The sequence below is a fragment of the Hypomesus transpacificus genome, chromosome 18 (genome assembly GCF_021917145.1).
Source record: "Hypomesus transpacificus isolate Combined female chromosome 18, fHypTra1, whole genome shotgun sequence".
NCBI classification, from domain to species: domain Eukaryota; kingdom Metazoa; phylum Chordata; class Actinopteri; order Osmeriformes; family Osmeridae; genus Hypomesus; species Hypomesus transpacificus.
In genome coordinates, this window is record NC_061077.1 from 13072368 (window position 1) to 13342563 (window position 270196).

Here is a 270196-nt window from a genome sequence, read left to right on the forward strand (position 1 = left end):
CTTCTCCAAACCTTTAAGACAATATGTTTAACCTCTCAACTACACATCCATTGATCACAATCTAAATACCTACCTATATATCTTTGAGAGATGCACCGTTTACTGAGGTAAAATATTTGGTGAACAGAACATTTTGTTCCGGTTTATAATGATTCACTTTCTGTGCTCTGTGGGTTATTAGTTTAGATGTTGCTTTGAGATGTTTGCTTTAGAATGAAATACTTAGAAATGTTTTAGCGTTTGTTGTTGGTTTAGATGTTGCTTTGAGGTGTTTGCTGTAGAATTAAATACTTAGAAAAAAGTTTCATTTTCAGTCAACAGGGATGAAAGGGATGTCAGCACATAGTGTACTGTATATCCTTTCAACTGAATAAAATGGACCGTGGTTTGTTTATGAAGTCTTAACAAGGCAGTACTATTTGTTGTAAACAAACATGTGCAAGATAATGTAAATGCATTGAAAGTTGGACATGCATCTTTTTGACAGTACATTAGTAATCTCCCCAGTTAAAACAACTGAACTAAATGGCCCACATCCTATCGTTAATTTGACAGATTCCGTTTTAGGTTAAAGGGGCAATTGACTGCAAAACCGATTTTACCTTGTCATTGTTGAAAAACGACAGTTCGGAGGGTTAACTGAACATACCGTGGATATCAAAGTCCATTGACACCTCTTTCCTATTCAAATCTCAAAAAGAAAAATTTTTGCTGTAAAACGCTAGCTTTTCAACAAAGCCACCGGTCCTACGTAGGACCGGTGATCGCCCTCTTATTGGCTCTGGTCTGTATCTTTGTCACGCCCCAGAATTTACATCCAGACCAGAGCCATAGAAAAAGAGAGTTGCGACACAATGGGAGCTCCCATTGTTATCGAGGAATGCGGAAGTTAAGCGTGTCTCATGCAACCTATAGTTCCAAACATTGTATTTTCCACCGTTGAACCCCATTCATTTTCAGTGTCTACGAAGTAAGTTAGCTGGTAAATTGATGAAAATCATGCATTTTTTCATATTTCAACCACCACATATCAATTGTTATGAGTAGTATTTCATATGGCCAATTTAAGATAAACATTTTCGTAAGATTATAGCTTGTTAGATTCTAAATGCAGTTAGAGCTGTTAGAGCCATATATGGCTTATGGGGTCCGAAGCAAGTGAGCTGGTAAATTGATGAAAATCCTGCATTTTTTCATATTTCAACCACCACATATCAATTGTTATTAGTAGTATTTCATATAGCCAGCTGTAGAGAAAATGTATTGTAAGATTATGGCTTGTTAGATTATAGCTTGTTAGATTCTAAATGCAGTTTGCGCTAGACTATAGTAGAGCTATGCAACACTTTTACTGTAGCTAGCTAAAGAGCATGTGTATCAACCAAAAGTTCGTTGGTTTATAGTCTGTCAAATTAGTTCTAATTATTGGTGTTCTTTGGCATACACAGTTTACAGAATCTGCTATTATTAGCCTATAGTACATCTGATTATAGCTAGCAACAATGAATTGCAGATTAAAGCCTTGGGTCCCCCATCGTCCAGCAACGCTCGGCAGGAATTTCAGGTCCACTCAATAGCTAGCTAGTTAGTTAGCTCAACTAGATGCATCTACTACTGCGGTCTAAGTTTTGTGAAAAGCAGACATTAAGATCACCTGCTCACTACAAACAAAAGGAGTGGAAGAACACTGGACATATTGTACAATAAAATGTTTTATTGAATTGCAGTTGGTTGCCTTATATATTCTGTTCAATTTTTTTCTATTGAACAGTTGCCGGTGATCATGGTTAGATTCAACTTGCATCAAGTACAAACGTGTTGTTAATGTGGTAAATTGTAAGTGGGCTGATGAAGAAAAAAAAAGTTGAACAAATCCCATTTACTTCAACAGTCGAAGGTTAAACGTTAAGTGGAACAATATAGGCTAGCATAGCCATTTCCAGCTCTGCTTCACAATATTGCGTTATGCATTATAAGTTAATGTTATACATACATGTTAATAAAGTAGCATACATACATGATACAACACACCAGTAACCAATTGATATTGTGTTAATATACCGAAAATTTCCGTGAATCGAGATGGTGCTGCTGTCGGTCCAGCCGAAAACCATTCAAACACGTTGACAGCAGTGGGTTTTCATTTAACTACAGCGAGCTACCGGAACCACGTGACAAAAAAGCTCTAGCTTTTTTCCTGCGTTTCACTGGCAGTGAGTGTTCACAATGTTGTAGTTCACTCCATTGTTCACCAAAAACGTCAGCGAGGATTGCCTAATGTAGATAAGAGTCAGCTGAAGATAGCCAGAATATCGGATTTCTTCAACTGAGCCTGTTTCATTCGTAATTTGCCTGAGAAAGCGACTTCCGTTGGCCAGCTCCATTGAAAACCATTCAAAAAAGTTGACAGCAGTGGGGCTTTTTGGAACTACAGCGAGCTACATGAACCACGTGATCACGTGTCGGCGAGATCAAAGCGTGTCGCAACTCTCTTTTTCTATGGCTCTGATCCAGACCAGCCCGAGGTAGCGTCTATCTCCGATACTAGTTTAGCTGCGCGCTGCTCTGTGTAGGCTACTTATAAGGAATTACAAAGAAGAACGTTTTGAATTATAACAAGGATATTGAAAATGGACCACGATCGTAAATGCTGTGTTCCAGGCTGTACAGGGAAGGCTAACACTCACAGTCTTCCCAAGGAGCCAAACATTCAACAGGCATGGCTGCTGTTGTCTATGAGAAGATCCCGGCGAAGTTCGACACTCAATCATTCATTTGCTCTGAACATTTCACCCTAGACAGTTTTGACAACCTTGGACAATTTCAAGCAGGATATGCTAGGAAGCTGAACCTGGAAAGAGGTGCTGTTCCAACCGTATGCTCATTGCAACCGCAAGCTATAAGTAGGGAGGACAAACCCGTTTGAGCGTATTTCCTGAAATACGATTTTATTAGTTATTCCTGGTGAAATTATGGAATTAAATGACATATTTACGATATTAAAATACGTGTGCACAATAATATCAACAATATTTGCTAAATGTAGATGTTTTTAAAGGTTTTGAATTTTACCTTGAAGCTACTTCCGTTAATCAGCAGTTTGTGAAAAGGAGGCTAGTTTTACAACAGCGACTTTGGATGTAAACTACTTTAACATGTTAGCTGATTAGCCAATATGAGTGAGATATGTATACAGTTACATTAACAAACCTCTTGCTTGTGAAGTATTTCGTCTTAAATACGAAGGGAACACATCACATTAACAATTCTAAAATGCTTGACACGCCAAATGTTGTCTTTTTTTGTCAAGTGTCCCTGAAGCTCAGATTCCGAGTCGAGTTCCATGAAGCGTTGCAGTGAATGGTTGCAGGCACTCATCGGACTTAAACTCAAATATCTCAAATGTCCCAACTGGAAAATTTTAGCGGTTTCACAGTCCTGTAGAGGACATTTTTCTGAACAGATTGACATCAAGTTAAGGTTGTGGCATTAAAGTTCAGGTTAGTAGCCAAGGGTGTAAAGACCACTCGGCTAATTACAGACGTCTTAAACTGTTAAAACGCCAGTGGCACATTCGGGACGGTATTCACACAGGCATTGGATCAATCCTAGTTTTCGGGCCTACTAGCTCAAATGTTTTTAGATGTTTATCTGCTACAAATGAATGAGTTGTCTAAAAAATGAGTTGGAACAAAATACCACTATTAAGTGTGCCCTTTGCGCCCCTCCCCCCACCTGTCTGGGCCAGGCTGCTGCTGTAAGTTGCTATCCAATCTTTACTGAGGGGACTGTTTGAACGCGCTGGAATAAAAAAATGTTCATCTTTATGTATATTTGAGACCACAGATTCGTAGATGTAGGTTTCCACTATATGTTAACCGATTTTAAGGGCGATCGGATTAAATGAGCGAAAACAAGGCACATCTGTCCATATTTTGTTAGTGAAGCAGGGAGAGGAATGCTCGTGGCAAGCTAACTGGCTGGGTAGAGCGATGGGGAGTTTGTTAGCACCCAAAATGTAGCTCTTAAACAGGGGCACTCCTAGGACATAAGCTCAATTATAAAAAATCCCCCAGCTGGGAAATGTTCGCGGTTTTCACAGTCCTGTAGAGGAGACCTTCATGAACACAATGACATCAAATTGAGGCTGTGGCATTGAAGTTCAGGTTAGTAGGCAATGGCTCAAAGTGCTCTCAGCCATTTACAGACCTCTTAAAATGGGAAAACCTCTGTGCCACATACGGGATGGTATTCACACAGGGATTGGCTCTAATTTGAGTGACAGGTTGATTCACCAATTGAAAAACTCATCTGGGAATTTTGATTTTTGTAAGGGGAGTGCAGATATTTTACTGTCGCCGTTTGGCTTCCTAAACAGCAGTAGAATTCCAAGTTTTTCTAAACCGCGTCGCGTACAGCATTACAGTGAGCTACACTGGTTTAAAACTACAGGTATATAAGGACAATTGTACCCATGAATTGTTTACTAGTAATATGATGTCATAATAAATCATAAAAGGTTCATCGATATGTGAGAGGCATGTTTATTAATTTAACGATTGAAAACGGATGTATCACAGACCGCTATCGTAAATGTCGTTAAACAGAGGCTAATTACGCTAACGACTCAGTCATCAAACGAAAATTGACTACTGTTTTCGAAAGTAAATGTACTGATAATATCAGCGTACATCGTACTGTTCATTAAATATCATAATTGTGTTTTTTATCACGATGTTAAATGAGCAATAAGTTCAGTTTGGCATTTGTTGACGCTTGGAACTCTCCGTTGTGATTACATTGAGAGCAGAACGTTTGTCCTCCCTACTATAAGGACAGTATGATGTTGTGCTAACAGTTATTAGCAATGCTAACGTTTCCTGTATATAGCATACCAGGTAGAATGCTAAATACGTTTCTACACACATCAAATGACTCTAGCTAGACTAGCTGTAGTCGGCATTAGAAGGGAAGCTTCCGAAAAATAGCCAGAAAACGAACTGCAGTCTGGCTTATTGCTAACGCCTGTCTAGATAATCTATTTGAAAGAACTGGAGAAAGGCAGGTTCTAGATACAGGATACGTTAGCATTGCTAGTAACTGTTACTAATAACACCTAGACTGTAGGAATGATGTAAACAAGTTTAGCTTGCTAGTTAACGCAAGAGCATAGGTAGAATGTGTGATAATTTAGCCTAGTTTATTGACAATGGGGCTAACGTTGATTCATGTTCCTGACTGTGTTTCATTCAAATAAATAACCTGTGTAATGAAAATCTACAATTCACGATGCATGTTTGTCCAGATCTTTGTCATGTTATTTTACAGCAAGATATCTAGAGCTAGCCTAGCTAGCTAACTGAAGCCGAGTAGAATCACGATATGGTTTGGTTGCTAAGCTGTAGTCTAACGTTCTACCCACCTAAGTCAATCCAGTTTGCTTCAACAACAGAAGTGGAAACAAGTAATGTTATCATTTCAAATGATATATAGTCAATCTGTTGAAAACAGTGTTGTGTAGACACAATAGATTTATTTGCGCGTTTTTATTTCAAGTCTCCAACTTCTGTGTTTCAGCGAGTGCTGCTGTTGGCCGTGTTGCGTTTTTGCTCCCAGCTTCACTCGTTGATAACCAACCAATCAGCGCGCAGCTTATCTAAATATTAATGAGCATACCATAAAACGAGAAAAGCTAGTGTTTTTTCCCGGGAACATTTCAGAGGATCTGTCAGAGGGCATAGAACAGCACCCGGGCCATTTTCAACCCAACCAATGTTACATACCCTATTCGGAGACCTTAAGGAACAGTGTGAAATACCCCAAAAACCCAGTCAATTGCCCCTTTAAAGTGTAGTTTTACTTATGTTTCAGATGTTTGTGGATGTCTTTCACCATCAGTGTTTTCCAATGTTATATGGTATTGTATTAACTTTGGGTTCTGTATTTAAAAAAGAGAGTGAACGAGGTCTGTCAAGGAGGAGTGGGAAAATACAGTGCATGCCAATTCCATAGATTAGAAGACCACAAAGGGAGGGTTTTGTTAAAAAATTATTACCCGTTTCTTGTCACTTCTGTAAAAAGGTTGTTGGAAACAATATGGGGATGATAAAGTAATCCACCATTTTGTATTCTGGGATTGCCCCTCCCTTACTCAGTATTGGCTTGAGTTACATAATTTTTTTAAGATGGAGACCCCATTCAGATGTAAGACTATGAAAGTATTTTTCTAACATGCAAAACAAGGATTTATTTCGAGGTTTTACAGCAGCCGGCAGCCAGCAGCAGCAGCAAGAATCCAGGAATTTAAGCAGCCAATCACACATCAATCACAATGATAGATGGTGTTATAGTGGACATGTTTACCTAGTACTCTGAGGTTAGTCACACAAATGTGTAATGTGAAATATACACGTGTAAATGTGTATATTTCTCCTATTCAACCAGACTTTGACAAGTGAAAGAAACACATTTTTTTTAAATACATTTTTGTCCGCTGGTTCGGGTAGACCTATTTTGCTTGCGAATTACATTAATATCTTTAAATACAATTCTATATTTTAAATGGAATAATTTATTTATGCCCAAATCCTACCAAACTGACTCCAGATCAACACATACACACATGGACATGGGGCATGCCCACATACACACACGCACTGTGCGTGTGCACACGTGCCTAATGCTCTGTCTCCTGAGAAAATCTCCTGAAAACTGGTTTTAATGCTGGCATACTAAACAGTTGGTGTTACTTTGTAGATATTACAATAGATTTGGCAATGATAGCAATGTTGTTGGACTTTAAAAGCAGTGTATATGGTTTGGCAGGGGCATATTTTGAGTTCTGATATTGGGCTGTTTTTTGGGCTGGTTTTATTGGCCATTGGGCTGGTTTTGTCACACAGACCTAGCAACCCTGGGTATCCCTAAGTTTGTAATTGTTATTTTAAACGTTACAAGGTGTAGTGCATATACTGTATATGTAATGTAAAGAACTAAGACATTTTAAATGGGAATTTGTTTTGGGTTAGTTCATCAGAACATTGTTCTTTGTAACAGTAAATACAACACAAGATAAAATACATAGCAATATTTGCTTTATTTAAACTTAAGGCTACAATCTTGTAGGCTACATTACAAACCTCAGTTGGTCCAACTACTTAACATAGGTTACACAGATCATTATTTACTGATACATTTTTTATATGGAAAGGTAGATATATAAATATAATACAAATTGACTTGATCATAAGTTCAAGGTCATGGTCTGTAGACAACCGTGAAACTGTGAATTTTCCAGTAACTATCCCTTTCCACTAACCACTGAAGCTACAAAAGCTTCCCAGAATAATGATAAAGGAAATGTTAGTGCTAGGGTTGAGTCAAATATAGAATTTGCAAAGACTGGTTACCCTGTTTAGAAGCATATAAATAGTTCATTGGCCTTAGTTTGGACCCTCCAGACATCTCTCCCAGTCTCTGAGTAACTAGCATTGAAGGTTTCAGGAATTTCCTGTTTTATTTAGCCGTAGGGAATCAGTAAATTAGGCTACACTCTGTCCTAACATGGACTAGCTTTTGTATTAATGCAACGCCAAAGGCCCCCGATACCATCTCCAATACTTAGAATTAGCGTTACAAGAAGACAGTGTTCACAATACACACACGTTTGGAAGAAGTTAAAATAAACATTTATTTTAACAATACTAGTTTTACACTTGCAGGAGGTATCCCAGAAATCCTTAAGAATGGGTTAGACGAGGGAGCTCAGTTTTGCTGCGCGTCAAAGAACTATGTTTGGAGACTTAAACTTTTAGTTGGCCCAAATATTGTATGGCAGTTAAGAATTGTATGTGCAGGACATTTGTTTTGTCTACATTAGTCTGAGTAAACCCAAAAGTGTTTTCATCGACAGTAAAGCTGTGTTGTCCGACCAGGAGGACAACACCTAAAAGCGAGGATGGCCTACATCGCCTGTGGTCTCCGTGGCTCTCCTGGACTGGACATTTTACTGCCTGGTTGTGCGTTGGCGAGAGTTTTGCCATCTTCGGCTCAAGGTAGCGTGAGTCCTTTGACTGAGAAAGTAAAGCTAGTGTGACATCAGCCAACTATTCATGGATTTCATGTGACGTCACACAGTAGTCGCGTCGCCATCTTTAGGACTCAATTGCAAGATGCCGTCTATCTGCTGTGTTGTGGGGCTGTGATAACCCAGACATCCCAAGTCTCCCGGAAGTTCCGGGAGTCTCCCGCATTTCAATTGCGGCTCCCGGACACCCGCAAATGCTATACAATCTCCCAGAATTCTGGGATTTTGTATTTAGAGCGAGCGTGAGAATGTGCAATGGCCATTTATGGTCGAAACAAGTGAATATCGCGCGTCCTGATTGCGTCCCGGGGGGGGGGGGGCACCTCCCGGAAATGAGTCTCTGCAAGTTGGGATGTCTGGATAACCATATATAAATGTTTATATACATATCTATGGTTATAACAGCAACTCAGCTAACACATGACGTTGCAGCAACGTTACCAGTAAGTAATCAGTTGGTAACCCGCAACGTTACCTTCTGGCATTATCGTGGCAACGTCGTAGCAACGTTCTAAAGCAGGGGTGTCAAACTCATTTCGCATCGTGGGCCACATACGGCCTAGGGAGATGTCAAGTGGGCCGGACCATTAAAATTATACCATACTCTGCTATAAATAACCAAAATATCATGTCTTTCTTCTGTGTTATCTAGTTTAATTGATATAAAGACCATATCGTATAAACTCCGTCCAACCGCTTTAACAAGTAATGATCTCTTCGGTGGTGTAGTTGGTTAAAGCGTTGTACGGCTACATATTGTTAATGCGAATCTGGGATCCCAAGTTCGCGCCCCAGTCCAGTGAATCTCGTACGATATTCTTTAACTTTTACTGTGAGAAAATGACATAATTCTAAAGGCCTACGGATGTATCACAACATTTTAATGTGTGAGCACTAATATCAGATCAAAATGAACACATGTAGCCTTAATTAAATATTGAATAACGTAGGGTAGTCTACCGTCGGAGACAACCACTACGCCTCATTCAGCCAGTTTAAACGGCTGCTAGATGACGCTGTTCATTTTCAAAGCGCCGATAGTTCGGCTCTTTGGGCCGGCACAATCCGGAAGAAACCACCAAAGCTTCACAAGGCATCGTTCGCCCATCCCTAGTAGAGACCAAGGTATTAATTGATACCGTCTGCTGTTTTCAGTCTGTCTCAGTGATGCGGCTTGTCTTCTACTCTGATGGAAAGAGTGCGCCCCTTAGCGGATAATCCATGAATTACAGCGAATTAAAAATATTAATTCCATGTCTTTTATGCATTTTTTCCACTTTCAAATTATCCTGCGGGCCTGATCGAACCTCCTTGGGGGCCGGTTCCGGCCCGCGGGCCGTATGTTTGACACCCCTGTTCTAAAGGGAATGTTGCCAGTTGGTCCCATAGATATATGTAAGGGATAATGCCCGACGAGGTGTCCAATATCACCTGATAATGGACGATGCGGAGGCGTGACAGTGGCGTGTTCAGGGAGTGGCCTAGGGTGGCACGGGCCACCCCTGAAATCTGATTGGCCCCCTCAATATCTTAAAATATGATTGGCTATATGCCCAGTCAGAGGCGACCGCTATCAAAAATGTCTGGACACCTGAGGAGTGAACCGTCCGATGCGCACCTCGAAGGGCATTATCCCGCTTATACCATGGTCACCTGCCAACGATTTTATTTTACAAACATTATTTCATGTTTTCAGGCGTTTTGCAAAAGAAATCTAACGTTTTTTAACGTTAGCCAACTCTGATACTTTATATTCCGCTCAGCTCATAGAACCAACACTGGCTTTCCCTTGGCTGAGCTATTAGCCCGAAATCTAACGTTATGCTAGCAAGATTCAGAGGCAATAACATTATGTACGGTTGACAAACAGTAAATATAATTTTACAGTATGTTTGACAATAAGATTTGCTAGCTAACCAGCCATGTCACTGTCCCAAAATCAGTATCAAGATTTTCACGAACAATATCGGCCATATACTAGTAAGTATGGCTGCAGCCTGTGTAGCGAGTTGAATAGCAAATGGATGTGAGATGACTGCATCAAAGTTGAAATTTTCTCCAAACAATTATTATAATTTGACAGTAGGCTAGACGTTCTAATAAGATAGAAATATCAGCGAGCCCTCAGCATTAGTACCGTTAGCTAAAAGTCTAGGAAGGTTTAGGCTATTTTTCGCTAGGTACCTCTAAACCTATCTAAGAGTATTGGAAAGTTTTGGCTATTTTGCGCTAGGTTCCTACAAACATGTCTTAAACTACCAGACAGGTGGGTTAACCTTCGTTCTTTTGGTAAGCAGTCTCACAAGCCCTTCTTACTTGGCTTCATGGGGCCGAGCAGCTAAATACTTATTTAACACGAGCGTTATTAGCTACTGAATCACAGCCTGTGTTTGCGCTGTTGCGCTGTTATACTCAGTAAGTATCGTGTCGTGGTGTCAATAGTATGAACCTGCAGAGCTGCAGTTTCAGCTCCGCATTTTCAGGACCGCAGTTCTAGGACCCTCGTTATGACGTGTCACTAGAGTAGCCTACATGTCACTAAATCGCAACAAGATAGGCTATTTGAATGGTTTGGGAGAGGCAAGAAACAAGGAAAACTGGGTAATTTGATCATCCATTATGAAACATACTAGCCTACATCACTTCCTCTTCTTCTTGTTATGATTTAATGTCGAGCCGTAACCTACATTTAGCCTGGTCCTAACCAGACTACTACTAAATCACAACAAGATAGGCTATTTGAATGGTTTGGGAGAGGCAAGAAACAAGGAAAACTGGGTAATTTGATCATTCAGATATGGATATATTTAATATATATACACAATAATAAACAATAACAATCGCAGTATCACATCCACCCACCCCTCCAGCAAATACACCAGCATCACTCCATCCAACTCTTCATCATTCCCTAGGACAGTGTGACATGCCTGAAACTTTCTTTGCTTACTCATACTAGTGCCCTCAGTGTACAGTAAGAATCATTTGATGCTGGGATATGCAGAACACTAGTATGAGTAAGAACAGTAAGTTTCAGGCATGTAACACTTTCCTATTCAGGGTTAGCAGGGGGTGCATTAAGCCTGTCGTGAGATGCACCCCCCCTCCATTGTCTGTTCTGTATATCCCAGCATCAAATGATTCTTACTGTACACTGAGGGCACTAGTATGAGTAAGCACAGTACGTTTCAGGCATGTCACACTGTCCTAGTCAGGGTTAACAGGGGGTGCATTGCACTTAAATCCCATGGAAAACCTGCCATGAAATGCTCTTCCCCGCATACGTTTCTATCCTTCTACGCCAGCATTATGTAAATTTAATAGCATAAATTGAATACCAATACATGTGTATGTATAGGGTGGACAGGTCTGAAAACAGAATAGTCCATGGTAGGTGAGGGATTATTATGTTTTATTTTTTCATTTATTTCATTGACTTAAACAATAAGAATAATATTTCCTATCTTAAAAAAGGATTTGATGGTTCTTTTGATGTTGACACATGGTTGATACATTGTTTTTAGTACTTGTCTTTTGTAGGCATGTGAACCTTTGGTCCCTTTTCAGGACAGCTGATTGCCTATTTTGGATCAGAAGGCTGTTGTTTTCGACCTGTCTGAGAAACCCACCCTACGCACAGGCTAACTGCATTAAAATCGCATGCCTTTGAACCTATACATTAGTATGAAGAGCCATGCCATGTGAAATACTTTGAACCTGCTACACAAAATACATTTTGTGACTCGCAAATTTGTGACTTTATAAACTCTGAGAATCTCAGACTTTTTTTCGCGCAAATTTACGACTTCTATCTCGGAATATTACCCCCCCCCCCCCTCCCCTCCTCCTCCGGCTATGATTTTTTTTTCCTACTGGCCCGAATACGCCGTCGTTGGATCTACTGTGCTCCTAGTAAAAAAAAGTTAGTCTGGAGCCCTGCCAGGTACCATCTCCAATACTTAGAATTGGCTTTACAAGGAGACAGTGTTCATAATACACACACAATTGTTTGGTCTACATACGTTTTAACATAAGTAAGCTATGCAACAGCAGAGAGAATAAAAGGGCGAATGAAGGTGTGTAAACAAACCAAGATCAATAATCCCATCCACTTACCCTCGGCAAGCACCTCTCCCTAATTCCTTGTTCTACCTGTGTATATTGAACTACCACCAGCATCATAACTCATGATTACTTGGCAGTTATTCTGTACCTTCTTACATACACAGTTTGTCTATAACTTATGTAACTGTCACTACCAGTATATATCACTGAATGATAACTATACTGGCTAATTGAGCTGCCACCCAGTATTTTAAGATTTTTTTTTTTGAAGCCCCCTGTAAATTTGGTTTAGGTCAGGGTAAAGACGATTATTAGGGGATAGTTTTGCTGCTCCTCCTAATATGGAAACTCCTGAAACGGCTCAGCATCAAGTTCCAAGATTTAATACTTAAAATCCATGCCGTTGTATCCAACACAGTAGCCATTTGAGGGACCTAAAGTTCACATATCCTGTTACATCATCAGGCATCATTCATCCCAGGTGCATCTCTGCCCCAAGGCCGTTGATTAAATGTTTTATGATCATTTAGGACAGCGTGCGTGGTTGCCGTTCATAACGTAGCACATTTATATAATTTTTATATTAATATATTGGGGGGGACATTTTAACCAGATTTGAATATTGGGGGATTGATGTGCCCCCCCCAATATATATTATGATTACAGCCCTGCTCTGCCCAGTCAGCTCTGTATTCCTACAGTAATAAATTGCAGTAAAAATACAAATTGTAACACTAGTGTTTTTCCAGAGGACAGTAAAATACTGTAAGGTCTGATTCTTGACCAATTAGTGAGTGAATTAGAGTCAAGCAATAGGAGACAAAAATGTGTACAAATCAAGTATCTTTATTTACACAAAAGTCGATCATCTTTTTTGTGTTGGTAAAAAAGATAAATGAATAAATGTAGATAACAGCAACCGATGCATGTATCTTGATATTGTGATGCTGTACAGTAGGTACGTCTTTAGTTCTTTATAGTGACAAATATTCAGACAGATCAAGAGAAGAGCAAACCATCTTCATGGTGAGACTGATTAGGAGGAGTCAATATAAAAGGCAGTCATTTATCTATTATGTTAAAGGTAAAATGCTTCTGCCAAAAAAACTGTGACACACAAAGGTATCACTTGGCCTAAATTACAATTAAAAACTTTTTTATGGAGGGCATTTTGCAAATGTCTAGTGCTACATTGTCCCTGGCTATAAATACAGATTTCTAGTCGTTTAGTGCAACATTCTCCCTTGTGCTTCCCCTCCCTCCCTCTCTCTCTATTTCACACATACACAGGAGGAGGACTGCAGAGACTTGTGTGATACCTCATTATTACCTCATCATAAAAAGACAGTTTCTAAAGCAATCTGTTTATCTCTATGGCAACTGACCACGGTGTCATAGTGGTGCATACTCCTCACAAGAAGGGGGGGGGGGGGGGGCAGAGAAGACAACCAATGGGAAGCAGGAAACCAGCAACACGAGGAAGGTGGAGGAAAGCTGACCCCTATTGGTCATATCTTGGTTCCATTAATCATATCCTAGACAAATGGGGACCATTTAGAAACTCGAGTGTCACTAATTTGAACACCTTTATTGATCCACATGTACATGTATAATAATAAACAATTACTGCTTGTGTGTGTATACTTACTGGTGGATACTCTGGTTCTCATAATTGTGCAAGGCTGCCCCCCCCCTCAGTCTGAGGCTGTGTAACACGTGAATGGTGAATGGTGGGGAAGAGGAGACTCTTGGGGAGGGACTCAGAAAACAAGCCTGCAGTTTCCAACTGCTCCACTACGCATACTGACAACATTAGGAAACAAGGTTAGCTCATGCACACACATCGATGAAAGGCCATATTAGAGGTGGAAATGAAGTAGATAATATGTATAGGTAACATGTTTTAAAGCCTGAAGTGTTAAATACGTGTGTGTAGCTTAAAGAGATTTGGACCAGCGCTGGTCTCTGTATAAAAAAGTGCTATCTAGGCCAGGAGAGACATGACCTTGACCCAGTTTACAGCTTTAGTTAGTGACTCTGGCTCTACCTTTCAGAATGAGATTTTCTGCTATTGTGGGATGATGTCTCACCTTGGCAACCTGCTATATTCATGTCAACGCCAAGCTCTCCAAAATCCCTGAATATCTATTGGAAGAAGAAAAAAGACATGGAAAAAAAGATGTTATCATGTTTGCTTTTCGGCTACTTTTTCCTCTCTTCGAATTTCCTTACTTGATTTAATCACAATTCTAAATTTGACAGCCTATTCCAAGCATGCAAAACTTTGTATGCCTTCAGCGCAACAAGTGACAACACAATGTTGCCTAAGAACAAAAAACAACCAAAATGGTCTCAAATATGTTTTGGGCCTGCCCTCTCTCTTACTTGCTCTTTCCCTTTATATCTCTTTTTCTATTTGTCACATGCTCTTTGTCAAACCATTCAGATTACATATTCACGTCTCTCAGAATGTGATTCGTAGTCAATTAGTCCCCCCAGGATTTTGCGGGCCTTTTTTGTGATAGTTGCGCGCTAAAATTCCTGATTTCGCAGGAGCTTTTCCAAAAAGTTGCGATGAAAGTTGCAGTGTTTTTTAAGTGTTTGTTGCGATGAAATTGCGGGAGCAAGTGAAAGTTGCGATAAAAATTTGCGAATTTCTCTCTTTCCTTCTTCTCAAATTTTAATTGAGTTATTAGTTGAAAAATAAGTAATTAATAAACAAACATTCATTAAAGAATAAAACCATTGAGAAATGGTATGTCCCGCCTCCTGCCAGAGTCATGTAGGCCTACTTCCGATGCCACATGCCAGTTAAAGATTTAACCAGTGTTGGGAACACGAGTTCAGTTCATAGTTCACACATTTTAAAATGAACTGGTTCAGTTCATATTTCAGAATTCAACATTTTGAACTTAATTTCACAACTCCAAAAAATAAACTAGTTCAGTTCTTTTTTTCAATATGTTGGAAGATATAATTTTTCTAAATGATTTCCACAGCCCATATAGAACCACAGACAAGCTGAAACGGTGTCAGATTTCATCTTCATATCCAATTTGTAATCCTTATCCAACAGTGTTTTACATTCGCATTGAAGGGAGGAATCTCCCCTTTTTTAACAAAAAAGATTGGAATCTCTATCTGTCTGCAATACCGCTCTCGGCCTCTAACTAACTTCAGCGCTCTCACGCTTGCCAGGTATAAACAGGAGAAGAAAGCACACGCAGACTTCTGGTTGGGCAACCCTGGATACAGGACTGTTTACGGTGTGTTTTTCGCCTGGAAGTCTCTAGAAGTCTGGCGAACGAATATTGAACGAAATTAAAAATAGTGAACAGACACCAGAATGAACGCGTTCACAGTATCGTTCATTCAGGCAGTAGCCTAATACAGTACGTTTAGTTCACGTTCACCAAAGTTATGAATGAGTTCATGAACTTTCGTTCAATGAACGCGTTCGTGCGCAACACTGGATTGAACCCCTACCGGAGAGAGTTGTGGGAGACAAAGATGTTTGATCAAAGTTGCAGGAAAATTGCAATGATTGGTTAAAATTGCAATGTTGCGCTGAATTCGCGGGGAACTGTCGAATTTGAGTGAATTGGTGCGATCGCAACATGGCAAATTCCTGGAGGGTTTGGTTAATGCTTCTCAACCAACCACACACACACAACCACCCCACATACGTTTTTCAGTGTCTTCACTGTGACAGTGTCTGCAAAGCTGAATGTGGAGAAGTCCAGTATGATGGTGTGTATGTCCAGTCTCCGCCAATCCTCTCCATCTCCCTCTATTGCAGGGATGATCATCTGGTTCATGTCCACGGTGGCCCCAGTGTCGGAGACAGTGCTGTCTCTCCTGAAAGCCCAGTTGAAATGCCCGATGGTGGGTACCCCGATAATGGACAGGGGTATTCCGTTCCCCTGGTCTGTTTGCATGTCGTCACGCTGGTCTTTGCCACTGAACTTCTTTTTCTCACGCTCCATCACTGCTTCCTGCTGCCTCTTCATGGTCAGCATCTTCTTGACGTCAATCCCGCTCTGTGATACAAGACAACACTGCTGTCAGAGGACACCGGAGAGAGTACAATGATGAAAGGAGTCATTTTGCACAAACCTTCTCTTCCAGGGCTGTCTTGTAGAATTCTTCATTAGCATAGTAGAGGGCGGTGGATGATTGGAAGATGGTGATGCCTGGTATCTTTTTAGCCTGCAGGAATAAACGGGAGATTGGCTATGGATCATTCTAAATATTGACACATTGATTCCTTTTCCCGGTGTAATGGTATAAACTTGACAGTGACAAGATAGGGGTCCGTGTGTGTGTGTCTCTCTCACTTCCTCATAGGTGTCCATGTCCAGGTACAGCTCTGTCCCGGGGACGTGTCCCAGGACAGAGTACCTGGGCCTGGGAGAACAGAAAGAAGGAGAAAACACTGAGTACTGGAGCAGATACAACAGCACTGTGTTGACACACAGAAGGTGGCTGGTCCAGACTCACAGTTGGCTCCTGAATATGACAGTGAGCAGGGCAAAGATGATGGAGGCAATCAGACCCAAACCAAGGTTTAATAGAATGGTGCACACCAGAGTTACCACCCACACCATATATGGGAGAAGCACACAGAGAGTCTTTTAGGTGTTTATTAAGCAGTGGCTTAACAATGTCTTGGTGTATACTATGTCTATCTAGTCCTTCAATGTAGACCTTCTACAGGTGTAAGTAGCCTGTAATGTCTGCGTCTTACCAGATCAACCTTGTTCTGTTTCCACAGAACTGGAATGTCTCCAAACTGCATGAACATGCCCTTTAGGTTTACGAACAGAGTGGCGGTCAGGACAGCCTATAGGACGGAGGACACACAGACAGTCAATAGTGTGTTAGTGTGTGTATGTTTGTTAATCAACACTAACAGAAGGTATAATTGTGCATGTGTGCACGGGCAGGGGGAATTACCTTGGGCAGTTCCTCAAACAGTGAGCCCACTTTCAGAATAACCACCAGTATAAGGACTGATGAGAACACGCTAGCCATCTGACGAAACACAAGCAACACGTGAATCATAACCTGTGCGTGTGTGTCTGTGTTAATGGGTGTTTGCAAGAGTGGGTGTTCTTCACCTTCGGTCTGGAACCTCGGGTTACCATGGATGACAAGCTGTCCCTCACGGCTCGCATTGCTACAGTCTCCTGTTCGTTAAAATTCACCCTCTTCAACATCCGGAAGATACCTGGAGATACCAGGAGATACCTGTCTGAGCATTCCACCCAGCTGCTAGTCCAAGCACTTGTTCTCTCCAAGTTGGACTACTCACTTCTCGCCGGTCTCCCGGCATGCACAACCCACCCTCTCCAGAGGATTCAGAACGCAGCAGCCCGCCTGGTCTTCAACTTACCCAGACGCTCCCATGTTACCCCGCTCCTCATGTCCCTCCGCTGGCTACCCATCACGGCCCGTATCAGATTCAAGACCCTGTTACTGGTACCTGGTACCTTCCAAGCGGTGAACGGGACTGCACCAGACTACATCCAGTCCACTCCTCCAGCCTTACACCCCCACCCGCCACCTTCGGTTTTCTTCTGACAACCGTCTGGTGGTCCTTCCTCTCAAGAGCGCCCACTCCCATCCCAAGCTCTTCTCCTGTCTGGCCCCCCCAATGGTGGAATCACCTCCATCAGAAACACTGAGGGCCTCATGTATGTACATTTGCAAACGTAACATTATTAGCGCCATGGACAACACGCAGAAAGCGCACACTGTGATACTTCAGTTTACGTCGTATTTACGGAACCTGCAGGTCATCGGGTAATTGGCGCCTTTCTCCGCCCCTGATACCGTACATTGCGAGCATTAAACGTGCAATTGAATGGGCCTCCTTCTCTCTTTCTATCATGGATCAGTCACAAAAATCAAAACAGCGATGACTGTTTGAAATGATCTTGATGCCAATATTTGTAATGTAGCGAGGAATGGAAACTACTGGAATGGAATGTGAATGCTGAGTCGGAGATTCAATGTAATCTTTGATTTCTTCCAGTAACTGTAATATTGCATGACTGCTTAATCTGTAACGCGTAATGATTTATGATTATTCAACTCAAAAAGTGTGATCCTTGTGGCAAAAATCCTTTGGCCTATGTCTTTGTCTTGCTCGAGTTACTGCTGCCATTTGACCAGGAGGCATAGGCGCATCCTGGTTTATGCCTGCTTTTAACAGGCAGAGAATTTTCACCGCAAAATAGAGGTGCACTTTCACAGGCGTTTTTTGTACATACCGCAGAATACATAATTAGGCGCAATTTATGCATCCCCTCCTATCTCTTTATGATCATCACTTTCCCCTGATACTCCCGTGAATGCATATGCATGACATGGAAAAGCACAATTTGGCACGTTCAGTGTCGACAGACAGCAGGCAGTCTGCGCTTTTACTTTAGTGCGGCATGTTTGTACACACCTCGCCATGCTTTTACACGTACATTACAAAACAAATACGCCTTATGTTTCTTCCCATTGGCACCTATTTGCTTTTCACAATGTATGCTTCATGATTTGGCTACCCGCAATGTTTTTGGGGCTATCTCGTTGTTTATGACCATTGACCTATGCACTTTTGTAAAGCTCTCTCTTGGAAGTTGCTTTGGATAAAAACGTACGTATGTAAATGTAATGTAAGAGTGTATGTGTCTGTGTGTGTGTCTTACCTGTGTCTTTCCCCCTGTGCTCTCCTGGACCATACTGCGGGACATGGAGGAGGTCACAGCATAGCATTGGAAGAACCCCCCGACTGAGTTACTGACACCCAAAGCCACCAATTCCTATGGGGAATGGGGGGTAGGGGAGAGACATACTACAGTGTATATTTGTGTGCAACAGCCTGACAGGACAAAAAGTATATCAGAAGAAAAGGACCATTTTGATTAGTAAAACCACCTAACTTTTTTTTTTTTTACTTAAAACCATAATCCAATACGTGGTTCTAACAGAGAGACAGAGAGAGAAAGTCCCAGTAGGTAATGAGATAAGAGAGAGAGAGAGAGGCAAAAGCGTATGTTGCACGGGGTTGTGAAGTTTGTGTGAGACTCAGTCTGTATGTGTCAGCACATATCCAGGAGTGGTAGGATGTCACCCAACAGTGACAGTGTGACTAAGTGTGATGGTACATGCTAAACACGGTCTGACATAAAGGCTGGATGAGTCTGGCTGTGCTGGACCTGTACCCATATTACTATGAGCTGTGTACATGGCCATGAGTCATGCAATGCTTAGTCATGGTACTGTACAACAATTTTGCAAATGTACAGTATGTGTAGGTATTCTGTGTGTCTGTGTATGTATGTGTGTATGTGTGTATGTGTGTATGTATGTATGTATGTATGTATGTATGTATGTATGTATGTATGTATGTATGTATGTATGTATGTATGTATGTATGTATGTATGTATGTATGTATGTATCTGCAAGTGTTCAAAGAAAGGTTTCTGTGGGAAAACCTTAGGCTAAACTAAAATTATATCTGTAGTTCCAAATTTTGAATTTGTTTTCAGTTTTTGTATTAGATGTCCTGTTAAAGTTTCACAAAGACATACTTTTGCTATTACAAATGACGTAAACTTATGTGTATGGCAAGTTTGATCCAGATGTATGTAAACTAAACCAAACACCAAGTCTATGTGGAGGGTGCATGCACAGTGCAGGAATTTCCATTTCACTGAAATCCCATTAGATGGGGCTATTTTCACTAGCACTCAAAATGTATTTTCATGTGAATTTCACTATAAATAAAAATGTCTGTGATAATCTGCATTGTTTACTGAATGATTGTACAACGAATGCCATCGAAAATATTTACAGTATAATGAACATTTTTCAAATGAAATATCCATCCTGGTGGGGGAAAAGAGGGAAAGGAGAACATGGATGGGAGAAAGGGGGGAGGGGGTTAGGAAACAGGAGAGATGGGGAGGGTGGAGGGGAGCAGAATATTGGTTATGTGGGTGAAAAGCAGATGTAGTAAATGGTGATGACTAAAATCTCATAATTTAAACTTTTTGACTGCTTGCACTAATATACTATAACTGCACCATAGTGCACTGTACTGTTATAAATATAATGTAATGATACTGAATGAGACCGAGACTGACGCACACACAGACAAGCAACAGTGTATCTCTGTACATTTTATCTCCATATTCTGTTTTGTGAGTGTACTCTGACCTTATATTTGGTGACCTTATGACCCATACAGACGCACACTATAAATACACGCACTAGAACAGCACACTGTGTGCTGGTACGGTCTGTTTCTATCTTTCTTATAGTCTTTCTTACTTTAAAGTCCCTGTGCACTCCTACTGTCTATTTCCTTAGAGATCATTCGGACTCCGGAACCTGATACTGTATCAATTTTGGATCCATTGAACATATGTACACCCCACATACACACACATACACACAAACTTACCCACTGGGTATTTCACTTACAACACTAATATGATATTGCTCCCTCAGTTTGGTGTAGTATGATATGATTGTTACCACAATAACCTTTTGGAAAGGCAAAAGGCAAGATGGTCTTCACATGCATGAAGTTGGCATGCAGTTTTGTGTACAAAATTTAGCACATAAGTGTGTGTGTGTAGCCTTTTGGGTCTGTTTCATGAATCTCCATTTACAACACAAGATGCTTGACACGTGTACAGCAACAGACAGACAGTGGCGCTTTAGTGGTCACTCAATCATAGATCATTGCAGGGAGGGAGGGAAGAGAAGTTATAGACAAATGGAAAAGTTATGGACTTACCATCATGAGTTCTATGGGGATGGGCATTGGCAACTTTTTCCTGTGGCAGGAGTTGAGTTCTTTGACCACAATGAGGATGGACAGAACTACCAGACTGACCACAAAGGTCCCGATGTTGGTCTTAGGAAGTAGCGAACAGACATTCACCAAGGTCTGGGGAAAAAGAGAAGGAGATGGAGGAAGACACTTCAGGAGAGAGATTTCGGTCAGCACCACACACAAGACAGGCACACACTAACAACATCTAAAACCAAATATTTTGACACAACTTGGCTGAACCACAACAACATTGGCTCAAATGTTACCAGAAGTAAACAATAGTACAGGAAGCTAACTGTCCCTAAACTGGTATATCTGATCCAAACATTTCAGGGTTTAAAGTTTTCAAGTCAAAGATACTTGTAATTGTCCCGGTAATAATCAAATTCAAGTTGTGTGTTTGTCCATCAAATGTGCATGAATGTGTCTGCATACTCACATAAATTTGAGACAGTGGTCCGTTAAACTTAATTGTTTCAACTCCAAATATAAATTTGAGCTGTGAAAGAACCACTTGGATGGCTGCAGCGGTTGTGTAGCCACAAACCAGAGGCTCTGAGAGATATGTTGCTAAGAAACCAAACCTCACCAAACCCAGAAGGATCTGTGTGTGTGTGTGTGTGTGTGTGTGTGTGTGTGTATGTGTGTGTGTGTGTGTGGTTGAACAGGAGAAAGGAGTGGGGCATTGGGAGGAAGACAAAGAGAAATGGCTCAATTAAATATTGCGTTCGATATTTTGTCTGGGGCAGTAAATAGATATAGCTTTGATGGAAACACACCTGGAAGATTCCCACCAGCAGACTGAGAGAAGATGCCACCTGTACCTTGTAGGCATCCTGCATCGCTGTATCTAACACCGCAGTTCCATTGGTCCCATTGTAAATCATGAATTGGCTGTCTGGTGCCATCCTTTCTGTCACACTGCCAACCATAACACTGATCACAGCAAATGTACCTTGGGGACAAACACACACATTCTAATACTAGGTTTTTCATCAGTCCCGAGATGCTCGCTCTCACCCTTTCCCTCCCTTCTTCCAACTCTTTCTCTTACCTATGGATATGTGTCTGGACGTGCCAAAGAAAAAGTAAACCAGAACCGGGTAGAAGGAGGTGTAGAGGCCAAACACAGGAGGAACTGATGCCAGAAGTGCATAGGCCATACCTTGAGGAAAAAGGCATGTTAATATTATGTGGGACGTTTAACTGGACATGAGAAACCTTAACTAATTAATTTGACTGTCTCTTATTATACCCCACCTTAAAATACAATTGTAGATGTTTACTCATTGGGTTAGTAGAGTACCTAAAGACCCTAATTACACTTTTTATAAAGCTGTGTATGTGTCCATTTGTGTCCGTTTGTGTCACTGTGTGTGTGTGTGTACAGACGGACCCTGAGGCATGTGCATGATGCCAACACTGATGCCCGCGACGATGTCTCCCATGATATACTCCCTGAAGCGGTACAGGGGTAGCCAGGACAGGACGGGTATACAGCCCAGCACAGTGCGCTTCAACCTGGGCCCTGAACATCTGACGCCAGGTGGTAAGGGGTGGTGGATGGAGGAATTGGGTGAGGAAGAGAATCAGAGAGGAGAGTTAATCAATATATTTCTATAGTCTCCCCACACTTAATTTAATTAAAGTATACTAATCCTGTCCTAACATCATTGACAGGTTATCAGAAGATCGGATCAAGTCTGTCTGTGCTAGGCTGTGATGCCAGTCAGCACTCTCCTGATTCACGAGAGAGAGAGAGAGAGAGAGAGAGAGAGAGAGAGAGAGTGTCCATATGTAGTTTGAGTGATAGACCTGCTGCAGCATGACCTTTATCCGCTGGCAACCCTGTGGGCTGTGTTTAACCTTACAATAACAAGCTCCAGATCCACAACCGGGAAGGTGACAGTGTAACCATGACACATATATTATCAGATATGACAAATGAGGAAATTTAACATACTGTACTCTATATTCATGATAAGAAACTTTGGCAGCAGATGAGTGTAAAACAGATTACAAGACAAAATGAAGTAATGTAAACAACTACCTTTATTTTTTTGAGACACTTTTAAAGTTATTTTATTATTAATGCAGTAATTTTTAGGTATTTGATATTTTTTAAATTACTTTCTCTTTTTTGATGCAGTAAATGTTTGGGTCAGGAAATGTTACACAGTCTGGTATCTGTTTGGTATCTCCCCACGTCATATCACCATGAACACTATGTGAAGTGGTGGACGATGTTTCTGTCACAAGAGTGCTGCGCTGGCTCTGATCCAGAGGATTGAACAAACGACCTAGACTAAACTGGACATTTCTCTCTCCCTCTCATATATAATGTCACTTCCTCTCAACTTCTTCCTTTCTAATCCCATCCCTATCAATGTATCGGAATTGCTAAATAACATGCATTTTTATATTAATTCATAAATACGCTTCAACATCAATTGAAATGTATCCCAGCTAACAGCTCAGCCTTACAAATAAATACATTCTGGTAGAAAATGGAGCTAGGCCTACATAGGGTACGTAGTATGTTCAACAAGCCAATCATCCGTAGGCTACAGGCCAAGCAGTATGCAAAGAAGCAGCTGGTTATGCTGATAGCATGCCTGTATGCAAGTAGTGGGACTGTAGTCTATGCCTCCCTAAAATGTTATTATGTAAAGTATTGCCTAGATGGGCAACAGTAGGCTGTAACGACCAATATTGTCCAGTTCATTTCTACCGTGCGTTACACAGCATAACAGTTTTCACATCCAAAAGTCCTAGTTGAATATAATGTCTACACACATTAAAATAATTTAAGATGTTAAAAGACTACACTCGATGTCATTTCATTGTTGATACATGGTCTACACATCGTCTTTTGATGTGGGTCTCGACTAGTTGAAGCAAACTAAATAAGCCACACAGTGCTAGAAATTAATTATTACGATGGAAGAATTATGGTTGTTATGCTGACATGACGGTCCTCATTCGATATGCTGCGTTGATTGTTATACTGACTAGCCTAATTTTCTTTTCATCAGCAAGTTTTGGCTATTTTGGGTCAATCAGCTTCAAATGGCGCAAAACACGACAAAGCAATAGACTAATAACGGGCGCTAGGCATAAGCAGAAAAAGCAGTTTAAAGATTGATACATATTTAGAAAAAAAAAAAAAAAAAGTATAGGCCACAATAATTTTGATTCTAGGCTATTTATTACAATAACAAAACTTGCTAAAAGTTTAACAAAACCAATTCTTATAGTAGCCTGTCTGTAGTTTTATCATTCAAATTCAGGGAAGCGATTGAACACCTCTGCTTCCAGCGATTAAGAAAAATCCCTCTCTCCCTCTCATATCCCATCCCTCTCTCACCTCAAAGAATCTTTCAACTGTTGTCTCAGGGGGGGTTTGTTGGAGTGTGTCCTCTTCCGGGCTCTCATGTCCAGACAAGGTTCATCCAGAACGTCTTTCTCCACATAAAACTCTTTAGTCCCCAGCGCCACCATGGTCAATCTGTCCTGGTTCTCCTTGACTTTGTCTCTATCTAACTACAAGAAAGTTTGCTGCGATGAAAGTGAACAGGTCTATGAAAAAGCTTCTCTGTTTCACAGGTGTTTGTCCAGGTTGGTTGTCTGAGAACAGTGAATGGGATGTTGAACACTGACTGTAAGTGTGACGGTCTCTCCCTTGTTCTTATGAGGGAAGACACACACACACATTTATACACCACGCCTCCCCATACAATTATGAGTATATGTAGTTGTTTGATCTCTTGATGATTGACCTTGGGAAAACTCCAGCATGAATCAGTACACACACATTTATACATAGGTGCATAGATACATACAAGCATGCAGATATGCATAAATATGCAAATGCAAATTAAAACATTTATGAACCCATTTTAAAGTCTATATATACAATGATTATATAATATACAGTATGTTTGTCTCAGTTACTATGGGTTTTCTTATATTTGATATTGCCTTTCTTTCAAGTTCAAGTCTTTTATTGTCAGATGCACAGAACAACACAAGGTCAGACTGGGCACTGAAATTCTTGGGACAAGACAACGCAAACTTGCATAACATAACATGTAAGTATTCAGTTTAACATAGATTACATCTATGATAAGGTAAAATATAATAAACCTCCTAAATATACAAAATAATATACAATATACAGTACAGTATACTAAACCTCTAATACACATAATAACCCATTCTAACCTTATTAACCTATACTAACCTAAAGACAAGTGGGGTAAAATTAGTTCAATATTGTCCATGTGAACAGACCAGGTGAGGTCATTGCTGATGTTCACCCCGAAGAACCTGAAGCAGCTGACCTTTTCCATTTGGCATTTCTTGTTCTAACTTATCAAGTTGGTTTACTGTCTCACATGCATATGTACAACAATTACATTCCTACTGGCCTTTCAACAATAATAAACTGAAAAGATTCAAATGAATTGAATAATTACATATATATCCATAATGAAAATGAAATAATTGAAAAAAAGTGAGGTCAAAATGAAGACACGAGGAGAAACAAGAACTTACAAAGGACAAACTGTGGACAGAGAACAGTAAAGTAATACTTATCTTTCTTGTACCTGTATGGTACCTTGAAAATAACTTATACGTCCTCCAGCAATTGCGGAAAGTAATTGTTATGCAATATGGAATATTATATGGAGCTGTGCTGAATTGGACAGACTGTTCAGAGCGAGTTTAGACGTCCATAATCTACCTCAGAAAACACATAACACATCAACTGTTGATGCACCTTCTCCAAACAATTTCTTTAACCTCTCAATTTCACATCCATTGATCACAATCTAAATACCTACCTATATATCTTTGAGAGATTTATTGTTTACGTAGGTAAAATATTTGGTGTACAGAACATTTTGTTCCGCTTTAGAATTAAGTACTTTCAGTGGTGTGTGGGTTGTTGGTTTAGATGTTGCTTTGAGATGTTTGTTTTATAATTAAATATTTAGTAATGTTTTAATGGTCTGTATGTTGGTTTAGATGTTGCTTTGAGGTGTTTGCTGTAGAATTAGAATACTCAGGAATGTTTTAATGGTCTGTATGTTGGTTTAGATGTTGCTTTGAGGTGTTTGCTGTAGAATTAGAATACTCAGGAATGTTTCATTTTCAGTCAACAGGGATGGTAGGGATGTCAGCACAGAGTGTATATCCTTTCAATTGAATAAAATGAACCATGGTTTATGAAGTCTAAACAAAGCAGTACTATTTGTTGTAAACAAAGATGTGCAAGATTATTTAAAAGCACTGGATGTTCGAAATGAAGGAGCTTACTCAATATAAATGTAATATATATTTTTTTAGACAATAGGGATGTTATTTTTTAGGCAATAGGCATGCAGGTCTGGAATCTTTTTGACAGTACATTATCAGGGGAAAATCTCCCCACTTGAAACTGGCCCTTATATAAATAATTATATATACATATAATACAAATTCAGTTGATCATAAGTTCAAGGTCATGGTCTGTAGACAACTGTGAAACAGTATGCAAAGGAGCAGTGGGTTATGTGGGTAATTTTCCAGTAACCATCCCTTTCCATTAACCACTGAAGCTACTACATCTTCTCAGAATAATGATTAAGGAAATGTTAGTGCTAAGGTTGAGTCAAATATAGAATTAGCTAAGACTGGTTACCCTTTTTAGAAGCATATAAAGAGTTAATTAGCCTTAGTTTGGACCCTCCAGACATCTCCCCCAGTCTCTGAGTAACCAGCATTCAAGGTTAGGAAACAATTCTTTCAGGAATTACCTGTTTTATTTAGCCCTGGGGGATCGATAAATTACACTTTACTCTATCCTAACATGAACTAGCTTTGATACTTGTATTAATGCAATGCCAAAGGCCCCCCGATACCATCTCCAATACTTAGAATTGGCGTTACAAGGAGACAATGTTCACAATACACACACAATTGTTTGGTCTACATCAGGGGTGTCAAACATACGGCCCGCGGGCCGGAACCGGCCCCCAAGGAGGTTCGATCAGGCCCGCAGGATAATTTGAAAGTGGAAAAAATGCATAAAAGACATGGAATTAATATTTTTAATTCGCTGCAATTCTTTGCACTCTTTCCATCAGAGTAGAAGACAAGCCGCATCACTGAGACAGACTGAAAACAGCAGACGGTATCAATTAATACCTTGGTCTCTACTAGGGATGGGCGAACGATGCCTTGTGAAGCTTTGATGGTTTCTTCCGGATTGTGCCGGCCCAAAGAGCCGAACTATCGGCGCTTTGAAAATGAACAGCGTCATCTAGCAGCCGTTTAAACTGGCTGAATGAGGCGTAGTGGTTGTCTCCGACGGTAGACTACCCTACGTTATTCAATATTTAATTAAGGCTACATGTGTTCATTTTGATCTGATATTAGTGCTCACACATTAAAATGTTGTGATACATCCGTAGGCCTTTAGAATTATGTCATTTTCTCACAGTAAAAGTTAAAGAATATCGTACGAGATCCACTGGACTGGGGCGCGAACTTGGGATCCCAGATTCGCATTAACAATATGTAATCGTACAACGCTTTAACCAACTACACCACCGAAGAGATCATTACTTGTTAAAGCGGTTGGACGGGCTTTATACGATATGGTCTTTATATCAATTAAACTAGATAACACAGAAGAAAGACATGATATTTTGGTTATTTATAGCAGAGTATGGTATAATTTTAATGGTCCGGCCCACTTGACATCTCCCTAGGCCGTATGTGGCCCACGATGCGAAATGAGTTTGACACCCCTGGTCTACATACTTTCTTAACATGAGTAAGCTATGCAACAGTAAGATAATAAAAGGGCGAATGAAGGCTGTGTAAACAAAACAAGATCAATAATCCCATCCACTTACCCTCGCAGGTACGTCTCCCTCATTCCTTTTTCTACCTGTGTATATTGAACGACCTTCAGCGTCATGACTTATGATTACTTGGCAGTTCTTTTGTAACTTCTAACTTAAACAGTTTGTCTATAACTTGTTTCTGTCGCTACCCGTAAAATGTGGCTGAATGATAACTATACTGGCTAATTGAGCTGCCACCCAATATTTTAAAAAGTTTTTTTTGAAAGGCCCCTGTAAATTTGGTTTAGGTCAGGACGATCATTGGGGGATAGTTTTGATGCGCCTCCTAATATGGAAACTCCCGAAACGGCTCAGCATCAAGTCCCGAGATCTAATACTTAAAATCCATGCCGTTGTATCCAACACAGTAGCCATTTTAGGGACCTAAAGTTCACATATCCTGTTACATCATTAGGCATCATTCATCCCAGGTGCATCTCTGTTGTCATGGAGTCAACATTGGGGAGTCTGAGGGTCCCCCCCTGAGAACTTTTTACGTTTAGTTATAAATATGATTAAATTTTTTATGATAATTTGTGACAGAGTACCTGTCGTAGCGTAGCACATTTATTATTTTTTATATTTTTACATTTTATCAATATATTGGGGAAGACATTTGAACCAGATTTGAATATTGGGGGGGGGGGGGGGGGGGGGGGGGGGGGGGGATGTGTCCCCCCGAAGATATATTACAGCCCTGCTCTGCCCAGTCAGCTCTGTATTCCTACAGTAATAAATTGCAGCAAAAAATACAAATTGTAACACTAGTGTAGCCTACTGTTTTTCCACAGGACAGTAAAATACTGTACGGTCTGAATCTTTAACCAAGTACTAATTAGTTTCCAATTAGTTAGTGAATTAGAGAGTGAATAAAAGACAACAATAATTACAAAATATAGCTGCAAGCAACTATGAAGTGGCCAAGCATGTCAGATGACCAAGAATAAACTTAAAACATCTTCAGAAGATCAAAGATTTACTGAGATACGACACAACTTTATGTATGGCGGCTCTCCTGCTGATTTCGATTGGCTGTACTGGACAAACGGTTTCGAAAATCAAAAATAATTGTGATGTTTGTGTGAGGATTGCTTTGACTATATACAGCGACACAGGTAGTTAGCGACTGAGGTAGGCTATACCTGGCTTCGTGACTCACAGTGTCGCTAAACAGATAATCAGTGACATGACAGGCGCGTTGGCTTTGGCTGGATTCGAAACTCTTACGTTGCCCTTGCCAGGATACCAACTCATCTTAGTGAGCTATACTCTTGGCACAAGTTAAACAGCTGTAATTCAGTCATATTTTGACATGTCAAGGTGATGTGGTCTGAAGATAATCTGTGCCAAGCTTGGTGAATATTGGATACTTTTTGTAGGAGGAGTATGGAAAAAACATTTTATTCATTCATTCAAAATGGCGGACGCATCAATTTGGCTGGTGTCACAAATTAACGTGTCAGACACGGGATCTCCTAAGATATCACGAGGCAAAGGAATAACTTAAATAAGATCAACAAATCAACAGTTATTGGTCAAAACACAATCAAGCCTATTGTAGAGCCCCCTAGAGGTAAAATGAAACTACCTGTTTCAGACATCTTACAGTAATAACAGGGTCCTGACTCCATAATATACCAAGTTTAGAGTCAATCCATCAAAGAGAAAATATGACATCACTTCCCTTTTGCCGCCTTAGTTGCTGAATTGGCTGTAACTGACTAACGGTTGCGAAAATCAAAAATCAATCAGATAACTTTTGTGAGGCTTGGTCTGAAGATCATCTCTGGCAATATTGAAGATTAAAAAAAAATTGTAGGAGTACAAAAACCTTTTCCTTCAAATTTAAAATGGAGGAAAATCTATATAACTGGGTATGACATCATAGAGTGCGTTACACTCGTCTTGATCCAGGGAATCCAACCACACCTAATTTTGGAAAATGAGGTATATGGTTCAAAAGTAATGTGTGTAAACACACTTTCAACTTTGACCCATTGGTGGCACTAGAGGGCTCCAATGGGAGACATGAAACTTGGTTAAATTGATGAGGGGACTAGCCCCAAAGAGTGCTAAATTTCACAACTTTTTACCATACGGTTCTAGGGGCTGCCTTAGACTCCAATGGCGGAAGAAGATACGTAATAATAATAAGAAAAGGTACAAACACTTCGCAGCTTCGCTGCTTTGCCACCAATCAAGTATATTTATTTACACAAACCCCATCAATATAACTTCCGAAGATATATTTACAGCTGCATTGAAAGTCGATCATCTTTTTAGTGTTTGTAAAAAAGATAAATGAATAAATCTAAATGACAGCAACAGATACATATATCTTGATATTGTGATGCTGTACAGTAGGTACGTCTTTAGTTCTTTATAGTGACAAATATTCAGACCTATCAAGAGAAGAGCAAACCATCTTCATGGTGAGACTAATCATGTATCCATTGTGTTAAAGGTAAAACCCTTTTGCCAAAAGATTGTCGCACACAAAGGTATCACTTGGCCTAAATGACAATGAAAAACATCTTTCGCAAATGCCTTACAGAAACAGTCTCAGTTTTGTCCTCACAGTCAACCTCTCACTCCTTCTCTACACTTCCTCTCTTGCTATAAATACAGATTTCTAGTCGTCTAGTGCTACATTCTCTCTTGTGCTTCCCCTCCCTCCCTCTCTCTCTTTTTCACACATACACAGGAGGACTGCAGAGACTTGTGTGATACCTCATTATTACCTCATCATAAAAAGACAGTTTCTAAAGCAATGGCTCTGTTTCTCTCTATGGCAACTGACCACTCATAGTCATAGTCATAGTAGTGCATACTCCTCACAAGAGGGGGGGCAGAGAAGACAACCAATTGGAAGCAGGAAACCAGCAACATGAAGAAGGTGGAGGAAAGCTGACCCCTATTGGTCACATCTTGGTCACACAGTTCATGTCCTAAAAAAAATAGAAAAGTACAGCAGGAATGTTGGTGTTAGTTGGTTGTGGTCATTTATTCAATTGTCAATTGCACATTTTTATAAACAATTACTGTGTATGAATACCCACCAGTGGACATTCGTGGTTCTCATAATTGTGCAAGGCTGTCCCCCCCCTCAGTCTGAGGCTGTGTAACACGGCGTCGTGAATGGTGGGGAAGAGGAGACTCTTGGGGAGGGACTCAGAAAACAAGCCTGCAGTTTCCAACTGCTCCACTACGCATACTGACAACAGTAGGAAACGAGGTTAGCTCATACACACACATCGATGAAAGGCCATATTGGGCAGGGGAGGCAATAAAAAACATAATTCAAAGCATAAAGGGTTATATTTATGTGTTTAACTTAATATGGGTCGATGGTCTTAATGTGCAAAATGGTGCAATGGAGGCCAGGAGAGACATGACCTCGACCCAGTTGTCAGCTTTAGTTAGTGATTCTATGGCTCTACCTTTCAGAATGAGTTATTCTCTTGTATTAGTGGATGAAGATGTGTAAGTCTCACCTTGGCAACCTGATACATATATGTCCACACCAATTTCCCCCAAATCTCTGAAAATCTGTAGAGGAAGAACAAGTGGAAGAGGGTGAACGAAAATGCTTAAACGGGGGTAAAATAGAATTTAAATAATTGTGTTTGTCTTTTTTACCCCCAGTCTATTCCAAGCTCACAGAAGCTTTGTTTGCTTTCGTGCAAGGCCATTTATGAATGTGATAACACAATGTTACATAGGGACAAAAACAGGATCACAATAATCTAAAAATAGGGAGTTGGGAGATAGGGAAAAGTTGGCGGTAGGGAATTCTCGTGGTCTGCCCTTTCTCTTAATACCATTACACATCTATCTTTCCGTTTCTCTTTGTTTTTTCTATTTGTCACCTGTTTTTTCCAAAGACTTACAGATGACACATTCACCTCCCTTCTAAAGAATGTGACTTGTAATTAATGCTTCTCAACCAACCACACACACACAACCACCCCACGTACATTTTTCAGTGTTTTCACTGTGACAGTGTCTGCAAAACTGGATGTGGAGAAGTCCAGTATGATGGTGTGTGTGTCCCGGCTCCGCCACTCCCCTCCATCGTCTTCCTCCCTTCCAGTGCTGGAAGTCTCGTTGGTCTCCGCGTCGCCATGATCGTCAGTTCCTGAGTCAGAGTCGGAGCCAATGCCATCCCTGTTGTAGGCCCAGTTGACCTGCCCGTTGATCTCCATTGGGGACAGGGTCATTCCATTCCCCTGGCCAAGGTGTGAGGTCCGTGGGGAGGCCTCGCCTTCGTTCATCCCTTTCCAGCGGTTCTTCTCAGCTTGAATGTCATCAGGCTGGTCTGTGTTACTGGATTGGTAGCCATTTATGCCATTCAAGCCATTCTACGGACCAGAGAGATGAGGAGTGAGTTATTCTGTGACGTTTGCCTTTTTGTGATTGTGTGTATTCGGGTGTGTCTCCCACCAGTTTCTTGGCCATCTTTTGGGTTTTTCTTTTCTCCTTCTCATTCTTACGCTTCATCTTTGCTTCTTGCTGCTTCTTCATGGTCAACAGCTTTTCAGTGTCAATCCCGCACTATATGAATACGAGAGGGAAATACAATTGCAATTCCTACATGTAGTAGACCAGAGAAAGAGAAGTCACAAATCCCTTTGCGCACAAACACACACACCTTCTCCTCCAGTGCCTCATTGTAGAGTTCAGCATTCGCATAGTAGACTGTGGTGGAGCACTGGAAAATGGTGATGCCTGGTATCTTTCTAGCCTACAGGGATAAACGAGGGCACTGCTATGAGTCATCAAAAATACTGTGTAAACCAAACAGTCGGCAAACAAAGGTTTTTTGTGTGTGTGTCTCTCTCACTTCCTCATAGGTGTCCATGTCCAGGTACAGCTCTGTCCCGGGGACGTGTCCCAGGACAGAGTACCTCGGCCTGGGAGAACAGAAAGAAGGAGAAAACACTGAGTACTGGAGCAGATACAACAGCACTGTGTTGACACACAGAAGGTGGCTGGTCCAGACTCACATTTGGCTCCTGAATATGACAGTGAGCAGGGCAAAGACAATGGAGGCGAGCAGGCCCAAATCCAGGTTTAATAGAATGGTGCACACCAGAGTTACCACCCACACCATCTACGGGAGAGAGTCTATTAGGACATTTATAAGGTGTCATTATTTATAGGCTACTTTGTGTGATCTTGTGTTGTTTAACAGTGTCCTGGTGTATAATATTTCTATCTAGTGCTTCAATGCAGACCTTGTACAAGTGTAAGTAGCCTGTAATGACTGCGTCCTACCAGATCAACTTTGTTCTTTTTCCACAGAACCGCAATGTCTCCGAACTGCATGAACATGCCCTTTAGGTTTACGAACACAATGACGGACAGGACAGCCTATTGGACGGAGAACACACAGACAGTCAATAGTGTGTTAGTGTGTGTATGTTTGTTAATCAACACTAACAGAAGGTACACATGTGCGTGTGTGCACTGGCAGAGGGGGAGGAGTTACCTTGGGCAGTTCCTCAAACAGTGAGCCCAGTTTCAAAATAATCACCAGTATAAGGACTGAAGAGAACACGCCAGCCACCTGATGAAACACAATCAACACATGAACCAAAACCTGTGTGTGTGTGTTTATGTGTTAATGGGTGTTTTTTTAAGAGTGTATGTGTCTGTGTGTGTGTCTTACCTGTGTCTTTCCCCCTGTGCTCTCCTGGACCAAACTGCGGGACATGGAGGAGGTCACAGCGTAGCATTGGAAGAACCCCCCGACTGAGTTACTGACACCCAAAGCCACCAATTCCTATGGGGAATGGGGGGTAGGGGAGAGACATACACAGTATATATATTTGTGTGCAACAGCATGACAGGACAAAAAGTATGGCAAAAGAGAAGGATCATTTTGGTTAGTAAAACCAATTGGTTTGTAATTGTTTTTGAAAAATTTGATGAAACCCTAAACTTCAAACCATAACCCAAAACATGGTTCTAACAGAGAGACAGAGAGAGAAAGTCCCAGTAGGTAATGAGATAAGAGAGAGAGAGAGAGGCAAAAGCGTATGTTGCACGGGGTTGTGAAGTTTGTGTGAGACTCAGTCTGTATGTGTCAGCACATATCCAGGAGTGGTAGGATGTCACCCCACAGTGACAGTGTGACTAAGTGTGATGGCACATGCTAAACACGGTCTGACATAATGGTTGGATGAGGCTGGCTGTGCTGGACCTGTACCCAGGTTACTATGAGCTGTGTACATGGCCATGAGTCATGCAATGCTTAGTCATGGTACTGTACTATTATTTTGCAAATGCACAGTATGTGTGTGTATTCTGTGTGTGTCTGTGTATGTATGTATGTGCAAGTGTTCAAGGAAAAGGTTCTGTGGCAAAACCTTAGGCTAAACTAAAATCATATACACATTTTGAATTTGTATTCAGTTAGTCGTGTTTAGATGTCGTGTTAAAGTTTCACAAAGACATAGTTTTGCTATTACCAATGACACAAAGATGTAGATGTTTAGATGTAGATAAACTACACTAAACACCTAGTTTATGTGGAGGGTGCATGCACAGTGCATGAATGTCCATTTCACTGAAATCCCATTAGATGGGGCTATTTTCACTAGCACTCAAAATGTATTTTCATGTGTATTTGATTGTATTTGTTGAAGGCTCACCTGGTTACTGTCTACCTTGTAGCCATGTTTGAGGCCAAAGGTTTTGCCCAAGGAAATGACAATGGCATAGCCAACGACAGCTATGGCAAACGCATCGCCTATCAAGTCTGGGAAGAGAGTCAAATCAGGGACCACAGGGGCATTCATCCTGGTGGGGAAAAAGGAAAATGAGAACATGGATGGGAGAAGGGGAGACCTACAGTATACAGACACACAGTAGAACACACACACACACACACAGAGTACACCTCTTCCTAGTCTGATCTGTTTCTATCTTTCTCCAGAATGAAGAGTTCCTGTGCACTCCTACTGTCTAGTTCCTTAAAGATCATTCTGACTCAGGCCTCTGTGTTCAGCACAGTAAGCAGGATAAGGCCAGAACCTGATACTGTATCAATCAGTTTGGATCCACTGAACACATGAATACAAAGACGCAAACACACACAAACTTACCCGCTGGGTATTTCTCCTACAACACTAATATGATATTGATCCTTCAGTTTGGTGTAGTATGATATGATTGTTGCCGCAACAACCTGTTGGAGAGGCAAAAGGCAAGATGGTCTTCACGTGTGAGAGAGTTGGCGTGCAGCTGTGCGTACAAGTATTAGCACATTTAAGTGTGTGTGTGTGTCCTTTTGGTTCTGTTTCATGAATCTCCATTTCCAACACAAGATGCTTGACACGTGTAGAGCAAGATAACAGGAATTCAAGCGTAAATTAGGGCCAATCATTTCCTAGAGGTCATCATTTCCCCCCAAACCTGTAGATTAATGAGCAACCAAGCATCATAGAGGTTAACAGAATCCCCATGACGATCCTTTGCACTGAATGTGCAGCAACAAACAGACTGTGGCCCTTTAGTGGTCACTCAATCACAGATCATTGCAGGGAGGGAGGGAAGAGAAGTTACAGACAAATGGAAAAGTTATGGACTTACCGCTATGAGTTCTATGGGGATGGGCATTGGCAACTTTTTCCTGTAGCAGGAGTTTAGTTCTTTGACCAGAATGAGGAAGGGCAGAGCTACGAGACTGACCACAAGGGTCCCGATGTTGGTCTGAGGAAGCAGCGAACAGATATTCACCAAGCTCTGGGGAAGAAGGGAAGGAAATGGAGGAAGACACTTCAGGAGAGAGATTTCGGTCAGCACCACACACAAGACAAGCACACAGAAACAACATCTAAAACTAATATTTTGACACAACTAGTTTACTAGGTTAATTGTCACATTCAAGTTGTGTGTTTGTGTTTGTCCATCAAATGTGCATGAATGTGTATGCTTACTCACATAAATTTGAGAGAGCGGTCCATTAAACCTAGGTTGTTCAACTCCAAATATGTATTTGAGCTGTGAAAGAACCACTTGGATGGCTGCAGCGGTTGTGTAGCCACGAACCAGAGGCTCCGAGAGATATGTTGCTAAGAAACCAAACCTCACCAAACCCAGAAGGATCTGTGTGTGTGTGTGTGTGGTTGGACAGGAGAAAGGGGCGGGGTATTGGGACGAAGACAAAGAGAAATGGCTCATTTAAATATAGCTTTCAATATTTTGTCTAGGGCAGCAAATAGATACAAAAGGAGCTTTGATGGAAACACACCTGGAAGATTCCCACCAGCAGACTGAGAGAAGATGCCACCTGTACCCTGTAGGCATTCTGCATCACTGTATCTAACACCGCAGTTCCATTGGTCCCATTGTAATTCATGAAGTCGCTGTTTGGTGCCATCCTTTCTGTCACACTGCCAACCATAACACTGATCACAGCAAATGTACCTTGGGGACAAACACACACATTCTAATACTAGGTTTTTCATCAGTCCTGTCCCGCTTGCTCTTATTCTTTCTCTCCCTTCTTCCAACTCTTTCTCTTACCTATGGATATGTGTCTGGACGTGCCAAAGAAAAAGTAGACCAGAACCGGGTAGAAGGAGGTGTAGAGGCCAAACACAGGAGGAACTGATGCCAGAAGTGCATAGGCCATACCTTGAGGAGAAAGGCATGTTAATAATATATGGGATGTTTAACTGTACATCAAAGCCTAATCACTAATTAATTTGACTGTCTCTCGCTGCCTGATGTTTGCTCATTGGGTTAGTAGAGTACCTAAACGCCCTAATTTCATTTTTCACAAAGATGTGTGTGTGTATGTGTCCGTTTGTGTCCCTGTGTGTGTGTGTGTGTGCACAGACGGACCCTGAGGCAGGTGCATAATGCCAACACTGATGCCCGAGACGATGTCTCCCATGAGGTTCTCTCTGATGGGGTACTGGGGTAGCCAGGACAGGACGGGTATACAGCCCAGCACAGTGCGCTTCAACCTGGGCACTGAACATCTGACGCCAGGTGGTAAGGGGTGGTGGATGGAGGAGAGGGTGAGGAAGAGAATGAGAGAGGAAAGAATGAGAGAGGAGAGAATGAGAGAGGAGACTTAATCAATATGTTTCTATAGTCTTCTCACACTTAATTTATTCAAGTATACTAATCTTGTTCTAACATCTTTGTTAGGTTATCAGAAGATCAAATCAAGTATGTCTGTGCAAGGCTGTGATGCAAGCCAGTACTCTCCTGATTCACGGAGGTAGCCAGCGTCCCAATAAACCGGAGAGAGAGAGAGCGATAGAGAGAGAGAGAGAGAGAGAGAGAGAGAGAGAGTATGTGAGAGTGTCCATCTGTAGTTTGAGTGATAGACCAGCTGCAGCATGACCTTTATCCGCTGGCAATCCTGTGGGCTGTGTTAAAACCCTACAATAACAAGCTCCAGATCCACTACAGGGAAGGCGACCATGATCAGATATGACAAATGAGCCAATTTAACATACTGTACTCTATATTCACTCTACCTTCATTTTTTGAGACACCTTTAAAGTTTGAGTTTTTTTCGTTTTTTAAGTTTTTCGTTATGTGATTGTGTGCAGAATTTCTTATAGATTATATATATTTTTAATTATTTTCTCTTCTGTTTTTGATGCAGTAACTTTTTTGGTCAGGAAATGTTACACAGTCTGGATTCTGTTTGGTATCTCCCCACGTCAAATCACCATGAACTTTATGTGAAGTGGTGGACAATGTTTCTGTCACAAGAGTGCTGCGCTGGCCAGAGAATTGAACAAACGACCTAGACTAAACTGGACATTTCTCTCTCCCTCTCATTCATAATGTCACTTCCTGTTGTGACGGCCTCCTCAGCCGTCGGGTGGCTACACCAGGGCCCGGTGGTTTCTTCCCCTTTTAAGAGGAGGGAGGGATCGGCATTTTGTTAATACACCTTCCAACACTGCTCACTATTATGGGACACACACACGTACACCACTGATTTACTGATTTACATACCTCACTTTTTAAGTTAGATAAATATTCTTTAATAAATTACCACGGTACGAGTTCTCGAGCATGTGTTCCCCTTTGTCTCAACCCCCCCCCCCCAGAGCTGGGTTTGTGACAATCTCAACTTCTTCCTTTTTCATCCCATCCCCATCAATGTATCTGAATTGCATAATAACATACAATTTTATATTAATTCATAAGTACACTTCAACATCAATTAAAATGTATCCCAGCTAACAGCTCAGCCTTGCAAATAAATCAATTTTTGTAGAAAATGGAACTAGGCCTACATAGTGTCACGGCCACAGCCGTGCCCCCCTGTTGTTTTTGGTTGTGCCCTGTCCAAGTGTTCCCTGTCATTGTCTTCACCTGTCTCGTTAGCTTCATTGTGTCCACCTGTGTGTCGTTTAGTTCTGTGTATTTAGGTTCCTGTTTTGTGTCCAGTCTTTGTCTTGTCCTTGTTGTTACTGCTACCCTTTGTCCCTGCGTGTACTCTGGCTGTTTCCTGGTTTGCGTATTAAACCCTTTTTGTTTGACAATGCCTGCCGACTCCCCTGCATTTGGGTCCAACCCTACCTCACAACCTGACACATAGGGTGTGTAGTACGTTCAACCAGCCAATAATAATCTGTAGGCTACAGGTCAAGCAGTATGCAAAGAAGCAGCTGGTTATGCTGATAGCATGCCTGTATGCAAGTAGTGGGACTGCAGTCTATGCCTCCCTAAAATGTTATTATATAAAGTAATGCCTAGATATGCAACAGTAGGCTATAATGACCAATATTGTCCAGTTCATTTCTACCGTGCGTTACACAGCATAACAGTTTTCACGTCCAAAAGTGCCCTAGTTGGAGGTCTAAGCAGAACAAGCAGGTTAAAGATTGATACGTTAAAACAAAAACAAAAAAGCACAGGCCACAATAACATATCGATCAGCATTCTATGATAGTGCTAGGCTATTTATTACAATAACAAAACTTGCAAAAAGTTTAACAAAACCAATTCTTATAGTAGAGTGTCTGTAGTTTTATCATTCAGATTCGGGGGAGCGACTGAACATCTCTACTTCCCACGAATAAGAAAAGTCCCTCCCTCTCTTCCTCCTATCCAGCGTCTCTCTCTCACCTCATGGAATCTTTTAACCGTTGTCCCAGGGGGGGTTTGTTAGACTGTGTCCTCTTCCGGGCTCTCTCGTCCAGACAAGGTTCATCCAGAACGTCTCTCTCCACATAAAACTCTTTAGTCCCCTGCGCCACCATGGTCAACCTGTCCTGGTTCTCCTTGACTTTATCTATCTATAACTACAAGAAAGATTCTACAATGTAAAACAATAGATATGATAAGATCCTTCTCTGTTTTATAGTTGGTTGTCTCTGGGAACAATGGGTGGGATGTTGAAGACTGGCTGTGACTGTGGGTGTGACAGTCGCTCTCCTGTCCTTATGAGGGGAGACACACACACACACATACACACACATGCACCCTGCCTTCCCATTCACTCACCTAGGAAACTCTTTGCCTATTTTTGTGTTTGTAATCTATTGATGGTTGGACCTTGGGAAAACTATCCCAATGCACAGCTGGAAACCTGTACACATACGTATACGTACCCAATACAATTCTTTTTTCAAGTTAATTACACTGTGCACAAACACTAAACATTCTTCAGACACTTTTCATTTCAACAAGTACAATTCTTAAGACTTTTCCTTTTTTTGTTCTAAATTGAGAACAGTAAGTGTGTAATTTTTCTTCTTAAGTCAGTTTGTATAGTTTTACATACATGTACTGTATACATCACTGGCTGTCAGCAGTGATAACCCCATAAGGAAAACATCAAATAATGTTTAAACATAATTAAAGTATATGAGAATTGTAGTAAGGTACCTTTCCCTAACTGTCTCTGGAGTAGGGGACTCCTCACTGAATTGCTCCTCCCAAGGTTTCTTTCATTTGTTCTCCTCTTGTGAGTTTTTCCAGAAGTTTTTCTTTGTCTTCCCTGAGGGTTTAAGTTGGTTGAGGGGCAATTCTATGGGCGTATGTGAAGCCCTCTGTGACATTGCATGTAAAAAGGGCTATACAAATACATTTTGATTTGATTTGGTACCTTGAAAATACCCTAAACATAAGGCGATTTCACAGTACACAGTAAAATGATGAAATGTAACTGTTAATTATCAATAGTCTTTATAGTATGGAACAATGCTCAACTGGACAGACTGTTCAGGGCAGGTTTAGGTATCATGATGGCTATACATCCATAAACTACCTCATCAAAACTGATCCAAAGTTCAGAGGCAACAAATATGTGTGATACTAGAGCTGTGTTTTAAGTTTGACACCAAATGTTGATGCACATATTCCAGACCTTCTAGACAATTGTTTAACCCCTCAACCGAAATCTTGCAAAACCAAACTCGTTTTTAGCTAATTTCAATACAGAGTCTGGGGTCTCCGCAGGTAAGGTGAGACAGAACAAGGAGTTGGTGTTGTGATTGCTTGTTTGTACAAATTATTCATTAGGTTACAACTGTTTCAAGGTTTGAGTGAACCTCCTACACTTGTTACAGCGTGCCCAACGTATAAGGCTATCCCAGCAAAAAATTGTGAGCCAATAGACAATTTGATATCAGTTGTCCTAACATTTGATACTATCAGATTGTTCTACCAGGGCTTCCCTGCACATGCGCACAGCAAGGCTATGGTTACGGTTAGTCTTATGCTTTTCTGCAACGGTAGAAAACATTTGACTAGGTGAGACAAATATACAGAACACCCCTTCACTCATGTCTTTTCCCATTCAGGAGTGAAATGCACAGTGTGGTGGTAATGGGAGGTGACACTTCCTTAATTGGGAGCAGAGAGGAATGTATGAGCTAGCTGGAGGCTTGAATCGAAGCTATGTTTCTAGTGTTCCTTAAGGGACAATTCACACCTCTAAGAGCCATCAAGTTATTAGCCAAACTCCTGACCCCTTTCAAAACAAAGGACCAAGGTCACGTCTTCCTGCAGTTTGATTCCTATTATTAACATTGTAAATCTCGAACTTTTTTTTCCAAAGGCCATTTCTCACGTTGTGTTTGTGTCCTAGTTCCTTACACCCCTGCTGATGGCCTCAGAGCTCGTAGATCTGCTTGTAGATCTGCTTCCTCCTCCAAATGTAATAGATGACTGGCTTGGGATGCACGTACAGGATGTCACCCCCCCCTCCCGCTAGCACACATTAACGTCTCTCTCTCACACACAGCGAGAACACAGACACACAGACAACACAATGAGAGAACACTCAGGTCCCAAAGCCGTACAGGGGTCAGACACTAATGTCAGAGTACTTTTGTGAATTTAACTTGTGAATAGAATAGAACAGATATAAGTACGTGATACACGTGCAACAGTACATACACAACACAATCCACAACTTGTGAAAGGAAGATGCATTGAACATAACCATTTGTACTTTTTCTGAAGATATGTTTTGGGATATTTTTCATACTTTCATACTTTTCGTAGTATTTCAGCAAAGTGTGACAGGAAAAGCAGGAAGAGAGAGAGAGAAAGAGAGAGGAATACATGCAGCAAAGGACCAGGGCCGGATTCAAACCCAGGTCACTTTGATAAGGCCTCAACCTCCAGGATGTGCACATTTATCAAACAAATGCACATTTAACTCACACATTCCAAATCCCAGTGGTATTAGTTGTTTGGAAATAATTGACTTGGTTGTTTTTTCACAAACATATAGGCAACCAACATGATTATGTATAGAAGCCAGCAGCATGTAAACGCAGTCTGTAGACAGATGTGTCGACTGATGCCTCTGTTATATTGTTCCCATAAAGATTTGGTTTGTTTAACATGCTTTTTCCTTCGTAATTGAAGGACAGGAAGGCTGAAATGATTCCCAATGCCTTTTCTACATGTATAAGTACTCAAAATATAATATTCTTCTTTACTTGCCTTTTTGTAGGATTTGGTTGGCTGGGTCTACACTGAAACGGGTTTCAGTTTATAAAAAAGGAATTGCACTTGGTCACAAACTGCACTTCTGGTACTTATCATCGTGAGTTCCATTGGAGTGTCTGCAATACTTTTGTAATTAGAAAATAACAGCGGTGAATATTATATATTCTGGAAGGAAATGACCATCATACTTAACATCACCAAAGACTGGCTGACTGTTGAAGTTCCCTTTTTAATAGGGATCTAAGTGAAACGTCTTCCATTTTATATGCAACATTTGTGGTTCAATGGTTTTGTTTTAGTGTTACCGAGTTCAATTGGTTAAGCTCACTCCTCAATATATACAGTATGTCATCAACTCATACATACCCATATACTTTTCTGGGGTGGTATAGAAGCAGAGTTTGTGAAATGTGGTTGTTTCATGTGTGAGTCAGAGAACCTAACTGTAGTTTGATCCTCAAAATTCACTTAGAGGCAGCACTGAGTTTGATATTTTGTTTGCCTTGTCATTGTGAGTGTCTGCAATCAGGTGCATGTAAACGTTTGTGAATACAAGTTTAGCTTCCTGACTTAAAAAGTACCCAGACTTGTTGTTACTTTGTTGTTGTTTTGTTTTAGTTTGTCAAACAATAATCAAGGTACTTTAAAGGTAATGTGTTACAAAGGATGTAGGATTCAGAATGCACACGTCCCCATCAATTACATCATAGAACAATTTAAACTCATAGGTACACGTGAGTCCACACTCTCTCTCTCTCTCTCTCTCTCTCTCTCTCTCTCTCTCTCTCTCTCTCTCTCTCTCTCTCTCTCTCTCTCTCTCTCTCTCTCTCTCTCTCTCACATTCACACACACACACACTTACTTGCATTACAATATGATAGGCTCTAAATGCACCCTTGCTCTTAGTAACTGATTCATCTGAAGGTATGTTTTGCAGAGAATGACTTCAACACGCTCTTGTTAAACAGAACAGAACCAACTACAACTAAACACCCAGAGAGAGTCACTCGACTGAAACTAGAGGCTCAAAATAGAACAGTACAGTTAGATAATCCTGTCACTCATTAGAACAGTTAGGTCAATTGAGATTAAAGTTTCCCACAGTATGCAAACATCCTTGTGAATTCTACTGTATGTGTTTAAAAACATTTTTTTTTTGCAAATACTTTTATCCAAAGCCACATATGTGCAAACTACAAAATAAAAACATGTACATTAAATGAACACATAGATAAGTGGTCAAGAATGGAAAAGCACATTTTGAATTAATATTAGTGTTGTGATTTTAAGTCAATGAGGTCCAGCCTACTCTAATTGTGTTGTGTCCCACTGATCACTGATGTTGCCAACCAATAACTTGTAGTAATGTTGATTGGAGTTGATTTTCTTTCTACAGTCTTTCAAACAGTCAAATGGAAAAACATTTGTTTTCCTGAATGAGAATCCAAGGTACGTAAATTAGATAATAACAGAGCACTACAGCGTACTAATAAATGATGCATCCTCAGTTTGTGTGGATGTGTGTGTGTGTGCACACCTTAGATGTTTGTACACATAAACACGTGTATGTAAGCATGTGTGCATCGTGAGACTGAAGGATTTGACGTGCTTATTTGTGAACTTTTCAGGTACACTAAAACCCAGTGAGAGTTGAGCTCATAAAAACTAGTTATGAAAGTTGGAAATTATTGTTTATGGATTTGGCAGATGATCTCTGGGCAAAGGTTTATGGCGAAGTGTTGAGGCATATTGAAAATGGAAACCTGAAAGGTATAGACCACAGTGCTTTGGCTGGTAACGGAGAAATAGTTTCTGCTGATGAACCACTTCCTGACAGATGCACAATTAGCTGCACTTCTTGTTAAAAATGTGTGAAGCATAAAGTGATGACTGTCCTGAAGTGGTCCAGTGCACTGAAAACACTGTATTTAAAGAAGTATAGGGGTAAGAGTGAACTGTCAAATCTAGGAGTAGAAAGTTTGTAAAGACCAATCCCAATATACCTGAAGGTAGACCTGCTGACAAAGTTATATCATTTCATTCATTTCATTTAGTCATTTAGCAGACGCTCTTATCCAGAGCAACTTACAGTAAGTACAGGGACATTCCCCCGAGGCAAGTAGGGTGAAGTGCCTTGCCCAAGGACACACAACGTCATTTGGCACGGCCGGGAATCAAACTGACGACCTTCAGATTACTAGCCCGGTTCCCTAACCGCTCAGCCACCTGACTCCCCTTATATCAGTATTACATTTAGCTGTGGTGTGAAGACTGTGGTGTCCAGGATCCAGTTCCACATGGATTTTTCCTGAAATGTCTTGTGTATAATAATGTGTACACAGTTTTATTTTATTTTTTTGACCACAGTCTGGATGGTTGCCAGGTGAATTTTGAATGGGCATAGATTTAAGAATTGTAAACTCTCAGCAAGGCATGGATTTTATTGGTGAGCAGAACTGTACTTTTTCCAACTTCTTGGTCCATCTCTCCAAAGTAAAACACAGACCAGGGCTATGATGGTCAACGTGGTGGTTAACATGGTGGTTAGCATGATTACGATTAAGGTACATTGAGTGGGTGGAATTACTCCATGGGAATTTTTTATGTTGATGGTGAATGGCCACACTGCCACATCACTTCATGTCATTTATTATCTCACTATTAAAGCCAAATCCATGTACAGCCCGATTCGGCTCCAGGAGAGCAACTGATACCTATCCATCCTACTGATCTATTTAAAACCTGTTTACACTCTGTGTGTGTGTGTGTGTTTGCCACCTGATCACACAGCATGGAGGACAGCTCAGAAACAACTGCAACTATGTTGGAGTGTTTTTGAAAGTTCACATTGCACAGGAAGTGACATGATAGAGATTGAGAAAGTTCTGCCGGTGTGATCCCACGGGGGAAAAGCATCAGAAGCCTGGGAAGCTTCTGGCACAGGTACAGTATAGCAGTTCTCTCTGAGTGTGCTCATGCCATGCTTTAATACCCAGCATGCTCTTATACCAAGCTCTGCGTGTGCATGTCTGCCTTGGTGTAATGTTACAGTTTTAACTTTAGAACACAAAGACACCCCTTTCTGTTCTCTGTGACACGTATTTTTCACACCCACTATCAGTTGTTAGCTTGTGTCTTTTTTTCAATAGTTTTTCACAGTGGTGTTGCGCTTGTGATTTCTGTATCAATCCGGGCACTAGCTTACATTCTGAAATACGCTGTATTTGTAAGTCATAAATGTTGTGCGGCGCAGTTAGATGGACAGGGGGGAGGGGGGGTGGGGGGGTCAGTAAAGGTCTGAGGAAATGTTTTGACAAACTAAAGTTACCTTGATTGTATAACTTGAGTGAGGAGCAGAGTCCAACAAGGAGCGCCTGTCTCCTCACGGTGAACCCGGGCGAGTCTTCCCCATGAGACCATCCCCCCCCCCCCCCCTCTGGAATGTCCCTCTCTCCGGCCAATGGGCTTGTTACAATGGTCACATGCTCAGCTCCAGCCACAGCACAATGAAACATCAGCACTGAGGCAGAGAGGCACGTCCAGCCCCCACAGTATGTTAAAAAAAAACATAGGAAGTGACTGTGAAGCTGCACCGACAAACAATTGGATGTGATGGGGCAAAGCTAGTTCAGACATTCACAGAATTAGCTGATGTCAGGTTTACGCTATCAACTTCAGGTGTGTTGATTAAACCTTTTACCTTGTAGCTTTCCCTGTAGGCCACATAAATACCACATGCCTTCACAGACCTGGACACACAGGCTTACACTTCATGCACCTGCAACATGTCCAGTTAGTGTCAACCTCCTCCATCCCCAGCTCCTTCATGCTGTCTTTCTAGTATTAATCCTACTGGACATTCTTAATACTTTGCAAGGCAGACTCGGGGTGTGACTTCATCAACTGTTTATTGGGGGTAGAGCAGCGAAGCTGCAGGGGCACCTATTGTTTTTGTTCGTTTTATTATTATACTTAGGACTAGGAGTTTATGGCAGCCCATAGAACCGTATGGTAAAAGTTTTGAGATGTGACACACTGATTGGAGACAACTGATCAATTTCACCAAGTTTCATGTCGACCATTTGAACACTATAGCGCCACCGAGGGGTAAAAGTTGAAACTTTTGAACCGTAAGACAATTTTTGGTGGTCAAGTGAGGTATCATTTGATTCCTTAGATGTAGACGATTCGACTGGACCCTATGACGTCATTGTCATCATGAAGAATTTTGATTTATTTTGTATTTTATGAAAAAACTACTTTTTCTAACTCCTCCCAGGCCGTTGCTCCGATTTTCATGAACATGTAATCAAATCATCTTCAGACCAAAATCACCTTGATATGTCAATATGTGACTGAATTACAGCTGTTTATACTTGGGTCAAATTTGACAATGCTTGACACAGGAGAAACGGTAGAATTCTTTTACACAGTATCTGAACACAGCAATTCCCAGCCCTGAGAATGGCTCACTGGAATAAGACGGTGTTGTGGAAAAAACATCACACTGTTGTAATTATGAGGATGTAATGATTATGGATTTATATGATTGAAAATGAACCTTTTAATCTCCTTTTTTACTTTTATATGATATATTACTGAAAACCAAATACAAAGCTGTTGACTGATTAGTATTGCCACTAATATGTAGAAGATATTAAGCCCAAAGTGCAAATCTGGTTAATGAGGGGCTGAGGGCAAGAGAAGACTGTGTGTATATGCTTCTTCCAAAAAAACGACAAGGCCCAGCTATCATGAGGCAAATTTACGGTCCTATGCCCAGGAACCTAGTGCAGCTGGGCTTCAAGGTTGGGGCAGGCCTAACAAAAATCAAGTTTTCAATGCAACTGTAATCTGAAGCCACTAGAGTAAGAGACCAATGCAGTGGGAAGTGCATAAGGCGTCTGTGACAAACAATATTGTACCAATAGCAAAATTACAGAAGTGATAAGATTTTGATATATAAAAGGAATGTCTAGAGAAACATTTCAGTCTGCTCCCAGGAAGACACTCACACGTTAGATACTCTGTCCAATAAACCTTTGCATCAAACTTTGAGTTCCAGTGCGTCTGTTTGGATTTCGGATCTAGCCCTACACGACACTTAGAATCAGTCTTAAATTTAGAGACTTAGAATTATTTTTCAATTATCAGGACTTGGTATTTTTCCTTCACTTCAAGACTTCAAATATGTCACAATACAAGGGAACTTACAAAAGTATTTGCATCATTTCAGACATTGAGAAATTGATCAAAAACGTAGTACATATTCTTCCACTTCAATGGGCTCCTTTGAAGTGCAAGGTCATAGGTTCAAATCCAGCCACAGCCATCAAGCAAGTCATGATACTGGTTTATCTGTTTAGTGAAGCCAGGTATGCCACAGTAGCTGTCTAGAAGTATAATCATAATGGTAACAATAATGTTTAATTCATAGGGGATTTATACTCAAGGAAAGTCCGATTTTTTGTGCTTTGTAGATATAATGCTGCTACATCTAGCCACTGCATCGGATTTCTTGCATCATAACTTCTGAACAGTACGAGGTAGCGGCACCGTGTTGCCAAAAGTATGCTGCAATTTTTTTAAATTAGTTTTTTTAAATTAGTTTTTCTTTGCTGCTTTAGCTACTGAATCTATCTTTTGTGCTGCTTGGCCCCCTTTATTTCTGCTTGCAGCTATATTTTGTGAAATTCATTTATTTAATCTCTTGGAAAAAGCGTGTCCAGCTATTGTCTGTATCATTAGCCATCTCTTGAGGAGATCCCTCCTGAGGTTCTTTCATTTTTCACTGAAGTTTGTCCTTTCCTTTCTTTTCTTCGGGGAGAGCATACCACAATACAATAACAAGGCAGGGTGCAGCATTTACATATCAAACTGAGTGAGTGCATAGCCAAACATATCATTACTGACAACCAAGCTGGCTGCTCCAAGGCAGGGAGCTTTCCATGGCAACAATTGATTAAAGGAATACGTGGGTGCCTTGGCTGAACCGGGGTAAAGGAATGTTAGCCATTAGCCTTAAGATAAAAAAGTGAAATATCCCTTTAAATTGTGTATTCAACACATATTTTTTTTTATTTAGGGTTGACTTTTGGTGGAGCTGGATGATGCTGTTGAGAGATCTCTGAAGTGCCCCGGATCACAGTTAGATAAGATTGATATCCTCCATCTGTACTCCCAGTAAGTCTTGTTGTGGCACAAACACAGAACGGATTTGACCCTCCAGGCTGGTGGATGGACACCCTGGTGCCGGACACGTATCAGGCCAGACATGGCCTAGCTTTGCTGGGGCAACTGGAGAGGATGAGGGCGGTTGGAGAGCTCACAGACGTGGTTCTCCTGGCTGAGGGTGTTCCCTTTTCTTGCCACCGGGTGGTGCTGTCTGCTTTTAGTCCCTACTTCCAGGTAAGCCTTTGACAATGAGGAACAATCCCCAAAAGGATGTTACCACATCTCAAAGTGGCTACAGCATGACAGGTTCATAGGTAAAGACAATAACAAACGTTCACAAATTGCTCTGAAAGCATTTTTTACTGTACAGAACTGTAATAAAACAAATATGTAAGCGTGGTCACGTCTTCTTATAATATATATTTTTTTGAAACATGCCCCTCAGTATTATTCAACATTATTCCATATTGTCCCCCCCCCCCCCTCCTCCTCCTCTCCCAGGCCATGTTCACATGTGGCCTGAGGGAGACCCGTGAAGGAGAGGTGCCTCTCAGGGACACCTCTGCCCAGAGTCTGGAGCTGCTCCTGGGCTACATGTATCGCTCTGAGCTGCCTCTCACCAACCACAACATCCAGGGTGTGGCAGCCGCTGCCTTCCTGCTACACATAGAGGGGGCTTTCAGGTGGGCAAAGGTAGCGGTCTGGTAGCAAGGGCATGAGTGTTCTAACCCTCCTGTTATGTTCAACCTTAAGGAAGTTTTCCTTCACAGCAATGTTCCCTGGTCAAAATGACCTGGTGCCTGTTTAACCATCCAAAAGCTCATCTACTATCAATTTAATCAATATTTTGTTTAATCACGTTTTTCACCCCTTACAGACCATGGTGTATCTGAGACTCGTTTTTCCCTAAGAATGTGTGTGTTAACTGACCACTTGATGAGATTACGAGCAGAGAATGATGACAATTTCTGTTCATCAAAAGAGCCTTTCTGGCATTAGTATCGGGGTCTTTTCATTGTGGAGGGGGTTGGAGTTGTTGATTTTGAATCAGTGATGGTTCAGAAACAGAAACATAGATAGCCTCCTAGATTTGAAACAAACACTGAAATCATGAACTGCATGTGGAAAAGAGTCATATTTTGTATCCCTGTAACTGTATCAGGCTGTGCCAGAGTCACATGGAAGCCAGTATGGACCCTTCCAACTGTGTTGGACTGTACCACTGGGCCAGAGATCTGGGGGCCTCTGACCTAGCTGACAGTGCCTGGAGATACCTATGCCGTAATTTTTCTCAGGTGGGACAATCCAGTTGATACATTTACTGTTGAGCTTTTTTGGGGGGTGCAACAGCTGTCTTGCATTTAACTGATTTATAAGACACATTGTACTCAGTCTTCATGTAACTCCATCACCCAGGTGTGTGAAGAAGAAGAGGTCCTGGACCTGGATGTTCAGAGTCTGGGGGCTCTGCTAGGTTCAGATGACCTCAATGTGTCCCAGGAGGAGAGAGTGCTGGAGCTGGTGCTCCGCTGGGTGGAGAGGCGCAGGGGAAACTCCCAGAGCGAAGCCCAGGCTGTGGAGCTCCTCAGGCGGGTCCGTCTGGAGCTGGTGGAACCTGGCTTCCTCAGGAGAGCCAGGAGGAGAAACCCGGTGGGTGAGAGAGGGAGGGAGGGATTGAGGGAGAGGGAGGGGTGAGGGAGAGGGAGAGGGAGAGGGAGAGGGAGAGGGAGAGGGAGAGGGAGAGGGAGAGGGAGAGGGAGAGGGAGAGGGAGAGAGAGAGAGAGAGAGAGAGAGAGAGGGAGAGAGAGAGAGAGAGAGAGAGAGAGAGAGAGAGAGAGAGAGAGAGAGAGAGAGAGAGAGAGAGAGGAAGGAAAACTGAGATACAGAATAAAAGAGAAAACTTGGGAGAAAGAAGCAGATAACCTTGTAACAGAATGTTAAATCTAATCTGTGTCCTTTTCATATTAGGTATTACTCAGAGATGCAGAGTGCTTTGGGATGATCGACGCAGCCCTCCAGACCTCAGGTCTCTCGGTGACGACGGCCCCCCCCTCGGCCAGCTCTCCGTTATGGGATGGAGACCACCGACTTGCTCCTGTGCCTGGGGGGGATTGATGAGGAGGGCGTCCCAGCCCGGCGGGGAGGTCAGGCTGACCTCAGCTTCTGTTATGCCCCCCAGGCCAGACGGATGTATTTCCTCTCCTCTCCTCTAAGGGCTACTGGGGGGGCTGGGGCGATCACGGCTGGAGGGGTGACGCAGGGCAACGACATAGTGGTGGCCATCGAGAAAGAGGACGAACACAGGACCAAGAGGGTGGAGATGTACCGGTGTGTTTGGGTCTCTGTCTCTCTCTCTGTCTGTGTCTCTCTGTCTCACTCTCTCTCTCTCTCTGTCTCACTCTCTCTTTGTGTCTGTCTGTCTGTCTGTCTGTCTGTCTGTCTCTCTCTCTCTCTCTCCCTCTCTCTCTCTCTCTCTCTCTCTCTCTCTCTCTCTCTCTCTCTCTTTCTCTCTCAGTGTCTCTCCGTGGAGGTGCCGATGCAGACTCAGTACTTGTGTCTTTGATTTTTGATCCCTTAATGACAAAAAGCCATGCCCATCTTTCTGTTGTCCTTGACATGAGTGACCGAATGACGTGTCCCTGTCAGGTATGACCGCTCAGTGGAAGGCAGTTGGGAGAAGCTCTGCTGCACAGGGTACAGGGATATGTATGCCTTGGGGTTGCTAGGGGATGCTCTGTACCTGATTGGAGGGCAGATGAAGGTGAGGAACCATTACATCATCACTGACAGTGTTGAAAGGTGGTCCCTCAAAAGAGGCGGTTCCTGGCTTAGCTTCGCTCCTCTGCCACTCCCGTTGGCCTGTCACTGTGCTGTTGGCCTGAAGGACTGCCTCTATGTGCTAGGGGGCTGGACTCCACAGGTAAACATGCTCTTTTAGTCGTTTATCCCCCTCACGAATCACCATTTATACAATCGTTACAATGTACCTCATTTTCTTCCAACTGGTTTCAGTCCAGCTGCTGTTTTATTGTCCCTCTTCAGTTCTCCACCCTGATTCTCCACCTTTCTCCTCCTCCATCATCACCCCGTCCTCCTCTCCCTCTGTTTCTCCTTCACCTCCTTCTTTATGTCCTTTGAAACCCTCCCTCACCCCTCGACCACCCCCGTCCTCCAGTCAGAACGACCGGACGAGGAGCCGGACAGGCTGAATAGCCGAGTGTTTCAGCTGGACCCGGGCAAGGACACGTGGACGGAGTGTGCCAACATGAGGTACTCCAGGTACCGCTGTGGCGTCGCCACACTCAACGGAGAGATCTACATGCTAGGTTAGACCACGCTGTACATCTCTAGCTACACAGAATAGACCGTTCTGTGTTCTGGTGTAAACATGTTTCACTTGTAACAGGTTTTTTGCCTGAATGCCTCCTTGTGTGTGTGTCTCTGTGTGTGTGTGTGTTTCTGTGTGTGTGTGTTTCTGTGTGTGTTTCTGTGTGTGTTTCTGTGTGTGTGTGTGATCTTCAGGGGGTATCGGGTGCGAGGGTGAGGATTGTGGTCAGTCTCGGCGCTGTCTGAGCTCAGTGGAGATCTATAATCCTAACACAAATACCTGGAGAGCAGGGCCAACCTTACCCATGTCCTTCCTTTCCCTCCGAAGCAACGCCTCTAACATCGGAGTGGTGGACGGCAAACTGTTCCTCTGTGGATACTATAAGGGGGCAGGTAACCTTGAACGCCATCTGCGTATGCTTGTTTATCCGTTAAAAAGTTATAAGTTGACTGCCGGTCATTTTTGGAGGTCATTAAGAAACGTGGTAAAAAAAAGTGTATGTATGTGATGTTATGAACATACATGAGTACAAGCAACTGTTTGTAACGGCAAAAAAACATTTGAATTTTAGGTAAAGGACATTTGTTTTGGCTGTCTTTGACAGGTCGCCATGAGATCATTACCAAAGAAATCCTGGTGTTGGATCCTAAAGACAATGTCTGGTCCGTGGTGGAGCGACGAGCAGCCATGCATGACAGCTACGATGTCTGTCTGGTGGCCAACCTCAATCCCCGTGACCTCTTAACTTTGTGATTTTTCCTATTTTCCTTTCTCATTTTCTGTCTGTTCACATGGTGGAACAATAAAATGGTGGCCAATGAGAACATATTCAAATGCCACATGTTAGTATGTAGTTGGAATTTATGTTCAATAGCCCCTGTCTGACACAGGTTTCATCCAAAACCTTGGGAATGAATGACCCATTCACATCGAAGGATTATCTTTATTTTCATGCCGTAAAAGGTGGTATCCACTGTATTCCTCCAGAGGAACAGATACAGTCAGTAGCCTCTTGGTATTCTTTTCTGGGGAAACAAGCATATGAAGCAGAGCTGGCCCTAAATCAGAACGTGAGGACCCTGGCCAATCATGTGTCCTCTATATCCTGTGTCCGTTTTACAAATTCCATTCACTGTCATTTATTATGTACAGTCTGGCCTTCTGGATTGAAATGCTGTCATTAAATGAATGTTTTTAATGAGTTAATAATAAACAAATATAAACGAATAAAGCACAACAGGATTATACTCCATCCAACTATGTCATTCATCAACAAGGAAGTCAGAATTGATTCCATTTGGAGGGATTGTCTGACTTGATGTATAAATGTCTGTACATTCCTTGGTTCTGCTGTTTTGCGCAGTGAAAACAGGCTGACGGAAATGTCTGAGTAGGCTACATCCAAATAGTGTGACGCCTTGCCTGTTGCTATTCCAGTTGCATCGCTAGACTATGGGGCGGCGCCGGCCCACCCCATCGCTTGGGACCATGTGGTCCTCAGTGTTCTTAGAGGAAGGGAGGGGAGAGCTTAGACAGTGGACCATTGGCTGGCAGAAGCACAATTATGATATCGGATGCGAAAGACACGTGCGACTGACAAAGACAGGCGCGAGAAGGCTATTTTAATTGTAAAGGTCTGACAGTGCTCTACTTAACCACTGATCTTGTCCACAAGACCGGTCAAGTCTAGTTGCTAATCAGAGCAAAACTCTTGTCTTTTGCAGATTTCTTTGTGTAGAATTGTGTCGATAACCTTAGTGTATTCGCAGTAGTTAGCGCGGTGCGCAGGGAGTATGGGTAGAAGGGAAGCCCACGGCGACAGCAGGAGCGTCATGAACACCGACGAGAGGTCTGGGCTGGACAGTCTGCAGGATACCGCTGCTTCAGGCAACAACACCGGTGATGAGTTACCGAGCTATGAGAGCCGTTGTTTTCGGGGTAGGGACAAACGCCGCCGCCACACCGACGAGAACGTTTTGGGCCCGATACAGAACCAGAGCCAGACCCAGACTTCCCCGGCGGCGGTGAAAACGCATCAACACAAACACAACCTCAAACACCGGTTCGAAGTGATGGAGACACTGGGAAAAGGCACATATGGTAAAGTGAAGAGGGCAATGGAGAGAGCAAGCTTAAAGACGGTGAGTTTTGCTTTCCCTTTTAGGTTGTTCACATAATTTTTAAAATCTCTTATTTTCTATTCTGTGGTTATATGGTTTTACTAGCCTGGGCATTCAGAATTTGTATTTTTCTGTTCTTTTATACAATCCACTGTATGTGTTCTATCTCCTGTCTTAAGAAATTCCACTTCTCAGATCAGAATCAGAATTCTCAATCTTGCTATAAAAAAAACAAATGACAACACATGAAAACAATTTATTTTGTCTGAGCTTCCCTTCTCCTTGGCTTCTGGGTGATCTAAGCGAACTGGACTTTTTTGTTACTCTGAGTGAGTGTGTGTGTGTGTGTGTGTTTTGTCCAGTAAGTGGCCTGATCGGCCTGAGTTGCCAGGGCCTCGATACCTTCAGCCAGACGTCCACCTGATGGAAGTGCATGAAAGGCTCTGTGCCCATCAGCACACACACATCTGAAAATCAGACTACATCACATCTAAATCATAGACTACAGATATTATTTACTACTATTCATTAAGTTGTAATACAGTAATTCACCCACAACATTTTGTGCCCCCCAAAAATGTGTATTTATTTTGCTAATATGTCTGTATTTGTAGGTCAGGGTTTAGTACACAGAATATGAAGATAACAGTGTGCTGTAGCTGCCATGTGAGCCTCTAACTCCTCTCCATGTTTTAGTAAACAAACCCAGTATTATGGGGGATAATCTAACGGGGCAACCAGATTAGCACGGAGAGGGACTGGAGCCGAATCCGCTCATCGATGACCACTTAACACAGAGACCTGCATTCCCATATTTTAAGGAGAAAGAGCAGGAAAGAGTATCTATGAGAGAGAGAGAGAGAGAGAGAGAGAGAGAGAGAGAGAGAGAGAGAGAGAGAAGGGGAGGAGGGTGAGAGTCAGAGTGGAGAGCTGGGCCAGAGAGGTGGTGAGAGAGGGAAGTCGTATTCCCGATGGCAGCGACCTGCATACTGAGGATTCTTTGAAACAAAACAGACGTTTATTTTTGGAAACAGTGGCAAGGGCTGTCTTAGTGGGAGGAAAACCTTTGAGTAGGGGAGGAAATGGGTGGTGACTTGGTTAACCCCCAGAGAAAGCAGAGCTGGTGTGTGTGTGTGTGTGGATTACCAGGCAAGGAACCAAAGACTGTCTAAGAGTATGTGTAATTCTGCTGTTTTAATAGACCAAAATTATGGAACCATGATTAAGCAGGGGCCAGGACAGTTTTCGTTAAGGCACTCTCCCCTTGTGTAGAGGGTGGATTGAAATGTGTGTGAGTGTTTACAGTTCTGTGTGATTGGGGGGGGGGTGCTCTGCAATGTAGGAATCTGTATCTAAAGTAGGCTTGTTTTTCCACCACACAAGATTGCTCACACACTTTTGAAAGAACACACTGCTCAAGTTTGTTCATCACCCTCATCCTCTATGCATTCAGTCCCCTCATGGCGGGCATCCGATTATTCCATCCAGCAAGGAATCTTGTGAACTACATCTTTCAGAGCTCATGTAGATTCCGAGAGCCGGAAGTCCACACACACACATACTTTCACACACACGGTCTTTGTGTAGCATGCGCGTGACCTCTAAGGAATCCTCTCATGCCATTAGGGGAAAACAATACCCAGAGTGCCCTTCTCTGTGCTCGGCTAGTCGGGTCTGAGCGACCCAGGAAGTACCCGTGGAATGCCAACTGTATGCTCTGACAGCCCAAAGTGGCACACAGTGACACCATTCACTAAACAGAGACTACAGAGGAAAATAGCCTCTTGGCTAACTCTGGCACATTTATAGCAATGTTTATCAATGTGCACTGTTTGTGTTAAATAAACCAGAAGATAAAATGTAATAAACATTCCTTCCTGCGAGTCTGACCCTGCCTCATGGCCCTTAAGTACCATTCATCAGATAGGTCTTTGCCAACATTTCGGTGGTGTAGCTGGTCAAAGCAGTGTTTATGAAAGGTGATCATTGCATGTCAGAGGACCCGAGATTGAACCCTGGACTGGGCAAGTGAGGGAGATATCAATGTTATCCCACCTCCCCACCCTGTACTTTTGCCTTTTCTTTGCCCTCCTCTTTTCCTCCCATCCCTTGCTTCCCTCGACCAGTTGGTATGTAGGTCACCATAACACAAGACCAGAGTGTCTGTCACCTGCGGTGTCTGGAGGCCTCCCAAGTTGGTGGGTGTTAAAACATGGCCGACCAACGTTTTGTTGTGTAGAACTGTGGGTGAAGGCAAAGAGCAAAATGGCTGAACCGGAATGTCTGTAATTGCAGTCCCTCTGAGAATAGTCCAATGTTTTGTTTGAGAATCTACGAACATTTATATGTGTCAGTGACATTTCTAATTAAAGATTACGTTTCTGGTGGCCTTTCTAGTTAAATATTTTGTCAAACAGGGCTATGTTTAGCTGGCTTAGCTGGCCTTGTCTGTTTACAAAAGTTGTCTAACCCTTCGAGACTAACTGTAATGGCAAGTATTTCTAATAGGGGCTTGTAGTTACATGGCTAGGTACAGCTTCAACAATAAGAGTGATCTGCACACTGGGACTGTGGCCAACCCTACAGAGGCTGTATACAGCCGGAGCATCAGAGATTCCATTCCTTGGCTCTTTGTGACGGAACATAATTCCGCTAACTCACAGAGACCCAGACAATCGCATCTAATTCACAACAGAATGAAGAGCCCTTGGAGTCTGTGTGTTTATGCCGTTTTGTTGTGTAACCATGACGTCCCAGGGAGCATGTGAATCTTTTCCTCTGATGTCCCAGACGTCTTTCAAGCAGCTGAGAATTCTAGAACTTGGACCGGATGGAAAGGACCCCTGGCCCTGGGAGACTGAAAGTGGTTTCCAGTAAGACTCCAGAGCTGCTCAGCATCACAGGGCCAGGGCTTCAACCCCATACAACAGTTATCCCTCACAGGACATGTGTCCCTCTCCTTCCTTTATGGTTGGGTGCTATTTAGATGAGCATGGAGTTCGTTCCGTAGTATTCTGAAAGAACATTCTCCTTTTCGTCGTATCTTTTTTTTGTTTAATCGTCAATCTGTACCGTAGATCTCACGTTCATATACAGTATATGAAAGAGAGAGAGAGAAACATCTCTCTCAGATTGACTGTCGGGTGACAGGATCTCTGGAGGGGCTCGGGGCTCATTCAGGGTCGCGTGGGCATCGGGTTGTGGTGGATTCTGGGGGGCTTTGGTGGGTACGGTGCGTGAGATTAAGTGAACAGGGTGTGAACACATCAGCTGTCAGCCCTCTGCCTCTGGCTGAAGGCAGATCACAGGAGAGCCTCTCTGTCGCCATTCAGCTCCCTAAACTCCTATAACCACCAGTTAGTCCACTAACACCGAGTGTGGATTTGTATGTAGGGACTGGGTGAATGAGCGTGTCTGTATCGTTTTCAGTGTACAAATCATCCGTTTTTTCTTTATTATTTTTGTGTGTGTGTGTGTGGGGGTGGGTGGGTGGGTGGGTGGGTGGGGGGGCAGCAGTACCAGTGTGTATTGGGCTTTGTGCTCGTGATTAGAAATGGTGTTGCGATTAGTAAATGAGGCGCATTAGTGCGAGAGAGATAAGGGTAGATTGGGTTAAGCGGTGATTGTTTGCGGCTGTTGAGGATTTAAGGATTGAGGAGTCTGTTGTTGCTGGAAGCGAATCCTAGCAGAGGGAAGAGACACGGACAAACAACAACAGGGGCAAACAAAGCGTCACCACGGCTACGGCTGACTGTGATGGACGGTGGTTGTGAATTTCAAATCAGCGAAAGCATTTTCCTCATTCCTCTCTCTGTCTCTCTCTCTCTCTTTAAACAGTGTGTCTGTGCATTGTCTATTATTCAGTGCACCACAATCACTAGTTCTTTATATATTGTCTTACAGAACAGGGCCAGCACTCTGTACAGTTGGACACCCCCCTGTCGTTGGGGAAGTCAGGGTGTGGCTGGAGGGCCTTTCTCACAGCCGTCTCACTGTATTGACATACATGCCCTGTGTTTTCCCAGGTGGCCATTAAATCCATCCGGAAGGAACGAATCACTGACGACCTGGACAAAGTGCACATCCAGAGAGAGATCGAAATCACCTCCTCCCTGAAACACCCCAACATCATTCGAATCCACGAAGGTGAGAGCGCACACGCACTCCACACCGCGATGTACCGTCAGCTGCACACGCAAGCACGCACGGGCGGACACGCACATCCAGTACACGACAAATACCCACACACCCTCACTCGAATGACACGCTACACACGTAACCCCACAGCTGCTGTCTGTCCTCTCCCTGCAGTGTTTGAGAGTCGCGATAAGATAGTGATAGTGATGGAGTACGCCAGTCGAGGAGAGCTGTACGACTACGTCCACGAGCGGAGGAGGCTGCCAGAGACAGAGGCCAGAGATGTCTTCAGACAGATCACTTCAGCCGTGCACTATTGCCACAAGGTAAACAAATATGCCCACCCAGGACACCAAAGCATGAATCACGCCCGCACACACACAGCAGAATGCAGTCCAATCCGGTCTGAATCCAGTTCTTCTTATGTGCTGGCATACAGAGTGAAAATACATATTTATATGCATTTATAAATGCTTACATATGATGAAACACTATAAACAATTGTACTCAGTGCAAATATACAGTATTTCAGGGGCTGGCTGTTTATTAATGACAACATTCCTTTGACATTTGATACTAAGAGAAGGTGTCACATTCACAATGATATCAGTAACCAGAAGCCGTCAGAAATCCACTCCATCAGATGAATTTGAGGAACCTTAGACTTGCTTGTGCTGCAGTTGCTTTGTACACAATAGTGTGAGAGGCAAACACGGTATGGCTAAGCCTGGTCAATCTTAATCCTAATGCTGCAGAACAACTTGACTTCAATTTTCAGGCCTCTTTAGATTAGCATTACCTTTCACAGTCACATACTAACACACATATTTGCCTTAACATAAATTGGTCGAATTGAATGGGGGAGAAACATGATTTGGCCCCTGTGGCTCCACTGCTGGACGGAGTGGGAAGTTCTGTGTAACAGTGGTACTGCAGTTGTTCGTGATGTCAGAGTTTTAAAATAGACATGAAAGTTCTGCGGTGTATGAAATATTCAGAAGGTTACGAGGGATGTTGTTACACAAGCCAAGTCTTCACGCCTCAACAGGGAAGAAGAGGAAGGACTATTCTACCATGACTCTACACTACCCTGAACATTCTATCTTTATTTGTTAGGAAATAAACCGCTAGTAATACTTGTTGAAATAATCAAACATGATCTTTTTTGCCCCTTTTTGTTTCTGGTTTTTTTATATGGTCCCCATGTGAACAAAAACACAATAATCACACGTTTCTCAGCTAAATAAACCCTAAACCATATTCACAGACGACTCCAGTAAACACACATCGTATTAGTGGAATGTTTTCCATTATATCAAACTCCTAATCCTCATGAGTACTTTGATGGATGGAGGCATAACGGAACATAGCTACAGTATACTTTCAAAACATAAAGGCTGTGACTAACAATAGACTTGCAGACACACGCTGTGGTGAAGCCCACGATTGAGCTTTTACCCCCCAGACAAATATCGGTGTCATTTCTAGTAGAGCAATTCAAGTAGAGCTTATACTATACTTTGTCTAATGTTCCCTTCTCTCTTTCAGAATGGTGTTGTCCACCGTGACCTTAAACTGGAGAACATCCTGTTGGATCAAGACATGAATGTCAAAGTGAGCAATACACAAACACAATGATTTAGCCACAATATCTGTACCCACATACCAGTTTTTAACGAGAATGTGGACTCATATAATTTTACAATCCAAAAAATGAAGAATTTTGGCATTTCTACCATAGAAACGAGAGGCAATCACACACATTCAAGACATAAAAAAAAACACTTAGACCACAACCATTTAATGTGTTGCCAAGGCATGTGCTTAGAACCGGTATATAAACACTGTGCCAGTTCTTATAACAAAACCCTTGGGTCATTCCTTGCCTAATATGGGCATTCTTCTCCTTATATGGGCGCTGTGCACAGCCCAGTGGAATGCACGGAATCCACAGGCAATTGGACCAATCGTAGAGTTTTATTACCAGTCGGCTTTGTCTGTCCATCAAAAAGAAAACAGACTGTGCACCTCTTGGGAGTTTCATTCCAGACCTCAGTGCAGTGGAATGCACAGGGTACTGTACGTCTGCACTGTGTGCTCCCATAGGAAGGATGGAGGCGTTCGTTGTTTGCCTACAGACTAATGGCTGTGTGCGTGATGAGAGTACCACCGTGCTTATTTCGGTCGAGCATTCTTTAGAGACAGTCACACACTCTAGCATGCATTTGGAACCAAAACTTCAAACGCATTATCGAACAACTCCCATGTATTTAGAGTAGTTGAAAATGTGCATGCCGTAAACTGTTTATACACTTAGATTTGGACACTTAGAATGGATTTAACTATTCATACTTAAGTAAGTTCTTACACAGAACATACTAGACTAAAGCAAATTTAGATGTGGGGGGGGGGGGTGTCAGTCAGGGGATTTAGGGATTAGGATTTTTTTTAAATCACTTTAATAATGTCACAACAACCAGTATTTCTGAGCCTGTTTCTCTACTGAAGGTTGTGTGAGGAGAGAGGGAAGGGAGATGGACATAAGGCAGAGGTCTCTAATATTAGTTCAGCTAATCCCACGGCACGTTCCGAGAGATATGAGTAGGAGAGAAGCAGAAGGTGTGTCTGTACTGTATATGTGTATAAATAGATGGCTACTGTAGGCTGATTCACAGTGAAGATGTGCCTCTCCCAAGAATCCATGAACATAAACAGAGCTAAACCACCGGACTACTGTGCTTGATTGGCATTAGTGCCCAAAACAATACACACACTATCAAAATGAGCACACACTTAACTGTCAAATGATGTCTAGCATAACAAGCCTATGCAACGTTCATATCCTGTGGGGTCACCAGATCTGTACATACATTTTTGGGTCATAGACAAGCATCACTCTGGACAGATTATAAATAGTTGGATTAGCATTAAAAAAACATTGAATTATATTCTCTTCTGCTACTCTGTCGACAGTCCATTCACCGTTTACATTTTGTTTCACGGCAGAGATGGAGCGACTCAGAAAGAGTAGAGAGAGAGTACGTGTGCGTGTGTACTTACAAGTGTGTACAGTCAGTATGTGTTAGAATTCATTTCAGATAGCGAGGAGCCACAGTCTGGCTATCTGGGAGCCTTCCTGTCATGAGTGCTTGTTCCGTTACGTGACTGTTTAGTTGGGCGATGCTCTCCTCGCCGGCGCTTGCATTGGCCAAACATGACCACACTTCTATTTTTGGCTATTGCTAATCGCTGTTTTTATTGTGTTTGGTCATGGTGGTCAACACACTAAAATATCATTTGTTATTATTATGTGTATTGTATGCCTGTGGGTGTGTGATTTCCCTTATACAGCACAATACTGGTTCACTTAGAAAAATACGATTGATGAATTGTTCCCTTCAAGTTCAAGTATTTATTTATTTTCTCCCTCTCTCTTACATCGCAGCTGGCTGATTTTGGTCTGTCCAACCATTTCCAAAAGAACAGCTTGCTGCAGACATACTGTGGAAGCCCACTGTACGCCTCGCCTGAGATAGTCAAAGGACTGCCCTATGTGGGCCCTGAGGTGAGGGCAGCACACACGTCTTCACTTCCTGACGTCTCTCCCTTGAATGTCAAACCTGGGACATTGAGTTTGTCATGTATGTTAAAGAAACGATGTGTGTGTGTTAGGTGGATTGCTGGGCATTGGGAGTGCTGTTGTACGCCTTGGTATATGGCAGTATGCCGTTCGACGGAGCGAGCTACTCCACCCTGACAGAGCAGATCCGTCAAGGACGCTACCGCAGACCCAACCCTCCCTCAGGTAAACCTGGCAACCCTGGAGATCACACACAGACCCCTACACAGTCCGACGTTGGATTTGCTTTGGCTTAAGGCTCCTGATAAACGTATGATAAACAGTGGGATAAATGTGATGATGCTGAATCTCCTGTGTGTGTGTGTGTTTGTCTGTGTCTTCCAAACAGATGCATGTGCTCTGATAGACTGGCTGCTGAAGGTACGGGTGGATGAGAGGGCCACCGTTGAGGACGTTGCCAGCCACTGGTGGGTCAACTGGGGCTATGAGGAGAGCGTGTGCAACTGCCCCATGACATCCCACCAGGACTGCCCCTCTCCCCTTCTTGCCCGCTACATTGACTTGCAGAACCAGATGGCAGCGACAAACAATCTGCCCATCGACCCCATCTGCCCGTCCTTTGACCCCTCCCTCCCTCACCTGTCTCACCCCTCTCCTCACCCATTCTACTTCAGTTATCCCCTCAAGGGCGACCGGGGAGGGGGGGGGAAGGTACGCGGCGGAGCGTCTAGCGTGAGGAAGTCGCGCAAGGAGAACACCATCCCCCAGAATGAAACGGGGGTTTGTAGTTCCGTTTGCACTACAACTCCCACCGCCGCCACCACTGCCTCTCCTTGTTCCGCCTCCACAGGCTCCGGGGAGAGGAAGAAACCAAAGGGGATCCTGAAACCCCAGAGAAGTTTCGACTCGGCTTTTCTACCCCATCACACTGGGAGAGCGGAGTCCTCTTCCTCCCAGGCGTGCAACGCACCGTCCCCGTTTCACCGAGCACACTCACACACGCACGTGGAAGTCCTGTCCACAAGCATGCCTACCCCTTCCACATTCAGCCAACCATCCTCCAAGATGCCTAAGAAGGGGATCCTAAAGAACCTATATGGAGTGGAGTCAGGCTATTGCTCCTCCCCAGAAAGAAGGGGCTCCGGGGCAGGGGAAGGTGTGGGGAGGAGAGGGGGTGGTGGTCCGGAGGTTCTGACGGACTCTTCTGATCTCCACCTCCGCACCCCCAGCTCCGACGGCAGTCTCACCATGCGCACCGAAGCCTTGAGGAGAAGAAAGGGGATTCTGAAACGCAACGGCAAGTTCTCACGCAGTCTCGACTTGCCCGACGACCACTGTTCATTGTCTTCCTCCGCGTCTTCCGCTCCTCTGCGGTTCCCCCAGTCCTTGCAGCAGCTTCTCCAGGACACCGGGGGCAACGGCAGCCCTCAGGAAAGGTTGAGTCGGCCCCCTAGCGTGGTGAGCGAGGACAGTATTCTTTCCTCCGATTCGTTCGACCTCTTGGACCTCAGCGCCCAATCGCGTCGCAGACTCTTCTGCAGAAGTGTCCGACGAAGTACCTGTAGCTCTGAGGAGGACCTCGACACCCTCTGCTCAGAGGGAGGAAGAGGAGAGGGCCAGGGCGAGGACGGTTAAGGGAAGATGCAGTGAAGACTTTCAGAAAATACAGTCACTAAGAGTGATGCACATTTGACTGACAACCACTGGACTCTTAACGACTGATAATAAACATTCTGATGAAATGTCTTGAAATATGGCCTTTGATAGAAGAGACTGTTGCCAAGAAACAGTGATCATGAATGAATGAAAATAAATCTTATCTTTATGAAAGAATAAAGATGTTCAATCAACTGAAATACACATTATTTTTTAACATTTTGAGAATATGGATTCCGTGGAATACGAAACATCTAAATATCTACGCAAGCCTGTGTTTGCATTTGTACATGAAGTCAGGAGTTGACAGGAAATATATAAGTGTAGGTTGTGGTGAAACTGGTTCAGTTGCCTGGGGTTCCTAGAGTGGGTGGCCTGATTCACAAGTTCTAAATTAAAGTTTCATTTACATCAAATGAAGCTTTTAAATGCATAGTAGTATCCAACAGCAATGTAGGTCATGTTTTGTATAGTATGTCAAAAGGCCATTTGTCATGGGAGTCATGTTAACATTGAATGTGACTTTAATGCCCAATGAAATCATTTTAATATACCATATAGTAATGTCTTGCAGATGCTATCATTAATGAATGAAAAACAAAAAATATAATTTTTAAAAAGACTGCTTGTATAGTCTGGGTTACTATTTATTTAGTCTGGGATATGAGAAGCTTTTTACTCCAAATGAGCCTCAAAGATTTGTTCCTGGAAACTTGTGTTTGCAGAATGTCTGAAGTCTGGCAAGTTGTAACCTGATAGGAAAAGTACTCCAGTGGGCGGCCTACATGCTATTACTTGGATGGTATTTTATTCAGGTTTTATACAGTACATTATATTATCAACACACTCAGTTTTCCCTGGAGCTGATATTGTAATTAGAATATACTTGAGGGATGTGCCAAAATTAACTTTATTATATTATCAACTGCTGTATTGTAACTACCCTAATCAAAGTTTGTTCATTTAGCCTTTACATGAACACATTTCACTTCTTCTAAATATGTATAGGTTCTGGGGCCAGTCCTTGGGGAGAAGACACATGTCTTTAAGCTCTGTTCCTTTATAGAACTGATCACAATTCCATATTTCAATGACAATAAAGAAATTCATGGAGAGTGAAAACAAATACAGATCTATTTGTGCAGTTCAGAGACATTGTCACGATAAGTGCAGGATTGGGATCAGGACAGTTATGTCTATGGCCTGTGTACATATGCGGTGCACCTCTGTGTTCTGATTTTGAGGTACATCTGTAATAACCCAGAAAAGTTCCAGGAGGAATATCTGTCATAAGAAGACTGGGTAGTTTAACCAGTAACAGCTTGGTGTAAGTGTGGAGAAAGTGCTGGCAGTTAGACGGCCATCTTGGATACATTTAAATAATGTTTCACCATATGACCATGAGTACACAGGTGAGTACACAGGGGAGTACACAGGTGAGTCCATGGGTGAGTACATATACTATCCACCTGGAACACAGTATGACTAGCAGAAGGACTTGCTTTTCTTCCTGCAAAAGGAATATATCTGATGTTTCACTTGCACCTTCCATTTCTGACTAGTCATATGCACTTAACCCAGACCATGTACTTCTTTTAGGTTCAAGTTCTAATTCTAAATATGTTATTTACTCTCATTTGTACCCCTAATAGCTCACTTTGAATAGCAGAGGTCACTTTCCCGTATGTGTCCTTCATTTTGTTCATACTGTAGGTGATTATCAAAGATGCAGAGTGGGTTTTTGATATGGGGAGGGAGGAGTCAGATGGGGAATGTCCCTGTACTTACTGTAAGTCGCTCTGGATAAGAGCGTCTGCTAAATGACTAAATGTAAATGTAATATGCAAGTCTTGGAAATCTGCATATCCAATACTATTATCTTGCAACATAGGTGTATATTTACTTGGTCCTATTTTTTGGTACATTGACATCATCAATAATGGCATCAGATTATTGATTATAAAATGACGGTGAGAAAACCCCTTGAAGCCTCTTTGTTCCTCTAAAATCTACAAAAGAAATAGATGACCACTCGATCAACTGAGGCAATAAACATTAAATGTATTTAGGGCAGATAGTGTCCAGAGCACGTTGGGACATGGCCACTAAGTTGCATAACCACTGTCTTAGAAGTTAATGGAAGTTAATGTGCATTACATATACAAGGAGGAAAGAGGGACCAGTGGAACTATGTGCCTCCAAACTTATATTTCAATTCACCTGAAGCAGATTTAAGGAAAATACATGAAACACAAACATTTCCACATTTCTGTTCTTCCAAAGAATACAATTATTTAATTTGAGTAATTAGGATTTAGGGAAAGAAAAAAAACTTTCATTAAAAATCCCAGCTCAATGTAAACCATATTCATACCAGGGCCTGTAAGATGATAGCAACAACATTTTCAGGTGATGCTAATGTAAGTACTAATTGGAAAAAGCCAACAGACAAATGCCAATTGTTTGGGCACACCATTGTTTTACTTCTGGCCCCAGTTGTGTGTGTCAGAACATATTCTATAAGCACAGTCTTGAGCAGTGGGTTTCACTTTTCAAGTTTCAGATGTTTGACAATTTGTTTATTTACTATCATTTACAGTGACAACTTTAGTTGGTACCCTCCACCACACTATGTCACTGCAACCAAATATCTCAAATACCAAAGGTATACATTATTTAGCGGCATAGACCTATCAGTTGTTTATGGTTTCAATAACATGAGTGTTTAGCTAAGTAGCTCAAACAATCATGTACATCATTAACAAAGAGCAACAAAAAAGTCAAAGAAGAATGTAGTCTTAATGCTACAGGGGCCTCTTGTCATTCAAAAATGTGTCATGGTCTGTTTCCTGATTCCTTTAAGTAGTATTTAATGGTATAGAAGGGTACTAAAGATGCTGAAATATGCCAATGGTCTGGCATTGCTGATTCATACCAGCGGACTAGTTTAACTCATAATCCTAAAGCCAAGAGGCTTTTCTCCTTAGTCCTTCACGTGTGCTCAAAAGGTCCTGTAGAATGAGCAAAAAGCACCCAGACTCTTTGCAGGTCTCAAGAGTACTTACCAACTCTCAGGGGTTTGGGAACAGAAGTATTAGGGCTGTGAAATCCCTGATAAATCACCAGTTCTGAGCCATAACATTTGGTCCTGTGTGTGTGGCCCGTTAAAGTCTTAGCTACTTGCCTAGTGACCATTGCACCCACTTTTGAGACATTCGTTAATTGTTCCAATATTAATCCTCTTTAATTTTGCAGGACTATGATGTTGGATTTGATAAATACATCTATTGGACACAAGTGCAGGATCAAGTATTTGTGACCTGCACACACACACCAGTGACTTCTGTATTGTGTGTCGTTTCAAAGTACGTCCATGGTTTAAAAGATACACTGAATTTGGTTTAACGAAGGTGAAACCTTGAGCTGTAGCTTGTCAATTTCCTTTTTTCATAATCCCGGCATGACAAATACATGGAAAGGATAATGGCTCCCTCTCCTGGAATAAACATCCCATCTACAGCTTTTCCTTAATCAGCATAAGTTCACAGGCACATGTTTCATCACTCCTCCTTGTATTCTCTTGATTAGGTGATCACCTGAACTAAATATTATTTAATGAGGAAAAGTATAAAAACCACTCCTGTAGTCATCCTTCTCCTCTTGTATTAGGACCAGCTGGATGGCAAAGCATTGCTAGTATTACATCTCAGTGCTAGTAGTACACCCCAAAAACACTGGCAAAACTGGTCAGTGGGTTTTTAAACGGTGGTGAATATTGTTTATTGACCCTGCTTAAAATGAGATTTTTCATGAGAAATATATTGCACACACTTCTTTTTACACAGTTTGTGTAATCAACTTGTTTGCCGGACGTTGAGTCTTCTTGTCTCTCTTTTGCACACCCTCCTTTCTTCACCACAGACACACCACAGACACTTGAGAAAGGATATAGTGCTCTCACTACTCACGATGACTTGCTAACTTGCTAACTCGCCCCAATATTCCACCTGTAGAAGAACTAACTACTCCAAGTTACTATTCTGTAACTCTAGCAAAGGTTTATTTTTTGTGGCAATAACATTTAGAGCAAGGATACCCATCAGGTATGGTATCTGCTTGCTTAACAGCTGGACCTGGGTACAAAAGGTCACATCATTTGATAGCTGTCGTCAGAATATGTGACCTCACTGTTACATGGCTGAAAATGTCTGACACACCAGCCAAACCATCTCAGGTGACTTATCTGTCCTTGCCATGTACAACCTGAAGATCTAAAACAAAAGGGCCCGGGAACTCCTCGGGGTCCCCCAGGAAGAACTGGTGGAAGTGGCCGGGGAGAGGGAAGTCTGGGCCTCCCTGATTAGGTTGCTGCCCCCGCGACCCGACCCCTGAACAAGCGGCAGATGATGGATGGAAAACAAAAGGGTGCTATTCAGATTATCCCTTCTGAGGAAAGCCATTGCAGTTTTTATACTTTTTATATGTTGGGGTACCTATAAAAGGGGGTAGGGATGTGTCTCATCTTGGACCTACAAGCCCTAAACAGTCACTTGACTGATGATTGATCAATATTTATTGAATGTTGATGCACTTAGCCCCTGTTACATTATGTAACAGGCAACTGGTTTACCTTCGTTGACCTGAATGATTTTCTTATATACCCTCCACACAGGAGAATTCTAAGTTTCCCCTAATGTGGGATTTAGGAACATGGAGTGTGGGGCCAACCTTATTTGGGCGCACTTTAGCCAATCACGCACTGGCCTGTGAGAGACTAAAAGTGCTCCTCCAGAGAGTCATGGCGACTGTACAGTGCTAAAAATGCAACTCACAGATACCTTTATGATGGCAAATGATGTTGATCAAGCCTGGTGTGAAGTCACATGCAGTTCCGTTTCAGTGTCCTGTTTCGGCTGTGTTGACTTTCTCACAGGAATTATTGGATCACACCATAAAAGTGTATTTAGCAGTAATTATGTCTTGTCATGTTGACTTAAATGCTACAGTAGTGGCTCAACAAACACATGCCAGTTTGTTCATGAAGGGTGTGATCTGGGGTTCAGTCATAATCTAACATAATCAAAAGTTTGTACACCACACCATGTGCACCATGATAATGAACTTGGTCTTCACCTAAATTGTGTACATATTTCATCCATCCAGTGTATAATGGATTTGTAAAGCTGTAGCTAACCCAGAACAATCTATTCCATTGATTGAGTTTTTACCTTAATATGTTCAGTAATTTGTATCTTAAATTCTACAATATATGTATCAACCCCATTATGTTGACTGATATGAATAATTCGATACACTTAAAAAAAGTCTTTCTTTGGTTCATTGTTAGTCTTTCAAGTGGACACAAACAGCCTTAAACAACGTTTTTTGAAAGATGGGCAAAGAACCTTTCTCTCAGTTCCCATTTCTATATTTTGTCCAGACTGTACATGAAGTCCAGGTTGTAATTGTAGTGTGAGTGTCTGCACTGGAGCCAAGACTGCTGAGACAATTACCCAACGGATCTGCAAGTCCATCGAGATGGATATGTTACCCTTAAGTATTATTGAGGGCAAAGGTTTTTATGAAGTTTTGTTAATTAGCCGGAAAAAAACAAGGGTCAGTTGTGTTTGAGCACGGCTTCTAGCTGTCGGCTCTGCTTCTATGAGTTACAGAAATAGTTGCTCTTCTTGTAATACAGATCTCAATGTGGAAACACGTTGTTTTTTCTATTTTCACTGCATTTTGATATAGCCTATAAATAGTGAATTTTAATATAAAAATGTTAATGATTAATCGAAAATCGATCGTTAATTCTCCCAACGATCGATTAAGACAATTTAGTCGAATGCCCATCCCTAATAGACACCCTTCTCAATTAGGCTACACTAAACAAGCACTTGCTATGGCCTACCATATAAATGCACAATTTCTAAAACTAAATGACTAATTATTATGATTGATAAGCCATTTTACTATGATTATGACCACGATTATGATTATTACTATTATTATTGTTATTATTATTATTATTATTATTATGGGAAGGCCATAGCACTTGACCAGCTGAATAACTCCACTATAATAAAAAAATCTAAAATTAAATTAAAAAGTGTAATGCACACATAAAAACTACTTTAGTGACCTGAGACCTTTATATAATATTGCATGTTTACAAAAACAATACCAAAGCCTGTTTAAGGAGAGCCTGCCCACTCCCTATTAAGCCCCATTGTACCGAATTTTGTTGCAGTTCCACCAGAGTTCCACTGGGACTGATCGCGGTCGAGTGCAAAATGAATGGGAGTCTATGGAGCTAAACGGCTAAATTTGTCTCTTTCGCCTGATTGTCATTGATAAATCTCAGACTTGATTATAGTTTTTGCATGTTCAACATGGATTACAGGTCAAAAGTTGAATGAACGAGTACTTATGTCCTTTTGATTTCTTACAGGGTAAGTCATTGTTGCCCATAACACGCTAGCATTCTGCTAACGAATGTTGATTGGTTAGTGAAGGACTGACTACGACCAGAGATCCCGCTTGATGGCATCCGAAGCAGAACCAGAATGTCAGAGCATTAGCAACATTAGCAACAACATTAGCAAGCCAAAACTCTTTCTAGCATGTGTATTGACAGGGAGAGCCTAACCTGTCAGCTGTGTTGTCGATGCCTCGAGAGTAAAGTGGAAGTAACCAGAGCTTGCCGTCAAGCAGTAGCTCTGGTCGTAAGATGTGTATGACGTCAATGCCATTTTCAAAGGCTTTTTAGAACAGAAAGGCGACTTTAAAAAAATCTAACACCCAGTGGTGTGTATTTTTTTGCCTCCCCTTTCGATTTCAGAATTCAAATTACTAGACAAAAAATCATATCCTGAGAAAAGTGGATTTTGAGGGGTATAGCTCCATAGCTTCATTCTGCACTCGACCGTTAGCGCCCTCATATGGAACTTGAGTGGAACTGCAACCAGTTCAGAACCCGGAAGTTTCCCGAGAGTGGGAGTTCTCTCTTTATTATACATTCTCTGACAATACCATGCATGGACCAGAATGAATTGTCTTCAGCTGCGGTAACAGCCCGCCCATCCAGGCTACCCATAGGCCTACGTCAGAACCCAGGCTATAAGTGCCGGGCTTGACGTCAGCAATTTTTTTTAGAAATTCACTGCAAGCAATTAAAAGTACGGTCAAACCATTTGGCGCGAAATCTAGAAGTCATCTTCAACATTACTATCAGATTACTCTCACCATAGATAATCGAGTACAGCAGACAATCAAAATGGATAGTCGAAAACGTCCAAGAGAGGATTTGCCGGTGGCTAATCATTTCAAAACACCAGAGAAGCGAGTGTCTGTTGTTTGGCGAAACAGAGACTTCATGCAGTGGGATGTTGAAGACACTTGCCGATACATGTGTCAGGAAGGACTCGGGTCATTGGAAGAGAGGTTCAGAGGTTGGTTTCTGATTCTACCTAGCCAGCATATCTATTAGCTTACACGCTTTTCTTATGTGGCTATACATTTTGACAGTGGCTCGGTGGCTAGCTAGCACAGCCTAGTCTGCTTATACCAACTATTTGGTCATGCACAATTGTTTGTGCTGTAGAAGGAACGGTTGGTTGTCATCCCAACTAATTTCTAGCATTGCAAGTTTAACCTCGCTAAAAGTGTCTCGTGTACGTCCATGACATTTGATACTTTGTAGCCTGCTTACGAGTTATAATATGAAGTCCGCTTGTTCAAACCGGCAGAAAAGCCTGCCGTTCAGTTTTCACCTGGCAAATCTAAAACGAGTGTGACTGTCTAATCTAAATGGGCAGGAGGGAGACCGCTATTTCAATGTCTTTCAAAACCCCTTTCATAACTTTCTCTAAACTGTTCTACGATCATTTGATCACTTAAACGATTGCCTACTATGGAAGGTGAAACACAACTCTGATCCAATCTGTTTTCTTAAAAGTGGTATCCTTACGTTTTCTTCGTTTGTTCCAATAGAGGAGAAGATCACAGGAGTAGGGCTACGCTATATTACTGAAACACAGCTGGAGAAGATGGGGATAAAGTAAGTGTGTTTTTGTTCGGCTTGCAATTCCTCTCATTAGCACTTTCACTAGTAGGCCTAATTTATATCAAGACAGCAGCAATATAAATTCAACAGAAAAGAAATGAATACTTCATTGATCTATGCATTTTGTGCTCCTGCACAACCTAACATGTTTCAATACTTTGGATGATCAAATGTCAGAGAGCCCTGAGTCATGTTTTGTGTGTGTGTGTGCATGTGTGTGTGCACCACTGTTTCCCAGGTGGGTTGTGGTTGGTGAGCCACTTTAATGGATGGCAAGGCAGTGGTAATCCACATATGTGTTCAGTCTATAAGAAAACCAGCTGTACATGTACTGTCAAAGCCAAAGTCTTTTGAATTGTTGGATTGCAGTGCACTTGCTGAACAGTCAGACTGGGCCTAGTCTTTATCTGTATGTCAAGGATGTTTTAGCCTAGTTTCACTGTGTTTAGGTCTACATCTCATATCTCTTGCGTGGCATTGCCTCCCTTAGACCCCTTGGCACCAGACTGCAGGTCCTGCACAGCCTGCGGAAGCTCTGGCAGATAGTAGCCGAGACGATCAAGGTAACACCACGCACTTTCATTCTGCTTCCTCTTTCAAGGCCAGCTATAGAGGGAGCGGGGGAGGGAGGGAGGATGGGGGGGAGGGGAGGGAGGACGGGGGGAGGAGGGGGGGGGGGGGGGGGGGGGGGAGGGAAGTTTGAAAACACACAAAGTTGCAAGACTGGTCAGTCTACATGAGGGTGGCTCAGTTGGTGGTAGGAACAATAAAAAGGGTGTTGTGTATAGTTTTGAGGGTGAATCACCAAGGTCAAACATGCGCACAAACAGGGAAGAAGCTCATCATGACGTGTGTGTGGTTTATTTGTTGTCTCTGTCTATTGTTTAGTCATGCCGTGGAGCTGTTGATGTCTCAAGCAACAATGATAGGCATGACTACTAACAAAAACGAACAACATTTTTTCCAGCTTCCAGCTACTGGAAGCACTGTAAATATGATGATTGACTGTGCTTCAAACAGTATTGGCCAAACAACCAAATCTAATTCCCCTATGGTTTAAAGGAAGATGGGGAAACTGAAGTGTATTAACATGAACCAAATTTTGCTAATTGCAGACAATGTACAGTTATTTGACTGGGTTAAATCAGAGCAAGAATGTTCAAAGTAAGATAAAAGAAACATAATAATAACGTTGCAAATTAATGTAATAAATTACAGGGCAAACATGTTACAAAATGAAGGTTAACTCTTACCTACACCACCATGATTATTGTAAACCAGAGATAGAAAGCAAGAGGTGAGGAAGGAGAAGGAGTACAAGGACAAGCCAGAGCTGAGGAGAAGGTCTCAGGAGATCAAGAATCCACAGAACAATGCATCACAATTCCTTCTGTACACAAGAACAACCAATCAGACCAAATATTGACCCATACTTATCAACATACGACGAGCAATGCTACAGTAAGTTACACAATGGGGTGTGAGACCCATCGAGTTGGGACCCTGTCGAGCAACTCCAGATTTTAGCATATGAGAGGTGGGGGCAGGTTGACACCCAGCCTTACACCATGTACTTGCCACTGGGCAAATACAATAGCGTAGATTCAAGCCCCTAAAAAGGCCTCATTCTTGCTCTTCAGAGTAATACTGGGTATATTGTCTTCGTACATGTTTATCAAATTAGACAACAAAAAGCCATCTTTCCAGTCAAGCAACCAGGTGAGCTGGAGGAGTGTTCACTGCTGGCAGCTGATTTGAGTCATCTCACATGCCAGGCGAGGCTGTAATAATTGCCCAGCCATAATTGCCCAGCCCTATCAGTTATTTCACCTCCTGTTACCTGTACCCGTGCTGATTTCCTGGTCAATCCTGAAGGCCCACTTTTAAAAGTATCTCAAAGAGAGACGTCATGCACAGGCGTAATCCATTTGTCACTGATTCAGTTCGAGAATTCAATACCTTTTATTTTATGAACTAATGCAAAGCTAAAATCGTAGTATTTTGGGATTTCAAAGTTGTTAGCTCCGATCATGAATTTGATGAATTGCCCAACCTTACTGGTTGTAGTAGTAGCATTGATTTCTTATTCCCGACCCGTTTCAACCTTCAGGTGTTCAATGATCCCATACATGGGCATGTGGAGATGCACCCTTTGCTGGTCCGCATCATTGACACACCCCAGTTCCAGAGACTTCGCTTCATCAAGCAGCTTGGGGGGACCTACTTTGTCTTTCCCGGGGCGACCCATAACCGTTTTGAACACTCCATAGGGTAGGAAGGAGTTCATTTGTTTTAAAATGGGTATTTGATTTAGTTTGATGGTTGCTGTGTGCTTACTGTTAACTGGTTGTATGTGTTTGTGTCGGTCTAGAGTGGGCCACCTGGCAGGGCGACTGGTCCAGGAGCTGAATGATCGGCAGCCAGAACTTCTCATCTCTCGCAGAGACATCCTCTGTGTGCAGATCGCTGGCCTCTGCCACGACCTGGGTGAGGAAAACACACTCACTCAACCTTGTTCACTCTCCATGAACTGTAATGACTGCACTCACTTGAGTGAACCCAATTTGGCCAACCCTTCGACTAATGTGGCACGCAGCTCACCCTTGATGCTTCCTAGTGGCTCCTGATCTTCAGGAGATTTGACCAACACGTCTCCAAGCATTGGGGCTCGTCAGCAGACCGCTACAGGGTCTTTCTTCCCCCTCACTTGACTTCTCTAACGTTGCCTTCTCCATCCTCTTGTTCCTATATGACACACCCTCTGACACCCGGTCACAGTGTGCACTTCAGGTCAAGGAAAAGCGGCTATTTTGGGGGCATCAGCTTGGATCCAACTATTCGGGTTTAGAACAATGTGTTTTTGGTAAAAATGCTCAGAACAGTTCGGAATTGGGTGCGTCGAATGGAACGGAACCCTGTCCGTGGGGCTGACACAAGCAGTGCTGTGGTGAGAGATGGACAGGATACATTTCTGCTGGTGCTCATTCAGAAAGTGAAAGCATAGGATTGAATGCTTATCTTGGTCCTGTACTCTGTGTTTGAGGTCAAAAGAATATAATTACCATATGGTTCAAGTTCAGACTGTTTTGGATTAACTGTTAATTATAACATGTGCCCCATGTTAGGATTCCAAAATTCTTGGACAGTTGGATTGTTTTCCATAATTGAGCTTACCGGTGATTGTTTTGCTGAGCCTGTTGAAATGGGTTTAGTCTGGACTTTAATAGCTTTTATAGCTTTCATTTGAGTTTTATGACTTTATGACTGAGAATTATGAATTTGTATCATCATGCTGTGTTTCCCATGTTGTTATATCACTTCATGTCACCATGGCAAAAACAAAGCCTTGAATCAGGACTAGACACAAGGTATACTATAAGCCTTAACAAAGCAAATGAATACACCTGCAGCCTAATATTGACATTCTCAACTCGACAAATAGCCTGGAATATGGGTAACATATATAAGAATGTGTGTAAAAGGTGCTTGACTTGCCATGTGGTTCAGCTGATACAGGAGGGAATCACCTACATTTAAGCTAATTGTCTGCACTTACCTTATAGTTTTTTTTTGTCAAATCAAGACAGAATATAAAACAAACATTTAAAAAAAACTAAATTTTAACTGAATTACACCGCCCCCCCTTTTCTTTGTTTTGACATCCCAGCCTTTTTTTTTATGCATATACAGGACATGGCCCATTTTCCCACATGTTCGACGGGATGTTCATCCCCAAAGTCCGTCCAGAAACCAAATGGAAGGTAAAGGGATTTTGTCCATTAAGACTCTGAAAAGCAACATTGGGTGTGTTTTTTCCCCCACAATACTTTCATTCAGAAAGTACATACACACAGACAAATACAAACAATTGAGGGCAAGCAGTCCTCAACACCCATTATGACATTGTGTCCTAGCCTTTGTACAAACATGCTTTGTAAACTCCATAGCTTTCAGAGTCCACTGTTTCCAAGATAATATATACGCTCTCTGTCTGTCTGTGTGTGTGTGTGTATATATGTACAACATTTTATATTTTTCTTTTTATAGTCTGCAAATATGTACAGGTGCAGAACAGCAACAATAACTATTGGAAATGTGGAGTTATTATTACAGCCCTTGGTGATAAGAGATAGATAAACATGAGTTACGATCACATGTACGACAAATGTGACTCACATTATTAAATAAATGAAGATTGTGTAGGGCACTTGAGAAAAGAAGGATTGCCTTTTTATGTACGTTTGAGGGTGGGGCAGTGTACCTGTGCTTTTTCAAAACGTTGTTGTGCTCTGCAGCATGAGATGGCTTCCCTGGCCATGTTTGACCACTTGGTGCACAAGAATGAACTGGCTGAAGTGATGGAGCAGCATGGTCTGGTTCTGCCTGAAGACCTGGACTTCATCAAGGAACAAATCGCTGGACCGACGGACAAAACCACAGGGGCATCGGTGAGATCCAATGAAAACATCCAAGGTTGACTTAAAAGCTGATTTAAAATGTGTTTTTATGCTCGTTGTTATGAAAGCTCCTTATGCATTTCGACTCCCATTCCCAGTGGCCTTACAAAGGGAGACAAGAAGAGAAATCCTTCCTTTATGAGATTGTAGCCAACAAGAGAAACGGCATCGATGTTGACAAATGGGACTACTTTGCCCGGTAAATTCAACCACAAACAAAATATCTGTTCTTCAGCATAATTAACCATGCTGTAACACATTTTCCTCTCTTTCTATTTCTGACACATACACACAGGGACTGCTACCACCTGGGCATTCAAAATAACTTTGACTACCACCGCTTTCTGAAGTTTGCCCGAGTGTGTGAGGTGGACGGGAAGAAGCACATCTGCACCAGAGATAAGGTGCTAACTGTAGCCTGGCTAACCCTCAACCTTCAAACTGCTTATGACATCCTATTTAAAGTGTGTTAACTGTACCCTTGATGTTTTCCCTTCAACAGGAAGTAGGTAACCTCTATGACATGTTCCACACCAGGAACTGCCTGCACAGACGGGCCTACCAGCACAAAGTGGGCAACATCATTGAGACTATGTGAGTACTGGATCTGTAAATGCCTACCAGGATAAACGGGAAGATGCGTGTAAAAATATGTATATACAAATAAAGCACGTTTGAAAAGAATATAATCATTTGCAAGGATAAAGTCCCTAAGGTGGTACATGTCCCACATGCATGAAGACTTAAAAAGAGGATCTTTCTCTTCTAGTCACATTTACATTTAGCAGACGCTCTTAGTTAGTAGTCAGCTACCTTTTCTTCTGACTATGATGGAATGCACTGGCTTTTGAGCAACAGCAGTGTTACGATGTGTTCTCCCCAAAGACGAGGACAACTCAGTCCAAATATTGTCCGCTTCCTCCACAATCCCTTAGACCACTTGTCCTGCCTAAGGAAAGGCTCTCCATAATGCCATGAAACCAGCTTCAACTCAGTACCTGACGTCTTTCCAGAGTGCTCAAGAGACCGTGTGTGTGTGTGTTCAGGATCACTGAGGCCTTCATCAAAGCAGACCCACACATCCAGGTCAAAGGCTCTGAAGGACAGCTTTTCACCATCTCCACAGCCATAGACGATATGGAGGCCTACTCTAAACTTACTGGTAGAGTGAGGTTTTTTTCCAAATGTTTTAATCAAAGAAACCCACAGTTTAAGGATAACTGCATGGTTTGCTGCCCTTGGCGGAATATTTTGATATGGATGTCATATTCCCTTCCCCCTGTTTTACGCTGGCTTCTTTTTTTGACCCCTCTTTTTTTTTTCTTTCTCTCATGTAGACCATGTGTTTGAGCAGATCCTCCACTCCTCCTCTCCTGAGCTGGCTGAGGCAAGAGAGATCCTAGAGAACATCACCTGCCGACGTCTCTACAAGTGTGTGGGCCAGACTCAGGCTGAGAAACACCTGGAGATCTCACAGGTGTGTGTGTGTGTGTGTTTGACTGTATAGCTGGTTGCACAGATGTTTAGAATCCCTGTTGAGCTGAAATACCTCGTTTCGAATAAACACCAAAGTTGTCAAAAGTAAGAAAGTTAAGAATATTTCTTTAATCTTTTGTTTTCCACATTTTTCTAGAAGGTAGAAAATTATACATGACATTTTCTTTGCCAGACAAACTTTACTTGAGTTCCCATCCCATGTCTACGACTGTAAAACTGGGAAGTCAAGAGGTATAACCAATTATCAGGGTTTTTCCTGCATAGAGAAAAAGAAAGATAGAGGGCACACGCCTAAGCCGCTTTCCTGAGAGCCTATGACAATGCAATGCATGTCAGCGAATATGTTCTCAATAGTATGTTTCAAGTACGCTACAGCCGAACCCTCGTTCTGTTTCGATCAATAGTAATCGAGTTTATAAGCGTGTCTCCTTGTCTGATCAATACGCAACGAGGTGTGCGAATGGACAGAGCGGCCACTAAACTGTCGTTCCGCTGCGAGGGCCAGCCCGACGTGCACGAATACACCTGTACAAATGCAAATTAAATTTCCACTCAAAATGCTGGCAAAAGTTTGATTAACGATTTCCAGCAGCCTCCATTGGTGTTCTTAACCTGGAATTATAATATATAGTGTAGGCACAAAGAAAATAAAAGGAAATTGCTACCTGGTAATAAATACATTGAGAGCACCGAAGACCCATTTTGACCCAGGATAAACCCTGCAATTATGTATATTATGATATTATGAAACCATCCAGCAAATGATTTTGCCCACGAAAGTCACACACTTCTGTCTGGCAGGAAGTCCTCCTGAAGTGGGCTGACCAGGTGGCAAGATCCAGGCCTCAGATGGACCCAGCTGCTGGTCTGCAACCAGAGGACTTAGTAGTTAATGTGAGTGTCCAGTCTGTGTGTGTCAAGTTTTAAAAGCAGACCAATCTATCTGCTTCACAGCAGTTTATTCAACACAGGTACCCAGTTTGCATTTTGATTGGTGGAAGTAATGTGCTTGGACAGATGTTATGCAAGCTTATTACACAGCTTTTGTTGAATGCTCAATTCTGATTGGTCAATTCTGGTCTCCTCCAGTCTTATTTCTGAATTGCAGACCCCCGCTATGAATGACAAATTGTTGCTATGGACGCAGTTCTGAAGAGCTATACTCTGAATCGAATCAATCCACAGACAAAAGTCCATTGCATTATATGACGCCCTTCTTCTGTGTCAGGTCATCAACATGGACTACGGGATGAAGGAGAAGAACCCAATCAATAATGTGCGCTTCTACTGCAAGAACGACCCCACCAAAGCCATTCAAATACGCAAGAATCAGGTACGAATCATATTGCCATTTCTAAAACCACTCAATTTGATGAACTTCCTCCTGGCCAAAAACTGGTCTGCAAACCTGAAATATGACATATTTCCATTCCTATTATAAAACGCCTTTCTAATCCACACAACTCTGCAAGCTGTGTATTCCTACCAAGAGGAGGCTTAGCTGTCTGAAAAAAATAAAATAAATAAAGTTTTTGGGCACTCGGCCTCTAACTTTTTGCAGCTCATACTCTAGTGGCCCAAATGCAAGCTGTCCCCGTTAACTATTTAATATTTTCAAAGCGCTATATAGCAAACCTTATTCCCACAGTCATCAACTTACTTCTGTCATTTTTATCATTTTCATTCCACCTCAGGTGCATTTTTCATAGTGTCCACATAGACATAGAGTAGGCTCAGCCTGTTATGGGTATGGCAGTGTCTCAAGTACAGTGGCATAAAATGAAAAAAAGAAATGTACTCCTAGACAGTTTTCAACAATTGTCTTGTCATCTCCCAAGTGTTATCTTGGCTGAATATTGTTCAGGTTAATTTGTCATATGCACATTAGCAGAGTTATTGGTATTGAAATGTTGGATTTTCAAGTTTCCCCAGCCCGGAAAATTACAACCCCTCCCTGTCGTTTCACATTGATTCATCCAGTACACATCCAGTACACATCCAGTACACATCCAGTTTACATGCTTTAGTTTAGTTATACAAAATATGGTTAGAACAGCGAGTCAGCAGAACCTCCTCTCTGCCCAGGTGTCCAAGCTCCTGCCTGAGAGGTTTGCAGAGCAACTCATCCGGGTCTACTGTAAGAAGACTGATGAGAGGAGCGTGGAGGCTGCAAAGAAGCACTTTGTCCAATGGTGCATGGACATGAACTTCTCCAAACCACAGGTGGGTGAGGCAGTCCAGACAATTCCATTGTATTTAACCTTAACCCTCTACATGTACTACTTGTAATCTTTACAAATCCTCCGATAACCACTCCAAATACAACACATGCTGTTAAACCCTGTGGATGGAAGTTGAACTTGTTGTAGTCTTAGTGGAAAGTCGATTCCAGAATGTGACATCACTGCTGAAAACTAAAGAGACACTCACCTGAAAATTAAGCAGCTCTTCAACCGCCAGTCATTGTACCATATGCCTGCAGCAGACCAGCCACTGTTCGCCTCTAAACGTTTTTACTCTTTTTGTGTGTGTGTGGCATGTAGAAATCAGTGGTTTTGTGGCTTCAGTAGTTGGACAAACGTTTGAACGTCTGCTAATTGAATAAATGAATGCCATGAATTCAGCCTGGAACTGAAATTCTGTCTCTTACGATTGTGCAGGACGGAGATGTGATAGCGCCTGAACTTACCCCTTTGAAAGCAAGCTGGGCCAACCATTATGGTGAAGAAGATGATGATGAAGGTGATGAAGGTCACAGCCGGGGAGGAAATACCTCGACTAGCATGAACGGACAGCAGGAGAAATTTAGGTCTCGACTCTTTTAAGTCTACCTTGTTTGTTACAGTTGCTTTTCTGTAAAAGGTAAAGCACTTCTAAAATCTTTTATTTCCATTTTATCATTTTACTTTCAGATATTTTTCAGTTGGCATGTTTTCAATGTCAATGTATCATTGCGTTATATAATGCCTTTATTCAGAATGATCATGGAATCAATATAAAAATATACCTCAGGTGAGCTCTGAGCTTTCGTGTCACCAAACATATTCTAGCTTTTTCTAATGTGAATGTGTTGGTGCACAAGGATCCTCCATCTTTAATATGACAGCCAAGGTTAAGATCTGATCCATCACGGTGAAAGTTACACTTAAAATCCTTTTGGACAATAATGTTAAATATACTGTCTGTTCTGTTTTCTAAAAGCTGAATGTATATTTATTTTGGAAGGTTTGCAGTAAATGATGTGTACATAAATGTATGCAGAACATCTTTCTTCAGGGCATTGTCAATATTTTGTTAACATTTCAAATGCCATTATTGTTGTCATCTAAGTTATCAGTCCCCCCCACCACATCGCACTTTCTCCCTTGCAAATAGAATTATGGGTTTGAGCAACATAGTTACAAATGGGTCAAATGCATGCTGTTTGTGATTAGGATTTGAAATTAAGACTTGTTATCTTTAGTGTATAAATTTGTGCAACTACATAGTGAACCAATAGTTATGTTTTAAAGATGATGTTACTATGGGGATTCTGTGTAGATCTAGATGATACACAGGAGTAAAGTGCTATTTAAAGTTTTCAATATTTTGCTGACTGCATGTGGGTTCCATTTACCAAATGTTATTGACATGTATTACCTTTTACCTGGTTTATGTGTTTGCTGTGCTAAGTTTTCTACTATATTTACACTTTAACTTGACCATATCTATTATTACCAGTTATGAAGTACTATTCATAACTGGAGTTTGGAGTACAATTCAAAAAGCCTAATGGCTGTGTACCTACTTTACCAAAGCAATATCTTTCCTAGAGCCAAACCCTAAAAGACTATGTTCTGTAATGCTGTGTCAATTTTGTAGTGGCCATTGATGTTGGAAACAGTATGTTTTGTCTCGTCATTTGGAAAATGAATCTGATGTAGCTGACTCCTGCATATAAAATATGTCTTTCTCTCATTTGACTTTCATTTTCATTTTATTAGTGTTACTTGTAGTTCATATTTCCCAACAGCAACTTGAAACAATCTCTCCACTGTTGTATAAAGTAATGTTCTTACTGGAAAGCACAGCATTCTAATTCAGGGGGACCAGAGGATTGGGGTCACTGACTGATCAGAGAAGTGCAGAGGCCATCGCAGCACTTTGTCCCATGATGCAACAACAAAACCTTTTCTAATACCATGAGGATGAGGGAAGAGATGACTATACATCTGGTACATATTTTTGAGAAAGAAAAAAACCCACACTGGACGCAATATCAAGAGTCTTCATATTCCACAATGGATAAAATGTATTTATACTGTAACTGTAACACTATAACACGATAACACTAGTTTGGCTTATGAGAAACATTACCTTTCCAGATTCTAATATCTCAGCAACATCTACTTTTTTTGTTGAAAAGAGGACAATCTACTTTATCATAGATTGACGCAGAAATTGTGTTTAGTCTTTCTTGTACTGTATGAGAAATGTATTTATGTTATCCAGAATGTAACATCCTAGCTGAAACAACTGAGGTGACACTCACCTGAGATAACACTGGTCCCATTTTCATCTATGGAGATTTTGAATTAATTTCACCAACATTTTAATTTCAATAGCTCCTTGGTCATGTGACATGCAAGGTTCAGAGGAAGCATGACCTAGCGTAATTGTTTGCCAAATTAATGCAAAATCACCTGAGATGAAAATGGGACCAACAGAAAGGATTGCTATAGGCAAGGGGTGTTCAATCTTGGTCCTCGGGATCGGTTGTCCTGTATGTTTTAGATGTTTTCCTGATCCAGCACACCTGATTCAACTGAATGGTTGTTATCAGGCTTCCACAGCGCTTGATAACAACATAGATTTTAATCAGATGAGCTGGATTAGGGAAACGTCTAAAGCAGGGGTGTTCAATCCTGGCCCTCGGGGTCCGCTGTCCTGTATGTTCTAGATGTTTTCCTGATCCAGCACACCTGAATCAAATGAATGGGTTGTTATCAAGCTCTGTGGAAGCCTGATAGCAACCATTCATTTGAATATCGACACAGATATCAAACCTGACCTCTTTTGTGCCACCACCGTTGTCACTGCTCATCTGGCCAAAGGTTATTATGTGCTGAAACATAAAATGTACATCAGCAATGTGACAGTGTGCATAATTTACTAGGGATGCACATAATATCTGCACTTCATCGGTATCGGCAGGTAAAAGCTTCAAAACGTAATTATCGGCATCTGCAGATATGAAACGTATGCCGATGTACCTGGCCGATAAAGTGACGTGCAAATTATGCGCACGCGAAGCAAATGTTTAATTAAGCAAGCCTGTCACGTTGTGCCTAACAGCCCCTTACCTGTTCTAAAATCAGCGCAAAACACGGACTTGCGGGCCTTATTGCTTTTCTAAAACTGTTATTACAAATATTTGATATATATGGGTCAATCCTGAAATTGCCAGGGCGGGCTTTATACGATGATGGACAGATGATCAACAGCTCTGACAGGTGTGCATTGTCAGAGCGATGGCATCGTCTGTAGACCTGTTGGACCGGTATGCAAAATGCATTGGGTCCAGGGTGGGGGGCAGCGAGGAGCAGAGGAATGATTTGACTAGCCGCTCGAAGCACTTCATGATGACAGAGGTCAGTGCTATCGGGCAATAGTGGTTCATACATGTGACCTTGGTGTTCTTGGGCACAGGGATAATGGTGGTCATCTTGAAGCAGGTGGGGGGTACAGACAGGCTGAGGGAGAGGTGGAAGACGTCACTGAAGACCCCTGCTAGCTGGTCAGCACAGCCCAAGGGCCCTACCTGATACACCGTCTGGGCCAGGAGCCTTGCGAGGGTTGATCTGCGCTGCCTCACCTCAGCTGCAGTTAGTGTAGGATAATGTAGGAAATATGTGTTGGGCTGGTTGACCTCTCAGACTGTCTGCCTGAGAGAAATTGATACACTAGTATCATGTTGTACCAGTGTAGGTGTGGAATACAAGGACTTGTGTCTATGAGACCAAATGGCCATTGTTCTGATGTTTTAGGCTCAGACAGTTGCGAGAATTGATCATTATATTGTTCTGGGGATTTCTCAAGTATGGTAGTTTTATTGATCATCTCATGTATAAATTGTCCCCTAACAAACACTACTGGGTCTATTAATAAAAATCTCCATGTAACTACAGTCTACAGCATTTTCCTTGGGTGTAGACTGTGCCCCCACCACAATTGCATACTATACAAATGAATAGAATAGATCTTTATTGTCATTGTCACAGGTACAAAGAAATTAAAGTGCTTCCAATCAGTGGATCATTCATTGATTTAAAAATCAGTAAAAAGGATAAAATTACTAAAGTGCTAAAATTACTCAAATAAATATACGTAAGACTGTACCGTAAACAACCACACACAGTCATTACATAATACATAACATTGTGCACATTATGTTTTGCCAGCAGCAACAGTGGTTATTGCAGTTGGATAGACACTGTTTTAGTCTGTTTGTCCTTGCCTTGATTGATATGTATCGTCTGCCTGAAGGCAACATTTCAAACAGGGAGTGCCCAGGAGTGTGAAGTGTCTTTTATGATGTTCTGCGCATTTTTGAGACAACAGGATCTGTGTAGGTGTTCCAGTGCGGGGAGAGGGCAGCCAACAATGCTGTTTATGACCCTCTGAGCCACTGTACAGCTGGTATACCAAATACATATGCAGTATGTGAGGATGCTTTCAATGGAGGCTCGGTAGAAGGACACCAGCAGTCTTTGTGTGATGTTATTCCTCCTGAGTGTCCTCGGGAAGTTGTCAGAAGTATTAATCTATCAAGCATTGCACAGTCAGTCGGTGAACAAGTTTAAGAAAGCTTTATTGCTTGCGGCCGGCCCACAAGGAGACAAAACATCACACCCCATTGTGCTACAAGTTTGTCCGCTACCATGTTGCGCTAGCTAGCTATTTAAGCAGAACCGCTCTTTACAGTCATTGGTTAAGACAAAGGCATGCAAATGTTCCATTGCTCTTCTTCATTGGCTCCTTGCATAGACCTGGCGCGCGTGTGTACGTGTTTGAGTGTGTGCGTGCCTTTTGACCCCTGTAAGCTTGACCACATGATTCACCCAACACAGATAAGGCCAGACATCTTTTATGGCCTCTCCAGTAAGAGAGAGTGGTCAGCCCAGGTCACCTTGTTTACGTATGCCTCATGTTACCCAAAGTCCAGATTTGGGGGTAGGCTTCTCTCTACACACAAGGAATGCTGAACACAGAATCATTCTTATACAGGATAAATGTGTTAAAAATGTGTAAACATCTTCAATTTCTCCAACAGAAGTACAGTCTCTGCTGGGTCTTTTTCAGCAGCTCAGAGGTGTTCACACTCCAGGATGGGTTGTCCTGTATCTGGACCCCCAAGAAGCGGAAGTCCCGCCACCCTCTCCACACTTCACTCCTCACACGTGAAGTGTAACAAGTTTACTTTGTACGCTGTGTTGGTTGACTGTGACGGCACAGAGCACTGCCCAGCTTCTACGTCCTAATCCGTGCACGCCATTTTCAAGTAGCAGCGCACAGCCTGGTGAGCAGCAGAGGTGGATAATGTCAGTCGTCCTGCTGCGCGGAGGTCATCCATGTACCTGCAGTAATGAAAAACAGGACACAAATTTGGAACTACAGTCAAATAGTAGCCTTTGCCTCAGATAGGACAGAGGGGAGCGACAGGACACAAGTGTGAGAGAGTGTGCCCTAGCCAGCTGCAACAAGGGTAAGGGCACCATCACAAACTGTTTAATGACAAACATTTTGCATATTCGGAATGGATAGCCAATAACTTGTCATGCAACACCATAACCATTTATTGGCCCTTATTGTTAGAACTAAGCTAAGGAAAATGCAAGTTCCATTGTGTAGTCATTGCCATGGTGATTGTTTTGTTAAGGTCTCAAGGCATAAACATTTTATTTTTGGCGTTCTTGGTGACTTGTGTTCTTGGAATGGAACTGTACTTGGGCAATGAAAGATGACGTCAAAACAAACACAAGAACAAAAAAAGAACACAAGAACGGAAAACAACGTGGATAGATAAACAGCCTTTGTCTTTCTTGTCCTCATCTTATGTTACAGCGAGTATCTTGTCAGTTTTTCCGTTTTGATGAATAAACCTTGTTTTGACGTAATGTCTGGCTACTCTCCTGCGTTTAGTTATTACGCCACCGCACCACGTAACAGAAGGACAAGACCAAGCTTGGACCCAGCGGAGAGTTCCGGCAACCCTTTCATATGGATCCGTCTTGCCTTCGGTGGACTCCGAAGTCTGCAGTGGAAGGTCCACCCCAAGACCTGGCTCCTACCCCGGCTCCAGACCCAGCCCGAACCCCCACTCCAGCCTCTGTCCTGCCCTGTGGCCCTGGCTTAGTCCTGCCCTGTGCGCCCGCCTCATCTTGAGGTTGTGCCGCCCAGCGCCCAGATGACCGAGGTTGAGCCGCCCAGAACCCAGACCATCGAGGCTGTTCCTGCCGGGGAGTCTCGGCTGCCTGCCGCCGGTACCCAGTCCTGTCCTGTGCCCCTGCCTCCTTCTTGTCCTGTGCCCCTGCCTCTTTCCTGTCCTGTGCCCCTGCCGCTGCCCAGTATGCAGACGACTGAGCCTGTCCCTGCCGAGACTTCTGGCTGCCACCTTCCCCGCCCCTGTGTCCGCACTCCCAAGCTCCCCCTCGTACGCGCTCCCAGGCGCCACCCCGGCCAAAAGGAGTCCTGGCAGCCGCCTCTTAGGTTGTGCACGGCCTCTCCACCGTCTCCTGTGCCCGTTCTGCCCCATCCTGTCTTGTTTAGGCCAATGGAAAATAAAGTTTCTTTAATCCATGGCCTACTATTAATGACATTTCAATACATTGTAACCATTCTTGAAATAAATGTATTAGGTTATGTTTGTAGCATGTAGTAAAAGAACAGTAAACAATGTAATATTTATGGATTACTTAAAATGGTATTCAAAGACATTCGGAGGTGTTGGCTAATGATCATCTACAGATGGGAGTGTCCTCCTCATTACTGCATAAAAGCACACTTACATCTCTACCTGGCGTTAGTCTTGAAAATTCAGTTACCTCACCACATCAGTTCACTAGTGCCGTTTATTTCATTCCCCAAAATGAGTTGCTCCAAATGCTCAACTCCGACTGACTGCCAGTTCAATGTGCAGGGAAAGGTAAATATAGCCTTCTTTCTTCAGAGGAACTTGACAGTTTTAGCGTAAACAAACCAATCCAATATATTGTGTTGAGGAGTCTTATGCAATGATTATGTTTTAGTATTTTTTTTTATGAATAGGTAAAAATGCTGTGCAAAATGATATGTGGAAAACCCTATAGGTCTATGTGAAGTTTGTTTCAATAGCAACAGAAAGATGAATTAGAGGCTGTCTGGATGTGATTTTGAAATTAGAGGGTGGTGATGGAAATAAACGAGACAAAGGAATAAGATTGATTAGAGGGAAACAATCTTTGTCTTTAAAGTCAGAATCTGCAGGTAGGTAAACGGTGGCACACAGGAGGCTACAAATGATTTTCACTGATATTGTAGAAGTTTTTATATTGGCCAAACAACCAAAACTAAGCCCCTTGACAGAGGCGTTGTTAGACTAGGCTATATAAACTCCCCTTGCCTAACCCACTATATAGTTCAGGCACGCAAGTTTGATATCAGCTTTGGCTGGGACATCAATAGTTAATGTGAGCGCTCACATTTATTTGCATTAATTTGAGTTTTTTTGAGCTTCATGTAATATTGTTTTTATGTTTTAGTCAAAATAAGATGATCGGTAGGCCTATCTTTTAGAAACTATCTTTAGTTTTGTAATGTTTTCTTAGCCTACCTCAATTCTGACTTGTGTACTTCTGTATGCGTGCTGCAGTGGCTATCTGGCAAGCTCAGAAGAGGGCGCTGACATGGAATTCTGCGTGCATCGGTTTGTGTTTTCGGTTAAACACATTTACAAGGGTTGATTGGGATACTGCATTTATTTTTTCCAGGATTATCAATCTAAATTATTGACTAATAAAGTAAATTGTTAAAACTCAAACTTTAGATTTTACTGGGACACAGAAGATTTATACTGGGGCTCGTACTCCAGTAAAAAGGGTCTATTGACGCCCCTGCCCCTTGATCTGATTGGAGAGTATATCACCAAATATGCTGAATTTGCAGGTATTTGACTCCATTGGTTAAATCAGAGCAAGAATGGTCAAGGAAATTTACATTTAATAACATTGCAAATGATTTGTATTGAAGGCAAACGTGTTGAAAATAAAGGTTTTAAATCTTACTTTGCCTAGATAAATGTAAAGTGGAGGGAGAAAGAAACAGAATAAAGAAGAGAGCAAAGAGAAGTAGTAGCTGGAGAACACTGGTCCACTTTTATACCGAGACCATCATCAACCAACCTGACCATGTTTTATACTGAGACCATCATCTGTACAACCAACCTGACCATGTTTTATACTGAGACCATCACCTGTACAACCAACCCAACCACGGACCCTTTCTCATCAACATTGAGTTTATCACTAACAGGTTTTGGTGGGAAAAATGTTCAGCTCTATTCCAAGATTTTACAAGAATACAAGTCATTGTGGGTTGCCGATTCCAAATGCCACTGGATTTTGTCCTCAGCATAAATGCTTAACCCACATCCTACCAGCATATTTAACATTGAAGTTAAACATATCTTGTATGTTAAATTGAATACATACAAGGATAAACTACTGTATTAAACAACTAGATATTTAATTTAATTTAAGTAATCTGAAAAAAGAATGCATGACTGATAATATTATTTTAGGAAAATTACTGTAATGATCGGACTCAGGAGAAGTACTGGTAGTAGCGATCCAAGTGTGGGCTTTTAATGGTAGTATAGACCATATAATAGACTAGTCAAGCAGGCATGCCTGTCATCGACAGGCAAACAGCAAGGCAGGAAAATCCAAAGGATAGTCGGGTCACAGGGTTGGGTCAAACAGGGGCTGGCAGGAATTTCAGAGGCTAAACAAACACTTTAAAATAATAGGCTAACTATGTTTATTTGTTTATGTTTATGAACACCCCAGAGAACAAGATAATTACGAACGTTGCCAAAGAAAAGTAGGACTGATTTATAAAAAGAAGCCCTAACCACCTAACCAGAGACACCCCTAAACTAAAATACACGTTGCTCTCGTTCCTAACATGATGTGTAACAGAGATAAGTTACAACGTTATGGCACTGTACCATGGGCAACTTACCTACCTCGTCACTGGGTAATGAACCAAACGAAACAAAATCACTATACCGAGTAAAGGCGAGTAAAACTGCAACAAAGTAAGCTATACATGTAAGAACAAAAGTACTAGGAAAACACGAAAACACGAAAACAAAAACGAAAGTTTCCGTTCGCGCAGAACAGCCAACGGTAGCACAGAACAAACAGGGTATGGGTTGGTAACGAGTCAATTTACGAACGGAAGACATGCAAGTCCGTAAGGGAGACGGACAAACATCTGATTGGACAAGGACATGCGCGCTGTGACAATGATTGGGGTTTGACAAGCCAATCACAGAGGGATACTTGAGAGTGGGAGAAACAAGAGGGAGACAAAACCACAACACACACAACAATAAGGACACCGGATACAAGTAGGCCTACAGATATACAAATGTGTCTGTAACATCAGGGCATGGCTTAACAGGAGGAGCAAAACATTTGCTACCTTCCTGTCTTTAATTGTTTCGGAGAAAAGGCTACATATTTTTCGAGTAGATTTTCAAACCGATCTTTGGAGTAGTAGGAAAACGGTCTATTCTGATAGTTTTTATGTGTTTTGACGTGTGTTTGCTGCCGCAGATATTGCGGTTGACATATGCTCGTTGGAATTTTCTTTACTAAACGTTGTCCCGAGGGCGGAAACGAAATCTGACAACCAATCGCGAGAGAGGAGAGAATTGCAGAGGCAGGGCCTACGGTGGCCCCGTTTTTGTTTTGGGGGGAGGTGAATAAGTCGTCCGATTTGGGGGGAGTTGACTCGTATTGGGGGGGAGTATTTTCATTTGGGGGATGTACTCAAATTAGGGGGTGTGGTTTGCACTTCAGGGCCACCGTAAGGTAGCCTGACGTTGTCATACTCATAATTCTGGTCAGAATATGACTCTGAGAACTCTCCATTGGGCTTTGACTACAGGACGTGTTTCAAACGAGCCTGGAAAACAAATGCCTCTTCGCTTAATTGGATAGATCTACAACCAATCAGAGCAACAGAGTATGTGACGTATGTTAAGCACCGCATAGTTGTTGTCAACAGAACTTAACTACAAGCAGACTTGAAGTATGCTTGAAGAATGAATACAAACGATTTTTGCCGGTGTTGTAAAATTAATTTAAGGGTAGGGAGAGTACTTGTTCACACGGTCAACCTTTTTGAGCGAAACAATAAAGGGCAATGCATATACGAAGTTCTCCGTTTAGGATTACAACTCCATTGGGGCCAGCTGATAAATTAAACTTTTACCGAATCCTGTAGGAAGGACGGCAAAAACATATTTTCCATCGACAAATGCCTTGATTGCGTCTCTCTGTTCCTCTTTCAAAATTAATGCGCTGTCGATGTCTTCTAAAACAGACTCGATGGCAGAATCACAACATCCCAGATCTCCAGCGGTAGCCATGTTTGTTCAAAACGAATTCAACCTAAGCGCTCTTTTGTGACGTGGGTGATTACGTTACTGTTGATCATCTGTCCATCATCGTATAAAGCCCGCCCTGGCAATTTCATTGGTTCGCCCAGATTCTGGTTCTCTGTAGTTGGTCCCCAATATGACACCCTCCAGACCCAATTTCCCGAACAAATTTCTTTTGGGCGGGGAGAAGTTGGGCTGGCAGCCAGGCTAACCGTAAGGTTCAATAATTTTCAGTCTTCTGGCGGCATTTTCAGTTGCACACAGCAAAGATCGGAACTGGTTATCATTTTAAAGCATTCACAAATTCAAAAAATGTGTAATTTAAAAAATGTGTAATATTTTAATACCTGCTAGTGCTATCAACATTACGTGTGCCCATACATGTTAACCATAAGCACTAGCTAGTCAAGCTAATCAGGTGAGCTAGAAGCTTAGCTTAGCTAGTCAAGCTAATAAGGTGAGCTGGAGCTAGAATGCTTAGCTAGCTAGTCAAGCTAATCAGGTGAGCTAGAAAGCTTGTTAATGTACATTGCATAAAGCTTTACTGTACTCGTTTAAAAAAAAACTATGGCTATTTAGGGCAGTGAAGTATAATTTATATATTTGGCTTTTCTTCATGGCTGTTTAGTCTCATCTGGTCCCAGGGCAGAGACCTGAGTTTCCCGCAATTTTGTCTGAAGGACAACGACAGGGCAGGTGAATCTCCTGGTCTCAGGGCAGGTTGTCTGAGGGCAGGTGAATCTCCTGGTCTCGTGGCAGAAGTTGTATTTTTCTGTTCTCAGGGCAGGGAGTCAACTGTCTCCTCTGGTCTCAGGGCAGGTTGTCTGAGGGCAAGTGAATCTCCTGGTCTTAGGGCAGGTTGTCTGAGGGCAGGTGAATCTCCTGGTCTCAGGGCAGAAGTTGTATTTTTCTTTTCTCAGGGCAGGGAGTCAAACTTCAGACAACCTGCCCTGAGACCAGGAGATTCACCTGCCTTCAGACAACCTGCACTGAGACCAGGAGATTCACTCAGACAAAATTGCGGGAAACAATGGTCTCTGCCCTGGGACCAGATGAGACCAAACAGCCATGAAGAAAAGCCAAATATATAAATTATACTACACTGCCCTTAATAGCCATTGTTTTTTTGAAAACGAGTACAGTAAAGCTTAATGCAATGTACATTAACAAGCTATCTAGCTCACCTGATTAGCTTGATTAGCTAGCTAAGCATTCTAGCTTTAGCTCACCTTTTTAGCTTGACTAGCTAGCTCAGCCAAGCTTTGTAGCTCACCTGATGGCTTGACTAGCTAGCTTAGCTAAGCTTTCTAGCTCACCGGATGGCTTGACTAGCTAGCTTAGCTAGCTACCTAGCTTAGCTAGCGCTTATGGTTAACATGTATGGGCACACGTAATGTTGATAGCACTATAGCAGGTATTAAAAGATTAGACATTTTTAAAATTACAATTATTTTGAATTTATGAATGCTTTGAAATGATAACCAGTTCCGATCTTTGCTGTGTGCAACTGAAAATGCCGCCAGAAGACTGAAAATGAAATTGAAATGGAGGCCCCGCATCTGCAATTCTCTCCTCTCCCGCAATTGGTTGTCAGATTAAACCAATCACAAATGTTTCTGCCCTCAGGACAACGTTGAGTAAAGAAAATTCCCACGAGATTGACATATCGGTTGATGCTCTCCAACGCTTATGCCAGTACTCGACTAATCCAAAAGGTTCAGAGCTTTTGAGCTTCTGTTTCCCAGCACAGTGTTGTTTAGACAGTTGTTCAAACGTCTATTATTATTCCACCACCACAATTGACGTTGGATGAATAAAAGTGTTGATTGATAATTATTCATTCTTTTGTTTCAACTCTTTCAGGTGTTCAATGATCCCATACATGGGCTTGTGCCAATGCACCCTTTGCTGGTCCGCATCATTGACACACCCCAGTTCCAGAGGCTTCGCTACATCAAGCAGCTTGGAGGGGCCTGCTACGTCTATCCTGGGGCCTCCCACAACCGCTTTGAGCACTCCATAGGGTAGAACATTCAAATGATTTGGTGATACTGGACAACTAAGGTCTTGTTTTGTGCTTACTGCTAACTGGTTGTGTGTGTGTGTGTCGGTCTAGAGTGAGTCACCTGGCAGGGAGACTGGTCAAGGAGCTGAAAGATCATCAGCCAGAACTTCAAATCACTTGCAGAGACTTCCTCTGTGTGCAGATTGCTGGCCTCTGCCATGACCTGGGTGAGGAAAACATACACACTCAACCTTGTACACTCACTATGAACTGAACTGCAGAGTTCTATTTCAAGGTGTGGCAGAAAGTGGTGAAGATGATATGTTGTTTTCACTCACTCTCTTTGCCACTGGGTCATACAAGACTCTTTCTGACTTGAATACATTTTGGGCTCACCTGTGAGGAAGCTCCATGTTGTTTCTCAAGATATATCTATTCCCCTTTCTCTCACACACAAATACAAACACACTCATGTTTTCCATCTTAAGTCAACAATCTCTCTTTCTCTTCCTCCAACATATATTTTGTTTTACCAGGACATGGCCCTTTCTCCCATTTGTTTGATGGGATGTTTATGCCCAAAGTTTGTCTTGAAAGTGAAAAGAAAGAGAAAGAGGGACAAGTGGGAGGAGAGGGAGAAGAGGGAAAAAAGGAAGAAGAGGATGAAGTGGACAGAAGAAAGAAGATGAAAAAATGGAAGGTAAAAACAGTTCTATCTCCCTTTCTCCATCAAAACCCCCAAAATCAACGTTTATTATAATACACGGGCAAACATTTATGGGAATGCATCGGCTTTATTTGTGTGTCCTGTTGTTGTCAACTGAATAGGTTTTTAAAGCCAGTGATTCCCCGATGTTTCATAATGACTGAAGCAATTGCAAATATCTGGTCTTCTATAAAATTGGGTTCAATTACTTCTGCATGATTATTTTAGGTCAGATATATTTGCATTCACAACAACAAAATGTGACCCATTTCAAGTTAGGACAGGGATCCAGCCCCATAATGCTAAACTGTTTATGTGCAGGAAACCATTCTGCTTTGGTTCCTCTGTATTTTGGTTGTCATGGTGAAGGACTCTTTACAAATGTATGTCGGTAAGAAGTGTGTATGTGCATATGGGTTCCACTTTGTTCACCAGAATCCTCTTTTCTTCAGCACGAGAAAGCGTCCGTGACCATGTTTTACCACCTTGTCAAGCAAAATAACTTGGAGGATGTCATGAAGCAGCATGGTCTGGTCCTGCCTATTGACCGGGTCTTCATCGAGGAACAAATTGCTGGACCAATTGACCCAACCATTGTGGAGGTATCAGTGACAGCATTCAGTTTCGTTACAATAGACTTAGTCAAAAATAGGAACACTTGAATGATTATTAAGATGATAATAAATGTCCTGTCCAAACCGGTAAATATTAAGTGATTTTAAGTGAAAAAGGTTTAGAAACGTGGGTGCGTCTCTCTTCTCCTACTAGTCCCTTCTTTCCCTCTCGACCACAAGGTTCCTATCAAGGAATACATAGGCTTGTTAATTATACAAGTTAACATGAGCCAAAAACATGGTTGAATGGCCCTTAATTGAATAGGATCAGTTTAAACCAATTAAATGTTTAACGCCTCTTTATGCATGGTTGATATAATTTCTTTTGACTTCTTATTTAATGGATTTTCTTGATTTAATGGTTAACTGGGTGAACACAATTAACATGATGATATGTTTTCAGTGTCCTTGACACACATTGGTCAAGTAAAATTGTCATTTTGACTCCAGGCTGTTAAAGTTATATAAAACTGGAAATATCAACATTTTACAAACATTTGTTTAGATGATATTGAGGTTTCAATATCTTGAACTTAACATAACCATACCTGTAGTATTGCGAGAACCACTGATAGTTTCCAGGACATGAAGAGAGGAAGACATCATTCTCGTGAGGACATTGATAGTTCACCCAACATGGGAGGAACAAACATAATTGATTTAGGGTTTTCTGAAGTGGAATCTTACTCAGTCCTCAGTAGTGAGGGAGAAAACCAAGGCAAGACAAGGAGACTCAAAACATAGCTATGTTCTATTATGTATGTATGTGTGTATGTATGTATTTATGTAACATTCATAAATGAGGGACCTTTAAATAGATCTATGAACAAATCTATTGCTCACTTTATTAAAAGTAAAGTGAAACAACGCTGGAAGAGGCAAAAGATTGAAAGGAAATTAAACGAGTGTAGGCTATGATGAAGAAAGTGTTTTGTCCGTCTCTTCATAAACGGAGAGACTAAGTTCAGTTGAGTTCTGGATTTTAATAAGTATTTATCAATCTGCAGATTGGGAAAGAAAACCAGACCTCTGACAATAAATGACAACACAATACCAGGCTTAGGTCTCAATCATGTCTCTCTCGGCTCTGAAGGCCGGAGGACCATCTTTTATAGGGCACAAGAATGTAAACATAGAGAGTGACAGTCAGGCATTAATGACGTTACACCAGTCTCAGACCAGCTCCTAACACATGACCACTCAGACTAGAGAGTTCATAGTTGGAGCTCTCCTTGAAGTCATGACAAGGAACATTAAGCCAGAACTTTCTCCTGATCCCGAACATCTATTAACCCTGACACATAGACACAATCTACTCTTATTAATAGCAAGCTTACATGAGAACATACTAACTAGTATCCAATGACTAGTTCTATTGATTAGTGAATAATGTAAGCAAACAGGAAATTGCAATTTCTTCCACAGCTATCAGCTAGCTTTTTTGATAAACACACTGTCAGCCCAATTAGCCAGTAATCAGTCTCAAAACACCCCACAGAGGTCAATGAGCATTGTTTTCTGCTGTTTCCAGTGGCCTTACGAAGGCAGAACAGTGGAGAAGTCCTTCCTGTACGAAATCATAGCCAACAAGAGAAACGGTGTTGATGTTGATAAATGGGACTACTTTGCCAGGTATGTCATGCTTTCAAATACTTGGTTGTCAAAGGTCTCTGAAATTGCCTTCCTAAACATATTCTTATCAATTGTCTTCTGTCAAACACACAGGGACTCATACTACCTAGGTCTTCAGAGTAACTTTGACCATGACCGCTATATCAAATTTGCCCGAGTCTGCAAGGTGGATGGGGAGTCTCAGATCTGTACTAGAGACAAGGTGCTACTTGTAGCCAGGCAAACCCTTTATCTTCAAATAGGGTATGACTTCTAAAGGTTCACCTTACTGATGTCTCTCTCTCAACAGGAAGTGGACAACCTGTATGACATGTTCCACACCAGATTCAGCCTCCACAGACGAGCCTACCAGCACAGAGTGGTAGAAGTCATTCAGCTCATGTGAGTATTGTACAGCAGGGGCTCACATACAGCTTCATGTTGGAAGTCAAATGTATAAATAGAGGGTGAAGACCACCGTTGAATCAATCAATATTTATAGAACATGTTTAAATACAACCATGATTGAACAAAGTGCTGTACAAGAAGTAAAATAAAAGTTCACTCTTAGATGTAATTGCTACATTGTGACGCAAATGTTTTCTTGTCACCTTCAATTTGATTTGGCTTTCCAGGATCAGAGATGCCCTTGTCGAAGCAAATCCTTTCATCTTGATTGAAGGCTCTGGGGGGGGAATGTTCAGAATGTCAGAGGCCATAGATGACATGGAGGCCTACACTAAACTCACAGGTTCAGATTAGCCTCACGCTTTCGTTGCATTTTCTCAAACGTGCCGGGGATAACAAAAAAGGTACACCAAAACCTGTCTCTCTCTTCCTTCCTCCTCTCTCTCTCCTCATGTAGACCATGTGTTTGAGCAGATCCTCCACTCCCCCTCTACTGACCTGGATAAGGCAAGAAAGATTCTAGAGAGAATCACCCACCGACATCTCTACAAGTGTGTGGGCCAGATCTTACAGGTGTGGGGGGGTATAAAGGTAAGAAGTTTGATCATGTAGCCAGAGCCATCATCATCAGCCAGAGGAGTAGCAATGTCTAATTTCCAGGACAAGGTCAAGGGCAACTTGGAGGACAAGGTCATGGACAAGGTCAAGAAATGGCAAAGTGACGTGGCGAGTCAAAGGAATTTGGATGCGAATGACTTTGAACTCCGTGTAAGTGTCCAGACATTGGCCCTTTGTAAAAGCATTTGAAGACCTAAAGTAACCCACTGCTCTACATTATATTATTATATAGTATTTACTGGTGGAATGTATGCTCTTTGCAAAGTTACATAGTTCCTTATCATAACTTTGGATGTCATTTATTACCTTGAGATTGGAAGAATATATGTTCAAGTATTCTAGGTCTGAGGACCTAGATCTTTTATCACTCACCCTATGATTCTACCTGTGTAAAACTGCCTCAGGTCATCAAAATGGACTATGGGATGAAGGAGGACGACCCCATTGACCAAATGCGCTTCTACAGTAAGGAGACTACCAAAGCTTTCAAAATCTCCAAAGACCAGGTCAGACCAATGCTGATGTCAATAGAACCTCCTACCACTCACTTCTATGGTTAAATGTACAGTATAGAATGTATTGGAACACTTGAGTGCAGAACTCCTGAAAGACATGTTCAAACCAACTGTAACCTCTACCAGGTGTTAAACCTCAGGCCCGAGAGCTTTTCACAGCATCAGATCAGGATCTACTATAAGAAGGAGACTGATGAAGAGACTATAAAGGCCATTAAGGATGACTGGAGCAGCAACTTCCCCAAATCACAGGTAAGTGAATCTGTAAATTAACGAAAGTACTTTATTTCATACTGCACATATTTCAATACATTAAGTCCCCTCATAATAACACAACACAGCTGTCTATTTACATTTACATTACATTTATTCATTTAGCAGACGCTTTTATCCAAAGCGACTTCCAAGAGAGAGCTTTACAAAGTGCATAGGTCACTGATAATAACAACAAGATAGCCCCAAAGCATTGCAGGTAGCCAAAAACAGAAGTACACATTGTGAACAACCAAAAATAAGTGCTAAAGGGAAGATACCATAAGAGCATGTAGTTAAGCAAATTACAATTACACAGCATGAATCTCTAAGTGCAAGTGTACCTGTAGGAAATAATGCAATAATGTCTATGGAGTTTCAGAACAACAACAGTGACACAATGAGATTGTTAGGTAGATACTGTAGCTAACTAGAATGCTTGGTACCATGGTTTCATTGTGTAACAGGTCACAGGACCAAATCCACTGTCCAGGCAGAATATCAGGGTTGGCATGTTTATTTCCAGAAGGTGATGACAGCACAGTCGTTCTACCAGGACCCGAGGCAAAACAGAACAAAAATGTACCCTTACCCCCTCGTAAGGGAACCAAAATGGTGGTGGATGGACAAAGAACAATAGTCCACCACTCCCTCCAATATAACGTATAGCTTTACTTTCACGCCTCTTCCCGTCATCTACTCTCTCCTAACCAGAATCCTCAAACATTATATGGGTCTCAGTTAATCACCCCCATCCCGCTTCAGGTGTGTGTCATTAGTCCTATCCACATTTAATTAGGAAGACTGGAGCTCGGTGGGTCTGGGCTATTCCTCCACCTCCTGGCCACAGAGTGTCCCTCCATGGTGACCTGGGACCATATGTCACACTATTCATTAACATGACCCACTTTTTAACCCCAGGATGAACCCCAGAATGAGTGAGGGCCAGAACAGAAGATCAGGAGAACCAAGGAATAAAGAAAGTCTGAGCGTTCTCCCCAGAGAGCTCTCTTCTCAAATGATGAAGCACAGTGATATTTAGTAGGTGTCTACTGTGCATTGTGCTGTGGAACAGATGTGTAACTTGTCTTATTGTTAAACTGCTACGCTTCTTGAAACTGCATCCAAGACTTTCACCCACTGGTGCACTTGTGTACATGGTTGAGTGACAAAACTGATTGGTTTGATCTGATTGTTTTAATGGAGTTGATGACAGTTATTAAGATGCAAAAAAAGAAATGTCACTGAGTCAGCCCTGTTCAATCACTTTATTCACTTTCTGCCTTATCTCCAATCACTGAGTTGTCATCTCTTCCATGTAGTTAAGATTATTTTTATGTAAAAAAAACCCTTAAGATTTAAGAATGGTTTATTGTTAGATGAAAATTATTTGGAATGCAAGCATCAAAAATGTTTCTTTATTTTTGTGTTTTTTGGGGGTAGAAGATATGTTGATTCAGTCTGGGATTTGAAACCAAGTTAACATAATCGTAGCCTACATATTCAATATTGACTATTCAAATATTTTAACGGATGTGGGCTGAGCATTTCAATATGTTATTCCAATGACTGTTCACCCTGCGTCTCATTTTAGTGTTTAGTTTAAGTTTGTCTCCCTCTACAGGATGAGATAGTGGTCAATAGGCCCAAGTGTGACTTCCTGGGTGCAAAAAGCTTTTCTTGCAGATTAGTTCTTGGGATCCTGATTTCTTTCCACATTTGTTAATTTTTTGTACTAGTCTTTTAATCTAGAACATGAAAACTGACTAAAATATTAAAAAATACATTTTTGGTTTTCAACTACAACAATTGTGGACATTCCACTTCTTGAGACCCAACAATGACATGGCACGTCCAAACATTATGTATGAGAGCAGGAAACCCTTTAGTCAGCTACCAACAGGAAACAGTTGAAAATGGCACACAATGGTAATTTCACGTTGATTCATCCAGTACACATCCAGTACACATGCTTTAGTTAGCTGAACAGCGAGTCAGCAGAACCTCCTCTCTGCCCAGGTGTCCAAGCTCCTGCCTGAGAGGTTTGCTCCTGCCTGAGAGGCATGTTCTTCAGAAGATTTGATCATTTAGAAAGGGGGCCTTGCTTGTGTTGATCAAATGAAATAAAAAGTTTTGCAAACAACATGGTAGTCATCAATCCGTCAAAAACGTTATTTTGACTGTAATGCAGGATAACTCATCGGCCTAAGAGTGGATTTAAATGTTGTCTCTCTGAAAAAACTATAAGGCTATTTGTTTTAGTGAATGATTAGTAAATGATTTGTGAATATATCATTGTCATGACTTTACCTGGTGAGGCACATTATTATTAACAAATGATGAAGTACCGTCTCTATGAGCTCATGATTGTTTAATATTGGTGCTGGACAGACCACAGACCATCCACACTACGGTAGTTCCGTGGAACAGTTGCACAGTTACTAATAGGTCAGATATAGCTGCTGAAGGAGGGGTAATTCAAGTAGTGCTGCAAGCAAATATCAGAGCACCAAAAACTTAAATGGCGGTATCCGTTCACTTGTTCTCCATGTTCTGCTTAAACCCTGTAGTTCCCGATTCATCTCGTACTCCTAAAGTGTCTCAGTCCAGTTGCAGATGTCTGGAAGCTCATAATGCACCATTATTGAAAAGTGTTAACAAAGAAGTGTAAAGGAATGACATCTCTACTGCTAATCAATGCTGCTACAACAATCAATATCTCAAGTATATAAAATGTGTAATGCTTCATACTAAAACATATATCCAAATGTGATCAATTGCTTTAATTAAGAACAGATGAACTTCTGCAACAGGATGCTTCTAAGTCCGTGGAGAGTAACCCATGTCATGTTGAATGTAACGTTTGGTGTGAGACGGAATGCTGAAGATCAGCATGCTGACTGGGGAGGCTGAATGGTGGAGCCCAGAGATGGGGGTGAGCACAAGGGAGCCTCTCAGCTCATGGGAGTAAAAGTGTCAACATGAGAGATAAGGTGATGCTTTGGGCTGTGGAGGATGCAGCTCTCTGCTCTTGAAAGTCCAGACCATCTAGTCTGTCCCACCTTTGGATGTACAGCCAACCCTTGGATGCCCCGTTCCCTTGGAGACTCAGCAACCAACTTCCCCTTTCTCTCTGATCATCAGGACCTTAGGATGGTCAGCTCCCTTAAGCAAGACTTTTCTCACAAAGGCCTTTGTCTATTTTACTCTATGAAGGGAGACTGGTAATGTAAATCTTGATCTTTAGACGAAACTCGAACGTGAAGAACACCGCTGTCACCAGTGTAAACCTTGATCTCTCCGAGAATAGGTTCTTGGTGTAGTAGACGTATAAAGAATCACGGACACACGAGTTCGAACTGAGAAGACTTTTACTCAAACTCCAGCCACAACGAATAACTCTCATTTTCCTTGCTTTCTCGTATCTCCCCCCCAATTTCCCGACAAGCATTATGGGTATTACAGTTCTTACAGTAACATTAACTGTATCGCCGATCTACATTGAGACACCATGGTGTGTTGTGTTTGTTGTTTGATTGCATCATTTCTTCTCAATAAACTACAAAGAACTTGGTCTGGCATTTAACCTGGTATTCTTCTCCTCCTGATTTGAACCTCAACAGAAGCCCTAACCACGTAGCCTAACCAAAAACAGGCCAAACTCAAATACCCTATCTAGCGCTCGTTCCTAACATAAAGTGTTTCCAGAGATAAATCGCTTCGTGATTGCAATGTAGCCTATCATGGGCAGCTTACCTTTCCCTTCGTCACTGGGTGAGGAACCAAACGAAACTAAAATCACTATACCTACCGAGTAAAGACCACTAAAAATCAACAAAGGACAGATCGTAGCCAACTGGGAAACTGGACAAATACGAAAGTTTCCATTCACGCGGAACAACAGAACAAACACGGTATGTGTAAACAAGCGGAAGACAGGTGAAGCCTGAATGGGAGACGGACAGACATCTGATTGGACGAATACATTCGCGTTGTGACAATGACTGGGGTTTGACAAGCCAATCACAAAGGGACACTTTAAGCACGGCGTGACAGGAGGAGCAAAACAATTGCTGCCTTCCTGTTTTTGTTTCTGAGAAGAGGCTGCACCTTTTTCGATTAGATCGGGACTTGGAGCATGGCAGTCGGCTATCCGATCTCCTCTTCCTATGTGGCATGACGAAGGCATGCCCCAGCTGTCTCAGGTAGATTCGGCGACGTCAGCCATGTTCTGCAAATTTCTAATCTGGGAAGTTCCCATCCAGATGATGACAGCATCAACATCCACCATGTTAATGACGCTTGAACTTGTCGTTGGTACATCCGTATGTTCTTCTGTTCTCCATATTGAAAAGAAGAATTGATCTTTATTCCTAATGCGATTAAACACACACATGTTCAGGGAGTGGTGACACCGATATTCTTTCTCTGCCATTTCCCATTCTGTTGTACTTCCTCTTGAGGGCTGCCGTAGAATCACAAATATTGCGGCTGACATCGGTTGTGATGCACTGGAAACGCTTCTGCCAGTACTCAACCAATCCAAAAGGTTCAGCGCTGTAAATTCCTACATATGGATGAAACGGGCCTGTGGTTGAAATGCTCGCTTGCGAGTTGGGGGTCATGGTGTTTCCCAGCACACAGTGTTGTTTAGAGAGTTGTTCAAAGGTCTGTTAATATTCCATCACCACAATTGATGTTGGATAAAGAAAGGTACAATTAAAAGCGAACAATTAGCATTATTCCTTCTTTTGTTTCAACTCTTTCAGGTGTTCAACGACCCAATATATGGGCTTGTGCCAATGCACCCTTTGCTGGTCCGCATCATTGACACACCCCAGTTCCAGAGGCTTCGCTACATCAAGCAGCTTGGAGGGGTCTGCTACGTCTATCCTGGGGCGTCCCACACCCGCTTTGAACACTCCATAGGGTAGGACATTCAAATGATTTGGTGATACTGGATGATTTAGGTCTTGTTTTGTGCTAACTGGTTGTGTGTGTGTGTGTCGGGCTAGAGTGAGTCACCTGGCAGAAAAACTGGTCCAGGAGCTGAATGAGCGGCAGCCAGAACTTCAAATCACTTGCAGAGACATGCTCTGTGTGCAGATCGCTGGCCTCTGCCACGACCTGGGTGAGGAAAACACACACACTCAACCTTGTACACTCACTATGAACTGAACTGCAGAGTTCCATTTCAAGGTGTGGCAGAAAGTGGTGAAGATGATATGTTGTTTTCACTCACTCTCTTTCCCACTGGGTCATACAAGATTCTTTCCGACTTGAATACGTTTTGGGCTCACCTGTGAGGAAGCTCCATGTTGTTTCTCAAGATGTATCTATTCCCCTTTGTCCCACACAGAAATACACTGACTTTACAATCTCTCTTTCTTCACCTCCAACATTTTTTATCAGGACATGGCCCTTTCTCCCATTTGTTTGATAAGATGTTTATCCCCAAAGTCTCTAGAGGAAGGAAATGGAAGGTAAAAACAGTTCTGTCTCCCTTTCTCAAAACCCCAAATTAATATTCATTATAATACGCAGGCAAACATATATGGGAATGCACTGGCTTTATTTGTGTGTCCTGTTGTTGTCAACTGAATAGTTTTTTTTAAAGCCAGGGATTCCCAGATGTTTCATAATGACAGAAGCAATTGCAAATATCTGGTCTTCTTTGAAAATGGGTTAAATTACCTCTGCACTATTACTTTAGGTCAGATATATTTGCATTCACAACAAAATGTGACCCATTTCAAGATAGGACAGGGATCCAGTCCCATAATGCTGTTTAGGTGCAGGAAACCATTCTGCTTTGGTTTCTCTGTATTTTGGTTGTCATGGTGAAGGACTGAATACAAAAATAAATTTGTCTTACAAATGTATGTTGGGTAGACGTGTGTATGTACATATGATTCCACTTGGTTTACCAAAATCCTCTTTTCTTCAGCACGAGGATGCGTCCGTGGCCATGTTTGACCACCTTGTTGACCAAAATGAATTGAAGAATTTGATGGAGCAGCATGGTCTGGTCCTGCCTGAAGACTTGGACTTCATCAGGGAACAAATTGCTGGACCGATTGACAAAACTCCTGGGAAGGTATCAGTAACAGCAGTCAGTTTTGTTACAATAAATATAGTCAACTACTCCCTTCTTCCCCTCTCGACCACAAGGTTCCCATCCAGGAATACAAAGGCTTGTTAATTATACAATTTAACATGTGCCAAAAACATGGTTGAATGGCCCTTGATTGAATGGGATCAGTTTGATCCTGAGGACATTGATAGTTCACCCAACATGGGAGGAGTAAACATAAAACTTTCTAAACCATTTCTCTTGCTGGTTTGTGGACTCTCTCTTCAAGCTGTCAGTTGATTTGGGTATTCTTACTCAGTCCTCCAATAGTCAGGGAGAAAACCAAAGGCAACCACAAGACAAGGAGACGCAAAACCTTTGGACTTATTATTATTATTATTATGTAATTTATTACCCAACCACTTAACACTCCAAACTAATTCAAACAAATTCTCCTACACGAGAGATGCAAAGAAAACGGCACATGTATAGAAAATGAATAGTCTGTTACTCTTACATCCTGTAGCTCTGTTTGATTGTAGCTCTCTATGACAGTATGACAGGTCAACTTTTAGAATTTTAGATTTTGTTTGCCCTTCATATCACTGTGTCAATTACAGTTTTTCTCGATTGCTTTGGCTCAATTCTTGAAACAGAAATTACATTCTCAAAGCTTCACGTGCATTTAGCAAAATAGCCTATATGGTTCAGCACAACTACATAGATCACCTTCAAAAGGTCATATCTCACCCAAAACAGTTAACTCATGCTTCAAAACCAAATCATTTTTTCATATAAATAGTCAGTGCCCCCAAAATGAATAGTTCCTTCTCGATTGCTTTGGCTCATTTCTCGAGAAAAAAGAGAACATGCTTAAACCTTTAAATACATTTGCCAAAATTACCCAGATGGTTCAGCAAAACACCATAGAACACCTGCAAAAGGTCATCTCTTTCCTAAAACAGACAACTTATCAGTCAAAACTAAATCCTTTTCTCATACAAATAGTCAGTGCCCCCAAAATGAAAAGTCCCTTTGGCATTGTGTGAACACTGCAGGTCAAAATGTTTAGATGTTTTGTCAGTATGGCAGTGAACCTTAGAAATATCCCTTATGTGCACTGTGTTACAGTTACTGTAGTAGATGTTTTCTTTCCAGAATAAATGTGTCTCAATCTACATTTACATGTATTCATTTAGCAGATGCTTTTATCCAAAGCGATTTCCAAGAGAGCTTTACAAGTGTGCATAGGTCACTGATCATACAGTAACAACGCGATAGCCCCAAACATTTCGGGTAGCCAAAACATGAAGCATACATTGTGAAAAACCCAAATACAGTAAGTGCCAAAGAGAAGAACCATAAGAGCATGTAGCCAAACAAGTTACAACTAAACAACATGAACCTCAAAAGTGCAAGAGTGTACCTGTAGAAAAGCAAGCAACAATACTGTAATGTATGCTTCATGTTTTGGCTAACCACAATGTTTTTGGGTTCTCGTTGTTTAGGATCATTGACCTATGAACTTTTGTAAAGCTGTCTCTTGGAAGTCGCTTTGGATAAAAGCGTCTGCGAAATGAATACATGTAAATGTGTATCAAACATAAAAAAGATTACAGTAATTCAAGAGTAGCCTACAAGGTTTCACATCACATATTGCACTTACACTGCCATGGAAATTGTTACTGTAATTGCCATACATCATGGTTACTGTTACAGGAAATGTGTACAGCACAATATACTTTCATACAATAAGCACATCAAAACTAACATTATGTATAACCTACACTAGTAGTATGAGTAACCACAGTAAGTTTCAGGCAAGTGACACTTTCCTAGTCAGAGTTAGCAGGGGGTGCATTACAGTAAGCCTGGCATGAAATGCACCTCCTCTATTGTCTGTTCTGTATATCCCAGCATCAAATGATTCCTATTGTACACTGAGGGGACTAGTATGAGTAACCACGGTACTTTTCAGGCATCTGACCCCTTCCTAGTCAGAGTTGCAGAGGGTGCATTTCATGGCAAGAAGTAAACACATACAGTAAGAAAGTAAAGCAAAGCTGGAGTTTCACTAGTTGTCGTCCTCACTCTCCTGCTCATCCTCGACAAATGTAAGAAAGTGAGGCCCTACCAAACCCCTCTCATGTAGAGGGATAAGATCGGAGTGCAGGCGGTCCAAGGACACCAGGAGTGTCTGGGTATCGTATGGGCCAAGACTGGGAATGTGGGTGACTACACCATTCTCTGAAATGGCAGCACAAACAGTGATGTTTCCCCCGAGCTGGCCTGGGACAAGCTCTATATATTTGATGGAAGCATTTATACTGCTGCATTGCTCCTGTCAGCTAACTAAACTTACTGTGTGATTGGTGATCGGATGTGTCCCCTTGTTTTGTAAAGTTTTACTTGCACCTGACAATGACCGTAAGCAGATGATCCAAGAGATCCATATTACAGTATATACCATTATGTTTTTCATGGTATTATGTGCCTGAAAGATTTTGAAAGTGGAGTGAACTATCGTGCAGGTGATGATGTACACAAGGAAATTATGCCAATATGTTTTGCAGAGAACAACCACTTGACTGAGAAACAACAGTCAGTTTAGACCAGCAAGATATTTTCAATTGATAGTTGGCCTAATTGAAGGCAATTATACCTAACCATTTCAAAGATGTGCCAAATCATTTGAAATGTGTGCAAACTGTAGGCAATTGCACTTGTCATTTACAAGGATGTGCTAATACAATTGCAATTTGATTAAAGGAATGAACAATTCCAATCTGTTGTGAACAAGTGCCCAGCAGTTTGGAGGTTTGCACGTGTTGTTTTGAGAATGTCATTTCTGTTTCGTGAAATGAGCCAAACCAATTGAGAAAAACTGTAAATCAACCTAATACCAAGTTAGCTATGTTCTATTATGTAAACATAACCTTCATAACCAAGTGACCTTTAAATAGATCTGCAAACACATCTATTGCTCACTTTATCCAAAGTAGAGTGAAGATACCCCACAGAGGTCATTGAGCATTGTTTTCTGCTGTTTCCAGTGGCCTTACGAAGGCAGACCAGTGGAGAAGTCCTTTCTTTATGAAATCATAGCCAATAAGAGAAACGGTGTTGATGTTGATAAATGGGACTACTTTGCCAGGTATGTCATGCTTTCAAATACTTGGTTGTCAAAGTTGTTCATAGGTCTCTGAAATGGCATTCCTAAACATATTCTTATCAATTGTCTTCTGTCAAACACACAGGGACTCCTACTACCTAGGTCTTCAGAGTAACTTTGACCATGTCCGCTATATCAACTTTGCCCGAGTCTGCGAGGTGGATGGGGAGTCTCAGATCTGTACTAGAGACAAGGTGCTACTTGTAGCCAGGCAAACCCTTTATGTTGAAATAGGGTATGACTTCTAAAGGTTCACCGTACTGATGTCTCTCTCTCAATAGGAAGTGGACAACCTGTATGACATGTTCCACACCAGATTCAGCCTCCACAGACGAGCCTACCAGCACAGAGTGGTCAATCTCATTGAACTCATGTGAGTATTGTACAGCAGGTGCTCACATACAGCTTCATGTCTGAAGTCAAATGTATAAATAGAGAGAGGGTGGAGACCACCATTCAATCAATCAATATTTATAGAGAATGTTTGAATACATCCAAGGTTGAACAAAGTGCTGTACAAGAGGTCAAATAAAAGTTCACTCTTAGATGTAATTGCTACATTGTGACTTGAGATGTTTTCTTGTCACCATCAATTTGCTTTGGCTCTCCAGGATTGCAGACGCCCTTGTTAAAGCAAACGAACACATCAAGATTGAAGGCTCTGGGGGGGAAATGTTCAGAATGTCAGAGGCCATAGATGACATGGAGGCCTACTCTAAACTCACAGGTTCAGATTAGCCTCATACTCTTGATGCATTTTCTCAAACGTGCCAGGGATAACAAAAGAGGTACACCAAAACCTGTCTCTCTCTCTCTCTCTTTTTCCTCCTCTCTCCTCATGTAGACCATGTGTTTGAGCAGATCCTCCACTCCTCCTCTCCTGAGCTGGCTGAGGCAAGACAGATTCTAGAGAACATCACCTGCCGACGTCTCTACAAGTTTGTTGCCGACTCTCGAAGGGAGGTCTCACAGGTGTGTGGGGGTATAAATGTAATGGGGTTCAGTTTGGTCACCATTCATTTGAAGCCAGAGGAGTAGCAATGTCTCATTTCCAGGTCCAGTTCGAGGACTGGGCACGTGAAGTGGCAAGACGCATGAACCTAGATGCAAATGACTTTGTACGCAGCGTAAGTGTCCAGACTTTGGCCCTTTAAAAAAAAAACATTTGAAGACGTATACTGCATTGCTCCAAATGTTTTTTATTGGTGGAATTTAGTCTCTTTGCAAAGAGTTCATAAAAACAATGTTGGATGTCATTTGTTACCTTGAGATGGGAAGTCTGAGGACCTGGGTCTTTTATCACTCAGCCTATGATTCTACCTGTGTAAAACTGCCTCAGGTCATCAGAATCGATTATGGGATGAAGGAGGACGACCCCATTGACCAAATGCGCTTCTACAGTAAGAAGGACCCTACCAAAGCTTTCAAAATATCCAAAAACCAGGTCAGACCCATGCTGATGTTAATAGAACCTCCTACCACTCACTTCTATGGTTGTACAGTATTGAATGAACTGGGACACGAGTGTGGCACTACTGAAAGACATGTTCAAACCAACTGTAACCTCTACCAGGTGTTCTTCCTCAAGCCCAAGAGCTTTTCACAGCATCAGATCAGGATCTACTATAAGAAGGAGACTGATGAAGAGACTATAAAGGCCATTAACGATGACTGGAGCCGCAACTTCCCCAAACCACAGGTAAGTGAATCTGTAAATGAGTCAAACAAACGTACTTTATTTCATACTGCACATATTTCATACTGCACATATTTCAATACATAAAGTCCCTCATAATAACACAAAACTGTGTATGAAGTTTCAGAATATTTTATGAAACAAAGCCTAGCAAACCAGAAGCAGATTCTTTGTGCATGCTTCAATGACCCAACCAAAACAGAAAAAACTTCCCAGTCTGGGTTGTGCCAAAAGACCAAATCATAAAAGCCCTAGCACCCTTCTCTGGGGTGTGGTCTATTTATCTTTTACTTATTGCTTTTCCTTTATTGTCATGGCCACCCACATGATTGAACTTAACATGGTGGTACATGGCAGTGTCCTTTGTAGGTTTTTCACATATCAAGTCCTGAATGTGAAGGTGAATGTGACATTGCATCTTGCACACACAAAAGATGTCCACAACCGGTCATTTCAGTTAAATGCAAATATCTCTGCTACTTTTGAATATACAGTATCTGTTATTGGTGAACACCCTATAGCAAGATATTCATTCCCCTGGTGTGCTGATTAACAACAAATTAACCTGGTGGTTAATGACAAGTTACATTTAGTAGTTTTAGTTTATCCCAAATTTGAACTCCACATATAAATCTATTATAGTGGACATAATAAGTTCTACTTTTTGTTACTAATGTGAAAACAGGCATATCAAGTTTCAGAATGTTTGGATATATGGCGTGGAAATGGCCAGACTTTACAGTGAAGTAAACACAAGATACACTATGTTTTCTTACAGTCTAATAGAAAGGATATTTTACAATACCCTTTACTCAAGTGCGGAGACTTTCCTGTAGGCCGGTGGTTCTCAAGCTGTGGTAGCAGTGGCACTTGGACCTCAGAACACTGTCGAAATGTTTGCAGATATTGGCCAAATGTATGAAGTCACAAACAATGAGATTGTTAGGTAGGTACTGTAGCTAGCTAGAATGCTTTGTATCATGGTTTCATAACCCACTTTTTAACCCCAGGATGAACCCCAGAATGAGTGCTGACAAGAACAGAAGATCTGGTGTTATTCCAGAAAGTGGGTTCAACAAACTGTGAACCTAATCCTGAACTTGGAGTTGATACCCTAATATGGGAAACTTTCAGAAAAGCTGATTTTAATTAGGTAAATCAACTCTGAGTACGTCCACTCAGAGTTAAGTGCGGGCATGAGAACTATTAAAAGCCAACATCAATGGAACTCAGGTACTATGATCCACCATGGCACCTGAAGACAAAAAACATTGTCCTACTGGTGCAGGATACGTGTTTATTGTGAATCTGAGCACATATTCTGGAAAAAAGCAACGCGACTGTCACAACATAGGAGACACAATTGGTGTGGGAAACAATTGCTGGCCGAGTCAATGCATACCTTTGAATGCAATAGCAGTTCATACATTCTGGGTCAGATGGCTGAGTGGTTAGGGTGTCGGGCTATTAATCAGGAGGTTGGTGGTTTGATTCCCGACCGTGCCAATTGACGATGTGTCCTTGGGCAAGGCACTTCACCCTACTTGCCTCGGGGAGAATGTCCCTGTACTTACTGTAAGTCGCTCTGGATACGATCGTCTGCTAAATGACTAAATGTAAATGTATATATACATTGAACTACACTGTCCGTTAATATTACAGGTGAAAAAGTGGTGGACTTAATTAAATAGCATGTAGGTGTGTAACTTTTTGTCATTGTTAAACTGCTGTGTCTTGGAACTGCACCCAAGACTTTCACCCACTGGTGCACTTGTGTACATGGTTGAATGACAGAACAGATTTGATTTGTTTTAATGGAGATGATAAAATGATGAAGTTAAAAAGTCAGCCCTTTTCAAACGTTATTCACTTTCTGCCGTTTCTCCAACATTGAGTTGTCATCTCTTTCATGTAGTTAAGATGGTTTTTATGTAAAAAAAAAAAACCAAGATTTAAGACTGGTTTATTGTTAGATGAAAATAAATTGGAACGCAAGCATCAAAAGTTTTTCTTTATTTGTGTGTTTTTTGGGGGGGTAGAAGACATGTTGATTCTGTCTGGGATTTGAAACCACGTTATCATGATTGTAACCTACATATTTAACATTGACTATTCAAATATTTTTTTGGATGTGGTAGTGGGCTGAGCCTTGTTATTGAGCCATCATGTTATTCCACTGTTTGACTGTTTACCCTGCGTGTTATTTTAGTGTTTGGTTTAAGTTTGTCTCCCTCTACAGGATGAGATAATGGCCAATAGGCCCAAGTGTGACTTCCTGAGTGCTAAAAGCTTTTCTTGCCGATTAGTTCTTGGGATCCTGATTTCTTTCCACATTTGTTCATTTTTCTGTACCTGTCTTTTAATCTGGAACATGAAAATGGAATAAAATATTAAAAATACATTTTTGATTTCAACTACAACATTTGTGGACATTCCACTTCTTGAGCCCCAGCAATGACATGGCACGAATAAACATTATGTACGAGAGCAGGAAACCCTTTGGTCAGCTACCAACAGGAAACAGTTGAAAATGGCACACCTGGTGAAAACCAGGGGTAAATGGGTGATAATGTTGATCTTGTAACACAACCTTCAACTAACCAAGGTAATTTCACATTGATTCATCCAGTACATGTCACACGGAGTGGTAGGACCCAAACATAGTAGATAGTAGGCAGACAGGGGGGGAGAAGCCAACTCCCTGAAATGACTGTTTGTGAAGAAAAGAATGGTGGCCCCTCAGAACTAACAATGTATGGTACTTTCACTTTCAATTGATTGTTTGAAAACGTGATGGGATGTTCTGTACTAAAATTGCACATTATACATGTATAATGGTCTTGCATATCATATGTTATTATTGCATTTGTATACATTTTTATAGATTTTTTTTTATAAACAAATAGTTTTGGATTTATGACTCATTGTCTTTTTTTTACTACATGGGAGATCCCCCCGCCCCGTTTTACTTTTTATGGAACTTAAGTACATTTTAAATGAACTACTTGAGTAATTTTTCAGATATGTAATTTCACTTGTATTTGAGTAATATTTAATCAAAGTATTGGTACTTTTACTTAAGCAATATTTGTGTACTTTTTTCACCTCTAGTTGTCACTGATAAACATCAGCCGTGTTGAGTTGTGAAATGTGTACTTGTGTTATTATTGTCTTGACTGGAGCTGTAGTATCAAAGTCCATACAGCGAGCATACATAAAGGGAGGAGGCAGACAGGATCAAAAGCACTAAGATATTTTTACTCACAAAAATTACCAAATTCAGGACCTCCAAAAGCTCAAAGGACAGGGAGGCAGGGAGGCAGACCTTATTTCCTTTTCAACCTCATACAACGGGGTATTCTTTAGTCCTTGGAACCAAGGGCAGTTGTACATACTATTATGCATACTGTGCTTGTATGAGTACAGTATGCAAACAGACCTTGCCTAGGGCACAAAATGTGCATCAAAAAAAGGTTTTGTGGCTTCTCCTGTTCTGCAAATGTCTCAACACATTTTGACAGTCAAATATGTGCAAATACTATATATATAATATCTATTTATTTTAATATACTAAATAAGGATGATAGGATATGATCTGAGAGCACAAAACATCATTAATAATGACAGTAAAGCAATGTGAATACATGTGATATGGTACATGACCCATGATACAAGGGATTATGATAGTCTTGATGGGGTGCACCTCCACTTCCTGAAAGGGGTGCTGGAGTTGACTGTTGGCCCAGGAAGTTCCTTGTATCTCACAGCCCCTCTCTGTTGCAGTCACCAACCAAGCGCTGGTCAGCTTCCCTGCACACTGTACTCTGCGCTCATTTCCATGATGCGTACTGCCCGCAAGGCCCTGCTGTCTATTCTGGCTCTTGGCGTATTGATTTATGCCCTCCATTCATGGACCTTGTCCACTGACATCCCAGTTAATGAGCACCCAGAACTGGGCCTCAAGAGTCTTCTATTTAAGAAGCTTCATAAACCGGTGGAAGAACATGATAATATCCCGTATCATGTCAAGGAAAGTGTGGCAAGGTAAGTGACGAGCAGTGTTGGCTGCTCATGCTTTGGTTCAGTGTTGAGTGTGTGACACACCAACCTAAACACTGTGGCCTCCACAGTGGTGTACTTGGGTTAGCAGCACGTTCGCCTGGAAATCAAGACGTTAGTGTTCCTGTTTCTCTACCCAACAGTCACCAAAAGAGATGTTTTTCATTAACCGATGTGCTCTCCACCCAGTCGTCTGAAGCAGGATACATGCGTATGCGAGAGGGATGAAAGCATCCGACTGCCGTTTGCAAGCTTGCTGTTTCCACGCGTGTGGTCACATCACTTCTTCCCAGCCGTCCAGGACTCAGAGGTGAAGAGTCGCAGGACACAGGAGTATGAAAGTTTCTAGAAGAGGTATTAAAACAGTACACACGGAAATATTCACCCATGACCCCCACCCCTACTCCAAAACAAAAATACAGACATCATCATCGACAAAGGTAGGAACGGCAGCATTTAAGTGGATGGTATGCAGGCCTACACACAAACACCTAGTACAAAGCACACTCAGTTTCCATCGCATGAAAAAAGAATTCCACAATTCCTTGTAACCCATTGTCAAATTGAACCATATGAATTTGATGGAAGGTAACTGTTACGTGTGATTGATGCTTTTGTACGTCCCCATTACTACTCTAGGTCCTCCAGCGCTCTGGACCTTCTTATCATAGCAGAGGCTAACAGTCCTCTCCAGTACCCTACTCAGGGGCTGGAGGTACGACCCCTCAAGACTATCATCATCCCTGGTAAGAGCAGATAATAAACCATACATTAGAGAACTTCTGCAACCATTAAAGTGCTGTTGACAACATCTGAAGGAATAATAATGAGCTTGGTTTGAGGATAAAGAAAGTCTCTTTCTCTATAATAAATACAATTTTCACTATTGATCTCCCTGAAGGGCTGGGTCTGAAGGAACTGCCTAAAGACGTATACATGGTAGGTTCTAGTTCCTTCTGTTTGTTGTATAACTTGGTTTTAGGAGGGACTGTATGATGAGCATCCCTTCCCTGTTTAGACTTGGATCATTTTCCATTTATTTTGCATTTGATCACCATGGTGCTTTTTCTTAGGTGAATTTGACTGCACCATGGATACGTTTGATGTGGCTGGCTGCCACAGTGGATGCAATCTTCATCACAGGGGAAACATGACATAAGCATGTCCAGTAGCCATTGTGGAGGACCCAGATGCAGAGTAAACAGTTTGTTTTATTCCACACATTGACTACGATTTTGCCTGTCCTAACAGTAAACAGGTCGGTAATCCACAAAGCAGAAATAATCCAACAAGCTAGGCACAATGCAAGGTCAAAGAAACAGGGCAAAGGTCTATAATACTACATAAATCAATCTGCATATACATGCTCAGTATGTTGCTAATACAAACAATACCTCACATGAAACAAACGAAGGGCCTGACTTAAATAGACACGCTAACAATTAACAGGTGAAATCAATACAACCAAATGACACGAGACATATAAACTATACTAGACAGTGAAAAACTAGAACATGAAGTAAAACAAAAACAAAATAAAGAAGAACAAAAAAGGAAGAACCCTCACTGTCACGGCCACAGCCGTGCCCCCGTTTTTTGGTTTTGCCCTGCCCTAGTGTTTCCCTGTGTCTGTCATTGTCTCCACCTGTGTCTCGTTCAGTGGTTTTAGTTCTAGTTAGTGTCATTGTGTCCACCTGTGTCTTGTTTGGTTCTGTGTATTTAGGTTCCTGTTTTGTGTCCAGTCTTTGGCTGTTTATCAATCCGAAGAATGCTAAAAAACGTACTTGCGTTCTTCAGGAGAACGTTCTTGCCAAGCGTCAGGCGAGAATGGTCTTGCAAGACCGAGAGGACAGAGAACAACGTTCTTGCAATGACTTCTGGGAAATCAGATGCGTTCTCGCTGACCAAGTCGCCATCCGATGCATCCTCGATAAAAGGGGCGGGTCAAGAACATTTCAGGGTATTATTGGCGTTCTTGGTGACTTTTGTTCTTTGGAATGGAACCGTACTTGGGCAATGAAAGATTACGTCAAAACAGACCTGCCCTGTGCCCCTGCCTCTTTCCTGTCCTGTGCCCCTGCCTCCTTCCTGTCCTGTTCCCCTGCCGCCGGTTCAAGTATGAAGACGACTGAGGCTGTCCCTGCCGAGACTTCTGGCTGCCACCTTCCCCGCCCGTGTCCGCACTCCCAAGCTCCCCCTCGTCCGCGCTCCCAGGCGCCACCCCGGCCAAAAGGAGTCCTGGCAGCCGCCTCTTAGGTTGTGCACGGCCTCTCCACCGTCTCCTGTGCCCGTTCTGCCCCATCCTGTCTTGTTTAGGCCAATGGAAAATAACGTTTCTTTAATCCATGGCCTACTATTAATGACATTGCAATACATTGTAACCATTCTTGAAATAAATGTATTAGGTTATGTTTGTAGCATGTAGTAAAAGAACAGTAAACAATGTAATATTTATGGATTACTTAAAATGGTATTCAAAGACATTCGGAGGTGTTGTCTAATGATCATCTGCAGATGGGAGTGTCCTCCTCATTACTGCATAAAAGCACACTTACATCTCTACCTGGCGTTTGTCTTGAAAATTCAATTCAGTTACCTCACCACATCAGTTCACTAGTACCGTTTATTTCATTCCCCAAAATGAGTTGCTCCAAATGCTCAACTCCGACTGACCAGGGTCCGGACAAGCAGAAGAAGAATGCCTGCCAGTTCAATGTGCAGGGAAAGGTAAATATAGCCTTCTTTCTTCAGAGGAACTTGACAGTTTTAGCGTAAACAAACCAATCCAATATATTGTGTTGAGGAGTCTTATGCAATGATTATGTTTTAGTATTTTTTTTTATGAATAGGTAAAAATGCTGTGCAAAATGATATGTGGAAAACCCTATAGGTCTATGTGAAGTTTGTTTCAATAGCAACAGAAAGATGAATTAGAGGCTGTCTGGATGTGATTTTGAAATTAGAGGGTGGTGATGGAAATAAACGAGACAAAGGAATAAGATTGATTAGAGGGAAACAATCTTTGTCTTTAAAGTCAGAATCTGCAGGTAGGTAAACGGTGGCACACAGGAGGCTACAAATGATTTTCACTGATATTGTAGAAGTTTTTATATTGGCCAAACAACCAAAACTAAGCTCCTTGACAGAGGCGTTGTTAGACTAGGCTATATAAACTCCCCTTGCCTAACCCACTATATAGTTCAGGCACACAAGTTTGATATCAGCTTTGGCTGGGACATCAATAGTTAATGTGACATTTTAACATTTATTTGCATTAATTTGAGTTTTTTTGAGCTTCATGTAATATTGTTTTTATGTTTTAGTCAAAATAAGATGATCGGTAGGCCTATCTTTTAGAAACTATCTTTGGTTTTGTAATGTTTTCTTAGCCTACCTCAATTCTGACTTGTGTACTTCTGTGTGCGTGCTGCAGTGGCTATTTGGCAAGCTCAGAAGAGCGCGCTGACATGGAATTCTGCGTGCATCGGTTTGTGTTTTCGGTTAAACACATTTACAAGGGTTGATTGGGATACTGCATTTATTTTTTCCAGGATTATCAATCTAAATTATTGACTAATAAAGTAAATTGTTAAAACTCAAACTTTAGATTTTACTGGGATACAGAAGATTTATACTGGGGCTCGTACTCCAGTAAAAAGGGTCTATTGACGCCCCTGCCCCTTGATCTGATGGGAGAGAGTTAGATTGGAGAGTATATCACCAAATATGCTGAATTTGCAGGTATTTGACTCCATTGGTTAAATCAGAGCAAGAATGGTCAAGGAAATTTACATTTAATAACATTGCAAATGATTTGTATTGAAGGCAAACATGTTGAAAATAAAGGTTTTAAATCTTACTTTGCCTAGATAAATGTAAAGTGGAGGGAGAAAGAAACAGAATAAAGAAGAGAGCAAAGAGAAGTAGTAGCTGGAGAACACTGGTCCACTTTTATACCAAGACCATCATCAACCAACCTGACCATGTTTTATACTGAGACCATCATCTGTACAACCAACCTGACCATGTTTTATACTGAGACCATCACCTGTACAACCAACCCAACCACGGACCCTTTCTCATCAACATTGAGTTTATCACTAACAGGTTTTGGTGGGAACAATGTTCAGCTCTATTAAAAGATTTTAGAATACAAGTCATTGCGGGTCGCCGATTCCAAATGCCACTGGATTTTGTCCTCAGTATAAATGCTTAACCCTCATCCTGCCAGCATATCATTCAATGCCTACCTTGTATGTTAAATTGAATACAGACAATAATACTTACCACTGTAATAACAACCATCAGAGCAAAATTATAAATATGTTCTTCTTAAAACATTACCTAGATATGTAATCAACGTGATATGAAAAAAATAATGACTGATTATTATATTATTTTAGCAAAGTCACAGTGTTTTAAACGAAAATCTGTAGCCTACTTTACTTTAATACAAATTGTAGCTTTTATACTAAGTACATTCCAAATCGATACTTAAAAGCTTACCAATCATTATTTGATTCTGGTATCATTTAGTTTTCAGTAATTTCAAGTAAATATTATTTGTGTTAGGTAATCTATGGTGAAACCAACCAGAGTCGTTTTAACCCCAATATAAAAGTTTATATAAACCCACAGCCATTGTCTTTCAATATGAACGTAGCCTCGATAGAGACCTTGGTCTCAGTATGACCCCCTGTCAAAATAACGTTTAAAATAATGTTGAATAAATGTAATTCAAATTTAGATTTTAATCTGTACACAATGTAAAATGAATGGTGTTTACATTGAACACTGCAATACAGCCAGCACACGATATGGCTCATGCTATAGGCCTACTCAGGTGTTAAGACCCCGGGTAGAACTCGTTTACGTCTAGGTGTAGGGAGCCATAACGTAAACCGCAAACACCGAATTTAAAATAATAGGTTACATTTGTTTATTTTACAAAAACACTCCAGAGAACAATGGAAATACGAACGGTGCCAAAGAAAAGTAGGACTAATTTATCAAAAGAATTCCTAACCACGCAACCAAAAACAGCCCTAATCTAAAATACACGTAGCACTCGTTCCTAACCTGAAGTGTAACAGATATGGTGTAACGTCATGGCAACCATGGGCAGCTTACCCATACTGTCGTCACTGGGTGATGAACCAAACGAAACAAAAATCACTATATCGAGTAAAGCCGATCAAAACAGCAACAAAGATACATGTAAATATAAGAACAGCAGCGAAAACGAAAGTTACCGTTCACGCAGTACAGCCGACGGTAGAATAGAAAAAACACGGTTTGGGTGACAAGTCGACTTACGAACGGAAGACAGTTGAAGCCTGAAAGGGAGACGGACAGATAACTGATTGGACGAGGACATGCGCGCTGTGACAACGATTGAGGTTTGACAAGCCAATCACAGAGGGACATTTGAAGAACGAATGAGAGGGGTTCCCAGCACAGTGTTGTTTACAGAGTTGTTCAAACGCGTGTTATTATTCCACCACCACAATTGACGTTGGATGAATAAAACACTAGCTCTTTCAGGTGTTCAACGATCCCATACATGGGATTGTGCCAATGCACCCTTTGCTGGTCTGCATCGTTGACACACCCCAGTTCCAGAGACTTCGCTACATCAAGCAACTTGGAGGGGTCTGCTACGTCTATCCTGGGGCGTCCCACACCCGCTTTGAACACTCCATAGGGTAGGACATTCAAATGATTTGGTGATGGTACTGGATGATTTAGGTCTTGTTTTGTGCTTACTGCTAACTGGTTGTGTGTGTGTCGGTCTAGAGTGAGTCACCTGGCTGGTAGACTGGTCAAGGAGCTGAAAGAGCATCAGCCAGAACTTGAAATCACTTGCAGAGACTTCCTCTGTGTGCAGATCGCTGGCCTCTGCCTCAACCTGGGTGAGGAAAACACACACTTAACCTTGTGTACCGGTACTCACTATGAACTGAACTGCAGAGTTCCATTTCAAGGTGTGGCAGAAAGTGGTGAAGATGATATGTTGTTTTCACTCACTCTCTTTCCCACTGGGTCATACAAGACTCTTTCTGACTTGAATACGTTTTGGGCTCACCTGTGAGTAAGCTCATGTTGTTTCTCAAGATATATCTATTCGCCTTTCACACACAAATACAAATACACTCATGCTTTCCATCTTGAGTTAACAATCTCTCTCTCTATTCCCCCAACATATATTTGTATTACCAGGACATGGCCCTTTCTCCCATTTGTTTGATAAGATGTTTATCCCCAAAGTCATTGTTGGAAGTACATGGAAGGTAAAAACTGTTCTGTCTCCCTTTCTCCATCAAAACCCCAAATCAATATTTATTATTAGACACGGGCAAACATTTATGGGAATGCACTGGCTTTATTTGTGTGTGTCCTGTTGTTGTCAACTGAATGGGTTTTTAAAGCCAGTGATTCCCTGATGTTTCATAATGACTGAAGCAATTGCAAATATATGCTCTTCTATAAAATTGGTTTAATGATTTCTGCATGGTTATTTTAGGGCGGATATATTTGCATTCACAACAACAAAATGTGACCCATTTCAAGTTAGGACAGGGATCCAGCCCCATAATGCTAAACTGTTCAGGTGCAGGAAACCATTCTGCTTTGGTTCCTCTGTATTTTGGTTGTCTGGTGAAGGACTGAATACAAAAATACATTTGTCTTTACAAATGTATGTTGGGAAGACGTGTGTATGTGCATATGTTTCCACGTTGTTAACCAGAATCCTCTTTTCTTCAGCTCGAGGATGCATCCGTGGCCATGTTTGACCACCTTGTCGACCAAAATGAATTGAGGAATGTGATGGAGCAGCATGGTCTGGTCCTGCCTGAAGACCTGGACTTCATCAGGGAACAAATTGCTGGACCGATTGACAAAACCCCTGGGACAGCAGTCAGTTTTGTTACAATACATTTAGTCAAAAATAGGAACACTTGAATGATTATTATGATGATAATACACGTCCTGTCCAAACTGGTAAATATTTAGTGATTTTAAGTGAAAAGCTTTTATAAACGGGGGTGTCTCTCTCTTCTCCTACTACTCCCTTCTTCCCCTCTCGACCACAAGGTTCCTATCCAGGAATACAGAGGCTTGTTAATTATACAAGTTAACATGAGCCAAAACATGGTTGAATGGCTAATAGTTGAATGGGATCAGTTTGATCCAATTACATGTTTAACGCCTATAAACAATATTAACATGATGATATGTTTTCAAAGTCCTTGACACATTGGTCATTTTGACCCCAGGCTGTTTTAGCTGTATAAAACAGGAAATATCAGCATTTTACAAACATTTGCTTTTGTTGTTTTAGATGATATTGAGGTTTTAATAACTTGCCATTTTCAATCTTCAAAAAATGTCCCTCTGTTTTAGGGCCCTAACTTAACATAACCATACCTGTAGTATTGTGAGAACCACTGATAGTTTCCACAACATGGAAGAGGGGAAGACATCATTCTCCTGAGGACATTGATAGTTCATCCAACATGGGAGGAGCAAACATAAAAGCTGCACAGCAGCTTTTAAACCGATTCTCCTGCTTCTTCGTGGGCTCTCTCTTTATACTGTTAATTGATTTAGGGTATTCTGAAGTGGAATCTTACTAAGTCCTCAATAGTGAGGGAGAAAACCAAGGCAAGACAAGGATACGCAAAACATAGCTAAGTTCTATTATGTGGATATAACTTTCATAAATGAGTGACCTCTAAATAGATCTGTGAACAAATCTATTGCTCACTTTATTCAAATTAGAGTGAAACACAACGCCGGAAGAGGCAAAAGATTTAAAAGAAATTAAACAAGTGTAGGCTATCAGCTAGCTACTTTGCTAGATACACTGTCAGCCTAATTGGCCAATAATTAGTCTCAAGAGGTCAATGAGCATTGTTTTCATTCATTCATTTCATTGTATTTTTTCCAGTGGACTTACAAAGGCAGAACAGAGGAGAAGTCCTTCCTGTACGAAATCATAGCCAACCAGAGAAACGGTTTTGATGTTAATAAATGGGACTACTTTGCCAGGTATGTCATGCTTTCAATCACTTGGTTGTCAAAGGTCTCTGAAATTGTATTCCTAAACATATTCTTATCAATTGTCTTCTGTCAAACACACAGGGACTCCTACTACCTAGGTCTTCAGACTAACTTTGACCATGACCGCTTTATCAAATTTGCCCGAGCCTGTAAGATGGACAAGAACTATCAGATCTGTACCAGAGACAAGGTGCTACTTGTAGCCAGGCAAACCCCTTATCTTCAAATAGGGTATGACTTCTAAAGGTTCACTGTACTGATGTGTCTCTCTCAATAGGAAGTGTTCAACCTGTATGAAATGATCAACACCAGATTCAGCCTCTACAGACGAGCCTATCAGCACAGAGTGGTCAATCTCATTGAGCTCATGTGAGTATTGTACAGCAGGGGCTCACATACAGCTTCTTGTGGGAAGTCAAATGTATAAATATAGAGATGGTGGAAACCACCGTTCAATCAATCAATATTTATAGAGCATGGTTAAATACAACCATGGTTAAACAAAATGCTGTAAAAGAGGTCAAATAAAAGTTCACTCTTAGATGTAATTGCTACATTGTAATGCAAATGTTTTCTTGTCACCATCAATTTGCTTTGGCATTGCAGGATTGCAGACGCCCTTGTCAAAGCAAATGAACACATCAACATTGAAGGCTCTGGGGGGCAAATGTTCAAAATGTCAGAGGCCATATATGACATGGAGGCCTACTCTAAACTCACAGGTTCAGATTAGCCTCATACTCTTGTTGCATTTTCTCAAAAGAGCCGGGGATAACAAAAGAGGTACACCAAAACCTGTCTCTCTTTTTCCTCCTCTCTCCTCATGTAGACCATGTGTTTGAGCAGATCCTCTACTCCTCCTCTCCTGAGCTGGCTGAGGCAAGAGAGATTCTAAAGAGAATCACCCGCCGACGTCTCTACAAGTGTGTTGCCGACATTCAGACGAAGGACTTGCACACACCGGTGTGTTTGGGGTATAAAGGTAATGGGTTCAGTATGGTCATCATTTATTTCAAGCCAGAGGAGTAGCAATGTCTCATTTCCAGGTCGAGGTCGAGGACTGGGCACGTGACGTGGCAAGACGCATGAACCTGGATGCAAATGACTTTGTACTCAGCGTAAGTGTCCAGACTTTGGCCCTTTTTAAAAAGATTTGAAGACGTATACTGCTCTACATGTCTTTGTGGGTGGAATGTTAACTTATTAAGTTATATAGTTCCTTAACATAACTTGGGATGTCATGTTTTACCTTGAGATATGAAGAATATATGTTCAAGTATTCTAGGTCTGAGAACCTGGGTCTTTTATCACTCAGCCTATGATTTTACCTGTTTAAAACTGCCTCAGGTCATCACAATGGGCTATAAGAAGAGGTATGACCCCATTAAAAATGTCTGCTTCTACAAGAAGGACAAACCAACAGAAGTTGTCCCAATCACCAGAGAACAGGTCAGACCCATGCTGATGTCAATAGAACCTCCTACCACTCACTTGTATGGTTAGATGTACAGTATTGAATGAACTGGAACACAAGTGTGGCACTACTGAAAGACATGTTCAAACCAACTGTAACCTCTACCAGGTGTTATACCTCAGAGAGAAGAACTTTTCCCAGCATCAGATCAGGATCTACTATAAGAAGGAGATTGATAAAAAGACTATGGTTGTCATTGAGGATGACTTGCGCAGAAACTTCCACGAACCAGACATACGTAAGTGAATCTGTAAATTAGTCAAACGAAAGTACTTTATTTTATACTGCACATATTTCAATACATAAAGTCCCTCATAATTACTCCACAGAAAACTGTCTATGAAGTTTCAGAATAGTTTATGAAACAAAGCCTAGCAAACAAGAAGCAGATTATTTGTGCATGCTGCAATGACCCAAACAAAACAGAAAAAAGTTCCCAGTCATAGATGTGCCTGGGTTTTGCCAAAAGACCTAATCAAAAAAGCACAGTTCTAGCTATTAAGCCTCAAATGAAATGCACTTGTGATTTATAAAAGTACATCTCATTTATACCCTTCTCAGGTGTGTGGCCTACGTGGCTGTATGTATCTTAATTATTGCTTTTCCTTTATTGTCATGGCAATCCACATGATTGAACTTAACATGGTGGTAAATGGCAGTGTCCTTTGTAGGTGTTTCAGATATGAAGTCCTGTATGTGATGGTGAATGTGACATTGCATCGTGCACACACAAAAGATGTCCACAACTTGTCATTTCAGTTAAATGCAAATATCTTTGCTATTTTGGAATATACAGTATCTGCTGTTGGCGAACACCCTATCGCTAGATATTTATTCCCCTGGTTGTCAGGTAGCGTTCCAAGGAGTCAGAGGCAGTTGAATACAAACAAAGGTTTTATTGGAAAACCGAACAGGGCGAAACCGAAACTAAAACATAACAGCAACATGAGACGATCTGACAGGGACCTGCACACAGAAGGGGCATTAAATAGACAGGGTAATCAGCAGGGTAACACAAGACAGGTGGTGGTAATGATCGAAGACAAAACGAGCTGTAACCCTCACAGGGAATCTGACTGACAAACACAGACACACCCATGGGGAGGGGGACAGAAAGACAGTCATGACACTGGTGTACTGATTGACAACAAATTCACGGGCCCGTTCTCCGTGCGTCGCTAACTCAGTTAGTTGGATTTGATTGTTGACGATTTGTCATTATCTTGGATTGTTCAGTTCTTCGAAGCTCATCCTGGACTTCTTGTCATAGCAACAGGTCCGTAAGCTTAAACCTGCTCGGGAGCAGGTTTATTTTATGTAAACACGATTAGATTGAGGCTTTACCATAGCAGAGGTGATACAGGAAGTCACAGACATGTCATGACATGTCGAGTGCAGAATGACCTCCATATGGAAACCATATGGAATGCAACCAGAGCCTGTTAAGGGTTTATTAGACATTCTCTGATGCAACCAGTTCAGAACCCGGAAGTTTTTCGAGTGGCATTTCTTCCCATATTAGACATTCTCTGGATATATCTTGTCCGTTTTTACTACAGGAAACTGTTGCAGAAGGGGCAAGAATAATGAGCAGAATTTAACATGAAACCGAATTAATTGCTCATTGCGTGATATATAGGCCTAGCTAGGCTCCTTAAGCACAGCGCGATATGCTAGCCTATACTTTTTGAGAGGATAGCCTATCGTTTTTTTGTGAGGGTGTCATTTACATAATACATTTGTTGAAACCACATCATATGATTTAAATATGATAAATGAAAATATAAAAGTATGGAAAAAAACATAGGCCTAGCTTATTGTAACAAGCGATAAAACGCGTGGTCAGTACTCTACATTTAATTTGGTCGGCTACTTTTGGCCAGACTTCTTTTCTTGGATTTTGCAGACTTTGAGGTGTTCCCTTAGCCTGACGTTGTCATACTCATAATTCTAGTCAGAATATGAGTCTGAGAACTCTCCGTTGGGCTTTGACTACAGGGCGTGTTTCAAACGAGCCTGGAAAACAAATGCCTCTTCGCTCAATTGGATAGACCTACAACCAATCAGAGCAACAGAGTATGTGACGTTAAGCACCGCATAGTTGTTGTCAACAGAACTAAACTACAAGCAGACTTGAAGTATGCTTGAAGAATGAATACAAACTATTTTTGCTGGTGTTGTAAAATTAATTTAAGGGTAGGGAGAGTACTTGTTCACACGGTCAACCTTTTTGAGCGAAACAATAAAGGGCAATGCATATACGAAGTTCTCCGTTTAGGATTACAACTCCATCGGGGCCAGCTGATAAATTAAACTTTTACCGAATCCCGTAGGAAGGACGGCAAAAACATATTTTCCATCGACAAATGCCTTGATTGCGTCTCTCTGTTCCTTTTTTAAAATTAATGCGCTGTCGATGTCTTCTAAAACAGACTCGATGGCAGTATCATAACATCCCAGATCTCCAGCGGTAGCCATGTTTGTTCAAAACGAATTCAACTTAAGCGCTCTTTTGTGACGTGGGTGATTACGTTACTGTTGATCATCTGTCCATCATTGTATAAAGCCCGCCCTGGCAATTTAATTGGTTCGCCCAGATTCTGGTTTTCTGTAGTTGGTCCCCAATACGAGACCCTCCAGACCCAACTTCCCGACCAAATTTCTTTTTGGGCGGGGAGAAGTTGGGCTGGCAGCCAGGCTAGTGTTCCCTGGCGTTCTGATTAAATCTTCAAATTCGGAGTAACCGTCGAGAAAGCTGTTGCGCTGTTGGCTCTGTTGCGGAAAAAAACAGGGCGCTTATTTTGGCCATATGTGTGCAGCCAATAGCAGCGTTGCTGATCAAGGTTTCTTCTACTATCGATACATACCCTCTTTTAGACGCATACCTCAATCCAGCTATACTAATTATAAACAACATGGGTGTTCAAAGAACCGAATTAGCCAGACCATGATTAGCAAGATGCTGTCATCTTGGATGTGTCATTTGATCTTGTATGTAATAAGCGACGTACGGAGAACGGGCCCCACTGGTTAATGACAAGTTACATTCAGTAGTTTATCCCCATTTTGAACTCCACACATAAATCTATTATAGTAGACATAATAATTCTGGGGGGGGGGGGGGGGGGGGGGGGGGGGGGGGGGGGGGGGGAGACAAATAGCCCTGCAAATAGGTTCTAATTTTTTGTTGCTAATGTGAAGAGGCATTACAACTTTCAGAATGTTTGGATATATGGCGTGGAAATGGCAAGACTTTACAGTGAAGTCAACACAAGATACACTGTATGTTTTCTTGCAGACTAATATAAAGCATTTTTACAATACCCTTTACTCAAATGCAGAGACTTTCCTGTAAGACGGTGGTTCTCAAGCTGTGATAGCAGTGGTACTTGGACCTCAGACCACTGTAGAAATGTTGGCATATTGGCCAAATGTATGAAGTTAGTAACACAAACAAACAATGAGATTGTTAGGTAGGTACTGTAGCTAGCTAGAATGCTTGGTAGCCTACCATGGTTTCATATTCATTAACATGACCCACTTTTCAGCCCTAGGTGGAACCCCATAATGAGTGAGGGCCAGAACAGAAGATCAGGAGAACCAAGGAATAAAGAAAGTCTGAGCGTTTTCTCCAGAGAGCTCTCTTCTCAAATGATGAAGCACAGTGATATTTAGTATGTGTCTCTATGTGCATTGTGTTGTGTAACGGATGTGTAACTTGTCTTATTGTTAAACTGCTATGCTTCTTGGAACTGCACCCAAGACTTTCACCCACTGGTGCACTTGTGTACATGGTTGGGTGACAAAACGGATTGGATTTGTTTTAATAGAGATGATGACAAAATTATTAAGATGCAAAAAAAAAAAATCACTGAGTCAGCCCTGTTCAAACATTTTATTCACTTTCTGCCTTTTCTCCAATCACTCTGAGTTGTCATCTCTAATATAGTTAAGATGATTTTTATGTAAGGAAAACCTCAATATTTAAGAATGGTTTATTGTTAGATTCAAATTAATTGGAATGCAAACATCAAAAATGTTTCTTTATTTGGGTGTTTTTTGGGTGTTGAAGACATGTTGATTCTGTATGGGATTTGAAACCAAGTTAACATAATCGTAGCCTACATATTTAACATTGACTATTCAAATATTTTAATGGATGTGGTAGTGGGCTGAGCCTTTCAATATGTTATTCCAATGACTGTTTACCCTGCGTGTCATTTTAGTGTTTAGTTTAAGTTTGTCTCCTTCTACAGGACGAGATAGTGGCCAAGAGGCCCAAGTGTGGCTTCCTGAGTGCTAAAAGCTTTTCTTCAGATTAGTTCTTGGGATCCTGATTAATTTCCACATTTGTTCATGTTTTCTGTACCTGTCTATTAATCTGGAACACAACTGAATAAAATATTAAAAATACATTTTTGGTTTTCAACTACAACAATTGTGGATATTCCAGTTCTTGAGCCCCAACAATGACATGGCACGAACAAACATTATGTACGAGAGCAGGAAACCCTTTGGTCAGCTACCAACAGGAAACAATTGAAAATAGCACACCTGGTGATAACCAGGGGTAAGTGGGGAATAACGTCTTGTGACACAACCTTCAACTGCCCCTTTACAACATCCCATTCCCCCTCCCACCCCTCCCACATCCTGTCTTCTTTCACCTCAATAACACATACTGCCAACACTTCATTACATTGAATTTTATAGCAATTCCTATGTACCAACAATGTTTTAGAAAGGATCTTGCTATGTAGTTACATTGTAGTTGATATGAAGTGTTGCCAATGTTTAAAATGTTTTCTATTTCATAGATTCAAATAATGGCATGCATTCACAGGCTATTGGCCTCTAATGTGAGGTAACCTGTGGTTAGTGTGGAGAAATGAAATCTATGCTGCTATTAACATTTACATTACATTTACATTTAGTCATTTAGCAGACGCTCTTATCCAGAGCAACATACAGTAATTACACGGACATTCCCCCGAGGCAAGTAGGGTGAAGTGCCTTACCCAAGGACACAACGTCATTTTGCACGGCCAGGAATCAAACGGGCAAACTTCTGATTAATAGCCCGATTCCCTAACCACTCAGCCATCTAACCCCCCCCCACCCCCAATATATTTAATATGTTCTATCATGTCTGTTACATAAAAAGAAAATCAATGCTTCAGATATACCAAAATGTGTAATGGCAATGCTGAACATAAATATTCTGAATATTCCAGATATAATCAATGCTTTCAGATAAAATAAGTAATGATAATAATGCACATATATTCCAAACGTATGCAGCAGAATATGACAGTGTCTGAGAGAGTGAGAAAAGGGTCATTCTCAAGTGAATGTATCTTTTCGTGAGAAGAAGAATGCAATAAGTCAGCATAGTGACAGGGGGGCGAGAGGACCGGACCATGACCGGACTATGACCAGACCATGACTGGACCATGACCAGACCAAACCATGACCGCACCATGACCAGACCATGACCGCACCATGAACCCACCATGACCGTACCATGGGACAAGGAGAGGGTACAATGGGCCTCACAACTCTGGAGAGTCGACACCAGGAGAGTCGACACCAGGAGATAAAAGATACATGAGGTCTCACTCCTCTGTGGGTCTCGAGGACGAGACAGAACCGGTTTTAGGCGGTGCAGGATGTAACAGAACCGGTTTTAGGCGGTGGAGGATGTATCCCTTTGCTCGGAGAAGGATGTATCCTTTTGCTACTGGGACATCACCTGACCTTTAGGTCTACTCCCTGGGACATCATCAGACCCTTGGACTGCCCACCTGACTGCCCAAAGACTTCTTCTAAAATCTAATAGGATGAGGATATCCTCACCCCATCGACTGGCGGCCAATCACCTGACAAACACCTCCCTTACAGGAATGGTAGAAAAACTGACAGGTCTGGCAGAACTTGGCTAGGCAGAACTCTCTACGGCTTCTGTGGAAAACTCGCACGTCACTGTTAGGGCTGAGGTCTTGCGCACGCGCACAAACTTTCCATTTCCTTTTTATACCAGCTGCTAACACGAGTGGACGTGCTTTCAAAATATCATGCTAGCATAAAGTTAATGTTGTGTTGCCGTGTGCGTTACTGCCAATGTAAGTAACGCTATATGGTTTCGTGTTATTGCTAGCATTACTATCCTCATGTTAATGTTCACTAGCACTAGCTGTTATAACTAGTCATTTCTCGCATATGTTACATCGATTTGTTCTAACCTGTCTTCGACGTTGATCAGGGGGGTATTCCAGGTAGCGGGTTTAACAAACTCTGAGATTAACCCTGAACTCTGAGTTGAGTTACTCTAACATTGGAAACTCCGAAAATTCGGTTCCAGAAAAGCTGATATTAATTTGTAAAGTTCTCAACTCGGAGTACGGCAACTCTGAGTTTTGCGCGTGCATGAATACTACCAAAAGCCAACATCTAGCTCCGATACTAGGATTCACCATGGCAACCGACGACAAAAAACATTGTCATACTTCACCACACTTTAGATATAAGTTTTATTTCGTGTTCATGGTCAATCTGAGCACATATTCCAGAAAAAAGCAACACGGCTGTAGCAGCGTAGCCTATAGCTACAATTGGCATGGGAGACAATTGCTGCCGAGTCAATGCATTTACTGTTTGAATGCAATAGTCCATACATTGAACATTTAACCCCAGCTGTCGATAATATTACAGGAGATAAAGTGGTGGACTTAATACAATAGGGGGCTATCTTTGACAAATGATTTAACTTTCTCAACATACCCGCTGGAACAGCACGTTTTATATGTTGCAGTCTTTGATCGAACAGAAACGGGCAATAGCGGCATATGGAGTCGATCACGAGCTGCCCGCATCTCTGACCCTCAATCATATGGAAGCAAATCGTGACCAAAATTCAAATGAAAATGCATTTCCAGAAATGCATTTTCATTTTAAGAATGTGGCTGCATTATTTGACTCATAAATCAAATTAGTATTCAATCATCCTATTTGCATTTTCATTTTCTTCTTTAAGACTGCTCATTCTTTCCCTTAATTAAAATGAAAACGAAAAAGACATTTGAAATTTAATTTTCAAAATATGCCCCAGCAAATAGATACCAAAATTCAATTTGAAATGTAAAATTTGAAAATGAAAATGCATTTCCAGAAATGCATTTTCATTTTAAGAACGTGGCTGCAAAATCGTGACCACAATTCAAATTCAAATGCATTTCCAGAATTGCATTTTCATTTTCAAGAACGTGGCTGCAAAATCGTGACCACAATTCAAATTCAAATGCATTTCCAGAAATGCATTTTCATTTTAAGAACGTGGCTGCAAAATCGTGACCACAATTCAAATTCAAATGTATTTCCAGAAATGCATTTTCATTTTAAGAATGTGGCTGCATTATTTGACTCATAAATCAAATTAGTACTGATTAGTACTGAGCGGACATTGCATTTTCATTTTCATGTTCTGCCCGCAAAGAACTGCCCATAATTCGAAAACGAAAATGCATTCTGAGCGGCGCAGTAGAGTGACGTCAGTAGCCGTTCTTCTTCAGCTCCCTGCTGACCGAGCTACCCATCTTGTTCGGTAGGGGGCGGTGTGCACATACGCATTGCATTACATGGCAAATGTGCCGGGAAATTGATTGAATTGCCGGGTCTTTAGAGGACGCATCACAGATCATGGCGCTCCCTCAAATTGTGCAGACACTGATGGAATTAGCTGAGCTGGTAGAAACTAATAATATATCTGAGTCTGATGCCCGTGACCGAGTAGAACAAGTCACAGAGAGCTTGGCTGCATACTCTGCCGTCACAGACGTACACATTAATGAGGTTGCCATAGTAAACCTCTCTTCAGTCCTGGAACGGCTGGATGCTGTGGTGGAGCCTCAAATGGGACGGGGACGACCAACCATCCACATCCCGTTCGAGTCCATTGAAAACTATTTATTAAATGGTCTACTTTTTCCTGTGAAAGCAAGCTGTTTCACCTTTGGCCTGGTTCAGACAAAATCTGAATTTCCGCAATCTGAATTTGAATTTCCGCAATCTGAATTTCAAGAATCTGAATTCCTGCAATCTGAATTTTAGAATGTTTTATTTTTGGATCAAAATAATTCAGTTGTATTAAATTTGGCATACAAATAATTCAGATATTATATATTCAACAGCAATATATTTCAGTTTTATGAAATTCGACACACAAATATTTCAGATCTTTCATATTCAAATTCAGATACTTTTGTCAGCTTTCTAGCTCCATAAATCCGTTGCTTTGGATCCTCCGACGGATGGTCTGGTGGCCGACAACAGCTCCGCTATGTCCTTTATTTTTAAACCATTTAATAAATAGTTTTCGATGGACTCGAACGGGATGTGGATGGTTGGTCGTCCCCGTCCCATTTGAGGCTCCACCACAGCATCCAGCCGTTCCAGGACTGAAGAGAGGTTTACTATGGCAACCTCATTAATGTGTACGTCTGTGACGGCAGAGTATGCAGCCAAGCTCTCTGTGACTTGTTCTACTCGGTCACGGGCATCAGACTCAGATATATTATTAGTTTCTACCAGCTCAGCTAATTCCATCAGTGTCTGCACAATTTGAGGGAGCGCCATGATCTGTGATGCGTCCTCTAAAGACCCGGCAATTCAATCAATTTCCCGGCACATTTGCCATGTAATGCAATGCGTATGTGCACACCGCCCCCTACCGAACAAGATGGGTAGCTCGGTCAGCAGGGAGCTGAAGAAGAACGGCTACTGACGTCACTCTACTGCGCCGCTCAGAATGCATTTTCGTTTTCGAATTATGGGCAGTTCTTTGCGGGCAGAACATGAAAATGAAAATGCAATGTCCGCTCAGTACTAATCAGTACTAATTTGATTTATGAGTCAAATAATGCAGCCACATTCTTAAAATGAAAATGCATTTCTGGAAATACATTTGAATTTGAATTGTGGTCACGATTTTGCAGCCACGTTCTTAAAATGAAAATGCATTTCTGGAAATGCATTTTAATTTGAATTGTGGTCACGATTTTGCAGCCACGTTCTTGAAAATGAAAATGCAATTCTGGAAATGCATTTGAATTTGAATTGTGGTCACGATTTTGCAGCCACGTTCTTAAAATGAAAATGCATTTCTGGAAATGCATTTTCATTTTCAAATTTTACATTTCAAATTGAATTTTGGTATCTATTTGCTGGGGCATATTTTGAAAATTAAATTTCAAATGTCTTTTTCGTTTTCATTTTAATTAAGGGAAAGAATGAGCAGTCTTAAAGAAGAAAATGAAAATGCAAATAGGATGATTGAATACTAATTTGATTTATGAGTCAAATAATGCAGCCACATTCTTAAAATGAAAATGCATTTCTGGAAATGCATTTTCATTTGAATTTTGGTCACGATTTGCTTCCATACAATCAGTGGGCTCTGATGGAGAACATGGTGACCCTGCTCGAACCATTTGAACAGTTGACCAGAGACATGTGCTCTGCTACAGCCACAACAGCCGAAGTAATCCCTTCAGTACAAGCTTTGAAACGACTGTTGAGGAAAGAGACATCATCAGACCACGGAGTCAAAAGTTCTAAGCAGACACTACTGGAGGAGGTAAACAGGCGCTTCAATGACCTCAGTTCAGAGCCCCTGTATTGCTTTTCAGCAATACTTGACCCACGATACAAGGACCGCTACTTCGATCCAGGCGTAAAAGTGTCAGCTGTGGAAATCCTTCGGCAGAAAGTGGAACAGAACGTCCAATGCAGGGAGAACTTGGATGATGGAAACTACGAAACACCAGAAAAGCTGCCCCGAAGAGAAAGAAGCTCATTAATGGAAATGTATGATGAGATCGTGAATGAGAACGACTGCATGACACAGGAACAGGAGGGCAGTCCGGTAAAAACAGTTTAAATTTTTTTTTTTTTTTACTTGAGAATATGTCTACGACCAACATAGTAGGCCATAGTTGTTAACAGTAGATGTGAATTCGTAGACGTATTAAAGAGAACGTGTTCTTTATAATTTCTTTTATAGCTGCAAGGATACCTCGCAGAATGTCTTCTTTCACGAGACAAGAGCCCGTTGGAATATTAGAAAATAAATAAGAGTCTCTTTCCAATACTGGCCCAAGCTGCGCGGAAATACCTGTCAGCCCCTCCTACTAGTGTGGATAGCGAGCGTCTGTTTTCTGCTGCTGGCCATGTGATGGATAAAAAGCGAAACAGGATTGCATGCGAGAAAGCAGAAGAGCTTTTTTAATTGTTAATTAAGAAAAACCTGCCACTCTTGTCTCCCAAGTAACACACCACACCCTCTATCCTACCCTACTGATGTGACACAGACACACACACGACAGTCTTGGATGTTATTGAATGTTATGTGCTTTGACTTGTTATTGTGAAAACAAACTACTACACGTTAAGTGTTGTAGTGCATCCTGTTAAGTATTGAGGGCTCCAGCCATCAAGTGTGTTGCTTTGAATTTGAATTCGCATTATGTGAAAGTTACTTAGAATTTGTTTTTTATCTTATCTACTGTCAGTGGGTCTATGTAGGCCAAAGCATTCGTTGACAATTTAAATGAGCTTTCTTGTGTTAACATGTCAGAAAATAAAAAGGTCAAAACCTTTTGTAGCCTTTATTTTTATTTAAAAAATATCGGTTATTGTATCGGTATCGGCCACAATAAACCAATAATTATCGGTTATTGTTATCGGCCCTAAAATTCAATATCGGTGCATCTCTAGTTAATGTTAATACATTGTTCAGTTTCCCATCTTCCTTCAAACCATAGGGGAATTAGTTTTGGTTGTTTGGCCAATATTGACCCCCTACAATGTTGAAATAGATTTGCTGAAACACCAGTTTCAGGATGGTAGTCTACATCATGTAAATTGTAGGAATCATATGAATCATGTAAATTGTAGGAATAGCCGATATAAATAGGCTAGGCTACTTATTGTGATTTCTATTTGTAGGCAATGAAGAAGACCAAATACAATTTCAATTATTTGAATGTATTTCAGTGTCCAAAAGCATTTGGTCAATTCTAAATGCATGTCCACGCATGTAACACTAGTGACGAAGGCCCAAGGGCTGAGAATGTTGCTAATCTTGTGGTATAGTAATGTAAAAGCATTAGCAATTCTGTTAATTGCATAAAAGTGAACCATATATTATAAATGATTCTTAATTGATATGAAATTATGTTAATTGTTCAGATATGCATATATTTACGTATACTGGTACATATTGCTAATTATGTATATTTATGTTATTTTCTGTATTTCGTTTATTCTACAGAAACCACACAAACACGTACAAATACTTCTCGTAATGTATGGTTATTCTACTGCAAGCACCAACTGCACTCGTTTAACCTGCTGGAGGTTAAACATCAATAAACCTGTTTCTACTACACCTGAAGGTTGTGGCTACTCTTACCGGAGTCCGTAGTCAGCTAAGGGCAAACCAGCGTGTAACGCATACGGACTTCACAAGTGGTCCTTTGAGCCGGATAATTGCCCCCCTGCACTATGGCAACCTTTCCAGACTACTGCAGAGAACCAGATGTTAGACCCCGTACCAGCAGAGCAAGGCAGCCCCCAGGGTACCTCGCGGACTACGAGCTCGGCTATCAAGCTAAACAGCCCCTGCTATACGAGGCATCCTTCAATCAGGCCACAGAGAGTTTATTGCCGAGTGCTCGCACCCAGGTTGACCCCACCTTGCCTGACCGACACCTGCATGGGATCGCTGAAGAGGAACGGTGGCAGCGCCTGGAGTGATGTTACATGGACATGAGCAAACAGTTGGACAAGCTCCAGCTTGCGATGGACAGCACTAAACGCATGCCCTACCCTCAAAGTGTTCCAGTATATCCTCCACCTTACCCTCCTTACTCCTCTGACTATCTCAGTTTGCCAAATCTAGAGTTGGACAGTCACTGTGCGACGCCACGTTTACATTTATTCATTTAGCAGACGCTTTTATCCAAAGCGACTTCCAAGAGAGAGCTTAACAAGAGCATAGGTCACTGATTATAACAACAAGATAGCCCCAAAGCATTGCGGGTAGCCAAAACAAGAAGCATACATTGTGAACAACCAAAAAATAAGTGCTAAAGGGAAGAAACCATAAGAGCATGTAGTTAAGCAAGTTACAATTAAACAACATGAATCTCTAAGTGCAAGTGTACCTGTAGGAAAGCAATAAAAATTGGATTAACTAAAATATAATACAACAGTTTAAATCAGCTACCAATAACCAACAAGAGCAACAGTCTAAGCAAGAGTCATTGTGATCCTTGAGGAAACTAGCATTGGGTTCAGCAAACCATTCCTAAGTACCGTTGTACTCCCGGAACAAGTGCGTCTTGAGCCTTCTCTTGGAGGTGGAGAGACAGTCTGTGTCTCTGATGGAGGTGGGGAGTTTATTCCACCACTGGGGGGCCAGGCAGGAGAAGAGCTTGTGTTGGGACCGGGCGGTCTTGAGCGGTGGGACCACCAGGCGGTTGTCTGAAGAAGACCGTAGGTGGCGGGTGGGGGTGTAAGGCTGCAGAAGAGACTTGATGTAGTCGGGTGCAGTCCCGTTCACAGCATCAATCAGCACTACTGTTAGGCCTCCAGGAACAGCAGCCGAAGCTATGGCTGCAACAGTCAGGAGACCAACATGAACAGGACCAATCCGCCCATACCCAACCAGCTCATCAGACCGAACCACGGGTCACTCCGGATCGTGCTGCAGCTGCTCGGCTCAGTCCTTTGCCATCTTACCCTAATGTTCAGGCTCCCATTCCACCTCCATGGCCCGTGCCATATCAACCCAGCCTGCCTCAGCTCCACCCTTCGCACCCTGCCTACCATCCTTTTCCACCCTGGGCGCATTACCCCCAGTATGCGCCTTATGCACCAGTCATGCCACCACCAGGTCCTGTAGCCCCAGGTATTTTGGAAATCCCTATCGCATCTTCATACGGCATTCCAAAGCCCAAGCTGACTGCTTTCAGTACCGGCAAAGAGGACCTACAAACTTCCTGCAGAATCCCACCAGGGAGACGTCCTGCTTGCATACAGCGTTCCTGTCTCCTACTCTGGACCTGCATCAACATGTGGAAAGGCTGTGGCAGATCGACACGCTGCCATACCGATCCGAGAAGGAGGCGACGCGCTCCAGGTAAGACCAGGTAGCCATCACCACACTGGAGGAACGAACCCTTCGTGTCACAGTAGATGGGGTGGCCCGTTGCGCTACACCTCTCCTCCGCAAGCCAGGAGGACCCAAGCTACACGCTCCTCCAGCGGCAGGCGTTTGGCCACTAACTTGGACCTAACCAGCGTCTACAATGAGGAGATCCACAAGCTAGAGAGAGCGGGGAACGTGGTAAAGATCAGCGGCGATGAGACAAAGCAGTCTGAGGAATCCTGGTATATTCCTCATCACATCGTTCACCACAACGGAAAGTCTAGAGTAGTATTCAACTGCTCATTCAAATACCAGCAAACTGCTCTCAACGACATCTTGCTTCCCGGGCCTAACCTCGGCTCCCCACTACTGGGTGTGCTCCTCAGGTTCAGGGAGTATCCGACCGCCATCAGCGGGGACATCCGTGGAAGTTGAACTACATGGATAACCTCGGGAAGTTCTTTAAGCAGCTGAAGAGCATCCTCCCTAAGGAGAGCCTGGTGATTTGGACCCTCACTATGCCCGTGGGCAACAACATCAGGGGCGGGTTCCTAGTGCCCGAGATAGCCCACATGGGCTCGACGATGCGCGAGGACATTGTTGAGGCTAATTCCGTCTCACGCAGCGTGGCAAGTGGGTTTGGGCTGGATGTGTTGGACTTACACCATCATTTCCGCTCCCAGCTGCAGCACCATGTGAAGGACAACGTGCATTGGAACGCCCAGGCACACCGACAAATTAGCACGCTGCTGCTGCAGCACACTGCATGGGCCTGGGGTGTGGCCCTAACAGGCCCGCACACTGTGCTGGATCTCCAGGATGGCCCCAAACAGAAGTCGGTCTGTGAGAGCCACACCATGACCTCTGGTTTTGTAGCCCTCAGGCCAGCTCCAGCCCATAAGCGCAAGAAGAAGTACTTAATTAGTAAGAACAGTTTGCCCAACAGTGCATCACCTTTAAATTTAACCCACCATAAGTTTGTTCTCACAAAGGCCTTTGTCCACTCTACTCTACGAAGCGAGACTGGTGACTTTGACTGGTAACGCCGATCTAGATTGAGACACATCGGTGTATTGTATTCATTGTTTGATTTGCATCAGTTCTTATTAAACTACAAAAAACTTGGTCTGGCATTTAACCTTATATTCTTCTCCACCCAAATTAGAACAGACACAACAGGCCCATCTCACCTTTAGTGACCACCTTCTTCCCTTTTTGAAAGATATTTCATCATAATTATGCCAAATAATTATGCATAATTCATAATTGAGCCAAAATATCCTTCACCGTCAACAAGCACACCTAGTTGAGCAGTCCATTTTTTCCTGATAATTCATGCACAATTTTTCATATATTTTTTATGGGCCTTGATCTATAGCTTCCATCAGTCTGTGAGCAGCTTATTGCATCGGGGCCAAATACAACTTTTACACAAATGTACAATAGAAATACTGCAGTCACCACTACATATCCAAAATTCACCTGTCACCATGCATCCTCCTGTAACTGTTGTTACCAGAAAATCAATTTCAAGATCAGCCTTTATTCTGCCATCTGATCAACAGGATCAGAATGTGCAAATCGTTTGTCCTATTCATTATTCTCATAATTTCAGTGTAACCGACAATTCAACTTGAGCCAGTAAATAAAAGTACATGGGGAAAGAACTACCTGTAGCTAACAAACATCTCTACAGCAGCTGTCATTGTGTCTTCATCATCATCATCCTGTGAAGAAAAGCATTCTGTTAGAGCAGTGGTTCTCAAACTGTGGTAGTGGTACACGGAGGAATATCAGAAATATTTAAATACCTTAACTATGATATCATTGTAGTGTGATTTGTAAAAGTTTTGCCTTCCCTATAATATTTTTGTTTCGAAACAAAAATAAATGTTTGCTCGCGCTGCTACCTGACGGTTCTCGGGTAGTGGCGCATGCAAACTTCCACGATAGTTGCTGCGCAAACTGTGTAGCTCAATAGGGCAGGGCTCCAGACTGCACCCAAATGGTTGCATTTTGCGACCAGTTTTGAGACAGTGCAAGCATTGTTTACAAGCACTCACGCATGTGTGACCTACAAATTTTGAATTTATTGGGTGTGCACAACGTCAGCACACGGTAGCAACAACGCATAGATAAGACGTCCTTGTACAGCGATATCAGCGAGCCCTCAGCATTAGTAGCCTACCGTAGCTAAAAGTCTTGGAAAGTTTAGGCTATTTTTCACTAGGTACCTATAAACCTAGCTCAAAGTCGAGGAATGTTTAGGCTACTTTTTGCTAGGTTCCTACGAACATGTCTAACGTAATCTGCCAAACTAGTGGGTTTCCCATCGTTCTTTTGGTGAGCAGTCTCACGAGTCCTTCTCATGGAGCCGAGCAGCTAAATACAAGCATTAGCGTTGTTAGCTACTGTATCCCTGCCTGTGTTTGCGCTGTTGCGCTGTTATACTCAGAAAGTATCGTGTCGTGGTATAGGAGCACTGTTCGAAAAGCGCTGCATCATACATTTAAGTTATTTAGCTAAGACTTGCATGTACAGTACGTAATGTCACATTAAATAATGTATTTAAACTCAAGTTTGTGTGGTGCGTCACTGTATATCAGTTGTAAAAAAAACGGACCCATATGCAACCGACGCAAGCACACACCACAATTTCCCCATAACCTCTCTATATTAATAGTTGCATTGCAGATCGATAGAAGGTGTACCCCTAAATTTTCTGCTTGCGCTCCAAAGAAATTCAGTCCGGGGCTACTGTAATCCTAGTACCTCCTGCCCGTGGTTTACGGATGTTATTCGTGAAGAACGGTCCACCCTTCGAGCAGCTGAGAGATGGCGCAGGTCTAAAGACGGTCTGGACCTTGATAATTATCTCTCCCTCCTTAAATCCTTCTCTTCTCACATAACTGGTGCTAAAACCCTCTACTTTCTTAACAAAATTAACTGCTTCAAACCCCCACAAACTTTTCTCTACCTTCTCCACCCTTCTTAACCCACCTCCCCCACCCCCTCCCTCCACCCTGACAGCAGACGACTTCTCCTCCTTTGAGAAAAAAGTCACCGACATCAGCAGTCGGTTCCCTAAACCCACCTTTCCTACCCCCTCACCCTTCATGACTGACCCAACTAAATGTCTAAACTCTTTCTCTCCCCTGTCCGAGGCAGAGCTCTCTGACCTCATTCTCTCTCATCGCCCCACCTCCTGTCCCCTTGATTCTGTCCCCTCCCCTCTCTTTCAAACCATCTCCCCCTTTATCATAACTTTTCTGCTCCATGTTCTAAACTCCTCTCTTACCTCTGGCACCTTCCCCTCTGCCTTCAAACAGGCCAGAGTTACCCCTCTACTCAAAAAAACTGCCGTCCTCCAGAACTACAGACCGGTATCACTGTTACCCTTCTACTCTTAAACAATTGATCGTGCTGTATCTAACCAACTGTCTAACTTTCTCTCTCAGAACAACCTGCTTGACCCCAATCAATCGGGCTTCAAGACCGGCCACTCCACAGACACTGCCCTCCTTTCAGTCACCACTGCCCTCCAGTCTGCCAGAGCGGCTTCCAGGTCATCCGTCATCATTCTGCTGGACCTTTCTGCAGCGTTTGATACGGTTAACCACCAGATCCTGCTCTCCAGGCTTTCTGAGATGGGCATCACTGGCACTGCACTCCAGTGGATCTCATCCTACCTGTCGGGAAGATCCTACCAGGTCTGCTGAGGAGGCAAACTGTCAGACCCTCGCCAGCTCTCCACTGGTGTCCCACAGGGCTCTGTCCTTGGACCCCTCCTCTTCTCTCTGTACACCACCTCATTTGGACCAATCATCACCTCCCATGGCTTCTCCTACCACTGCTACGCTGACGACACCCAGCTGTACCTGTCGTTCCCCCCGACCGATCCGGGGATCTCAGCTACGATTGAGGCCTGCCTCGCAGACATCTCCGCCTGGATGACCGAGCACCACCTCCAGCTGAACCTCCCAAAACAGAAGTTCTCATCATCCCGGCCAAACCCTCCATCTCCCACGACCTCTCAATCACCCTGGGATCTGCGACAGTGACCCCCTCATCCTCTGCCAGGAACCTTGGGGTTACCATGGATGACAAGCTCTCCCTCACGCCCACATTGCTGTAGTCTCCCGGTCGTGTAGATTCACCCTCTACAACATCAGGAAGATCAGGAGATACCTGTCTGAGCACTCCACAAAGCTGCTTGTCCAAGCACTTGTCCTCTCCAAGTTGGACTACTGCAACTCGCTGATCGCCGGTCTCCCAGCATGCACAACCCGCCCTCTCCAGAGGATTCAGGACGCAGCAGCCCGCCTGGTCTACAATCTACCCAGACGCTCCCACGTTACCCCGCTCCTCATCTCCCTCCACTGGCTACCCATAACGGCCCGCACCAGATTCAAGACCCTGGTACTGACCTTCCGAGCAGTGAACGGGACTGCACCCGACTACATCAAGTCTCTCCTGCAGCCTTACACCCCCTCCCGCCACCTACGGTCTTCTTCAGACAACCGCCTGGTGGTCCCACCGCTCAAGACCGCCCAGTCCCAACACAAGCTCTTCCCCTGCCTGGCCCCCCAGTGGTGGAATCAACTTGCCACTTCCATCAGAGACACAGACTGTCTCTCCACCTTCAAGAGAAGGCTCTAGACGCACTTGTTCCGGGAGTCAAACGGTACGTAGGAATGGTTTGCTGAACCCAATGCTAGTTTCCTCAAGGATCACAATGACTCTTGCTTAGACTGTTGCTCTTGTTGGTTAGTGGTAGCTGATTTAAACTGTTGTATTATATTTTAGTTAATCCTATTTTTATTGCTTTCCTACAGGTACACTTGTACTTAGAGATTCATGTTTTTAAATTGTAACTTGCTTAACTACATGCTCTTATGGTTTCTTCCCTTTAGCACTTACTTATTGGTTGTTAACAATGTGTACTTCTTGTTTTTGGCTACCTGCAATGCTTTGGGGCAATGCTTTAATCTTGTTGTTATTATCAGTGACCTATGCACTTTGTAAAGCTCTCTCTTGGAAGTCGCTTTGGATAAAAGCGTCTGCTAAATAAATAAATGTAAATGTCGTAAAAAAAGTTTGTCTGGAGCCCAATAAGGTATAGCCTACGCTACTGTATATTAACGTTGGTCATGATGGTGGTACTTGGGGAGTCAAATATTTTCTGAGGTGGTACGGGGTCTAAAAAGTTTGAGAACCGCTGTGTTAGAGGATACTGCTAATTTGGAATAGGCACCAACTGATATTTACTTTGTACCTTGACAAATATAATTTAAACCAAGGTGACGTACAGGCTACAATCACAAGCTTATAGGCCTAAGCTAAATATGCCTTACCTGTTCGTAGTATGTTTTTATATTTCATATAACATTAAACATGCTATTTTATTAATCCCACCACTTTTTCACCTGTAAGTGTAGCTCAATGTATGAACTGGCTACTGCATTCAAATGTATGCATTGTTTCCCACACCAATTGTCTCCTACGTTGCTACGGTCTTGCTGCTTTTTTCCAGAATATGTGCTCAGATTCACCATAAACATGTACTAACACTTCTATCTGAAGTGTGGTGAAGTAGGACAACGTTTTTGTCGTCAGGTGCCATGGTGAATTTTGGTATCAGAGTTCCATTGATGTTGGCATTTAGTTCTCATGCCCGCGCTTAACTCTGAGTGGACGTACTCGTAGTTGATTTAACTAATTAAAATCTGTTTCCCATATTAGGGTAAATCTACTCCACTTGTGAACCAACTTCAGGGTTAGGTTTACAGTTTGTTGAACCCGCTTTCTGGAATACCCCCCAGATCTTCTTTTCTGGTCCTCATTCATCCTAGGGTTAAAAAGTGGGTCATGTTAATTTGAAACCATGGTACCAAGCATTCTAGCTAGCTACAGTACCTACCAAACAATCTCATTGTTTGTTTTTGTTACTGACTTCATACATTAAGGGATAAGGGAGTGTGAAGTAGTGCCAAATTAGGTCGAGCTATGGGTACATAAAGTGAAGGTTGTGAAAATTGTGCAATTTTTTTTGCTTTTTGTCTGTTGACAATTGTGAAAAACTATAAGTTCAATCATGTGGATTGCTATGACAATAAAGAAAAAGCAATAAGTAAAAGATATATACAGCCACAACCCTAAGAAGGGTATGAATGAGATGTACTTTTAGTACAGTTTTTCTCGATTGGTTACAGACATTTTCTGAATGCATACCTCATACTCTCAGAACTCTACTCACTAATCAAAAAAACATACACACAATGGGCAAAACCCCTCACTTATCCTGCAAAATTAAACTTTACATTCAAAACAATGTTATTTAATCTCAAAATGGTATTTTGTTTTCAAATGACACACACAAACCATCTTGTGAATAGACATTTATAAGAGCCATTTGAACACTGATGTGCTCAATGTAAAACACTATGATGAATGGAAAACACTTCTTATTCATTCATCCTCATGATTTAGGCCTTTTTTGTTCAATGTTACACTTACTACAGACAGTAAATACGTAAGTGTGTTGTAAAATATTTGAGAATATTGTTTTTATACTCAGAACACACAAATACACGGTAACAAATATATTTTATTTTTCCCACAAAAACAATGTACAAAGTGTACATCCCAACCAAAACAAAGTTGCACATATAATGGTCTACATACAAAACAACAGAAGAATTGACTGAATACTGACAGTTACATTCTTATAATTTTTCTTTGTATTTGCCGTAATGTTATGGCGTTATTTTCTAGGACCATGTTCATGATTTCAGTTTCCTGTTCAGGAGACAGACAACGTTCCCGACCACCTTGTGTTGGTAATCTTTCAGTTCTGCCAAACAAATAGTAAAATATGGTTGGTGCATGAGTACATGTTGTGGTCATTGTGTCTCAAGTACCAGTGTTTGTGTGTAAACAATTGAGAAAAACTGTAATCACATGTGCATTTCATTGCAGGCCTAATAACTAGAACAGTCTTTTTTTAATTTGGTATTTTGGCCACACCCAAGCACATCTATGACTGGAAACCTTTTTCTGTTTTGTTTGGGTCATTGCAGCACGCACAAATAATCTGCTTTTGGTCTGCTAGGTTTCGTTTCATAAACTATTCTGAAACTTCATGGACAGTTTTGTGTTGTTGTGTAACTATGAGGGACTTTATGTATTGAAATATGTGCAGTATGAAATATGTGCAGTATGAAATAAGGTACTTTAGTTTGACTCATTTACAGATTAACTTACCTATGGTTTGTGGAAGTTTCTGTGCAAGTCATCCTTTATGGCATCCATAGTCTATTTATCAGTCTCCTTCTTATAGTATATTCTGTTCTGATGCTGTGAAAAGTTCTTGGGCCCGAGATATAACACCTGGTAGAGGTTACAGTTGGTTTGAACATGTCTTTCAGTAGTGCCACACTTGTGTTCCAGTTAATTCGATACTGTACATCTAACCATAGAAGTGAGTTGTAGGAGGTTCTATTGACATCAGCATGGTTCTGACCTGCTGGTCTCTGGAGATTCGGATAGCTTCGGTTGGGTCCTTCTTCTTGTAAAAGCAGACATTTTTAATGGGGTTCTCCTTCATCCCATAGTCCATTGTGATGACCTGAGGCAATTTTACACGGGTAAAATCATAGGCTGAGTGATAAAGGACCCAGGTCCTCAGACCTAGAATACTTGAACATATATTCTTCCCATCTCAAGGTAATAAATGACATCCAACGTTATGTTAAGACTATATAACTTAATAAGTCAACATTCCACCAATAAAGACATGTAGAGCAGTATACGTTTTCAAATGTTTTTAAAAAGTCTGGACACTTATGCTGAGTACAAAGTCATTTGCATCCAGGTTCATGCGTCTCGCCACTTCACGTGCCCAGTCCTCGACCCGAAAAAAAAACTTCTTAGTTGCAAATACTTTTCCCAGGACTTAATTATCTTGTTTTCTTAATCTAGGGTTCTTATGCAAATGTAGACCCATATGAAATGTAATGTTTATTTAACAGGAAGGCTAGCAGAGCATATTGACAGTACACCTATTCATTTTCTCATGACCTGTTAGCTGTGTTAGAAACCCTTTTAACCCTTCTCAGATCACTGAGCTGTGTAGACATTATAGCACGTTGGGTCTGTTAATCCGACACATCATACAACACCTGTCCTCTATAAACACAATGACTAGTTACACACCTACATATCCAACACATGCAGCTGCCAAGCGGGGAATACATCCTGCTGTTTGTTTATGAGGTTGAAATGTAACCTCTATTAATACAAGTTGTCTGAGGTGAGGTTGTTATTCGTATCTAGAAACACCATGAGTCCTCGTTTAATGCTGGGTGCTCTGATCTGTAAGTATCTGGTCAGTCTTGGCAGCTCTTTAGAGAGCTGAAAGTCTAGTTTATATTCACATCATTAAGCTTTTCTGTGTTTGATGTTGTAGAATTGGATTATGGTTTGTGACTGTATTCACTGTTGGGTGAATTCTAAAGCTCCCTTTATGAAAAGGTAACGATAATGGCCGTGTTTTCCCAGATTCGTTAAGTAGCTCTTAACTTTCAGAGCTTCTTAGGGGCGTTCTAAGAACGCTCTAGAAAGCTCTTAGAACGCTCTAAAGCAGCTTGCACACTGCCCCGACAAACGCCGACCAACTCCAACCAACGCCAACTGTCGGATCAGTGTGCGCCGTCAGTCGGTGTTAATCGGTGTTAGTTGGTGTTGGTCGGATGGAGTGAGTTTGACATGCCCAGTCGGGTCTGGTGGAGTCGTGGAAAGTCTGACCAGTGTGCGCGGTTTTCCAACTACCTGCAACATTCTGAGAGTATATTCCCTTGACAACAAGCCCATATTCGCGTGCGCAACGTAACGCTAGTTAAATTGCACATGTCTTGATTCGATAGCGATTGCAGTGTACTTCGTAAAGTGTTCGGTAATAGACACAGTCCTGGTGATAACCAGGGGTAAGTGGGTGATAACGTTGATCTTGTAACACAATCTTCAACTAACCAAGGTAATTTCACATTGATTCATCCAGTACATGTCACACGGAGTAGTGGGGTAGGACCCAAACGCGGGAGTAGGCAAACAGTAACAAAACAAAGGTTTTATTTATCTTAACAGGACAACACAGGGTACTCACAGTAACAAGGACAAGACAAAGACTGGACACAAAACAGGAACCGAAATACACAGAACCCAGGTGGACACAATGAGACTAACAAGCACTAAAACCACTGAACGAGACACAGGTGAAGACAATGACGGACAGGGAAACACTGGGAGAGAAGGCAAAACCTTTTTTTTTTTGTCTGTACTCTTGATGTAGTAACACAAAAAAGTTTTTTCTTAGAATCGTTTTTTCTTTCTTAAAATGATGATTTGTGGTGGTCAAAAACAAGATACTTAATGAATAATTAGAATTTGTAATAATAAAATGACCACCACTCACCACCAGGGGAGGAGCTAGACTCTCAGTACAATGGGGGTGGAGCTTCATCGCTGGGCCCTCTGCTACCAAGTAATCTTAAAATTAAAACATAAAAAAACGGTAAAATGTCTGATGAATGCATTTTATAATGTGTTACTTATTGCGCAAAGTAAGCATTTTTTTGACAAGTATTTATTGACGAACAAAGAAAACTGTTTGCCAGGCAAGTAAAACATTTTCAACACCACAGACAACGACAGCTGATTGACAGCGATGGTGCAGAACAGGCCAAGTGCGCTCAATCGGACGATGAGAAGTACGATGTGAGAGGAGAACACGATGCTACCACACTTCTCCAACTATCTCGTTTTTTTTTTTTACTGCACCCGATTTATATCGATTTGTATATTAACTGTACTCCCTTCAAACATTTTGTAAAATTTTGGGAAAAAACTAAAAAGATATTTGAGAAAGAAGCAGACAGAAGGGTTGCATTATGCATTTGAGGGTTATACTGTCAAACTGACTGAAGAACGAAATAACAACATAAAACATTGAAGGTAGCGTGGCTCATTGGCTGGTCAATTCCCATGATGCAAGGCAATTCCCATGATGCAAGTAAATAAAGTTGTAATACAATTTGCTGATAAGTTTGCCGTTTGTTCGAAATACATTTATTTTTAATTTTTATGTGTGCTTAGAATATCGTTTTTGTTTCGTGGTAATTGCCACTGTTGTGCTGGTTTACCATTGTAACCATGACCTTTGAGATGTAGTAACATATATTTCAAATCAAATGTATTTGTATAGCCCTTTTTACATGCAAGCATGTCACAGAGGGCTTCACATATTCCCATAGAACTGCCCCTCAACCAACCTAAACCCTCAAGGAAGACAAGGAAAAACTCCCAACAGGAGAAAAATTGAAGAAACTTTGGGAGGAGCAATTCAGAGAGGGATCCCCTCCTCCAGAGACGGTTGGTGAGAGAGAGGAGCAGAACACAGGCTAAACACAGTCATACAGTGTCAATGGGTTTTGAAACACCAAAATCCATTGTTCAACTTTATAGATGTAGGACAGGACCAGGAGACTCGCTGTTGGCCGTCATGGAGACTGGTTTCCGGTTGACGACCAGTTCCAGCATTGGCCGACCAACGACCAGGCAGGTGCTGACAGCTCAAACCCCCCCACACCACAGGGGATGTGTGTGTGCTGGGGGCAGAGAGGGGGCAGAGAGGGGAGAGCAGGGATTAGAGAATGCCAGGAGCAGCAAACAGTTGCAGTCATAATAGAATGAGATCCCCACCTGTCAAGTGTGGACTAGTGCAGCAATTTAACAAAGTAAAAAGGGGTATTTTGCATATATATATATATCAGTAATAGCTTCGATCAGCTGGCAGTCTGCAGTGTTACTTGGCAAGGGTATCCGTTCCCGTCAAGTGACGCAAGATCAGCAGCGTTTGAGGGGCCCTTAATTGGCATGGGGCCCTGGTGCGGCCGCACCCACGCTATCTCTGCTACTGCCCACCATATCAGTTCACTACTGCGGTTCATTTCAATCCCCAAAATGAGTTGCTCCAAATGCTCAACTCCGGCGAGGCACAACACGATTGACTGCCAGTTCAGTGTGGCAGGAAAGGTACATATAGCCTCCTTTCTTGAGAGAAACTTTACTAGCGTAAAGAAGACATTCCAATACTGTGTTGAGAGGAGTGTTATGCAATGATTATGTTTTAGTATAAAAAAAATAGGTAAAGATGCTGTGCAAAATGGTATGTGGAAAACTCCATAGGCCTAAGTGAATAGCAATAGAAACAGAAAGATGAAATAGAGGCTGTCTAGGTGTGATGTTGAAATGAGAGAGTGGTGATGAAAATAAAAGAAAGAAAGGAATAAGATTGAGTAAAGGAAAACCACAATTTTCGTCTTTAAAGTCAGAATCCGCAGGTAGGCAAACGGTGGCACATCGTTTTCTACAAATTATTTTCATTTATATACTATAGACATTTTTATATTGGGCAGGATTCTAAGACACTGTTACCACCCATCCTTCAGTCTCTTTACTCTGTTGCCTTCTGGCAGGCGTTACTGCAGCATCCGGTCTCGCACATGCAGACTGGACAACAGTTTCTATCCAAGGGCCATCAGGCTTCTGAATGGACATTGATATGGACATTGTTTCACTTCATACTAGTCACCTTACACACTGTCACTTTCAGCTACTGGTTGCACTATCAGTAATATTGCACTATTGTACTTCACTGTACTTAACTTAGTTAAGAATAGGTTTATAGGGTTAGCAATAGGTTATTATGTGTATTGAGGGTTACTGTATTATTTATATTTATCTGTATATTTAGGAGGTTTACGTATTCAAGCTTAGCATAGATGTAATTTATGTTCTTATAATTTGTGTACTTATATGTTATGTTATGCCAGGTGCTTGCGTTGTCTTGTCTTAAGAATTTCAGTGCCCAGTCTGACCTTGTGTTGATCTGTGCATCTGACAATAAAAGCCTTGAACTTGAACTTGGCCGGACAACCAAAAACAACCAAAGCTTAACCCTCATATACCCTGCTTTACTCCAGCATATTTAACATTCAAGTCCTACATTGTATGTTAAATTGAATACAGACAAGAATAAACTACTGTAATAAACAACCATCAAAGCAAAATTGTAACTTTTAAACTTTATCTAGATATGTAATTTGTAAAGTAATCTGAAAAAAAGAATGATTGATTATTAGTGATTTTGCATGTATGTTTAAAACAAAAATCCAATCAAGTATATTGCACATTAATGTACACCTCGTCAGGCATTATCCCTTACTAAACCTACAGCCATTGTCTTTCAATATGAAAGTAGCCTCGATAGAGACCTTGGTCTCAGTATGACCCCCTGTCAAAACAATGTTAAAAATAATGTTGAATAAATGTAATTCAAATTTAGATTTTAATTTGTACACAATGTCAAATGAATGGTGTTTACATTGAACTAGAACACCAAAGCCTATACAGCCAGCACCTGATTTGGCTCATGCTATACTCGGGTCTTATAAGACACCCGGTAGAGCTAGTTTATGTCTAGGTGTAGGGAGCCATATAAAATAAACCGCAAACACCGAATTTTAAAGAATAGGCTAAATATGTTTATTTTACAGCAACACTCAAGAGAACAAGAGGAAAAAAAACGAACGGTGCCAAAGAAAAGTAGGTCTAATTTATCAAAAAAAAGCCCTAACCACGTAAACCAGAAACAGCCCTAAATAAAATACGTGTACCACTCGTTTTAACTTGATTTGTAACAGAGATGTTACAACATGACGACACTGTACCATGGGCAGCTACCTATCCCCTCGTCACTGGGTGATGAACCAAATGAACCAAAAATCACTATACCGGGTAAAGTAGAATAAAACAGCAACAAAGTATAGCCTACATGTACGAACAGAAGTATTTGGAAAACAGGAAGAAAAAAAACGAAAGTTTCCGGTCACGCAGAACAGACACGGTATGAGTAACGAGTCGACTCACGAACGGAAGACAGGTCAAGTCTGAAAGAGAGACAGACAGACATCACAAGGACATGCGCACTGTGACAATGATTGGGGTTTGACCAGCCAATCACAAAGGGACACTTGATTAAAGAATGAGAGGGGGAGAAACAAGAGGGAGACAAAACCATAACACACACAACAATAAGGACACATACAAGTACAGGTGTGTCCGTAACATCAGGGCATGGCGTGACAGTAGGAGCAAAATATTTGCTACCTTGGAGGGGCGGTTCTAGGGGGGGTGGGGGCAGTGTCCCTGTGACAACAAGCTTGGACCCCCTTGTGGCCCCCCTACATGTAGAGTCTTAGTAATTATAAACATGGCATTTTGCCCGTTAATGTGTGAAGAGATGAAGAAAACTATTTGACAACAATAATGTTTCATGTAACTGGCCCCTCTGACAGTACAAATGGCCCCAGCTTGGCCCCCCCAGTTGAAATGGTCTAGAAACTCTCCTGCTACCTTCCTGTCTTTGTTTCGGAGAAAAGGCTACATCTTTTTCAAGTAGATTTTCAAGACGATCTTTGGAGGTCAACAGAAGCAGATGGTGTTTTCCACGCTCCCGTGAAGGTCTGCTCGGATTCGGGCTTCGAGCATGGCAGTATCCGATCTCCTCTTCATATGTGGCATGACTAAGGCATGCCCCAGCTTTCTCAGGTAGATTCGGCAACGTCAGCCATGTTTTGGAAAGTTCCAATTTGGAAAGTTCCCCATCCAGATGATGATCAACATCCACTATGTTCGTAATGAGGCCTGGACTTTGACGTCGGTCCATCCGTATGATCTTCTGTTCTCCATGTTGAAAAGAAGAACCCATGCTCCAGCCATGCCTGGCCAGGGACAAGGGCAGGAAAACAATCTGTTTTAAATGTTTTTATGTGTTTTGACGTGTGTTTGCTGCCGCAGATATTGCCATTGACACATCAGTTGATGCACTCAAACGCTTATGCCAGTACTCGACTAATCCAAAAGGTTCGGAGCTGTACATTTCTAATTCCAGGTGAAAAGTTCCTACGGTTGAAACGTTGACTTGCAAGTTGGGGGTCATGGTGTTTCCCAGCTGGTCCCATGGTGTTGTTTAGAGTTGTTCAAACGTCTGTTATTATTCCACCACCACAATTGACGTTGGATGAATAAAAGTGTCGGATGATAATTATTCCTTCTTTTGTTTCAACTCTTTCAGGTGTTCAACGATCCCATACATGGGCTTGTGCCAATGCACCCTCTGCTGGTCCGCATCATTGACACACCTCAGTTCCAGAGGCTTCGCTACATCAAGCAGCTTGGAGGGGTCTGCTACGTCTATTCTGGGGCGTCCCACACCCGCTTTGAACACTCCATAGGGTAGGACATTCAAATGATTTGGTGATACTGGATGATTTAGGTCTTGTTTTGTGCTTACTGCTAACTGTGTGTGTGTATTGGTCTAGAGTGAGTCACCTGGCAGGGAGACTGGTCAAGGAGCTGAAAGAGCAGCAGCCAGAACTTGAAATCACTTGCAGAGACTTCCTCTGTGTGCAGATTGCTGGCCTCTGCCACGACCTGGGTGAGGAAAACACACACACTCAACCTTGTACACTCACTATGAACTGAACTGCAGAGTTCCATTTCAAGGTGTGGCAGAAAGTGGTGAAGATGATATGTTGTTTTCACTCACTCTCTTTCCCACTGGGTCATACAAGACTCTTTCTGACTTGAATACGTTTTGGGCTCACCTGTGAGGAAGCTCATGTTATTTCTCAAGATATATTTAAACCCCTTTCTTTCACACACAAATACAAATACACTCATGTTTTTCCATCTTGAGTTAACAATCTCTCTTTCTCTACCTCCAACATATATTTTTTTTACCAGGACATGGCCCTTTCTCCCATTTGTTTGATGGGATGTTTATCCCCAAAGTCATTGTTGGAAGTACATGGAAGGTAAAAACAGTTCTGTCTCCCTTTCTCCATCAAAACCCCCCAACTCAATATTCATTATAATACACGGGCAAACATTTATGGGAATGCACTGGCTTTATTTGTGTATCCTGTTGTTGCCAACTGAATAGGTTCTTAAAGCCAGTGATTCACAAATGTTTAATAATGACTGAAGCAATTGCAAATATCTGGTCTTCTATACAAATTGGTTTAATGATTTCTGCATGATTATTTTAGGGCAGATATATTTGCATTCACAACAACAAAATGTGACCCATTTCAAGTTAGGACAGGGATCCAGCCCCATAATGCTAAACTGTTCAGGTGCAGGAAACCATTCTGCTGTGGATTCTCTGTATTTTGGTTGTCATGGTGAAGAACTGAATAAAAAAATACATTTGTCTTACAAATCTATGTCAGCAAGATGTGTGTATGTGCATATGGGTTCCACTTTGTTCACCAGAATCTTCTTTTCTTCAGCATGAGGATGCGTCCGTCGCCATGTTTGACTACCTTGTCTCCAACAATACATTGGAGATGGAGCAGCATGGTCTGGTCCTGCCTGAAGACCTGGACTTCATCAAGGAACAAATTACTGGACCGATTGACAAAACCCCTGGGAAGGTATCAGTGACAGCAGTCAGTTTTGTTACAATAAATGTTGTCAAAAATAGGAACACTTTAATGAATATTATGATGATAATACAAGTCCTGTCCAAGCTGGTAAATATTTAGTGATTTTATGTGAAAAACTTTTATAAACGGGGGTGCCTGTCTCTTCTCCTACTACTCCCTTCTTCCCCTCTCAAACACAAGGTTCCTATCCAGGAATACATAGGCTTGTTAATTATACAAGTTAACATGAGCCAAAACATGGTTGAATGGCCCTTAATTGAATTGGATCAGATTGATCGCTTTAAATGTTTAACGCCTCTTTATGCATGATTGATATAACTTATTTTGACTTCTTATTTAATGGCTTTGCTTGATTTAGTGGGTAACTGGGTGAACACAATATTACATGATGATATGTTTTCAATGTCCTTGGCTGTTTTAGCTGTATAAAACAGGAAATATCAACATTTTACAAACATTTGTTTTGGATGATTCTGGGTATTCTGAAATCGAATTGAGTATTTTTACTCAGTCCTCCAATAATGAGTGGGGAAACAAAGGCAACCACAAGACAAGGAGACGCAACACATTTAGGACTATTATTATAATGTCATTTATCACCCAAACACACTCACAAATTCTCTTCCACACGCAAAAGAAAACAGCACATGTATCAAAAATTAATGGTCTCTTACTATTACATTCTGTAGCTCAGTTTGATTGTAGCTCTCTATGACAGTACGACAGTTGACAGGTCAACTTTCACAATTTTTGATTTTGTTTGCACTCCATATCATTGTGTCAATTAAATCAACCTAATACCTAGTTAGCTATGTTCTATTATGTAGACATAACTTTCATAAATGAGTGACCTTTAAATTGAACTATGAACACATCTATTGCTCACTTTATTCAAAGTAGAGTGAAACACAACATATGAAGAGGCAACAGATTTAAGGGAAATTAAACAAGTGTAGGCTATCAGCTGGCTATTTTGCTAGACACACTGTCAGCCTAATTTGCCCATAATCAGTCTTAAGACACCCCACAGAGGTCATTGAGCATTGTTTTCTGCTGTTTCCAGTGGCCTTACAAAGGCAGACCAGTGGAGAAGTCTTTCCTGTATGATATCATAGCCAATAAAAGAAACGGTGTTGATGTTGATAAATGGGACTACTTTGCCAGGTATGTCATGCTTTCAACCACTTGTTTGTCAAAGTCGTTCATAGGTCTTTGAAATGGCATTCCTAAACACGTTCTTATCAATTGTCTTCTTTCAAACACACAGGGACTCCTACTACCTAGGTCTTCAGAGTAACTTTGACCATGACCGCTTTATCAAATTTGCCCGAGTCTGTAAGGTGGATGGGAAGTCTCAAATCTGTACCAGAGACAAGGTGCTACTTGTAGCCAGGCTAACCCTTTATGTTCAAATAGGGTATGACTTGTACAGGTTCACTGTACTGATGTGTCTCTCTCTCAACAGGAAGTGGACAACCTGTATGACATGTTCCACACCAGATTCAGCCTCCACAGACGAGCCTACCAGCACAAAGTGGTAGAAGCCATTCAGCTCATGTGAGTATTGTGCTGCAGGGGCTCACATACAGCTTCATGTGGGAAGTCAAATTTATAAATAGAGGGTGGAGACCACCGTTCAATCAATTAATATTAATAGAGCATGTTTAAATACAACCATGATTGAACAAAGTGCTGTACAAGAAGTAAAATAAAAGTTCACTCTTAGATGTAATTGCTACATTGTGACACAAATGTTTTCTTGTCACCTTCAATTTGATTTGGAAACCATCTCAGGTGACTTATCTGTCCTTGCCATGTACAACCTAAAGATCTAAAACAAAAGGGCCCGGGAACTCCTCGGGGTCCCCCAGGAAGAACTGGTGGAAGTGGCCGGGGAGAGGGAAGTCTGGGCCTCCCTGATTAGGTTGCTGCCCCCGCGACCCGACTCCTGGACAAGCGGCAGATGATGGATGGATGGAAAACAAAAGGGTGCTATTCAGATTATCCCTTCTGAGGAAAGCCATTGCAGTTTTTATACTTTTTATATGTTGGGGTACCTATAAAAGGGGGTAGGGATGTGTCTCATCTTGGACCTACAAGCCCTAAACAGTCACTTGACTGATGATTGATCAATATTTATTGAATGTTGATGCACTTAGCCCCTGTTACATTATGTAACAGGCAACTGGTTTACCTTCGTTGACCTGAATGATTTTCTTATATACCCTCCACACAGGAGAATTCTAAGTTTCCCCTAATGTGGGATTTAGGAACATGGAGTGTGGGGCCAACCTTATTTGGGCGCACTTTAGCCAATCACGCACTGGCCTGTGAGAGACTAAAAGTGCTCCTCCAGAGAGTCATGGCGACTGTACAGTGCTAAAAATGCAACTCACAGATACCTTTATGATAGCAAATGATGTTGATCAAGCCTGGTGTGAAGTCACATGCAGTTCCGTTTCAGTGTCCTGTTTCGGCTGTGTTGACTTTCTCACAGGAATTATTGGATCACACCATAAAAGTGTATTTAGCAGTAATTATGTCTTGTCATGTTGACTTAAATGCTACAGTAGTGGCTCAACAAACACATGCCAGTTGGTTCATGAAGGGTGTGATCTGGGGTTCAGTCATAATCTAACATAATCAAAAGTTTGTACACCACACCATGTGCACCATGATAATGAACTTGGTCTTCACCTAAATTGTGTACATATTTCATCCATCCAGTGTATAATGGATTTGTAAAGCTGTAGCTAACCCAGAACAATCTATTCCATTGATTGAGTTTTTACCTTAATATCTTCAGTAATTTGTATCTTAAATTCTACAATATATGTATCAATCCCATTATGTTGACTGATATGAATAATTCGATACACTTAAAAAAAGTCTTTCTTTGGTTCATTGTTAGTCTTTCAAGTGGACACAAACAGCCTTAAACAACGTTTTTTGAAAGATGGGCAAAGAACCTTTCTCTCAGTTCCCATTTCTATATTTTGTCCAGACTGTACATGGAGTCCAGGTTGTAATTGTAGTGTGAGTGTCTGCACTGGAGCCCAGACTGCTGCATGGCAGAGGACCAGAGGGACTTCCCTTTCAAAGGGAATCCCGTCAAGTCGCTGCTACACAGACATTGGACACATGGGATGTCAAAACTTGTTACAGTCGGTCAAATCCAGGCCAGTTATTAAAAGGACAAGCATATCCACATCAGTTCAGGACCGGGTTGGTCAGTAAAAGAACAACAGCAAGAGGCCTTAATTGTATTTTTCTAAAATATTAACAAGTATGTATAGACACTAGGGATGGGCATAATTAATCGACGATCGATTATCGATCATTAAGAATTTCGTCGATGACATTATTTGTTCATCGATAAAACTAATGAGTGTTCCGTTGCATAGTTGAGTCTTGAAGGAATGCAATGGATTTTGCTATGTGGCAGGATTTAAACATTTTACCAAACAAAGCCAATGTTTAGAGAAAAAAAACGCCACAAGCCTACTCAGTTACGAGTTTCCATGTATTTCAAAAGTAAACATGAAGAGGTCACGGCGAAGTGTGGCGTGAGACCATTTTGACTTAAAAATTACTTTGTTCATTGCCAACACTGCAAAGCTAAGTATAAATACAACTCCTCCACGACTCAAATGATGTAGCTACCACTTGAAGAACGTAGCTACATCCGACCCTGGTTAGCGGCGGTGCATCCTTCTCTCTGTGTTAGCACGGAGGAGCTGCGATGCACAACGAGCAGAGACAATTACCCAACGGATCTGCAAGTCCATCGAGATGGATGTTACCCTTAAGTATTATTGAGGGCAAAGGTTTTTATGAAGTTTTGTTAATTAGCCGGAAAAAAACTAGGGTCAGTTGTGTTTGAGCACGGCTTCTAGCTGTCGGCTCTGCTTCTATGAGTTACAGAAATAGTTGTTCTTCTTGTAATACAGATCTCAATGTGGAAACACGTTGTTTTTTCTATTTTCACTGCATTTTGATATAGCCTATAAATAGTGAATTTTAATATAAAAATGTTAATGATTAATCGAAAATCGATCGCTAATTGTCCCAACGATCGATTAAGACAATTTAGTCGAATGCCCATCCCTAATAGACACCCTTCTCAATTAGGCTACACTAAACAAGAACTTGCTATGGCCTACCATATAAATGCACAATTTCTAAAACTAAATGACTAATTATTATTATTGATAAGCCATTTTACTATGATTATGACCACGATTATGATTATTACTATTATTATTGTTATTATTATTATTATTATTATGGGAAGGCCTTAGCACTTGACCAGCTGAATAACTCCACTATAATAAAAAAATCTAAAATTAAATTAAAAAGTGTAATGCACACATAAAAACTACTTTAGTGACCTGAGACCTTTATATAATATTGCATATTTACAAAAACAATACCAAAGCCTGTTTAAGGAGAGCCTGCCCACTCCCTATTAAGCCCCATTGTACCGAATTTTGTTGCAGTTCCACCAGAGTTCCACTGGGAGTGATCGCGGTCGAGTGCAAAATGAATGGGAGTCTATGGAGCTAAACGGCTAAATTTGTCTCTTTCGCCTGATTGTCATTGATAAATCTCAGACTTGATTATAGTTTTTGCATGTTCAACATGGATTACAGGTCAAAAGTTGAATGAACGAGTACTTATGTCCTTTTGATTTCTTACAGGGTAAGTCATTGTTGCCCATAACACGCTAGCATTCTGCTAACGAATGTTGATTGGTTAGTGAAGGACTGACTACGACCAGAGATCCCGCTTGATGGCATCCGAAGCAGAACCAGAATGTCAGAGCATTAGCAACATTAGCAACAACATTAGCAAGCCAAAACTCTTTCTAGCATGTGTATTGACAGGGAGAGCCTAACCTGTCAGCTGTGTTGTCGATGCCTCGAGAGTAAAGTGGAAGTAACCAGAGCTTGCCGTCAAGCAGTAGCTCTGGTCGTAAGATGTGTATGACGTCAATGCCATTTTCAAAGGCTTTTTAGAACAGAAAGGCGACTTTAAAAAAATCTAACACCCAGTGGTGTGTATTTTTTTGCCTCCCCTTTCGATTTCAGAATTCAAATTACTAGACAAAAAATCATATCCTGAGAAAAGTGGATTTTGAGGGGTATAGCTCCATAGCTTCATTCTGCACTCGACCGTTAGCGCCCTCATATGGAACTTGAGTGGAACTGCAACCAGTTCAGAACCCGGAAGTTTCCCGAGAGTGGGAGTTCTCTCTTTATTATACATTCTCTGACAATACCATGCATGGACCAGAATGAATTGTCTTCAGCTGCGGTAACAGCCCGCCCATCCAGGCTACCCATAGGCCTACGTCAGAACCCAGGCTATAAGTGCCGGGCTTGACGTCAGCAATTTTTTTTAGAAATTCACTGCAAGCAATTATAAGTACGGTCAAACCATTTGGCGCGAAATCTAGAAGTCATCTTCAACATTACTATCAGATTACTCTCACCATAGATAATCGAGTACAGCAGACAATCAAAATGGATAGTCGAAAACGTCCAAGAGAGGATTTGCCGGTGGCTAATCATTTCAAAACACCAGAGAAGCGAGTGTCTGTTGTTTGGCGAAACAGAGACTTCATGCAGTGGGATGTTGAAGACACTTGCCGATACATGTGTCAGGAAGGACTCGGGTCATTGGAAGAGAGGTTCAGAGGTTGGTTTCTGATTCTACCTAGCCAGCATATCTATTAGCTTACACGCTTTTCTTATGTGGCTATACATTTTGACAGTGGCTCGGTGGCTAGCTAGCACAGCCTAGTCTGCTTATACCAACTATTTGGTCATGCACAATTGTTTGTGCTGTAGAAGGAACGGTTGGTTGTCATCCCAACTAATTTCTAGCATTGCAAGTTTAACCTCGCTAAAAGTGTCTCGTGTACGTCCATGACATTTGATACTTTGTAGCCTGCTTACGAGTTATAATATGAAGTCCGCTTGTTCAAACCGGCAGAAAAGCCTGCCGTTCAGTTTTCACCTGGCAAATCTAAAACGAGTGTGACTGTCTAATCTAAATGGGCAGGAGGGAGACCGCTATTTCAATGTCTTTCAAAACCCCTTTCATAACTTTCTCTAAACTGTTCTACGATCATTTGATCACTTAAACGATTGCCTACTATGGAAGGTGAAACACAACTCTGATCCAATCTGTTTTCTTAAAAGTGGTATCCTTACGTTTTCTTCGTTTGTTCCAATAGAGGAGAAGATCACAGGAGTAGGGCTACGCTATATTACTGAAACACAGCTGGAGAAGATGGGGATAAAGTAAGTGTGTTTTTGTTCGGCTTGCAATTCCTCCCATTAGCACTTTCACTAGTAGGCCTAATTTATATCAAGACAGCAGCAATATAAATTCAACAGAAAAGAAATGAATACTTCATTGATCTATGCATTTTGTGCTACTGCACAACCTAACATGTTTCAATACTTTGGATGATCAAATGTCAGAGAGCCCTGAGTCATGTTTTGTGTGTGTGTGTGCATGTGTGTGTGCACCACTGTTTCCCAGGTGGGTTGTGGTTGGTGAGCCACTTTAATGGATGGCAAGGCAGTGGTAATCCACATATGTGTTCAGTCTATAAGAAAACCAGCTGTACATGTACTGTCAAAGCCAAAGTCTTTTGAATTGTTGGATTGCAGTGCACTTGCTGAACAGTCAGACTGGGCCTAGTCTTTATCTGTATGTCAAGGATGTTTTAGCCTAGTTTCACTGTGTTTAGGTCTACATCTCATATCTCTTGCGTGGCATTGCCTCCCTTAGACCCCTTGGCACCAGACTGCAGGTCCTGCACAGCCTGCGGAAGCTCTGGCAGATAGTAGCCGAGACGATCAAGGTAACACCACGCACTTTCATTCTGCTTCCTCTTTCAAGGCCAGCAATAGAGGGAGGGGGGGGAGGGGGGAGTTGCAAGACTGGTCAGTCTACATGAGGGTGGCTCAGTTGGTGGTAGGAACAATAAAAAGGGTGTTGTGTATAGTTTTGAGGGTGAATCACCAAGGTCAAACATGCGCACAAACAGGGAAGAAGCTCATCATGACGTGTGTGGTTTATCTGGCGAACACATTACACTACCATGATTATTGTAAACCAGAGATAGAAAGCAAGAGGTGAGGAAGAAGGAGTACAAGGACAAGCCAGAGCTGAGGAGAAGGTCTCAGGAGATCAAGAATCCACAGAACAATGCATCACAATTCCTTCTATACACAAGTACAACCAATCAGACCAAATATTGACCCATACTTATCAACATATGACGAGCAATGCTACAGTAAGTAACACAATGGGGTGTGAGACCCATCCTGTTGGGACCCTGTTGAGCAACTCCAGATTTTAGCATATGAGAGGTGGGGGCAGGTTGACACCCAGCCTTACACCATGTACTCGCCACTGGGCAAATACAATAGCGTAGATTCAAGCCCCTAAAAAGGCCTCATTCTTGCTCGTAATAATTGCCCAGCCATAATTGCCCAGCCCTATCAGTTATTTCACCTCCTGTTACCTGTACCTTTGCTGATTTCCTGGTCAATCCTGAAGGCCCACTTTTAAAAGTATCTCAAAGAGAGACGTCATGCACAGGCGTAATCCATTTGTCACTGATTCAGTTCGAGAATTCAATACCTTTTATTTTATGAACTAATGCAAAGCTAAAATCGTAGTATTCTGGGATTTCAAAGTTGTTAGCTCCGATCATGAATTTGATAATTTGCCCAACCTTACTGGTTGTAGTAGTAGCAGTGATTTCTTATTCCCGACCCGTTTCAACCTTCAGGTGTTCAATGATCCCATACATGGGCATGTGGAGATGCACCCTTTGCTGGTCCGCATCATTGACACACCCCAGTTCCAGAGACTTCGCTTCATCAAGCAGCTTGGGGGGACCTACTTTGTCTTTCCCGGGGCGACCCATAACCGTTTTGAACACTCCATAGGGTAGGAAGGAGTTCATTTGTTTTAAAATGGGTATTTGATTTAGTTTGATGGTTGCTGTGTGCTTACTGTTAACTGGTTGTATGTGTTTGTGTCGGTCTAGAGTGGGCCACCTGGCAGGGCGACTGGTCCAGGAGCTGAATGATCGGCAGCCAGAACTTCTCATCTCTCGCAGAGACATCCTCTGTGTGCAGATCGCTGGCCTCTGCCACGACCTGGGTGAGGAAAACACACTCAATCAACCTTGTTCACTCTCCATGAACTGTAATGACTGCACTCACTTGAGTGAACCCAATTTGGCCAACCCTTCGACTAATGTGGCACGCAGCTCACCCTTGATGCTTCCTAGTGGCTCCTGATCTTCAGGAGATTTGACCAACACGTCTCCAAGCATTGGGGCTCGTCAGCAGACCCCTACAGGCTCTTTCTTCCCCCTCACTTGACTTCTCCAACGTTGCCTTCTCCATCCTCTTGTTCCTATATGACACACCCTCTGACACCCGGTCACAGTGTGCACTTCAGGTCAAGGAAAAGCGGCTATTTTGGGGGCATCAGCTTGGATCCAACTATTCGGGTTTAGAACAATGTGTTTTTGGTAAAAATGCTCAGAACAGTTCGGAATTGGGTGCGTCGAATGGAACGGAACCCTGTCCGTGGGAGGAAAGGGCTGACACAAGCAGTGCTGTGGTGAGAGATGGACAGGATACATTTCTGCTAGTGCTCATTCAGAAAGTGAAAGCATGGGATTGAATGCTTATCTTGGTCCTGTACTCTGTGTTTGAGGTCAAAAGAATATAATTACCATATGGTTCAAGTTCAGACTGTTTTGGATTAACTGTTAATTATAACATGTGCCCCATGTTAGGATTCCAAAATTCTTGGACAGTTGGATTGTTTTCCATAATTGAGCTTACCGGTGATTGTTTTGCTGAGCCTGTTGAAATGGGTTTAGTCTGGACTTTAATAGCTTTTATAGCTTTCATTTGAGTTTTATGACTTTATGACTGAGAATTATGAATTTGTATCATCATGCTGTGTTTCCCATGTTGTTATATCACTTCATGTCACCATGGCAAAAACAAAGCCTTGAATCAGGACTAGACACAAGGTATACTATAAGCCTTAACAACGCAAATGAATACACCTGCAGCCTAATATTGACATTCTCAACTCGACAAATAGCCTGGAATATGGGTAACATATACAGTGCCCTCCAAAAGTATTGGAACAGTGAGGCCAATTCCTTTATTTTTGCTGTAGACTGAAAACATTTGGGCTTGACATCAAACGATGAATGTGAAACCAGAGATCAACGTTTCAGCTTTTATTTCCAGGTATTTACATCAGGATCTGATGCACAAATTAGAAAATATCACCTTTTTGTTCGAACCCACCCATTTGTCACGTGAGCAAAAGTATTGGAACATGTGACTGACAGGTGTGTTTTGTTGCCCAGGTGTGTCCTATTACATACATTATTCAATCAATAAATACCACTGAATGTCTACACTCAGGTTCAGATTGGGTAAGATAGGTTTTGTCTATGCAGACTGTATTCAGAGGTGAAAACAACATGAAAACCAGAGCGCTGTCTTTGGGTGAAAAACAAGCAATTGTGAGTCTTAGAGAAGATGGAAAATCAATCAGAGCCATTGCAGAAACATTGGCCATAGCCAGTACAACCATTTGGAATGTCCTGAAGAAGAAGAAAACTACTGGTGTACTAAGTAACAGACGTCGAACAGGTAGACCAAGGAAAACATCAGCAGTTGATGACAGAAACATTGTGAGAGCTGTAAAGAAAGACCCTAAAACAACTGTTAGTGAGATCAGCAACAACCTCCAGATTGCAGGAGTGAAGGTATCACTATCTACTGTTCGCAGAAGACTTCATGAACAAAAGTACAAGGGCTACACCAGAAGATGCAAACCACTCATTAGCAAGAAGAATAGGAAGGCCAGGCTGGAATTTGCCAAAAAGTACAGAGATGAACCTCAAAAATTCTGGGACAAAGTTTTATGGACTGATGAGACAAAGATTAACTTTTACCAAAGTGATGGAAAGGCTAAAGTTTGGAGAAAGAAAGGAACTGCTCATGATCCCAAACAAACAAGCTCATCTGTGAAACACGGTGGAGGTAATGTCATGGCTTGGGCTTGCATGGCTTCTTCTGGGACGGGCTCATTAATCTTCATTGAGGATGTAACACATGATGGCAGCAGCAAAATGAACTCGGAAGTCTACAGAAACATTTTGTTTGCCAATTTAAGGAAAGATGCAACCAAACTGATTGGCAGAGCCTTCATCATGCAGCAAGATAACGACCCAAAACACACTGCCAAAACAACAAAGGAGTTCATCAGGGGCAAGAAATGGAAGGTATTAGACTGGCCAAGTCAATCTCCAGACTTAAACCCTATAGAGCATGCATTTTACCTGCTTAAGAGGAGACTGAAGGGAGGAACCCCACAAAACAAACAACAACTGAAAGAGGCTGCAGTGAAAGCCTGGGAAAGCATCAAAAAGGAAGAATGCAAAAGTTTGGTGACGTCAATGGGTCACAGACTTGCTGCAGTTATTGAAAGCAAAGGATTTGCAACTAAATATTAAGTCTTATTCACTTAAATATGTTTTAAGTATATCTGTTCCAATACTTTTGATCACATGACAAATGGGTGGATTCAAACAAAATGTGATATTTTCTTAGTTGTGCATCAGATCCTGATGTAAATACCTGGAAATAAAAGCTGAAACGTTGATCTCTGGTCTCACGTTCATTATTTGATGTCAAGCCCAAATGTTTTCAGTCTACAGCAAAAATAAAGGAATTCGCCTCACTGTTCCAATACTTTTGGAGGGCACTGTATAAGAATGTGTGTAAAAGGTGCTTGACTTGCCATGTGGTTCAGCTGAAACAGGAGGGAATCACCTACATTTAAGCTAATCGTCTGCACTTACCTTATAGTTTTTTTTTGTCAAATCAAGACAGAATATAAAACATTTAAAAAAAACTACATTTTAACTGAATTACACCGCCCCCCCCTTTTCTTTGTTTTGACATCCCAGCCTTTTTTTTTATGCATATACAGGACATGGCCCATTTTCCCACATGTTCGACGGGATGTTCATCCCTAAAGTCCGTCCAGAAACCAAATGGAAGGTAAAGGGATTTTGTCCATTAAGACTCTGAAAAGCAACATTGGGTGTGTTTTTTCCCCCACAATACTTTCATTCAGAAAGTACATACACACAGACAAATACAAACAATTGAGGGCAAGCAGTCCTCAACACCCATTATGACATTGTGTCCTAGCCTTTGTACAAACATGCTTTGTAAACTCCATAGCTTTCAGAGTCCACTGTTTCCAAGATAATATATACGCTCTCTGTCTGTCTGTCTCTGTGTGTGTGTGTGTATATATGTACAACATTTTATATTTTTCTTTTTATAGTCTGCAAATATGTACAGGTGCAGAACAGCAACAATAACTATTGGAAATGTGGAGTTATTATTACAGCCCTTGGTGATAAGAGATAGATAAACATGAGTTACGATCACATGTACGACAAATGTGACTCACATTATTAAATAAATGAAGATTGTGTAGGGCACTTGAGAAAAGAAGGATTGCCTTTTTATGTACGTTTGAGGGTGGGGCAGTGTACCTGTGCTTTTTCAAAACGTTGTTGTGCTCTGCAGCATGAGATGGCTTCCCTGGCCATGTTCGACCACTTGGTGCACAAGAATGAACTGGCTGAAGTGATGGAGCAGCATGGTCTGGTTCTGCCTGAAGACCTGGACTTCATCAAGGAACAAATCGCTGGACCGACGGACAAAACCACAGGGGCATCGGTGAGATCCAATGAAAACATCCAAGGTTGACTTAAAAGCTGATTTGAAATGTGTTTTTATGCTCGTTGTTATGAAAGCTCCTTATGCCTTTCGACTCCCATTCCCAGTGGCCTTACAAAGGGAGACAAGAAGAGAAATCCTTCCTTTATGAGATTGTAGCCAACAAGAGAAACGGCATCGATGTTGACAAATGGGACTACTTTGCCCGGTAAATTCAACCACAAACAAAATATCTGTTCTTCAGCATAATTAACCATGCTGTAACACATTTTCCTCTCTTTCTATTTCTGACACATACACACAGGGACTGCTACCACCTGGGCATTCAAAATAACTTTGACTACCACCGCTTTCTGAAGTTTGCCCGAGTGTGTGAGGTGGACGGGAAGAAGCACATCTGCACCAGAGATAAGGTGCTAACTGTAGCCTGGCTAACCCTCAACCTTCAAACTGCTTATGACATCCTATTTAAAGTGTGTTAACTGTACCCTTGATGTTTTCCCTTCAACAGGAAGTAGGTAACCTCTATGACATGTTCCACACCAGGAACTGCCTGCACAGACGGGCCTACCAGCACAAAGTGGGCAACATCATTGAGACTATGTGAGTACTGGATCTGTAAATGCCTACCAGGATAAACGGGAAGATGTGTGTAAAAATATGTATATACAAATAAAGCACGTTTGAAAAGAATATAATCATTTGCAAGGATAAAGTCCCTAAGGTGGTACATGTCCCACATGCATGAAGACTTAAAAAGAGGATCTTTCTCTTCTAGTTACATTTACATTTAGTCATTTAGCAGACGCTCTTAGTTAGTAGTCAGCTACCTTTTCTTCAGACTATGATGGAATGCACTGGCTTTTGAGCAACAGCAGTGTTACGATGTGTTCTCCCCAAAGACGAGGACAACTCAGTCCAAATATTGTCCGCTTCCTCCACAATCCCTTAGACCACTTGTCCTGCCTAAGGAAAGGCTCTCCATAATGCCATGAAACCAGCTTCAACTCAGTACCTGACGTCTTTCCAGAGTGCTCAAGAGACCGTGTGTGTGTGTGTTCAGGATCACTGAGGCCTTCATCAAAGCAGACCCACACATCCAGGTCAAAGGCTCTGAAGGACAGCTTTTCACCATCTCCACAGCCATAGACGATATGGAGGCCTACTCTAAACTTACTGGTAGAGTGAGGTTTTTTTCCAAATGTTTTAATCAAAGAAACCCACAGTTTAAGGATAACTGCATGGTTTGCTGCCCTTGGCGGAATATTTTGATAAGGATGTCATATTCCCTTCCCCCTGTTTTACGCTGGCTTCTTTTTTTGACCCCTCTTTTTTTTTTCTTTCTCTCATGTAGACCATGTGTTTGAGCAGATCCTCCACTCCTCCTCTCCTGAGCTGGCTGAGGCAAGAGAGATCCTAGAGAACATCACCTGCCGACGTCTCTACAAGTGTGTGGGCCAGACTCAGGCTGAGAAACACCTGGAGATCTCACAGGTGTGTGTGTGTGTGTGTTTGACTGTATAGCTGGTTGCACAGATGTTTAGAATCCCTGTTGAGCTGAAATACCTCGTTTCGAATAAACACCAAAGTTGTCAAAAGTAAGAAAGTTAAGAATATTTCTTTAATCTTTTGTTTTCCATATTTTTCTAGAAGGTAGAAAATTATACATGACATTTTCTTTGCCAGACAAACTTTACTTGAGTTCCCATCCCATGTCTACGACTGTAAAACTGGGAAGTCAAGAGGTATAACCAATTATCAGGGTTTTTCCTGCATAGAGAAAAAGAAAGATAGAGGGCACACGCCTAAGCCGCTTTCCTGAGAGCCTATGACAATGCAATGCATGTCAGCGAATATGTTCTCAATAGTATGTTTCAAGTACGCTACAGCCGAACCCTCGTTCTGTTTCGATCAATAGTAATCGAGTTTATAAGCGTGTCTCCTTGTCTGATCAATACGCAACGAGGTGTGCGAATGGACAGAGCGGCCACTAAACTGTCGTTCCGCTGCGAGGGCCAGCCCGACGTGCACGAATACACCTGTACAAATGCAAATTAAATTTCCACTCAAAATGCTGGCAAAAGTTTGATTAACGATTTCCAGCAGCCTCCATTGGTGTTCTTAACCTGGAATTATAATATATAGTGTAGGCACGAAGAAAATAAAAGGAAATTTCTACCTGGTAATAAATACATTGAGAGCACCGAAGACCCATTTTGACCCAGGATAAACCCTGCAATTATGTATATTATGAAACCATCCAGCAAATGATTTTGCCCACGAAAGTCACACACTTCTGTCTGGCAGGAAGTCCTCCTGAAGTGGGCTGACCAGGTGGCAAGATCCAGGCCTCAGATGGACCCAGCTGCTGGTCTGCAACCAGAGGACTTAGTAGTTAATGTGAGTGTCCAGTCTGTGTGTGTCAAGTTTTAAAAGCAGACCAATCTATCTGCTTCACAGCAGTTTATTCAACACCCAGTACCAGGTACCCAGTTTGCATTTTGATTGGTGGAAGTAATGTGCTTGGACAGATGTTATGCAAGCTTATTACACAGCTTTTGTTGAATGCTCAATTCTGGTCTCCTCCAGTCTTATTTCTGAATTGCAGACCCCCGCTATGAATGACAAATTGTTGCTATGGACGCAGTTCTGAAGAGCTATACTCTGAATCGAATCAATCCACAGACAAAAGTCCATTGCATTATATGACGCCCTTCTTCTGTGTCAGGTCATCAACATGGACTACGGGATGAAGGAGAAGAACCCAATCAATAATGTGCGCTTCTACTGCAAGAACGACCCCACCAAAGCCATTCAAATACGCAAGAATCAGGTACGAATCATATTGCCATTTCTAAAACCACTCAATTTGATGAACTTCCTCCTGGCCAAAAACTGGTCTGCAAACCTGAAATATGACATATTTCCATTCCTATTATAAAACGCCTTTCTAATCCACACAACTCTGCAAGCTGTGTATTCCTACCAAGAGGAGGCTTAGCTGTCTGAAAAAAATAAAATAAATAAAGTTTTTGGGCACTCGGCCTCTAACTTTTTGCAGCTCATACTCTAGTGGCCCAAATGCAAGCTGTCCCCGTTAACTATTTAATATTTTCAAAGCGCTATATAGCAAACCTTATTCCCACAGTCATCAACTTACTTCTGTCATTTTTATCATTTTCATTCCACCTCAGGTGCATTTTTCATAGTGTCCACATAGACATAGAGTAGGCTCAGCCTGTTATGGGTATGGCAGTGTCTCAAGTACAGTGGCATAAAATGAAAAAAAGAAATGTACTCCTAGACAGTTTTCAACAATTGTCTTGTCATCTCCCAAGTGTTATCTTGGCTGAATATTGTTCAGGTTAATTTGTCATATGCACATTAGCAGAGTTATTGGTATTGAAATGTTGGATTTTCAAGTTTCCCCAGCCCGGAAAATTACAACCCCTCCCTGTCGTTTCACATTGATTCATCCAGTACACATCCAGTACACATCCAGTACACATCCAGTACACATCCAGTTTACATGCTTTAGTTTAGTTATACAAAATATGGTTAGAACAGCGAGTCAGCAGAACCTCCTCTCTGCCCAGGTGTCCAAGCTCCTGCCTGAGAGGTTTGCAGAGCAACTCATCCGGGTCTACTGTAAGAAGACTGATGAGAGGAGCGTGGAGGCTGCAAAGAAGCACTTTGTCCAATGGTGCATGGACATGAACTTCTCCAAACCACAGGTGGGTGAGGCAGTCCAGACAATTCCATTGTATTTAACCTTAACCCTCTACATGTACTACTTGTAATCTTTACAAATCCTCCGATAACCACTCCAAATACAACACATGCTGTTAAACCCTGTGGATGGAAGTTGAACTTGTTGTAGTCTTAGTGGAAAGTCGATTCCAGAATGTGACATCACTGCTGAAAACTAAAGAGACACTCACCTGAAAATTAAGCAGCTCTTCAACCGCCAGTCATTGTACCATATGCCTGCAGCAGACCAGCCACTGTTCGCCTCTAAACGTTTTTACTCTTTTTGTGTGTGTGTGGCATGTAGAAATCAGTGGTTTTGTGGCTTCAGTAGTTGGACAAACGTTTGAACGTCTGCTAATTGAATAAATGAATGCCATGAATTCAGCCTGGAACTGAAATTCTGTCTCTTACGATTGTGCAGGACGGAGATGTGATAGCGCCTGAACTTACCCCTTTGAAAGCAAGCTGGGCCAACCATTATGGTGAAGAAGATGATGATGAAGGTGATGAAGGTCACAGCCGGGGAGGAAATACCTCGACTAGCATGAACGGACAGCAGGAGAAATTTAGGTCTCGACTCTTTTAAGTCTACCTTGTTTGTTACAGTTGCTTTTCTGTAAAAGGTAAAGCACTTCTAAAATCTTTTATTTCCATTTTATCATTTTACTTTCAGATATTTTTCAGTTGGCATGTTTTCAATGTCAATGTATCATTGCGTTATATAATGCCTTTATTCAGAATGATCATGGAATCAATATAAAAATATACCTCAGGTGAGCTCTGAGCTTTCGTGTCACCAAACATATTCTAGCTTTTTCTAATGTGAATGTGTTGGTGCACAAGGATCCTCCATCTTTAATATGACAGCCAAGGTTAAGATCTGATCCATCACGGTGAAAGTTACACTTAAAATCCTTTTGGACAATAATGTTAAATATACTGTCTGTTCTGTTTTCTAAAAGCTGAATGTATATTTATTTTGGAAGGTTTGCAGTAAATGATGTGTACATAAATGTATGCAGAACATCTTTCTTCAGGGCATTGTCAATATTTTGTTAACATTTCAAATGCCATTATTGTTGTCATCTAAGTTATCAGTCCCCCCCACCACATCGCACTTTCTCCCTTGCAAATAGAATTATGGGTTTGAGCAACATAGTTACAAATGGGTCAAATGCATGCTGTTTGTGATTAGGATTTGAAATTAAGACTTGTTATCTTTAGTGTATAAATTTGTGCAACTACATAGTGAACCAATAGTTATGTTTTAAAGATGATGTTACTATGGGGATTCTGTGTAGATCTAGATGATACACAGGAGTAAAGTGCTATTTAAAGTTTTCAATATTTTGCTGACTGCATGTGGGTTCCATTTACCAAATGTTATTGACATGTATTACCTTTTACCTGGTTTATGTGTTTGCTGTGCTAAGTTTTCTACTATATTTACACTTTAACTTGACCATATCTATTATTACCAGTTATGAAGTACTATTCATAACTGGAGTTTGGAGTACAATTCAAAAAGCCTAATGGCTGTGTACCTACTTTACCAAAGCAATATCTTTCCTAGAGCCAAACCCTAAAAGACTATGTTCTGTAATGCTGTGTCAATTTTGTAGTGGCCATTGATGTTGGAAACAGTATGTTTTGTCTCGTCATTTGGAAAATGAATCTGATGTAGCTGACTCCTGCATATAAAATATGTCTTTCTCTCATTTGACTTTCATTTTCATTTTATTAGTGTTACTTGTAGTTCATATTTCCCAACAGCAACTTGAAACAATCTCTCCACTGTTGTATAAAGTAATGTTCTTACTGGAAAGCACAGCATTCTAATTCAGGGGGACCAGAGGATTGGGGTCACTGACTGATCAGAGAAGTGCAGAGGCCATCGCAGCACTTTGTCCCATGATGCAACAACAAAACCTTTTCTAATACCATGAGGATGAGGGAAGAGATGACTATACATCTGGTACATATTTTTGAGAAAGAAAAAAACCCACACTGGACGCAATATCAAGAGTCTTCATATTCCACAATGGATAAAATGTATTTATACTGTAACTGTAACACTATAACACGATAACACTAGTTTGGCTTATGAGAAACATTACCTTTCCAGATTCTAATATCTCAGCAACATCTACTTTTTTTGTTGAAAAGAGGACAATCTACTTTATCATAGATTGACGCAGAAATTGTGTTTAGTCTTTCTTGTACTGTATGAGAAATGTATTTATGTTATCCAGAATGTAACATCCTAGCTGAAACAACTGAGGTGACACTCACCTGAGATAACACTGGTCCCATTTTCATCTATGGAGATTTTGAATTAATTTCACCAACATTTGAATTTCAATAGCTCCTTGGTCATGTGACATGCAAGGTTCAGAGGAAGCATGACCTAGCGTAATTGTTTGCCAAATTAATGCAAAATCACCTGAGATGAAAATGGGACCAACAGAAAGGATTGCTATAGGCAAGGGGTGTTCAATCTTGGTCCTCGGGATCGGTTGTCCTGTATGTTTTAGATGTTTTCCTGATCCAGCACACCTGATTCAACTGAATGGTTGTTATCAGGCTTCCACAGCGCTTGATAACAACATAGATTTTAATCAGATGAGCTGGATTAGGGAAACGTCTAAAGCAGGGGTGTTCAATCCTGGCCCTCGGGGTCCGCTGTCCTGTATGTTCTAGATGTTTTCCTGATCCAGCACACCTGAATCAAATGAATGGGTTGTTATCAAGCTCTGTGGAAGCCTGATAGCAACCATTCATTTGAATATCGACACAGATATCAAACCTGACCTCTTTTGTGCCACCACCGTTGTCACTGCTCATCTGGCCAAAGGTTATTATGTGCTGAAACATCAAATGTACATCAGCAATGTGACAGTGTGCATAATTTACTAGGGATGCACATAATATCTGCACTTCATCGGTATCGGCAGGTAAAAGCTTCAAAACGTAATTATCGGCATCTGCAGATATGAAACGTATGCCGATGTACCTGGCCGATAAAGTGACGTGCAAATTATGCGCACGCGAAGCAAATGTTTAATTAAGCAAGCCTGTCACGTTGTGCCTAACAGCCCCTTACCTGTTCTAAAATCAGCGCAAAACACGGACTTGCGGGCCTTATTGCTTTTCTAAAACTGTTATTACAAATATTTGATATATATGGGTCAATCCTGAAATTGCCAGGGCGGGCTTTATACGATGATGGACAGATGATCAACAGCTCTGACAGGTGTGCATTGTCAGAGCGATGGCATCGTCTGTAGACCTGTTGGACCGGTATGCAAAATGCATTGGGTCCAGGGTGGGGGGCAGCGAGGAGCAGAGGAATGATTTGACTAGCCGCTCGAAGCACTTCATGATGACAGAGGTCAGTGCTATCGGGCAATAGTGGTTCATACATGTGACCTTGGTGTTCTTGGGCACAGGGATAATGGTGGTCATCTTGAAGCAGGTGGGGGGTACAGACAGGCTGAGGGAGAGGTGGAAGACGTCACTGAAGACCCCTGCTAGCTGGTCAGCACAGCCCAAGGGCCCTACCTGATACACCGTCTGGGCCAGGAGCCTTGCGAGGGTTGATCTGCGCTGCCTCACCTCAGCTGCAGTTAGTGTAGGATAATGTAGGAAATATGTGTTGGGCTGGTTGACCTCTCAGACTGTCTGCCTGAGAGAAATTGATACACTAGTATCATGTTGTACCAGTGTAGGTGTGGAATACAAGGACTTGTGTCTATGAGACCAAATGGCCATTGTTCTGATGTTTTAGGCTCAGACAGTTGCGAGAATTGATCATTATATTGTTCTGGGGATTTCTCAAGTATGGTAGTTTTATTGATCATCTCATGTATAAATTGTCCCCTAACAAACACTACTGGGTCTATTAATAAAAATCTCCATGTAACTACAGTCTACAGCATTTTCCTTGGGTGTAGACTGTGCCCCCACCACAATTGCATACTATACAAATGAATAGAATAGATCTTTATTGTCATTGTCACAGGTACAAAGAAATTAAAGTGCTTCCAATCAGTGGATCATTCATTGATTTAAAAATCAGTAAAAAGGATAAAATTACTAAAGTGCTAAAATTACTCAAATAAATATACGTAAGACTGTACCGTAAACAACCACACACAGTCATTACATAATACATAACATTGTGCACATTATGTTTTGCCAGCAGCAACAGTGGTTATTGCAGTTGGATAGACACTGTTTTAGTCTGTTTGTCCTTGCCTTGATTGATATGTATCGTCTGCCTGAAGGCAACATTTCAAACAGGGAGTGCCCAGGAGTGTGAAGTGTCTTTTATGATGTTCTGCGCATTTTTGAGACAACAGGATCTGTGTAGGTGTTCCAGTGCGGGGAGAGGGCAGCCAACAATGCTGTTTATGACCCTCTGAGCCACTGTACAGCTGGTATACCAAATACATATGCAGTATGTGAGGATGCTTTCAATGGAGGCTCGGTAGAAGGACACCAGCAGTCTTTGTGTGATGTTATTCCTCCTGAGTGTCCTCGGGAAGTTGTCAGAAGTATTAATCTATCAAGCATTGCACAGTCAGTCGGTGAACAAGTTTAAGAAAGCTTTATTGCTTGCGGCCGGCCCACAAGGAGACAAAACATCACACCCCATTGTGCTACAAGTTTGTCCGCTACCATGTTGCGCTAGCTAGCTATTTAAGCAGAACCGCTCTTTACAGTCATTGGTTAAGACAAAGGCATGCAAATGTTCCATTGCTCTTCTTCATTGGCTCCTTGCATAGACCTGGCGCGCGTGTGTACGTGTTTGAGTGTGTGCGTGCCTTTTGACCCCTGTAAGCTTGACCACATGATTCACCCAACACAGATAAGGCCAGACATCTTTTATGGCCTCTCCAGTAAGAGAGAGTGGTCAGCCCAGGTCACCTTGTTTACGTATGCCTCATGTTACCCAAAGTCCAGATTTGGGGGTAGGCTTCTCTCTACACACAAGGAATGCTGAACACAGAATCATTCTTATACAGGATAAATGTGTTAAAAATGTGTAAACATCTTCAATTTCTCCAACAGAAGTACAGTCTCTGCTGGGTCTTTTTCAGCAGCTCAGAGGTGTTCACACTCCAGGATGGGTTGTCCTGTATCTGGACCCCCAAGAAGCGGAAGTCCCGCCACCCTCTCCACACTTCACTCCTCACACGTGAAGTGTAACAAGTTTACTTTGTACGCTGTGTTGGTTGACTGTGACGGCACAGAGCACTGCCCAGCTTCTACGTCCTAATCCGTGCACGCCATTTTCAAGTAGCAGCGCACAGCCTGGTGAGCAGCAGAGGTGGATAATGTCAGTCGTCCTGCTGCGCGGAGGTCATCCATGTACCTGCAGTAATGAAAAACAGGACACAAATTTGGAACTACAGTCAAATAGTAGCCTTTGCCTCAGATAGGACAGAGGGGAGCGACAGGACACAAGTGTGAGAGAGTGTGCCCTAGCCAGCTGCAACAAGGGTAAGGGCACCATCACAAACTGTTTAATGACAAACATTTTGCATATTCGGAATGGATAGCCAATAACTTGTCATGCAACACCATAACCATTTATTGGCCCTTATTGTTAGAACTAAGCTAAGGAAAATGCAAGTTCCATTGTGTAGTCATTGCCATGGTGATTGTTTTGTTAAGGTCTCAAGGCATAAACATTTTATTTTTGGCGTTCTTGGTGACTTGTGTTCTTGGAATGGAACTGTACTTGGGCAATGAAAGATGACGTCAAAACAAACACAAGAACAAAAAAAGAACACAAGAACGGAAAACAACGTGGATAGATAAACAGCCTTTGTCTTTCTTGTCCTCATCTTATGTTACAGCGAGTATCTTGTCAGTTTTTCCGTTTTGATGAATAAACCTTGTTTTGACGTAATGTCTGGCTACTCTCCTGCGTTTAGTTATTACGCCACCGCACCACGTAACAGAAGGACAAGACCAAGCTTGGACCCAGCGGAGAGTTCCGGCAACCCTTTCATATGGATCCGTCTTGCCTTCGGTGGACTCCGAAGTCTGCAGTGGAAGGTCCACCCCAAGACCTGGCTCCTACCCCGGCTCCAGACCCAGCCCGAACCCCCACTCCAGCCTCTGTCCTGCCCTGTGGCCCTGGCTTAGTCCTGCCCTGTGCGCCCGCCTCATCTTGAGGTTGTGCCGCCCAGCGCCCAGATGACCGAGGTTGAGCCGCCCAGAACCCAGACCATCGAGGCTGTTCCTGCCGGGGAGTCTCGGCTGCCTGCCGCCGGTACCCAGTCCTGTCCTGTGCCCCTGCCTCCTTCTTGTCCTGTGCCCCTGCCTCTTTCCTGTCCTGTGCCCCTGCCGCTGCCCAGTATGCAGACGACTGAGCCTGTCCCTGCCGAGACTTCTGGCTGCCACCTTCCCCGCCCCTGTGTCCGCACTCCCAAGCTCCCCCTCGTACGCGCTCCCAGGCGCCACCCCGGCCAAAAGGAGTCCTGGCAGCCGCCTCTTAGGTTGTGCACGGCCTCTCCACCGTCTCCTGTGCCCGTTCTGCCCCATCCTGTCTTGTTTAGGCCAATGGAAAATAAAGTTTCTTTAATCCATGGCCTACTATTAATGACATTTCAATACATTGTAACCATTCTTGAAATAAATGTATTAGGTTATGTTTGTAGCATGTAGTAAAAGAACAGTAAACAATGTAATATTTATGGATTACTTAAAATGGTATTCAAAGACATTCGGAGGTGTTGGCTAATGATCATCTACAGATGGGAGTGTCCTCCTCATTACTGCATAAAAGCACACTTACATCTCTACCTGGCGTTAGTCTTGAAAATTCAGTTACCTCACCACATCAGTTCACTAGTGCCGTTTATTTCATTCCCCAAAATGAGTTGCTCCAAATGCTCAACTCCGACTGACTGCCAGTTCAATGTGCAGGGAAAGGTAAATATAGCCTTCTTTCTTCAGAGGAACTTGACAGTTTTAGCGTAAACAAACCAATCCAATATATTGTGTTGAGGAGTCTTATGCAATGATTATGTTTTAGTATTTTTTTTTATGAATAGGTAAAAATGCTGTGCAAAATGATATGTGGAAAACCCTATAGGTCTATGTGAAGTTTGTTTCAATAGCAACAGAAAGATGAATTAGAGGCTGTCTGGATGTGATTTTGAAATTAGAGGGTGGTGATGGAAATAAACGAGACAAAGGAATAAGATTGATTAGAGGGAAACAATCTTTGTCTTTAAAGTCAGAATCTGCAGGTAGGTAAACGGTGGCACACAGGAGGCTACAAATGATTTTCACTGATATTGTAGAAGTTTTTATATTGGCCAAACAACCAAAACTAAGCCCCTTGACAGAGGCGTTGTTAGACTAGGCTATATAAACTCCCCTTGCCTAACCCACTATATAGTTCAGGCACGCAAGTTTGATATCAGCTTTGGCTGGGACATCAATAGTTAATGTGAGCGCTCACATTTATTTGCATTAATTTGAGTTTTTTTGAGCTTCATGTAATATTGTTTTTATGTTTTAGTCAAAATAAGATGATCGGTAGGCCTATCTTTTAGAAACTATCTTTAGTTTTGTAATGTTTTCTTAGCCTACCTCAATTCTGACTTGTGTACTTCTGTATGCGTGCTGCAGTGGCTATCTGGCAAGCTCAGAAGAGGGCGCTGACATGGAATTCTGCGTGCATCGGTTTGTGTTTTCGGTTAAACACATTTACAAGGGTTGATTGGGATACTGCATTTATTTTTTCCAGGATTATCAATCTAAATTATTGACTAATAAAGTAAATTGTTAAAACTCAAACTTTAGATTTTACTGGGACACAGAAGATTTATACTGGGGCTCGTACTCCAGTAAAAAGGGTCTATTGACGCCCCTGCCCCTTGATCTGATTGGAGAGTATATCACCAAATATGCTGAATTTGCAGGTATTTGACTCCATTGGTTAAATCAGAGCAAGAATGGTCAAGGAAATTTACATTTAATAACATTGCAAATGATTTGTATTGAAGGCAAACGTGTTGAAAATAAAGGTTTTAAATCTTACTTTGCCTAGATAAATGTAAAGTGGAGGGAGAAAGAAACAGAATAAAGAAGAGAGCAAAGAGAAGTAGTAGCTGGAGAACACTGGTCCACTTTTATACCGAGACCATCATCAACCAACCTGACCATGTTTTATACTGAGACCATCATCTGTACAACCAACCTGACCATGTTTTATACTGAGACCATCACCTGTACAACCAACCCAACCACGGACCCTTTCTCATCAACATTGAGTTTATCACTAACAGGTTTTGGTGGGAAAAATGTTCAGCTCTATTCCAAGATTTTACAAGAATACAAGTCATTGTGGGTTGCCGATTCCAAATGCCACTGGATTTTGTCCTCAGCATAAATGCTTAACCCACATCCTACCAGCATATTTAACATTGAAGTTAAACATATCTTGTATGTTAAATTGAATACATACAAGGATAAACTACTGTATTAAACAACTAGATATTTAATTTAATTTAAGTAATCTGAAAAAAGAATGCATGACTGATAATATTATTTTAGGAAAATTACTGTAATGATCGGACTCAGGAGAAGTACTGGTAGTAGCGATCCAAGTGTGGGCTTTTAATGGTAGTATAGACCATATAATAGACTAGTCAAGCAGGCATGCCTGTCATCGACAGGCAAACAGCAAGGCAGGAAAATCCAAAGGATAGTCGGGTCACAGGGTTGGGTCAAACAGGGGCTGGCAGGAATTTCAGAGGCTAAACAAACACTTTAAAATAATAGGCTAACTATGTTTATTTGTTTATGTTTATGAACACCCCAGAGAACAAGATAATTACGAACGTTGCCAAAGAAAAGTAGGACTGATTTATAAAAAGAAGCCCTAACCACCTAACCAGAGACACCCCTAAACTAAAATACACGTTGCTCTCGTTCCTAACATGATGTGTAACAGAGATAAGTTACAACGTTATGGCACTGTACCATGGGCAACTTACCTACCTCGTCACTGGGTAATGAACCAAACGAAACAAAATCACTATACCGAGTAAAGGCGAGTAAAACTGCAACAAAGTAAGCTATACATGTAAGAACAAAAGTACTAGGAAAACACGAAAACACGAAAACAAAAACGAAAGTTTCCGTTCGCGCAGAACAGCCAACGGTAGCACAGAACAAACAGGGTATGGGTTGGTAACGAGTCAATTTACGAACGGAAGACATGCAAGTCCGTAAGGGAGACGGACAAACATCTGATTGGACAAGGACATGCGCGCTGTGACAATGATTGGGGTTTGACAAGCCAATCACAGAGGGATACTTGAGAGTGGGAGAAACAAGAGGGAGACAAAACCACAACACACACAACAATAAGGACACCGGATACAAGTAGGCCTACAGATATACAAATGTGTCTGTAACATCAGGGCATGGCTTAACAGGAGGAGCAAAACATTTGCTACCTTCCTGTCTTTAATTGTTTCGGAGAAAAGGCTACATATTTTTCGAGTAGATTTTCAAACCGATCTTTGGAGTAGTAGGAAAACGGTCTATTCTGATAGTTTTTATGTGTTTTGACGTGTGTTTGCTGCCGCAGATATTGCGGTTGACATATGCTCGTTGGAATTTTCTTTACTAAACGTTGTCCCGAGGGCGGAAACGAAATCTGACAACCAATCGCGAGAGAGGAGAGAATTGCAGAGGCAGGGCCTACGGTGGCCCCGTTTTTGTTTTGGGGGGAGGTGAATAAGTCGTCCGATTTGGAGAGGCAGCTAAATCTTTTTTTGCGTTTTGGACGTCCATATGGACGTCCATAGACTGACGGCGATGGCTGCTGATCTTTGCATGGATGGACGGACGGCGATGCTGTTCAGAGTGCCGTCCATAGAGGGAGCATATATTTTGGACGGCGTCATAGCCGTCCATATGGACGGCGATGCTGTTCAGAGTGCCGTCCATAGAGGGAGCAGATATTTTGGACGGCGATGGATTAGCAGGGACGTCCCTCGTGCCGTCCATAGAGGGAGCAGATATTTTGGACGGCATCATAGCCGTCCATATGGACGGCGATGCTGTTCAGAGTGCCGTCCATAGAGGGAGCATATATTTTGGACGGCGATGGATTGAATGTTTAGCAGGCTGTTGAGCTAACAGAACTGCCGAAGGCTACCATAGCATGTAGCTAGCTACATTAACTTTGGATGACTCAATCTTTTGTCAAGTTAATTTGTATGAATTGCATGTTAGTGCAATATTTACGCCTTTATTCTGTTTTTTTTACATAATCAGCAGTATGATCTCATGACAATATAGACTTGAAAAACAATATGTTATGGTTTGGGTTTGCCTATAGGCTACATTTATTTTAATTATTTCGAGAATTGTTAATAAAGACTCATTTAAAAGGTTAACATTTGGAGTGTTAGGCCCATAGGCTATTACGTTTTGCATTTGTCTCCGCTCAAAGTGGTTCGTGCGCAACATTGGAGCTACTGACTGGTGGCTCCAAATCCACCCATAAAACACTTTAAACTGACGGCTTAAAAGACCTAAAGGGCAATGTATTTCATAGGGCCATAACACAATGTTAAAATCTTAATTGAGTCTTTATTAACAATTCTCGAAATAATTAAAATATATGTAGCCTATATCTAGGCAAACCCTAACCATAACATATTGTTTTTCAAGTCTGTATTGTCATGAGATTATATTGTTGATTGGCCTACTTTTGTATGTTAAAAATAAAATAAAGGCGTAAATATATAGCCTTCACTTAAATGCAATTAATACAAAATAACGTGACAAAACTTATTGAGTCATCCACGGTTGCTGTAGCTACATTCATGGTAGCCTTTGACGGCTTTGGTTTGGCTCAACACATCGTATTGTGTTTTGCATTGGTCTCCGCTCCAAGCGAGTGTTTGTTGTTTTGCGTTTGTCTCCGTGCGCAAAGTTCGTGCGCAAGATTGGAGCTACTGACTGGTGGCTTCAAATCCACCCATAAAACACTTTAAACTGACGGTTTAAAAGACCTAAATGGCAATGTATTTCATAGGGTCATAACACAATGTTAACCTTTTAAATGAGTCTTTATTAACAATTCTCGAAATAATTAAAATAAATGTAGCCTATAGGCAAACCCAAACCATAACATATTGTTTTTCAAGTCTATATTGTCATGAGATCATACTGCTGATTATGTAAAAAAAACAGAATAAAGGCGTAAATATTGCACTAACATGCAATTCATACAAATTAACTTGACAAAAGATTGAGTCATCCAAAGTTAATGTAGCTAGCTACATGCTATGGTAGCCTTCGGCAGTTCTGTTAGCTCAACAGCCTGCTAAACATTCAATCCATCGCCGTCCAAAATATATGCTCCCTCTATGGACGGCACTCTGAACAGCATCGCCGTCCATATGGACGGCTATGATGCCGTCCAAAATATCTGCTCCCTCTATGGACGGCACGAGGGACGTCCCTGCTAATCCATCGCCGTCCAAAATATCTGCTCCCTCTATGGACGGCACGAGGGACGTCCCTGCTAATCCATCGCCGTCCAAAATATCTGCTCCCTCTATGGACGGCACGAGGGACGTCCCTGCTAATCCATCGCCGTCCAAAATATCTGCTCCCTCTATGGACGGCACGAGGGACGTCCCTGCTAATCCATCGCCGTCCAAAATATCTGCTCCCTCTATGGACGGCACTCTGAACAGCATCGCCGTCCATATGGACGGCTATGACGCCGTCCAAAATATCTGCTCCCTCTATGGACGGCACTCTGAACAGCATCGCCGTCCATATGGACGGCTATGACGCCGTCCAAAATATCTGCTCCCTCTATGGACGGCACTCTGAACAGCATCGCCGTCCGTCCATCCATGCAAAGATCAGCAGCCATCGCCGTCAGTCTATGGACGTCCATATGGACGTCCAAAACGCAAAAAAAGATTTAGCTCCTACTGCCGATTTGGGGGGAGTTGACTCGTATTGGGGGGGAGTATTTTCATTTGGGGGATGTACTCAAATTAGGGGGTGTGGTTTGCACTTCAGGGCCACCGTAAGGTAGCCTGACGTTGTCATACTCATAATTCTGGTCAGAATATGACTCTGAGAACTCTCCATTGGGCTTTGACTACAGGACGTGTTTCAAACGAGCCTGGAAAACAAATGCCTCTTCGCTTAATTGGATAGATCTACAACCAATCAGAGCAACAGAGTATGTGACGTATGTTAAGCACCGCATAGTTGTTGTCAACAGAACTTAACTACAAGCAGACTTGAAGTATGCTTGAAGAATGAATACAAACGATTTTTGCCGGTGTTGTAAAATTAATTTAAGGGTAGGGAGAGTACTTGTTCACACGGTCAACCTTTTTGAGCGAAACAATAAAGGGCAATGCATATACGAAGTTCTCCGTTTAGGATTACAACTCCATTGGGGCCAGCTGATAAATTAAACTTTTACCGAATCCTGTAGGAAGGACGGCAAAAACATATTTTCCATCGACAAATGCCTTGATTGCGTCTCTCTGTTCCTCTTTCAAAATTAATGCGCTGTCGATGTCTTCTAAAACAGACTCGATGGCAGAATCACAACATCCCAGATCTCCAGCGGTAGCCATGTTTGTTCAAAACGAATTCAACCTAAGCGCTCTTTTGTGACGTGGGTGATTACGTTACTGTTGATCATCTGTCCATCATCGTATAAAGCCCGCCCTGGCAATTTCATTGGTTCGCCCAGATTCTGGTTCTCTGTAGTTGGTCCCCAATATGACACCCTCCAGACCCAATTTCCCGAACAAATTTCTTTTGGGCGGGGAGAAGTTGGGCTGGCAGCCAGGCTAACCGTAAGGTTCAATAATTTTCAGTCTTCTGGCGGCATTTTCAGTTGCACACAGCAAAGATCGGAACTGGTTATCATTTTAAAGCATTCACAAATTCAAAAAATGTGTAATTTAAAAAATGTGTAATATTTTAATACCTGCTAGTGCTATCAACATTACGTGTGCCCATACATGTTAACCATAAGCACTAGCTAGTCAAGCTAATCAGGTGAGCTAGAAGCTTAGCTTAGCTAGTCAAGCTAATAAGGTGAGCTGGAGCTAGAATGCTTAGCTAGCTAGTCAAGCTAATCAGGTGAGCTAGAAAGCTTGTTAATGTACATTGCATAAAGCTTTACTGTACTCGTTTAAAAAAAAACTATGGCTATTTAGGGCAGTGAAGTATAATTTATATATTTGGCTTTTCTTCATGGCTGTTTAGTCTCATCTGGTCCCAGGGCAGAGACCTGAGTTTCCCGCAATTTTGTCTGAAGGACAACGACAGGGCAGGTGAATCTCCTGGTCTCAGGGCAGGTTGTCTGAGGGCAGGTGAATCTCCTGGTCTCGTGGCAGAAGTTGTATTTTTCTGTTCTCAGGGCAGGGAGTCAACTGTCTCCTCTGGTCTCAGGGCAGGTTGTCTGAGGGCAAGTGAATCTCCTGGTCTTAGGGCAGGTTGTCTGAGGGCAGGTGAATCTCCTGGTCTCAGGGCAGAAGTTGTATTTTTCTTTTCTCAGGGCAGGGAGTCAAACTTCAGACAACCTGCCCTGAGACCAGGAGATTCACCTGCCTTCAGACAACCTGCACTGAGACCAGGAGATTCACTCAGACAAAATTGCGGGAAACAATGGTCTCTGCCCTGGGACCAGATGAGACCAAACAGCCATGAAGAAAAGCCAAATATATAAATTATACTACACTGCCCTTAATAGCCATTGTTTTTTTGAAAACGAGTACAGTAAAGCTTAATGCAATGTACATTAACAAGCTATCTAGCTCACCTGATTAGCTTGATTAGCTAGCTAAGCATTCTAGCTTTAGCTCACCTTTTTAGCTTGACTAGCTAGCTCAGCCAAGCTTTGTAGCTCACCTGATGGCTTGACTAGCTAGCTTAGCTAAGCTTTCTAGCTCACCGGATGGCTTGACTAGCTAGCTTAGCTAGCTACCTAGCTTAGCTAGCGCTTATGGTTAACATGTATGGGCACACGTAATGTTGATAGCACTATAGCAGGTATTAAAAGATTAGACATTTTTAAAATTACAATTATTTTGAATTTATGAATGCTTTGAAATGATAACCAGTTCCGATCTTTGCTGTGTGCAACTGAAAATGCCGCCAGAAGACTGAAAATGAAATTGAAATGGAGGCCCCGCATCTGCAATTCTCTCCTCTCCCGCAATTGGTTGTCAGATTAAACCAATCACAAATGTTTCTGCCCTCAGGACAACGTTGAGTAAAGAAAATTCCCACGAGATTGACATATCGGTTGATGCTCTCCAACGCTTATGCCAGTACTCGACTAATCCAAAAGGTTCAGAGCTTTTGAGCTTCTGTTTCCCAGCACAGTGTTGTTTAGACAGTTGTTCAAACGTCTATTATTATTCCACCACCACAATTGACGTTGGATGAATAAAAGTGTTGATTGATAATTATTCATTCTTTTGTTTCAACTCTTTCAGGTGTTCAATGATCCCATACATGGGCTTGTGCCAATGCACCCTTTGCTGGTCCGCATCATTGACACACCCCAGTTCCAGAGGCTTCGCTACATCAAGCAGCTTGGAGGGGCCTGCTACGTCTATCCTGGGGCCTCCCACAACCGCTTTGAGCACTCCATAGGGTAGAACATTCAAATGATTTGGTGATACTGGACAACTAAGGTCTTGTTTTGTGCTTACTGCTAACTGGTTGTGTGTGTGTGTGTGTGTCGGTCTAGAGTGAGTCACCTGGCAGGGAGACTGGTCAAGGAGCTGAAAGATCAGCAGCCAGAACTTCAAATCACTTGCAGAGACTTCCTCTGTGTGCAGATTGCTGGCCTCTGCCATGACCTGGGTGAGGAAAACATACACACTCAACCTTGTACACTCACTATGAACTGAACTGCAGAGTTCTATTTCAAGGTGTGGCAGAAAGTGGTGAAGATGATATGTTGTTTTCACTCACTCTCTTTGCCACTGGGTCATACAAGACTCTTTCTGACTTGAATACATTTTGGGCTCACCTGTGAGGAAGCTCCATGTTGTTTCTCAAGATATATCTATTCCCCTTTCTCTCACACACAAATACAAACACACTCATGTTTTCCATCTTAAGTCAACAATCTCTCTTTCTCTTCCTCCAACATATATTTTGTTTTACCAGGACATGGCCCTTTCTCCCATTTGTTTGATGGGATGTTTATGCCCAAAGTTTGTCTTGAAAGTGAAAAGAAAGAGAAAGAGGGACAAGTGGGAGGAGAGGGAGAAGAGGGAAAAAAGGAAGAAGAGGATGAAGTGGACAGAAGAAAGAAGATGAAAAAATGGAAGGTAAAAACAGTTCTATCTCCCTTTCTCCATCAAAACCCCCAAAATCAACGTTTATTATAATACACGGGCAAACATTTATGGGAATGCATCGGCTTTATTTGTGTGTCCTGTTGTTGTCAACTGAATAGGTTTTTAAAGCCAGTGATTCCCCGATGTTTCATAATGACTGAAGCAATTGCAAATATCTGGTCTTCTATAAAATTGGGTTCAATTACTTCTGCATGATTATTTTAGGTCAGATATATTTGCATTCACAACAACAAAATGTGACCCATTTCAAGTTAGGACAGGGATCCAGCCCCATAATGCTAAACTGTTTATGTGCAGGAAACCATTCTGCTTTGGTTCCTCTGTATTTTGGTTGTCATGGTGAAGGACTCTTTACAAATGTATGTCGGTAAGAAGTGTGTATGTGCATATGGGTTCCACTTTGTTCACCAGAATCCTCTTTTCTTCAGCACGAGAAAGCGTCCGTGACCATGTTTTACCACCTTGTCAAGCAAAATAACTTGGAGGATGTCATGAAGCAGCATGGTCTGGTCCTGCCTATTGACCGGGTCTTCATCGAGGAACAAATTGCTGGACCAATTGACCCAACCATTGTGGAGGTATCAGTGACAGCATTCAGTTTCGTTACAATAGACTTAGTCAAAAATAGGAACACTTGAATGATTATTAAGATGATAATAAATGTCCTGTCCAAACCGGTAAATATTAAGTGATTTTAAGTGAAAAAGGTTTAGAAACGTGGGTGCGTCTCTCTTCTCCTACTAGTCCCTTCTTTCCCTCTCGACCACAAGGTTCCTATCAAGGAATACATAGGCTTGTTAATTATACAAGTTAACATGAGCCAAAAACATGGTTGAATGGCCCTTAATTGAATAGGATCAGTTTAAACCAATTAAATGTTTAACGCCTCTTTATGCATGGTTGATATAATTTCTTTTGACTTCTTATTTAATGGATTTTCTTGATTTAATGGTTAACTGGGTGAACACAATTAACATGATGATATGTTTTCAGTGTCCTTGACACACATTGGTCAAGTAAAATTGTCATTTTGACTCCAGGCTGTTAAAGTTATATAAAACTGGAAATATCAACATTTTACAAACATTTGTTTAGATGATATTGAGGTTTCAATATCTTGAACTTAACATAACCATACCTGTAGTATTGCGAGAACCACTGATAGTTTCCAGGACATGAAGAGAGGAAGACATCATTCTCGTGAGGACATTGATAGTTCACCCAACATGGGAGGAACAAACATAATTGATTTAGGGTTTTCTGAAGTGGAATCTTACTCAGTCCTCAGTAGTGAGGGAGAAAACCAAGGCAAGACAAGGAGACTCAAAACATAGCTATGTTCTATTATGTATGTATGTGTGTATGTATGTATTTATGTAACATTCATAAATGAGGGACCTTTAAATAGATCTATGAACAAATCTATTGCTCACTTTATTAAAAGTAAAGTGAAACAACGCTGGAAGAGGCAAAAGATTGAAAGGAAATTAAACGAGTGTAGGCTATGATGAAGAAAGTGTTTTGTCCGTCTCTTCATAAACGGAGAGACTAAGTTCAGTTGAGTTCTGGATTTTAATAAGTATTTATCAATCTGCAGATTGGGAAAGAAAACCAGACCTCTGACAATAAATGACAACACAATACCAGGCTTAGGTCTCAATCATGTCTCTCTCGGCTCTGAAGGCCGGAGGACCATCTTTTATAGGGCACAAGAATGTAAACATAGAGAGTGACAGTCAGGCATTAATGACGTTACACCAGTCTCAGACCAGCTCCTAACACATGACCACTCAGACTAGAGAGTTCATAGTTGGAGCTCTCCTTGAAGTCATGACAAGGAACATTAAGCCAGAACTTTCTCCTGATCCCGAACATCTATTAACCCTGACACATAGACACAATCTACTCTTATTAATAGCAAGCTTACATGAGAACATACTAACTAGTATCCAATGACTAGTTCTATTGATTAGTGAATAATGTAAGCAAACAGGAAATTGCAATTTCTTCCACAGCTATCAGCTAGCTTTTTTGATAAACACACTGTCAGCCCAATTAGCCAGTAATCAGTCTCAAAACACCCCACAGAGGTCAATGAGCATTGTTTTCTGCTGTTTCCAGTGGCCTTACGAAGGCAGAACAGTGGAGAAGTCCTTCCTGTACGAAATCATAGCCAACAAGAGAAACGGTGTTGATGTTGATAAATGGGACTACTTTGCCAGGTATGTCATGCTTTCAAATACTTGGTTGTCAAAGGTCTCTGAAATTGCCTTCCTAAACATATTCTTATCAATTGTCTTCTGTCAAACACACAGGGACTCATACTACCTAGGTCTTCAGAGTAACTTTGACCATGACCGCTATATCAAATTTGCCCGAGTCTGCAAGGTGGATGGGGAGTCTCAGATCTGTACTAGAGACAAGGTGCTACTTGTAGCCAGGCAAACCCTTTATCTTCAAATAGGGTATGACTTCTAAAGGTTCACCTTACTGATGTCTCTCTCTCAACAGGAAGTGGACAACCTGTATGACATGTTCCACACCAGATTCAGCCTCCACAGACGAGCCTACCAGCACAGAGTGGTAGAAGTCATTCAGCTCATGTGAGTATTGTACAGCAGGGGCTCACATACAGCTTCATGTTGGAAGTCAAATGTATAAATAGAGGGTGAAGACCACCGTTGAATCAATCAATATTTATAGAACATGTTTAAATACAACCATGATTGAACAAAGTGCTGTACAAGAAGTAAAATAAAAGTTCACTCTTAGATGTAATTGCTACATTGTGACGCAAATGTTTTCTTGTCACCTTCAATTTGATTTGGCTTTCCAGGATCAGAGATGCCCTTGTCGAAGCAAATCCTTTCATCTTGATTGAAGGCTCTGGGGGGGGAATGTTCAGAATGTCAGAGGCCATAGATGACATGGAGGCCTACACTAAACTCACAGGTTCAGATTAGCCTCACGCTTTCGTTGCATTTTCTCAAACGTGCCGGGGATAACAAAAAAGGTACACCAAAACCTGTCTCTCTCTTCCTTCCTCCTCTCTCTCTCCTCATGTAGACCATGTGTTTGAGCAGATCCTCCACTCCCCCTCTACTGACCTGGATAAGGCAAGAAAGATTCTAGAGAGAATCACCCACCGACATCTCTACAAGTGTGTGGGCCAGATCTTACAGGTGTGGGGGGGTATAAAGGTAAGAAGTTTGATCATGTAGCCAGAGCCATCATCATCAGCCAGAGGAGTAGCAATGTCTAATTTCCAGGACAAGGTCAAGGGCAACTTGGAGGACAAGGTCATGGACAAGGTCAAGAAATGGCAAAGTGACGTGGCGAGTCAAAGGAATTTGGATGCGAATGACTTTGAACTCCGTGTAAGTGTCCAGACATTGGCCCTTTGTAAAAGCATTTGAAGACCTAAAGTAACCCACTGCTCTACATTATATTATTATATAGTATTTACTGGTGGAATGTATGCTCTTTGCAAAGTTACATAGTTCCTTATCATAACTTTGGATGTCATTTATTACCTTGAGATTGGAAGAATATATGTTCAAGTATTCTAGGTCTGAGGACCTAGATCTTTTATCACTCACCCTATGATTCTACCTGTGTAAAACTGCCTCAGGTCATCAAAATGGACTATGGGATGAAGGAGGACGACCCCATTGACCAAATGCGCTTCTACAGTAAGGAGACTACCAAAGCTTTCAAAATCTCCAAAGACCAGGTCAGACCAATGCTGATGTCAATAGAACCTCCTACCACTCACTTCTATGGTTAAATGTACAGTATAGAATGTATTGGAACACTTGAGTGCAGAACTCCTGAAAGACATGTTCAAACCAACTGTAACCTCTACCAGGTGTTAAACCTCAGGCCCGAGAGCTTTTCACAGCATCAGATCAGGATCTACTATAAGAAGGAGACTGATGAAGAGACTATAAAGGCCATTAAGGATGACTGGAGCAGCAACTTCCCCAAATCACAGGTAAGTGAATCTGTAAATTAACGAAAGTACTTTATTTCATACTGCACATATTTCAATACATTAAGTCCCCTCATAATAACACAACACAGCTGTCTATTTACATTTACATTACATTTATTCATTTAGCAGACGCTTTTATCCAAAGCGACTTCCAAGAGAGAGCTTTACAAAGTGCATAGGTCACTGATAATAACAACAAGATAGCCCCAAAGCATTGCAGGTAGCCAAAAACAGAAGTACACATTGTGAACAACCAAAAATAAGTGCTAAAGGGAAGATACCATAAGAGCATGTAGTTAAGCAAATTACAATTACACAGCATGAATCTCTAAGTGCAAGTGTACCTGTAGGAAATAATGCAATAATGTCTATGGAGTTTCAGAACAACAACAGTGACACAATGAGATTGTTAGGTAGATACTGTAGCTAACTAGAATGCTTGGTACCATGGTTTCATTGTGTAACAGGTCACAGGACCAAATCCACTGTCCAGGCAGAATATCAGGGTTGGCATGTTTATTTCCAGAAGGTGATGACAGCACAGTCGTTCTACCAGGACCCGAGGCAAAACAGAACAAAAATGTACCCTTACCCCCTCGTAAGGGAACCAAAATGGTGGTGGATGGACAAAGAACAATAGTCCACCACTCCCTCCAATATAACGTATAGCTTTACTTTCACGCCTCTTCCCGTCATCTACTCTCTCCTAACCAGAATCCTCAAACATTATATGGGTCTCAGTTAATCACCCCCATCCCGCTTCAGGTGTGTGTCATTAGTCCTATCCACATTTAATTAGGAAGACTGGAGCTCGGTGGGTCTGGGCTATTCCTCCACCTCCTGGCCACAGAGTGTCCCTCCATGGTGACCTGGGACCATATGTCACACTATTCATTAACATGACCCACTTTTTAACCCCAGGATGAACCCCAGAATGAGTGAGGGCCAGAACAGAAGATCAGGAGAACCAAGGAATAAAGAAAGTCTGAGCGTTCTCCCCAGAGAGCTCTCTTCTCAAATGATGAAGCACAGTGATATTTAGTAGGTGTCTACTGTGCATTGTGCTGTGGAACAGATGTGTAACTTGTCTTATTGTTAAACTGCTACGCTTCTTGAAACTGCATCCAAGACTTTCACCCACTGGTGCACTTGTGTACATGGTTGAGTGACAAAACTGATTGGTTTGATCTGATTGTTTTAATGGAGTTGATGACAGTTATTAAGATGCAAAAAAAGAAATGTCACTGAGTCAGCCCTGTTCAATCACTTTATTCACTTTCTGCCTTATCTCCAATCACTGAGTTGTCATCTCTTCCATGTAGTTAAGATTATTTTTATGTAAAAAAAACCCTTAAGATTTAAGAATGGTTTATTGTTAGATGAAAATTATTTGGAATGCAAGCATCAAAAATGTTTCTTTATTTTTGTGTTTTTTGGGGGTAGAAGATATGTTGATTCAGTCTGGGATTTGAAACCAAGTTAACATAATCGTAGCCTACATATTCAATATTGACTATTCAAATATTTTAACGGATGTGGGCTGAGCATTTCAATATGTTATTCCAATGACTGTTCACCCTGCGTCTCATTTTAGTGTTTAGTTTAAGTTTGTCTCCCTCTACAGGATGAGATAGTGGTCAATAGGCCCAAGTGTGACTTCCTGGGTGCAAAAAGCTTTTCTTGCAGATTAGTTCTTGGGATCCTGATTTCTTTCCACATTTGTTAATTTTTTGTACTAGTCTTTTAATCTAGAACATGAAAACTGACTAAAATATTAAAAAATACATTTTTGGTTTTCAACTACAACAATTGTGGACATTCCACTTCTTGAGACCCAACAATGACATGGCACGTCCAAACATTATGTATGAGAGCAGGAAACCCTTTAGTCAGCTACCAACAGGAAACAGTTGAAAATGGCACACAATGGTAATTTCACGTTGATTCATCCAGTACACATCCAGTACACATGCTTTAGTTAGCTGAACAGCGAGTCAGCAGAACCTCCTCTCTGCCCAGGTGTCCAAGCTCCTGCCTGAGAGGTTTGCTCCTGCCTGAGAGGCATGTTCTTCAGAAGATTTGATCATTTAGAAAGGGGGCCTTGCTTGTGTTGATCAAATGAAATAAAAAGTTTTGCAAACAACATGGTAGTCATCAATCCGTCAAAAACGTTATTTTGACTGTAATGCAGGATAACTCATCGGCCTAAGAGTGGATTTAAATGTTGTCTCTCTGAAAAAACTATAAGGCTATTTGTTTTAGTGAATGATTAGTAAATGATTTGTGAATATATCATTGTCATGACTTTACCTGGTGAGGCACATTATTATTAACAAATGATGAAGTACCGTCTCTATGAGCTCATGATTGTTTAATATTGGTGCTGGACAGACCACAGACCATCCACACTACGGTAGTTCCGTGGAACAGTTGCACAGTTACTAATAGGTCAGATATAGCTGCTGAAGGAGGGGTAATTCAAGTAGTGCTGCAAGCAAATATCAGAGCACCAAAAACTTAAATGGCGGTATCCGTTCACTTGTTCTCCATGTTCTGCTTAAACCCTGTAGTTCCCGATTCATCTCGTACTCCTAAAGTGTCTCAGTCCAGTTGCAGATGTCTGGAAGCTCATAATGCACCATTATTGAAAAGTGTTAACAAAGAAGTGTAAAGGAATGACATCTCTACTGCTAATCAATGCTGCTACAACAATCAATATCTCAAGTATATAAAATGTGTAATGCTTCATACTAAAACATATATCCAAATGTGATCAATTGCTTTAATTAAGAACAGATGAACTTCTGCAACAGGATGCTTCTAAGTCCGTGGAGAGTAACCCATGTCATGTTGAATGTAACGTTTGGTGTGAGACGGAATGCTGAAGATCAGCATGCTGACTGGGGAGGCTGAATGGTGGAGCCCAGAGATGGGGGTGAGCACAAGGGAGCCTCTCAGCTCATGGGAGTAAAAGTGTCAACATGAGAGATAAGGTGATGCTTTGGGCTGTGGAGGATGCAGCTCTCTGCTCTTGAAAGTCCAGACCATCTAGTCTGTCCCACCTTTGGATGTACAGCCAACCCTTGGATGCCCCGTTCCCTTGGAGACTCAGCAACCAACTTCCCCTTTCTCTCTGATCATCAGGACCTTAGGATGGTCAGCTCCCTTAAGCAAGACTTTTCTCACAAAGGCCTTTGTCTATTTTACTCTATGAAGGGAGACTGGTAATGTAAATCTTGATCTTTAGACGAAACTCGAACGTGAAGAACACCGCTGTCACCAGTGTAAACCTTGATCTCTCCGAGAATAGGTTCTTGGTGTAGTAGACGTATAAAGAATCACGGACACACGAGTTCGAACTGAGAAGACTTTTACTCAAACTCCAGCCACAACGAATAACTCTCATTTTCCTTGCTTTCTCGTATCTCCCCCCCAATTTCCCGACAAGCATTATGGGTATTACAGTTCTTACAGTAACATTAACTGTATCGCCGATCTACATTGAGACACCATGGTGTGTTGTGTTTGTTGTTTGATTGCATCATTTCTTCTCAATAAACTACAAAGAACTTGGTCTGGCATTTAACCTGGTATTCTTCTCCTCCTGATTTGAACCTCAACAGAAGCCCTAACCACGTAGCCTAACCAAAAACAGGCCAAACTCAAATACCCTATCTAGCGCTCGTTCCTAACATAAAGTGTTTCCAGAGATAAATCGCTTCGTGATTGCAATGTAGCCTATCATGGGCAGCTTACCTTTCCCTTCGTCACTGGGTGAGGAACCAAACGAAACTAAAATCACTATACCTACCGAGTAAAGACCACTAAAAATCAACAAAGGACAGATCGTAGCCAACTGGGAAACTGGACAAATACGAAAGTTTCCATTCACGCGGAACAACAGAACAAACACGGTATGTGTAAACAAGCGGAAGACAGGTGAAGCCTGAATGGGAGACGGACAGACATCTGATTGGACGAATACATTCGCGTTGTGACAATGACTGGGGTTTGACAAGCCAATCACAAAGGGACACTTTAAGCACGGCGTGACAGGAGGAGCAAAACAATTGCTGCCTTCCTGTTTTTGTTTCTGAGAAGAGGCTGCACCTTTTTCGATTAGATCGGGACTTGGAGCATGGCAGTCGGCTATCCGATCTCCTCTTCCTATGTGGCATGACGAAGGCATGCCCCAGCTGTCTCAGGTAGATTCGGCGACGTCAGCCATGTTCTGCAAATTTCTAATCTGGGAAGTTCCCATCCAGATGATGACAGCATCAACATCCACCATGTTAATGACGCTTGAACTTGTCGTTGGTACATCCGTATGTTCTTCTGTTCTCCATATTGAAAAGAAGAATTGATCTTTATTCCTAATGCGATTAAACACACACATGTTCAGGGAGTGGTGACACCGATATTCTTTCTCTGCCATTTCCCATTCTGTTGTACTTCCTCTTGAGGGCTGCCGTAGAATCACAAATATTGCGGCTGACATCGGTTGTGATGCACTGGAAACGCTTCTGCCAGTACTCAACCAATCCAAAAGGTTCAGCGCTGTAAATTCCTACATATGGATGAAACGGGCCTGTGGTTGAAATGCTCGCTTGCGAGTTGGGGGTCATGGTGTTTCCCAGCACACAGTGTTGTTTAGAGAGTTGTTCAAAGGTCTGTTAATATTCCATCACCACAATTGATGTTGGATAAAGAAAGGTACAATTAAAAGCGAACAATTAGCATTATTCCTTCTTTTGTTTCAACTCTTTCAGGTGTTCAACGACCCAATATATGGGCTTGTGCCAATGCACCCTTTGCTGGTCCGCATCATTGACACACCCCAGTTCCAGAGGCTTCGCTACATCAAGCAGCTTGGAGGGGTCTGCTACGTCTATCCTGGGGCGTCCCACACCCGCTTTGAACACTCCATAGGGTAGGACATTCAAATGTTTTGGTGATGATACTGGACGATTTAGGTCTTGTTTTGTGCTAACTGGTTGTGTGTGTGTGTGTCGGGCTAGAGTGAGTCACCTGGCAGAAAAACTGGTCCAGGAGCTGAATGAGCGGCAGCCAGAACTTCAAATCACTTGCAGAGACATGCTCTGTGTGCAGATCGCTGGCCTCTGCCACGACCTGGGTGAGGAAAACACACACACTCAACCTTGTACACTCACTATGAACTGAACTGCAGAGTTCCATTTCAAGGTGTGGCAGAAAGTGGTGAAGATGATATGTTGTTTTCACTCACTCTCTTTCCCACTGGGTCATACAAGATTCTTTCCGACTTGAATACGTTTTGGGCTCACCTGTGAGGAAGCTCCATGTTGTTTCTCAAGATGTATCTATTCCCCTTTGTCCCACACAGAAATACACTGACTTTACAATCTCTCTTTCTTCACCTCCAACATTTTTTATCAGGACATGGCCCTTTCTCCCATTTGTTTGATAAGATGTTTATCCCCAAAGTCTCTAGAGGAAGGAAATGGAAGGTAAAAACAGTTCTGTCTCCCTTTCTCAAAACCCCAAATTAATATTCATTATAATACGCAGGCAAACATATATGGGAATGCACTGGCTTTATTTGTGTGTCCTGTTGTTGTCAACTGAATAGTTTTTTTTAAAGCCAGGGATTCCCAGATGTTTCATAATGACAGAAGCAATTGCAAATATCTGGTCTTCTTTGAAAATGGGTTAAATTACCTCTGCACTATTACTTTAGGTCAGATATATTTGCATTCACAACAAAATGTGACCCATTTCAAGATAGGACAGGGATCCAGTCCCATAATGCTGTTTAGGTGCAGGAAACCATTCTGCTTTGGTTTCTCTGTATTTTGGTTGTCATGGTGAAGGACTGAATACAAAAATAAATTTGTCTTACAAATGTATGTTGGGTAGACGTGTGTATGTACATATGATTCCACTTGGTTTACCAAAATCCTCTTTTCTTCAGCACGAGGATGCGTCCGTGGCCATGTTTGACCACCTTGTTGACCAAAATGAATTGAAGAATTTGATGGAGCAGCATGGTCTGGTCCTGCCTGAAGACTTGGACTTCATCAGGGAACAAATTGCTGGACCGATTGACAAAACTCCTGGGAAGGTATCAGTAACAGCAGTCAGTTTTGTTACAATAAATATAGTCAACTACTCCCTTCTTCCCCTCTCGACCACAAGGTTCCCATCCAGGAATACAAAGGCTTGTTAATTATACAATTTAACATGTGCCAAAAACATGGTTGAATGGCCCTTGATTGAATGGGATCAGTTTGATCCTGAGGACATTGATAGTTCACCCAACATGGGAGGAGTAAACATAAAACTTTCTAAACCATTTCTCTTGCTGGTTTGTGGACTCTCTCTTCAAGCTGTCAGTTGATTTGGGTATTCTTACTCAGTCCTCCAATAGTCAGGGAGAAAACCAAAGGCAACCACAAGACAAGGAGACGCAAAACCTTTGGACTTATTATTATTATTATTATGTAATTTATTACCCAACCACTTAACACTCCAAACTAATTCAAACAAATTCTCCTACACGAGAGATGCAAAGAAAACGGCACATGTATAGAAAATGAATAGTCTGTTACTCTTACATCCTGTAGCTCTGTTTGATTGTAGCTCTCTATGACAGTATGACAGGTCAACTTTTAGAATTTTAGATTTTGTTTGCCCTTCATATCACTGTGTCAATTACAGTTTTTCTCGATTGCTTTGGCTCAATTCTTGAAACAGAAATTACATTCTCAAAGCTTCACGTGCATTTAGCAAAATAGCCTATATGGTTCAGCACAACTACATAGATCACCTTCAAAAGGTCATATCTCACCCAAAACAGTTAACTCATGCTTCAAAACCAAATCATTTTTTCATATAAATAGTCAGTGCCCCCAAAATGAATAGTTCCTTCTCGATTGCTTTGGCTCATTTCTCGAGAAAAAAGAGAACATGCTTAAACCTTTAAATACATTTGCCAAAATTACCCAGATGGTTCAGCAAAACACCATAGAACACCTGCAAAAGGTCATCTCTTTCCTAAAACAGACAACTTATCAGTCAAAACTAAATCCTTTTCTCATACAAATAGTCAGTGCCCCCAAAATGAAAAGTCCCTTTGGCATTGTGTGAACACTGCAGGTCAAAATGTTTAGATGTTTTGTCAGTATGGCAGTGAACCTTAGAAATATCCCTTATGTGCACTGTGTTACAGTTACTGTAGTAGATGTTTTCTTTCCAGAATAAATGTGTCTCAATCTACATTTACATGTATTCATTTAGCAGATGCTTTTATCCAAAGCGATTTCCAAGAGAGCTTTACAAGTGTGCATAGGTCACTGATCATACAGTAACAACGCGATAGCCCCAAACATTTCGGGTAGCCAAAACATGAAGCATACATTGTGAAAAACCCAAATACAGTAAGTGCCAAAGAGAAGAACCATAAGAGCATGTAGCCAAACAAGTTACAACTAAACAACATGAACCTCAAAAGTGCAAGAGTGTACCTGTAGAAAAGCAAGCAACAATACTGTAATGTATGCTTCATGTTTTGGCTAACCACAATGTTTTTGGGTTCTCGTTGTTTAGGATCATTGACCTATGAACTTTTGTAAAGCTGTCTCTTGGAAGTCGCTTTGGATAAAAGCGTCTGCGAAATGAATACATGTAAATGTGTATCAAACATAAAAAAGATTACAGTAATTCAAGAGTAGCCTACAAGGTTTCACATCACATATTGCACTTACACTGCCATGGAAATTGTTACTGTAATTGCCATACATCATGGTTACTGTTACAGGAAATGTGTACAGCACAATATACTTTCATACAATAAGCACATCAAAACTAACATTATGTATAACCTACACTAGTAGTATGAGTAACCACAGTAAGTTTCAGGCAAGTGACACTTTCCTAGTCAGAGTTAGCAGGGGGTGCATTACAGTAAGCCTGGCATGAAATGCACCTCCTCTATTGTCTGTTCTGTATATCCCAGCATCAAATGATTCCTATTGTACACTGAGGGGACTAGTATGAGTAACCACGGTACTTTTCAGGCATCTGACCCCTTCCTAGTCAGAGTTGCAGAGGGTGCATTTCATGGCAAGAAGTAAACACATACAGTAAGAAAGTAAAGCAAAGCTGGAGTTTCACTAGTTGTCGTCCTCACTCTCCTGCTCATCCTCGACAAATGTAAGAAAGTGAGGCCCTACCAAACCCCTCTCATGTAGAGGGATAAGATCGGAGTGCAGGCGGTCCAAGGACACCAGGAGTGTCTGGGTATCGTATGGGCCAAGACTGGGAATGTGGGTGACTACACCATTCTCTGAAATGGCAGCACAAACAGTGATGTTTCCCCCGAGCTGGCCTGGGACAAGCTCTATATATTTGATGGAAGCATTTATACTGCTGCATTGCTCCTGTCAGCTAACTAAACTTACTGTGTGATTGGTGATCGGATGTGTCCCCTTGTTTTGTAAAGTTTTACTTGCACCTGACAATGACCGTAAGCAGATGATCCAAGAGATCCATATTACAGTATATACCATTATGTTTTTCATGGTATTATGTGCCTGAAAGATTTTGAAAGTGGAGTGAACTATCGTGCAGGTGATGATGTACACAAGGAAATTATGCCAATATGTTTTGCAGAGAACAACCACTTGACTGAGAAACAACAGTCAGTTTAGACCAGCAAGATATTTTCAATTGATAGTTGGCCTAATTGAAGGCAATTATACCTAACCATTTCAAAGATGTGCCAAATCATTTGAAATGTGTGCAAACTGTAGGCAATTGCACTTGTCATTTACAAGGATGTGCTAATACAATTGCAATTTGATTAAAGGAATGAACAATTCCAATCTGTTGTGAACAAGTGCCCAGCAGTTTGGAGGTTTGCACGTGTTGTTTTGAGAATGTCATTTCTGTTTCGTGAAATGAGCCAAACCAATTGAGAAAAACTGTAAATCAACCTAATACCAAGTTAGCTATGTTCTATTATGTAAACATAACCTTCATAACCAAGTGACCTTTAAATAGATCTGCAAACACATCTATTGCTCACTTTATCCAAAGTAGAGTGAAGATACCCCACAGAGGTCATTGAGCATTGTTTTCTGCTGTTTCCAGTGGCCTTACGAAGGCAGACCAGTGGAGAAGTCCTTTCTTTATGAAATCATAGCCAATAAGAGAAACGGTGTTGATGTTGATAAATGGGACTACTTTGCCAGGTATGTCATGCTTTCAAATACTTGGTTGTCAAAGTTGTTCATAGGTCTCTGAAATGGCATTCCTAAACATATTCTTATCAATTGTCTTCTGTCAAACACACAGGGACTCCTACTACCTAGGTCTTCAGAGTAACTTTGACCATGTCCGCTATATCAACTTTGCCCGAGTCTGCGAGGTGGATGGGGAGTCTCAGATCTGTACTAGAGACAAGGTGCTACTTGTAGCCAGGCAAACCCTTTATGTTGAAATAGGGTATGACTTCTAAAGGTTCACCGTACTGATGTCTCTCTCTCAATAGGAAGTGGACAACCTGTATGACATGTTCCACACCAGATTCAGCCTCCACAGACGAGCCTACCAGCACAGAGTGGTCAATCTCATTGAACTCATGTGAGTATTGTACAGCAGGTGCTCACATACAGCTTCATGTCTGAAGTCAAATGTATAAATAGAGAGAGGGTGGAGACCACCATTCAATCAATCAATATTTATAGAGAATGTTTGAATACATCCAAGGTTGAACAAAGTGCTGTACAAGAGGTCAAATAAAAGTTCACTCTTAGATGTAATTGCTACATTGTGACTTGAGATGTTTTCTTGTCACCATCAATTTGCTTTGGCTCTCCAGGATTGCAGACGCCCTTGTTAAAGCAAACGAACACATCAAGATTGAAGGCTCTGGGGGGGAAATGTTCAGAATGTCAGAGGCCATAGATGACATGGAGGCCTACTCTAAACTCACAGGTTCAGATTAGCCTCATACTCTTGATGCATTTTCTCAAACGTGCCAGGGATAACAAAAGAGGTACACCAAAACCTGTCTCTCTCTCTCTCTCTTTTTCCTCCTCTCTCCTCATGTAGACCATGTGTTTGAGCAGATCCTCCACTCCTCCTCTCCTGAGCTGGCTGAGGCAAGACAGATTCTAGAGAACATCACCTGCCGACGTCTCTACAAGTTTGTTGCCGACTCTCGAAGGGAGGTCTCACAGGTGTGTGGGGGTATAAATGTAATGGGGTTCAGTTTGGTCACCATTCATTTGAAGCCAGAGGAGTAGCAATGTCTCATTTCCAGGTCCAGTTCGAGGACTGGGCACGTGAAGTGGCAAGACGCATGAACCTAGATGCAAATGACTTTGTACGCAGCGTAAGTGTCCAGACTTTGGCCCTTTAAAAAAAAAACATTTGAAGACGTATACTGCATTGCTCCAAATGTTTTTTATTGGTGGAATTTAGTCTCTTTGCAAAGAGTTCATAAAAACAATGTTGGATGTCATTTGTTACCTTGAGATGGGAAGTCTGAGGACCTGGGTCTTTTATCACTCAGCCTATGATTCTACCTGTGTAAAACTGCCTCAGGTCATCAGAATCGATTATGGGATGAAGGAGGACGACCCCATTGACCAAATGCGCTTCTACAGTAAGAAGGACCCTACCAAAGCTTTCAAAATATCCAAAAACCAGGTCAGACCCATGCTGATGTTAATAGAACCTCCTACCACTCACTTCTATGGTTGTACAGTATTGAATGAACTGGGACACGAGTGTGGCACTACTGAAAGACATGTTCAAACCAACTGTAACCTCTACCAGGTGTTCTTCCTCAAGCCCAAGAGCTTTTCACAGCATCAGATCAGGATCTACTATAAGAAGGAGACTGATGAAGAGACTATAAAGGCCATTAACGATGACTGGAGCCGCAACTTCCCCAAACCACAGGTAAGTGAATCTGTAAATGAGTCAAACAAACGTACTTTATTTCATACTGCACATATTTCATACTGCACATATTTCAATACATAAAGTCCCTCATAATAACACAAAACTGTGTATGAAGTTTCAGAATATTTTATGAAACAAAGCCTAGCAAACCAGAAGCAGATTCTTTGTGCATGCTTCAATGACCCAACCAAAACAGAAAAAACTTCCCAGTCTGGGTTGTGCCAAAAGACCAAATCATAAAAGCCCTAGCACCCTTCTCTGGGGTGTGGTCTATTTATCTTTTACTTATTGCTTTTCCTTTATTGTCATGGCCACCCACATGATTGAACTTAACATGGTGGTACATGGCAGTGTCCTTTGTAGGTTTTTCACATATCAAGTCCTGAATGTGAAGGTGAATGTGACATTGCATCTTGCACACACAAAAGATGTCCACAACCGGTCATTTCAGTTAAATGCAAATATCTCTGCTACTTTTGAATATACAGTATCTGTTATTGGTGAACACCCTATAGCAAGATATTCATTCCCCTGGTGTGCTGATTAACAACAAATTAACCTGGTGGTTAATGACAAGTTACATTTAGTAGTTTTAGTTTATCCCAAATTTGAACTCCACATATAAATCTATTATAGTGGACATAATAAGTTCTACTTTTTGTTACTAATGTGAAAACAGGCATATCAAGTTTCAGAATGTTTGGATATATGGCGTGGAAATGGCCAGACTTTACAGTGAAGTAAACACAAGATACACTATGTTTTCTTACAGTCTAATAGAAAGGATATTTTACAATACCCTTTACTCAAGTGCGGAGACTTTCCTGTAGGCCGGTGGTTCTCAAGCTGTGGTAGCAGTGGCACTTGGACCTCAGAACACTGTCGAAATGTTTGCAGATATTGGCCAAATGTATGAAGTCACAAACAATGAGATTGTTAGGTAGGTACTGTAGCTAGCTAGAATGCTTTGTATCATGGTTTCATAACCCACTTTTTAACCCCAGGATGAACCCCAGAATGAGTGCTGACAAGAACAGAAGATCTGGTGTTATTCCAGAAAGTGGGTTCAACAAACTGTGAACCTAATCCTGAACTTGGAGTTGATACCCTAATATGGGAAACTTTCAGAAAAGCTGATTTTAATTAGGTAAATCAACTCTGAGTACGTCCACTCAGAGTTAAGTGCGGGCATGAGAACTATTAAAAGCCAACATCAATGGAACTCAGGTACTATGATCCACCATGGCACCTGAAGACAAAAAACATTGTCCTACTGGTGCAGGATACGTGTTTATTGTGAATCTGAGCACATATTCTGGAAAAAAGCAACGCGACTGTCACAACATAGGAGACACAATTGGTGTGGGAAACAATTGCTGGCCGAGTCAATGCATACCTTTGAATGCAATAGCAGTTCATACATTCTGGGTCAGATGGCTGAGTGGTTAGGGTGTCGGGCTATTAATCAGGAGGTTGGTGGTTTGATTCCCGACCGTGCCAATTGACGATGTGTCCTTGGGCAAGGCACTTCACCCTACTTGCCTCGGGGAGAATGTCCCTGTACTTACTGTAAGTCGCTCTGGATACGATCGTCTGCTAAATGACTAAATGTAAATGTATATATACATTGAACTACACTGTCCGTTAATATTACAGGTGAAAAAGTGGTGGACTTAATTAAATAGCATGTAGGTGTGTAACTTTTTGTCATTGTTAAACTGCTGTGTCTTGGAACTGCACCCAAGACTTTCACCCACTGGTGCACTTGTGTACATGGTTGAATGACAGAACAGATTTGATTTGTTTTAATGGAGATGATAAAATGATGAAGTTAAAAAGTCAGCCCTTTTCAAACGTTATTCACTTTCTGCCGTTTCTCCAACATTGAGTTGTCATCTCTTTCATGTAGTTAAGATGGTTTTTATGTAAAAAAAAAAAACCAAGATTTAAGACTGGTTTATTGTTAGATGAAAATAAATTGGAACGCAAGCATCAAAAGTTTTTCTTTATTTGTGTGTTTTTTGGGGGGGTAGAAGACATGTTGATTCTGTCTGGGATTTGAAACCACGTTATCATGATTGTAACCTACATATTTAACATTGACTATTCAAATATTTTTTTGGATGTGGTAGTGGGCTGAGCCTTGTTATTGAGCCATCATGTTATTCCACTGTTTGACTGTTTACCCTGCGTGTTATTTTAGTGTTTGGTTTAAGTTTGTCTCCCTCTACAGGATGAGATAATGGCCAATAGGCCCAAGTGTGACTTCCTGAGTGCTAAAAGCTTTTCTTGCCGATTAGTTCTTGGGATCCTGATTTCTTTCCACATTTGTTCATTTTTCTGTACCTGTCTTTTAATCTGGAACATGAAAATGGAATAAAATATTAAAAATACATTTTTGATTTCAACTACAACATTTGTGGACATTCCACTTCTTGAGCCCCAGCAATGACATGGCACGAATAAACATTATGTACGAGAGCAGGAAACCCTTTGGTCAGCTACCAACAGGAAACAGTTGAAAATGGCACACCTGGTGAAAACCAGGGGTAAATGGGTGATAATGTTGATCTTGTAACACAACCTTCAACTAACCAAGGTAATTTCACATTGATTCATCCAGTACATGTCACACGGAGTGGTAGGACCCAAACATAGTAGATAGTAGGCAGACAGGGGGGGAGAAGCCAACTCCCTGAAATGACTGTTTGTGAAGAAAAGAATGGTGGCCCCTCAGAACTAACAATGTATGGTACTTTCACTTTCAATTGATTGTTTGAAAACGTGATGGGATGTTCTGTACTAAAATTGCACATTATACATGTATAATGGTCTTGCATATCATATGTTATTATTGCATTTGTATACATTTTTATAGATTTTTTTTTATAAACAAATAGTTTTGGATTTATGACTCATTGTCTTTTTTTTACTACATGGGAGATCCCCCCGCCCCGTTTTACTTTTTATGGAACTTAAGTACATTTTAAATGAACTACTTGAGTAATTTTTCAGATATGTAATTTCACTTGTATTTGAGTAATATTTAATCAAAGTATTGGTACTTTTACTTAAGCAATATTTGTGTACTTTTTTCACCTCTAGTTGTCACTGATAAACATCAGCCGTGTTGAGTTGTGAAATGTGTACTTGTGTTATTATTGTCTTGACTGGAGCTGTAGTATCAAAGTCCATACAGCGAGCATACATAAAGGGAGGAGGCAGACAGGATCAAAAGCACTAAGATATTTTTACTCACAAAAATTACCAAATTCAGGACCTCCAAAAGCTCAAAGGACAGGGAGGCAGGGAGGCAGACCTTATTTCCTTTTCAACCTCATACAACGGGGTATTCTTTAGTCCTTGGAACCAAGGGCAGTTGTACATACTATTATGCATACTGTGCTTGTATGAGTACAGTATGCAAACAGACCTTGCCTAGGGCACAAAATGTGCATCAAAAAAAGGTTTTGTGGCTTCTCCTGTTCTGCAAATGTCTCAACACATTTTGACAGTCAAATATGTGCAAATACTATATATATAATATCTATTTATTTTAATATACTAAATAAGGATGATAGGATATGATCTGAGAGCACAAAACATCATTAATAATGACAGTAAAGCAATGTGAATACATGTGATATGGTACATGACCCATGATACAAGGGATTATGATAGTCTTGATGGGGTGCACCTCCACTTCCTGAAAGGGGTGCTGGAGTTGACTGTTGGCCCAGGAAGTTCCTTGTATCTCACAGCCCCTCTCTGTTGCAGTCACCAACCAAGCGCTGGTCAGCTTCCCTGCACACTGTACTCTGCGCTCATTTCCATGATGCGTACTGCCCGCAAGGCCCTGCTGTCTATTCTGGCTCTTGGCGTATTGATTTATGCCCTCCATTCATGGACCTTGTCCACTGACATCCCAGTTAATGAGCACCCAGAACTGGGCCTCAAGAGTCTTCTATTTAAGAAGCTTCATAAACCGGTGGAAGAACATGATAATATCCCGTATCATGTCAAGGAAAGTGTGGCAAGGTAAGTGACGAGCAGTGTTGGCTGCTCATGCTTTGGTTCAGTGTTGAGTGTGTGACACACCAACCTAAACACTGTGGCCTCCACAGTGGTGTACTTGGGTTAGCAGCACGTTCGCCTGGAAATCAAGACGTTAGTGTTCCTGTTTCTCTACCCAACAGTCACCAAAAGAGATGTTTTTCATTAACCGATGTGCTCTCCACCCAGTCGTCTGAAGCAGGATACATGCGTATGCGAGAGGGATGAAAGCATCCGACTGCCGTTTGCAAGCTTGCTGTTTCCACGCGTGTGGTCACATCACTTCTTCCCAGCCGTCCAGGACTCAGAGGTGAAGAGTCGCAGGACACAGGAGTATGAAAGTTTCTAGAAGAGGTATTAAAACAGTACACACGGAAATATTCACCCATGACCCCCACCCCTACTCCAAAACAAAAATACAGACATCATCATCGACAAAGGTAGGAACGGCAGCATTTAAGTGGATGGTATGCAGGCCTACACACAAACACCTAGTACAAAGCACACTCAGTTTCCATCGCATGAAAAAAGAATTCCACAATTCCTTGTAACCCATTGTCAAATTGAACCATATGAATTTGATGGAAGGTAACTGTTACGTGTGATTGATGCTTTTGTACGTCCCCATTACTACTCTAGGTCCTCCAGCGCTCTGGACCTTCTTATCATAGCAGAGGCTAACAGTCCTCTCCAGTACCCTACTCAGGGGCTGGAGGTACGACCCCTCAAGACTATCATCATCCCTGGTAAGAGCAGATAATAAACCATACATTAGAGAACTTCTGCAACCATTAAAGTGCTGTTGACAACATCTGAAGGAATAATAATGAGCTTGGTTTGAGGATAAAGAAAGTCTCTTTCTCTATAATAAATACAATTTTCACTATTGATCTCCCTGAAGGGCTGGGTCTGAAGGAACTGCCTAAAGACGTATACATGGTAGGTTCTAGTTCCTTCTGTTTGTTGTATAACTTGGTTTTAGGAGGGACTGTATGATGAGCATCCCTTCCCTGTTTAGACTTGGATCATTTTCCATTTATTTTGCATTTGATCACCATGGTGCTTTTTCTTAGGTGAATTTGACTGCACCATGGATACGTTTGATGTGGCTGGCTGCCACAGTGGATGCAATCTTCATCACAGGGGAAACATGACATAAGCATGTCCAGTAGCCATTGTGGAGGACCCAGATGCAGAGTAAACAGTTTGTTTTATTCCACACATTGACTACGATTTTGCCTGTCCTAACAGTAAACAGGTCGGTAATCCACAAAGCAGAAATAATCCAACAAGCTAGGCACAATGCAAGGTCAAAGAAACAGGGCAAAGGTCTATAATACTACATAAATCAATCTGCATATACATGCTCAGTATGTTGCTAATACAAACAATACCTCACATGAAACAAACGAAGGGCCTGACTTAAATAGACACGCTAACAATTAACAGGTGAAATCAATACAACCAAATGACACGAGACATATAAACTATACTAGACAGTGAAAAACTAGAACATGAAGTAAAACAAAAACAAAATAAAGAAGAACAAAAAAGGAAGAACCCTCACTGTCACGGCCACAGCCGTGCCCCCGTTTTTTGGTTTTGCCCTGCCCTAGTGTTTCCCTGTGTCTGTCATTGTCTCCACCTGTGTCTCGTTCAGTGGTTTTAGTTCTAGTTAGTGTCATTGTGTCCACCTGTGTCTTGTTTGGTTCTGTGTATTTAGGTTCCTGTTTTGTGTCCAGTCTTTGGCTGTTTATCAATCCGAAGAATGCTAAAAAACGTACTTGCGTTCTTCAGGAGAACGTTCTTGCCAAGCGTCAGGCGAGAATGGTCTTGCAAGACCGAGAGGACAGAGAACAACGTTCTTGCAATGACTTCTGGGAAATCAGATGCGTTCTCGCTGACCAAGTCGCCATCCGATGCATCCTCGATAAAAGGGGCGGGTCAAGAACATTTCAGGGTATTATTGGCGTTCTTGGTGACTTTTGTTCTTTGGAATGGAACCGTACTTGGGCAATGAAAGATTACGTCAAAACAGACCTGCCCTGTGCCCCTGCCTCTTTCCTGTCCTGTGCCCCTGCCTCCTTCCTGTCCTGTTCCCCTGCCGCCGGTTCAAGTATGAAGACGACTGAGGCTGTCCCTGCCGAGACTTCTGGCTGCCACCTTCCCCGCCCGTGTCCGCACTCCCAAGCTCCCCCTCGTCCGCGCTCCCAGGCGCCACCCCGGCCAAAAGGAGTCCTGGCAGCCGCCTCTTAGGTTGTGCACGGCCTCTCCACCGTCTCCTGTGCCCGTTCTGCCCCATCCTGTCTTGTTTAGGCCAATGGAAAATAACGTTTCTTTAATCCATGGCCTACTATTAATGACATTGCAATACATTGTAACCATTCTTGAAATAAATGTATTAGGTTATGTTTGTAGCATGTAGTAAAAGAACAGTAAACAATGTAATATTTATGGATTACTTAAAATGGTATTCAAAGACATTCGGAGGTGTTGTCTAATGATCATCTGCAGATGGGAGTGTCCTCCTCATTACTGCATAAAAGCACACTTACATCTCTACCTGGCGTTTGTCTTGAAAATTCAATTCAGTTACCTCACCACATCAGTTCACTAGTACCGTTTATTTCATTCCCCAAAATGAGTTGCTCCAAATGCTCAACTCCGACTGACCAGGGTCCGGACAAGCAGAAGAAGAATGCCTGCCAGTTCAATGTGCAGGGAAAGGTAAATATAGCCTTCTTTCTTCAGAGGAACTTGACAGTTTTAGCGTAAACAAACCAATCCAATATATTGTGTTGAGGAGTCTTATGCAATGATTATGTTTTAGTATTTTTTTTTATGAATAGGTAAAAATGCTGTGCAAAATGATATGTGGAAAACCCTATAGGTCTATGTGAAGTTTGTTTCAATAGCAACAGAAAGATGAATTAGAGGCTGTCTGGATGTGATTTTGAAATTAGAGGGTGGTGATGGAAATAAACGAGACAAAGGAATAAGATTGATTAGAGGGAAACAATCTTTGTCTTTAAAGTCAGAATCTGCAGGTAGGTAAACGGTGGCACACAGGAGGCTACAAATGATTTTCACTGATATTGTAGAAGTTTTTATATTGGCCAAACAACCAAAACTAAGCTCCTTGACAGAGGCGTTGTTAGACTAGGCTATATAAACTCCCCTTGCCTAACCCACTATATAGTTCAGGCACACAAGTTTGATATCAGCTTTGGCTGGGACATCAATAGTTAATGTGACATTTTAACATTTATTTGCATTAATTTGAGTTTTTTTGAGCTTCATGTAATATTGTTTTTATGTTTTAGTCAAAATAAGATGATCGGTAGGCCTATCTTTTAGAAACTATCTTTGGTTTTGTAATGTTTTCTTAGCCTACCTCAATTCTGACTTGTGTACTTCTGTGTGCGTGCTGCAGTGGCTATTTGGCAAGCTCAGAAGAGCGCGCTGACATGGAATTCTGCGTGCATCGGTTTGTGTTTTCGGTTAAACACATTTACAAGGGTTGATTGGGATACTGCATTTATTTTTTCCAGGATTATCAATCTAAATTATTGACTAATAAAGTAAATTGTTAAAACTCAAACTTTAGATTTTACTGGGATACAGAAGATTTATACTGGGGCTCGTACTCCAGTAAAAAGGGTCTATTGACGCCCCTGCCCCTTGATCTGATGGGAGAGAGTTAGATTGGAGAGTATATCACCAAATATGCTGAATTTGCAGGTATTTGACTCCATTGGTTAAATCAGAGCAAGAATGGTCAAGGAAATTTACATTTAATAACATTGCAAATGATTTGTATTGAAGGCAAACATGTTGAAAATAAAGGTTTTAAATCTTACTTTGCCTAGATAAATGTAAAGTGGAGGGAGAAAGAAACAGAATAAAGAAGAGAGCAAAGAGAAGTAGTAGCTGGAGAACACTGGTCCACTTTTATACCAAGACCATCATCAACCAACCTGACCATGTTTTATACTGAGACCATCATCTGTACAACCAACCTGACCATGTTTTATACTGAGACCATCACCTGTACAACCAACCCAACCACGGACCCTTTCTCATCAACATTGAGTTTATCACTAACAGGTTTTGGTGGGAACAATGTTCAGCTCTATTAAAAGATTTTAGAATACAAGTCATTGCGGGTCGCCGATTCCAAATGCCACTGGATTTTGTCCTCAGTATAAATGCTTAACCCTCATCCTGCCAGCATATCATTCAATGCCTACCTTGTATGTTAAATTGAATACAGACAATAATACTTACCACTGTAATAACAACCATCAGAGCAAAATTATAAATATGTTCTTCTTAAAACATTACCTAGATATGTAATCAACGTGATATGAAAAAAATAATGACTGATTATTATATTATTTTAGCAAAGTCACAGTGTTTTAAACGAAAATCTGTAGCCTACTTTACTTTAATACAAATTGTAGCTTTTATACTAAGTACATTCCAAATCGATACTTAAAAGCTTACCAATCATTATTTGATTCTGGTATCATTTAGTTTTCAGTAATTTCAAGTAAATATTATTTGTGTTAGGTAATCTATGGTGAAACCAACCAGAGTCGTTTTAACCCCAATATAAAAGTTTATATAAACCCACAGCCATTGTCTTTCAATATGAACGTAGCCTCGATAGAGACCTTGGTCTCAGTATGACCCCCTGTCAAAATAACGTTTAAAATAATGTTGAATAAATGTAATTCAAATTTAGATTTTAATCTGTACACAATGTAAAATGAATGGTGTTTACATTGAACACTGCAATACAGCCAGCACACGATATGGCTCATGCTATAGGCCTACTCAGGTGTTAAGACCCCGGGTAGAACTCGTTTACGTCTAGGTGTAGGGAGCCATAACGTAAACCGCAAACACCGAATTTAAAATAATAGGTTACATTTGTTTATTTTACAAAAACACTCCAGAGAACAATGGAAATACGAACGGTGCCAAAGAAAAGTAGGACTAATTTATCAAAAGAATTCCTAACCACGCAACCAAAAACAGCCCTAATCTAAAATACACGTAGCACTCGTTCCTAACCTGAAGTGTAACAGATATGGTGTAACGTCATGGCAACCATGGGCAGCTTACCCATACTGTCGTCACTGGGTGATGAACCAAACGAAACAAAAATCACTATATCGAGTAAAGCCGATCAAAACAGCAACAAAGATACATGTAAATATAAGAACAGCAGCGAAAACGAAAGTTACCGTTCACGCAGTACAGCCGACGGTAGAATAGAAAAAACACGGTTTGGGTGACAAGTCGACTTACGAACGGAAGACAGTTGAAGCCTGAAAGGGAGACGGACAGATAACTGATTGGACGAGGACATGCGCGCTGTGACAACGATTGAGGTTTGACAAGCCAATCACAGAGGGACATTTGAAGAACGAATGAGAGGGGTTCCCAGCACAGTGTTGTTTACAGAGTTGTTCAAACGCGTGTTATTATTCCACCACCACAATTGACGTTGGATGAATAAAACACTAGCTCTTTCAGGTGTTCAACGATCCCATACATGGGATTGTGCCAATGCACCCTTTGCTGGTCTGCATCGTTGACACACCCCAGTTCCAGAGACTTCGCTACATCAAGCAACTTGGAGGGGTCTGCTACGTCTATCCTGGGGCGTCCCACACCCGCTTTGAACACTCCATAGGGTAGGACATTCAAATGATTTGGTGATGGTACTGGATGATTTAGGTCTTGTTTTGTGCTTACTGCTAACTGGTTGTGTGTGTGTCGGTCTAGAGTGAGTCACCTGGCTGGTAGACTGGTCAAGGAGCTGAAAGAGCATCAGCCAGAACTTGAAATCACTTGCAGAGACTTCCTCTGTGTGCAGATCGCTGGCCTCTGCCTCAACCTGGGTGAGGAAAACACACACTTAACCTTGTGTACCGGTACTCACTATGAACTGAACTGCAGAGTTCCATTTCAAGGTGTGGCAGAAAGTGGTGAAGATGATATGTTGTTTTCACTCACTCTCTTTCCCACTGGGTCATACAAGACTCTTTCTGACTTGAATACGTTTTGGGCTCACCTGTGAGTAAGCTCATGTTGTTTCTCAAGATATATCTATTCGCCTTTCACACACAAATACAAATACACTCATGCTTTCCATCTTGAGTTAACAATCTCTCTCTCTATTCCCCCAACATATATTTGTATTACCAGGACATGGCCCTTTCTCCCATTTGTTTGATAAGATGTTTATCCCCAAAGTCATTGTTGGAAGTACATGGAAGGTAAAAACTGTTCTGTCTCCCTTTCTCCATCAAAACCCCAAATCAATATTTATTATTAGACACGGGCAAACATTTATGGGAATGCACTGGCTTTATTTGTGTGTGTCCTGTTGTTGTCAACTGAATGGGTTTTTAAAGCCAGTGATTCCCTGATGTTTCATAATGACTGAAGCAATTGCAAATATATGCTCTTCTATAAAATTGGTTTAATGATTTCTGCATGGTTATTTTAGGGCGGATATATTTGCATTCACAACAACAAAATGTGACCCATTTCAAGTTAGGACAGGGATCCAGCCCCATAATGCTAAACTGTTCAGGTGCAGGAAACCATTCTGCTTTGGTTCCTCTGTATTTTGGTTGTCTGGTGAAGGACTGAATACAAAAATACATTTGTCTTTACAAATGTATGTTGGGAAGACGTGTGTATGTGCATATGTTTCCACGTTGTTAACCAGAATCCTCTTTTCTTCAGCTCGAGGATGCATCCGTGGCCATGTTTGACCACCTTGTCGACCAAAATGAATTGAGGAATGTGATGGAGCAGCATGGTCTGGTCCTGCCTGAAGACCTGGACTTCATCAGGGAACAAATTGCTGGACCGATTGACAAAACCCCTGGGACAGCAGTCAGTTTTGTTACAATACATTTAGTCAAAAATAGGAACACTTGAATGATTATTATGATGATAATACACGTCCTGTCCAAACTGGTAAATATTTAGTGATTTTAAGTGAAAAGCTTTTATAAACGGGGGTGTCTCTCTCTTCTCCTACTACTCCCTTCTTCCCCTCTCGACCACAAGGTTCCTATCCAGGAATACAGAGGCTTGTTAATTATACAAGTTAACATGAGCCAAAACATGGTTGAATGGCTAATAGTTGAATGGGATCAGTTTGATCCAATTACATGTTTAACGCCTATAAACAATATTAACATGATGATATGTTTTCAAAGTCCTTGACACATTGGTCATTTTGACCCCAGGCTGTTTTAGCTGTATAAAACAGGAAATATCAGCATTTTACAAACATTTGCTTTTGTTGTTTTAGATGATATTGAGGTTTTAATAACTTGCCATTTTCAATCTTCAAAAAATGTCCCTCTGTTTTAGGGCCCTAACTTAACATAACCATACCTGTAGTATTGTGAGAACCACTGATAGTTTCCACAACATGGAAGAGGGGAAGACATCATTCTCCTGAGGACATTGATAGTTCATCCAACATGGGAGGAGCAAACATAAAAGCTGCACAGCAGCTTTTAAACCGATTCTCCTGCTTCTTCGTGGGCTCTCTCTTTATACTGTTAATTGATTTAGGGTATTCTGAAGTGGAATCTTACTAAGTCCTCAATAGTGAGGGAGAAAACCAAGGCAAGACAAGGATACGCAAAACATAGCTAAGTTCTATTATGTGGATATAACTTTCATAAATGAGTGACCTCTAAATAGATCTGTGAACAAATCTATTGCTCACTTTATTCAAATTAGAGTGAAACACAACGCCGGAAGAGGCAAAAGATTTAAAAGAAATTAAACAAGTGTAGGCTATCAGCTAGCTACTTTGCTAGATACACTGTCAGCCTAATTGGCCAATAATTAGTCTCAAGAGGTCAATGAGCATTGTTTTCATTCATTCATTTCATTGTATTTTTTCCAGTGGACTTACAAAGGCAGAACAGAGGAGAAGTCCTTCCTGTACGAAATCATAGCCAACCAGAGAAACGGTTTTGATGTTAATAAATGGGACTACTTTGCCAGGTATGTCATGCTTTCAATCACTTGGTTGTCAAAGGTCTCTGAAATTGTATTCCTAAACATATTCTTATCAATTGTCTTCTGTCAAACACACAGGGACTCCTACTACCTAGGTCTTCAGACTAACTTTGACCATGACCGCTTTATCAAATTTGCCCGAGCCTGTAAGATGGACAAGAACTATCAGATCTGTACCAGAGACAAGGTGCTACTTGTAGCCAGGCAAACCCCTTATCTTCAAATAGGGTATGACTTCTAAAGGTTCACTGTACTGATGTGTCTCTCTCAATAGGAAGTGTTCAACCTGTATGAAATGATCAACACCAGATTCAGCCTCTACAGACGAGCCTATCAGCACAGAGTGGTCAATCTCATTGAGCTCATGTGAGTATTGTACAGCAGGGGCTCACATACAGCTTCTTGTGGGAAGTCAAATGTATAAATATAGAGATGGTGGAAACCACCGTTCAATCAATCAATATTTATAGAGCATGGTTAAATACAACCATGGTTAAACAAAATGCTGTAAAAGAGGTCAAATAAAAGTTCACTCTTAGATGTAATTGCTACATTGTAATGCAAATGTTTTCTTGTCACCATCAATTTGCTTTGGCATTGCAGGATTGCAGACGCCCTTGTCAAAGCAAATGAACACATCAACATTGAAGGCTCTGGGGGGCAAATGTTCAAAATGTCAGAGGCCATATATGACATGGAGGCCTACTCTAAACTCACAGGTTCAGATTAGCCTCATACTCTTGTTGCATTTTCTCAAAAGAGCCGGGGATAACAAAAGAGGTACACCAAAACCTGTCTCTCTTTTTCCTCCTCTCTCCTCATGTAGACCATGTGTTTGAGCAGATCCTCTACTCCTCCTCTCCTGAGCTGGCTGAGGCAAGAGAGATTCTAAAGAGAATCACCCGCCGACGTCTCTACAAGTGTGTTGCCGACATTCAGACGAAGGACTTGCACACACCGGTGTGTTTGGGGTATAAAGGTAATGGGTTCAGTATGGTCATCATTTATTTCAAGCCAGAGGAGTAGCAATGTCTCATTTCCAGGTCGAGGTCGAGGACTGGGCACGTGACGTGGCAAGACGCATGAACCTGGATGCAAATGACTTTGTACTCAGCGTAAGTGTCCAGACTTTGGCCCTTTTTAAAAAGATTTGAAGACGTATACTGCTCTACATGTCTTTGTGGGTGGAATGTTAACTTATTAAGTTATATAGTTCCTTAACATAACTTGGGATGTCATGTTTTACCTTGAGATATGAAGAATATATGTTCAAGTATTCTAGGTCTGAGAACCTGGGTCTTTTATCACTCAGCCTATGATTTTACCTGTTTAAAACTGCCTCAGGTCATCACAATGGGCTATAAGAAGAGGTATGACCCCATTAAAAATGTCTGCTTCTACAAGAAGGACAAACCAACAGAAGTTGTCCCAATCACCAGAGAACAGGTCAGACCCATGCTGATGTCAATAGAACCTCCTACCACTCACTTGTATGGTTAGATGTACAGTATTGAATGAACTGGAACACAAGTGTGGCACTACTGAAAGACATGTTCAAACCAACTGTAACCTCTACCAGGTGTTATACCTCAGAGAGAAGAACTTTTCCCAGCATCAGATCAGGATCTACTATAAGAAGGAGATTGATAAAAAGACTATGGTTGTCATTGAGGATGACTTGCGCAGAAACTTCCACGAACCAGACATACGTAAGTGAATCTGTAAATTAGTCAAACGAAAGTACTTTATTTTATACTGCACATATTTCAATACATAAAGTCCCTCATAATTACTCCACAGAAAACTGTCTATGAAGTTTCAGAATAGTTTATGAAACAAAGCCTAGCAAACAAGAAGCAGATTATTTGTGCATGCTGCAATGACCCAAACAAAACAGAAAAAAGTTCCCAGTCATAGATGTGCCTGGGTTTTGCCAAAAGACCTAATCAAAAAAGCACAGTTCTAGCTATTAAGCCTCAAATGAAATGCACTTGTGATTTATAAAAGTACATCTCATTTATACCCTTCTCAGGTGTGTGGCCTACGTGGCTGTATGTATCTTAATTATTGCTTTTCCTTTATTGTCATGGCAATCCACATGATTGAACTTAACATGGTGGTAAATGGCAGTGTCCTTTGTAGGTGTTTCAGATATGAAGTCCTGTATGTGATGGTGAATGTGACATTGCATCGTGCACACACAAAAGATGTCCACAACTTGTCATTTCAGTTAAATGCAAATATCTTTGCTATTTTGGAATATACAGTATCTGCTGTTGGCGAACACCCTATCGCTAGATATTTATTCCCCTGGTTGTCAGGTAGCGTTCCAAGGAGTCAGAGGCAGTTGAATACAAACAAAGGTTTTATTGGAAAACCGAACAGGGCGAAACCGAAACTAAAACATAACAGCAACATGAGACGATCTGACAGGGACCTGCACACAGAAGGGGCATTAAATAGACAGGGTAATCAGCAGGGTAACACAAGACAGGTGGTGGTAATGATCGAAGACAAAACGAGCTGTAACCCTCACAGGGAATCTGACTGACAAACACAGACACACCCATGGGGAGGGGGACAGAAAGACAGTCATGACACTGGTGTACTGATTGACAACAAATTCACGGGCCCGTTCTCCGTGCGTCGCTAACTCAGTTAGTTGGATTTGATTGTTGACGATTTGTCATTATCTTGGATTGTTCAGTTCTTCGAAGCTCATCCTGGACTTCTTGTCATAGCAACAGGTCCGTAAGCTTAAACCTGCTCGGGAGCAGGTTTATTTTATGTAAACACGATTAGATTGAGGCTTTACCATAGCAGAGGTGATACAGGAAGTCACAGACATGTCATGACATGTCGAGTGCAGAATGACCTCCATATGGAAACCATATGGAATGCAACCAGAGCCTGTTAAGGGTTTATTAGACATTCTCTGATGCAACCAGTTCAGAACCCGGAAGTTTTTCGAGTGGCATTTCTTCCCATATTAGACATTCTCTGGATATATCTTGTCCGTTTTTACTACAGGAAACTGTTGCAGAAGGGGCAAGAATAATGAGCAGAATTTAACATGAAACCGAATTAATTGCTCATTGCGTGATATATAGGCCTAGCTAGGCTCCTTAAGCACAGCGCGATATGCTAGCCTATACTTTTTGAGAGGATAGCCTATCGTTTTTTTGTGAGGGTGTCATTTACATAATACATTTGTTGAAACCACATCATATGATTTAAATATGATAAATGAAAATATAAAAGTATGGAAAAAAACATAGGCCTAGCTTATTGTAACAAGCGATAAAACGCGTGGTCAGTACTCTACATTTAATTTGGTCGGCTACTTTTGGCCAGACTTCTTTTCTTGGATTTTGCAGACTTTGAGGTGTTCCCTTAGCCTGACGTTGTCATACTCATAATTCTAGTCAGAATATGAGTCTGAGAACTCTCCGTTGGGCTTTGACTACAGGGCGTGTTTCAAACGAGCCTGGAAAACAAATGCCTCTTCGCTCAATTGGATAGACCTACAACCAATCAGAGCAACAGAGTATGTGACGTTAAGCACCGCATAGTTGTTGTCAACAGAACTAAACTACAAGCAGACTTGAAGTATGCTTGAAGAATGAATACAAACTATTTTTGCTGGTGTTGTAAAATTAATTTAAGGGTAGGGAGAGTACTTGTTCACACGGTCAACCTTTTTGAGCGAAACAATAAAGGGCAATGCATATACGAAGTTCTCCGTTTAGGATTACAACTCCATCGGGGCCAGCTGATAAATTAAACTTTTACCGAATCCCGTAGGAAGGACGGCAAAAACATATTTTCCATCGACAAATGCCTTGATTGCGTCTCTCTGTTCCTTTTTTAAAATTAATGCGCTGTCGATGTCTTCTAAAACAGACTCGATGGCAGTATCATAACATCCCAGATCTCCAGCGGTAGCCATGTTTGTTCAAAACGAATTCAACTTAAGCGCTCTTTTGTGACGTGGGTGATTACGTTACTGTTGATCATCTGTCCATCATTGTATAAAGCCCGCCCTGGCAATTTAATTGGTTCGCCCAGATTCTGGTTTTCTGTAGTTGGTCCCCAATACGAGACCCTCCAGACCCAACTTCCCGACCAAATTTCTTTTTGGGCGGGGAGAAGTTGGGCTGGCAGCCAGGCTAGTGTTCCCTGGCGTTCTGATTAAATCTTCAAATTCGGAGTAACCGTCGAGAAAGCTGTTGCGCTGTTGGCTCTGTTGCGGAAAAAAACAGGGCGCTTATTTTGGCCATATGTGTGCAGCCAATAGCAGCGTTGCTGATCAAGGTTTCTTCTACTATCGATACATACCCTCTTTTAGACGCATACCTCAATCCAGCTATACTAATTATAAACAACATGGGTGTTCAAAGAACCGAATTAGCCAGACCATGATTAGCAAGATGCTGTCATCTTGGATGTGTCATTTGATCTTGTATGTAATAAGCGACGTACGGAGAACGGGCCCCACTGGTTAATGACAAGTTACATTCAGTAGTTTATCCCCATTTTGAACTCCACACATAAATCTATTATAGTAGACATAATAATTCTGGGGGGGGGGGGGGGGGGGGGGGGGGGGGGGGGGGGGGGGGAGACAAATAGCCCTGCAAATAGGTTCTAATTTTTTGTTGCTAATGTGAAGAGGCATTACAACTTTCAGAATGTTTGGATATATGGCGTGGAAATGGCAAGACTTTACAGTGAAGTCAACACAAGATACACTGTATGTTTTCTTGCAGACTAATATAAAGCATTTTTACAATACCCTTTACTCAAATGCAGAGACTTTCCTGTAAGACGGTGGTTCTCAAGCTGTGATAGCAGTGGTACTTGGACCTCAGACCACTGTAGAAATGTTGGCATATTGGCCAAATGTATGAAGTTAGTAACACAAACAAACAATGAGATTGTTAGGTAGGTACTGTAGCTAGCTAGAATGCTTGGTAGCCTACCATGGTTTCATATTCATTAACATGACCCACTTTTCAGCCCTAGGTGGAACCCCATAATGAGTGAGGGCCAGAACAGAAGATCAGGAGAACCAAGGAATAAAGAAAGTCTGAGCGTTTTCTCCAGAGAGCTCTCTTCTCAAATGATGAAGCACAGTGATATTTAGTATGTGTCTCTATGTGCATTGTGTTGTGTAACGGATGTGTAACTTGTCTTATTGTTAAACTGCTATGCTTCTTGGAACTGCACCCAAGACTTTCACCCACTGGTGCACTTGTGTACATGGTTGGGTGACAAAACGGATTGGATTTGTTTTAATAGAGATGATGACAAAATTATTAAGATGCAAAAAAAAAAAATCACTGAGTCAGCCCTGTTCAAACATTTTATTCACTTTCTGCCTTTTCTCCAATCACTCTGAGTTGTCATCTCTAATATAGTTAAGATGATTTTTATGTAAGGAAAACCTCAATATTTAAGAATGGTTTATTGTTAGATTCAAATTAATTGGAATGCAAACATCAAAAATGTTTCTTTATTTGGGTGTTTTTTGGGTGTTGAAGACATGTTGATTCTGTATGGGATTTGAAACCAAGTTAACATAATCGTAGCCTACATATTTAACATTGACTATTCAAATATTTTAATGGATGTGGTAGTGGGCTGAGCCTTTCAATATGTTATTCCAATGACTGTTTACCCTGCGTGTCATTTTAGTGTTTAGTTTAAGTTTGTCTCCTTCTACAGGACGAGATAGTGGCCAAGAGGCCCAAGTGTGGCTTCCTGAGTGCTAAAAGCTTTTCTTCAGATTAGTTCTTGGGATCCTGATTAATTTCCACATTTGTTCATGTTTTCTGTACCTGTCTATTAATCTGGAACACAACTGAATAAAATATTAAAAATACATTTTTGGTTTTCAACTACAACAATTGTGGATATTCCAGTTCTTGAGCCCCAACAATGACATGGCACGAACAAACATTATGTACGAGAGCAGGAAACCCTTTGGTCAGCTACCAACAGGAAACAATTGAAAATAGCACACCTGGTGATAACCAGGGGTAAGTGGGGAATAACGTCTTGTGACACAACCTTCAACTGCCCCTTTACAACATCCCATTCCCCCTCCCACCCCTCCCACATCCTGTCTTCTTTCACCTCAATAACACATACTGCCAACACTTCATTACATTGAATTTTATAGCAATTCCTATGTACCAACAATGTTTTAGAAAGGATCTTGCTATGTAGTTACATTGTAGTTGATATGAAGTGTTGCCAATGTTTAAAATGTTTTCTATTTCATAGATTCAAATAATGGCATGCATTCACAGGCTATTGGCCTCTAATGTGAGGTAACCTGTGGTTAGTGTGGAGAAATGAAATCTATGCTGCTATTAACATTTACATTACATTTACATTTAGTCATTTAGCAGACGCTCTTATCCAGAGCAACATACAGTAATTACACGGACATTCCCCCGAGGCAAGTAGGGTGAAGTGCCTTACCCAAGGACACAACGTCATTTTGCACGGCCAGGAATCAAACGGGCAAACTTCTGATTAATAGCCCGATTCCCTAACCACTCAGCCATCTAACCCCCCCCCACCCCCAATATATTTAATATGTTCTATCATGTCTGTTACATAAAAAGAAAATCAATGCTTCAGATATACCAAAATGTGTAATGGCAATGCTGAACATAAATATTCTGAATATTCCAGATATAATCAATGCTTTCAGATAAAATAAGTAATGATAATAATGCACATATATTCCAAACGTATGCAGCAGAATATGACAGTGTCTGAGAGAGTGAGAAAAGGGTCATTCTCAAGTGAATGTATCTTTTCGTGAGAAGAAGAATGCAATAAGTCAGCATAGTGACAGGGGGGCGAGAGGACCGGACCATGACCGGACTATGACCAGACCATGACTGGACCATGACCAGACCAAACCATGACCGCACCATGACCAGACCATGACCGCACCATGAACCCACCATGACCGTACCATGGGACAAGGAGAGGGTACAATGGGCCTCACAACTCTGGAGAGTCGACACCAGGAGAGTCGACACCAGGAGATAAAAGATACATGAGGTCTCACTCCTCTGTGGGTCTCGAGGACGAGACAGAACCGGTTTTAGGCGGTGCAGGATGTAACAGAACCGGTTTTAGGCGGTGGAGGATGTATCCCTTTGCTCGGAGAAGGATGTATCCTTTTGCTACTGGGACATCACCTGACCTTTAGGTCTACTCCCTGGGACATCATCAGACCCTTGGACTGCCCACCTGACTGCCCAAAGACTTCTTCTAAAATCTAATAGGATGAGGATATCCTCACCCCATCGACTGGCGGCCAATCACCTGACAAACACCTCCCTTACAGGAATGGTAGAAAAACTGACAGGTCTGGCAGAACTTGGCTAGGCAGAACTCTCTACGGCTTCTGTGGAAAACTCGCACGTCACTGTTAGGGCTGAGGTCTTGCGCACGCGCACAAACTTTCCATTTCCTTTTTATACCAGCTGCTAACACGAGTGGACGTGCTTTCAAAATATCATGCTAGCATAAAGTTAATGTTGTGTTGCCGTGTGCGTTACTGCCAATGTAAGTAACGCTATATGGTTTCGTGTTATTGCTAGCATTACTATCCTCATGTTAATGTTCACTAGCACTAGCTGTTATAACTAGTCATTTCTCGCATATGTTACATCGATTTGTTCTAACCTGTCTTCGACGTTGATCAGGGGGGTATTCCAGGTAGCGGGTTTAACAAACTCTGAGATTAACCCTGAACTCTGAGTTGAGTTACTCTAACATTGGAAACTCCGAAAATTCGGTTCCAGAAAAGCTGATATTAATTTGTAAAGTTCTCAACTCGGAGTACGGCAACTCTGAGTTTTGCGCGTGCATGAATACTACCAAAAGCCAACATCTAGCTCCGATACTAGGATTCACCATGGCAACCGACGACAAAAAACATTGTCATACTTCACCACACTTTAGATATAAGTTTTATTTCGTGTTCATGGTCAATCTGAGCACATATTCCAGAAAAAAGCAACACGGCTGTAGCAGCGTAGCCTATAGCTACAATTGGCATGGGAGACAATTGCTGCCGAGTCAATGCATTTACTGTTTGAATGCAATAGTCCATACATTGAACATTTAACCCCAGCTGTCGATAATATTACAGGAGATAAAGTGGTGGACTTAATACAATAGGGGGCTATCTTTGACAAATGATTTAACTTTCTCAACATACCCGCTGGAACAGCACGTTTTATATGTTGCAGTCTTTGATCGAACAGAAACGGGCAATAGCGGCATATGGAGTCGATCACGAGCTGCCCGCATCTCTGACCCTCAATCATATGGAAGCAAATCGTGACCAAAATTCAAATGAAAATGCATTTCCAGAAATGCATTTTCATTTTAAGAATGTGGCTGCATTATTTGACTCATAAATCAAATTAGTATTCAATCATCCTATTTGCATTTTCATTTTCTTCTTTAAGACTGCTCATTCTTTCCCTTAATTAAAATGAAAACGAAAAAGACATTTGAAATTTAATTTTCAAAATATGCCCCAGCAAATAGATACCAAAATTCAATTTGAAATGTAAAATTTGAAAATGAAAATGCATTTCCAGAAATGCATTTTCATTTTAAGAACGTGGCTGCAAAATCGTGACCACAATTCAAATTCAAATGCATTTCCAGAATTGCATTTTCATTTTCAAGAACGTGGCTGCAAAATCGTGACCACAATTCAAATTCAAATGCATTTCCAGAAATGCATTTTCATTTTAAGAACGTGGCTGCAAAATCGTGACCACAATTCAAATTCAAATGTATTTCCAGAAATGCATTTTCATTTTAAGAATGTGGCTGCATTATTTGACTCATAAATCAAATTAGTACTGATTAGTACTGAGCGGACATTGCATTTTCATTTTCATGTTCTGCCCGCAAAGAACTGCCCATAATTCGAAAACGAAAATGCATTCTGAGCGGCGCAGTAGAGTGACGTCAGTAGCCGTTCTTCTTCAGCTCCCTGCTGACCGAGCTACCCATCTTGTTCGGTAGGGGGCGGTGTGCACATACGCATTGCATTACATGGCAAATGTGCCGGGAAATTGATTGAATTGCCGGGTCTTTAGAGGACGCATCACAGATCATGGCGCTCCCTCAAATTGTGCAGACACTGATGGAATTAGCTGAGCTGGTAGAAACTAATAATATATCTGAGTCTGATGCCCGTGACCGAGTAGAACAAGTCACAGAGAGCTTGGCTGCATACTCTGCCGTCACAGACGTACACATTAATGAGGTTGCCATAGTAAACCTCTCTTCAGTCCTGGAACGGCTGGATGCTGTGGTGGAGCCTCAAATGGGACGGGGACGACCAACCATCCACATCCCGTTCGAGTCCATTGAAAACTATTTATTAAATGGTCTACTTTTTCCTGTGAAAGCAAGCTGTTTCACCTTTGGCCTGGTTCAGACAAAATCTGAATTTCCGCAATCTGAATTTGAATTTCCGCAATCTGAATTTCAAGAATCTGAATTCCTGCAATCTGAATTTTAGAATGTTTTATTTTTGGATCAAAATAATTCAGTTGTATTAAATTTGGCATACAAATAATTCAGATATTATATATTCAACAGCAATATATTTCAGTTTTATGAAATTCGACACACAAATATTTCAGATCTTTCATATTCAAATTCAGATACTTTTGTCAGCTTTCTAGCTCCATAAATCCGTTGCTTTGGATCCTCCGACGGATGGTCTGGTGGCCGACAACAGCTCCGCTATGTCCTTTATTTTTAAACCATTTAATAAATAGTTTTCGATGGACTCGAACGGGATGTGGATGGTTGGTCGTCCCCGTCCCATTTGAGGCTCCACCACAGCATCCAGCCGTTCCAGGACTGAAGAGAGGTTTACTATGGCAACCTCATTAATGTGTACGTCTGTGACGGCAGAGTATGCAGCCAAGCTCTCTGTGACTTGTTCTACTCGGTCACGGGCATCAGACTCAGATATATTATTAGTTTCTACCAGCTCAGCTAATTCCATCAGTGTCTGCACAATTTGAGGGAGCGCCATGATCTGTGATGCGTCCTCTAAAGACCCGGCAATTCAATCAATTTCCCGGCACATTTGCCATGTAATGCAATGCGTATGTGCACACCGCCCCCTACCGAACAAGATGGGTAGCTCGGTCAGCAGGGAGCTGAAGAAGAACGGCTACTGACGTCACTCTACTGCGCCGCTCAGAATGCATTTTCGTTTTCGAATTATGGGCAGTTCTTTGCGGGCAGAACATGAAAATGAAAATGCAATGTCCGCTCAGTACTAATCAGTACTAATTTGATTTATGAGTCAAATAATGCAGCCACATTCTTAAAATGAAAATGCATTTCTGGAAATACATTTGAATTTGAATTGTGGTCACGATTTTGCAGCCACGTTCTTAAAATGAAAATGCATTTCTGGAAATGCATTTTAATTTGAATTGTGGTCACGATTTTGCAGCCACGTTCTTGAAAATGAAAATGCAATTCTGGAAATGCATTTGAATTTGAATTGTGGTCACGATTTTGCAGCCACGTTCTTAAAATGAAAATGCATTTCTGGAAATGCATTTTCATTTTCAAATTTTACATTTCAAATTGAATTTTGGTATCTATTTGCTGGGGCATATTTTGAAAATTAAATTTCAAATGTCTTTTTCGTTTTCATTTTAATTAAGGGAAAGAATGAGCAGTCTTAAAGAAGAAAATGAAAATGCAAATAGGATGATTGAATACTAATTTGATTTATGAGTCAAATAATGCAGCCACATTCTTAAAATGAAAATGCATTTCTGGAAATGCATTTTCATTTGAATTTTGGTCACGATTTGCTTCCATACAATCAGTGGGCTCTGATGGAGAACATGGTGACCCTGCTCGAACCATTTGAACAGTTGACCAGAGACATGTGCTCTGCTACAGCCACAACAGCCGAAGTAATCCCTTCAGTACAAGCTTTGAAACGACTGTTGAGGAAAGAGACATCATCAGACCACGGAGTCAAAAGTTCTAAGCAGACACTACTGGAGGAGGTAAACAGGCGCTTCAATGACCTCAGTTCAGAGCCCCTGTATTGCTTTTCAGCAATACTTGACCCACGATACAAGGACCGCTACTTCGATCCAGGCGTAAAAGTGTCAGCTGTGGAAATCCTTCGGCAGAAAGTGGAACAGAACGTCCAATGCAGGGAGAACTTGGATGATGGAAACTACGAAACACCAGAAAAGCTGCCCCGAAGAGAAAGAAGCTCATTAATGGAAATGTATGATGAGATCGTGAATGAGAACGACTGCATGACACAGGAACAGGAGGGCAGTCCGGTAAAAACAGTTTAAATTTTTTTTTTTTTTTACTTGAGAATATGTCTACGACCAACATAGTAGGCCATAGTTGTTAACAGTAGATGTGAATTCGTAGACGTATTAAAGAGAACGTGTTCTTTATAATTTCTTTTATAGCTGCAAGGATACCTCGCAGAATGTCTTCTTTCACGAGACAAGAGCCCGTTGGAATATTAGAAAATAAATAAGAGTCTCTTTCCAATACTGGCCCAAGCTGCGCGGAAATACCTGTCAGCCCCTCCTACTAGTGTGGATAGCGAGCGTCTGTTTTCTGCTGCTGGCCATGTGATGGATAAAAAGCGAAACAGGATTGCATGCGAGAAAGCAGAAGAGCTTTTTTAATTGTTAATTAAGAAAAACCTGCCACTCTTGTCTCCCAAGTAACACACCACACCCTCTATCCTACCCTACTGATGTGACACAGACACACACACGACAGTCTTGGATGTTATTGAATGTTATGTGCTTTGACTTGTTATTGTGAAAACAAACTACTACACGTTAAGTGTTGTAGTGCATCCTGTTAAGTATTGAGGGCTCCAGCCATCAAGTGTGTTGCTTTGAATTTGAATTCGCATTATGTGAAAGTTACTTAGAATTTGTTTTTTATCTTATCTACTGTCAGTGGGTCTATGTAGGCCAAAGCATTCGTTGACAATTTAAATGAGCTTTCTTGTGTTAACATGTCAGAAAATAAAAAGGTCAAAACCTTTTGTAGCCTTTATTTTTATTTAAAAAATATCGGTTATTGTATCGGTATCGGCCACAATAAACCAATAATTATCGGTTATTGTTATCGGCCCTAAAATTCAATATCGGTGCATCTCTAGTTAATGTTAATACATTGTTCAGTTTCCCATCTTCCTTCAAACCATAGGGGAATTAGTTTTGGTTGTTTGGCCAATATTGACCCCCTACAATGTTGAAATAGATTTGCTGAAACACCAGTTTCAGGATGGTAGTCTACATCATGTAAATTGTAGGAATCATATGAATCATGTAAATTGTAGGAATAGCCGATATAAATAGGCTAGGCTACTTATTGTGATTTCTATTTGTAGGCAATGAAGAAGACCAAATACAATTTCAATTATTTGAATGTATTTCAGTGTCCAAAAGCATTTGGTCAATTCTAAATGCATGTCCACGCATGTAACACTAGTGACGAAGGCCCAAGGGCTGAGAATGTTGCTAATCTTGTGGTATAGTAATGTAAAAGCATTAGCAATTCTGTTAATTGCATAAAAGTGAACCATATATTATAAATGATTCTTAATTGATATGAAATTATGTTAATTGTTCAGATATGCATATATTTACGTATACTGGTACATATTGCTAATTATGTATATTTATGTTATTTTCTGTATTTCGTTTATTCTACAGAAACCACACAAACACGTACAAATACTTCTCGTAATGTATGGTTATTCTACTGCAAGCACCAACTGCACTCGTTTAACCTGCTGGAGGTTAAACATCAATAAACCTGTTTCTACTACACCTGAAGGTTGTGGCTACTCTTACCGGAGTCCGTAGTCAGCTAAGGGCAAACCAGCGTGTAACGCATACGGACTTCACAAGTGGTCCTTTGAGCCGGATAATTGCCCCCCTGCACTATGGCAACCTTTCCAGACTACTGCAGAGAACCAGATGTTAGACCCCGTACCAGCAGAGCAAGGCAGCCCCCAGGGTACCTCGCGGACTACGAGCTCGGCTATCAAGCTAAACAGCCCCTGCTATACGAGGCATCCTTCAATCAGGCCACAGAGAGTTTATTGCCGAGTGCTCGCACCCAGGTTGACCCCACCTTGCCTGACCGACACCTGCATGGGATCGCTGAAGAGGAACGGTGGCAGCGCCTGGAGTGATGTTACATGGACATGAGCAAACAGTTGGACAAGCTCCAGCTTGCGATGGACAGCACTAAACGCATGCCCTACCCTCAAAGTGTTCCAGTATATCCTCCACCTTACCCTCCTTACTCCTCTGACTATCTCAGTTTGCCAAATCTAGAGTTGGACAGTCACTGTGCGACGCCACGTTTACATTTATTCATTTAGCAGACGCTTTTATCCAAAGCGACTTCCAAGAGAGAGCTTAACAAGAGCATAGGTCACTGATTATAACAACAAGATAGCCCCAAAGCATTGCGGGTAGCCAAAACAAGAAGCATACATTGTGAACAACCAAAAAATAAGTGCTAAAGGGAAGAAACCATAAGAGCATGTAGTTAAGCAAGTTACAATTAAACAACATGAATCTCTAAGTGCAAGTGTACCTGTAGGAAAGCAATAAAAATTGGATTAACTAAAATATAATACAACAGTTTAAATCAGCTACCAATAACCAACAAGAGCAACAGTCTAAGCAAGAGTCATTGTGATCCTTGAGGAAACTAGCATTGGGTTCAGCAAACCATTCCTAAGTACCGTTGTACTCCCGGAACAAGTGCGTCTTGAGCCTTCTCTTGGAGGTGGAGAGACAGTCTGTGTCTCTGATGGAGGTGGGGAGTTTATTCCACCACTGGGGGGCCAGGCAGGAGAAGAGCTTGTGTTGGGACCGGGCGGTCTTGAGCGGTGGGACCACCAGGCGGTTGTCTGAAGAAGACCGTAGGTGGCGGGTGGGGGTGTAAGGCTGCAGAAGAGACTTGATGTAGTCGGGTGCAGTCCCGTTCACAGCATCAATCAGCACTACTGTTAGGCCTCCAGGAACAGCAGCCGAAGCTATGGCTGCAACAGTCAGGAGACCAACATGAACAGGACCAATCCGCCCATACCCAACCAGCTCATCAGACCGAACCACGGGTCACTCCGGATCGTGCTGCAGCTGCTCGGCTCAGTCCTTTGCCATCTTACCCTAATGTTCAGGCTCCCATTCCACCTCCATGGCCCGTGCCATATCAACCCAGCCTGCCTCAGCTCCACCCTTCGCACCCTGCCTACCATCCTTTTCCACCCTGGGCGCATTACCCCCAGTATGCGCCTTATGCACCAGTCATGCCACCACCAGGTCCTGTAGCCCCAGGTATTTTGGAAATCCCTATCGCATCTTCATACGGCATTCCAAAGCCCAAGCTGACTGCTTTCAGTACCGGCAAAGAGGACCTACAAACTTCCTGCAGAATCCCACCAGGGAGACGTCCTGCTTGCATACAGCGTTCCTGTCTCCTACTCTGGACCTGCATCAACATGTGGAAAGGCTGTGGCAGATCGACACGCTGCCATACCGATCCGAGAAGGAGGCGACGCGCTCCAGGTAAGACCAGGTAGCCATCACCACACTGGAGGAACGAACCCTTCGTGTCACAGTAGATGGGGTGGCCCGTTGCGCTACACCTCTCCTCCGCAAGCCAGGAGGACCCAAGCTACACGCTCCTCCAGCGGCAGGCGTTTGGCCACTAACTTGGACCTAACCAGCGTCTACAATGAGGAGATCCACAAGCTAGAGAGAGCGGGGAACGTGGTAAAGATCAGCGGCGATGAGACAAAGCAGTCTGAGGAATCCTGGTATATTCCTCATCACATCGTTCACCACAACGGAAAGTCTAGAGTAGTATTCAACTGCTCATTCAAATACCAGCAAACTGCTCTCAACGACATCTTGCTTCCCGGGCCTAACCTCGGCTCCCCACTACTGGGTGTGCTCCTCAGGTTCAGGGAGTATCCGACCGCCATCAGCGGGGACATCCGTGGAAGTTGAACTACATGGATAACCTCGGGAAGTTCTTTAAGCAGCTGAAGAGCATCCTCCCTAAGGAGAGCCTGGTGATTTGGACCCTCACTATGCCCGTGGGCAACAACATCAGGGGCGGGTTCCTAGTGCCCGAGATAGCCCACATGGGCTCGACGATGCGCGAGGACATTGTTGAGGCTAATTCCGTCTCACGCAGCGTGGCAAGTGGGTTTGGGCTGGATGTGTTGGACTTACACCATCATTTCCGCTCCCAGCTGCAGCACCATGTGAAGGACAACGTGCATTGGAACGCCCAGGCACACCGACAAATTAGCACGCTGCTGCTGCAGCACACTGCATGGGCCTGGGGTGTGGCCCTAACAGGCCCGCACACTGTGCTGGATCTCCAGGATGGCCCCAAACAGAAGTCGGTCTGTGAGAGCCACACCATGACCTCTGGTTTTGTAGCCCTCAGGCCAGCTCCAGCCCATAAGCGCAAGAAGAAGTACTTAATTAGTAAGAACAGTTTGCCCAACAGTGCATCACCTTTAAATTTAACCCACCATAAGTTTGTTCTCACAAAGGCCTTTGTCCACTCTACTCTACGAAGCGAGACTGGTGACTTTGACTGGTAACGCCGATCTAGATTGAGACACATCGGTGTATTGTATTCATTGTTTGATTTGCATCAGTTCTTATTAAACTACAAAAAACTTGGTCTGGCATTTAACCTTATATTCTTCTCCACCCAAATTAGAACAGACACAACAGGCCCATCTCACCTTTAGTGACCACCTTCTTCCCTTTTTGAAAGATATTTCATCATAATTATGCCAAATAATTATGCATAATTCATAATTGAGCCAAAATATCCTTCACCGTCAACAAGCACACCTAGTTGAGCAGTCCATTTTTTCCTGATAATTCATGCACAATTTTTCATATATTTTTTATGGGCCTTGATCTATAGCTTCCATCAGTCTGTGAGCAGCTTATTGCATCGGGGCCAAATACAACTTTTACACAAATGTACAATAGAAATACTGCAGTCACCACTACATATCCAAAATTCACCTGTCACCATGCATCCTCCTGTAACTGTTGTTACCAGAAAATCAATTTCAAGATCAGCCTTTATTCTGCCATCTGATCAACAGGATCAGAATGTGCAAATCGTTTGTCCTATTCATTATTCTCATAATTTCAGTGTAACCGACAATTCAACTTGAGCCAGTAAATAAAAGTACATGGGGAAAGAACTACCTGTAGCTAACAAACATCTCTACAGCAGCTGTCATTGTGTCTTCATCATCATCATCCTGTGAAGAAAAGCATTCTGTTAGAGCAGTGGTTCTCAAACTGTGGTAGTGGTACACGGAGGAATATCAGAAATATTTAAATACCTTAACTATGATATCATTGTAGTGTGATTTGTAAAAGTTTTGCCTTCCCTATAATATTTTTGTTTCGAAACAAAAATAAATGTTTGCTCGCGCTGCTACCTGACGGTTCTCGGGTAGTGGCGCATGCAAACTTCCACGATAGTTGCTGCGCAAACTGTGTAGCTCAATAGGGCAGGGCTCCAGACTGCACCCAAATGGTTGCATTTTGCGACCAGTTTTGAGACAGTGCAAGCATTGTTTACAAGCACTCACGCATGTGTGACCTACAAATTTTGAATTTATTGGGTGTGCACAACGTCAGCACACGGTAGCAACAACGCATAGATAAGACGTCCTTGTACAGCGATATCAGCGAGCCCTCAGCATTAGTAGCCTACCGTAGCTAAAAGTCTTGGAAAGTTTAGGCTATTTTTCACTAGGTACCTATAAACCTAGCTCAAAGTCGAGGAATGTTTAGGCTACTTTTTGCTAGGTTCCTACGAACATGTCTAACGTAATCTGCCAAACTAGTGGGTTTCCCATCGTTCTTTTGGTGAGCAGTCTCACGAGTCCTTCTCATGGAGCCGAGCAGCTAAATACAAGCATTAGCGTTGTTAGCTACTGTATCCCTGCCTGTGTTTGCGCTGTTGCGCTGTTATACTCAGAAAGTATCGTGTCGTGGTATAGGAGCACTGTTCGAAAAGCGCTGCATCATACATTTAAGTTATTTAGCTAAGACTTGCATGTACAGTACGTAATGTCACATTAAATAATGTATTTAAACTCAAGTTTGTGTGGTGCGTCACTGTATATCAGTTGTAAAAAAAACGGACCCATATGCAACCGACGCAAGCACACACCACAATTTCCCCATAACCTCTCTATATTAATAGTTGCATTGCAGATCGATAGAAGGTGTACCCCTAAATTTTCTGCTTGCGCTCCAAAGAAATTCAGTCCGGGGCTACTGTAATCCTAGTACCTCCTGCCCGTGGTTTACGGATGTTATTCGTGAAGAACGGTCCACCCTTCGAGCAGCTGAGAGATGGCGCAGGTCTAAAGACGGTCTGGACCTTGATAATTATCTCTCCCTCCTTAAATCCTTCTCTTCTCACATAACTGGTGCTAAAACCCTCTACTTTCTTAACAAAATTAACTGCTTCAAACCCCCACAAACTTTTCTCTACCTTCTCCACCCTTCTTAACCCACCTCCCCCACCCCCTCCCTCCACCCTGACAGCAGACGACTTCTCCTCCTTTGAGAAAAAAGTCACCGACATCAGCAGTCGGTTCCCTAAACCCACCTTTCCTACCCCCTCACCCTTCATGACTGACCCAACTAAATGTCTAAACTCTTTCTCTCCCCTGTCCGAGGCAGAGCTCTCTGACCTCATTCTCTCTCATCGCCCCACCTCCTGTCCCCTTGATTCTGTCCCCTCCCCTCTCTTTCAAACCATCTCCCCCTTTATCATAACTTTTCTGCTCCATGTTCTAAACTCCTCTCTTACCTCTGGCACCTTCCCCTCTGCCTTCAAACAGGCCAGAGTTACCCCTCTACTCAAAAAAACTGCCGTCCTCCAGAACTACAGACCGGTATCACTGTTACCCTTCTACTCTTAAACAATTGATCGTGCTGTATCTAACCAACTGTCTAACTTTCTCTCTCAGAACAACCTGCTTGACCCCAATCAATCGGGCTTCAAGACCGGCCACTCCACAGACACTGCCCTCCTTTCAGTCACCACTGCCCTCCAGTCTGCCAGAGCGGCTTCCAGGTCATCCGTCATCATTCTGCTGGACCTTTCTGCAGCGTTTGATACGGTTAACCACCAGATCCTGCTCTCCAGGCTTTCTGAGATGGGCATCACTGGCACTGCACTCCAGTGGATCTCATCCTACCTGTCGGGAAGATCCTACCAGGTCTGCTGAGGAGGCAAACTGTCAGACCCTCGCCAGCTCTCCACTGGTGTCCCACAGGGCTCTGTCCTTGGACCCCTCCTCTTCTCTCTGTACACCACCTCATTTGGACCAATCATCACCTCCCATGGCTTCTCCTACCACTGCTACGCTGACGACACCCAGCTGTACCTGTCGTTCCCCCCGACCGATCCGGGGATCTCAGCTACGATTGAGGCCTGCCTCGCAGACATCTCCGCCTGGATGACCGAGCACCACCTCCAGCTGAACCTCCCAAAACAGAAGTTCTCATCATCCCGGCCAAACCCTCCATCTCCCACGACCTCTCAATCACCCTGGGATCTGCGACAGTGACCCCCTCATCCTCTGCCAGGAACCTTGGGGTTACCATGGATGACAAGCTCTCCCTCACGCCCACATTGCTGTAGTCTCCCGGTCGTGTAGATTCACCCTCTACAACATCAGGAAGATCAGGAGATACCTGTCTGAGCACTCCACAAAGCTGCTTGTCCAAGCACTTGTCCTCTCCAAGTTGGACTACTGCAACTCGCTGATCGCCGGTCTCCCAGCATGCACAACCCGCCCTCTCCAGAGGATTCAGGACGCAGCAGCCCGCCTGGTCTACAATCTACCCAGACGCTCCCACGTTACCCCGCTCCTCATCTCCCTCCACTGGCTACCCATAACGGCCCGCACCAGATTCAAGACCCTGGTACTGACCTTCCGAGCAGTGAACGGGACTGCACCCGACTACATCAAGTCTCTCCTGCAGCCTTACACCCCCTCCCGCCACCTACGGTCTTCTTCAGACAACCGCCTGGTGGTCCCACCGCTCAAGACCGCCCAGTCCCAACACAAGCTCTTCCCCTGCCTGGCCCCCCAGTGGTGGAATCAACTTGCCACTTCCATCAGAGACACAGACTGTCTCTCCACCTTCAAGAGAAGGCTCTAGACGCACTTGTTCCGGGAGTCAAACGGTACGTAGGAATGGTTTGCTGAACCCAATGCTAGTTTCCTCAAGGATCACAATGACTCTTGCTTAGACTGTTGCTCTTGTTGGTTAGTGGTAGCTGATTTAAACTGTTGTATTATATTTTAGTTAATCCTATTTTTATTGCTTTCCTACAGGTACACTTGTACTTAGAGATTCATGTTTTTAAATTGTAACTTGCTTAACTACATGCTCTTATGGTTTCTTCCCTTTAGCACTTACTTATTGGTTGTTAACAATGTGTACTTCTTGTTTTTGGCTACCTGCAATGCTTTGGGGCAATGCTTTAATCTTGTTGTTATTATCAGTGACCTATGCACTTTGTAAAGCTCTCTCTTGGAAGTCGCTTTGGATAAAAGCGTCTGCTAAATAAATAAATGTAAATGTCGTAAAAAAAGTTTGTCTGGAGCCCAATAAGGTATAGCCTACGCTACTGTATATTAACGTTGGTCATGATGGTGGTACTTGGGGAGTCAAATATTTTCTGAGGTGGTACGGGGTCTAAAAAGTTTGAGAACCGCTGTGTTAGAGGATACTGCTAATTTGGAATAGGCACCAACTGATATTTACTTTGTACCTTGACAAATATAATTTAAACCAAGGTGACGTACAGGCTACAATCACAAGCTTATAGGCCTAAGCTAAATATGCCTTACCTGTTCGTAGTATGTTTTTATATTTCATATAACATTAAACATGCTATTTTATTAATCCCACCACTTTTTCACCTGTAAGTGTAGCTCAATGTATGAACTGGCTACTGCATTCAAATGTATGCATTGTTTCCCACACCAATTGTCTCCTACGTTGCTACGGTCTTGCTGCTTTTTTCCAGAATATGTGCTCAGATTCACCATAAACATGTACTAACACTTCTATCTGAAGTGTGGTGAAGTAGGACAACGTTTTTGTCGTCAGGTGCCATGGTGAATTTTGGTATCAGAGTTCCATTGATGTTGGCATTTAGTTCTCATGCCCGCGCTTAACTCTGAGTGGACGTACTCGTAGTTGATTTAACTAATTAAAATCTGTTTCCCATATTAGGGTAAATCTACTCCACTTGTGAACCAACTTCAGGGTTAGGTTTACAGTTTGTTGAACCCGCTTTCTGGAATACCCCCCAGATCTTCTTTTCTGGTCCTCATTCATCCTAGGGTTAAAAAGTGGGTCATGTTAATTTGAAACCATGGTACCAAGCATTCTAGCTAGCTACAGTACCTACCAAACAATCTCATTGTTTGTTTTTGTTACTGACTTCATACATTAAGGGATAAGGGAGTGTGAAGTAGTGCCAAATTAGGTCGAGCTATGGGTACATAAAGTGAAGGTTGTGAAAATTGTGCAATTTTTTTTGCTTTTTGTCTGTTGACAATTGTGAAAAACTATAAGTTCAATCATGTGGATTGCTATGACAATAAAGAAAAAGCAATAAGTAAAAGATATATACAGCCACAACCCTAAGAAGGGTATGAATGAGATGTACTTTTAGTACAGTTTTTCTCGATTGGTTACAGACATTTTCTGAATGCATACCTCATACTCTCAGAACTCTACTCACTAATCAAAAAAACATACACACAATGGGCAAAACCCCTCACTTATCCTGCAAAATTAAACTTTACATTCAAAACAATGTTATTTAATCTCAAAATGGTATTTTGTTTTCAAATGACACACACAAACCATCTTGTGAATAGACATTTATAAGAGCCATTTGAACACTGATGTGCTCAATGTAAAACACTATGATGAATGGAAAACACTTCTTATTCATTCATCCTCATGATTTAGGCCTTTTTTGTTCAATGTTACACTTACTACAGACAGTAAATACGTAAGTGTGTTGTAAAATATTTGAGAATATTGTTTTTATACTCAGAACACACAAATACACGGTAACAAATATATTTTATTTTTCCCACAAAAACAATGTACAAAGTGTACATCCCAACCAAAACAAAGTTGCACATATAATGGTCTACATACAAAACAACAGAAGAATTGACTGAATACTGACAGTTACATTCTTATAATTTTTCTTTGTATTTGCCGTAATGTTATGGCGTTATTTTCTAGGACCATGTTCATGATTTCAGTTTCCTGTTCAGGAGACAGACAACGTTCCCGACCACCTTGTGTTGGTAATCTTTCAGTTCTGCCAAACAAATAGTAAAATATGGTTGGTGCATGAGTACATGTTGTGGTCATTGTGTCTCAAGTACCAGTGTTTGTGTGTAAACAATTGAGAAAAACTGTAATCACATGTGCATTTCATTGCAGGCCTAATAACTAGAACAGTCTTTTTTTAATTTGGTATTTTGGCCACACCCAAGCACATCTATGACTGGAAACCTTTTTCTGTTTTGTTTGGGTCATTGCAGCACGCACAAATAATCTGCTTTTGGTCTGCTAGGTTTCGTTTCATAAACTATTCTGAAACTTCATGGACAGTTTTGTGTTGTTGTGTAACTATGAGGGACTTTATGTATTGAAATATGTGCAGTATGAAATATGTGCAGTATGAAATAAGGTACTTTAGTTTGACTCATTTACAGATTAACTTACCTATGGTTTGTGGAAGTTTCTGTGCAAGTCATCCTTTATGGCATCCATAGTCTATTTATCAGTCTCCTTCTTATAGTATATTCTGTTCTGATGCTGTGAAAAGTTCTTGGGCCCGAGATATAACACCTGGTAGAGGTTACAGTTGGTTTGAACATGTCTTTCAGTAGTGCCACACTTGTGTTCCAGTTAATTCGATACTGTACATCTAACCATAGAAGTGAGTTGTAGGAGGTTCTATTGACATCAGCATGGTTCTGACCTGCTGGTCTCTGGAGATTCGGATAGCTTCGGTTGGGTCCTTCTTCTTGTAAAAGCAGACATTTTTAATGGGGTTCTCCTTCATCCCATAGTCCATTGTGATGACCTGAGGCAATTTTACACGGGTAAAATCATAGGCTGAGTGATAAAGGACCCAGGTCCTCAGACCTAGAATACTTGAACATATATTCTTCCCATCTCAAGGTAATAAATGACATCCAACGTTATGTTAAGACTATATAACTTAATAAGTCAACATTCCACCAATAAAGACATGTAGAGCAGTATACGTTTTCAAATGTTTTTAAAAAGTCTGGACACTTATGCTGAGTACAAAGTCATTTGCATCCAGGTTCATGCGTCTCGCCACTTCACGTGCCCAGTCCTCGACCCGAAAAAAAAACTTCTTAGTTGCAAATACTTTTCCCAGGACTTAATTATCTTGTTTTCTTAATCTAGGGTTCTTATGCAAATGTAGACCCATATGAAATGTAATGTTTATTTAACAGGAAGGCTAGCAGAGCATATTGACAGTACACCTATTCATTTTCTCATGACCTGTTAGCTGTGTTAGAAACCCTTTTAACCCTTCTCAGATCACTGAGCTGTGTAGACATTATAGCACGTTGGGTCTGTTAATCCGACACATCATACAACACCTGTCCTCTATAAACACAATGACTAGTTACACACCTACATATCCAACACATGCAGCTGCCAAGCGGGGAATACATCCTGCTGTTTGTTTATGAGGTTGAAATGTAACCTCTATTAATACAAGTTGTCTGAGGTGAGGTTGTTATTCGTATCTAGAAACACCATGAGTCCTCGTTTAATGCTGGGTGCTCTGATCTGTAAGTATCTGGTCAGTCTTGGCAGCTCTTTAGAGAGCTGAAAGTCTAGTTTATATTCACATCATTAAGCTTTTCTGTGTTTGATGTTGTAGAATTGGATTATGGTTTGTGACTGTATTCACTGTTGGGTGAATTCTAAAGCTCCCTTTATGAAAAGGTAACGATAATGGCCGTGTTTTCCCAGATTCGTTAAGTAGCTCTTAACTTTCAGAGCTTCTTAGGGGCGTTCTAAGAACGCTCTAGAAAGCTCTTAGAACGCTCTAAAGCAGCTTGCACACTGCCCCGACAAACGCCGACCAACTCCAACCAACGCCAACTGTCGGATCAGTGTGCGCCGTCAGTCGGTGTTAATCGGTGTTAGTTGGTGTTGGTCGGATGGAGTGAGTTTGACATGCCCAGTCGGGTCTGGTGGAGTCGTGGAAAGTCTGACCAGTGTGCGCGGTTTTCCAACTACCTGCAACATTCTGAGAGTATATTCCCTTGACAACAAGCCCATATTCGCGTGCGCAACGTAACGCTAGTTAAATTGCACATGTCTTGATTCGATAGCGATTGCAGTGTACTTCGTAAAGTGTTCGGTAATAGACACAGTCCTGGTGATAACCAGGGGTAAGTGGGTGATAACGTTGATCTTGTAACACAATCTTCAACTAACCAAGGTAATTTCACATTGATTCATCCAGTACATGTCACACGGAGTAGTGGGGTAGGACCCAAACGCGGGAGTAGGCAAACAGTAACAAAACAAAGGTTTTATTTATCTTAACAGGACAACACAGGGTACTCACAGTAACAAGGACAAGACAAAGACTGGACACAAAACAGGAACCGAAATACACAGAACCCAGGTGGACACAATGAGACTAACAAGCACTAAAACCACTGAACGAGACACAGGTGAAGACAATGACGGACAGGGAAACACTGGGAGAGAAGGCAAAACCTTTTTTTTTTTGTCTGTACTCTTGATGTAGTAACACAAAAAAGTTTTTTCTTAGAATCGTTTTTTCTTTCTTAAAATGATGATTTGTGGTGGTCAAAAACAAGATACTTAATGAATAATTAGAATTTGTAATAATAAAATGACCACCACTCACCACCAGGGGAGGAGCTAGACTCTCAGTACAATGGGGGTGGAGCTTCATCGCTGGGCCCTCTGCTACCAAGTAATCTTAAAATTAAAACATAAAAAAACGGTAAAATGTCTGATGAATGCATTTTATAATGTGTTACTTATTGCGCAAAGTAAGCATTTTTTTGACAAGTATTTATTGACGAACAAAGAAAACTGTTTGCCAGGCAAGTAAAACATTTTCAACACCACAGACAACGACAGCTGATTGACAGCGATGGTGCAGAACAGGCCAAGTGCGCTCAATCGGACGATGAGAAGTACGATGTGAGAGGAGAACACGATGCTACCACACTTCTCCAACTATCTCGTTTTTTTTTTTTACTGCACCCGATTTATATCGATTTGTATATTAACTGTACTCCCTTCAAACATTTTGTAAAATTTTGGGAAAAAACTAAAAAGATATTTGAGAAAGAAGCAGACAGAAGGGTTGCATTATGCATTTGAGGGTTATACTGTCAAACTGACTGAAGAACGAAATAACAACATAAAACATTGAAGGTAGCGTGGCTCATTGGCTGGTCAATTCCCATGATGCAAGGCAATTCCCATGATGCAAGTAAATAAAGTTGTAATACAATTTGCTGATAAGTTTGCCGTTTGTTCGAAATACATTTATTTTTAATTTTTATGTGTGCTTAGAATATCGTTTTTGTTTCGTGGTAATTGCCACTGTTGTGCTGGTTTACCATTGTAACCATGACCTTTGAGATGTAGTAACATATATTTCAAATCAAATGTATTTGTATAGCCCTTTTTACATGCAAGCATGTCACAGAGGGCTTCACATATTCCCATAGAACTGCCCCTCAACCAACCTAAACCCTCAAGGAAGACAAGGAAAAACTCCCAACAGGAGAAAAATTGAAGAAACTTTGGGAGGAGCAATTCAGAGAGGGATCCCCTCCTCCAGAGACGGTTGGTGAGAGAGAGGAGCAGAACACAGGCTAAACACAGTCATACAGTGTCAATGGGTTTTGAAACACCAAAATCCATTGTTCAACTTTATAGATGTAGGACAGGACCAGGAGACTCGCTGTTGGCCGTCATGGAGACTGGTTTCCGGTTGACGACCAGTTCCAGCATTGGCCGACCAACGACCAGGCAGGTGCTGACAGCTCAAACCCCCCCACACCACAGGGGATGTGTGTGTGCTGGGGGCAGAGAGGGGGCAGAGAGGGGAGAGCAGGGATTAGAGAATGCCAGGAGCAGCAAACAGTTGCAGTCATAATAGAATGAGATCCCCACCTGTCAAGTGTGGACTAGTGCAGCAATTTAACAAAGTAAAAAGGGGTATTTTGCATATATATATATATCAGTAATAGCTTCGATCAGCTGGCAGTCTGCAGTGTTACTTGGCAAGGGTATCCGTTCCCGTCAAGTGACGCAAGATCAGCAGCGTTTGAGGGGCCCTTAATTGGCATGGGGCCCTGGTGCGGCCGCACCCACGCTATCTCTGCTACTGCCCACCATATCAGTTCACTACTGCGGTTCATTTCAATCCCCAAAATGAGTTGCTCCAAATGCTCAACTCCGGCGAGGCACAACACGATTGACTGCCAGTTCAGTGTGGCAGGAAAGGTACATATAGCCTCCTTTCTTGAGAGAAACTTTACTAGCGTAAAGAAGACATTCCAATACTGTGTTGAGAGGAGTGTTATGCAATGATTATGTTTTAGTATAAAAAAAATAGGTAAAGATGCTGTGCAAAATGGTATGTGGAAAACTCCATAGGCCTAAGTGAATAGCAATAGAAACAGAAAGATGAAATAGAGGCTGTCTAGGTGTGATGTTGAAATGAGAGAGTGGTGATGAAAATAAAAGAAAGAAAGGAATAAGATTGAGTAAAGGAAAACCACAATTTTCGTCTTTAAAGTCAGAATCCGCAGGTAGGCAAACGGTGGCACATCGTTTTCTACAAATTATTTTCATTTATATACTATAGACATTTTTATATTGGGCAGGATTCTAAGACACTGTTACCACCCATCCTTCAGTCTCTTTACTCTGTTGCCTTCTGGCAGGCGTTACTGCAGCATCCGGTCTCGCACATGCAGACTGGACAACAGTTTCTATCCAAGGGCCATCAGGCTTCTGAATGGACATTGATATGGACATTGTTTCACTTCATACTAGTCACCTTACACACTGTCACTTTCAGCTACTGGTTGCACTATCAGTAATATTGCACTATTGTACTTCACTGTACTTAACTTAGTTAAGAATAGGTTTATAGGGTTAGCAATAGGTTATTATGTGTATTGAGGGTTACTGTATTATTTATATTTATCTGTATATTTAGGAGGTTTACGTATTCAAGCTTAGCATAGATGTAATTTATGTTCTTATAATTTGTGTACTTATATGTTATGTTATGCCAGGTGCTTGCGTTGTCTTGTCTTAAGAATTTCAGTGCCCAGTCTGACCTTGTGTTGATCTGTGCATCTGACAATAAAAGCCTTGAACTTGAACTTGGCCGGACAACCAAAAACAACCAAAGCTTAACCCTCATATACCCTGCTTTACTCCAGCATATTTAACATTCAAGTCCTACATTGTATGTTAAATTGAATACAGACAAGAATAAACTACTGTAATAAACAACCATCAAAGCAAAATTGTAACTTTTAAACTTTATCTAGATATGTAATTTGTAAAGTAATCTGAAAAAAAGAATGATTGATTATTAGTGATTTTGCATGTATGTTTAAAACAAAAATCCAATCAAGTATATTGCACATTAATGTACACCTCGTCAGGCATTATCCCTTACTAAACCTACAGCCATTGTCTTTCAATATGAAAGTAGCCTCGATAGAGACCTTGGTCTCAGTATGACCCCCTGTCAAAACAATGTTAAAAATAATGTTGAATAAATGTAATTCAAATTTAGATTTTAATTTGCACACAATGTCAAATGAATGGTGTTTACATTGAACTAGAACACCAAAGCCTATACAGCCAGCACCTGATTTGGCTCATGCTATACTCGGGTCTTATAAGACACCCGGTAGAGCTAGTTTATGTCTAGGTGTAGGGAGCCATATAAAATAAACCGCAAACACCGAATTTTAAAGAATAGGCTAAATATGTTTATTTTACAGCAACACTCAAGAGAACAAGAGGAAAAAAAACGAACGGTGCCAAAGAAAAGTAGGTCTAATTTATCAAAAAAAAGCCCTAACCACGTAAACCAGAAACAGCCCTAAATAAAATACGTGTACCACTCGTTTTAACTTGATTTGTAACAGAGATGTTACAACATGACGACACTGTACCATGGGCAGCTACCTATCCCCTCGTCACTGGGTGATGAACCAAATGAACCAAAAATCACTATACCGGGTAAAGTAGAATAAAACAGCAACAAAGTATAGCCTACATGTACGAACAGAAGTATTTGGAAAACAGGAAGAAAAAAAACGAAAGTTTCCGGTCACGCAGAACAGACACGGTATGAGTAACGAGTCGACTCACGAACGGAAGACAGGTCAAGTCTGAAAGAGAGACAGACAGACATCACAAGGACATGCGCACTGTGACAATGATTGGGGTTTGACCAGCCAATCACAAAGGGACACTTGATTAAAGAATGAGAGGGGGAGAAACAAGAGGGAGACAAAACCATAACACACACAACAATAAGGACACATACAAGTACAGGTGTGTCCGTAACATCAGGGCATGGCGTGACAGTAGGAGCAAAATATTTGCTACCTTGGAGGGGCGGTTCTAGGGGGGGTGGGGGCAGTGTCCCTGTGACAACAAGCTTGGACCCCCTTGTGGCCCCCCTACATGTAGAGTCTTAGTAATTATAAACATGGCATTTTGCCCGTTAATGTGTGAAGAGATGAAGAAAACTATTTGACAACAATAATGTTTCATGTAACTGGCCCCTCTGACAGTACAAATGGCCCCAGCTTGGCCCCCCCAGTTGAAATGGTCTAGAAACTCTCCTGCTACCTTCCTGTCTTTGTTTCGGAGAAAAGGCTACATCTTTTTCAAGTAGATTTTCAAGACGATCTTTGGAGGTCAACAGAAGCAGATGGTGTTTTCCACGCTCCCGTGAAGGTCTGCTCGGATTCGGGCTTCGAGCATGGCAGTATCCGATCTCCTCTTCATATGTGGCATGACTAAGGCATGCCCCAGCTTTCTCAGGTAGATTCGGCAACGTCAGCCATGTTTTGGAAAGTTCCAATTTGGAAAGTTCCCCATCCAGATGATGATCAACATCCACTATGTTCGTAATGAGGCCTGGACTTTGACGTCGGTCCATCCGTATGATCTTCTGTTCTCCATGTTGAAAAGAAGAACCCATGCTCCAGCCATGCCTGGCCAGGGACAAGGGCAGGAAAACAATCTGTTTTAAATGTTTTTATGTGTTTTGACGTGTGTTTGCTGCCGCAGATATTGCCATTGACACATCAGTTGATGCACTCAAACGCTTATGCCAGTACTCGACTAATCCAAAAGGTTCGGAGCTGTACATTTCTAATTCCAGGTGAAAAGTTCCTACGGTTGAAACGTTGACTTGCAAGTTGGGGGTCATGGTGTTTCCCAGCTGGTCCCATGGTGTTGTTTAGAGTTGTTCAAACGTCTGTTATTATTCCACCACCACAATTGACGTTGGATGAATAAAAGTGTCGGATGATAATTATTCCTTCTTTTGTTTCAACTCTTTCAGGTGTTCAACGATCCCATACATGGGCTTGTGCCAATGCACCCTCTGCTGGTCCGCATCATTGACACACCTCAGTTCCAGAGGCTTCGCTACATCAAGCAGCTTGGAGGGGTCTGCTACGTCTATTCTGGGGCGTCCCACACCCGCTTTGAACACTCCATAGGGTAGGACATTCAAATGATTTGGTGATACTGGATGATTTAGGTCTTGTTTTGTGCTTACTGCTAACTGTGTGTGTGTATTGGTCTAGAGTGAGTCACCTGGCAGGGAGACTGGTCAAGGAGCTGAAAGAGCAGCAGCCAGAACTTGAAATCACTTGCAGAGACTTCCTCTGTGTGCAGATTGCTGGCCTCTGCCACGACCTGGGTGAGGAAAACACACACACTCAACCTTGTACACTCACTATGAACTGAACTGCAGAGTTCCATTTCAAGGTGTGGCAGAAAGTGGTGAAGATGATATGTTGTTTTCACTCACTCTCTTTCCCACTGGGTCATACAAGACTCTTTCTGACTTGAATACGTTTTGGGCTCACCTGTGAGGAAGCTCATGTTATTTCTCAAGATATATTTAAACCCCTTTCTTTCACACACAAATACAAATACACTCATGTTTTTCCATCTTGAGTTAACAATCTCTCTTTCTCTACCTCCAACATATATTTTTTTTACCAGGACATGGCCCTTTCTCCCATTTGTTTGATGGGATGTTTATCCCCAAAGTCATTGTTGGAAGTACATGGAAGGTAAAAACAGTTCTGTCTCCCTTTCTCCATCAAAACCCCCCAACTCAATATTCATTATAATACACGGGCAAACATTTATGGGAATGCACTGGCTTTATTTGTGTATCCTGTTGTTGCCAACTGAATAGGTTCTTAAAGCCAGTGATTCACAAATGTTTAATAATGACTGAAGCAATTGCAAATATCTGGTCTTCTATACAAATTGGTTTAATGATTTCTGCATGATTATTTTAGGGCAGATATATTTGCATTCACAACAACAAAATGTGACCCATTTCAAGTTAGGACAGGGATCCAGCCCCATAATGCTAAACTGTTCAGGTGCAGGAAACCATTCTGCTGTGGATTCTCTGTATTTTGGTTGTCATGGTGAAGAACTGAATAAAAAAATACATTTGTCTTACAAATCTATGTCAGCAAGATGTGTGTATGTGCATATGGGTTCCACTTCGTTCACCAGAATCTTCTTTTCTTCAGCATGAGGATGCGTCCGTCGCCATGTTTGACTACCTTGTCTCCAACAATACATTGGAGATGGAGCAGCATGGTCTGGTCCTGCCTGAAGACCTGGACTTCATCAAGGAACAAATTACTGGACCGATTGACAAAACCCCTGGGAAGGTATCAGTGACAGCAGTCAGTTTTGTTACAATAAATGTTGTCAAAAATAGGAACACTTTAATGAATATTATGATGATAATACAAGTCCTGTCCAAGCTGGTAAATATTTAGTGATTTTATGTGAAAAACTTTTATAAACGGGGGTGCCTGTCTCTTCTCCTACTACTCCCTTCTTCCCCTCTCAAACACAAGGTTCCTATCCAGGAATACATAGGCTTGTTAATTATACAAGTTAACATGAGCCAAAACATGGTTGAATGGCCCTTAATTGAATTGGATCAGATTGATCGCTTTAAATGTTTAACGCCTCTTTATGCATGATTGATATAACTTATTTTGACTTCTTATTTAATGGCTTTGCTTGATTTAGTGGGTAACTGGGTGAACACAATATTACATGATGATATGTTTTCAATGTCCTTGGCTGTTTTAGCTGTATAAAACAGGAAATATCAACATTTTACAAACATTTGTTTTGGATGATTCTGGGTATTCTGAAATCGAATTGAGTATTTTTACTCAGTCCTCCAATAATGAGTGGGGAAACAAAGGCAACCACAAGACAAGGAGACGCAACACATTTAGGACTATTATTATAATGTCATTTATCACCCAAACACACTCACAAATTCTCTTCCACACGCAAAAGAAAACAGCACATGTATCAAAAATTAATGGTCTCTTACTATTACATTCTGTAGCTCAGTTTGATTGTAGCTCTCTATGACAGTACGACAGTTGACAGGTCAACTTTCACAATTTTTGATTTTGTTTGCACTCCATATCATTGTGTCAATTAAATCAACCTAATACCTAGTTAGCTATGTTCTATTATGTAGACATAACTTTCATAAATGAGTGACCTTTAAATTGAACTATGAACACATCTATTGCTCACTTTATTCAAAGTAGAGTGAAACACAACATATGAAGAGGCAACAGATTTAAGGGAAATTAAACAAGTGTAGGCTATCAGCTGGCTATTTTGCTAGACACACTGTCAGCCTAATTTGCCCATAATCAGTCTTAAGACACCCCACAGAGGTCATTGAGCATTGTTTTCTGCTGTTTCCAGTGGCCTTACAAAGGCAGACCAGTGGAGAAGTCTTTCCTGTATGATATCATAGCCAATAAAAGAAACGGTGTTGATGTTGATAAATGGGACTACTTTGCCAGGTATGTCATGCTTTCAACCACTTGTTTGTCAAAGTCGTTCATAGGTCTTTGAAATGGCATTCCTAAACACGTTCTTATCAATTGTCTTCTTTCAAACACACAGGGACTCCTACTACCTAGGTCTTCAGAGTAACTTTGACCATGACCGCTTTATCAAATTTGCCCGAGTCTGTAAGGTGGATGGGAAGTCTCAAATCTGTACCAGAGACAAGGTGCTACTTGTAGCCAGGCTAACCCTTTATGTTCAAATAGGGTATGACTTGTACAGGTTCACTGTACTGATGTGTCTCTCTCTCAACAGGAAGTGGACAACCTGTATGACATGTTCCACACCAGATTCAGCCTCCACAGACGAGCCTACCAGCACAAAGTGGTAGAAGCCATTCAGCTCATGTGAGTATTGTGCTGCAGGGGCTCACATACAGCTTCATGTGGGAAGTCAAATTTATAAATAGAGGGTGGAGACCACCGTTCAATCAATTAATATTAATAGAGCATGTTTAAATACAACCATGATTGAACAAAGTGCTGTACAAGAAGTAAAATAAAAGTTCACTCTTAGATGTAATTGCTACATTGTGACACAAATGTTTTCTTGTCACCTTCAATTTGATTTGGAAACCATCTCAGGTGACTTATCTGTCCTTGCCATGTACAACCTAAAGATCTAAAACAAAAGGGCCCGGGAACTCCTCGGGGTCCCCCAGGAAGAACTGGTGGAAGTGGCCGGGGAGAGGGAAGTCTGGGCCTCCCTGATTAGGTTGCTGCCCCCGCGACCCGACTCCTGGACAAGCGGCAGATGATGGATGGATGGAAAACAAAAGGGTGCTATTCAGATTATCCCTTCTGAGGAAAGCCATTGCAGTTTTTATACTTTTTATATGTTGGGGTACCTATAAAAGGGGGTAGGGATGTGTCTCATCTTGGACCTACAAGCCCTAAACAGTCACTTGACTGATGATTGATCAATATTTATTGAATGTTGATGCACTTAGCCCCTGTTACATTATGTAACAGGCAACTGGTTTACCTTCGTTGACCTGAATGATTTTCTTATATACCCTCCACACAGGAGAATTCTAAGTTTCCCCTAATGTGGGATTTAGGAACATGGAGTGTGGGGCCAACCTTATTTGGGCGCACTTTAGCCAATCACGCACTGGCCTGTGAGAGACTAAAAGTGCTCCTCCAGAGAGTCATGGCGACTGTACAGTGCTAAAAATGCAACTCACAGATACCTTTATGATGGCAAATGATGTTGATCAAGCCTGGTGGGAAGTCACATGCAGTTCCGTTTCAGTGTCCTGTTTCAGCTGTGTTGACTTTCTCACAGGAATTATTGGATCACACCATAAAAGTGTATTTAGCAGTAACTATGTCTTGTCATGTTGACTTAAATGTTACAGTAGTGGCTCAACAAACACATGCCAGTTGGTTCATGAAGGGTGTGATCTGGGGTTCAGTCATAATCTAACATAATCAAAAGTTTGTACACCACACCATGTGCACCATGATAATGAACTTGGTCTTCACCTAAATTGTGTACATATTTCATCCATCCAGTGTATAATGGATTTGTAAAGCTGTAGCTAACCCAGAACAATCTATTCCATTGATTGAGTTTTTACCTTAATATGTTCAGTAATTTGTATCTTAAATTCTACAATATATGTATCAACCCCATTATGTTGACTGATATGAATAATTCGATACACTTAAAAAAAGTATTTCTTTGGTTCATTGTTAGTCTTTCAAGTGGACACAAACAGCCTTAAACAACGTTTTTTGAAAGATGGGCAAAGAACCTTTCTCTCAGTTCCCATTTCTATATTTTGTCCAGACTGTACATGGAGTCCAGGTTGTAATTGTAGTGTGAGTGTCTGCACTGGAGCCCAGACTGCTGCATGGCAGAGGACCAGAGGGACTTCCCTTTCAAAGGGAATCCCGTCAAGTCGCTGCTACACAGACATTGGACACATGGGATGTCAAAACTTGTTACAGTTGGTCAAATCTAGGCCAGTTATTAAAAGGACAAGCATATCCACATCAGTTCAGGACCGGGTTGGTCAGTAAAGGAACAACAGCAAGAGGCCTTAATTGTATTTTTCTAAAATATTAACAAGTATGTATAGACACCCTTCTCAATTACACTAAACAAGCACTTGCTATGGCCTACCATATAAATGCACAATTTCTAAAACTAAATGACTAATTATTATTATTTATAAGCGATTTTACTATGATTATGACCACGATTATGATTATTACTATTATTATTATTATTATTATTATGGGAAGGCCATAGCACTTGACCAGCTGAATAACTCCACAATAATAAAAACAAATCTAAAAATTAAATAAAAAAGTGTAATGCACACATAAAAACTACTTTAATGACCTGAGACCTTTATAATATTGCATATTTACAAAAACAATACCAAAGCCTGTTTAAGGAGAGCCTGCCCACTCCCTATTAAGCCCCATTGTACCGAATTTTGTTGCAGTTCCACCAGAGTTCCACTGGGAGTGATCGCGGTCGAGTGCAAAATGAATGGGAGTCTATGGAGCTAAACGTCTAAATTTGTCGCTTTCGCCTGATTGTCATTGATAAATCTCAGATTTGATTATAGTTTTTGCATGTTCAACATGGATTACAGGTCAAAAGTTGAATGAACGAGTACTTATGTCCTTTTGATTTCTTACAGGGTAAGTCGTTGTTGCCCATAACACGCTAGCATTCTGCTAACGAATGTTGATTGGTTAGTGAAGGACTGACTACGACCAGAGATCCCGCTTGATGGCATCCGAAGCAGAACCAGAATGTCAGAGCATTAGCAACATTAGCAACAACATTAGCAAGCCAAAACTCTTTCTAGTATGTGTATTGACAGGGAGAGCCTAACCTGTCAGCTGTGTTGTCGATGCCTCGAGAGTAAAGTGGAAGTAACCAGAGCTTGCCGTCAAGCAGTAGCTCTGGTCGTACGATGTGTATGACGTCAATGCCATTTTCAAAGGCTTTTTAGAACAGAAAGGCGACTTTAAAAAAATCTAACACCCAGTGGTGTGTATTTCTTTTGCCTTCCCTTTCGATTTCAGAATTCAAATTACTAGAAAAAAAATCATATCCTAAGAAAAGTGGATTTTGAGGGGTATAGCTCCATAGACCTCCATTCATTCTGCACTCGACCGTTAGCGCCCTCATATGGAACTTGAGTGGAACTGCAACCAGTTCAGAACCCGGAAGTTTCCCGAGAGTGGGAGTTCTCTCTTTATTATACATTCTCTGACAATACATATCCATGCATGGACCAGAATGAATTGTCTTCAGCTGCGGTAACAGCCCGCCCATCCAGGCTACCCATAGGCCTACGTCAGAACCCAGGCTATAAGAGCCGGGCTTGACGTCAGCAATTTTTTTTTTAGAAATTCACTGCAAGCAATTATAAGTACGGTCAAACCATTTGGCGCGAAATCTAGAAGTCATCTTCAACATTACTATCAGATTACTCTCACCATAGATAATCGAGTAGAGTAGACAATCAAAATGGATTGTCGAAAACGTCCAAGAGAGGATTTGCCGGTGGCTAATAATTTCAAAACACCAGAGAAGCGAGTGTCTGTTGTTTGGCAAAACAGAGACTTCATGCAGTGGGATGTTGAAGACACTTGCCGATACATGTGTCAGGAAGGACTCGGGTCATTGGAAGAGAGGTTCAGAGGTTGGTTTCTGATTCTACCTAGCCAGCATATCTATTAGCTTACACGCTTTTCACATGTGGCTATACATTTTGACAGTGGCTCGGTGGCTAGCTAGCACAGCCTAGTCTGCTTATAGCAACTATTTGGTAATGCACAATTGTTTGTGCTGTAGAAGGAACGGTTGGTTGTCATCCCAACTAATTTCTAGCATTGCAAGTTTAACCTCGCTAAAAGTGTCTCGTGTATGTCCATGACATTTAATACTTTGTAGCCTGCTTACGAGTTATAATATGAAGTCCGCTTGTTCAAACAGGCAGAAAAGCCTGCCGTTCAGTTTTCACCTGGCAAATCTAAAACGAGTGTGACTGTCTAATCTAAATGGGCAGGAGGGAGACCGCTATTTCAATGTCTTTCAAAACCCCATTCATAACTGCCTCTAAACTGTTCTACGATCATTTGATCACTTTAACGATTGCCTACTATGGAAGGTGAAACACAACTCTGGTAGATCACAGGAGTAGGGCTACGCTATATTACTGAAACACAGCTGGAGAAGATGGGGATAAAGTAAGTGTGTTTTTGTTCGGCTTGCAATTCCTCTCATTAGCACTTTCACTAGTAGGCCTAATTTATATCAAGACAGCAGCAATATAAATTCAACAAAAAAAAAATGAATACTTAATTGATCTATGCATTTTGTGCTCCTGCACAACCTAACATGTTTCAATACTTTGGATGATCAAATGTCAGAGAGCCCTGAGTCATGTTTTGTGTGTGTGTGTGCATGTGTGTGTGCACCACTGTTTCCCAGGTGGGTTGTGGTTGGTGAGCCACTTTAATGGATGGCAAGGCAGTGGTATGCCTCATATGTGTTCAGTCTATAAGAAAACCAGCTGTACATGTACTGTCGAAGCCAAAGTCTTTTGAATTGTTGAATTGCAATGCACTTGCTGTACAGTCAGACCGGGCCTAGTCTTTATCTGTATGTCAAGGATGTTTTAGCCTAGTTTCACTGTGTTTAGGTCTACATCTCATATCTCTTGCGTGGCATTGCCTCCCTTAGACCCCTTGGCACCAGACTGCAGGTCCTGCACAGCCTGCGGAAGCTCTGGCAGATAGTAGCCGAGACGATCAAGGTAACACCACGCACTTTCATTCTGCTTCCTCTTTCAAGGCCAGCAATGGAGGGAGGGAGGGGGGGAGGGGGGGGGGGGGGAGGGGAGGGGGGGGGGGGGGGGGGGGAGGGGGGAGGGGGGGAGGGGGGGGGGAAGGGGGGGGGGAAGGGAGGGGGGAGGGGAGGGGGGGGGGGGGGGGGGGGGGGGGGGGGGGGGGGGAGGGGGGGGGGGGGGAAGGGGGGGGGGAAGGGAGGGGGGAGGGAGGGGGAGGGGGGGGAAGGAGGGAGGGGAAGTTTGAAAACACACAAAGTTGCAAAACTGGTCAGTCTACATGAGGGTGGCTCAGTTGGTGGTAGGAACAATAAAAAGGGTGTTTTGTATAGTTTTGAGGGTGAATCACCAAGGTCAAACATGCGCACAAACAGGGAAGAAGCTCATCATGACGTGTGTGGTTTATTTGTTGTCTCTGTCTATTGTTTAGTCATGCCGTGGAGCTGTTGACGTCTCAAGCAACAATGATAGGCATGACTACTAACAAAAACGAACAACATTTTTTCCAGCTTCCAGCTACTGGAAGCATTGTAAATATGATGATTGACTGTGCTTCAAACAGTATTGGCCAAACAACCAAATCTAATTCCCCTATGGTTTAAAGGAAGATGGGGAAACTGAAGTGTATTAACATGAACCAAATTATGCTAATTGCAGACAATGTACAGTTATTTGACTGGGTTAATCAGAGCAAGAATGTTCAAAGTAAGATAAAAGAAACATAATAATAACGTTGCAAATTAATGAAATAAATTACAGGGCAAACATGTTACAAAATGAAGGTTAACTCTTACCTACACCACCATGATTATTGTAAACCAGAGATAGAAAGCAAGAGGTGAGGAAGGAGAAGGAGTACAAGGACAAGCCAGAGCTGAGGAGAAGGTCTCAGGAGATCAAGAATCCACAGAACAATGCATCACAATTCCTTCTGTACACAAGAACAACCAATCAGACCAAATATTGACCCATACTTATCAACATACGACGAGCAATGCTACAGTAAGTTACATAATGGGGTGTGAGACCCATCGAGTTGGGACCCTGTCGAGCAACTCCAGATTTTAGCATATGAGAGGTGGGGGCAGGTTGACACCCAGCCTTACACCATGTACTTGCCACTGGGCAAATACAATAGCGTAGATTCAAGCCCCTAAAAAGGCCTCATTCTTGCTCTTCAGAGTAATACTGGGTATATTGTCTTCGTACATGTTTATCAAATTAGACAACAAAAAGCCATCTTTCCAGTCAAGCAACCAGGTGAGCTGGAGGAGTGTTCACTGCTGGCAGCTGATTTGAGTCATCTCACATGCCAGGCGAGGCTGTAATAATTGCCCAGCCATAATTGCCCAGCCCTATCAGTTATTTCACCTCCTGTTACCTGTACCCGGGCTGATTTCCTGGTCAATCCTGAAGGCCCACTTTTAAAAGTATCTCAAAGAGAGACGTCATGCACAGGCGTAATCCATTTGTCACTGATTCAGTTCGAGAATTCAATACCTTTTATTTTATGAACTAATGCAAAGCTAAAATCGTAGTATTCTGGGATTTCAAAGATGTTAGCTCCGATCATAAATTTGATGAAATGCCCAACCTTACTGGTTGTAGTAGTAGCAGTGATTTCTTATTCCCGACCCGTTTCAACCTTCAGGTGTTCAATGATCCCATACATGGGCATGTGGAGATGCACCCTTTGCTGGTCCGCATCATTGACACACCCCAGTTCCAGAGACTTCGCTTCATCAAGCAGCTTGGAGGGACCTACTTTGTCTTTCCCGGGGCGACCCATAACCGTTTTGAACACTCCATAGGGTAGGAAGGAGTTCATTTGTTTTAAAATGGGTATTTGATTTAGTTTGATGGTTGCTGTGTGCTTACTGTTAACTGGTTGTATGTGTTTGTGTCGGTCTAGAGTGGGCCACCTGGCAGGGCGACTGGTCCAGGAGCTGAATGATCGGCAGAGGGGGGGGGGAGGGGGGGAGGGAGGGGAAGGAGGGAGGGGAAGGAGGGAGGGGAAGGAGGGAGGGGAAGGAGGGGAGGAAGTTTGAAAACACACAAAGTTGCAAAACTGGTCAGTCTACATGAGGGTGGCTCAGTTGGTGGTAGGAACAATAAAAAGGGTGTTGTGTATAGTTTTGAGGGTGAATCACCAAGGTCAAACATGCGCACAAACAGGGAAGAAGCTCATCATGACGTGTGTGGTTTATTTGTTGTCTCTGTCTATTGTTTAGTCATGCCGTGGAGCTGTTGATGTCTCAAGCAACAATGATAGGCATGACTACTAACAAAAACGAACAACATTTTTTCCAGCTTCCAGCTACTGGAAGCATTGTAAATATGATGATTGACTGTGCTTCAAACAGTATTGGCCAAACAACCAAATCTAATTCCCCTATGGTTTAAAGGAAGATGGGGAAACTGAAGTGTATTAACATGAACCAAATTATGCTAATTGCAGACAATGTACAGTTATTTGACTGGGTTAAATCAGAGCAAGAATGTTCAAAGTAAGATAAAAGAAACATAATAATAACGTTGCAAATTAATGAAATAAATTACAGGGCAAACATGTTACAAAATGAAGGTTAACTCTTACCTACACCACCATGATTATTGTAAACCAGAGATAGAAAGCAAGAGGTGAGGAAGGAGAAGGAGTACAAGGACAAGCCAGAGCTGAGGAGAAGGTCTCAGGAGATCAAGAATCCACAGAACAATGCATCACAATTCCTTCTGTACACAAGAACAACCAATCAGACCAAATATTGACCCATACTTATCAACATACGACGAGCAATGCTACAGTAAGTTACACAATGGGGTGTGAGACCCATCGAGTTGGGACCCTGTCGAGCAACTCCAGATTTTAGCATATGAGAGGTGGGGGCAGGTTGACACCCAGCCTTACACCATGTACTTGCCACTGGGCAAATACAATAGCGTAGATTCAAGCCCCTAAAAAGGCCTCATTCTTGCTCTTTAGAGTAATACTGGGTATATTGTCTTCGTACATGTTTATCAAATTAGACAACAAAAAGCCATCTTTCCAGTCAAGCAACCAGGTGAGCTGGAGGAGTGTTCACTGCTGGCAGCTGATTTGAGTCATCTCACATGCCAGGCGAGGCTGTAATAATTGCCCAGCCATAATTGCCCAGCCCTATCAGTTATTTCACCTCCTGTTACCTGTACCCGGGCTGATTTCCTGGTCAATCCTGAAGGCCCACTTTTAAAAGTATCTCAAAGAGAGACGTCATGCACAGGCGTAATCCATTTGTCACTGATTCAGTTCGAGAATTCAATACCTTTTATTTTATGAACTAATGCAAAGCTAAAATCGTAGTATTTTGGGATTTCAAAGTTGTTAGCTCCGATCATGAATTTGATGAATTGCCCAACCTTACTGGTTGTAGTAGTAGCATTGATTTCTTATTCCCGACCCGTTTCAACCTTCAGGTGTTCAATGATCCCATACATGGGCATGTGGAGATGCACCCTTTGCTGGTCCGCATCATTGACACACCCCAGTTCCAGAGACTTCGCTTCATCAAGCAGCTTGGGGGGACCTACTTTGTCTTTCCCGGGGCGACCCATAACCGTTTTGAACACTCCATAGGGTAGGAAGGAGTTCATTTGTTTTGAAATGGGTATTTGATTTAGTTTGATGGTTGCTGTGTGCTTACTGTTAACTGGTTGTATGTGTTTGTGTCGGTCTAGAGTGGGCCACCTGGCAGGGCGACTGGTCCAGGAGCTGAATGATCGGCAGCCAGAACTTCTCATCTCTCGCAGAGACATCCTCTGTGTGCAGATCGCTGGCCTCTGCCACGACCTGGGTGAGGAAAACACACTCACTCAACCTTGTTCACTCACTATGAACTGTAATGACTGCACTCGAACCCCCAAAACAAGTTTCTCTGGTTCCATAACCGGTTCCGTTCAGGATTCCTGGAACCTGGGTGCTTAGTGAGCCCGTACCACTTTTCTACGAGTTTCGGGCTGAACGATTGTAATCAAGGATGCGTCATCAATGTTGTGTAGAGCATTTGTTTTGCTTTTGTTTTTGTGTTTGAGTGAACCCAATTTGGCCAACCCTTCGACTAATGTGGCACGCAGCTCACCCTTGATGCTTCCTAGTGGCTCCTGATCTTCAGGAGATTTGACCAACACGTCTCCAAGCATTGGGGCTCGTCAGCAGACCCCCACAGGCTCTTTCTTCCCCCTCACTTGACTTCGCCAACGTTGCCTTCTCCATCCTCTTGTTCCTATATGACACACCCTCTGACACCCGGTCACAGTGTGCACTTCAGGTCAAGGAAAAGCGGCTATTTTGGGGGCATCAGCTTGGATCCAACTATTCGGGTTTAGAACAATGTGTTTTTGGTAAAAATGCTCAGAACAGTTCGGAATTGGGTGCGTTGAATGGAACGGAACCCTGTCCGTGGGAGGAAAGGGCTGACACAAGCAGTGCTGTGGTGAGAGATGGACAGGATACATTTCTGCTAGTGCTCATTCAGAAAGTGAAAGCATGGGATTGAATGCTTATCTTGGTCCTGTACTCTGTGTTTGAGGTCAAAAGAATATAATTACCATATGGTTCAAGTTCAGACTGTTTTGGATTAACTGTTAATTATAACATGTGCCCCATGTTAGGATTCCAAAATTCTTGGACAGTTGGATTGTTTTCCATAATTGAGCTTACCGGTGATTGTTTTGCTGAGCCTGTTGAAATGGGTTTAGTCTGGACTTTAATAGCTTTTATAGCTTTCATTTGAGTTTTATGACTTTATGACTGAGAATTATGAATTTGTATCATCATGCTGTGTTTCCCATGTTGTTATATCACTTCATGTCACCATGGCAAAAACAAAGCCTTGAATCAAGACTAGACACAAGGTATACTATAAGCCTTAACAACGCAAATGAATACACCTGCAGCCTAATATTGACATTCTCAACTCAACAAATAGCCTGGAATATGGGTAACATATATAAGAATGTGTGTAAAAGGTGCTTGACTTGCCATGTGGTTCAGCTGAAACAGGAGGGAATCACCTACATTTAAGCTAATCGTCTGCACTTACCTTATAGTTTTTTTTTTGTCAAATCAAGACAGAATATAAAACAAACATTTAAAAAAAACTACATTTTAACTGAATTACACCGCCCCCCCTTTTCTTTGTTTTGACATCCCAGCCTTTTTTTTATGCATATACAGGACATGGCCCATTTTCCCACATGTTCGACGGGATGTTCATCCCCAAAGTCCGTCCAGAAACCAAATGGAAGGTAAAGGGATTTTGTCCATTAAGACTCTGAAAAGCAACATTGGGTGTGTTTTTTCCCCCACAATACTTTCATTCAGAAAGTACATACACACAGACAAATACAAACAATTGAGGGCAAGCAGTCCTCAACACCCATTATGACATTGTGTCCTAGCCTTTGTACAAACATGCTTTGTAAACTCCATAGCTTTCAGAGTCCACTGTTTCCAAGATAATATATACGCTCTCTGTCTGTCTGTGTGTGTGTGTGTGTATATATGTACAACATTTTATATTTTTCTTTTTATAGTCTGCAAATATGTACAGGTGCAGAACAGCAACAATAACTATTGGAAATGTGGAGTTATTATTACAGCCCTTGGTGATAAGAGATAGATAAACATGAGTTACGATCACATGTACGACAAATGTGACTCACATTATTAAATAAATGAAGATTGTGTAGGGCACTTGAGAAAAGAAGGATTGCCTTTTTATGTACGTTTGAGGGTGGGGCAGTGTACCTGTGCTTTTTCAAAACGTTGTTGTGCTCTGCAGCATGAGATGGCTTCCCTGGCCATGTTCGACCACTTGGTGCACAAGAATGAACTGGCTGACGTGATGGAGCAGCATGGTCTGGTTCTGCCTGAAGACCTGGACTTCATCAAGGAACAAATCGCTGGACCGACGGACAAAACCACAGGGGCATCGGTGAGATCCAATGAAAACATCCAAGGTTGACTTAAAAGCTGATTTAAAATGTGTTTTTATGCTCGTTGTTATGAAAGCTCCTTATGCATTTCGACTCCCATTCCCAGTGGCCTTACAAAGGGAGACAAGAAGAGAAATCCTTCCTTTATGAGATTGTAGCCAACAAGAGAAACGGCATCGATGTTGACAAATGGGACTACTTTGCCCGGTAAATTCAACCACAAACAAAATATCTGTTCTTCAGCATAATTAACCATGCTGTAACACATTTTCCTCTCTTTCTATTTCTGACACATACACACAGGGACTGCTACCACCTGGGCATTCAAAATAACTTTGACTACCACCGCTTTCTGAAGTTTGCCCGAGTGTGTGAGGTGGACGGGAAGAAGCACATCTGCACCAGAGATAAGGTGCTAACTGTAGCCTGGCTAACCCTCAACCTTCAAACTGCTTATGACATCCTATTTAAAGTGTGTTAACTGTACCCTTGATGTTTTCCCTTCAACAGGAAGTAGGTAACCTCTATGACATGTTCCACACCAGGAACTACCTGCACAGACGGGCCTACCAGCACAAAGTGGGCAACATCATTGAGACTATGTGAGTACTGGATCTGTAAATGCCTACCAGGATAAACGGGAAGATGTGTGTAAAAATATGTATATACAAATAAAGCACGTTTGAAAAGAATATAATCATTTGCAAGGATAAAGTCCCTAAGGTGGTACATGTCCCACATGCATGAAGACTTAAAAAGAGGATCTTTCTCTTCTAGTTACATTTACATTTAGTCATTTAGCAGACGCTCTTAGTTAGTATTCAGCTACCTTTTCTTCTGACTATGATGGAATGCACTGGCTTTTGAGCAACAGCAGTGTTACGATGTGTTCTCCCCAAAGACGAGGACAACTCAGTCCAAATATTGTCCGCTTCCTCCACAATCCCTTAGACCACTTGTCCTGCCTAAGGAAAGGCTCTCCATAATGCCATGAAACCAGCTTCAACTCAGTACCTGACGTCTTTCCAGAGTGCTCAAGAGACCGTGTGTGTGTGTGTTCAGGATCACTGAGGCCTTCATCAAAGCAGACCCACACATCCAGGTCAAAGGCTCTGAAGGACAGCTTTTCACCATCTCCACAGCCATAGACGATATGGAGGCCTACTCTAAACTTACTGGTAGAGTGAGGTTTTTTTCCAAATGTTTTAATCAAAGAAACCCACAGTTTAAGGATAACTGCATGGTTTGCTGCCCTTGGCGGAATATTTTGATAAGGATGTCATATTCCCTTCCCCCTGTTTTACGCTGGTTTCTTTTTTTGCCCCCTCTTTTTTTTCTTCTCTGTCTCCTGTAGACCATGTGTTTGAGCAGATCCTCCACTCCTCCTCTCCTGAGCTGGCTGAGGCAAGACAGATTCTAGAGAACATCACCTGCCGACGTCTCTACAAGTGTGTGGGCCAGACTCAGGCTGAGAAACACCTGGAGATCTCACAGGTGTGTGTGTGTGTGTGTTTGACTGTATAGCTGGTTGCACAGATGTTTAGAATCCCTGTTGAGCTGAAATACCTCACTTCAAATAAACACCAAAGTTGTCAAAAGTAAGAAAGTTAAGAATATTTGTTTAATCTTTTGTTTTCCACATTTTTCTAGAAGGTAGAAAATTATACATGACATTTTCTTTGCCAGACAAACTTTACTTGAGTTCCCATCCCATATCTACGACTGTAAAACTGGGAAGTCAAGAGGTATAACCAATTATCAGGGTGTTTCCTGCATAGAGAAAAAGAAATATAGAGGGCACACGCGTAAGCCGTTGTCCTGAGAGCCTATGACAAATTGTATGCAATGCATGTCAGCGAATATGTTCTCAATAGTATGTTTCAAGTACGCTACAGCCGAACCCTCGTTCTGTTTTGATCAATAGTAATAGAGTTTATAAGAGTGTCTTCTTGTCGGATCAATACGCAACTGTGAGGTGTGTGAATGGACAGAGCGGCCACTAAACTGTCGTTCTGCTGCGAGGGCCAGCCCGACGTGCACGAATACACCTGTACAAATGCAAATGAAATTTCCACTCAAAATGCTGACAAGTTTGATTAACGATTTGCAGCAGCCTCCATTGGTATTCTTAACCTGGAATGATAATATATAGTGTAGGCACAAAGAAAAATAAAAGGAAATTGCAAAACACCGGGGAATAAATACATTGATTAGAATATATATATATATTATTATTATTTTATTTTTTTGAGCACCGAAGACCCATTTTGACCCAGGATAAACCCTGCAATTATGTATATTATGAGACCATTCAGCAAATGATTTTGCCCACGAAAGTCACACACTTCTGTCTGGCAGGAAGTCCTCCTGAAGTGGGCTGACCAGGTGGCAAGATCCAGGCCTCAGATGGACCCAGCTGCTGGTCTGCAACCAGAAGACTTAGTAGTTAATGTGAGTGTCCAGTCTGTGTGTGTCAAGTTTTTAAAGCAGACCTATCTATCTGCTTCACAGCAGTGTATTCAACACAGGTACCCAGTTTGCATTTTGATTGGTGGAAGTAATGTGCTTGGACAGATTTTATGCAAGCTTATTACACAGCTTTTGTTGAATGCTTAATTCTGATTGGTCGATTATGGTTTTCTCCGATCTGTTATTTCTGAATCATATACTCTGAAGAACCATGTCCAATAAAATCAATCCACAGACAAAAGTCCATTCCATTATATAACGCCCTTCTTCTGTGTCAGGTCATCAACATGGACTACGGGATGAAGGAGAAGAACCCGATCAATAATGTGCGCTTCTACTGCAAGAACGACCCCACCAAAGCCATTCAAATCCGCAAGAATCAGGTACGAATCCTATTGCCATGTCTCAAACCACTCCATTTGATGAACTTCCTCCTGGCCAAAAACTGGTCTGCAAACCTGAAATATGACATATTTCCATTCCTATTATAGAATGAATAAAACGCCTTTCTAATCCACACAACTCTGCAAGCTGTGTATTCCCACCAAGAGGAGGCTACGCTGTCCGGAAAAAAATTAAAAATCAAGACAGTTTTCAGGCACTCAGCCTCTAACATTTTGCAGCTCATACTGTGTCCCAGTTGCGAGCCGTCCCTGTGAGATATTTAATATTTTCAAAGCGCTATATAGCAATCCTTATTCCCCCAGTCATCAACAAACGTATGCTCCTGTCATTTTTATCATTTTCATGCCACCTCAGGTGCATTTTTCATAGAGTCCACAGAGTAGGTGCAGCCCGTTATGGGTGTGGCAGTGGCTCAAGCACAGTGGCAAAAAATGCACAAAATTAATGTTCTCCTAGACTGACAACAATTGTCTTGTCAATTCCCAAGTGTTATCTTGGCTGAATATTGTTCAGGTTAATGTGTCGTATGCACATAAGCAGAGTTAATGGTATTGAAATGTTGGATTTTCAGGCTTCCTCAGCCTGGAAAATGACAACCCCTCCCTGTCTTTAAACTAACCAGTGTCATTTCACATTGATTCATCCAGTACACATCCAGTACACATGCTTTAGTTAGCTGAACAGCGAGTCAGCAGAACCTCCTCTCTGCCCAGGTGTCCAAGCTCCTGCCTGAGAGGTTTGCGGAGCAACTCATCCGGGTCTACTGTAAGAAGACTGATGAGAGGAGCGTGGAGGCTGCAAAGAAGCACTTTGTCCAATGGTGCATGGACATGAACTTCTCCAAACCACAGGTGGGTGAGGCAGTCCAGACAGTTCCATTGTATTTAACCCTAACCCTCTACATGTACTACTTGTGGGGATCTTTACAAATCCTCTGATAACCACTCCAAAGCCAGCCTGGAACTGAAATTCTGTCTCTTACGATTGTGCAGGACGGAGATGTGATAGCGCCTGAACTTACCCCTTTGAAAGCAAGCTGGGCCAACCATTATGGTGAAGATGATGATGATGAAGGTGATGAAGGTCATAGCCGGGGAGGAAATACATGGACTAGCATGAACGGACAACAGGAGAAATTTAGGTCTCGACTCTTAAGTCTAACTTGTTTGTTACAGTTTCTTTTCTGTAAAAGATAAAGCACTTCTATAATCTTTTATTTCCATTTTATAATTTTACTTTTAGAAATTTTTCAGTTGGCATGTTTTCAATGTCAATGTATCATTGTGTTATATAATGCCTTTATTCAGAATGATCATGGAATCAATATAAAAATATACCTCAGGTGAGCTCTGAGCTTTCGTGTCACCAAACATATTCTAGCTTTTCTAATGTTAATGTGTTGGTGCACAAGAGATCCTCAATCTTTAATATGACAGCCAAGGTTAAGATCTGATCCATCAAGGTGAAAGTTACACTTAAAATACTTTTGGACAATAATGTTAAATATACTGTCTGTTCTGTTATTGTTTTCTAAAAGCTGAATGTATATGTATTTTGGAAGGTTTGCATGATGTGTACATAAATGTATGCAGAAGATCTTTCTTCAGGGCATTGTCAATATTTTGTTAACAACATTTCAAATGCCATAATTGTTGTCATCTAAGTTATCAGTCCCCCCCACCACATTGCACTTTCTCCCTTGCAAATAGAATTATGGGTTTGAGCAACATAGCTACAAATGGGTCAAATGCATGCTGTTTGTGATTAGGATTTGAAATTAAGACTTGTTATCTTTAGTGTATACATTTGTGCCACTACATAGTGAACCTATAGTTATTTTTTAAAGAGGATGTTACTATGGGGATTCTGTGTAGTTCTAGATGATACACAGGAGTAAAGTGCTATTTAAAGTTTTTAATATTTTGTTGACACGGTTTGACTGCATGTGGGTTACATTTACCAAACGTTATTGACATGTATTACCTTTTACTTGGTTTCTGTGTTTGCTGTGTTAAGTTTTCATTGATGTTGGAAACAGTGTTTTGTCTGGTCATTTGGAAAATGAATTTGATGTAGCTGACCCCTGCATATAAAATATATCTTTCTCTCATTTGACTTATTTTATTAGTGTTACTTGTAGTTCATATCTCCCAACAGCAACTTGAAACAATCTCTCCACTGTGGTATAGAGAGTAATGTTCTTACTGGAAAGCACAGCATTCTAATTCAGGGGGACCAGAGGATGGGGGTCACTGACTGATCAGAGAAGTGCAGAGGCCATCTCCCACGATGCAACAACAAAACCCTTTTTAATACCATGAGGAAGAGATGATGATACATCTGGTACATATTTTTAAGAAAGAAAAAAAACTCAAACTGGATGCAAAGTCCTCATATTCCACAATGAATAAAATGTAATTATACTATAACGCTATAGTTTGTATTTATACTATAACATGATAACGCTATAGTTTGGCTAATTAGAAACCTCTCCAGATTCTAATATCTCAGCAACATCTACTTTTTTTGTTGAAAAGACACAGACAAGGTAACACGCAGCGACAAAGGGTAATGCTAAGACAAAGACTGGACACAAAACGGGAACCTATATACACAGAAACAAACAAGACACAGGTGGACACAATGAAACTAACGAGAACTCAACGAGACACAGGCAGGGTTGCCAGGTCTGTATGACAAAACCAGCCCAATGGCCAATCAAAACCAGCCCAAAACCAGCCCAATGGCCAATAAAACCAGCCCAAAAACCAGCCCTATATCTGAACTCAAAATATGCCCCTGCCAAACCATATACACTGCTTTTAAAGTCCAACAGCATTGCTATCATTGCCAAATGTATTGTAATATCTACAAAGTAACACCAAATGTTTAGTATGACAGCATTAAAAGCAGTTTTCAGGAGGTTTTCTCAGGAGACTGAGAGCATTAAGCCCGTGTGCACACGAGCAGTGCGTGTGTGTGGGCATGCCCCATGTCCATGTGTGTATGTGCTGATCTGGAGTCAGTTTGGTAGGATTTGGGCATAAATAAATTATTTCATATAAAATATAGATTTTTATTTAAAGATTTTCATGTAATTTGCATGCAAAATAGGTCTACCCGAACCAGCGGACAAAAAATTCAACTCGCGGCAACACTTCAAAAGTAGCCCAATTCCGCGGGAGAACCGCGGACCTGGCAACACTGGACACAGGTGAGGACAATGAGACAGGGAAACACTAGGGCAGGGCAAAACCAAAAACCAGGGGGGGCACGGCTGTGGCCGTGACAAATTGTTTGTCAAATTAATGCAAAATCACTTGAAATTTAAATCATCAAAGGATAATATAACCTAGACCTTGTTTGGAGTCTTCAGGTTCCATGACCAAGAAACAATTGAAATGTAAATGTTTGCCAAATTAATGCAATATCACCTGAGATGAAAATGGGACCAACAGAATGGATTGCTATAGGCAAGGGGTGTTCAATCTTGGTCCTCGGGATCGGTTGTCTTGTATGTTCTAGATGTTTTCCTGATCTAGCACACCTGATTCAACTGAATGGTTGTTATCAGGCTTCCACAGCGCTTAATAACAACATAGATTTTAATCAGATGAGCTGGATTAGGGAAACGTCTAAAGCAGGGGTGTTCAATCCTGGCCCTCGGGGTCTGCTGTCCTGTATGTTCTAGATGTTTTCCTGATCCAGCACACCTGAATCAAATGAATGGGTTGTTATCAAGCTCTGTTGAAGCCTGATGATGACCATTTATTTGAATATCGACACAGATGAAACTGAAACCTGAAACTGTCTTTTGTGCCACCACCGTGGTCACTGCTCATCTGGCCAAAGGTTATTATGTCCTGAAACATAAAATTAACATAAGCAATGTGACAGTGTGCATAATTTATATTAATAGACTAAAGGTCTGTCATAACAAGACCTTTAGGGTTTCTCCCTATTGCCTGATTTAATGAGACTCAAGGACAATCTACTGTTCTATTTTACAGCTTGCCAATCTTTTTTTTAGGCCTATACAAAATGAAGTTTCTTTAATCCATGGCCTACTATAATGACATTGCTTTGGATTGTAACCATTCTTGAAATAAATAAATTATGTTATGTTTGTAGCATGTATCAAAGAACAGTAAACAATTTAATATTTATGGATTACTTAAAATGGTATTCAAAGACATTCGGAGGTGTTGGCTAATGATCGTCTACAGATGGGAGTGTCCTCCTCATTACTGCATAAAAGCACACTTACATCTCTACCTGGCGTTATTCCGAAAAATCAGTTACCTTACCACATCAGTTCACTAGTGCCGTTTATTTCATTCCTCAAAATGATTTGCTCCAAATGCTCAACTCCCGCTGACTGCCAGTTCAATGTGGAGGGAAAGGTAAATATAGCCTTCTTTCTTAAGAAGGATCTTGACAGTTTTAGTGTAAAGAAGATAATCCAATAATGTGTAGAGAGGAGTCTTATGCAATGATCATGTTTTAGTATTCTTTGAATAGGTAAAGATGCTGTGCAAAATGATATGTGGAAACCCCCATAGGCCTATGCGTTAAGTTTCAATGGCAACAGAAAGAGGAATTAGAGGCTGTCTGGGTGTGGTGTTGAAATGAGGAAGTGGTGATGGAAATAAAAGAAACAAAGAGAAATACCAAAATCTTCATCTTTAAAGTCAGACTCCGCAGGTAGGCGAACGGTGGCACACAGGAGAAACAATTTTCATTGATATATTGTAGACATTTTCATATTGGCCGAACAACCAAAAAGCCCCTTGATCTAATGGAAGAGAGCTAAACTGGAGAGTATATAACCAAATATGCTGAACTTACAGTTATTTGACTTCATGGGCTGAATCAGAGCAAGAATGGTCAAGGAAAATTAATAACATTGCAAATGATTTGTATTTGAGGCAAACATGTTAAAAATAAAGGTTTTAAATCTTACTTTTCCTAGATAATTGTAAAGTGGAGGGAGAAAGATACAGAATAAAGAAGAGAGCAAAGAGAAGTAGCAGCTAGAGAACACTGGTCCACTTTTATACTGAGACCATCACCTGTTCAACCAACCTAACCATGTTTTATACTGAGACCATCACCTGTAGAACCAACCTGACCATGTTTTATACTGAGACCATCACCTGTACAACCAACCCGACCACGGACCCTTTCTCATCAACATTGAGTTTATCACTAACAGGTTTTGGTGGGAAAAATGTTCAGCTCTATTCCAAGATTTTACAAGAATACAAGTCATTGTGGGTTGCCGATTCCAAATGCCACTGGATTTTGTCCTCAGCATAAATGCTTAACCCACATCCTACCAGCATATTTAACATTGAAGTTAAACATATCTTGTATGTTATATTGAATACATACAAGAATAAACTACTGTATTAAACAACTAGATATTTAATTTAATTTAAGTAATCTGAAAAAAGAATGCATGACTGATAATATTATTTTAGGAAAATTACTGTAATGATCGGACTCAGGAGAAGTACTGGTAGTAGCGATCCAAGTGTGGGCTTTTAATGGTAGTATAGACCATATAATAGACTGGTCAAGCAGGCATGCCTGTCATCGACAGGCAAACAGCAAGGCAGGAAAATCCAAAGGATAGTCGGGTCACAGGCTTGGGTCAAACAGGGGCTGGCAGGAATTTCAGAGGCTAAACAAACACTTAAAAAGAATAGGCTAACTATGTTTATTTGTTTATGTTTATTAACACCCCAGAGAACAAGATAATTACGAACGTTGCCAAAGAAAAGTAGGACTGATTTATAAAAAGAAGCCCTAACCACCTAACCAGAGACACCCCTAAACTAAAATACACGTATCTCTCGTTCCTAACATGATGTGTAACAGAGATAAGTTAAAACGTTATGGCACTGTACCATGGGCAACTTACCTACCTCGTCACTGGGTAATGAACCAAACGAAACAAAATCACTATACCGAGTAAAGGCGAGTAAAATAGCAACAAAGTAAACTATACATGTAAGAACAAAAGTACTGGGAAAACACGAAAACAAAAACGAAAGTTTCCGTTCACGCAGAACAGCCAACGGTAGCACAGAACAAACAGGGTATGGGTTGGTAACGAGTCAATTTACTAACGGAAGACATGCAAGTCCGTAAGGGAGACGTACAAACATCTGATTGGACAAGGACATGAGCGCTGTGACAATGATTGGGCAGAGCCATAGAAAAAGAAAATCTTTTTCTATGGCTCTGTGATTGGGGTTTGACAAGCCAATCGCAGAGGGATACTTGAGAGAGGGAGAAACAAGAGGGAGACAAAACCACAACACACACAACAATAAGGACACCGGATACAAGTAGGCCTACAGATATACAAATGTGTCTGTAACATCAGGGCATGGCTTAACAGGAGGAGCAAAACATTTGCTACCTTCCTGTCTTTAATTGTTTCGGAGAAAAGGCTACATATTTTTCGAGTAGATTTTCAAACCGATCTTTGGAGTAGTAGGAAAACGGTCTATTCTGATAGTTTTTGACGTGTTTTGACGTGTGTTTGCTGCCGCAGATATTGCGGTTGACATATGCTCGTTGGAATTTTCTTTACTAAACGTTGTCCCGAGGGCGGAAACGTTTGTGATTGGTTTAATCTGACAACCAATCGCGAGAGAGGAGAGAATTGCAGAGGCAGGGCCTACGGTGGCCCCGTTTTTGTTTTGGGGGGAGGTGAACAAGTCGTCCGATTTGGGGGGAGTTGACTCGTATTGGGGGGGAGTATTTTCATTTGGGGGATGTACTCATATTAGGGGGTGTGGTTTGCACTTCAGGGCCACCTCAATTTTCAATAATTTTCAGTCTTCTGGCGGCATTTTCAGTTGCGCACAGCAACGATCGGAACTGGTTATCATTTTAAAGCATTCACAAATTCAAAAAATGTGTAATTTAAAAAATGTGTAATATTTTAATACCTGCTAGTGCTTACACCATTACGTGTGCCCATACATGTTAACCATAAGCACTAGCTAGTCAAGCTAATCAGGTGAGCTAAAAGCTTAGCTTAGCTAGTCAAGCTAATAAGGTGAGCTGAGCTAGAATGCTTAGCTAGCTAGTCAAGCTAATCAGGTGAGCTAGAAAGCTTGTTAATGTACATTGCATAAAGGTTTACTGTACTCGTTTAAAAAAAAACTATGGCTATTTAGGGCAGTGTAGTATAATTTATATATTTGGCTTTTCTTCATGGCTGTTTAGTCTCATCTGGTCCCAGGGCAGAGACCTGAGTTTCCCGCAATTTTGTCTGAAGGACAAGGACAGGGCAGGTGAATCTCCTGGTCTCAGGGCAGGTTGTCTGAGGGCAGGTGAATCTCCTGGTCTCAGGGCAGAAGTTGTATTTTTCTGTTCTCAGGGCAGGGAGTCAACTGTCTCCTCTGGTCTCAGGGCAGGTTGTCTGAGGGCAGGTGAATCTCCTGGTCTCAGGGCAGAAGTTGTATTTTTCTGTTCTCAGGGCAGGGAGTCAACTGTCTCCTCTGGTCTCAGGGCAGGTTGTCTGAGGGCAGGTGAATCTCCTGGTCTCAGGGCAGAAGTTGTATTTTTCTTTTCTCAGGGCAGGGAGTCAAACTTCAGACAACCTGCACTGAGACCAGAAGATTCACTCAGACAAAATTGCGGGAAACAATGGTCTCTGCCCTGGGACCAGATGAGACCAAACAGCCATGAAGAAAAGCCAAATATATAAATTATACTACACTGCCCTTAATAGCCATTGTTTTTTTGAAAACGAGTACAGTAAAGCTTAATGCAATGTACATTAACAAGCTATCTAGCTCACCTGATTAGCTTGATTAGCTAGCTAAGCATTCTAGCTTTAGCTCACCTTTTTAGCTTGACTAGCTAGCTCAGCCAAGCTTTGTAGCTCACCTGATGGCTTGACTAGCTAGCTTAGCTAAGCTTTCTAGCTCACCGGATGGCTTGACTAGCTAGCTTAGCTAGCTACCTAGCTTAGCTAGCGCTTATGGTTAACATGTATGGGCACACGTAATGTTAATAGCACTATAGCAGGTATTAAAAGATTACACATTTTTTAAATTACAATTATTTTGAATTTATGAATGCTTTGAAATGATAACCAGTTACGATCTTTGCTGTGTGCAACTGAAAATGCCGCCAGAAGACTGAAAATGAAATTGAAATGGAGGCCCCGCATCTGCAATTCTCTCCTCTCCCGCAATTGGTTGTCAGATTAAACCAATCACAAATGTTTCTGCCCTCAGGACAACGTTGAGTAAAGAAAATTCCCACGAGATTGACATATCGGTTGATGCTCTCCAACGCTTATGCCAGTACTCGACTAATCCAAAAGGTTCAGAGCTTTTGAGCTTCTGTTTCTCAGCACAGTGTTGTTTAGACAGTTGTTCAAACGTCTATTATTATTCCACCACCACAATTGACGTTGGATGAATAAAAGTGTTGATTGATAATTATTCATTCTTTTGTTTCAACTCTTTCAGGTGTTCAACGATCCCATACATGGGCTTGTGCCAATGCACCCTTTGCTGGTCCGCATCATTGACACACCCCAGTTCCAGAGGCTTCGCTACATCAAGCAGCTTGGAGGGGGCTGCTACGTCTATCCTGGGGCCTCCCACAACCGCTTTGAGCACTCCATAGGGTAAGACATTCAAATGTTTTGGTGATACTGGACAACTAAGGTCTTGTTTTGTGCTTACTGCTAACTGGTTGTGTGTGTGTGTGTCGGTCTAGAGTGAGTCACCTGGCAGGGAGACTGGTCAAGGAGCTGAAAGAGCAGCAGCCAGAACTTCAAATCACTTGCAGAGACTTCCTCTGTGTGCAGATTGCTGGCCTCTGCCATGACCTGGGTGAGGAAAACATACACACTCAACCTTGTACACTCACTATGAACTGAACTGCAGAGCTCTATTTCAAGGTGTGGCAGAAAGTGGTGAAGATGATATGTTGTTTTCACTCACTCTCTTTGCCACTGGGTCATACAAGACTCTTTCTGACTTAAATGTGTTTTGGGCTCACCTGTGAGGAAGCTCATGTTGTTTCTCAAGATATATTTATACCCCTTTCTTTCACACACAAATACAAATACACTCATGTTTTTCCATCTTGAGTTAACAATCTCTCTTTCTCTACCTCCAACATATATTTTTTTTACCAGGACATGGCCCTTTCTCCCATTTGTTTGATGGGATGTTTATCCCCAAAGTCATTGTTGGAAGTACATGGAAGGTAAAAACAGTTCTGTCTCCCTTTCTCCATCAAAACCCCCCAACTCAATATTCATTATAATACACGGGCAAACATTTATGGGAATGCACTGGCTTTATTTGTGTGTCCTGTTGTTGCCAACTGAATAGGTTCTTAAAGCCAGTGATTCACAGATGTTTCATAATGACTGAAGCAATTGCAAATGTCTGGTCTTCAACACAAATGGGTTCAATTACTTCTGCACGATTATTTTAGGTCAGATATATTTGCATTCACAACAACAAAATGTGACCCATTTCAAGTTAGGACAGGGATCCAGTCCCATAATGCTAAACTGTTTAGGTGCAGGAAACCATTCTGATTTGGTTTCTCTGTATTTTGGTTGTCACGGTGAAGGACTGAATAAAAAAATACATTTGTCTTTACAAATGTATGTTCGGAAGATGTGTGTGTGTGTACATATGGGTTCCACTTTGTTCACCAAAATCCTCTTTTCTTCAGCATGAGAATGCGTCCGTCGCCATGTTTGACCACCTTGTCTCCAAAAATACATTGGAGATGGAGCAGCATGGTCTGGTCCTGCCTAAAGACCTGGACTTCATCAAGGAACAAATTGCTGGGAAGGTATCAGTGACAGCAGTCAGTTTTGTTGCAATAAATTTAGTCAAAAAAGGAACACTTGAATGATTATTATGATGATAGTACACGTCCTGTCCAAACTGGTAAATATTTAGTGAATTTAAGTAAAAAACTTTTATAAAAGTGGGTGCCTCTCTCTTCTCCTACTACTCCCTTCTTCCCCTCTCGACCACAAGGTTCCTATCCAGGAATACATAGGCTTGTTAATTATACAAGTTAACATGAGCCAAAACATGGTTGAATGGCCCTTAATTGAATTGGATCAGTTTGATGCCATTGAATGTTTAACGCCTCTTTATGCATGATTGATATAACTTATTTGGACTTCTTATTTAATGGCTTTTCTTGATTTAGTGGGTAACTGGGTGAAACAATATTAACATGATGATATGTTTTCAATGTCCTTGACACATGGTCATTTTGACCCCAGGCTGTTTTAGCTGTGTAAAACAGGAAATATCAACATTTTACAAACATTTGTTTTGGATGATTCTGGGTATTCTGAAATCAAATTGGGTATTTTTACTCAGTCCTCCAATAGTGAGTGGGGAAACAAAGGCAACCACAAGACAATGAGACGCAACACATTTAGGACAGGATTATTATAATGTCATTTATCACCCAACCACACTCACAAATTCTCTTCCACACGCAAAAAAAAAAAAAACCTGTATCAAAAATTAATGGTCTCTTACTATTACATTCTGTAGCTCTGTTTGATTGTAGCCCTCTATGACAGTACGACATTTGACAGGTCAACTTTCAGAATTTTTTATTTTGTTTGCCCTCCATATCATTGTGTCAATTAAATCAACCTAATACCTAGTTAGCTATGTTCTATTATGTAGACATAACTTTCATAAATGAGTGACCTTTAAATAGAACTATGAATACATCTATTGCTCACTTTATTCAAAGTAGAGTGAAACACAACATATGAAGAGGCAACAGATTTAAGGGAAATTAAACAAGTGTAGGCTCTCAGCTGGCTATTTTGCTAGACACACTGTCAGCCTAATTTGCCCATAATCAGTCATAAGACACCCCACAGAGGTCATTGAGCATTGTTTTCTGTTGTTTCCAGTGGCCTTACCAAGGCAGACCAGAGAAGTCTTTCCTGTATGATATCATAGCCAATAAAAGAAACGGTGTTGATGTTGATAAATGGGACTACTTTGCCAGGTATGTCATGCTTTCAACCACTTGTTTGTCAAAGTCGTTCATAGGTCTTTGAAATGGCATTACTAAACACGTTCTTATCAATTGTCTTCTGTCAAACACACAGGGACTCCTACTACCTAGGTCTTCAGAGTAACTTTGACCATGACCGCTTTATCAAATTTGCCCGAGTCTGCGAGGTGGATGGGGAGTCTCAGATCTGTACCAGAGACAAGGTGCTACTTGTAGCCAGGCAAACCCTTTATGTTCAAATAGGGTATGACTTCTAAAGGTTCACTGCACTGATGTGTCTCTCTCTCAACAGGAAGTGGACAACCTGTATGACATGTTCCACACCCGATTCAGCCTCCACAGACGAGCCTACCAGCACAAAGTGGTAGAAGCCATTCAGCTCATGTGAGTATTGTACAGCAGGGGCTCACATACAGTTTCATGTGTATAAATAGAGGGTGAAGACCACCGTTCAATCAATATTTATAGAACATGTTTAAATACAACCATGATTGAACAAAGTGCTGTACAAGAAGTAAAATAAAAGTTCACTCTTAGATGTAATTGCTACATTGTGACGCAAATGTTTTCTTGTCACCTTCAATTTGATTTCGCTTTCCAGGATCAGAGATGCCCTTGTCGAAGCAAATCCTTTCATCTTGATTGAAGGCTCTGGGGGGGGAATGTTCAGAATGTCAGAGGCCATAGATGACATGGAGGCCTACACTAAACTCACAGGTTCAGATTAGCCTCACGCTTTCGTTGCATTTTCTCAAACATGCCGGGGATAACAAAAGAGGTACACCAAAACCTGTCTCTCTCTTCCTTCCTCCTCTCTCTCTCCTCATGTAGATCATGTATTTGAGCAGATCCTCCACTCCCCCTCTCCTGAACTGGATAAGGCAAGAAAGATTCTAGAGAGAATCACCCACCGACATCTCTACAAGTGTGTGGGCCAGATCTTACAGGTGTGTGGGGGTATAAAGGTAAGAAGTTTGGTCATTTAGCCATAGTCATCATCATCAGTCAGAGGAGTAGCAATGTCTCATTTCCAGGACAGGGTCACGGACAACTTGGAGGACGAGGTCATGGACAAGGTCAAGAAATGGCAAAGTGACGTGGCGAGTAAAATGAATTTGGATGCGAATGACTTTGAACGTTGTGTAAGTGCCCAGAAATTGGCCCCTTTTAAAAACATTTGAAGACGTATCTAACCCATTGCTCTACATGTCTTTATTGGTGTGTATGTATGCTCTTTGCAAAGTTATATAGTTTCTTATCATAACATTGGATGTCTTTTATTACCTTGAGATGTGAAAAATATATGTTCAAGTATTCTAGGTCTGAGAACTGGGTCTTTTATCACTCCTATGATTTTACCTGTGTAAAACTGCCTTAGGTCATGTTACCTTTGTAAAACTGCCCCAGGTCATTTTACCTGTGTAAAATTGCCTCAGGTCGTCAAAATTGACTATGGGATGAAAGAGAACGACCCCATTGACCAAATGCGCTTCTACAGTAAGAAGGAACCTACCAAAGCTTTCAAAATCTCCAAAGACCAGGTCAGACCAATGATGTCAATAGAACCTCCTACCACTCACTTCTATGGTTAGATGTATATCATTGAATAAACTGGAACACGTGCAGAACTACTGAAAGACATATTCAAACCAACTGTAACCTCTACCAGGTGTTATACCTCAAGCCAGAGAGATTTTCACAGCATCAGATCAGGATCTTCTATAAGAATGAGACTGATGAAGAGACTATGCAGAACATTAAGGATGACTGGAGCGGCAGCTTCCCCGAATCACATGTAAGTGAATCTGTAAATTAGTCAAACGAAAGTACTTTATTTAATACTGCACATATTTCAATACATTAAGTCCCTCATAATAACACAACACAGCTGTCTATGGAGTTTCAGAACAACAACAATGACACAATGAGATTGTTAGGTAGATACTGTAGCTAACTAGAATGCTTGGTACCATGGTTTCATTGTGTAACAGGTCACAGGACCAAATCCACTCTCCAGGCAGAATATCAGGGTTGGTATGTTTATTTCCAAGAGCAGATGACAGCACAGTCGTTCTCCCAGGACCCGAGGCAAAACAGAACAAAAATGTACCCTTACCCCCTCGTAAGGGAACCAAAATTGTGGTGGATGGACAAAGGACAATAGTCCACCACTCCCTCCAATATAACGTATAGCTTTACTTTCACGCCTCTTCCCGTCATCTACTCTCTCCTAACCAGAATCCTCAAACATTATATGGGTCTCAGTTAATCACCCCCATCCCGCTTCAGGTGTGTGTCATTAGTCCTATCCACATTAAATTAGGAAGACTGGAGCTCTGTGGGTCTGGGCTATTCCTCCACCTCCTGGCCACATAGCGTCCCTCCATGGTGACCTGGGACCATATGTCACACTATTCATTAACATGACCCACTTTTTAACCCAAGGATGAACCCCAGAATGAGTGAGGGCCAGAACAGAAGATCAGGAGAACCAAGGAATAAAGAAAGTCTGAGCGTTCTCCCCAGAGATCCCTCTTCTCAAATGATGAAGCACAGTGATATTTAGTAGGTGTCTACTGTGCATTGTGCTGTGGAACAGATGTGTAACTGGTCTTATTGTTAAACTGCTATGCTTCTTGAAACTGCACCCAAGACTTTCACCCACTGGTGCACTTGTGTTCATGGTTGAGTGACAAAACTGATTGGTTTTGGTTTAATAGAGATGATGACAGTTATTAAGATGCAAAAAAAGAAATGTCACTGAGTCAGCCCTGTTCAATCACTTTATTCAATTTCTGCCTTTTCTCCAATCACTGAGTTGTCATCTCTTTAATAATGTTAAGATGATTTTTATGTAAGGAAAACCTCAATATTTAAGAATGGCTTATTGTTAGGTGCAAATGAATTGGAATGCAAGCATCAAAAATGTTTCTTTATTTTTGTGTTTTTTGGGTGTTGAAGACATGTTGATTCTGTCTGGGATTTGAAACTAAGTTAACATCGTAATCGTAGCCTACATATTTAACATTGACTATTCAAATATTTAATAGGTGTGGAAGTGGGCTGAGCCTTTCAATATGTTATTCCAATGACTGCTTACCCTGCGTGTCATTTTAGTGTTTAGTTTAAGTTTGTCTCCCTCTACAGGACGAGATCAGAATCAGAACCGGTTTTAATCACCATGAAAATGTGCACAGACAAGGAATTTGGTTTGGCAAGAAGGTGCATACATTAAACATATAGGAATCTCAAAAATGTTAATATGAGATCTAACTATACTAAAGGTACATAGGCTAGCAATACTTGGAAATAAAATACACAATAAAATATAAAGTATAATAAAAAAATTACAATATAGAAATACAAATCTTACAAAAAATACAAATGGTACAAAAGATACAAATTGTGTATTGTAGTGCAATATAAGATAAATAATAAGATCATGTTCAATAGGCCCAGGTGTGGCTTCCTGAGTGCAAAAAAGCAGATTCGATCTTGGGATCCTGATTTATTTCCAAATTTGTTTGTACCTGTCTTTTAATCTGGAATATGAAAACTGAATAAAATATAAAACATCTAGTTTGGGTTTTCAACTACAACAATTGTAGACATTCCACTTCTTGAGCCCTTCTTGAGAAAGGATGTTGCTATGTAGTTACATGGTAGTTGATATGCAGTGTTGCCAATGTTTACAATGTTTTCTATTTCATAGATTTAAATCATGGCATGCAAACACAGGCTAGTGGGTTCCAATGGGAGGTAACCTGAGGTTAGACAGGCCCATCTCAACTTTAGTGACCACCTTCTTCCCTTTTTGAAAGGTGTTTAATCATAATTATGCCAAATAATTATGAATAATTTATAATTGAGCCAAAATAACATTCCCCGTCACCAAGCACACCTTAAGCAGAGTCTGTTTATTCTTCATAATACATGCATCTTTTTTCCAACAATAATATTCTAAATAAAACTGTTTTAATAGAACTGCTCTCCCTTTTTTGAAACCCTGCTTTTGGTTGCACTCTCAGCTCCTCATCTGACATCACCTATACCCAACAAGTCTCTTATTTATGTATGTCTCTTATATATGTCTCTTATTTACTGTTGCTTTATTGGAGTGTCTAGCAGTATACACCTATTACCACTAGAGGGTGACAAGTCTTAGGGGATTGCTCCTGTCCCAGTCTGTCAGGTTCTCTGTTGTCTCTGGCCTTCCGCCGTCCGGTCCCACTGATCTAACGTGACTGCTGGTGCCGTGCTGTCCAAAACACAACACGTACGTAGAGTCTACCGCTCCTAGTCTTATCTCTGAGAGAAAGAGAGGAAAGTGCAATTGGGACACTTTGTTGAGCATCACTTTTCATTTGGTTTCAGTCAATGCGGTTATAAAACCGTTGTTTCCTCAAGCGTTTAGTCCACAGCAGCCTCGATGTTCACGGAACGGAAAACAAGCTCACCAGTGCGGTACTGAGATATGCGGTTAAGTAAGAATCCTACTTGAAAGGATAGCTTTTCATTTTCTTAAGGATCCTTTCCTATTGGCCTTTTTTTAAATGAGCACATTTGTATTGTTTCCCTGATTGAAGGGAAAAGAAGGAAGGATTTCTAATTCTTTGTACAGGAAGGCGTTTCCAAGATGCCACCTCACTGTGCCACAGTCGCTCCCGATCTGACATGACACACAAAATGGCCACGCTGCACGCGTCTTCTCTGCCCCTGGAAGACCCCCTCCACATAAACATGCTTTGTACCAGCAGCACCAAGGCCAACTGCCTGCTAGTATTTTTATAATCTTCATCCTCCCTGACCTGTTGCTCTCTCTTGGCGCCAGTGGTCTCAGCCCCCTGTTACACACACACACACACACACACACACACACACACACACACACACACACACACACACACACACACACACACACACATGCCCCAGCAGCCCAGTGCACTCCCCAGCCCCTCCATGGATAATTGAGACCAGCTGTTGCAAGGTGCCGTGCCTCGACCCTGCACCCTCCTCGCTCCTCCCCCTCCTGCTGCACTTGCCTTTCTGTCCCACTGGTATTTGCACGCCCTCCTTTCTCCCACTCACCCCCCCACGCCGCATGTGAGTCTCTGTCCACGCGCTGATTGACAGAGGACCGTCATCTTAATACTTTTTTTTTATCCAGCTTGCTCCTTTCACAACTCTCAAACAAACACACAAACACAAACACATTTGTCTACATTTTTTGGTGTGCATTTACTGGCAAGTATCGAGTGACGCTTTATCTCACCCGCCTCCTTTTTCTCTTCCTATCTCACTCCCCTCTCTTTCTCTCAGTCCGTTCCCATCCTGGTGATGAGGGCGGTGGAGGGGAACCCTTGGGGCCCTGACACCAGTAGGCCAGTGTTGACGACCAGCTCTCCTGCCCGACCCGGTGGATGGAATGCAGGACGAGTGTTTGGGAGAGGTGGGAACGACAACGGAGTAGGACAGGCATGCCTCACTCTCTTTTCCAGCTGGTCCTCAGGGGGCAGAATGACCGTGGGTGTGCGTGGGGGTGTGTGTGTGTCATGGCCTCTCATTAGGGGGTTAGACGTTGCGGCTCCAGACCCCCGTGGCAGGATTTCTTGGTGAGTCTGTGGTGATCCGGCCACTTTGATGCCCTCCAAACCCTGTACCCCCCACCAGGAGGTTAATGAGGGCCCTGGGTGATCATCAGGGAGGTGTGGGTATGTGAGACCAGAAGACAGAGCAAGGCATTCATGTCATCAAATCCCCTCTTTCTGTATTATCAGTTAAAGGAAACTGTGAACTGGTAAATATGACTTAGGGGTTGTTGCTTTTCAAGCTGTGCTTGAAAGGAAAGGAGAGGCAATACGAATAAGGACAAGTATTTGGGTCCTCTAACCCCTCCTGTTTCCTTCTCTCTCTCTCACACACACACATACACACACCCACGCACACACTCACACAAAACCACACATGCTCTCCATCAGTCACAGATGTAAATGGCCTGAAATGGTCCCTCCTTGAGTTATAGACTGGGTCATTTAACCCTGGCTCACCTAGTCCGTGGACAGAGATGGATGGTGAGTCGGTAGTTCCTCGTTGTCAGGGGAGGGGTGCTGCAAGCCCAGGCCCAGCGCAGAGAAGCACGGTCCCTCCAAAGCAGGTGCTCTGCTTCTTTCTCTTGTACGCTGTCTTTCAGTTCAACTTGTTTTGAAAAGAACCCCCCCCCCCCTTTCCCTCACATCTCTCTCCACACCTGTTAAAGTGTGAAGAGCTTTTGCTGAGGTGCGGTGGGGGTGGTAAGGTTGGGGTACAGGGCAGTAATTGCTTTCTTAGTACACTCTTTACCTCCACCCCCTTCTCCTCCCCTTATCCCCCCCTCCCCACACACACACACCT

General features: G+C 41.8%; 16 protein-coding genes and 2 long non-coding RNA genes across 33 annotated transcripts; 14 read left to right on the forward strand and 4 right to left on the reverse strand.

Moving 5' to 3' along the window:
- Positions 1-12976: 12976 nt before the first annotated feature.
- Positions 12977-25823, reverse strand: LOC124480270 (solute carrier family 26 member 6-like). The gene is made up of 17 exons (XM_047039401.1): positions 24362-25823; positions 22391-22530; positions 22049-22159; positions 21774-21949; positions 21434-21598; positions 20956-21108; positions 18856-18969; positions 17631-17795; positions 17108-17185; positions 16899-16927; positions 16652-16660; positions 16489-16558; positions 16268-16360; positions 15838-16191; positions 14242-14296; positions 13800-13954; positions 12977-13686 (listed from the first exon to the last, which is right to left on the reverse strand). The coding sequence occupies exons 1-16, from the start codon at positions 24493-24495 to the stop codon at positions 13818-13820; spliced, it is 1983 nt and encodes a 660-aa protein (XP_046895357.1). The 5' UTR covers positions 24496-25823; the 3' UTR covers positions 12977-13686; positions 13800-13817.
- A 4315-nt stretch (positions 25824-30138) lies between these two features.
- On the reverse strand, positions 30139-39246 carry LOC124480320 (solute carrier family 26 member 6-like). Its single transcript, XM_047039489.1, has 19 exons — positions 39000-39246; positions 36744-36883; positions 36423-36533; positions 36148-36323; positions 35838-36002; positions 35487-35639; positions 35000-35082; positions 34547-34694; positions 33562-33675; positions 33382-33459; positions 33168-33263; positions 32897-33003; positions 32734-32803; positions 32542-32634; positions 32334-32444; positions 31868-32251; positions 31385-31439; positions 30950-31104; positions 30139-30838 (listed from the first exon to the last, which is right to left on the reverse strand). The coding sequence occupies exons 1-19, from the start codon at positions 39131-39133 to the stop codon at positions 30812-30814; spliced, it is 2400 nt and encodes a 799-aa protein (XP_046895445.1). The 5' UTR covers positions 39134-39246; the 3' UTR covers positions 30139-30811.
- A 5371-nt stretch (positions 39247-44617) lies between these two features.
- On the forward strand, positions 44618-52590 carry LOC124480324 (kelch repeat and BTB domain-containing protein 12-like). Its single transcript, XM_047039493.1, is given in 11 exon segments — positions 44618-44780; positions 47923-48245; positions 48513-48694; positions 49174-49306; positions 49428-49661; positions 49980-50057; positions 50059-50339; positions 50658-50931; positions 51187-51337; positions 51534-51731; positions 51944-52590. Coding segments are annotated over 10 exon segments (1851 nt in total). The 5' UTR covers positions 44618-44780; positions 47923-48074; the 3' UTR covers positions 52093-52590.
- Positions 52591-52828: 238 nt separating this feature from the next.
- On the forward strand, positions 52829-63454 carry LOC124480322 (NUAK family SNF1-like kinase 1). The gene is made up of 7 exons (XM_047039491.1): positions 52829-53480; positions 57485-57605; positions 57771-57922; positions 59145-59210; positions 61042-61161; positions 61269-61401; positions 61565-63454. The coding sequence occupies exons 1-7, from the start codon at positions 53133-53135 to the stop codon at positions 62809-62811; spliced, it is 2187 nt and encodes a 728-aa protein (XP_046895447.1). The 5' UTR covers positions 52829-53132; the 3' UTR covers positions 62812-63454.
- Positions 63455-69910: 6456 nt separating this feature from the next.
- Positions 69911-80794, forward strand: LOC124480929 (deoxynucleoside triphosphate triphosphohydrolase SAMHD1-like). The gene is made up of 16 exons (XM_047040604.1): positions 69911-70283; positions 70825-70891; positions 71388-71460; positions 73008-73168; positions 73269-73384; positions 74588-74658; positions 75193-75345; positions 75453-75553; positions 75650-75758; positions 75857-75948; positions 76401-76516; positions 76692-76831; positions 77653-77745; positions 78080-78184; positions 78937-79074; positions 79512-80794. Exons 1-16 carry the CDS (start codon positions 70109-70111, stop codon positions 79674-79676), a joined length of 1875 nt encoding a protein of 624 aa, XP_046896560.1. The 5' UTR covers positions 69911-70108; the 3' UTR covers positions 79677-80794.
- Positions 80795-85708: 4914 nt separating this feature from the next.
- On the forward strand, positions 85709-125213 carry LOC124480282 (deoxynucleoside triphosphate triphosphohydrolase SAMHD1-like). Of its 3 annotated transcripts, XM_047039417.1 has the most exons (14): positions 85712-86035; positions 116813-116973; positions 117065-117180; positions 117488-117558; positions 118034-118186; positions 119220-119320; positions 119414-119522; positions 119610-119701; positions 119939-120054; positions 120162-120295; positions 120379-120450; positions 120680-120781; positions 120915-121044; positions 124355-125213. In XM_047039417.1, exons 1-14 carry the CDS (start codon positions 85811-85813, stop codon positions 124372-124374), a joined length of 1602 nt encoding a protein of 533 aa, XP_046895373.1. In that variant the 5' UTR covers positions 85712-85810; the 3' UTR covers positions 124375-125213. The 3 variants fall into 3 exon arrangements, with proteins under 3 accessions (XP_046895375.1, XP_046895373.1, XP_046895374.1); XM_047039419.1 differs by lacking the exons at positions 120915-121044; positions 124355-125213 and having other exon boundaries at positions 85709-86035; positions 120162-120314; positions 120680-120767; XM_047039418.1 differs by lacking the exons at positions 116813-116973; positions 117065-117180; positions 117488-117558; ... (8 more) ...; positions 120915-121044; positions 124355-125213 and adding exons at positions 91403-91563; positions 91656-91771; positions 92081-92244; ... (4 more) ...; positions 95111-95226; positions 95341-95585.
- Positions 96896-109629, forward strand: LOC124480286 (deoxynucleoside triphosphate triphosphohydrolase SAMHD1-like). Of its 5 annotated transcripts, none has more exons than XM_047039428.1 (15): positions 96896-100473; positions 100743-100936; positions 101038-101198; positions 101284-101399; positions 101681-101751; positions 102216-102365; positions 105395-105495; positions 105599-105707; positions 105795-105886; positions 106125-106240; positions 106358-106485; positions 106569-106631; positions 106853-106957; positions 107087-107212; positions 108220-109629. In XM_047039428.1, exons 2-15 carry the CDS (start codon positions 100868-100870, stop codon positions 108241-108243), a joined length of 1431 nt encoding a protein of 476 aa, XP_046895384.1. In that variant the 5' UTR covers positions 96896-100473; positions 100743-100867; the 3' UTR covers positions 108244-109629. The 5 variants fall into 5 exon arrangements, 4 of the variants coding, with proteins under 4 accessions (XP_046895384.1, XP_046895386.1, XP_046895385.1 ...); XR_006957533.1 differs by having other exon boundaries at positions 96897-100473; positions 106569-106640; positions 106853-106913; XM_047039430.1 differs by having other exon boundaries at positions 96897-100473; positions 100743-100817; positions 106569-106640.
- Positions 125214-127590: 2377 nt separating the features above from the next.
- Positions 127591-130923, forward strand: LOC124480271 (zinc finger BED domain-containing protein 4-like). The gene is made up of 3 exons (XM_047039402.1): positions 127591-127694; positions 130251-130725; positions 130864-130923. The coding sequence occupies exons 1-3, from the start codon at positions 127609-127611 to the stop codon at positions 130921-130923; spliced, it is 621 nt and encodes a 206-aa protein (XP_046895358.1). The 5' UTR covers positions 127591-127608.
- A 9740-nt stretch (positions 130924-140663) lies between these two features.
- Positions 140664-141634, reverse strand: LOC124480289. The gene is made up of 3 exons (XR_006957534.1): positions 141536-141634; positions 141277-141402; positions 140664-140866 (listed from the first exon to the last, which is right to left on the reverse strand). It is a non-coding gene; the product is annotated as an uncharacterized LOC124480289 (long non-coding RNA).
- Positions 141635-154900: 13266 nt separating this feature from the next.
- On the forward strand, positions 154901-166862 carry LOC124480279 (deoxynucleoside triphosphate triphosphohydrolase SAMHD1-like). The gene is made up of 16 exons (XM_047039410.1): positions 154901-155282; positions 155824-155890; positions 156387-156459; positions 157396-157556; positions 157657-157772; positions 160644-160714; positions 161255-161407; positions 161515-161615; positions 161712-161820; positions 161919-162010; positions 162471-162586; positions 162762-162901; positions 163715-163807; positions 164136-164240; positions 165004-165141; positions 165579-166862. Exons 1-16 carry the CDS (start codon positions 155108-155110, stop codon positions 165741-165743), a joined length of 1875 nt encoding a protein of 624 aa, XP_046895366.1. The 5' UTR covers positions 154901-155107; the 3' UTR covers positions 165744-166862.
- Positions 166863-171778: 4916 nt separating this feature from the next.
- LOC124480283 (deoxynucleoside triphosphate triphosphohydrolase SAMHD1-like) lies at positions 171779-213503 on the forward strand. Its single transcript, XM_047039421.1, has 14 exons — positions 171779-172102; positions 205103-205263; positions 205355-205470; positions 205778-205848; positions 206324-206476; positions 207510-207610; positions 207704-207812; positions 207900-207991; positions 208229-208344; positions 208452-208585; positions 208669-208740; positions 208970-209071; positions 209205-209334; positions 212645-213503. The coding sequence occupies exons 1-14, from the start codon at positions 171878-171880 to the stop codon at positions 212662-212664; spliced, it is 1602 nt and encodes a 533-aa protein (XP_046895377.1). The 5' UTR covers positions 171779-171877; the 3' UTR covers positions 212665-213503.
- Positions 179687-186686, forward strand: LOC124480284 (deoxynucleoside triphosphate triphosphohydrolase SAMHD1-like). Its single transcript, XM_047039422.1, has 13 exons — positions 179687-179846; positions 179943-180058; positions 180368-180531; positions 180990-181139; positions 182683-182783; positions 182877-182985; positions 183073-183164; positions 183398-183513; positions 183628-183761; positions 183831-183938; positions 184193-184294; positions 184430-184555; positions 185477-186686. The coding sequence occupies exons 1-13, from the start codon at positions 179719-179721 to the stop codon at positions 185495-185497; spliced, it is 1467 nt and encodes a 488-aa protein (XP_046895378.1). The 5' UTR covers positions 179687-179718; the 3' UTR covers positions 185498-186686.
- Positions 185183-197919, forward strand: LOC124480285 (deoxynucleoside triphosphate triphosphohydrolase SAMHD1-like). Of its 5 annotated transcripts, none has more exons than XM_047039424.1 (15): positions 185183-188760; positions 189030-189223; positions 189325-189485; positions 189574-189689; positions 189971-190041; positions 190506-190655; positions 193685-193785; positions 193889-193997; positions 194085-194176; positions 194415-194530; positions 194648-194775; positions 194859-194921; positions 195143-195247; positions 195377-195502; positions 196510-197919. In XM_047039424.1, exons 2-15 carry the CDS (start codon positions 189155-189157, stop codon positions 196531-196533), a joined length of 1431 nt encoding a protein of 476 aa, XP_046895380.1. In that variant the 5' UTR covers positions 185183-188760; positions 189030-189154; the 3' UTR covers positions 196534-197919. The 5 variants fall into 5 exon arrangements, 4 of the variants coding, with proteins under 4 accessions (XP_046895380.1, XP_046895382.1, XP_046895381.1 ...); XR_006957532.1 differs by having other exon boundaries at positions 185184-188760; positions 194859-194930; positions 195143-195203; XM_047039426.1 differs by having other exon boundaries at positions 185184-188760; positions 189030-189104; positions 194859-194930.
- A 2377-nt stretch (positions 213504-215880) lies between the features above and the next one.
- Positions 215881-219213, forward strand: LOC124480272 (zinc finger BED domain-containing protein 4-like). Its single transcript, XM_047039403.1, has 3 exons — positions 215881-215984; positions 218541-219015; positions 219154-219213. Exons 1-3 carry the CDS (start codon positions 215899-215901, stop codon positions 219211-219213), a joined length of 621 nt encoding a protein of 206 aa, XP_046895359.1. The 5' UTR covers positions 215881-215898.
- A 9740-nt stretch (positions 219214-228953) lies between these two features.
- Positions 228954-229924, reverse strand: LOC124480290. The gene is made up of 3 exons (XR_006957535.1): positions 229826-229924; positions 229567-229692; positions 228954-229156 (listed from the first exon to the last, which is right to left on the reverse strand). It is a non-coding gene; the product is annotated as an uncharacterized LOC124480290 (long non-coding RNA).
- Positions 229925-233321: 3397 nt separating this feature from the next.
- On the forward strand, positions 233322-241359 carry LOC124480288 (deoxynucleoside triphosphate triphosphohydrolase SAMHD1-like). Its single transcript, XM_047039431.1, has 9 exons — positions 233322-233394; positions 236498-236658; positions 236745-236860; positions 237169-237239; positions 237717-237860; positions 238936-239036; positions 239140-239248; positions 239338-239429; positions 239702-241359. The coding sequence occupies exons 1-9, from the start codon at positions 233323-233325 to the stop codon at positions 239790-239792; spliced, it is 957 nt and encodes a 318-aa protein (XP_046895387.1). The 5' UTR covers position 233322; the 3' UTR covers positions 239793-241359.
- Positions 241360-242245: 886 nt separating this feature from the next.
- Positions 242246-254867, forward strand: LOC124480274 (deoxynucleoside triphosphate triphosphohydrolase SAMHD1-like). Its single transcript, XM_047039404.1, has 17 exons — positions 242246-242755; positions 242908-242915; positions 243244-243302; positions 243799-243871; positions 245553-245713; positions 247616-247731; positions 249114-249184; positions 249721-249873; positions 249981-250081; positions 250178-250286; positions 250385-250476; positions 250937-251052; positions 251229-251368; positions 252233-252325; positions 252622-252726; positions 253462-253599; positions 253741-254867. The coding sequence occupies exons 1-17, from the start codon at positions 242581-242583 to the stop codon at positions 253942-253944; spliced, it is 1914 nt and encodes a 637-aa protein (XP_046895360.1). The 5' UTR covers positions 242246-242580; the 3' UTR covers positions 253945-254867.
- A 2010-nt stretch (positions 254868-256877) lies between these two features.
- Positions 256878-267767, forward strand: LOC124480280 (deoxynucleoside triphosphate triphosphohydrolase SAMHD1-like). 6 transcript variants are annotated; one of them, XM_047039415.1, is made up of 15 exons: positions 257025-257151; positions 261013-261101; positions 261250-261410; positions 261503-261618; positions 261927-261997; positions 262478-262600; positions 263700-263797; positions 263901-264009; positions 264099-264190; positions 264408-264523; positions 264638-264771; positions 264841-264948; positions 265243-265347; positions 265476-265601; positions 265798-266245. In XM_047039415.1, the coding sequence occupies exons 2-15, from the start codon at positions 261060-261062 to the stop codon at positions 265864-265866; spliced, it is 1470 nt and encodes a 489-aa protein (XP_046895371.1). In that variant the 5' UTR covers positions 257025-257151; positions 261013-261059; the 3' UTR covers positions 265867-266245. The 6 variants fall into 6 exon arrangements, with proteins under 6 accessions (XP_046895369.1, XP_046895370.1, XP_046895367.1 ...); XM_047039413.1 differs by lacking the exons at positions 261013-261101; positions 265798-266245 and adding an exon at positions 266252-267767 and having other exon boundaries at positions 256878-257151; XM_047039414.1 differs by lacking the exons at positions 261013-261101; positions 265798-266245 and adding an exon at positions 266252-267767 and having other exon boundaries at positions 256878-257151; positions 264638-264753.
- The last annotated feature ends 2429 nt before the right edge of the window (positions 267768-270196 follow it).

What these genes read in the sequence shown, in the direction of transcription:
- LOC124480270 (XM_047039401.1), bottom strand. Translation starts at nt 24,495, where the DNA reads ATGGTGGCGCTGGGGACTAAAGAGTTTTATGTGGAGAAAGACGTTCTG. An exon ending in TGTTTGAGGAACTGCCCAAG is followed by an intron (nt 16,928 to 17,107) that starts GTAATTCCCCCT and finishes GAGACATTCCAG; the next exon opens with TTCTGTGGAAACAGAACAAG. An exon ending in AGACAGCCCTGGAAGAGAAG is followed by an intron (nt 16,192 to 16,267) that starts GTTTGTGCAAAA and finishes CTTGTATCACAG; the next exon opens with AGCGGGATTGACGTCAAGAA.
- LOC124480320 (XM_047039489.1), bottom strand. Translation starts at nt 39,133, where the DNA reads ATGGTGGCGCAGGGGACTAAAGAGTTTTATGTGGAGAGAGACGTTCTG. An exon ending in CGGTTAAAAGATTCCATGAG is followed by an intron (nt 36,884 to 38,999) that starts GTGAGAGAGAGA and finishes ACCTGGCGTCAG; the next exon opens with ATGTTCAGTGCCCAGGTTGA. An exon ending in AAAAGAACAAAGTTGATCTG is followed by an intron (nt 33,004 to 33,167) that starts GTAGGACGCAGT and finishes TCTCTCCCGTAG; the next exon opens with ATGGTGTGGGTGGTAACTCT.
- LOC124480322 (XM_047039491.1), top strand. Translation starts at nt 53,133, where the DNA reads ATGGGTAGAAGGGAAGCCCACGGCGACAGCAGGAGCGTCATGAACACC. An exon ending in CATCATTCGAATCCACGAAG is followed by an intron (nt 57,606 to 57,770) that starts GTGAGAGCGCAC and finishes CTCTCCCTGCAG; the next exon opens with TGTTTGAGAGTCGCGATAAG. An exon ending in ATCAAGACATGAATGTCAAA is followed by an intron (nt 59,211 to 61,041) that starts GTGAGCAATACA and finishes CTTACATCGCAG; the next exon opens with CTGGCTGATTTTGGTCTGTC.
- LOC124480929 (XM_047040604.1), top strand. Translation starts at nt 70,109, where the DNA reads ATGGATAGTCGAAAACGTCCAAGAGAGGATTTGCCGGTGGCTAATCAT. An exon ending in ACATCTGCACCAGAGATAAG is followed by an intron (nt 75,759 to 75,856) that starts GTGCTAACTGTA and finishes TCCCTTCAACAG; the next exon opens with GAAGTAGGTAACCTCTATGA. An exon ending in GGCCTACTCTAAACTTACTG is followed by an intron (nt 76,517 to 76,691) that starts GTAGAGTGAGGT and finishes TCTCTCATGTAG; the next exon opens with ACCATGTGTTTGAGCAGATC.
- LOC124480282 (XM_047039417.1), top strand. Translation starts at nt 85,811, where the DNA reads ATGGTATTCAAAGACATTCGGAGGTGTTGGCTAATGATCATCTACAGA. An exon ending in CGAAGGACTTGCACACACCG is followed by an intron (nt 120,296 to 120,378) that starts GTGTGTTTGGGG and finishes TCTCATTTCCAG; the next exon opens with GTCGAGGTCGAGGACTGGGC. An exon ending in CTTCCACGAACCAGACATAC is followed by an intron (nt 121,045 to 124,354) that starts GTAAGTGAATCT and finishes CCCACTTTTCAG; the next exon opens with CCCTAGGTGGAACCCCATAA.
- LOC124480286 (XM_047039427.1), top strand. Translation starts at nt 100,868, where the DNA reads ATGCTCGCTTGCGAGTTGGGGGTCATGGTGTTTCCCAGCACACAGTGT. An exon ending in TGGCCTCTGCCACGACCTGG is followed by an intron (nt 101,400 to 101,680) that starts GTGAGGAAAACA and finishes ATTTTTTATCAG; the next exon opens with GACATGGCCCTTTCTCCCAT. An exon ending in TTGACAAAACTCCTGGGAAG is followed by an intron (nt 102,366 to 105,394) that starts GTATCAGTAACA and finishes TGCTGTTTCCAG; the next exon opens with TGGCCTTACGAAGGCAGACC.
- LOC124480271 (XM_047039402.1), top strand. Translation starts at nt 127,609, where the DNA reads ATGTTGCAGTCTTTGATCGAACAGAAACGGGCAATAGCGGCATATGGA. An exon ending in GCATCTCTGACCCTCAATCA is followed by an intron (nt 127,695 to 130,250) that starts TATGGAAGCAAA and finishes TCCATACAATCA; the next exon opens with GTGGGCTCTGATGGAGAACA. An exon ending in AGGAACAGGAGGGCAGTCCG is followed by an intron (nt 130,726 to 130,863) that starts GTAAAAACAGTT and finishes TTTCTTTTATAG; the next exon opens with CTGCAAGGATACCTCGCAGA.
- LOC124480279 (XM_047039410.1), top strand. Translation starts at nt 155,108, where the DNA reads ATGGATAGTCGAAAACGTCCAAGAGAGGATTTGCCGGTGGCTAATCAT. An exon ending in GTCCAGAAACCAAATGGAAG is followed by an intron (nt 160,715 to 161,254) that starts GTAAAGGGATTT and finishes TGTGCTCTGCAG; the next exon opens with CATGAGATGGCTTCCCTGGC. An exon ending in AAATGGGACTACTTTGCCCG is followed by an intron (nt 161,616 to 161,711) that starts GTAAATTCAACC and finishes ACATACACACAG; the next exon opens with GGACTGCTACCACCTGGGCA.
- LOC124480283 (XM_047039421.1), top strand. Translation starts at nt 171,878, where the DNA reads ATGGTATTCAAAGACATTCGGAGGTGTTGGCTAATGATCATCTACAGA. An exon ending in AAATGGGACTACTTTGCCAG is followed by an intron (nt 207,611 to 207,703) that starts GTATGTCATGCT and finishes TCAAACACACAG; the next exon opens with GGACTCCTACTACCTAGGTC. An exon ending in GGCCTACTCTAAACTCACAG is followed by an intron (nt 208,345 to 208,451) that starts GTTCAGATTAGC and finishes CTCCTCATGTAG; the next exon opens with ACCATGTGTTTGAGCAGATC.
- LOC124480284 (XM_047039422.1), top strand. Translation starts at nt 179,719, where the DNA reads ATGCACCCTTTGCTGGTCCGCATCATTGACACACCCCAGTTCCAGAGG. An exon ending in AGATCTGTACTAGAGACAAG is followed by an intron (nt 182,986 to 183,072) that starts GTGCTACTTGTA and finishes CTCTCTCAACAG; the next exon opens with GAAGTGGACAACCTGTATGA. An exon ending in GCAACTTCCCCAAATCACAG is followed by an intron (nt 184,556 to 185,476) that starts GTAAGTGAATCT and finishes TTTTAACCCCAG; the next exon opens with GATGAACCCCAGAATGAGTG.
- LOC124480285 (XM_047039423.1), top strand. Translation starts at nt 189,155, where the DNA reads ATGCTCGCTTGCGAGTTGGGGGTCATGGTGTTTCCCAGCACACAGTGT. An exon ending in GTTTAGAGAGTTGTTCAAAG is followed by an intron (nt 189,224 to 189,324) that starts GTCTGTTAATAT and finishes CAACTCTTTCAG; the next exon opens with GTGTTCAACGACCCAATATA. An exon ending in TTGACAAAACTCCTGGGAAG is followed by an intron (nt 190,656 to 193,684) that starts GTATCAGTAACA and finishes TGCTGTTTCCAG; the next exon opens with TGGCCTTACGAAGGCAGACC.
- LOC124480272 (XM_047039403.1), top strand. Translation starts at nt 215,899, where the DNA reads ATGTTGCAGTCTTTGATCGAACAGAAACGGGCAATAGCGGCATATGGA. An exon ending in GCATCTCTGACCCTCAATCA is followed by an intron (nt 215,985 to 218,540) that starts TATGGAAGCAAA and finishes TCCATACAATCA; the next exon opens with GTGGGCTCTGATGGAGAACA. An exon ending in AGGAACAGGAGGGCAGTCCG is followed by an intron (nt 219,016 to 219,153) that starts GTAAAAACAGTT and finishes TTTCTTTTATAG; the next exon opens with CTGCAAGGATACCTCGCAGA.
- LOC124480288 (XM_047039431.1), top strand. Translation starts at nt 233,323, where the DNA reads ATGAGTTGCTCCAAATGCTCAACTCCGGCGAGGCACAACACGATTGAC. An exon ending in AAATGGGACTACTTTGCCAG is followed by an intron (nt 239,037 to 239,139) that starts GTATGTCATGCT and finishes TCAAACACACAG; the next exon opens with GGACTCCTACTACCTAGGTC. An exon ending in GTAGAAGCCATTCAGCTCAT is followed by an intron (nt 239,430 to 239,701) that starts GTGAGTATTGTG and finishes TACAACCTAAAG; the next exon opens with ATCTAAAACAAAAGGGCCCG.
- LOC124480274 (XM_047039404.1), top strand. Translation starts at nt 242,581, where the DNA reads ATGGATTGTCGAAAACGTCCAAGAGAGGATTTGCCGGTGGCTAATAAT. An exon ending in AACACCTGGAGATCTCACAG is followed by an intron (nt 251,369 to 252,232) that starts GTGTGTGTGTGT and finishes TCTGTCTGGCAG; the next exon opens with GAAGTCCTCCTGAAGTGGGC. An exon ending in TGAACTTCTCCAAACCACAG is followed by an intron (nt 253,600 to 253,740) that starts GTGGGTGAGGCA and finishes ACGATTGTGCAG; the next exon opens with GACGGAGATGTGATAGCGCC.
- LOC124480280 (XM_047039411.1), top strand. Translation starts at nt 256,975, where the DNA reads ATGGGAGTGTCCTCCTCATTACTGCATAAAAGCACACTTACATCTCTA. An exon ending in TTGTTGGAAGTACATGGAAG is followed by an intron (nt 261,998 to 262,477) that starts GTAAAAACAGTT and finishes TCTTTTCTTCAG; the next exon opens with CATGAGAATGCGTCCGTCGC. An exon ending in GGCCTACACTAAACTCACAG is followed by an intron (nt 264,524 to 264,637) that starts GTTCAGATTAGC and finishes CTCCTCATGTAG; the next exon opens with ATCATGTATTTGAGCAGATC.